The sequence below is a fragment of the Malaclemys terrapin genome, chromosome 7, assembly GCF_027887155.1.
Source record: "Malaclemys terrapin pileata isolate rMalTer1 chromosome 7, rMalTer1.hap1, whole genome shotgun sequence".
NCBI classification, from domain to species: Eukaryota; Metazoa; Chordata; order Testudines; family Emydidae; genus Malaclemys; species Malaclemys terrapin.
This window is the reverse complement of record NC_071511.1, coordinates 34,185,608-34,429,400: the sequence shown is the minus strand read 5'-3', so window position 1 is coordinate 34,429,400 and position 243,793 is coordinate 34,185,608. Positions and strand designations below refer to the sequence as shown.

Here is a 243,793-nt window from a genome sequence, read left to right as displayed (position 1 = left end):
GACTGCCAGCAGGGAGAAATAAGGAGGGACAGGACAATGGGTATACGGACTGCCAGCAGAAATACGGGACAGGACAATGGTGAAGGGAGGATTGCCAATAAAATCCAATGGTCAGTAGCCTGAATACTTGAGCTCTGAGCAGAGCTGCTGGGAATTTGTTCGCTGTGGTACAGATGCATCACAATAGGGCTATGATACAGTTCCAGGTCTTATATCAGGGATCGGCAACCTTTGGCACGTGGCTCACCAGGATAAGCCCCTTGGTGGGCCGGGCCGGTTTGTTTATCTGCTGTGTCTGCAGATTTGGCCGTTCGCGACTCCCACTGGCCAATGGGGGCTGCAGGAAGCGGCATGGGCCGAGGGATGTGCTGTCCGCCACTTCCTGCAGCCCCCATGGGCCTGGAGCAGCATGGGAGCCGCGATCGTCCGAACCTGCGGACACAGCAGGTAAACAAACCGGCCTGGCCCACCAGGGGACTTACTCTGGTGGGCTGTGTGCCAAAGGTTGCCAATCCTGTCTTATCTATACCCTGCCTAGACTAGGAAAATGGCTGACTTTGAAACTGTTAGCCAAGTGCTTTAATTAACACATTTTAAAAACATTACTAAGGCTTTGTCTACACTAGCACGTCTGCTGGCAAAATTTTTGTCAGTCAGGGGTATGAAAAAAACCAAAACACCTCGGACTGATGTAAGTTTCACTCACAGCGCTATGTTGGCGGGAGACACTCTCCTGTTGACATAGCTACCGCCACTCATTGGGGATGGTTTAATTATGCTGGGCAGGAGAGAGCTCTCCCGCCGGTATAGAGCAGCTATACGGAAGACCTTATAGCGGTGCAGCTGCAGCAGTACACCTGTGCCGCTACAAGGTCCATAGTGTAGACGTAGCCTTAGTTTTAAGACAGGATTTAACACCTCTGTGTGTGTAAGCTGGGCATGGTCAACTCTAAAACTGGGAGAATACTTCCCTTATCTCACCTGCATAAGTGTTGTCTATTCAGACTGTGAAATCCTCAAGGCAGGGCCTGTCACCTACAATGTGTATCAAGCTCTATCAGGGCCTCTAGGCGCTCATATAAGACAATAAAACAATAGATCTGTTTTGGAGAGAAGCAGCAGCCACTAAGGGTTTGTCTGTGCTGGAAAGTTATAGTGGTATAAGCTAAGGGGTCAATTTATGGTTATACTGGTGTAACCCCATGTAGATGTTCTTATTCCAGAATTAGGGTGCCTTTTTTGGGTTAGCTTATGTTGCTCTGGCCAGGGGTTTAAGCTAAACCAAGAGGAACCTCTCATTCTGGAATATGAGTACCTGCACAGGGCATTATAGTGGTATAACTATACCATGTAACTGGAAACATTTCCTGTGCAGGCAAGCCCTAATGAGCACTTGGTGAATATCCAGGGTACTGCTTTCACCCTAACATTGTATTGGCAGTGGCTGCTGCTCATCGTGAGCCTCTCCATAAGGCAAAAAACACAGCTAGTGAGGCATCCTGAAGAGCAAGGAACCCAAATCAATTCTGAGAGCTGAGAGAAGAGATTATGTTTGCCAGATAAGCCACATGGCATTTGATTTTCCTTCATTATTTGTTCAATTTGCAGAGAACCAGAACAGGGCATAGGGCACCATTTCTTTTGAGAATAAAAGCTTCTCCTTGGGAAGATTCTAGCACCTTCGCTTCTGAAATTCTGCTTTTCAATGTTTCATCCATTTTTGCGAATACAAAAATACAGTAGTTTCTGAAGTAACCACAACAATAATTATTTACTGCATTTTTAATTCTCTCTGCCAGCAGGGCCTTGAATTGGAGGCCTTGGTGACTAACTTATGTCATATTTCAGAGAAAATATTCCTTCCCTCCCCCCCCAAACCAATTATATTTTTGTAGCTGCCCTCAACAGTTAAGCTGAACACTTGCAACTTACTAACCAAGTCATGAAACCTGCATTGTTCAACAAAACGACTAGGACTGAGCATTGTTCTCATCAAGGGCGACATCCCCCTACATAAGGATGATGACAAAATGCTTTGCTTCCTGTCTCTACCTGCTAGTAGGAGATCATGTCATTCACTAACAACCAGCTTATTTGTGCACAGGAAAACTTATTCACAATATGTTTAATTAAAGGTCTATATGACAATAAAAAAGGCATACATTATTTTATACTAAAAGAATAAAGATTTTTATTAAGCATTGTAAGTTGCATTCAATAGCCTTCAAATACACCACACCACAATCCATCTACAACCAATCAAACCCAACAGTAGTTCATTCTTGCACAATCCATGAGTTGGGGCAGAACTCCCTTCAACTTACATTAAGATACCTACTTAGCTCTTGCGGGCAGGGAATGGGGAATTACACCTCATTTCTGATCACTAATGTGTGATGAAGAGCATCAGGAGAATTATATGAAAACGAATATAAAGAAATGATTCTGATTTTGAAGTACATTAAGTTTGGAAACACTAACAAAAACATCAAAATGATACAGGTATATTTGCTTATACTAAATTCTTGATGGGAAAGTTCTCAAGAACAAGCCATTTGTTTCCTGCTACAGAAGGGGGTATTTTTTGAAGATCAAAGCTTTTTTTGTTTTTTTTGTTTTTCACAGAATTTCATATTTGCTAATATGAAGGCATAAAACAGCAACAGAGAACAATAATGCATACAGCAATGAGTACACCAGGGTAACGTTGATATTCAAAAAACGGCTAGATAATTTTTTTTTTTAAGTTTTAGAATAAATGCAACAGAGGTCAATAATCACAAAATTTTAAGGTTAGAGCAAGATCAGTCAATGACTAAACATAGTTAACATCTTTTATAGGACTATTACTGATTATTAGCTTTTTGTTTTGCAAATGGGCACAGTACTTGTAAGAATGGAAGAAAGAGGACAATAACATGCATAATATTAACTACACACTTTAAAAATCATGAACCATGCAGAAGTTTAGCTCAAATAGTAGTACTAATGGTCTACGTCTGATTCAAAACCACATAGTTCATTGATCACGGATGCATGGTATTAGTCACAAAAAGTTTCAGAACACATTGTGTTTATTTTGAAAGGTCATTTGTATCTTCTATGATTTCAAGTTTATCTCCATTTAACTTCCTTGTAAAGTATGTATGATGTATATTTAAAATCAGCAGAACTGCAATATTACTCTATAATTTTTAGTTTCGATAGTTTGCACATTTTAACACAAAAGAACCACATCAACAGTGATGAAATTTAAGAAAGAAAAACTGTGGTTGTGCCTTTTTTCCCCCATAATCATGAAATCAAAGCCTTAAAGAAAGCTTTATTGTGACACAGTAATGCAAAATCAAATATAATGGCATACATATGGTGCCAAGTACTAAAAATTATATTTTAAGCTATATATACTTAAAGACTGCCAAAATTTGTTTTCCTTATATTTCAAGAAACAAAACTACAAGCTTTTGTCATAACCAGTTTAAACTTTATGTATACTTCATTTTAAGTGCGGGAGTCAAATGCTCTTCATTCTCTTTCTTTTTTGTTTTATTGTAGCATTTTGACTACAACTGGTTAAAACTAAAAATGTGTTGTTTAAATCTCTGACATCAAAGAGGGATCCGAATTTCCAAAGTCCTCATTTTTCTCTTACGGAAAGGAAAAAATGTACGTAACTGTAGGCTCTCTTTCTTTCCAGATATTCCTAATCCTGACCCTTCCCAACATCCTTCACCCTCTATAAAAAATAAGTTTACTCTTCTTTTTTTAAGACAGCAGCCTCAAGAGTATCATCTTTATGGCAAACACTGTCTGCATTTAGTGCATTTAAGTGAGGATTTGTATTGCACATTTTAGAGTCATTACTCAAGGCACTTTCAGACTGGTTGGAACCCCTGACGTCTCCTGTATTCCCATTCATCTGGGAAGCTGGCTTCTCCTCATTCACTACTCCATTTTCAGCCAGGGATCCATCTGAAGACACAATTGAGGATTTAGATTCCTCTGATTTTGACTTAAGTTCTTTGGCCACTTCTTCTGCTGAAGCAGCATAAGGAGGTTTCCCCTAATTTAAAAGAAGAAAATACATTATTAAAGAAGCTACCATTGTACATTTGTAACTGATTATCGTGACACCACTTCCGATAGTGTGCTGTAGGACACAGACAGAACTATTACAGGTTAACTTGGAATATTCAAAACACAATCTACTGTTGTAACAAGAGTTAGCATACCATACTAAATTCCCAGAGTAGCACGGATTTAAAGACTGAACATTTCAATCTACAGACATGGAAAATTTACCTCACTGTGGAAGGGGTGCACAAGGTCAAACAAAGCATCTAATGCCAATTTCACCTTACGGGAATAACAGAGACAATATATCTGGGCTTCTCCTGGCTTATGCAGTAAAGAAACCAACTTTTTTTTTTTTTTTTAAATTAACCAGTTACAGAATTGGCTTTTTATGACCAAGAGCTAAAAATGGCAGAGCTGGCTACCATAATTATGATTACCATAATTCAAAGAATTTCAGTCCTTAAAGGAAAATTAATGTGAACACCTTTTAGCTCAGCCCAGTTTTCTGACATGCCCATGGGAAGTTGCACTTTGCACCAGGTGAAATAATTACACTGTTTGGACTGTATAACTAAGTAAACAAGAGTCAGGAAATGCCAAAATTAAGATTTAGCACACAACGTTAACTCATTTGCACGCAATGTAGTCTAATGATATGATCACATACTACTTCTCAAATACAATATAAAATATTTTTTAACAAAGGTACGAGTAGTGTCATGTAATACCATATACTGTGCATATGTAAGAGAGAGCCCATGAAAGTGACTTATATACAAAATGCACAATAAATACTCAGAAAACATACTACAGATGAAATAAAGCCATAAAGCTAATACTGAAAATGTAGACTTATAGGGCTTGAGAACTAAAACTACATTTAACTTTTCATTAGCTGCAATAATAAACCATACAATTCCAAAACACATGACAATAAAACTTCGGGGTTTTTTAAAATTTAGATTGCTAAATGACAACTTTTCACATTATTACAAACACAAAACACGTAGGGTTTTTCTACATGAACACACTCCAGTTTGTGGCAAAATGGAGCATAAATCTACCCCGCACTAGCTTGCCAGGCACTAAGTGTCCATGTGGACCCTGCTAAAGCACACTAGCTGTTCTCCCCAGTGTCCTCAGATACAGGAGTAGATTAAAGCAAAAAAGCAAGTAAATGAATACATTAAGGACATGGTGTAAATCTTATACAGCCCCCAATTTCACAACAACAATCTTAACTTTAACTATGGGAAATATTAGTTAAGGTATTTCTGAATTGCTGTTTTTTTATTTGGTAAAATATTCAAATTGCTGTCCCTTAATATTAGTGTTGAATAGGTGGTTTGCTAGGAAAGTGTATAATATCACTACGAAGTGAACTTATGTACGTTATGTAGCCTTGCATTTGAGGCTGATCAATATTGTGTCACCAATGGTCACATATTCTTTTTAGGTGTCCTATTTAGGTTGTTTTTTGCTGTGTTGATATTTTGAAACTACTAAGAAAGCACAGCATTTATTTCGAGTCAGAGTTAAGGGTGTTATCCTGTGACAAAATATATATTTCTTTATACATCTTAAGAATGTATTCATTATAGACCAGCAACTTGTCTCCTCCACTCCTGCTGAGTAGCACCTTACTTTACAAGTCGTCTCAATTAAGTCACTGGAACTCTTTGAGGGGCAAGATGCTACTTATTGTGGGTACTTGCTCTGCTTTGTGCTGACTGGCTGTTTGCTCCAACCTTCCCGCTCCTCTCTCAGCCTTCACATCTTAGCTTCACTGCCCATCTGCCCCTCTTACCCTCTGCTCCCCTGCCCTGTTCCTATCCCCCTTTTTCTTTTTCTTTTCATTTAGCTGAACCCCTCCTAACTATACCTACCCCTCAAAAAAATAACTGGAACTAACATGACATTTGCAGCCATCACATTGTTCATTCTGCTTATGTGATCTACCTCTTTCCCCACCTTATGTCTGTCTTGTCTACTTAGATTGTAAAGTCTTTGGGGTGGGGACCACCTACTGAAGTATTTGTGTGGTGTTTAGCATAATGCGGCCCCATTCTTGGTTGGCCCTTACACACTACCATAATAAACATGATTAATTATAAGGAAGGGTATAAAAATCTGGCCCTATATCTGCAGTGGAAGATTTACAATATTCATTTCCTTACGACATCCTTTTCCTTGCTTTTAAGTGCTGTCTGATACCCAAAGACTGACATACCATGGAGACTGGTCTACCCTCTCAATCTCAAAGGTATTCCCTGGGAAAGAGACTTATGACACTAGCAAACTTGGACTGCTGTGCACATACTATATTGGTCCTATCGGTAAACAGAGGCCCTCTGTTTCCAGGCCTGTAAATTCAGTACAGAATTCCAGCAGAATATCTTACATTGGGGTGCTGGGAATGAGAATTAAAGCTTTAAAAATACAGAAATTAACACCAGATGTCACACACACACTGAAATTTAGATCAATTTCCACAAACGTTGACAAGAAAAATAGGATGCAATAACTACAAAGAAATAAATAGAACAAGCTTGAATTTTTATATCTAGAAAACTTGAAAAGAGTTTTACTTGAAATTCAGAGTTCCCTCATCTCTCACAAGAGAGCACTCCTCTAGCTGTTAGCACCCCACCCGACCAACTCCTATCTGCTACTATCCATGTGACAACGCAGAGCCACATGATATATTTATCATGTACTTTTGTCCACCTCGTCTACTAGCTGCCCACTAATCCATCTCCCCTGGGACTCATTTAACTTGCAAAAGTGCTGAGCAGCTGGAAAGAAAGACTGAGCAAAACAGGGGGAAATGTGAAGCTGAAACAAATTGGCATTATATGTGTAACACCAATTTGCTTCAGTTACATGATTTCAAAGAATCATGGAAAAGGTAGAAGCTGTGATTTATGGACTCTTTGTACCATTACCAAAAGATGGGACTTTGTGCTCACATGGGACAGAGGCTGTTCCATAATATCCTATTAGTATTTACAGTGAGTACTCTAGAGGTAGAATCCTAGCATTACCTTTTGGTTTGTTGTATTTTTTTTTTTTTTAAGGAATTGTGGGACCAGAATGAAAGTGAACAAAAACTGGGGGAGTTCGCCGTGGGGAATGTAAAATACCAATTTGTTTCAATTCATATTTCTCCTTAGTGTTTGCTCACTGATTTCAGTTAAGGTCCCATATCCCTCCCCTTCAGATGATCAGGATTGTCCACATGGGGCCTAGGCATATTCTTCATAGCAGGGTGCATTTTTCTCCTCTAATCAGATAACTAAAGCTTGCTTCTGAATGAGATGGAACACTGGGAGAACTGTCATCACTATCCATATAGCTTATTGTTTCAGTGACCAGCATATACACCATGGTAACTACAGTAACTCTTCGCTTAAAGTTGCAGTTATGTTCCTGAAAAATGTGACTTTAAGTGAAACGATGTTAAGCGAATCCAATTTCCCCATAAGAATTAATGTAAATAGAGGGGGGTTAGGTTCCAGGGAAATTTTTTTCACCAGACAAAAATCTAAATATTATATAGATATACACACAGTATAAGTTTTAAACAAACAATTTAATACTGTTCACAGCTATGATGATTGTGAAGCTTGGTTGAGGTGGTGAAGTTAGAGGATGGAAGAGGGTGGGATATTTCCCAGAGAATGAACTAGCACTCGGGCTGAGTCCTCAAGGGTTAACACATTGTTGTTAATGTAGCCTCTCACACTCTACAAGGCAGCAGGAATGGAGGGGAGGGGAGAAAGCATAGCAGACAGAGACACACCTTGTGTGTGGGAGAGAGAGAGAGATGCACACTGCCCCTTTAAGTAAGCTGACCCACTCTTAAGTGCATTGTCTTTTTAAGTGGATCAGGAAGTTGAGACAGCCAGCTGCTGCCCCAAGCTCTCCCTGTCCGTACCTCCTCCCTGCTCTATATGAAGAAGGGGTAAGTGGGATGCAAGAGCAGGGGGGAGGGGGACAGCCTGACATTAGGCCCCCCCTTTCCCCCTCCCCTGCACAGCAAGCAGGAGGCTCGGGGAGCAACTCCAAGGCAGAGGGCAGGAGCAGCACATGGCAGTTGGGGGAGGGACAGCTCAACTGCTGATTGCCTGCCTGCTGGGCGGCTGCAGCACAGGGAACTTAAGGGAGTGGGGAGCTGACAGGGGGGCTGCCGGTCCACCCTGGTTACAAGCCCCCACCAGCTAGCTGCAAGGGGAGCTGTTCTTCCTGCAAGCAGTGGACAAAGCAGGTGGCTGCCATACAGACGTTAGAAGGGAGCATTGCACAACTTTAAACGAGCATGTTCCCTAACTGATCAGCAACAGAACAACATTAAACAGGACGACTTTAAGTGAGGAGTTACTGTACAAGAAGCACTCTATCCTGCCCTTCTCCCAAGAGCTGTCAGCAACTCCTGCTGGTCTAGGGAGCCTGTGACCACACTAGCCTGTAAACCAGAGTTATGGAAGTAAATCACACCACTTTATTACCTGAATTGCTCCCTGGTTTTTATAACCTCTCCCATAGTACCTTCCACCTCTTCCAAATGTTCTTATCACTGGAGTGGAAATAACTCCTCTAGGACGCCTATGTGTATTAAAGAAAAACAAACAACAAATGCATTTAAACTTTGTTTAAAAATACCTTAAACTAAATAGAAAAGGGTTTTTTTTGCTAATGCCATCTAATTATTATAGAAAAGTTTCACTCCCTCCCCATCCCAAGAAACAACCTGATTAATCATTCAGTGTTTTAAGATTTTATTACTTGTGAGAGTGTAAAGTCTATGATTGCTGCTTCTAAAATCTTGTTTTCCTAGCAATAAAATGGCTATTTCACAATTTCACTTCAAAACAAGCAATGGAGAAGTACTTTCAAACTCTATGGAAATTCCCATCAAGTTATCCTTAAAATTCCTTTAAAATACATACCAATTTTCCATCAGTGGCTAGCATATATACTAAAAGCCTGGCAAAAGACAGCCATTCTGAACTATTTATTTATATTAATAAGACCATTCTTTCCACTGAATAATACTTTCCACCCACAATGTGTAACTCAAGAGAATTCACATAAAAATGTAATTCAACAATGCAAAGCTGCTGCAATATTAAAGTTGGTCAGTGATTGAAGTGCTTATGAAAGGGACGGAGTCGCTTGAACCACACCTAGTCCAGGCAGACACTGTACAAGCTTATCAACACAGTTCTGCTACACTCTGTTAATTATGATTTATAGCTTTGGGACACTCTTAAGCAGAGCTCCAGTCACACCAAATCATATAGTAGGGTTTCAAGTTATCTAAATGAGGATTAGATGAGATCCGCACAGATTTTAATTTGCCCTTCATTACAAATTTTGGACCCAGGTTCCCGGGGTGGAAGACCCACGTACACCCCAAATGTATGCTTTACAGTAAGCAATTACATACAAAAACCTTAATGTACTCTACCCACAATGTCAGGAGCTTTTTTTCTTCCACTTATAAATTAGCTTTCATTGTCAGTATTGGAATCTAACAGCAACAGGCTGCTCCTGACTTTACTCCAAGTATGTATATCAAAACCAATGGGCCAGAGCCTGAGGCCTGGCCCAGAACAGGAATGAGAAATAGGACAGCCAGGGGCTGATCAGGTCCACAGGAGCAACTTAGAATCAAAGAACTATAGGGTTAGACGAGACCACAAGGGTCATCTTGTCTAACCCCCTGCCAAGATGCAGCATTTGTTGGGTCTAACCCATTTAAGACAGATGGCTTTTCAGCCTCCTTTAGAAAACCCCTGGCCAAGGAGCTTCCACAACCTCCCTAGGAGGTTAGAGCAGTCTCAGTCAGGGCTGTTCTATGCTCTGCTGGCTGCACCATCCCCCACTGAGCCATTCCAGCAACTGGTGATTTCTGCAGCTCGCCATCCATGCCTCCTTTTCCGCATAGCTGGCTCTACACAACCTGAGGATGCCCCTATGCCAGGGGAGTCTCCAAGTAGCTGATTTTGCTAGCTTTAAGGCTGCTTTGTGGTGCCAGAGTGGGACAAAGCAATTAAAGGAGGAGCCAAGTTCCGGTCCAATGTTTCCACTTATTCTACTCCTACAATTCGTTGTCATTTTTGCTGTGTTATGTCTAATTTAGATTAGCTCACTTCAAGTGCCAACCCCAGTCTCCGTATGCACACCCACAATGCAATAATAAGTAATAAAAAATGGAATTAGAAGGAAACCAAAAGAGGAAATAATACTTTACACATCTGACTACTCTTATTTTAATCTGGTATGCATTTTTCAATCAATTTACAAAGAAAACAAGACAGACCCATCCCATTTACTAATTATATTTAGGATGAAGTGACTGCCCTCTAGATAGTTGAAAAATAGGTTTTTGCAATTCAGATTTCACATCTCATTGGATAATGATGGATCAAAGTTAAAGAAAGTGTGTTGGTCACACTTAATGGTATGGAGAAGACTGAAAATCAGTGGATTGCGTAGAGAAGCCATTTGAGAATTAAGTTGCATGGAGTCAAGAGAGAACAATGAAGGTAAGCCAGGACGTGATCTGTCCTCTGTTAAAAGAGAAGAGATGAGAAAGTGAGCTGCATTAAGTGACAAAGCATGGACAATGATGTCCCTGTCTTCAGTGCAGAGTAACTTTTGCTGTTTGGTAGAAAATCAAGTCCACAGATGAAGTCCTCAATCATTCAAACACCTGTTTTGAGAGGACTCTGACACAAGTGTGTATTTCCTGTCAGCCCTTTATGGGGACTGCCACTTTCCGGTCAATGGCATTTTTCCCCCTCTGAATGATCCATTTTTAGTAGCTCCAGATACAGAGAGGTGAGCTTCCATTATGATTTGGCTACAGGAGAGCAGGTCTGACATTGCAAAGCATTTCAGCTTTTGGAGGTGGTAACAAGTCTCCCAAAATAAACTGCCTACCCAAACATAGCATCTTTAGTTCATCTTCCCTCTAGCAAGCTACCACCAGAGTGTGTCTCTACATCTCTTTTCCATCTAGGTATTGCTGGAAATGATTATATCCTTGCAGCAATTTGACTGCTTCCCCAGACACAGTGAGATCCCTATTAAGGATGCCAGTTTAGCATCCTGATTATAGGTGTCTGGGTGCTAGTGATTGTGCATTTGCTTCTTCTAGTACCCAGAAAATAGAAGGGCTCCTCTCCAATGCAAATGAGTGAAGTGAATCACTTACCCACTGTGCATCTGCTTGTCTATGTGAGGGTGCCTTCAAAGAACTAATGGTAATGCCCTGGCCACTACATATCATAATTATATGCACTGATATTCTGTTCTTGGATCCCCTCCCCCTTGACTGTGGCAATATACATCACCAGAACTCTTCCACAGACAGTGTTGTAATCAGAAGTACTATATTTAGCTTACATCGGGATATTGAACTCATTCTACGGATAGGGTCAGATTCCCCTTTTAATTAATGCCTATTAATGCCTGCACAAGCCAAGAAAGGGGGAAACACACAGGGAACCATTTACAATAGACAAGATAAGCCTGGAACGTAAGATGAGGGGAAAAGTCAATTGTATATGAACAGTGTGTGATGAGAGGATGGTGTACAGGGATTGGTTCCTACAAAGTAATCAAGCCAATCCCAAAACATGTGATGCAATGTATAGTAAATGCGACGTAAAGTATAAATATATATAAAGGAAGATGTTTTTGTATAACTTTGGATGTGTAGTATGCTGTATACCTACACCGTATACTTGAGTCTCATCAACTCAGTATTGCTTTCCTGCATGACAAATAAAAATACCTAAGTGACAAAATCTGGAGTCAAATGGCGTTCTTGGGAAGCCAAGTGGAAAGAAGTCTCAGATGAAATCCCAACATATAGTGGTGCCGTGACTTGGATGACACTTGTCTGGAACAGGTAAGGTAACCTCAGTGACAACACTGAAATAAACCCAAAATCCATCCATCTGGAGTAAATTAAGAAGATATCCCTTACTGTAAGGGCCACTACCTAACAGTAAGGGAAATGGCACTAAAAGGGTTTAAATATTAAGTACGAAATTAAGTCAATGTGTTCTAAAAATGTGTGTAATGTAAAAAATACATGATATACAAAGTAAAAGCAGCCTTATGTGATACGGAGCAAGAAAATTGCTTTCTTATCACCACAAAAAAGTTATATATTTAATGCAGAAAAGATAACACTAGAAGGTGCAGGGTAAAAAAATTAACAAGGGTCCAATACCATAAAGGTAAATGTAAAAGCATTTCAACCCACACAATATTTTTCCTCCTCAAATACTGCTGCAAGGCAATGCAAGCTCTGAAAAGCCCCAAATGTGCAGGGCTGTTTGCAGCTGGGGGACACTTACATAGGCAGGTGTAAGATCTTACAGACAAAGTTGCCAGCATCTGGGTTCACTCTGGGGGAACAGTCTCCAAATTGCACACTACGATTGAAATGCTGAGACTTTGGTAAAGTAAAAACTGCCTATGCTGATAATAAAAAGTATTGTGTAACAGCTGAAATGGACCACTTCTGGTATGGACCCAGGGAATGTTATTTTAATTGGACTATGTTCTGTTCCACATCTAAAATTCCTATGGTAATACATGAAAAAAAAAATTTTGTACCAGTTTTTTATAATGTAATTAAAATAAAAGCAAAGTTAAAATTACAAAAGGATGTTTTAAAGGCAGAGCAAGCTTATAATGTAAAATTACACCCTGATAAGCTATACTATAAAAGGGAAGCTTGCATTCCCTGGTTCATACTTTTATTACTAATATTAGTATTAATAATAGTCTAAATAATTACAACTACTCTTGTCTTAATATGTTGCTGAGTAATAAACTTACAAAAAACACAAAAACAGGAATATAATGCAAATAAAACAAACTATAGAAATGATCCCTGAAAGTATAGTCTTATATAAAGAAGAAAAGCAAAAGCAGTGGACTATAGGCCTGGCTTGACATGAGACAGGATTAGGGAGGTAAATGGATCAGCAGGCTGGAAACAGAATGTCTGTACTAACTATACTCCTGGGGGAATTCTGCGCCACTGCGCATGCACAGAATTTATGTCCGGGTCAAATCCACCTCCAGATGTCTCCCTCAACTGCAGGAATCTCTGCAAACTCCACCCCCTGCCCTTTCCTGCATCCATCACTCTTCAGCTGCAGGGGGAGGGATCCCTGTACAGGGAGCTGCTCCCCCGTCTGCCCAACCCCTGTGCATCCAGACCCCCTCATACCCAGACCCTCCCGCCGAGCCTCATCCCCCAAATAAGCCCCACTCCCCATGCACCTGGACCACCCCAATGGGCCACCTGCACCCAGATCCGCCCCTCACTGAGCCCCACTCCCCCAGCATGTGGACCCCCCACACCCAAGACCTCCCTGCCAAGCTCTATCCCTTCCCCCAGCCCACCACTGAGCCCCAACCACCTTTACTTGGAACCCCATGCAGAGTCCCATTACTGTGCATCCAGATCCTGCCCACATCCAGAACCCCCATTGAGCTGCCTGCACTCAAGATTGCCCCACATAGAACCTTCTCAATCCACACCTGGATCCCCCCACACTAAGTCCCTCCACACTGGGATCCTGCCTTGCTGAGCCTGACTGCCCGCACCTGGCACGGAGTGGCGGGACAGGGCCCTGAGGTGTTTCTGGGGCAGGCCCAGTCCTTGCACTATGTAAGGGTTGGGGGTGCAGTCTCACCGCTGAATCCGTGTCCGGGGAGGGAGACATCTCCTACTTCTGTGCAGCCAGTGGCCTGTGCTCCCCAATGCCATGCTGGAGCCTCCACATTTATTTGACAAATAAAATTTGCAGAATTTTAAAATATTGTGTGCAGAATTTTTAATTTTTTTAGCACAAAAATGTTTAATTTTTGGCACATAATACCCTCAGGAGTATAACTAAGAGAGGTAAATGGGTCAATAAACTAAGAGACAGAAACCTCCACTAGCCAACAAAAGGTGGAACCCCCAAGGAATCATTTACAATGGACAAGATAAGTCTGGAATGGAAGATGAGGTAAAAAGTAAGTAGGGTGTGGACAGAGCATGGTGTACAGGCATTAGTTCCTACAAAGTAACCCAGCCAATCTCAAAACTTGATGCAGTGTATAGTAAATGTAATGTGTAAATGTATATAAAGGAAGAAGTTTTCTGTGCAATTTTGGATGTGTGGTACCCTCCATGCTTGAGTCTGGTCAACTCAGCATTGCTTTGCTATGTGCCACATAAAAATACCTGAAGTGTCAATACCTGGTGTTGAACTGAGTTCTTGGGAAGCCATGTGAAGAGGCGTCGGAGGGAGTCCCAATTACTGTGAAATAAATTTATATCTACATACTGTCCTCACTTCAAAGCTCAACTCCCACTGAAGCCCATAGGATTGTTTGTACAAAGAAGCAGCGCAGAATACATCTTTATGTATATCTAAATCTGTTCCCTTTAGTACTATTATTTCTGCCCTTTATTTTTTTCCTTCCTTCCCCATCCTCTTTTCTGTTTGTCTCCCTTTTGCCTGTCACTGTGTTTCTTCTGGTCTTCCTCTCTGCATTTCCCTCCCTGCAGCAACTTCCAGTTCTTTCTCTACCTATTCAAGGGCTTCACTTCTACCCACTTCCCTATTCTGGCCAATAAAATGATCAGCAATGAAATAGTCAATGATGACGTTAAAGAGTTAGCATTGAGCTTTATAGTTTATATCTGAACTAAATTAACAGGGGGAGGGGAAATCATGCCTTCCAGACTCATTGTTTCTGGCTACCCACAGACCCAGGAAGACATGACTGCATTTACATTCACTTCACATTTGAGGGGCTACCTTCAAAACCTGAGGGGCTATAAACTTTTTAAAAAAAATAAAAGTTTAGATTTTGCATGATCTAATAATGTCATGCAGGTCACAACCACATCAACTGAGGCCAGATGTGGCCTATATGCTAGGTGTTTGATACTGTTTTGTAAATGGTGGGGAAGAGTGAGGAAGAGGTTACTATATAAGAGATATTAATACACCTATTTTACTCTGCTCTTTTGAAGCTACACCTGATTGCAAATAATTATAGACACAAAATATATTAATTTCCTGTTAACTTTTGGGGTTTAAATTATTTGTGCAGTGCCTAGCACAATGGAGCTGAAATCCCAATTAAGTTTGCTAAATGCTACTATAACACAAATAATGATCATAAATCTCCGGGAACCTTGTAACTGAAATACTACTGAGTCATATCCTGGTACAGGACCACTATCTGACCTACTGAGAAAAAACATGTTAAAATTAAAATACAAGTGCTCTTGAACTCCTGAGTAATGGCATTACTGTTACCTAGTCCACTCCACATGCAAGTCAGAAAGAAATGTAATCATAATACTTTATGAAACCTCTGCTGTCACTTCATTCCCCCATCCTGGATTCTCTAGTGTATCGAATCACTGAATTATGTTAAGAACATTTTCTGTGGTTTTGCACTTACCCTCTTGCTGGTCCTCCAACAGAAACCACCTGTAGAGGAAATGGCCCTCTCCCGCCACGTCCACGTCTGCTTCCAGCCCAGTGGCCGACGACAGTGCCAGCTATTTCAAGCTTCCCTCCCTGAGAAGGAATAGGTTGGACTCCTGCACATAAACGCAAAACCAAAAATTGTTCTTTACAATCATAAAATCAAAGTTATTAGTGAATGGAAAAATATGCTCTGTCAATCTTCATTACACAAAGAGCTTCCTTTTCTGATACTGTGAAACTAATTTTCATTATGTGGTTGTTTAAAGAAATTATAGCTAAAATTGGAGTCTAGAAGTCCTTTATTAAAATAAATGAATTAAAAAATAAATACTCGTATGTGACTACTTCAGTTTCAGTAATTCGAAAAAATGTTTAGATAGATACTGAGAGTCTGAAGGGAAATTTTGAAAAATATGTAAGGATTTTTTTTAAACAAGGTGATAGCATGAAGGTAACTGAGAAGGAATTATTTTTAGATTCTCTTGTCCTAGATTTACTATTGTACTTTCATCAGCATGATACACAAGAAAGGTCATTAAAAAATTACTAACATTGGACTATGTTATAGAAGTAGCATTTGAGTTGACTTAATTGTAAACACTACTTTTACCCTCCTTTTTTAATGACATAAGCAAAAACCTTAGTATCCAAAAAACAGAGAATATCAGTATCACTGACATTCAAAATTAGCATTTTTATACCTGTCTAGTGTCCTTAAAAGTTAATGCTAGATCAGGGCATAACGTATTTCCAGAAATCCAGGTGAGCACACTAGAGCTAGATGTTACTGGTAAGACCATCAGCAATGAAAGGGTTAAAAATGGCATTTATGCAGATGTAGTTAGTTTTTAAAAGGTTAATACGCTTAAAACTGACAGCCCTGGTTAAATGTAGATGGTTCATACTTCTCTATACAATTCTTTCAGCTTTAATTGTGTACTGTTTACACTGGCAAGATTATTTTTGCAATAGAGTGTTAGAAATATTTGCTTGTTTTTTTAAATAGAAGCATAGATACTAGAGAATACAGCTAGGTATATGGGAAACCTGTAGCCCAAGTAAGTAACTAGAAATCCATGAATTCCAGTGTCCCCTTTTACAGAAGAGAAAAACAATGGACAAAGAAATCTAAACACTTATATTAACTTAGGCCAGAAATCCAAACTGACATGAGGCACCAATGAAGGATGGATTAACAGTAACACAAATACAAGAACTTCTACGGTGTCACTTTTTCAAGATGCCTTTTTGCTCTCCAATTGTAGAAAATCTTTAACATACCCAAGCAAAGCTGAGCTTGTTATAACATATCCTAACATTATGAAGCACAAGACAGAATTTCTACTTAAATGTTAAAGCATTTTTATATTGGAACAAGAATGTAACAGGCAGACTGGCACCGAGACCACTTTGCCACAGGGACTTAGGGAAAAGATTCCGGTAGAGTACAGCAGTCAGTGAGTGAGTTCACAGCAACCCGAGAAGGTTCTAGAAGAGTGATAGCTGGAGACAGTTAGGGAGACAGGAAAACTGGCAGCCAGTGGAAAACCTGAGACCAGACTGTGAAGTGAAAGAAGCTGTTGCCAGAAGCTCTAAGAAAAGGGGTTTGGTATAATTACCGCCCTGAAACTTGCTAGTCCTGTTGTTGTCATTGCCAGAGAAGGCTCCGGAGTGTCCTGCTGCTGCTGCCACCCGGAAGGCCCGGTAAGCGCCTGTTGCTACTGTTTCCCCATAAGGGCCTCCAAAGCCACAGACTCCTGTTAGACCCAGGGTAAAGAAAGACAGGGGAAAAGCTGTGAGGGGGCTGGGTATATGGGAATTCCCTGAAAGATAAGCTGCTGTCATGTTCCTTTTAGAGCCACAGTGACTACTGCCATTCAACACATAAGGCAGGAGAAAGGCTGCTGGTTTAGCAGCCTGAGGGATTAGAGCCACATGGGAGCCCCACTGCCCAGACAGATCAGAGGCTGATGAAATGCAGGAGCAACTCACCACTAGTTAGAGGGTCCTATCCAGAGTAACTTCAATCTTGGCCTATGTGTTTCCTAGCCACTAAGTGTACCCCTTTATTTGGGTAGGAAATACACCTCTACCCCGATATAACGCAGTAAAACAGCGCTCTGGAGGACGGGGCTGCTTTACCTCGTTATATCCGAATTTGTGTTACCGCAAACGGTTCCTCTACGCACGCCCGTTACTTGCTGCAACCCTCCCTGGGGCCCCCCTCCCCAGCTCACCTCCACGCCACCTCCTCCCAGGAGCGTGCCGCAGCTCTGCTAATCCTCCCTCCCAGGCTTGCTGCGCCAATCAGCTGTTTGGCACGGCAAGCCTGGGAGGGATGAGAAGCGGAGCTGCGGCACGCTCCTGGGAGGAGGCAAAGCGGAGGTGAGTTGGGGCGGGGGTCTGCAGCAGGTAAGGGGCGGGGGGGGGGGTGCAGAGGAACCACTCTCTGCTCCAGCTCACCTCCGCTCCGCCTCCTCCTCCCATGAGCGCGCTGCAGCTCCGCTTCTCCCCCTTCCCTCCCAGGCTTGCCGCGTCAAACAGTTGATTGGCACGGCAAGCCTGGGAGGGAAAGGGGAGAAGCGGAGCTGCAGCGCGCTCATGGGAGGAGGTGGAATGGAGGTGAGCTGGGGCAGGGAGAGGGGGGGTCCCAGGGAGGGTCCAACAAGTAACAGAGGGTGCAGAGAAACTGCTCCCTGCTCATCTCCGCCTCCTCCCCTGAGCGTGCCGCCTCCGCTCCACTTCTCCTCCGCCCCCCCCCCCCCCCTCCAGGCTTGCCGGCTCAAACAGCTGATTGGCGCAGCAAGCCTGGAAAGGAGGGAGAAGCAGAGTGGCAGCGGCATGCTCAGGGAGGAGACGGAGGCAGAGCGGAGGTGAGCTGGGGCGGGGAGCGGTTCCTCTCCCTACCCTGATATAACGCGGCCTCACCTATAACACGGTGAAATTTTTTGGCTCCCAAGGACCGCATTATATCAGGGTAGAGGTGTATATTTGTGAATCTGGAGATCTGAACCTCCAATGCATAAGTTAACATCCTTACAAGTTTTGAGGCAACAAGCCTCCATGATAGCACTTGCCATACCAAAAAAACCCCAAACCCATAACTATTAAACTTCCTGACTATTAAATATACATTCATATGTAGCCCTTTGTGGGTGGGGCTACTGCTATGAGGAAGGGAAACAAATTGAGAATGGCATGATCATTCAGTCATCTCTTGTGCTTACTCTAGGACATGCCTCTGTTTAAATGCAAGTACCAAAATTAAATTTAAAAATTGGGTGGGGGCATTGTCTTCAGCCCCAACAGCTATCCTGTTCCTCTCATAAATTAAGCCATTCGTTCATACTCTACACTGGGGTCGGCAACCTTTCAGAAGTGGTGTGCCAAGTCTTCATTTATTCACTCTGATTTAAGGTTTTGTGTGCCAGTAATACATTTTAATGTTTTTAGAAGGTCTCTTTCTAGAAGTCTATAATATATAACTAAACTATTGTTGTATGTAAAGTAAATAAGGTTTTTAAAATGTTTAAGAAGCTTCATTTAAAATTAAATTAAAATGCAGAGCCCCCCGGACTGGTGGCCAGGACCTGGGCAGTGTGAGTGCCACTGAAAATCAGCTCACGTGCCGCCTTTGGCGCACGTACCATAGGTTGCCTACCCCTGCTCTACACTTACAAATGTGAACATTTTAAAGTAAGGCAGTTTTATCATTTGTACTTTTCCTATCCTCTTAGGTGGATTTACTCCTCTTTTTTCCTCTACATACAAACAATAGCCTCCAAGGCATTTTGCACTGGCACAGCTACTTACAATCTTGAAAGAAACAAATGGTATTACTACAGGCTCCTCAGTTACTAGGGCACAGCCAATAAAAATTATACTTCCAGCAACAGACACGCTGGACCATATTCTGACCATTTATTTTACTGCACTACTGCTATGAAGTTGGGTTGATGAATCAGAACACAATCTTGGAATGTGAATGACATGACAGTATTTATTTCATACTGATTTGAATCCATGTACATGTACTGTCAACCACTCACTTACCAGCAAAACCTCTCCCCCTGCCCTGAGGTGGTGGGACTGGCCCAAAGTGCCGAGGATACATAGAAGCTGGATAGAAAGGCATGGCAGGTGGAGGTGGGAAAGGGAGTGGATGATTCTGCCTGGAGAAATTTAATCCTTCTAGGATGCTCTGACGCATCTTTTCAACCTTGGCAGCCTGCTCAGCCTACAAGTAAACAAAAGTGCACAAATAAATGTTAAAATCTTGTATTTGTGCTATGCAACTTGTGTTTATCAACCTGACTGAGGGAATACTAAATGCAGACTGGTGTTGGGACACACCCATATTTCTTAATAAAGCTAGCTTTCAATGGATAAATCACAATTTGCTATAGTGAGTAACAATCTACTATCCACATTTCACTGATTCACAAGAAATCCCCATATTCAAGTTAATGTAGTAATCTACAATCAATTTTCCAAGTGTCAGAAACAAATACAGCCAAATGGTAGTCTTACCAACTCTTTTCTCTCTAGATCACCCAGGAAGTCAAAAAAGGGGATGAGCATTTATTATACTATGCACTCTACTGCAGTAAAATTAACTACCATGAGCAATCACTTGGTGATATTTTGTGATACTCGTACATTGTTTATTTTTTTAAAATCTGTTTTCTGTAAGAAATTAAGGGTTTTTGAGAATAGGTGTTGTAAGCCCGACTTCACTCTTTCCAATTCTCTGTCAAATATATCAGGTACTGGATTTTGTTTGTTTGTAAAAGCAATGTTAGCATAGCCCTTTCTGACAGCATTGCCATCTTGATGCAAAACAAAATGCTACTGCTGAGAAGGAACAGAGATAGCTGCCAGCTCTCCTTGATTTGCTCATTACTTTGAGAATGTACAAGATTTCAATTTCCGGATATGTATCTTACATATGTACGCATAATAGTCTTTTGATAATTTGAATTCATGTACATCCTCAAAGTAACTAGAAAATCCTTGAGTCTGTTTATTGAGATTACAGGACAGAGGAAAAAAGAAGTCATTCTACTTCCTTCAAAGTCTATTAAAATGCCATTTCTCCCCAAGAGGAGCCCTAATAATTAAGATCCATTTCCCATCCCCAAAGATATCTATATTCCAGATAGAAAGACCACACTCTCTTAAATCAACAATAACTGCCAGATAAACTGCATTAGATACTAAAGAAAATTCAGAACATATGAAAAAACTGCATTTCAGAAACTACCTACCTGACCATCACAGAGGTCAATGAGAGGAACTTTCTCCCGGCTTGCTTTGATGAGCTTGGTCTGGAACAGTTTCCCATCAAAATACATCCATGGACAGCAGTGCTCCCATGGGATTGGCTGTCCACAAGCATCATTTGCAAAGAGTGCCATATCCACACCACTCATAAACAAAGCAGACAGCTGAATTCCTCGGGGATCCAGATTCTCAATCTTTAAGGAAAATGAAATTTCGGTTGAACATACGGAAAGTATCAGATAGAATTCCAAGTTATTAATTTATGCCAATTATTTTCATGTCTATTTTGAAAGCAGAATTGTTAAGAGTCGGATTTTCAATAAGTGGACTTTTATTTGTGAGCAACTTTGTACACAAAACCACCTGTGTGTGCAGATACTGGAGTCTGCTACCTGTGCATCCAAAATTACAATGCTCAAGGAGGCTGGATTGTCACTCCTATAAAAATAAAGACACAAAGGCAGTAAAACCTTTGATGCCATACAAACACAAACAAACAAAGGAATTAAAATGACTAGATTTTTCAGTTATGGACCAGTGACAAATCTCACTACAAAGTCAGGGAGCCAGTGAAAATTTAAAGGAAATCCTATGAATCACCTAGAAATTAACGTTGTGTACTGCTGGGAATCTCTTACCTTTCTAACTATATATAGCAACTGTCTCTAGATCTAGGACAGAGGTAGGCAAACTACGGCCCGCAGACCCTCCTGTCCAGCCCCTGAGCTCCTGGCCCGGGAGGCTACCTCCCGGCCCCTCCCCTGCTGTTCCCCCTCCCCCACAGCCTGAGCTCCACTGCTGGCGCAATGCTCTGGGTGGTGGGGCTGCAAGCTTCTGGGGTAGTGCAGCTGCAGAGCCCGGTGGCGACGGCGTGGCTGGCTCCAGCCGGGCAGCATGGCTGTAGCACCACCAGCCACCAGTGCTCCAGGCAGCACGATAAGGGGGCAGGGAGTGGGGGGGGGGGGGGTTGGACAGAGGGCAGGGGATGGAAAGTGGGCGTGAGTGTGGATAGGGGTCGGGGTGGTCAGAGGGCGGGGAACGGGTTGAATGAGGGCAGGGGTCCTGGGTGGGCAGTCAGGAAAGAGAGGAAGGGTTGGATGGGGCGGCGGGGGACTGTCGGGCAGGGTTCCGGAGGCAGTTGGGACAGGGAGAAGGGGTGGTTGGATGGGGCAAGGGTTCCAGGGGGGCAGTCAGGAATGAGAGGAGGGGTTGGATGGGGAGGCGAGGGGCAGGCGGGGCAGGGGTTCCGGGGGCGGACAGGGACAGGGAGTGGTGGGTGGATAGGGGCGGGGTCACGCGGGGGGGTGCTGTCAGGGAACGGTGTGTGTGTGTGTGGGGGGGGGGGGGGTTGGATGGGGTAGGAGTCCCAGGGGGGAGGCGGATAAGGGGTGGGGGCCAAGCCACAACCTCCTCCCCTAACCGGCCCTCCATACAGTTTCTGGAACCCGATGCGACCCTCAGGCTAAAAAGTTTGCCCGCCCCTGATCTAGGAGCTCATGAGCTACTAAACCTTAATTTCACATCATTCTGATGAAGAGCTTGCTTTCCTATCACACGAATGTAAAATATGACATGATTTTTTGCGGCCATTGCGTTAAGCACTGCTAGAGAACTGCTTTAAAATCCATACAAAACCATTTAGTTGTAAGCTTGGCATTCGGCTTCCAAATGGCATAAATCAGTGGTTTTCAACGTTTTTCATTTGCGGACCCCCTACAAATTTTTTAATGCAAGTGCGGACCCCTTTGGAAATCCTAGACATAGTCTGTGGATCCCAATGGTCCGTGGACCCCAGTTCAAAAATCACTGGCATAAAGCACAAAATCTTCAACTCTAGTGATTACTGAGATATTTCTCACTAAAATCATGTTGGAAACAGCTAGGAAGAAAAACAAGAGTATCAAGAACAGTTTTTATGTCCAATGTGCCATGACCTACCAGTTCCAAAGCTAGAAATACTTTGGCAGACCACTACAAATACTTTCAGAACAAGTAAGTATTCTAAGGATTGCTCCCAGACCAGCACTCCAAAAGAAAACATTTGATTTCAAATAATGCAAATTTACATTTCATATTTTAATATTCATTCATGAGTCATGACAAGTAGATTAGCTACAGAAATGAGATTTAACGAAGAGAAGAATAAAAACTCATGTTTGTTGTAGTGTTATAGCTGTGTGGGTCCCAGGATATGAGACACACAAGGAAGATGAAGTTTAACCAATAAAAGATATTACCTCACCTACCTTATATCTCTAATAAAATTCATGCCAAAGTAAAACCCAAATGATGGTGGAAGAGGGAAGGGGTCATGTGACTGGAATAAGAGGAAGGCTGCCTTAAATATGCCCTGTGCTGATTTAATGATTGGTAGCAATCATATAATTTTTTAATTCTTTTCACAGTAGGACAAAGACAGCACTGTTCGCTTATGTTGTCAAGCAAGGATCTCCATTGTGAGATTTAAAGTAATGTTTCCATGCAACTGACAGTTGAGAAGCTGCTCTCTGACTTCGCCACATCCCTGGGAGAAAAGGTATATCTTCAAATAGCGTTGGGCTTGCTTAACTAGAAGTATTAAAAAGAGCTAGAAGTTAAGCGCAGGTTAAGAAATATCAATGCTATTCTTCTCCTCTCTTCTCCCAAAATGAAAAGAAATTAACGTTTCTTTTATTTCCTCTGTTGGTTGTAATTATTTGGACAGTCAAGTAGGTGACCCCCCCTCCCCATACACACTAAAGAAACTTTTTTGTTTAAAGAATAGAATTTTGAAGTTAGCACATAGATCAGAATCCAGCTTCCATTTACCTTTTTGTGATCTGATGTTAAAAGAAGTTGACAGTTAAGTCTACAACAAAAGCAATGTGCTGAACTCTACCATAATTTCCTGTTTAACAGAGTATGTCATTTGGTGATTGTGATTATGATTATCCATGTGTGAACAAGCCCCATACCACTCACCTGTAGTGTAATTCTAAACCCATTTTGATAGAAGTTACAGTAGTTTGAATTAGATTACAGTGGTTTCTAATGAAACTCTGAAAATACTCAGACTGCTATAAATTGCATTGGAGCTGAACTAGCCACTGGATTGAGGAAAGAGGAATAAAACCATCCTTGTCTCCCTCACTCCCTAGATCCTGTGCTAAGAACATCTCAGCTGAACCCCAAAGTTTGGGGCTTAAGTATAAAAATCTTACAAGGTGCACACTACAGTTCAGTGCTGCTTTAAGAGCACCCATAACATGTATTATATGCAGCTGATTACATAAATTTTTTAGACAGTCTTGGAACATGTTACAGCAAATAAAGGTTAAGAGATTTCCATGAAATTCTCTGATAATGTTTGCATTTAATATTGTTTAAACTGTAGATAGCAAAAAAATATTTTGATGTTTTCAATGTATATTCTGCGGTTTACTGCTGGAAACTCTCAGGAGTGCTCAACTTTAAGATTTCGTTTTTTAATGTTTCAGTTCTGAAACATTGAGTTTTCCCCCTCAGGCCCACTTCCATTGCAAAGGAATTTCTATTAGCTCTAGGTTGCCATCTTTGAAAAATTGTGTCAGCATCTGTAGAAATTGGGAAAGGCAGTCTTGTATCATTAGAAAAACAAATTTTATTAATGAAGAGTTGGAGCTGAAAGAATGCAGAATGAGTATGTGATAGTAAAATAACAGACTGATTGAGGGATAAGAGGAGATAATGGAAAGAAAATAAGGAGCATTTATTTTCGGTGCGTAAACAAGAGAACTCTTACTCCTGGGAGAATTCTGCGTCACTGCGTGTGCACGGAATTCATGTCCCCTGCAGATTTCTTTGCTTCCCCGCAGAAAAATGACTTTCTTACAAGGAAGCAAAGGGAAGAGCAAAAGCAGTTTCGCACCACTTCCTACCAGCGCAGGTACATTGTTTCAGGCATCCAGAGCAACTGGCGGAGAGGTAAATCACCGCAGGGCTGGGGACACCCCAGCCAGTGGCTCCTACCCTGAGCTGGGATCAGCTGCTAGTCCCGGCTGGGCAGGAGAGGACGGGACTTCCTCTTCCTCTGCAAGGAGTGGCTGAGGCTGTGTCAGACCCGCCCCCAGAAACCTCCTCCAGCTGCAGGAAGCTCACTGTCCTCCCCTGCTTCCTGCCCCCATTGCGCCTCAGCAGCAGGGGGAGGGGTCTCTGTACAGGGAGCTGCTCCCCCATCCGCCAAACCCCCATGCATCTGGACCTCCCATACCCTGACACCCCTGCCAAGCCTCACCCTGTACACCCAGAACCCCCCTAGCCCTCCATACCCAAAACCCACCCCATGGAGCCTCAATCCCTGCATCTGGAACCTCCTTGCACTCAGACCCTCTGCCTCTGGACCCCCACCCCGGCACGCAGGCCAACCCCACACTGAGCTCCCTGCATTCAAACCCCCACCCTGACAAGGCCCACTCCCTTGAGCCCCCACATCTAGACCCCCATGCCACTGACCCCCACCTAGCTGCACCCAGACCCACACCCACCAAGCCCCACTCCCTCAGCACCCAGCACCCTCTGCTGAGACCCCCACACCCAGACCCTTCCACTGAGCCCCAACCACCTTCACCAGGAAGCCCCTGCACCTGGAACCCCGTGCACTCCAAACAAGCCTTGGTGCATCCAGATCCCCCCACACCTAGACCCCCCCTCCAGAGCTGCCTGCACCCAGACTGTCCCACACAGAATCCTCTCCCCCCACACTGAGCCCCTCCACACTTGGACCCTGCCTGGTTGAGCCTGCCTTCCCCACAGCTGGTGCACCTGGCACAGAGGGACAGGGCCCCATGGTGTTTCTGGGGTAGGCCCAGGCCGTGAGCTGTGTCAGGGTTGGGTGCAGCCTCCCCACTGAATCCGTATCCTGGGGGCGGGGAGGCTGCAGAGTGATCTCCCATCTTTGTGCAGCCAGTGGCTTGTGCCATGCTGAAGCCTCTGCATTTATTTATTGACAAATAAAGCTTGCAGAATTTCACAGAATTAAAAAATATTGTGCACAAAATTTTTAATTTTTTGGCACAGAATGCCTTCAGGAGTAAACTCTGCCTGTTCAGTTGACACGTGAAGATGTCAATCCTTTCCTGGGAACATTTGCCATTAATTTTCAATAGTAATTAAATTGCTTTATCTTTCATGCACATAAATCAGAAATCTCCAAGATCACAAAAAGAGGATCCAAATCACTTTGCAGATATGCAGCTGTGTTCAAACCCACATGCTCCTTCTGTGCCTGACTTCAACAGAAAAAAAGCAGCAGCTGTGTGTGAAGACAGTAACAATGGAGCATTAAGTATTTCATTTGCAGTTACCAACAAGTATTATGGAAAAATTCCATACTAATCCTACACACAACCTAAAAATAAAACTTGTTGATGGAGAAAAAAAATTCTCCATCAACAAATACGTGACGTTTTAAGGTAAAATATCCTGTTTATCAGTGGCCTTGTCTCTGCCACTCATTCTTCTCAGAGACAAAACAATTTATTCTCCTCTGGGATTCTTCTGCTGGAACCTTTGTGTCCAGCAGTTTTCATAGTGGGGTTTCCGCCTCTACCCACTGAAATTGGAGACTGGGCAAGACTGTTTACTTTGTTAACACACACAAAACAAAATCTGCAGAGGACTTTATGTCTACATTGTTGGGTTATGAGAATGTGAGGAATGAAGACCAAGTTATTGCCTTGCAGATTTCCTCATATGACATATCCTACCTTTTGGCCATGAAGTTGCCATTTGAGTTTTCATCAATACCTACAAGTAAGGTTGCCCAGTTAGCTTTGTGAGACCCTGAGATACATGTCTTGATCCATCCTGCCACTGAGACTTTGTATGCCCCCCAGCCTGCTGCAGGATAAAGTACTTGTGTTGACTTCTGTAGGTCTCAGACATGTGCAAATATATTCTGATTGTACTTCTAAACATTTAGGGTATTTCACTCAAGGGATGTTCATGATTTGGACAAAAGCTCTCTATGTGTTTTCCTGGAGAGATGTGCACTGTCTCTCTGATGGTGCAAAAGATAGTTATCCTTTGGTCTGACTACTGAGTCAGCACCGTTAACCACCTTATCCTGAAGGAAGGTAACACACTGTAGTTGAATGGTTAAAACATTTATTTTAAGACTTTCCTTAACTGAATGTGAGAAACTGAGTGTGAGAAAATATGGAGACACTGATCTCAGCAACGGTCCTGAATGACTCAGTTCAGGCTCCACATGGGCAATTGTGAATGATGGGAGGACTTAGTGATGCTGCTTTCAGGAATCTGATATGTTGCTTTTTAGCAATCAGAGAAAAACTTCTGCAAATGATCTCATTCGCAATGGCGGAAACAGGTTTCTTGAGAGCTTTTGCTTTGAGAGCGACAGATGAGCAGTCCTGTAAGAACCCAGCATGTGCTCATTTTGGCTGACTGCATTCTGTCCTAGGTCTCATTATCTCCTTTCTTCTGGTAATTAAAAGCTTAAAGAGAAAGATGACAATGAAGAATCTCTCTTCCCTCATTTCCTTTTGGATATATATACTATATATATTTTTAATCTGGGCTTTTCAGGCATCCTTGGGCTGCAAGGATCCTGGAAAGTGATTTATTCTCTCCACCTGCTGAATAACAATCCAAATAATATTCTGATCGAGACTCAGGATTTTTTTTTTCTTTCGCATAATCGTTTATGGGATTTATTAGCTCTTTTATGCTTAAAATGTGGGATTCACTGGGGTCAACTGATTTGATTTTCTTGTATGCATCTCCTTATGCAACTTCTTTTTACGGCTGGATGATAGCCAGAGGATCCTTCCTGAAACGAGTGGGAGAAATAGGAGATGGCTTCTTAAAGATGATATCTGACTTGCTTAAAGGATCAGACAGAGAATACACAGCTGGGGGCTAGCAGTAAACACAGGCAGGTAAGGCTCTGACAAGATATAGCCTGCTTGACACCATAGGAAAACATACAGACAATGCATGATCTCTGCAGCATTCCCACTGGCTGGATCCTGGTGGCAGGAGGAAACACAATGCATCTACCTGTCTGACCCTAGATAGTTGAAATCTAGGTGAGCTGCATTGCTCCAGCTACTAGGGAGAGCAATGTCATGGGCTGCTGCTTCTCCCTGCTCTCTGCAGTGTCTTCAAACTGTGGATCTCAACTTGGGGAAAAAAGATGTTTTTGCTATCTGCCCATTCAGTTCAGTACAGCACATGCTCATGCACTGGCTTGGAGCAATCACCTTCAAGTCACTGTAGGAAGACACAGTCCTCTCTGGCTTGGTTGGGCTCTACTTCTTATACTGGGGACTCTGTTAGACTACATACAACTATTCCTTTAGTGTGAGGCCACAGAAGTGGAACGCTTCCTGTTCCTTCTCCCATCGGCCATCTTCCAACAACATAAAGAAGACTGAGTGGGTTGCTTCAGGTCACCAACTCCCTGCCCCATGCTAAAGCTTTCTTTCGTTTTAATTTAGCAGAGTGCTGGATGGGCTCAAGATCCATCTGTCTGTTACAAATACAGGACTAAACCCTGCCATTTTCTCCATTCTGGGGCACAGAATTCTGGATAGGGGTTCTAAGAAGGTGCCACTGTGAAGACAGATCGACATACAAAGGTCCCTCCCATGCCCTAACTCCCTCCCCACACCCACACCTGTACCCCAACCCCCTGCTCCAGGTCGGAACCCCCTCCCGCACCCTAACTCCCTCCCAGACTCCACACAACCACCCGCATCCCAACACCCTACCCCAGCCTTGAGCCCCCTCCTGCAACCAATGTCCCTCCCAGAGCCTGCACCCCAAACCTCCTCCCGCACTCCAACCCCCTGCCCCAGCCCTGAGCCCGCTCCCGCACTCCAAACCCCTTGGCCCCAGCCCGGAGCCCCCTCCTGCACCCCAAACTCCCCAGCTCCACCCCAGAGCTTGCACCTCCAGCTGGAGCCCTCACCCCCTCCCACACCCCAATCCCCTGCCCCAGTCCGGAGACCCCTTCCACACCCTGAACCCCTCATTTCTGGCCGCATCCCCAAGCCTAGGGGAAGCCACAAGCCTCTGCCCTCTGCGGGGCTGGAGATGTGAGCGCCAGCTCACCTTGCTGCGGAGTAAAGCCCCGAGCCTCCGCGCCCCCACCCCCGCAGGGCTGTGTGTGGTCTGCAACTCATTTTTTCTGTGGGTCAGTGGCCCTGATAGAAAAAAAGGTCCCCACCCCTGGGTTAGCTAGTTATGTTTACTTCATAATATATAATTGTATCTAGAAAGATAAGTATCTCTGCTAAAGTCTTTTAAAAGTATGCAAGTTAATATTTATGGAACGCAATCAATGCTGGAAGACTGCTTCCCCCACCTCTTTATTTATGCTTTTAAGTCTACATAAACTTCTGTGTTTTTCCACCCAAAATAACTGCTACAAGGATCTTTTGACCCTAAACAAAGAAATCTATTTATTTAAATCAGCCAGATGATGATTCAAGAGCAACCTCACAAGAAGGAAAATAGAGCTGTCTTCAGAAACAGATTTCTGGTTTAAGCTTTCAAAGGGCTATCATAAAATAGTAAGAATAAAATCTCACCAACCCCCCCCGCCCATCAAATTTTATTTTCATAATATAAACAATACACTACAACTGAGTGAGTACCAGTCTTTGCTGCACTTAAAGTTTGCATTTCGCATACTAAGTGACCTATATACATTGAAGGGACACACCAGATTTTTAAAGATATTTAGGCGTTATGGTGCTCAGTGTTGCAACACCGGATTTAGGAGCCTAAAATCGCATTGACTTTCACGTGCCTAAATCCTTTTTGAAAATGAGAAATAGGCTCCTAAACTGATTAGACATTGTCACTTCCCAGTGCCTTTTTTCTTCTTCATCTTTCTATCAGGATGTTTACTACTTCTAAGAATTGAATAAGCGATGGAAAGAATACTTTAAAGAGCTGTACAATATTCAGAACACAGGAGATTAAATGATCCTGGAGAAGCTTCCCAGCACAAACAAGTCACAGTGGATACCTAAATCACCTTTAAAAAACTGGGCCTTAATGCTTAATGTCTTTAGAGAAAAACATCACTTGCTCAATGTTAATATTATGGATTAGTTGGGAGTAGATTTCTCTAATGAAGGAAGTTAGATTAAGAATTACCTTAAGTTCCTGTAGCTGGTCAGGTTCATAGAGTTTTGGAGACAACGCTTGAGAAAGGAAAGCATCAAGTTCCTGGCGACGAAGTATACGGATCCCTGGCCACTGCACCATATACCTACAGCAAAAGCAAACAAAGAACAGTTACTAACCTTTCTGTAACTGCTGTTCTTCGCAATATGTTGCATATGTCCATTCCATGTAGGTGTCTGTGGACTCCAATGCACAGTTGGAGAGTTTTTATCCTTAGCAGTTACTGTCAGGACGGCCTGAGTGCCCTCTGCGGTCTTGCGCACATTACGCAGGCATAAAGGACTGAGCCACCCCAGGATCCCCTCAGCTCCTTCCTACCGGAATGACTCTGATAGAAATGGGAAGGAGGGCAATGTGACGTTGCACTCTATATGATTTTATGAAAATATGCTAGTGAGTATGAATATAATGTAAAAGACGGTTACTCACCGTTGTAACTGTTGTTCTTCGAGATGTGTTGCTCATATCCATTCCATTAGGTGTGTGCGCGCGCCGCATGCACGATCGTCGGAGAATTTTCTACCCTAGCAACACCGGCGGGTCGGCTGTGGAGCCCCCTAGAGTGGCGCCTTCATGGCGCTGAATATATACCCCAGCCGACCCGGCACCCCCTCAGTTCCTTCTTGCCGGCTACTCCGACAGTGGGGAAGGGGGGCGGGTTTGGAATGGATATGAGCAACACATCTCGAAGAACAACAGTTACAACGGTGAGTAACCGTCTTTTCTTCTTCGAGTGCTTGCTCATATCCATTCCATTAGGTGACTCCCAAGCCCAACTTAGGTGGTGGGGTCGGAGTGAGACATTGCTGTGTGCAAAACCGCTGATCCGAATGCAGCATCGTCCCTGGACTGCTGCACTAGTGCATAGTGAGCTGTAAACGTGTGGACTGATGACTAAACCGCCGCTCTACAAATGTCCTGGATCGGAACTTGCGCCAGGAAAGCAGTCGAGGAAGCTTGGGCCCTCGTGGAGTGAGCGGTGAGGTGCGGTGCTGAGACACCTGCCAGGTCATAGCAAGTCCGGATGCAAGACGTAATCCAGGAGGATAGGCGTTGTGAGGAGACCGGTAAGCCTTTCATTCGGTCGGCCACTGCAACGAAGAGTTGTGTCGTCTTTCTAAAGTGCCTTGTGCGGTCAATATAGAAAGCCAGGGCCCTGCGTACGTCCAGAGAATGCAAACGTTGATCCTGGCGAGTAGCATGTGGTTTAGGATGAAAGACCGGGAGAAATATATCCTGGTTGATATGAAACGGAGAAACCACCTTAGGGAGAAAGGCAGGATGTGGACGAAGCTGCACTTTATCCTTATGGAAAACTGTGTAAGGGGGCTCGGATGTAAGCGCCCTGAGTTCAGAAACGCGCCTTGCTGAGGTGATGGCTACGAGGAAGGCTGTCTTCCAGGATAGGTACAAAAGTGAACAGGTGGCCAGTGGCTCGAATGGAGGACCTGTGAGCTTGGAGAGAACCAGGTTAAGGTCCCACGTCGGGACGGGCTGACGTTGTTGTGGGTACATCCGGTCTAAGCCCTTGAGGAATCTAACGACCATCGGGTTAGAGAATACCGAGGACGCGAGTTCCCCTGGGTGAAAGGCTGATATAGCGGCCAGGTGAACTCTAATTGAAGATATCGCCAACCCCTGCTGTTTTAGGGAGAGGAGATATTCCAATATGAGAGGAATAGGTGCCTGTAACGGGGACGTGGCTCGTTGTTCGCACCAACAGGAGAACCGCTTCCACTTGGCCAAGTACGTGGCTCGTGTTGGGGGCTTCCTACTGCTCAACAGAATCTGTTGGACCGAGAGTGAGCATTGTTGCTCTGCCTGGGTGAACCATGGAGCAGCCACGCCGTGAGGTGAAGAGATTGCAGGTCGGAGTGACGCAGCCGGCCGTGGTCCTGAGAGATGAGATCCGAACATAATGGAAGCGGGATCGGTGTCTGAACCGAGAGCTCCAACAGTGTGGTGTACCAATGTTGTCTCGGCCACGCTGGAGCGACCAGAATTACCTGTGCCTGGTCTCTGCGCAATTTGAGCAGTACCTTGTGGACCAGAGGAAACGGAGGGAAGGCATAAAACAGGTGGTCTTTCCAGGGAAGGAGAAACGCATCCGAGAGGGAGCCCGGAGCTCGACCTTGCAGGGAGCAGAACACGTGGCACTTCCTGTTGTCTCGAGATGCAAACAGGTCTATCTGGGGAAACTCCCACTTCTGGAAGACGGAATGTATGATGTCCGGACGGATAGACCACTCGTGCGTCTGAAAGGACCTGCTGAGTCGGTCCGCTAAAGTGTTCCGGACTCCAGGGAGGAACGATGCCGTGAGATGGATTGAGTGGGCGATGCAGATGTCCCACAGGTGAATGGCCTCTTGGCATAGAGTTGACGAACGTGCTCCTCCTTGCTTGTTGATGTAAAACATGGCCGTGGTGTTGTCGATGAGAATTAACACACAGCGGCCACGTAGGAGGTTGAGAAATGCCTGGCACGCCAGGCGCACCGCCATCAGTTCCTGAACATTGATGTGCAGAGCTATCTGGGGTGCAGTCCACAGGCCCTGGGTATGGTGTTCGTTGAGATGGGCGCCCCAACCCAGAGATGAAGCGTCTGTGACCAGGTGCAGAGAGGGTTGTGGGGCGTGAAATGGCATCCCCTTGCAAACCACATTGTGATCTAGCCACCAGGTGAGGGAGGTCAGGACCGAGTTCGGGACCGTGACCACCATGTTCAGGCTGTCCCGATGTGGGCGGTATATCGATGACACCCAGGTCTGGAGTGGGCGAAGCCGAAGTCTGGCATGCCTGGTTACGTACGTGCAGGAAGCCATGTGACCCAGCAGGGTGAGGCACGACCTCACCGTGGTAGTTGGGAAGGCCCTGAGCCCTTGAATAAGGCTCGTGATGGTACAAAAGCGGTTGTCTGGCAGGATGGCTTGTGCACGTCTGGAGTCTAGGACTGCGCCGATGAATTCTATTCTCTGGGTAGGTTCTAAAGTGGATTTGTCCTTGTTGAGTAGGATGCCCAACTCGTTGAATGTGTGCACTATTATGTGAACGTGATCTCGAACTTGCTCTTTGGTGCGACCGCGCACCAGCCAGTCGTCTAGGTACGGGAACACCTGTATCCCTTGCCAACGAAGGTATGCTGCCACGACAGCCATACATTTCGTGAACACTCTTGGGGCCGAGGATAGGCCGAAGGGAAGGACTGCAAATTGGTAGTGCACCTTGCTTACCACAAATCGCAGGAAGCGTCTGTGAGGCGGGTAAATTGCAATATGAAAGTATGCGTCTTTCATGTCGAGGACGGCGAACCAGTCTCCCGGATCGAGGGAAGGGATAATGGCCCCTAAGGAGACCATGCGGAACTTCAACTTCACTACGAATTTGTTGAGTCCGCGCAAGTCCAAGATGGGTCGCAGACCCCCTTTGGACTTGGGGATCAGGAAGTAACGGGAATAAAATCCCCTGCCCCTTAACTCTACTGGAACCTCCTCTATGGCCCCCATAGCAAGGAGCGTGGAAACCTCCTGTATAAGAAGTTGCTCGTGAGAAGGGTCCCTGAAGAGGGACGGGGAAGGGGGGTGGGAGGGAGGGATTGAAGAAAACTGGATAGCGTATCCCCTCTCCACCGTGCGAAGGACCCAACGGTCCGAAGTTATAAGGGACCAAACACGGTGGAAGTGGGAGAGGCGATCTCGAAAGGAGGGGGTTGGATCCTGGGGGATGACTGGGGCGCCGTCCTCGACCGCACCTTCAAAAGTTCTGCCTTGGGCCTGAAGGTGGCCTTGGTGGCCCCTGGTTCTGACCGGGTTGAGGGCCAGTCCACCTTCTCCTACCACCTCGCCCCCGCCTTCTGGCAGAGTCCTGTCTCTGACGAGGTGGAGGGGGGTAGAAACGTTGAGGCTGGGGCCTAAATGGTCTGCGCTGGGGACCCGCAACATGCATCCCCAGGGAGCGCATGATTGTTCTCGAGTCCTTGAGGCTCTGCAGACGAGAGTCCGTCTTGTCCGAGAACAATCCATGTCCCTCAAAGGGCAGATCCTGTAGGGTTTGCTGCAGCTCCGGAGGCAAACCCGAAACCTGAAGCCAGGAGATCCTCCGCATAGCGATACCCGAAGCCAGGGTCCTCGCAGCCGAGTCCGCTATGTCCAAGGAGGCCTGCAAGGAGGTCCGAGCCACCTTCTTACCCTCCTCTATCAAGGCCCCAAACTCCTCCCTGGAGTCTTGGGGAACCAATTCCTTGAACTTCCCCATAGAGTTCCAGGAATTAAAGTTATAGCGGCTCAGGAGCGCCTGCTGGTTAGCTGCTCTAAGTTGCAGCCCTCCGGCTGAATAAACTTTACGGCCAAACAAATCGAGGCGCTTAGCCTCCTTCGATTTGGGCGCTGCGGCCTGTTGACCATGGCGCTCCCTTGCATTCACTGATGACACCACCAGTGAACACGGTTGGGGATGGGTATACAAGTACTCATAGTCCTTTGAGGGGACAAAGTACTTTCTTTCCACCCCTCTCGCTGTGGGTGGGATAGAGGCAGGAGTTTGCCATATCGTAGTGGCGTTAGCCTGGATCGTGCGGATCAGGGGTAACGCCACTCTGGATGGGGCATCCGCAGAGAGGATGTTCACAATGGGGTCCTGCACCTCCACAATCTCCTCTGCCTGAAGGTCCATATTACGTGCCACCCTACGTAATAGGTCCTGGTGTGCCCGGAGATCAATCGGGGGTGGACCCGTGCTCGTTGTGCCCGCCACTGCCTCATCTGGGGAAGATGCCTCAGGTGGCAAGGGATCCAAGGGCGGGGCCTGGTCCAATGAGCCTTGGAGCGGAGCATCACCTGCCTCTGGGTCCAGGACGTCAGGTGCAGGCACAGAGGCCTCCAAGCCCCCTGGAGGAGGGCGAGAGATGGTGGACTCTGGGGCCCTTCGCTCAGAGTGCACCGAGCGAGAGGCTGATGGTGGTGGAGCCCCTTGAGCTTGGTGGTACGCCCACGGGGTCCAAAACGACCAGTGTGAAGGTCCCTGAGCGGGATCCTCCGCTACCTCCTGCCAGTGGCCCATGTCCGGATCATCGGCCTGTCCCTGAGGGGGGTATGCCGATCTCGATGCCCCATCGGAGGATCGGGACACTGATCTGGATGGCCATGGCGGTGCCGACCGCGCCGAGACGAGCTCCGGAAGGTACGGTGCCATACGGTGCCGGCCCAGAGATGAACGGTCCCTGTGCAGTGCCGGCGAACGGTGCCGAGAACGGGATCGGTGCCGATGACTACGTCGGTGCCGAGAGTCAGACCTGGACCTGGAATGTGATCTTGAGTAGGCCCGGTGCCGGGAGCGGCCTCTCGACGTCGAGCATCGATCGTAGCGGTGCCGAGAACTACGTCTCGATGTCGATCGGTACCGACGATCATAGCGGTGCCGAGACGTAGAGCGGTGCCGCGACGATGATCTTGGCCGCGAGTACGACCGGTGCCGAGGTGATATCTGGCGCCGGGACTGCGAGCGGCGTGGGGACCTGCTTCGGGACCTGGACCGGTGCCGTGGTTCCAGCCCCTGCGATGGAGGGCGCATCAAGGCAGGTTTCCCCCTAGATTGGACCGGACGAGTCAACGGTGCCGACGGTGCCGGTGGTTGGGGCGGTGCCGGCTCCGTGAGAGCGATCAAGTCTCTCGCCGTCGCGAAGGTCTCTGGGGTTGACGGGAGGCACTGTATCACCGCCGGTCGCGGGGGTGACCCTGTCTGCACCGGACTCAACGGCCTCGGAGCCGGAGTCGACGGTGCTGGAGGCACCTGTTTTCGGTGCTCCACAGGCGGACGCGGCTCTACCCCTGGCACCGGGGGAGCCGGCGTCTTCGGCACGGCAGTCCCCGTCTTATGGGATTTTTTATGTCCCGGGGATGACGAACGGCGCCGAGGCACTTGCTGTGAGTGCGGTGCCGACGAGGTCCGGTGCCGTGGAGGCTTGTCCGACGTGGTCGGAATGGTCGGTGCCGCCGGGGCACTGCGCACCGAGGTGCTAGGTGCCGGGGCCTGATGCGCCGATGGAGCGTCCGGGCTAAGTGCCGCCTCCATAAGGAGTTGCCGGAGCCAAAAGTCCCGCTCCTTCTTGGTCCTCGGTCTGAAGGCCTTACAGATCTTGCACTTATCTGTTTGATGGGACTCTCCCAGGCACTTCAGACACGAGTCGTGCGGGTCACTCGTTGGCATAGGCTTAGCGCAGGAGGCGCACTGTTTGAAGCCGGGAGCCTTGGGCATGAGCCCGGCCACGCGCCGGGGGAAAAAGGGGGAGACAACCCCCTTAATCCCCTTAAACTATATAACAACTATTAACAAAGTGAATAAACAACTATCTAACTATATACAACTAGAACTATAACTATAACTGTGAATAACGGAATAAGCTAGGGAGAGTGGAGAACAGCTACGCCGCGCTCCACAGTTCCAACGACCGTCAGGGGCGGTAAGAAGGAACTGAGGGGGCGCCGGGTCGGCTGGGGTATATATTCAGCGCCATGAAGGCGCCACTCTAGGGGGCTCCACAGCCAACCCGCCGGTGTTGCTAGGGTAGAAAATTCTCCGACGATCGTGCACGCAGCGCGCGCACACACCTAATGGAATGGATATGAGCAAGCACTCGAAGAAGAACTGGACTATGCGTCATGAAAAAGATCTCTTGTAAGATATAATTACAAAGCTTATAATCTACTGAGTGTGGTCATCCTATTTGTATAAATGTATCACTCTTGTATCTGAAACTAGAAATATAAAATATAACTCTGAGGGCCTATTGTAATTATGCAAAGTGTGGGCCATTAATGGTGGTTTGGAATCTTGATGGCTCCCATTAACCAGGACAATTGACTGTGGATGGCTCTGTTTGCAGGCAGGCCTTCCTGTGAGTCAGGCTGGGAGGAATGAAAGCTTGGGGTCTTACAGTGACATGTGATCACGTCACCTGAACTGGAATCCATCTTTAACCTGGTGTTTTTCCATTGAGAAGGAGAGGTGGGAACCCAGAGGGACAAAGGATTCCCACCTTATGCAAAAGATATATAAGTGAGTGGAACAGAACAAAGGGGGCAGCCATCATGCCTAGCTACCACCTGAGCTGGAACAAGGGCTGTACCAGGGGAAAGGATTATGCCCAGACTAGGAAGGCATACAGTCTGTGAAAGAAACTTATTGAAACATCTTTGAGGGTGAGATTTTATCTGTATTCAGTTGTATTACTGTATTAGGCTTAGATTTGCGTGTTTTATTTTATTTTACTTGGTAATTCACTTTGTTCTGTCTGTTATTACTTGGAACCACTTAAATCTTACTTTCTGTATATAATAAAATCACTTTTACTTATTAATTAACCCAGAGTATCTCTCTCTATCGGTGTTATAGAGGGCGAACAATTTATGAGTTTACCCTGCATAAGCTTTACACCCTGCCAGTGTGTTCTGAGCCTCTTGGAGGTGGGCCTGTTCAGAAACAGAGAGTTGCTGATACAGAAATCCCAGAGTAGGACTGCTTCCTAGCTAGTGAAGATGGGGTTACATAAAACCTAATGATCACAGTGCCGGTTGGCACAAATATGTCCACTCCCTGATGTGAGGGAGGAATGCTATGCAAGCTAAAAGGATAAACATCAGGGAGCTGCAGGTTATGTACAGACTGAGATCTTGGGAGACCAAGACCTTGTGTTTGCAGGTATCCCAGCTGAGTCCTCCCACCTCAGATCCAGGGATCCCTGACTAAGGTAAGTGAATGCTGAAGCTGAGTGAAAGGAACTCCCCTGCATACATTGGTTGGGACTACCCACCGGTCTAGGGAGTATAAGATGCAACTTGGGACATGCACTAACATGCCTATGTGGTGCCTTCTTGGAGTATACACCTCTGCCACCCAGCCCTGAAGGGTTCTCAGGCACTGTCTGGCGTACTGTACCACATAAGTGCATGTGGCATGTGCCTCAGCAGTCTTAAATAGTTCCTCATTATGGTGAGAGGATAAACTTCAAGTTCAGAATGAGGCTTTGAATTGCAAGAAACCTTGTCTGTGTAGCAAGGCCCTAGCTGTTGTCAACTCCAGAACCGCTCCAATAAATTATATTTTCTCTACTGGAGACAGGACTGACTTGTCTGTATTGCTTTCAGGATCAGGACATATCAGGAGTGAAACCTCTTTCCCCTGAACAAGGGAGGGACTCTCTACAGCTCCTAACAAGGAGAAGCAAATATATATCTTGCAGACTTGCTTTCTTGTGAGAGTTGTCCCTGAAGAGGGATGGGGAAAGGAAAAGGAAAGGTGAGGCAAAAATAAAACAGAGCAAATATGCCACTTCTACCATGCTTACAACCCACCAATCTATTGCAATGTGGGCCCAAGGATGATTGAAGTAGGACAGGCGTTTTGGAAGAATTGGAATAATAAAGGATGGCACTCTTGGAACTGGCAGACTGCTCTCAACCTGCCCATGAAAAATTAGTTCTTGGAAGATGCTGCCTGCCTTGAACCAGTGGCTGCAGATACAAAGGGCAGTGATGGGGGTTATCATTTGTAATCTCTGCTCCTTCTCTATGATAGGTCTTGGACTCAAGAAATAAATCACTGAAAACGCTGAGACTGATGAGGACAGAACACCTTTTGCTTCACTGCTGGAGTGTAAATGCCCAGGGTCTACAGAGTTGCTCTAGAATCTTTGAGACTATGCAGAGTCTCATCTGTCTCTTCTGAGAAGAATGGCTGCTCACAGGGTAAGCCCTGAATGGTCTGTTGCATCTCTGGAAGGAGGCCAGAAGAATGCAACCAGGATGAGCGTCTCAAGTGAAGGCAGAGGCCATGTTGCGTGCAGCAGAATCTGCTGCATCGAGACATGCCTGTAGAGCTGTTCTGGCGACTAACTTGCCCTCCTCTATCCAAGTGAGGAACTCTTGTTTTGCCTCACATGGGAGCTTGTCTTTCAATTTCAAACCCATCCCCCACAGAGTGAAATCAAAGCATCCCAGCACAGCTTGCTGGTTCACAATGTGAAGCTCTAATCCACCTGTGGAATAAAGCTTCCTCCTAAATAAGTCCAACTTCTTGTCCTCTTTATTCTTTGGTGCTGAAGTCTGGTGTCCCTATCATTCCTTTTCATTGGCTGCTGCAATTTCAAGGGGCATTGGAGGAGGATGGTTATACAGTGCTCAAACCCCCGGGAGGGGAGATAGTACCTTCTCTCTACTCTTTCAGCAGTCAGAGGCAGAAAAGCTGGGGTCTGCCAGAGAATCTTGGTGGGCTCTAAGCCGCATTTATTGGCAGAGCTATTCTATCTGGAGCTAGATTAGAACAGCCACTAGCTTGTGGAATTTTTCCCACTCCTCCAGGTGGATATCATGTGCCCTAGCCATCCTCCTCACAGCTCCTGATGGAGTCTTAAAATAAATCACCCAGAAGTGGAGAAAGGCTCCACCATGACTGTCTCATCAGGAGAGGAGGAAGAGGATACTAATGGTTCAGTTCCTATAGTTGCTCATGTAAGAGATCCCAAGTCTGCTCAGTACCAAGATGCTTGTGGCGACGATGCTCCTAGCGCCCAGCAGATGGAGTCAGCTCAGATGGCTGCAGGGATGCTCTTGACTGGGGTGAGGAACCTACGGGTCCCGAAAGGGCCACTAATATGTCCCTGGACCCCAGCTATACACAGTCCAAGGATACCTCCTGTAAACTCCCTGCTGGTATTGTGGCAGAAACCCGGGCAGGCAGGTGGCATCTCTCCCCCAGTGGGACCAGCTGGGTTGGGAAACATAGGAAACCACTTCAGAGTCTGATATGGATGAAGCTTTTTCTTGAGACCAAGGTGGTACGGTACCCTTTGGACTGCAGAGGAAGACTGACTCTGAAGCGGAGACAGGGATATCATCTGTGCCTTTCCCTTAGATGGTACTGGTCTCATTGGTACCTTGATGCCACATCTGGTGGAACTGCTTAGTGGGGAGGGGAAGGCGCTGGAGGTGGTACCATCGTCACTGGTGCCAGGTGAGACTCTTGAACCATTGGTGATGGCAGCACTGAGATTCAACAACCCTTTCGCAGCCTTAAACACCTCAGGAGTAGACTGGGTACCAGAAAGATACTGTGTGGTACACTGGGGCAAGGAGATGGCAATGAAGATGCTTGGGGAACCAGGCTCGACAGGCCCACATTGGCCTCTGGAGTCAACGAACTCCCCTGTTTAGAGGTGTGCTCTAGGGAGTGCTTCCTTTTTGATCACCCTTCTGAGTTTTTATTAGAGTTCATCCTCTTTGATGGTCCTCGTGCCGAGTCCGATTCTTATGCCTCTTCTCCGGCACTGGGGATGCCAATCTGCCTCTCGGTATCAGTAGCGTGGCAAGTGCGCTACTGACCAACGCCAAGGTGCTCTATATCCAGAGCAACTTAGAGAGCTCAGATGGAGGCCACAAAGCCAATTTGATGAGCAGATATTTTAACCTGACTGCCCTGTCTTTTTTCTGAACAGGGTTAAAGCCCTTACAAATGCTGCACTCGTCCCTCACATGAACTTCCTCCAGGTACTTAAGGCAGCTGGGGGTGAGGGTCCCTATTCGGCATAGCCGCAATAGAGGCAGGGCTTGAAATCCAGAGAGTGTGGGGGATACCTCCGGTACCGGGACTCGTACATGCTCAAACAATAAAAACAATTTTTTTTAAACTAACAAACTGAGTAACTACTAGATTGCACTAACTACACATAGGTACAATATATAGGTATTGAGAAAGACTTGCAGAAGCAATGATAGGGAGCTTCAATAACCGTAACAGGTGGTAGGAAGGCAATGAGGTGTGTGTGTGTGTGTGTGGGGGGGGGGGTTAGCCCTTTATGCCTGACCAATGTGTATGAGACAGCAGAGAGTACTCAGGCTGCCCCGACAGGTACTATCAAGGAAAAAAACTCTTCAACAACTGTGCACTGGAGAGCACAAATACCTACAGTGTAATGGACATGTGCAATCACTCAAAGAAGACTTATTCAGAGTCCTCACTTTAACAGCTAAAGTAAACAGTATTACTGTGTGAACAGAAAAGCCACCAGAATGAAGCCAAAAACTTTTTGTTCAGGTTTCAAATTAAAAAATAAGACATAGCTAAAAAGATTGAAGTGATTTCTTAGGGTTTAATACCAGACAATATTTTGATAATTCTGCTAATTAAAAATGACAAATTAATTATTGTTTGCAGTACTGTTGCAGCCCTATTGATCCCATGAGAGAGACACGGTAGGTGAGCTCTGTGTAGCTCGATAGCTTGTCTCTTTCACCAACAGAATTTGGTCCAAAAGATTACCTTACCCACCTTGTCTAAATTAATTGTTGTAGTTTGTGCTGATCCAAATACTTTTGCATAGTATAAAAATATGTATTTGGTCAAAAGTTACTCGAAGAAAAATAGTAATGTTGTTTGACAATATTTTTATATTATACCCCTTGAGCTGGCTCCTTAGAGCAGATGAATTAGGAAAATATCCATTATGTGATGTAAATATCCAAGCAAAATATACTGATGAGACACTGCCTGTGAACTCACCCCACAGCACACATGATCATCAGAACCCCACACTGCTTTCAATAACAAAGGGTAGGATAGGTCATAAAAATACTACCTAAAGCAGAAATGCATGATGATACATATAAAAATAAGAAATAATGGTGTAGTATAAAGGCTTCATCAACATGAGTCAGAGATGAACACATTACTCCGAAGTGAAGTCACAGCAAGTTTTATGCAGGTCATTCCAAACAAGTGCCAATAAAACTTTTATACCTCACATAAACTATTTATGTCACATCACAGAAAAACTATTTTAAAATGTGTTAAGGGTTTTAATAAAATATTATTGGAACTATTATATTCTACTCCTACAAAGCCAAGTGCCTTATTTATAATTCCACCCCACTCTTTATCGCCTTGGTCGAAACCATGAGGCAGTACCACGGGCGCATGCGCAGAACAATGGACACTACTACTTTTAAAAGCTCCGGGTCCATGCTCACAACCCTCCGTGAAATACAATAACCAATCGCTCAAAGAAAAACTATACATGGCTCAAAAGGCAAGATAAATTAATATTAAATTGGAGGCAAACTTAGATTTTAGGTAAATTTTTGAAATGATAAATGTTTCTTCCATTCATACAAATCTCACCTTTCAGCTTAAGATTTTAGGTCCTGCCAGATTAAGAAGCAAGAACTGGGTCTTACTAGGTGACTAGGTGACTAGGGATTCCCCCCCCCCCCCCCCCCCGCCAAAGGTACAGGAGCGCTCATTCCTAATTCAGCTCTGAAATTGAAGGCTAGTCTCTTCCTTCTTAATTCTGCACCTCTCATGTGGGCCAGTCAAATCAAGTAAGGGAACCAGCAAGCCTAGAATAGCGAATCCTAGTACCTGGTATATGGCAAATCATTTACATGAACTTTCCAATCCCATAAAGCTACTAAACAACTATTTTCTGCAGCACCTTTTGGTTTTTCTTTGAGAATGTACAGTGCCAGTTTCTGTGACCCAAAAGGCAATGTTTGTACCTGGCTACTTAGAGGCCTTAAATATAACAAGTCTAAATCAATTCAAATGCAAAGAAGCAACTATGAGAAAACAGCCAATTTTTCTTCTTTCAACTTTCTATGGAATTAGCTGAAAAACTGACAAGCAGCCAGCACACTTTTAAGAATCACAGAAGTGAGGAAGTAATTTCTTCCAAAAATACTTGCAATATGAACATTATTAATTTTCAAAGTCATGGTTTAATGCAGGATTAGAGAAAGACTTGATAGAGCAATATATTATACAGTGTAGTAACATTTCTTTTATGCTATTTTAACTTGTGATTGATAAACCCTCACCTTAATACACAACAGAGCACCATAAGATGAGTGGGCACATTAGCTGGATTGAGCATTGCTGGTGTATCTGATCTCATACAGGCCAAAAATGCCCTCATTCTTCGGTTCTTGTCCTCTACTGCTTTTCCCAGCCACAGCTTCTTCAGATTGGGACAGGTCCACTCCCTGAATGCAAGCGCTTCCACCAGTTCAGGGGTCTGGGGAGATTTTCCTTTGTAAGCAGCCCATTCTTTAATTATCACTGGTGAAACTACAGAACAAAAACAATTGAAAAAAATTTCAAAGTCTTGTATATTTTAAACTTCATATACAGATAGCCTCCCCATTTAAATCAATAGGTCATTTTAACCCAGGTGGTGTTATATTGGCTGTACTGATTCTGTATCATGTATGCTAATTTGCATGACTAGTAGCCAACCAGCAAGGTCCTGAAGGATTATTTCTTTCACATGCACTCACTTCAACACATTCTCTAATATGCAAGAGTTTTCATAAAAACACAAATATATTGTAGGAATATTACTGTCAACTTGTTTTTAACCTAATTAGTTAATTATCCAAATTATTTTTCTCTATCATAATGGCATAATGGAAGATAAGCTACTTAATTTCTCTTTTTACACAGATATTCTCCTAATTCGGTTTTACATGTTTGATTAAAGAGTTGGAGGGATGTAAAATGAAGAATATTTCCCAAAACAGCACATAAATACAAAATACTTCCTAAGAATCGGCTGCTTTCATCCCTACAACTTTATTTTTGTGCAGCTAATGGTGATGAACAGGTGGCAAAACAAAAAAGGAGGACTGGAAAGGAGGGGTGCACAGGGAGTGGAAATGGAAAAGGAAGCCTTGGGCAGTGATGTCTAATGTTCATTTGACAGCTGTGATAATCACACAGGCCTGGTGGAAAGGGGCAAGATGGTCCCTGGACATAGGGGCAGGCTTCAGATCAGCTGTGATATGACAAACTGATGTAACTCTTCACTCTCCTGTCAAATCTGTTCTCTGCGAAGACACTGGGTTGGTTAAGGAGGCAGAAGACTGGCGTCCACTGCAATACCTGGGTTTTGCTTTGTGGGCTGTCTGCCCTGGTGGTAGGACAACATCCTCTGCCTTTGCTGGCAGGTACTTGTATGGCTTTTTGTAGGGAGACAGTGTGTAAATTCCGACGTACCATAGTGTGACCCTTGAGAAAATGGAATAATTTGTCGGTCCTTTGATTGAAGAGCTCCATCTCCTGAAAGGATAGGTCCTCTATCATGAACTGTACTTGGTATCCTCGATGTCGGGAGCCACAAGGCTCATCTGATTGTGACAGCCATGGCCACTGACCTTGCAGATGTATCAGATGTGATCATGGCTGCCTGCAGTAATATCCTTGTATCCATCTGGACCGCCTTAATGCTCTCCTTCATTTCATCACTGTACTCCTGCAGGATTTTTGAAAGGAAAGAAGTGGCCCTCTCTCATGTGAAGCAACTGTATTTAGTGAATAATGCCTGGTAGTTTCCTACCCAAAGCTGCAGTGAGGCTGATGAATGCGCCTTGCATCCAAAAAGGGTCTAATTTCTTAGGATCCTTGTCCATATGAGTATGTTTAGTGAACTTCAGTTTTTCTTGTACTTGTGTTTGGGTCGGCGTAGAAACACTCTAAGCCCTTCTAGGGCACGTAATACTTCTTTTCTTTCCACTTCCAAGTGAGCGGAGAAATGGCCAGGATCTACTATAGTCCTTCCAGTTCCTCTATCCACTCGTTAATGAGTAGGAGGGTGAACCTGGCCAGTGCTGTCACACTGAAAATATAAAAAAACTTAAGACTTTCTTGTATGAATTTGGTCTCAATATCGAGGGTCTCCACAATTCTGGACTAGAAGTCTTGGAAGGATTTAAAGTCACTGATCACGGTAGTGGGGGATTAGGCTGGGGTCACTGCTTCATCCAGAGATAAGAAGGTTTCCTTGGGTGGAGAAAGGGATCATTGTGGTAGCCCCCCCACCCCAATCATCTCCTGCAGCCCCACATCTGTTTCCAGTGTGGATGACCTAACCAATGATAGTGCCAGAGAATGGGATCTCCTCCTCCTGCTAGAAGCACAAGAGGGTAATTTCATCCTGTGTCTCAAAGAAGGACCTCAGTAATGCCAATATGGCCAAGCTGAAATGCCATACAGATGCTGATGTGGTTCAGAGAGGCCAACCGAGTCCCACTTTCAAACCTTTTTGGGCAGTGATCTGAAGCCCTTATGCTCTCTTTGGGATCATTCTCCAATGGCATAGGAGATGGATCTCTGCTTGACGTTGTCAAGGAGTGTCGGTGATGGTGCGGAGAAGTATTTCTCTTCTTCAGAAGGTGGTGCCATGGGGAAATATGGAGCTGGTTCCAGTTCTAGTCACTTCTTCAGTACTACGAACATGCCTCCACGGCTTATCTTGGGTCCTTACTCAACTGTCAGGGGTATCAGCACCATATTAGTACTGGATCTTTGATTGCTTAGGGCCTTTGTCTTTGGAAGAGCGATGCTTCATGAGCTCCTTCAGTTTAAGCGCTATCTATAAGATCAGTCTTCTTGTGCGACTCTATGTCCCCTCTGAGTGGGAATAGAAGCCAGCTTTACTACCTGCCATGCACACCTATAGCGATAGACACTGACACATACTTGAAGAATTATATATTCACGCATATGGGTGTGCAATATATGTTGTATATAAAATCTCTCTCTCAGAAAATACTATATAACATGAATACACAGCTGCTCAAGTTGCCACAATTGGTAACTGAGAAGACAGTAAAAAAAGAGTCACAATAACTAGAAGCCTTAGATCTCCCTAGCCCCCGTCAATCTGGTTACAGATCTGGATATTGCATAAAAACCACCCATGTCACATTGGACAACAATCTCATCTCAGCAATGGGTAGCGATCAGGTGTCTACGCTGATATTAGTTTTATCAGCTGCCTTCAGTTCCAGTGAACATTAAGTACTGTTGACTTGCCTGAAGTTATTTCTATGTGAGAGTGGGATGGGGCTCCTTGAGCAGCTTTGTTCCTTGAAGGCTGAAGCCCCAGAAGATTGTATTTGTATCATCAATCCTAAGGACGTTCCTGTGCAGGGTGCTGCAGGGTTCCATCTTGCTACCATTCTCGTTCAGCATATGCACAAGGCCAGGACTGAGTATTTTTGTGTACTTTTTAACTGTATGATCTCAGTGCTGTAGTGGACATTGCAATTAGGAAACTTGACTCCTTTGCACAAAAGGAAGAAAATAATGGCTGAAATTCAAATTGTAGCTTCCTCCATCTAATTTGTTTCACCAACAGAAGATAAGCTGTGGTCTCATTCCACTTCATATATGCAAGAAGACAACTTAAGTTCTTATGTATAATTAGACGTAAGCTGGTATCCAATGGGAAGAACTGGTGGGACTTAAGACCTGGCCCTACACAAAGCCCAAGGGCATTCTGAAATCAAATCTGTAAAGTACAAAACAGCTTTGTTTAGGTCTGAACAATGAATAAACATCTTGGCAGAAGACTAAATGATTGCAGTGTAACTCTACCCTTACTCAAGGGATAAACAGGCAATACTATCATCTTGGTAAATTTAATGTTGGATGAATTAGTCACTATAATTGGAAATTCCATACGAACAAATTTAAGTTAATTGCCAGGAGGAAAATAGCTACATATAATTTTTCATCCTAATTTCCAAGAAGATTTTGTTGTTCAACAGGTTGCTTCTTCCTGAAAAAAATACATGCTTTTCTCTGCATCAGGCTCAACAATAAATGTTACTATTTACTGCAAAGGAATAATACATTTCTCAGAGTTTTTTTTTAAAAGGACACAGTCAACTAAAAAATACTTGTGTCCAAAAAACAAAACAAAACAAAAAACTCCCTACTTCCCCACGCCAAACTTCCTATTACTGTAAATGAAAGCTATTGGGGAAAAAAATCTATTTTTTTTCCAGTTTGTTCACTTTCTGTATATTGTTTAACCATAATCAAGATTTCCCTGTTTGTGTAAGTCTTTCACACAGTGAAAGAGGAGAGAAAAAACCTTAAAGGAAAGCATGGGTGAAAAACAACAAAAACTTTAAAGAAGATTCAGAGGCACATATACTTATCCTTTTAAAACTGAATAGACAGTCTCCATGTAAGTTATTTTTTGCCAACCAAACCGTATCTCCGTGGAATGCTGTGTAAGGAGGGTCAGCCATGAGAGCTTGCTTGGGGTTTGCTGATCCTTCTCGCTGATGTAATGGTGACTAAAAAGGCTGTCTTCAGAGTAAGGTGATATAAAGAGCATTCAGAAAGAGGTTGAAAGGGGGGCTCCATGGGATTTGTAAGAATAACATTAAGATCCCACCTTGGAGGGCATTCTGTTGACTGGTTGGTAAGAATGCAGTAACACCTTTAGAAATCTGGATCTCAGAGTATGAGAAAAAAACTGAGCATGACTATACTGGAGGGTAGTGTGGTGAGACTGCATCCAGGTGGACTTTGATAGAACCGAGTGTCCAGGGTGTTTCAAATATAAAATATAGTTGAGGGGTTTTGGTACAGAAGCTTTCAGTGGGTTGAGATTGTGCTGGGCCGCCCAAATTGAAAATCTTTTCATTTAAAGGAGTAAGTCTTCCTTGTGAAGAGCCTTCTACTTTGCAGCAGGATCTCTTGTACTTGTAGTGAGCGGCTTCTGTTGGTAGCACTCAGGTGACGAACAACCATTCTATCAAATATTGTGACTTTGGGCATGGATGAAATACCTCACCTTGTTTCTGTGATATTATGAATGGACTGTCTTGCAGTGGTACAGAAGCCTAGACAGACATTTTAAGGAGCTATGTTAGCTAGAACTATCCTGAAGATATCCGTAACAGTATGACTGCAGCCCGTTTGATTTTGCACATCACTCTTGGAATCAAGAGAATCGGCACAATTGCATACATGAGACCTTCATCCCACTCTATGAGGAAGGTGTCTTGCAATGATTGAGGACCCATGCCTCCCTAGAACAAAAGGTTGGGCATTTCATATGGTCTTTAGTGGCAAACAAGTCTATAATAGGATTTCCCATTATACTGGTTTAAGGATGGAGCTGTTCAGAGACCATTTGTGGTTGGAGATGGATTGCTTGTTTAGGAAGTATTTTAGGTTGTTGCTGGCTCCTGGAAGATGAAAAGTGACAGGATATCCCATGTTCATAAACAGCGTATCTATAACTTCATTGACTCTTGATATGGGATGATAAGAAGGCACCTTCTTGCTTGTTCATACAGTACACTGCAGATATGTTGTGGGCAAGATTTTGTGGAGTTCAGTAGAACAGGCTAGAATGCTATGCAAGCTAACCTGATTACTCATAAGTTTTGTATGTTTATGTGAAGAGTCATGTCCTTTTGAGACCAAGTCCCTTGTTTATGGACACAATCCAGATGTGTGCCCCAACCTATACTTGATGCATCTGTGACCAACATCTTTCAAGGGGAGATATGGAGAAGAGGGCTCTGAACATTCTTGTGGTCTACCCACCAGTTCAGAGCTAATAGGATACGCACTGGGACCACCATTTGCATGCTCACTATATGCTGTGGCAAGGCACCTCCTTCTTCTCACCAGATTTAGTGCTTCCCTCTCTGGCAATGGCAGGCCTGGGGTAATCAGCCCCACTCACGGCAGAGTTTGCCTTCCCCCTTCTGTGCTTCTTTAGTTGTACTTTAAGGGTAGGCCTGAAGGTTGGCTTAAGGATTGATCTTCCACCAAACAAAGGAAAATAGTTCCATAAACAAAGAAAACCCAGTGGGATATCTTTCTCTGCCTCCTCCCGGGTGCAGGGTGTCGCCCTGTTGGTTGCCCTGGGTGTCTTGCCCAGCAGGCCTCAGGTTTGACAGCTTCCCCTATGGTAAGGAGTCCAGCCTCCCACTCTGGAGAAGCTTATTTCCCAACTGCCACTAGCCTGGCAGCAGTGTGTCTCTGTCTTCCCCCTTTTCTCTCACCAGAGGAGGGGTTTTTAAAGACCTCAGGCAGGCCTTAATTGGAATCAGGTGTCCCTCACTGACCCGGGTAACCGCTTCTCAACTACTAGGGAAGAGGGCCTTTAACATTCTGGGGCTAATTTATCTGCCTTCTAGCACCCTCTTGCAGCCTTCTAGTCTGACTGTCACAATGCCTTGACCTTAACCGGCCTTGTAATGGACACAGGTGAAGTCTGGCTAGGGGCATCATGCGTGCGAGCAAACGTGTGGCCTAGAAGTTTGAGGCAATTTCTTACTGTAGTTGCTGAATTAGATTTGATACCAGTGATTACTGTATGAAGAGAAAAATCCTTCTTCAGGAAGATATGCTTTTGCTAATTTGGAGTTGATTAGGACTGCTATATAAATCCATGGCATGTCCACAACTTGAATACTGCACACAGTTCTAGTCACCCCATCTCAAAAAAGATAAATTAGAATTGGAAAAAGTCCAGAGAAGGGCAACAAAAATGGTTAGAGGCATGGAACAACTTTCATATGAGGAGAGTTTAAAAAGACTGGGACTGTTCAGTTAAAAAAAATAAATAAAGAGATGACGGGGGGGGGGGGAGGGGAAATAGGTCTATAAAATCATGAAGGGTGAAGAATGTGAATAAGGAAGTATTATTTATCCCTTCACAACACCAGAACCAGTGGTCACCCAATGGCAGTAGGTTTGAAAACCAAATGTAAGGAAGTACTTCTTCACACAATGCATAGCCAACCTGTGGAACTCATTGCCAGAGGATGTTGTGAAGGTCAAAAGTATAACTCAATTCAAAAAAGAATAATGTAAATTTATGGAGAATAGGTCCATCAATGGCTATTAGCCACGATGATCATAACCCCATGTTCTGGATGTCCCTAAATCTCTGCCAGAAGCTGGGACTGGATGATGGGGGATAGATCACTTGATAAATTGCCCTGTTCTGTTCGTTTCCTCTGAAGCATCTGGCAACAGCCACCATCGAAGACAGAATACTGGGTTAGATGGACCATTGGCCATTTTTATGTCCTTATGTTTTCCTATAAATTCTATTATCTGTGATGGGCTCAGAGATGATTTCCCATAATTCATCATGAATCTCAGCTGTTTGCATAGGTGAAAAACATATGTCAGGGTTGTGGCAACTTCCTGATGTGATCTGCCTAAGATCAATCATCTACATTGAGATAAAAGTGAATGGCATCACCTCAGATATGTCACCACCACAGATAGACATTTTGTAAAGACTCTTGGTTCTGTGGAGAGACTGAATGGTATCATTTTGTATTGGTAGTGACTGGACCCCATTGTGAATTGCAGGTACTTTCTGCAGGTAGGATGGATGGTGATATGGAAGTATGCATCTTGTAGACAGCCATGAAACAATCTTGAGCCTGAAGGTCAAGGATGATGGAGGCTAGAGTTACCATCCTGAATCTGAGATGGCATATATATTTATTCAGTCTTCTCATGTCTAGAATAGGACAAAATCCCCTTTTTCCTTTGGAATAAGAAAATATCAGGATTAGAAGCCTCTTCCCCTATATTCCAGAGGAGACTTCTTCTATGATTCCTAGGCAAAGTAGGGAAGCCACTTATTTGAGCTGATTTTCATGAGAAAGGTCCTGAAGAGGCGCAGGGAATGGGGTCAGCAGGGGGTGAGAACCAAAAGTGGATGAGATAGCCATGGATGATACTTCCAGGACTCACCTGTCTGTTCTCATAGACCATGCCTGATGGAAGAAAGCAAGGTGGCGTACAAAAGTTAGAGTTTAGAGATGGTTCCTGAGTAGTTCAAGTGTGACTATGAACTCTTGTGAAAACCTTCTCCCTGGAAGCCAGTGCAGTGTGACAACAGTTGAGGAAAATGCCTCCTCTGAGAAAACCTCTGTTTCTTCTTGGGCAGATATTCAGATCATCTGTATTGGTGTTAGAAGTCTTCTGCCTAGTTTGCCCCTGCACCTAACCGGCTTACAGTTTGTGGTATGTGCTCATAGAATGGAATGTGGTCCTGGAATATTTGAGGGACTGTCATCTGTACGAGTGCTAAATAATTCTGTGCCCTTGAAGGGCAAATCCTCAGTTTTGCTTTGCGTTTCTTTTGAAACGCCAGAGGCTTGTGGACACAAAGCTTTGCGAATAGTCACAGAAATGGCCGCAGATCAAGCTAGAGTGTGGATGCATTCATGGCTGCCTGTTAGCAACATTTTAGCTGTTAGCTGACCTTCCACAATAATGCTTTTCAAGTTCTGCTCTGGAGTCTTATATTCACCTTCGCCGCTAAACTTGCACACTACCCCAAATTGTATCTTGCAAATAAGGCCTCGTAACTGACAATTCATAGCTTCAGTGATGCTGATGAATTGTCCTTTATTCCAAATAAGTAAGTTTTTAGATCTGTATCTTTTGGGGTGCTTGTAATCTGCTTAGTCTGTTCATGGGTCACAGAGACCAGCAAGGAAGGTGGGTGAGGAGCCAGCACAGAATGGAAGTGGATGGTGTAACCAGATGTTATAAACTTCCCACATCCACCTGTTGGATGTTATCTTTTCCCAGAACACCCAGATTGGTCAGATCATTTCTAAATAACGGGAGAAGAGGAGGAGACTGGAACTTTCAATCTGAATGGTAGCATGGTTTGCAGCTCTCAACCTGCATATCAAAATGAATACTTGCCAGATGAAGCCATTTACAATACACACTTCACTTCTCTACAGAGGAAAGAGGACAGTAAGCTATCTAAACTCCTACCTGCCACAGGGGGCTACAACAGTGGTACCCTCAACTCATCTAACAACACTGTCAATCTTTCCAACCACACACTTAGCCCAGCAGAAGAGTCTGTCCTATCTCGGGGACTCTCTTTCTGTCCCACCATCCCCATGAACATGATACAGTTCTACGATGATCTGGAAGCCTATTTTCGTCGTCTCCGACTCAAGGAATATTTTCAACGCACCACTGAACAGTGCACTGACCCACAGGAACCCTCCTACCAACACTACAAGAAGAACTCTGCGTGGACTCCTCCTGACGGTCGAAATGACAGACTGGACCTCTACATAGAGTGCTTCCGCAGACGTGCACAGGCTGAAATCGTGGACAAACAACATCACTTGTCCCATAAGCTCAGCCGTACAGAACGCAATGCCATCCACAGCCTCAGAAACAACTCTGACATTATTATCAAAGGGGCTGACAAAGGAGGTGCTGTAGTCATAATGAACAGGTCGGATTATGAACAGGAGGCTGCCAGGCAACTCTCCAAGACCACATTCTACAGGCCACTATCCTCTGATTCCACTGAGGAATACCAAAAGAAACTACACCATCTGCTCAAGAAATTCCCAGCTACAGTACGGGAACAAGTCTACATGGACACAACCCCAGAACCCCAACCAGGGGTATTCTATCTGCTACCCAAGATCCATAAACCCGGAAACCCTGGATGCCCCATCATCTCAGGCATTGGCACTCTTACAGGAGGATTATCTGGCTATTTGGACTCTCTCCTCAGACCCTACGCTACCAGCACTCCCAGCTATCTTCGAGACACCACCGACTTCCTGAGGAAACTACAATGCATTGGTGTTCTTCCTGAAAACACCATCCTGGCCACAATGGATGTAGAAGCACTTTACACCAATATTCCACATGAGGATGGACTATAAGCTGTCAGGAACAGTATCCCTGATGAGGCCACAGCACACCTGGTGGCTGAGCTTTGTGACTTTGTCCTCACCCACAACCACTTCAGATTTGGGGACAACTTATACCTTCAAGTCAGTGGCACTACTATTGGTACCCGAATGGCCCAACAGTATGCCAACATTTTTATGGCTGACTTAGAACAACGCTTCCTCAGCTCTCGTCCCCTAGTGCCCCTCCTCTACTTGCGCTACATTGATGACATCTTCATCATATGGACCCACAGAAAGGAAGCCCTTGAAGAATTCCACCTGGACTTCAACTATTTCCACCCCACCATCAACCTCAGCCTGGACCAGTCCACACAAGAGATCCACTTCCTGGACACTACAGTGCAAATAAGTGATGGTCACATAAACACCACCCTATACTGGAAACCTACTGACCGCTATATGTACCTATATGTCTCCAGCTTCCATTTGAGACACATCACATGATCCATTGTCTACAGCCAAGCCCTAAGATACAACCTAATTTGCTCCAACCCCTCAGACAGAGAAACACCTAAAAGATCTTTATCAAGCATTCGTAAAACTACAGTACCCACCTGGGGAAGTGAGGAAACAGACTGACAGAGCAAGACGGGTACCCAGAAATCACCTACTACAGGACAGGCCCAACAAGGACAATAACAGAACATCACTGGCCATCACATACAGCCCCCAGCTAAAACCTCTCCAGCACATTATCCACGATCTACAACCGATCCTGGAAAATGATCCCTCACTCTCACAGACCTTGGGAGGCAGGCCAGTCCTCGCTTACAGACAACCCCCCAACCCGAAGCAAATACTCACCAGCAACTACACACCACACCACAGAAACACCAACCCAGAAACGAATCCCTGTAGCAAACCTCTTTGCCTACTCTGTCCCCATATCTACTCTAGCAACACTATCAGAGGACCCAACCACATCAGCCACACCATCAAGGGCTCATTCACCTGCACATCCACTAATGTTATATATGCCATCATGTGCCAGCAATGTCCCTCTGCCATGTACATTGACCAAACCGGACAGTCCCTCCGCAAAAGAATAAATGGACACAAATCGGACATCAGGAATGGTAACATACATAAGCCAGTAAGTGAACACTTCAATCTCCCTGGTCATTCTGTTACAGATTTAAAAGTCACCATCATTGAACCAAAAAACTTCAGAAACAGACTTCAAAGAGAAACAGCGGAACTAAAATTCATATGCAAATTTAACACCATTAATCTGAGCTTGAATAGGGACTGGGAGTGGCTGGCTCATTACAGAAGCAGCTTTTCCTCTCCTGGAATTGATACCTCCTCATCTATTATTGGGAGTGGACTACATCCACCCTGATTGAATTGGCCCTGTCAACACTGGTTCTCCACTTGCGAAGTAACTCCCTACTCTCCATGTGTCAGTATATAATGCCTGCATCTGTAACTTTCACTCTATGCATCTGAAGAAGTGAGGTTCTTACCCACGAAAGCTTATGCCCAAATAAATGTTAGTCTTTAAGGTGCCACCAGACGCCTTGTTGCTATGTAGTCTTGTTTGCAGAGGTCAAGGTCTCTTGTTCTGGATTCTTGGCCATTTCCCGAATGGCTTAGATGTTCTTTGCTGAAACACTATCTATGCAGAACAAAACTCTGAAATGACTGAGGCCTGTTAGATTTTCTTCTGTTAGCAGGAGTATAGTTGCCAAGAGAACAGAGGATCGCTCTGGAATGTTAAGTGAACTAAGTGACTCAGCTGTCCTCTCACTGACTAGTTTTGGTTCCCCAAATGAGAGTGTCTGGACCTCTTTTGGATGGAACCAGGATGCATGAAGCATGACTACTGCAGTAGCCATGAATCAGGACACCATATCTGCTGCATCTAAAACAGCCTGTTGAGATGGCTTGGCTGTAAGAGGACCCTCAGAGATGATGAACTGAAATTGTTTCATGCTCTTATGGCAGTTGCTCAATAAAGTAAGCAAGCTTATTATAATTGATGTCATTGTATTTTGCCATAAAAGCTTGATAGGGTAGTTTGCTACTCTGAATTGCAAACTGGTACTAAGTAGATCTTACGACCAAAGAGATCCAAATGATTTTGATTTTTCCTCGGGTGATGTTGTTTTAGAAAGCTGTTGGTTATGTTCATTTGCTACATCATCACTAACCAATTAGGTACTGGTTGGAAAAAAAAAGGTACTCAGATCCTTGTGACAGTATATAATATTTCATGTGAGCTCTTCTACATGTTGGAGCTAAAGTTAGAGTTTACGAGACTGTCTGAGCTGGCTCCAGCAAGGCATCATTAATTGGCAGGCCTACTCGCCATGTGACTGAAGTGTGGAAGCTCCATGAAATTGTGTGGAGCTTCTTGGATTTCTTCCAAGGGGATCTGTAGTGATTCAGCTACCTGTTTCATCAAGTCCTGATACTGCTTAGAATTGCCGCATATAATGGTGGTGGAGGCATTACAGCCTCATCAGGCAAGGAAGATATATTTGCTGGTACTAAAGTTCCCTCTTCAGTATGTTGTTCCTCCTCAAATGGCTGTTGAGACTGATGCAGAGGATCTTATGGTAGAGCTGGCTGCCTCCACAGCTTCACTGTCTCAGAATCCCTCAGATAATACTCATTATCTCATGAGTTCCACGACAGCCTGATGTGCCCCATATGGATATGGCTGAGGACAAGGTGACTGGTACCAGGTCATTTGAGGGTGATATTATGTATCTGTCCTGTCTAGATGTTGTAGATCCCTATCTAAGTGGAAATTTGGGGAGGAAGCCCTGGAAGAGTAATCTGAGTTCTTCACACACAGGTAAGAATCTGATGAATAAACATCAGATTCAAATGAGAGAGCAAAAGATGGTAGAGTGACTGGAGACAGAACTCTAGATCCAGAGAGTAATGCAGAGCAAGATGGTACTGGAGACAATCTTGTGTCCAGCACCAAAACATCTATATCCTCTGCTAGTAGAGAGGACTCTGGTTCTTCTGAAATTACTAAGTCTTTAGACAACATAAATCTACTTAGTACAGGTGACGAAAAGAGAGAAGGCAACTTGGACCCTACTCCCCTACGAGCCACTGTTGGTACCAGAGGATCCATAGACTTACATGCACCAAATGGCCCTCCACAGCCTCATCAGCACTGCACACTTATTTAGGAAAGTCACAGCCAGTACTGCTTACTTGCTAAGCATTGCAAGTACCATAGGCTTAGTAGAGGCAGTGAGTCTCCTCTTTGTTAAAAGTTTACTCAGTACTAAGCTAATAGAGCCAGGCTTCAATGTCAGTACCATCTCAGCCTGTGCACCGACGGATTTTTAACACTAGGTGCTAAAGTAGTGATTTTCCTGATCAGTAACCAAGCACCAGTACTGAAATCTCCTAGAGCCTCAGCAATGTCTTTATCGGGACATGAAGTCTCCATAGCAGTGACTCCCTCAGGCAATTTCAGCCTCTTATTGTCCACTTCTTTTTGAGGTGATCGAGGTCGGCTCCTATGTTTAGAATGTGTTGTAACACGACTTCAATATGATCTCCTTGCACCGTCCTATTGGTTGCATGGGTCCTGGGAGTCACAGAAACTCAGAGTAGTCTGAATTTCTGCATTTCCTTATACAAATGGGGTCCGAGGCTCTGGACCTGAAGAGACCCACACAGATGAATCTATAAGAAACATTTCTAATTTGGTTTCTCTGATCTTTTTAGTTATCCTGCCAAATGATCTACAATTATTAAACTTAGAAAAACATGAACTTCTACTAAACAATAGAGAAAACTTATGTGGTTGTCATTCAAGGGAATAGCATCCCTGCAGACATCACATGACAAAGCAAGGAGATTTAGGCATTCCCATCTAGAAAATTAAACTCCCCATTCTGACTAGGGAATTGAGAAGACATGGGGGAAATAAACCCTATGTTCCAATAAATTTTCTCTAAAGCTATTTACACTAACTATACAAACAAAACTAATCACTACACTAAGCACTAAACTAACACTATCTATTCATCTAAGTATTTACCATGTAAATAAACAAGCTACCTAAAGTGGACACTGCAGGACACTAAAGCCCTGTTTCAAGCCTAGGTGGTGAGGCAGTGCCCCTATATATCCTCAGTAAGGGGTACAAGGATAATCAGGCTGCATTTGTGGACCAATCAGACACTGCTGGCAAAAATCTCCAAAAGCACATGTGCCCTGAAGTGGAGCACCAATACTGTAAGGGACCAGGGCATAGGCAGTCTGGCCTAGCAGTCACAGCTGGGCTGAGGTCTGCACACTAGGGATGGTAGTCACCGAGCAGGAGTTGGAGGAATTGCAAGAGCCAGGTCCCATAAGCAAGAGTCAGGGTCAGAGTCAGGCTGGAGTTGGAGACTGGAGATCAAAGGCCGTACCAGGCTGGAATCAGGGTCAGAGTCAGGCTGGAGTCGGAGACCAGAGACCAGAGATCAGAGGCAGTTCCAAGCTGGAATCAGGGTCAGAGTCAGGCTGGAGTTGGAGACCGGAGATCAGAGGCAGTACCAGCTAGAATCAGGAAGCAGGAATGAGGGTCACAATCAGGCTGGGATCGGAGACCGGAGATCAAGCAAAGTCTGGCACTGCAGCAGGCTGAAATCTGTCCATTGCCCAGGCAACTTTCTGGGGCAACTCCTGGGGTTAAATAGGGTGCTTGGCCAATCAGAGGATGCAAGGTATGTTATTCTAGGCCTCTTGGGCGGTACTTCCTGTGGTGCCTACTCTCCACAGTGCTCCCCGGCTGTGCCTCTGCATGGCCTCCTTGTGGCACTGTGGGAACATCAGCTGTCCCAAGCTCTGCAGATCCAGGTTCTAGACCCCAGATCCTTACACACAGCAACAATCAATCCAAGAAATCATAAGGGACTGGTGCAGGTGCTCTTGTTCTGCTCTTTATGCCCTCACGTGGGTGAGTGGGAGCACAAGGACATGCATGGTACAGGCACAGCACAGTAGCTGCTGCTATTCAAAAGATCCCAACCTTGGGTGCATGCACACAGAACCATTCTTGAAGAACAGCACTTGGTTTTGTTTGGCCTTCTGAAAAAAAAATAAGTTCACTAATTGCATCTTCTAACAATTTTTTTTATGACTTTGATAATTACATACAAAGAACATAACAATATAAAAGTATGGCAGTGGTCAGTTAGTTTATATAAATATTTCATTACCCTACAGTTTGCATATTCAACGACAGCACTGACACAGTTTACCATGTGTGTTTCACAAACCTAACTCCGACTCATGACAGTTACATACTCTTAAAAATACACACATTACTTACTATACATATTAGACTGTGCAATATATATAAAATGAGTGAAGCTCGTGTTGACAGATTTCAACGAGTATTGTAGACCAGAGTTAAAGTTTGTATAACAAAGACGGCAATTTTTTAGGCATCAGTACAGCCATTAAATGAATATATAAACTGTAATCGTAATGAATAATTTATGCACACTGCCTTAGCTGTTTGTTTCCATACTTTTTAACAGTTCATTTTTTAATGCTGCATGTTTTAGATGTATAGGGCACCTTAAATATAATTTAACTAACTCTCTGTGGTCTCCTTGATCTCTGTCCCTTCCCTCCCTCTTCTCCTCACCTTCCACTTTCTGATAAAATGGCTTGATCTTCTTTACTCATCCCATTTTGCCATACCCCCTGGCCACCAAAATAAAGAAATAAAAATACTTGAAATTGAAAAAACATACAAGAAATTAGCACGTAACCATCAAAACCCTGAGCACTTTGCTTGTATGTTTTATCTCTTGCCTCTACCCTTTAATTTTTGTCTTTTTAGATTCTAAGCTGTTCAGAAACTGCAGGTTCTTATTAACATTATAGTAAATTCTACTTATTAGCAACCTCTCGGTTCCCAGCAAAAAGAAGCTATTATCTGGAGGCTGCAAATAAGTGGACAGTTTGCAGGGCTGCAGCCAAGGAAGAGAACATGCTTGGTACCTCTCCCTTCAGCCCCACAAACCTGTCTGCAGTTGGTGCTCAGCACTTTCTTCCCTAAGTGCAGCCCCACAAGCAGGTTTATGGGACTGCAGCCAAGGAAAGAAGCACTGGGACATGCTGAGATCAGGCCCCTGGTGCCAGAATAGGGCACAGCCTGGAAAGCACAGAGGTACCATGCAGTCCTGAAGGCCCCCAGCATCCCTACTCCCCAAGGAGAGCCACCAGTATCCAGGCTGCAGCCCTCCCCTTCCTGCTGCTGCCCTGTCTGCAGCCTCCCCTCCCAGCTGTAGGCAGGTTTGCAGTGTTGCAGGCAAGAAAGGCATGTCAAAAAGTTGTCATACGCTACAAACCTGTTGCCAATATCCGAATATTATTAAAGTAAATGGGACAGGACTGGTTCCTGGCAAAATGCTGCTATTAACTGGAAGTCATTAATATCAGGATTACTATTAAGCGGAATCCACTGTATTTCTTACTTATATTAGTAAAAAAATAATCCTTATTTGCACCAACATGCTTGGGCAGAGCAGAAAACTGAACTCCTTTTGAACTCAAGTTCTGTGTCTTAATTACAGGTACTGCACCTAGCACAATAAGAACCACAACCACAATTGGGGCGCTGGGTTACTACTGCAATAAACACACATCATCACATGAGAATTTCCTACATTAAAAGAAAAAGAGAGCCTCTGCTAGGAGTTTTCTACTCATGGAAGCAAATGACTGTAGCCAATAGAAGTGATTCAGAAATTTAAAGCAAGTCAATAAATGTTTAACTGGCTGAAATAGAAGACATTTTACTTCTAGAAACATAAAAGTTTAAGGAAACCAAAAGGGAGAGTTGGTACCCCTATTTCCTTGTTAGCGGCGCCACCCTCATTAGCACTCACTATCCTTTGGTGTTCCTAAGTCAGCAGCAACTTCTGCCTCCACAGACTAAGGAAAGTCTGAAGGGCAGTATAAACTAAGGGAGGGAAGAGGGGGGGCCCAGCGAGGTAGCTCAAAAACTCTAGGGAACTCTGAAGTTTTTCAAGAGAAAAAAGGAAACCTGCATAAAGCTAAGATAGTTAAGGGTTTCAGCACTTACAGCTTTAAGCACTTTAGCTATTTAGGTGCATAAAATTGTAAGTAAATCTATACAGCAGCTTCAAGGACAGTAATCCAAGTCAGCAACAATGAACATTGCAAAGAACTTTATTATTTCAAAGCCAATCTCCTAAAACTCTGTTAAACACAAGTGTGTTTAGAATCTACGTGTGTGAACTTGGGGGTTTGGAAATTATTCTGTTTGAGAAAGGCGGATAAAAAAAAAAGACTCACAAAAGGGGTAATCTGACTACTTATTTCAAACTATTTCTTACTTTATGACTTTTGAATCTCAGTGAAACATTCTCCTCCTGCCTATACGAGTCACAAAATATTTCACAATAGTTTGTTCCAACTAAAAATTGGTGGGAGGGAGAGGTGTAAATGAAAATAAGCCATACAAATGATTACTGTATGTAGCCTTAGACATGAAAATTGCAAAGGACATCTTCACAACAAACAAGTCTAAATATTTGCTTTTTAAATTTAGTCTACTGACAGCAGAATCCTACAAATAAATGTGTTACCTTTTCTCCTGTTGACAATCATCTATTTAATACTTCGCTTTTCCCTAACCTTCCCAAGATCTTGTTACAGAGGTTCAACCACTTTTTGGTACGAGTTTGACATTAAGAAAACCTTTCCATAAATAAACTGGGATTTTCTCAAATGAAATGAATCACTGGCAACTACAGATTTGAAAATGTGTATATCTGATTAATGTCAGCACTAGCACTCATGCTTTTGACTGCATTAGCAAACAGCCCCTGTAACAAATCTGCTCACAAAAAAGTGTAGTTTTTAAATTGTTAGTTTGTTTATGACCAAGTTGTTATACCTGAAGCCTAAGCAAACTACAGTGTAATAAAAATTAAATTTTCATGTGTCAACATTTGCAAGCTAAAAAGAGAGACAAAACTAAATTCAACAGAAATGTACTAGACAGTGTATTCTGGAAACGCAGAGGGGAAAAACAGGAAAGCTGACATATTCATTTGACATATGCATTTAACATTTCTGTGAAAACTATTTTAATATTTGTGTGAAAGAGGAAGATAAATTTCTTACATTCAAGTTCTAACATAATACTTTGAATCTAAAGAGCATACCAGGACCAAAAATGACAGACTATTCAGAAAAAGTCAGGCAGTAGCCAGACTGTAAATTTTTTTCATGTTAGTTTTCCAACTATAAACCTCCAATTTTGCTTATTGACTCCTATCATTTATATTAATTAAACAACTAAAGGAAATAAATATAGTAAGAAAAAAGATTATAAAGTAATTGATTTATAAGGACCCATTTTTGACAGAACATTAAAATTTTATCTCAGTGACATTCATGAAAGCCTAATAATTACTCTAATTTTTGATCACGCTGAAAATGTGCATAAGATTATGGAGTTTTGAAGAGAAAAATGATGGCTAGAGTACATACATTCTGGTGGAAGTCTGTTCTTTCTAAAAGCAAGTCTTTCAGTTTTCTTTCTGCTTTCTGCCAAACTAAACAGGACTCCGTAAACATATTGACGAACTGGCCTATAAAGCAGAGCAGCAGGAGGCAGGTCTTTGTTGGCTTCGTCTTCAATAGAAACAGCAATTTTGATTTCACCCTTTGCGTGGAAGAAAGCAGAATAATATTGCACATATTTATATATACATTTTCCATTCAACATAGAAGTATGCTAACACAATCCTGCTTTAAAACCATTTCAGTCATATATTTAATCAATACAAAAGATATATTTGAAGAACAGATGCCAAGAGTTAAGCTAGAATTTAGGGACTACTTTCAAAATCACAAGTGACTTAGCAGCACAAGTCTCACTGATCATATGCTCCTAAATACCTTAGAGACTTTGAAAATCTTCCCCGGTAGTTCCCCCCCAAGTTTGAAATAAGTTTTTGCTTCTCAGTCACTGACACACACAATTATGCAGGTGATGCAAAGCTTTTTAAATAGCCAAGAAACGTATTATTAATATAGCAAAAATATTCAAAATTGAGCATTTTACCAGTAAAGAAACAATTAGGGATATGATGAATCTGACTTTTTTTTTTTTTAATGGATCCCAAATACTAGCCAATTATATTCAAAGACTTAATAGGAAAAGTCAGATAAGACAATATTTTGAAAATCAGTAAAAGCCGCTTTATAAAAGTTAGAAGTATATTTGTAATTAAAATATGCTTTAAGTAACACTATTTAGCTAAAAGAAGAACAGGAGTACTTGTGGCACCTTAGAGACTAACAAATTTATTAGAGCATAAGCTTTTGTGGACTACAGCCCACTTCTTCGGATGCATATAGAATGGAACATATAATGAGGAGATATATATACACACATACAGAGAGCATAAACAGGTGGGAGTTGTCTTACCAACTCTGAGAGGCCAATTAATTAAGAGAAAAAAAAAAAAAAACTTTTGAAGTGATAATCAAGCTAGCCGAGTACAGACAGTGTGATCCATTTAATATCTTGTGTGGCTTTCACTAAGTTTTGAATACTAAGCACTAAGTGAACAATTTAATTTAAAATGCTGTATAAACTGAAAAGATACATATGGTGTATATACAATAATTTTAAAATAAAAATAAAGTGCATAGCTTACTTTTGTGTTCACTATGAAAAAGGATTAATACAATTACATAAGTATAGCGCTTCTTGTAGATAAAAATTGTTGGGAAAGGGCAGCATTAAGTACAGGGCTGAGGGCCAGGACTGTCTGAGTTAGATTCCCAACTCTACTCCCTGGTTGTACTGGCTTGGGGCAGGTTGCTTAACTCTCTGTCTCAATCTGCTCACTGTAATGTGGGAGATAAATACTATCTACTTTACAAGGATGTCATAATGTTAGTATCTGTTCTCCCCCTATTTCAGTGTGGCTCTTGACATGGCAGAACTCTGCAAGCATAGTGTCTTTATGCAAGTGGTCAAACCTGACTGCTTTCTACAAGCCCTAACATGGAAGAATTTTTATAGCAAATTTCTAATGCGGTACAAATGGGCCCAGATGTATCACTTATTAACTTAGACATGGACTATTTTTTTTACTCGGTCTCAGACTATCACTAACCTCTCTTCCTACCATAATACATTTGGGGGTTCTTGGAGAACACAAAGGTAGATCAATGTCTCCCCAACCTTTATGAGGTCAGGCTCTGTACAGGGTTTGACACTTCAACTCCTTATTAAAGTCACCCATGGCTTGGAGTGTTCATGGAGTAAAGAGCAAATTAAAAAATGCCCATTTTGAGCCACTGTATTCCAGATATCTCAATACTTTCTCTTGTGTAAAGTCATTTTGGCTCAATGAGCGAGTATAAGAAGTCCATTCAACTTTCTAGTTTCATTTGACATCAGTGCCCTAATCAAGCTTTTCCCACAAGGATCATGTCTGTGTGGCTGTCTGACTACATATTAGAATGACCTGATTCGTGTGAAGCTAGAGAATCACAAAATACATTCATTTCTTGGGACACATCCTACAAGCCATTAAGTGGTCATATCTGATATTTTCTAGGATATGCTTTTTTCTCCCCTGCTCTTTTCTCTACCTGTCTGTCATTCTGATTTTTTGAGGACTGTATCTTACTTCACACACACCCATATGCCTCACTTCAAGAGTTTGGTGGTTTCTGAATAGAAAGGAATATGTTTACCCTCTGTAAGAGTGCTTACTCATTTGCGCATTTCTGAGCTTTGATGTTAGTCACTTTGAAGAAATATTTTTTGCAATCTTTGTGTAATTAGAAGGTTAGGGTGAAGCTCTTGCTTCCTGTTCTTAAAAGATATGGGGAAAATGTTCTGGAACCCCTGAAATACTTATTGTTAGACCATGTTGAGTAGGGCAGAGCACACATGCCAGACTATATATGCTCTTTGAGGATAAAAATCATAAGAACTTGGGGAGTTTTCTACATGGCAAATGCTGCTGAGATCTTCAGAGAATTACAAAGTGAGTACTTTTCCAATCAAGGCAGGTTTCTATTTTCTGACCATCTCCTGAACAAATAATCTATAGACAATCCTATATCCCTCTGTTTGTCATAGATTTTGGAGAGTGTAATGGAGTAATGCAACCACCAACGTGTACTGATCAGTTTTCAATAAATCATCACCATGAATGCACAGCTACAGGGTGTGTACAAACAGCTCATTCTATAAATATTACAATTGCTGAAAGCTTTTTTTGTTTTTGTTTTAATGTTAACAGTGTTTCCATAATGAACAAGGCTGCCGGTTTTTGCCATCTACAATGCCTCTAGCATATTTTTAAAGTTATCAGAAATAGTAGTGCCTGTGTGCTTGCTGTCAAAACAGTACAGTGTCACATAAAGGCTCGTCTGTAAATTTACTAGCAATACAAGTAGAAGTTAGGCTGAGGAACATCCGAGTTATACTACTCTAAGTCCATGTATCAGCTGCAATGTCCTTGGACTGTGGCGATTCAGACTTACTCTGTTTTATAGATCAATGTTTGATTCATTCATATTTTAAGATATCTGGATTTGTATTTAAAATCAAAGATTCATACATTCCTACTTATAAAAATACTGTATCAACAAGCATTTGAACACTTGGAATTAGAAAATCACAGTCTTCCATTCCACGGATCATGGTGTGATTTTTTTTTTAATTGGGGGGGGGGGGGGGGGATTTACACAAGGCAGAATCTTAAATTAGCCCATACATGTTCCCTTGTCTTCAGATTTTGAAATTAGGGAAACTGTACTGAAACTGAAATCTGCTACACACAGAAGAACGAAGATCACTAGATGGTGTTAGGTTATGTCATTATTTTCCCCATAAGCCTATCATATGAGCATCTATAAACTGTTTCAACCACAAAAGTTACTCCTCCCTTCTAAAAGGACAAACAAGTTAAATTTAGCAAAGTAGATTTTAATGTATGTTTTGACAGAAGCTCAACTGCAAACTTCTCTCTGCTTACCACAAATTATACCACCCCCATGGCTTTAAAGGCTGATTGTGTTTATTTTTACTGAAAGAGACATGGTAGGTGAGGTAATATCTTTTATTGGACCAACTTCTGCTGGTGGAAGGTACAAGCTTTCAAGCTTCATAGAGCTCTTCTTCAGGTCTAGGGAATGTAACCAGAGCGTCTAAGCTAAATACAAGTTGGGACAAATTGTTAAGCATAAGGGGTTCACACATGCAGTAAGAGACCACTTAAAATGAAACAGGCAACTAAGAGATACCAGGCAAACAACTAATACCACTTTCTACCTGTTAAGAATTTTAAATCTTAACTATTCCTTATTCCTATTCTATTCTGACAAAGTCTGCACCAATAATTTCTGTAGGGTCGTAGACTACTGTCCTTCAAGTACACCAGAAATGCCACCAATACCAATGTGAACTGCACAAGAGTAGTATATGTCCCTAGTAAGATTCCAGCAGGGTCAACCAACCTGTACCCACTCCCCCCACCTTTTTTTATTTTAAATAGGACTCTTAGGAAAATTAAAAGCATTCACTACTAACTTACCTTTCCCGTCCCAGAGTTTCAATTTAAGATGTTAGAATCCCAATTTTCTCTATAGTATTACATATTATATATATTACACATCAATGAATACAAGTATTCGATATTTTGTTTATATATACACTCATTTACTTTACCCACAATTAAAACTTTATTTTGTCTTTTCCTTTTGAATTAAATTCCTTACAAGCTGTATTTCAAGCAGCAGCAACATCCCTGAAGTCACATGGCAAGATAACCAACATGACACAATACTGTTACCTCAATCCCCTTCCTCTCAGTTTTTAGGTTTTCAGTGTGCTGCAGATTGTTGTACAGACAAAGTAACTGTACTGTAGTAATTGGCAGGGAAACAGGAGTTTTTTGGAAACTGGGGAGGGGGTCATGAAGGCTTTTGGTACCCAGGAAGGTATGAAATTTGTATTTGGTACCCAGCAAGTAGTCAAGGCTTTTGGTACTTGGAAGGGGATGAAACGTGTACCCTCCCCTCCATATAGGGGAAGGGCAGAGGTGTTTTTAATTTTGGAAGTGGGAGAGTAATAATTCTTGGTAGCAACTAGCTGCTCCACTGCATCCTTCCCCAATATTTGCCACTACATCCAACAATGACAAATAAGCATATTAGTTAACGGTTTCTGATAAAATGGTAATTTAAACCGTCAACAGACTTCAGTGTTCACATCCAAGAGATGAACAATGAAGTTCATACCTCCCAGACCTTTGTTTTAGGCTCTTGGCAAACTCAGAAAACATTGCATCAGTTACACTCAGCTTATGTTTTTAAGGTTTCCCTATAAACATGAGGGTTATAGACAAATGAAAGCTTTAGATTCTGGAAAACAATTATGTGGCCATTTAAAAATAATCCACAATTATGCAACAATTTACGTGGCAATGTAATCATATAACACATTGGACCCTGCCTGCAGATGTCAAATATCATTTCTATTAACTGAAAAAACAGATCAGTCTTTAAATATTGATTGCCCTACTGTATTCAATGCAGGGGTCCCTAAATTTTATTTATTTATTTATTGCTGGAACAGATTCCTCACAATTTAGGATAATTCTTCTTTTGATGTTTAATTGCTTGGATACTTCTCTGCATTCTATGATCACATATTCAGATAGTACATTTAAACAACAACATCAAATATAGCATTTGACTATTCGCATAAAGAAATTAATCAGACATTTGCTTCTGTGTTTTCCTTTTACGGATAAGGAAAGTAAATGGAGAAAAAGTGTATCAATGCCATGTTATGGTTGAGAATTGAAACACAACGAAACAAAACTAAACTCTGATGCAGGTACACTTACATATTTCAATTCTCAATCATTACACTGCATTAATGTCCATTTTTGTACTGAAATACATTGCTAAACATATATTTGTCAAAACAGAAGTCCAGGACAAAAAAAAAAAAGCTATGCAAAGATTAACAGAAGATTTGGATGCTCAAAATTAAATGCCTGGTTTGCCGATTTTGGTAGACTTATGCAAATATCTATGTTGTTGCCAGGGTAATTGATAGGTTTGTTTAGTGTATTTTTAAAATACAAGGGTGCTCAAAGCTTTAGATGGGAGATATTTTACTACCAAGTACTTAAAATCCAAATTTTTATATATATAGTAGATACCTGAAGTCAGCACAGATATTTGTATTAAACTTCATTGTGCATTGTTTATATAATTTAGAAATGGAGGCAAACTCACAAGCAGGAATCCTAGTTTTCCATGATAGAACCCTGTTTATCCAAGCCTCCATTATCCAGCTCTCCGTATTAACCAAATCACCAACTGCCCAGGGCTGATCGCCCAACCCCCCGACCCCATCTTAAAATAAGAGATACAAAGTTCTTTGCCAATCCTCCTGATTATCCCAATTTTTGATTATCCGATCTGCCTCTGGTCGATCAGATCTATAAATTTAAAGAGCATTCAAAAAAATTAACCGCAAGAGGAAGAGGTTATGCGCACTGAATAAACGACACTGGTATTTTCAGTAAAATTTAATTAACACTTAGTATATATATATTTTTTTTTCACGAAATGTAAAACTTAAAAATTCTCTGTAAAAACGGATATTCTGCATTTTCCACAGTAAATGGATTTCTAAAATCCGTGTTCACAAGTTAAGAGAAATGCATGCATACAATTTTAGTTTTTGATATGCAATGTGGTTAGTCACAAGTCCTCCGTGAATTAAAAAAAAAAAATTCATTGCTAAGCATTTTTGTGTGCAAGTCAAGTACAGTAAAAGCTTTTTTATCCGGCATGTTGGGGGAATTGGGGGCGGGGGGGCAGTAAGTGGAAAATTCCGGTTAACTAAGAGGGAGGGAGTTTGAGTGCGGGGCATGGTCTCTGGGAGGGAGTTTGGGTGTGGGAGGGGGCTTGCGGTAAGGGGTCAGGGCATGGGAGGGGGCGAGGGGTGCCGGATCCGGGCAGCACTCACCTTGGGCAGCTCCCCGGAAGTGGTGACCTGTCCCTGCTGCTCCTGGGGGAGGCGCGGCTAGGCAGCTCTGCGTACTGCTTCTGCCCGCATGCGCTGCCCCCACAGCTCCCACTGGCTGCAGTTCCCAGCCAACGGGAGCTGCTGAGTCAGCGCTTGGGGCAGGGTAGTGCACAGAGCCGCCTAGCCATGCCTCTGCCTAGGAGCAGCAGAGACAGGTCGCTGCTTGCGGGGAGCTGCCCAAGGTGAGCGCCGCCTGTATCCGGCGCCCCGAAACCCCTCCAACACCTCAACCCCCTGCCTCAAGCCCCCTCCCACACCCAAACTCCCTTCGAGAGCCCAGGCCCTGCACGGCCTCCAGCGCCCCAATCCCCAGCCCCACACCCCCTCCCACACTCTGAACCCCTCGTGGCCATTCCTCCACCTAGGAGCAGCAGGGATGTGTTGCCGCTTCGGGGAAACCACGCGGAGAACCTGCCGGCCCCACGCCAAACAGACTATAAACCGGACTTTCAATGAAGATCAGAAATGCTGGTTTATAGAACTTTCTGGTTGGTAAAGTGCCGGATAACGTGTTTTTTAAAGTGCATACGCGGCTTTTACTGTATTAGGTTCTATTTGTACGCTTTATATTTAATGTGTGGGGGAAGGGCAAGTTTATATAATTTTCTCCAACCTCCATTCAAACATTAGAGCATGATGCACATTTTTGTAAAACTGATTTTGAGTATCTATGTTGTTGGGTAACCAAGCCTTAGGAATGGGGCAGTGTAGCAAAGGGGCGTGGTCTCCCTCAGAGACTGACAGCGTGGGAGAGCCAGATGTCCCCTGGTGTGGGGAACCTGGAAGGCCTAGGCCGCCACACCGAAAGCAGAAGGGAAGGACAGGAACAGGAAATATAAGAGGTGGGCCCTGCAGCTCAGTTGAGCAGGAGCTGCCGAGGGAGGCAGACGCTTCCAGACCGCTGCTGAAGCCAGAACCCACAGAAGACTTTGGCAGTACCGAGGAGACCGCCAGGTACCAGGACTGCGTGACATGCCCGACACTGAAGAGTTGCTGGGACTGCCACTTGCAGTGTACCCCGGAGAGACGCCTGACGACTAGCATTGCCAGGTGTCTGGTTTTCGACCAGAACACCCAGTTGTAAAGGGACCCTGGTGACTCCAGTCAGCACTGCTGACCGGGACGTTAAAAGTCTGGTTGGCGGCGCAGACAGGCTCCCTACCTGGCTCCGCGCAACTCCTGTGAAGCTGCCAGCATCTCCCTTTGGCTCCTAGGTAAAGGAAGGGCCACAGGGGTCTGTGCGCTGCCCCCATCCCCAAAGTCAGTTCAGCAGTTCCCATTTGCCAGGAACCACAGCCAATGGGAGCTGAGGGAGAAGCACCTGCAGATGCGGGCAGCACCCAGAGCCATATGGTCACACCTCCACTTAGGAGCCAGAGGGAGATGTCACTGCTTCCTGGGAGCTGCCTGAGGTAAGCGCCACCCGGAACTCACACCCCGCACCTTCTCCTGCGCCCCAACCCCCTGCCCCAGCCCAGATCCCCCTTCCGCACCCTGAACCCCTCATTCTGGCCCCACCCTGGCCCACTCACCCCTTCCCGCACTCCAACCCCCTGCCCCAGCCCAGAGCCTCCTCCTGCACCCCAAGCCCCTCATCCCTGGCCCCATCCCCTTCCACACTCCAACACGGAGCCCTCTCCTGCACACCCCTCATCTCTGGCCCCACCCAAGAGACCTCACCTGCAGCTGGAGCCCTCACCCCCTCTCACACCCCGGTGAAAATGTGCAAGCGAGGGTGGGGGAGAGTGAGCGACAGAGGGAGGGGGGATGGAGTGAGCAGAGGCATGGCCTTGGAGAAGGGGTGGAGCAGGGGCAGGGCAGGGGGGTTAGGTTTTCTGCAAATAGAAAGTTGGCAACCGTACGGAAGACCTTTGGATGCAGGTACACTAAAGGGGAGTATAGGAAGTAGCCACGGGGAACCAGATTACTCTCTTGCTGTGGTGCCGCTGGAGACATGGTCAGTGTGTTGCGGGTGGATTCCCCACTGACCTAGTGGCAGACCACTCTGCCACTGTTAGGGCCCTGGGCTGGGATGCAGTGGAGTTGGGCGGGCTGGCATCCCCCCTGCCACCCCAACCCTGGGGTCACAGTACTCCCCCTCCTGAGGTCAGGAGGCCTGCACTCCACGGACACCCTTTGCCTGAGCACCCTAAGCTGTTTGCTGGGCACTCAACCCCTACCAGCACTCTAGACTGTTTGCTGGGGCTCCAGCCCTGGCTGAGGGCCTAGCCCCTGAACTATGGGTTGGGGCCGGAGACTGCTAATTTCCCCATTTACGTGGGTAGCAAAGGGGCATGGCCTCCCTCAGAGAGAACAGCGAGGGAGAGCCACACCCACCTATATGCTTACAGGCAGTGTGTGTGTGTGTGTGTGTGGGGGGGGTATCAATTCCATAACCACCTATAATAATCCATAAAACCAACAAAGAAAACTACTCACTTGCAATTCTAGTTCTTAGATTTGTAGTCACAACAGATCCACACTTCAGAATGTGTACCTTATGTGTGACTGAGAGAAGTCTTATTGCAAAATTCCTGACTGCCAGCAAACAGCAGGACAGCGTGCATGTATCTGCTGGAGTCCTGGATACTAAGAGTTGCTAATACTGAAAAGTCAATTTAATGAGATGAAAAATATATAATTTCCTAATTCTATAAGAAAGGCAAGCAAGTGTGGATTTCCTGTGACTATATTAATTCTTAACCAAGAAATAGATGCAAGATATTTTCTTTTCTAAAAATAGGTATTACATCAGCTCCTTTGCTTGGATCTAAAAAAATTTAAGCATGCTTAAATTATTTGCCCTCAGTTTCACCACAGATGGGCCAGTACCCTGGAATGACACTGAGCTAGTACACTCAGAGGGTTGTCACTCAGATGCAATGCAGAAGACCAAGATTTAAAAAAAGGTGCCTAAAGTTAAGAGCATAAATCCTTATTTATCATTTAAATAAGTGGGCTGATTTTCAGAAGTGCTGAGCAGCCAGCAGCTCTCTTTAAAATCACTGGGAACAGCAGGGTACTCAGCACTTTGGAAAATCAGAACGCTTCTTTAGGTGTTTAAACATTCTGAAAATCTCAGCCCAACTCTCCATTTAGTTTGAGACCACTGAGACCTCAGGTTCCCGGATTTAAGGGGAGATATACCTGTTACACTCCTCAGGACTTCTTCATTGTGTTAATAACAAGTATTAATGATCCTCATTGAAACCTGCTGATTCTGGCACATCCTTTCTGCCAGACACTGTGGACTAGAAAGTTCAGGGAGTGCAACTGTGCACATGCATTTGTGCACACCTAACACAGGCATGCAAATATCTTACGTGCATGAAAATCTGATATAATAAATAAAAATAATATTACTACCACTCGATTTGCTATCATTGACAGGGTATTTGAACACATTATGCAGGTGCAAATATAGGCAAACAATCTTCTATGCCTAACTTTGAAAATCTGGTCCACAATGTCCTGGATCTTGTGCAGTGAAATGAAGTCTTTGACACGAGATGTGTAGTGAGACACTCATTACCCCTGGGAAACAAACTGGACTTTAGGTAGTTAAAAATGAAAAATAGTCACATCACTAGCACCTTGCTGATGCCATGGGCAGATACTTGGATTCGTTTCAATGTGTTAGAACATAACATAAATCCACTATGAGATTCTCTGTGCACAAATGGGGAGACCCTTCATTCTTTCCGCTATCGCTATGAACAGCTGAGTAGATCTGTTGAATGGTTTGGTCCTTTGTATACAGAAAGCCAGGGCCCACCTAACATCCAACAAGTCGGGGTGCTGTTCTTCTCTATTCGCATGTGGATTAGGGTAGAAAACCGGTAGGAAGATTGCTTGACTGCAATGGAATTGTGAGATCACCTTAGGAAGGAACAATGGGTGTGGTCACAACTAGACTCTGTCCTTGAAGAAACCCATATATTGGGGCTCCGATGTGAGGGCCCGGATCGCTGAAACTCTTCTGGCCGAAGTGATATCCACCAGGAAGGCCACTTTCCAGGAAAGGTGCAACAACAAACACGTTGCTAGAGGCTCAAACGGGGACCCAATAAGATTTGATAGGACAAGGTTCAGGTCCCAGGGAAGGATGGGATCTCTAACCTGGGGGAAACACCCTCTCTAGGCCTTTGAGAAAACGGCTCCCCATCTCGTATGAAAAGACAGATTGGTTATCCACCTTGAGATGGAAGGCAGAGATAGCCACTAGGTGAACCCTGACTGGCAAGAGAGCTAGACCTTGTTGTTTCAGCTGTAAAAGGTATTCTAAGGACATGGCTACACTGGCAACTTCAAAGTGCTGTCACGGGAACACTCGCGCGGCAGCGCTTTGAAGTGCAAGTGTGGTCGAGCTCACCCAGCGCTCCTGGTAATCCACCTCCACAAGGGGATTGGCTCCCAGTGCTCGGAGGCTGTTTACACTAGTGCTTTAAAGCGCTCAGACTTGCTGCGCTCAAGGGGGTGATTTTTCACCCCCCTGAGCCAGCAAGTTAGAGCACTATAAAATGTAAGTGTAGACAAGCCCTAAGATGAGCTGTAGAGACTACTCAAAGGTGGAATTTGTTGGGAGCACAAGATGGAGACCGTTTCAATTTTTGCAAGGTAAGTAGCCCTGGTGGAGGGCTTTTTAATGCCCAGTAGGACCTCACAGACCTGCTCCGAGCAAGCCCGCTCCTCCGGATTCAGCCATGGAGCTTCCAAGACATCAGATGAAGAGAGCTGATGTTCGGGTGGAATAGCCAATGATGGTCCCGGGAGATCAGGTCTTGGTGTAGCGGAAGCCTTAGTGATGCCTCCATTCACAGGGCTCACAGGTTGGTGAACCAATGCTGTCTGGGCCACGCCAGAGCTATGAGAATGATCTGCACTCGGTCCTGCTTGATCCTCATCAGAACCTCGTGGATCAATGGGATGGGGGAAATGAGTAATACAGGTGTCTTGTCCACAGGAACATGTCCATGAAAGACTCCAGGCTGTGACCTTGCAGGAAGCAAACTTGGTAGCATTTCCTGTTTTTGCAGGTGGCAAACAAGTCTCTAAGGGGAGTGCCCCCCCCGTTGGAAGATGTCCCTCACAATGTCTGGCTGGCGAGACCACTCGTGGTGAGCGGAGAAAAACCTGCTGAGGTGATCTCCCAGCTGGTTGTGTGCTCCTGGGAGGTAGGATGCCTCCAGGCTGATGGACTGAGCAATGCAGAATTCCCACAGGTGGATTGCTTCCTTACAGGGGGGCGGGGGGGTGTATGGGGGGGAACAACGTGCACCGCCCTGCCTGTTTATGTAGAATATAGCCGTCATATTGTCCGTGAAAACCAAAACAGTCTTGCCCATCATGTGAGGGAAAAATGCCTGGCAGGCTAGACACCCGCCCCCCTGCCCCCAAGCTCCCTGACATTGATGTGGAGGGAAAGTTCATCTTTGGACCAAAGGACCTCAGTCCTGAGGGACCTTAGGTGGACTCCCCAGCCGAGGGCCGATGTATCGGACACTAGGGACAACAGTTAAAGTCTTGAGAAGGGTACCCCTGCACATACCATGTGTTCTGCCACCATGACAGTGAGCTGAGGACCTGGGTAGGTACTGTAAGCACTGAGTCCAGGTGATGACAAAAGGGTAAGTATACCATGGCCAGCCAGACTGGGAAAGCTCTGAGACATAGCCTCGCATGTTGCACTACGTACGTGCATGATGCCACGTAGCCCAGGAGGCTCAGACATTTTCATACAGTTGTGATCAAATGAGCTTGGAGGGATCTTATCAGGGATGTAATTGAGTGAAACCGATTGTCCGGAAGTAGAGCTCTTGCTTGCACAGAGTCAAGTACCACACTGATGAACTCCATCCTTTGGATCGGGATAAGGGTGGACTTCTGGATGTTCAACAAAAGACCTAACGTTCTGAAGGTCAATTGAATGAGACAGATGTTTGCTTCCACTTGAGCTCTGGATCAGCCCTGGACTAGCCAGTCATCGAGGTATGAAAATACATGGATTTCTTTCTTCTGAGAAAGGCTGCTACTACTGCCATGCATTTGGTGAAGACTTGCGGGGTGGCTAACAGGCCGAATGGAATCACCACAAACTGGTAGTGAGCTTGGTTCACTACAAATCTTAGGAAACGTCTGTTGCCATGGAACTGTCTGAGCAATTAAGGGTTCCAGCATCCATCACGGGTGGTAAGAAGGAACCGAAGGGGTAGTGAGGTCAGCAAGGCTCTTTATAACGGCGCTATGGAGCATGGCACCAGAAGGCGCTGGAGCCGATCCAACTGATACCTCTGGGGAGAAAAATTCCAGCAACTGTGCTCAGGGCACACACACAGCTACTGCTGCTGGGCTGGGAGGGAGGGATAAGGGGCAGGGAAACAGAAACTGGATTGTCATAGGGGTATCTAACTCTCTACTCCCTGGGGGAATTTGTGTGTGTCTGTATTGTTACAGGCATACTTACTGACAGGTTTTGAAATAAATTGCCAAAATAATTGAAACTAGTGTGACTATGTAGTGTTATTTTGACAAATAAAATTTGCAGAATTTTAAAATACTGTGCGCAGAATGCCCCCCAGGAATATTATCTATATTGCTATTGCATAGAGGAGTCCCATCCCCATTGGGCGAGGCACTGTATAAACATAGCAAAGTGACAGTTCATGCCTCAAAGAGAGCATGGCATGTCCATCTGCAAATTAAATGACATTCTGGCTTTAAGGATATCAATGAGAATAATATAATTATGTGTAATGATCCAGTGACTGGACTTATTGCTGCCACAACTGTTGTGGATGGAACTACTATTGGCATTAGGCTGCTTTGAACAGGAATGTGAGAAGATGAAACAGAGTCAGAAGGGTCAAGTTGTAGGATCTTTTCAGCCTGCACTTAGAGGGAGGTTTGGATTGAATCTTGTCCTCTGAATCTATACTAAGCAAAACCAAAGAGTTGTGCCAATGGCATCACTGAATCCCACTGGCTCTAATGACTGAGATAGTGCTGACCTCTGATAGTTCCAAAACACACAGCTTTGGGAAATCCCATTACTACACTGAATCAACTGGCATTGACACAGCCTCTTTGTAGTAAGATGAGGAACTCTCCTCCATTGCCGTGGAAGATTTGCTCTCCAAGGCCATCCAGAGAGATTTCTGTTGGACTTAGAGTGCAGAGCAGGGATGTTCAAGCGATCTCCCGAAAAAGACCTGTCCACTTGCCATGTATTTGCCGGGCGTTGAAGATAGCAATCATGTTTATCTATAATGAACATTTTATGGCCACACCTGGAGGAATTTCTTAAAGCTGCCGGGCTGTTTCTCTTCAGGTATACCAAGAGAAAAAGAAACAGTGAGGGGAACAAGAGAGCCAGACAACAATCACATCAAAATAAATTTCTAAACAATTCTGAAACAGTTAATGTCAGAGAGAGAGTGGCAGAGGTGCCAAGGCCTCAAGAAGCACCACACACACCAAACTTTTTTAAAATAAAAAAGGGAAAAATAGAGAAAATTCAGAAAAAAAAAAATCAGCTATTTTGTGAGTAAGCAGTTTTAACAATGAGGGTCAGACACCTATTGTGCAATTCACTCCTAGAACAACTGTCTGGAGTTTCTTTTTCACCAATCGTTAGAAGTGCTAATAGGCCAGAGCTCTAAGCAGGAGCAAGTGTGCATCACCCCTCATGATAATGTCTGGTCAGGTGTTTACCTTTACAGAATCAGTGTTTCACAATACCTGAGTTTGAGAGTCATACCTTGGTTAGGACATGAAAGATGTAGGGATACATTAATCCCTTCTTGTGCCTGTGTTCTGCCACTCTTAATACTTCAGGTGCTACAGGAGGCAATGGAGGGGTGGTAATATCCATATGGTTCCTGGTGGGCATTGACAACAGACATGGGATTTGTGGACTACTGGCTTGATTCGCTTTGACTTCAGCTGCCTGGCTTCCTGAAGAGGCAGTCGAAGAACCTTCTGCCTGCAATACATCATACAAAAGAAAACATGCTTTTATTGGTTACATAGAAAAATAAACTTGTACATTAACAGAAAAAAAGCACTTTGCATGTCTCTCCCTGCACCCACAATGGGAGCTTAAATTGATAACTTTGCTAGACACTAAAAATAATGGCCTTAATAAAGGCACCAGATTAATGGCTTATTACAACAAGCTGCAACCCCCTGCCCCCTTTTTTGGCATATGACTGCAGAGGTGTTACAGGCCACTTCACCTTGAATGGTGTCTCAGAATGTGTTAACTATTCATGCTAAACCATCTGTTTCACCTTGTATTTAGCTGTGACACTCTGGGTACGTCAACATAGCAATGTCACTCAGGCTTGAGAGGCTATTTCATTGCTGTGTAAACTTCCAGGGTGCTAGGGTCCTAGTCCAGACCCCAGCCCAGAATTTTTCTTTGCTGTGAAGGCACTCTCTGGGGCCTGGTCTACACTAGAAAATTAGGTCGGTTTAACTACATTGGTCAAGTGTGTGAAACATCCATACTTGAGCGACATAGGTAAGGTGACCTAAGTCCCTGTGTCGACAGTGCTAGGTCGACAGAAGAAACCTAGTTACCACCTGGTGAGGAAGTGGATTACCTATGCCGACAGGAGAACCCCTCCTGTCAGTATAGATGGTGTCTACACTGAAGCGCAGCAGCAGTGCAGCTGTAGCATTTTAAGTGTAGACAAGCCCTGAGTACCTTTCCCACACCTGACAAAGAGTTCTGTATAGCCTGAAAACTTTAGCTTGTCTACATTTGAAATGCTATAGCTGTCTCTTTCACCAACAGAAGTCAGTCCAATAGAAGATATTACATCACCCACCTTGTCCGACAAATGAAAACATTCATTTTTTTTTTTGACTATACAAAAGTGCGAACATGTAGCATGGATTACCAAAGGCAGCTACAGAAGCTGCAAACATGAACAGTGTAAAGTACTACACTGAAGGTACATCTACACTTACAGCCGTATGTAGAGTACAGATACCACACACCCAGCTAGCATGGGTACAAACAGCAGTGTAGACAGAGAGGCATGGCTTAGGCAGGTAGAGTAGAGTGTCCTACATGCCTGAATCCCCAGGACACAATTTTTAGCAGTATAGTGTCCCGCTGCCTCTCTTCTGCCAGAGCCTTTCCCTGTCACAGGGAAAGGCTCCTGCAGCAGGGAGTTACCAGAGCTTTTCCCTGCTGCCTGAGCCTTTCACAGCGGCACCTAGTTACATGTATATTGCATGTACTCTAAATGCTGCCACAAGTGTGTAGACAGCCTTAGGAAGAAATAAACACACAACTACAAAATGAGGAATAATTGTCTAGACATTAGTACTGCTGAAAAGGATCTGGGAGTTATAGTTGACTCATATTCAATTTGTGATCCACAACATGATGCAGTTACAAAAAAAGACTAGTATCATTCTAGAGTGTATTAACAGAAGTGTCATATGTAAGATTCAGGAGGTAATTGCCCTGCTCTCCTTGGCACTGGTGAGGCCTCAGCTGGAGTACTGTGTCCAATTCTGAGCGCCACACTTTTAAGAAAGATGTGGACAAATTTGAGAGTCCAGAGGAGAGCAACAAAAGTGATAAAAGGTTTAGAAAACCTGACCAAAGGAGAAAGGTGAAAAAACTGGGCATATTTAGTCCTGAGAAAATAGGACTAAAGGGGAACCTTATAACAGTCTTCAAATATGTTAAGAGCTGTTACAAAGAGGGCTGAAATCAATGTCCACTTAAGGCAGGACATGAAGTAATGGACTTAATCTGCAGCTAAAGAGATTTAGTTTGGATATTAGGAAAGACTTTCTAACTATAAAAATAGTTAAATTCTGGAATAAGCTGCCAAGGGAGATTATGGAATCCCCATCATTGGAGGTTTTTAAGAACAGGTTAGGTAAACACCTGCCAGGGATGGTCTATACTTGGTCCTGTCTCAGTGCAGGGGGCTAGACTAGATGACCTCTCGAGATCCCTTCCAGCCCTACTTTTCTATGATTTTATATTCATAAGTGAATCAAAATTATAACCGTAACAGAATGCTGAAAATAAATTCTTCCTATTCTGTGGTTACTCTAGTCGTCGTTTTCCTGCAAATAACCATTATTAAAAACAAGATATATTCATGTCATCGTGCAGTTTAAATTTTAACTTTCCATCATATTAAAAAGTAGTAATTTTTCTTTACATTAATATTTTCCCAGTATAGCAATAACAACCTCTGATAAACATTTCTGGGGAGTTATTGACTAGTTGGGCAAAGGCAAAACAAAGGGCCTTCAACTCCAGCCTGGGAAAAAGAAAAAAAGAAAAGAAAAAAAGGGAGGGGGAGGTGGAGAAGGACGGGGGACAAAACCTTCCTCTGCTCATTTCTTGAGCAAAATGGGAAAACATACAAGCACCGACCACATAACGTGATTTGATCTTGAAGGGCCTATGGTTTTTTCCCCATTATGAATGAAATTATGTTCCCTGTGTTAAAAGGGCTGCACAAGATTTTTGCTACCTCTTCTGGTTAAGAGTTGCTAGTATAGCATTCAATTCTGTTGCTAGAAATTCAATTCAATATTAAGATTTACAGCCAAAAGTGACATACTGTTGGACTTATCCAACAATGAAAAAATACTTGGATAACTGCTTTCAGAGATGCTTAGAAGTAGAAGCAGAGAAACCCACAAAAAATCTCACTAATAACAATCTGGTAATCTCTCAATTTAGGAGGACACGATAAGTCGTATTTTCATCTGAATTTGCTATCTACTACTATAACAAGTAATTCCTAAGTTGCTGTAACTGAAAGACTAAGGTTTGTTAACTTTGTGCATGTGACAGCACATTATGATTAATCAGTTTCATGGTTTTGCAGATGTGAACATCCCTTCACACACAGAAAGGTGTGCAGGGCCCCCAGCATGTTTGAGGTAATTCCAGGTACATCCATCAAATCTTTCTAAATACCAAAAGGGAAGCAGACAAATCCTTATTTAAAAAGTTAAGGATTTTTTATTTTAAAGAAGTCAAGGCACACTATTCAAAAAGGTGTTCCCTCAGAACACGGAATTTCAAAAACAGATTTAGTTTTTAAAAAGAGGTTAGATACAAAAGGAATGGTTAGAACAAAATCTGTGCTAGTACTTTTTTCAAGCAATAGCTGTCAGATATAAAATGTTTTTTTAAGTACACTTAGTTAGCACCAAAGTGTCATATTTATGGTATATTTTTATTTAGATGTAATTATTGTAAACAGATTCCTATCCCCAATTCTAGTAGCGCTAAGAATGATTTTAAAAGATGCTGAAATGGCACTATAAATAAGAATTTACAAAACAATGTGCTGCTATTGAAAGGGGGGAAATCTAGTTAAAAAAAGAAGTGTACTACCACAAGACTCTCATGTATTTGCACTATTCTAGGTTATTACCAGGCTGAATAAAAATTTGTTTAGAAAATTTTAAAAATCTGTTTTTTTTTTAAATACAGATTTTTATTCTTTAAATAAATTTGACATTGACAACCTATGTTAACGCCTAAACTTATAATCTATTAAAAACATTACATACAAAAATATTGAGTACATATTTGTTGATAAATTCCAAAGAAAGTAACACCACTGAACTGGTGGAAGTCAATGGCTTACACCTGGAACCAGAGTTTGCTGAAGTATTAAACCAGCTTTTGACAGCTGTAGCCTCTTCGGCAGGTACAGAGAGACCATCACCTTCATTTCAGCTAGTTCAGTTCAATGACCAGTTCATTCAAAGTTTAGAAACCAATTGGAAGTAGAAAAAGAAGGAAAGTTGATTTTCCTCTTCCCATCTATGAATAAAAACTAGGTGTGAAAAGATTAAAGTTCTAGTTTTAAAGTCTTGATGACATCGTTACCAGAAATCAGTTCAATTCACTAACTACAGATAATACTTCCTCTTTTAATGAATCGGTTTTAAATGCAAGACATGTTTTGATAAACATTTTTCCCCTCTGTGTCCAGCAGTTAAGGTAGTTTTATTTAATAAAAAAAATTAAAATGTGGTTTTGTCCATTTTTAACTGAATATGGACGTCCATCCAGGTAGAGCTTGACACACATCACAAGTAAAAAATTAATCAAATAAATAAGAAATGCATCATTCCCCATTTTCTAACATAGTAAGAAATGTAAAAATTAAGAATCTGAATAAATGTAAATTAAGCTGCAGAATTGCTTAAATAAATGTGTATAGACATAATATATCCTCCTGTTTAGCAAAAAGCAGAACCAAATTAAGCACACAGGCTATATTTAGTTGCAAGCCAACATGTTTTAATGGTTACCAACCTCTCTCAGGAAAATAACTAAAAAGCACAATTGCAATACACGATTAAAATCAGTAATTTAAATCAATCCACCCTACATAATGCACCCGACACTGCAAACAACACAATGGTATCCAAGAGACTACTAGTAACTCCACAGTTAGGAGTATTATTATTGTTAGCATTTATTTTTATTACTGTAATACCTAAAAGGCCTAACTGAGATGGGAAGCCCATTGTCCCAGGCACTGGATAAATGCATAGTGAGACAGTCCTCACCCCAAGAGCTTGCAATTTAACTAAATGAAACAAAGGATAAGAGAAAGGAAACATTATCATCAGGGTTGGTGCTAGCTTTCTGTTATAGGCCAGATTTTCAACTCCCTAAATGATCTACCTTAAAACTTCACATGCCATATCTGATTCCAATGTGAAATTCTTCTGGAAAGTTTGAACATACACAAAGTTTCAGAGGAACTAGACTTTAAAAATATATTTTCACCTTTCAAACATTTTTCCAATATTTTGGCTACTTCTCTGTGAAATAAATATACCTACAAACTCTAGACTTGGCTTTTCCTATAGTGCTAACAAATACAATTGCTTTTAACTGGTTTAGGGGAGGGTAAGGAAGCAATTACAGATTTAAAACTGTTATCACAGAAACACAATGTATACACTTTAAAATGTACATAGATACTAGTATATACATGTGTCCATCTGATTATCTACTCACCAGTTTTTTGCATACTTTGCAAATTGTATGGCCCTATGGACATTCTGCAAATTGTGAATGGTCCACATGCAGATAGCTATCACACCGGGAGTGGCTTGCAGGGATAAGTATGGATGGGTGTGGTCTGTTTCTGACAGTTATCAGGTTAGCACTATAGGGACAGATCCAAGGTGTTATCTGACTGGAATTTCCAGATTAAAAACTTTTATTTTATTTTGGGGGAGGGGGGAGAGAGGGGGAAACTAACACATTCTCAAAAGGGTTTATAGCTAAGAAAAAAAGGTCTTTCCACCATAACTCCAGACTTTGGTTTGGCTTTATTTCTATTCTATTTTTTGCCTGAGAATAAATTAATGGCTAGCCTTCATCATTGGCTTATATTGGAGGTATAAAACATGTGCATTTTCACTGAAATGTAGTTGAAACTTGGCATGTCTGGAATGATGTCCTTCAAATTGACAATGGTTTTGGCACTTGCTTTTTACTAGCACAATTTTAAATCAATGTTGAATTCTTAAGGTATTAACTGTACCATCCTTACATTAAGTAGTTCTATTCAAACTCATAGAATTACTTTACTATTCATTGTGAAATTCATCCCAACCATTTGTAAAAGTAAAATCTCTAACTGATAAGTAATAGTATTTTTTCCATCTTTGAATTCTCATACATTAATTGATAATAATGACTACACAGCTCTGAGTTGTGCATTTTTGCCCTACCTTCAAACATCCATAATGGAACTGCTCTCAACAGATAGACCATGCAGAGCTTGAGGGACATAGCAAACATCCTTGCTACATTAAGACTACTAAAGGCATTCATATTGAAATCAACACAGTATATTATCGTGTATATGAAATATGCAGAAATAGCCAAGAATGACAGGGTGAGCTAGTCTACTGAGTTTACAATTTTGTACGCATATCATGACATATTTTAAGCCATTTCTCACTGTATATTACAGGTTTTTTTTGTTTTTTTTTTTAAGTTCTCACAGGTGCTTTTGAAAGTTTTACCCATATGCTTGTAAGGCTGTAGCAATAAATGTGGAGGTTTGGAACTTAAGGTATTACCTTTGTTTGGTCTCCTGGGTCTCCTCCATGTGCTTGGTTTTCCGACTGTGTTCTTGTTTTTTCCCAACTCATTTTGTTCCCACTGACATGGCTGAATAAATACACAAAAAGAAAAACTACCCTATTTAGTGCAAAATGTAAGATGCATCTTAATAGCTTTATTAATAATCAATGAGAATTTTTATCAGTCAGTGAATGCTCTAATTTTAAAAAAGACACCACATAAATTAGAAATGCCAATATACAGGAGTGTCTAGAAAGCAGTGTAACATCCCCATAATTATTAATTAAATGTTGTTAATATTTGGATTGTAATTTTTAAAAACTTTTAAGATTCCTTTATAATTATAAGGACTAAGTATTATCTCGACCATCCTTTACCTGCTCTTAAAAAACTTCCAATGACGGAGATCCCACAACCTTTCTATGCAATTTATTCCAGTGCTTAATTAACCACCCTGACAGGTAGGAAGTTTTTCCTAATGTCCTACCTAAACTGCCCTTGCTGCAATTTAAATCCATTTCTTCTTGTCCTATCCTCAGAAGTTAATAAGAACAATTTTTCACCCATCTCCTTGTAACAACCTTTTCATAGATTCATAGATTATAGGACTGGAAGGGACCTCGAGAGGTCATCGAGTCCAGTCCCCTGCCCGCATGGCAGGACCAAATACTGTCTAGACCATCCCTGATAGACATTTATCTAACCTACTCTTAAATATCTCCAGAGACGGAGATTCCACAACCTCCCTAGGCAATTTGTTCCAGTGTTTAACCACCCTGACAGTTAGGAACTTTTTCCTAATGTCCAACCTAGACCTCCCTTGCTGCAGTTTAAACCCATTGTTTCTGGTTCTATCCTTAGAGGCTAAGGTGAACAAGTTCTCTCCCTCCTCCTTATGACACCCTTTTAGATACCTGAAAACTGCTATCATGTCCCCTCTCAGTCTTCTCTTTTCTAAACTAAACAAACCCAGTTCTTTCAGCCTTCCTTCATAGGTCATGTTCTCAAGACCTTTAATCATTCTTGTTGCTCTTCTTTGGACCCTTTCCAATTTCTCCACATCTTTTTTAAAATGCGGCGCCCAGAACTGGACACAATACTCCAGCTGAGGCCTAACCAGAGCAGAGTAGAGCGGAAGAATGACTTCTCGTGTCTTGCTCACAACACACCTGTTAATGCATCCCAGAATCATGTTTGCTTTTTTTGCAACAGCATCACACTGTTGACTCATATTTAGCTTGTGGTCCACTATAACCCCTAGATCCCTTTCTGCCGTACTCCTTCCTAGACAGTCTTTTCCCATTCTGTATGTGTGAAATTGATTTTTCCTTCCTAAGTGGAGCACTTTGCATTTGTCTTTGTTAAACTTCATCCTGTTTAACTCAGACCATTTCTCCAATTTGTCCAGATCATTTTGAATTATGACCCTGTCCTCCAAAGTAGTTGCAATCCCTCCCAGTTTGGTATCATCCGCAAACTTAATAAGCGTACTTTCTATGCCAATATCTAAGTCGTTGATGAAGATATTGAACAGAGCCGGTCCCAAAACAGACCCCTGCGGAACCCCACTCGTTACGCCTTTCCAGCAGGCCTTTTATGCACTTGAAAACTTATGTTCCCCCCCTTAGTCTTCTCTCCAGACTAAACAAATCCAATTTTTTTCAATCTTCCCTCATAGGTCATATTTTTAAACCTTTAATCATTTTTGTTGCTCTCCTCTAGACCTTCTCCAGTTTGTCCACATCTCTCCTGAAATGTGGTGCCCAGAACTGGACACAATACTCCAGTTGAGGCCATATCAGCATGGAGTAGAGTGAAAGAATTACTTCTCATGTCTTGTTTACAACACTCCAGCTATTACATCCCAGAATATTTGCATTCACCCCCCACCCCTCAACAGTATTATACTGTTGAATCATATTTATCCTGTGATCCACTGTGACCTCAGATCCCTTTCCACAGTACTCCTTCCTAGGCAGTCATTTCCCATTTTGTACGTGTGTAACTGATTGTTCCTTTTTAAGTGGAGTACTTTGCATTTGTCCTTATTGAATGTCATCCTACTTACTTCAGACCATTTCTCCACTTTGTCCAGATAATTTTGAATTTTAATCCTACCTTCCAAAGCACTTGCAACCCCTCCCAGGTCGGTATCGTCCACAAACTTTATAAAAAAGTGTACTCTCTATGCCATTATCTAAATCATTGATGAAGATATTGAACAGAACTGGACCCAGGACCGATCCCTGCAGGCCCCACTCGTTATGCTCTCCCAGCTTGACTGTGAACCGCTGAGAACTTCTCTCAGGGAACGGTTTTCCAACCAGCTGTGCACCACCTTATAGTAGCTCCATCTAGGACCTAGGCTGTATTTCTCTAGTTGGTTTATGAGAGAGTCATGCAAAACAGTATCAAAAGTCTTACTAAAGATATACCACAGCTACTGCTTCCCCCCTCTCCACGAGGCTTGTTACCATGTCAAAGAAAGCTATAGTTTGATTTGACATAATTTGTTCTTGACAAATCCATGCGGTTACTTATCACCTTATCTTCTATTAGTGTAGAAAAACATCTTAAATGAAGTTCCAATGTCTGTCAATTTACCAACTAGTTTCCCACTTAAGAGACTGTCTCTAAACATAGTGATATAAATGATATTGTCTGGATGCCAATTTCATAATTCATTCAGAATGTACTGCATAAAACAAATCGCATTATTGTGAAAAAAATTTCTAGTGTACATATCTTGTTAACATAGATGTATCAATTTTATAAGTTGAAAATTTTAATTGTGGATAATTAACTAATTGTACATAGTTCATTAAGCAAAGCAATCATAATGTGGTCCACATATCCCCAGTGTGTACCAACTACATCACAAAAAATAAAATTTAGGGTTATTGCCATTAATTGCAGACATTCTCAGAATTTACTGCCATGAAGAGATGCATTCACAACTGCATACTAAGCACCAGAAATTTGAACTTCTAAAGGCATCTTTAGACTAAGTATGGTCATGTGCCGTGGTGTACGCACCAGGTCTTCATCTATTTAAGGTTACATGCAGATAGTACCCATAGTACACCCAGATGGGGGGGGGGGGAGGGAGGGCTCAGTGGTTTGAGCATTGGCCTGCTAAACCCAGGGTTGTGAGGCCATTTAGGGATCTGGGGCAAAAATCTGTCCAGGGATTGGTCCTGCTTTGAGCAGGGGGTTGGACTAAGTGACCTCCTGAGGTCCCTTCCAACCCTGACATTCTATGATTCTATGAAATCTCCTGTTGGAAATCAGTAAGCAGTAACAACAAAGACTCCACAACTGTCTTACCAAAATGGACATATGGTCTAGTACAGGGGTTCTCAACCTTTTTCTTTCTGAGACCCCCGCCCCAGCATGCTATAAAACCTCCACAGCCCACCTGTGCACAACAAAAGACGGTTACTCACCGTTGTAACTGTTGTTCTTCGAGATGTGTTGCTCATATCCATTCCATTAGGTGTGTGCGCGCCGCGTGCACGATCGTCGGAAGATTTTCTACCCTAGCAACACCGGCGGGTCGGCTGTGGAGCCCCCTAGAGTGGCGCCTTCATGGCGCTGAATATATACCCCAGCCGACCCGGCGCCCCCTCAGTTCCTTCTTGCCGGCTACTCCGACAGTGGGGACGGGGGGCGGGTTTGGAATGGATATGAGCAACACATCTCGAAGAACAACAGTTACAACGGTGAGTAACCGTCTTTTCTTCTTCGAGTGCTTGCTCATATCCATTCCATTAGGTGACTCCCAAGCCCAACTTAGGTGGTGGGGTCGGAGTGAGACATTGCCGTGTGCAAAACCGCTGATCCGAAGGCAGCATCGTCCCTGGACTGCTGCACTAGTGCATAGTGAGCTGTAAACGTGTGGACTGATGACCAAACCGCCGCTCTACAAATGTCCTGTATCGGAACATGTGCCAGGAAAGCAGTCGAGGAGGCTTGGGCCCTCGTGGAGTGAGCGGTGAGGTGCGGTGCTGAGACACCTGCCAGGTCATAGCTAGTCCGGATGCAAGACGTAATCCAGGAGGATAGGCGCTGTGAGGAGACCGGTGAGCCTTTCATTCGGTCGGCCACTGCAACGAAGAGCTGCGTCGTCTTTCTAAAGTGCTTTGTGCGGTCAATATAGAAGGCCAGGGCCCTTCGTACGTCCAGGGAATGCAAGCGTTGATCCTGGCGAGTGGCATGTGGTTTGGGATGAAAGACCGGGAGAAAGATGTCCTGGTTGATGTGAAAAGGAGAAACCACCTTAGGGAGAAAGGCAGGATGTGGACGAAGCTGCACTTTATCCTTATGGAAAACTGTATAAGGGGGCTCGGATGTCAGCGCCCTGAGTTCAGAAACGCGCCTTGCTGAGGTGATGGCTACGAGGAAGGCTGTCTTCCAGGATAGGTACAGAAGTGAACAGGTGGCCAGTGGCTCAAATGGAGGACCTGTGAGCTTGGAGAGAACCAGGTTGAGGTCCCACGTCGGGACGGGCTGACGTTGTTGTGGGTACATCCGGTCTAAGCCCTTGAGGAATCTAACGACCATCGGGTTAGAGAATACCGAGGACGCGAGTTCCCCTGGGTGAAAGGCCGATATAGCGGCCAGGTGAACCCTAATTGAAGATATCGCCAACCCCTGATGTTTTAGGGAGAGGAGATACTCCAAAATGAGAGGAATGGGTGCCTGCAACGGGGACGTGGCTCGTTGTTCGCACCAACAGGAGAACCGCTTCCACTTGGCCAGGTACGTGGTGCGTGTTGAGGGCTTCCTACTGCTCAGCAGAATCTGTTGGACAGAGTGCGAGCATTGCTGCTCTGCCTGGGTGAACCATGGAGCAGCCACGCCGTGAGGTGGAGTGATTGCAGGTCGGGGTGACGCAGCCGGCCGTGGTCCTGCGTGATGAGATCCGGATACAACGGAAGCGGGATCGGTGTCTGAACCGAGAGTTCCAACAGTGTGGTGTACCAATGTTGTCTCGGCCACGCTGGAGCGACCAGAATTACCTGTGCCTGGTCTCTGCGCAATTTGAGCAGTACCTTGTGGACCAGAGGAAACGGAGGGAAGGCGTAAAACAGGTGGTCTTTCCAGGGAAGGAGAAACGCATCCGAGAGGGAGCCCGGAGCTCGACCTTGTAGGGAGCAGAACACGTGGCACTTCCTGTTGTCTCGGGATGCAAACAGGTCTACCTGGGGAAACCCCCACCTCTGGAAGATGGAATGTATGATGTCCGGACGGATAGACCACTCGTGCGTCTGGAAGGACCTGCTGAGTCGGTCCGCTAGAGTGTTCTGGACTCCAGGGAGGAACGATGCCGTGAGGTGGATTGAGTGGGCGATGCAGAAGTCCCACAGGCGAATAGCCTCTTGGCATAGGATTGACGAACGTGCTCCTCCTTGCTTGTTGATGTAAAACATGGCCGTGGTGTTGTCGATGAGAACTAACACACATCGGCCACGTAGGAGGTTGAGAAATGCCTGGCACGCCAGGCGCACCGCCATCAGTTCCCGAACATTGATGTGCAGGGCTAGCTGGGATGCAGTCCACAGGCCCTGGGTATGGTGTTCGTTGAGATGGGCGCCCCAACCCAGAGATGAAGCGTCTGTGACCAGGTGCAGAGAGGGTTGTGGGGCGTGAAATGGCATCCCCTCGCAGACCACATTGTGATCTAGCCACCAGGTGAGGGAGGTCAGGACCGAGATCGGGACCGTGACCACCATGTTCAGGCTGTCCCGATGTGGACGGTATATTGAAGACACCCAGGTTTGAAGTGGGCGAAGCCGAAGTCTGGCATACCTGGTTACGTACGTGCAGGAAGCCATGTGGCCCAGCAGGGTAAGGCACGACCTCACCGTGGTAGTTGGGAACGCCTGGAGCCCTTGAATGAGGCTCATGATGGTGCCAAATCGGTTGTCTGGCAGGATGGCTTGTGCACGTCTGGAGTCTAGAACTGCGCCTATGAATTCTATTCTCTGGGTAGGTTCTAGAGTGGATTTGTCCTTGTTGAGTAGGATGCCCAACTCGTTGAATGTGTGCACTATTATGTGGACGTGAGCTTGAACTTGCTCCTTGGTGCGACCGCGTACCAGCCAGTCGTCTAGGTACGGGAACACCTGTATCCCTTGCCGACGAAGGTACGCTGCCACGACAGCCATACATTTCGTGAACACTCTTGGGGCCGAGGATAGGCCGAAGGGAAGGACTGCAAATTGGTAGTGCACCATGTTTACCACGAATCGCAGGAAGCGTCTGTGAGGTGGGTAAATTGAGATGTGAAAGTATGCGTCTTTCATGTCGAGGGCGGCGAACCAGTCTCCAGGATCGAGGGAAGGGATAATGGCCCCCAAAGAGACCATGCGGAACTTCAACTTTACTACGAATTTGTTGAGTCCGCGCAAGTCCAAGATGGGCCGCAGACCTCCTTTGGACTTGGGGATCAGGAAGTAACGGGAATAAAATCCCCTGCCCCTTAACTCTACTGGAACCTCCTCTATGGCCCCCATGGCCAGGAGCGTAGAAACCTCCTGAATAAGAAGTTGCTCGTGAGAAGGGTCCCTGAAGAGGGACGGGGAAGGGGGGTGGGAGGGGGGGATAGAAGAAAATTGGATAGCGTATCCCCTCTCCACCGTGCGGAGGACCCAACGGTCCGAAGTTATAAGGGACCAAGCACGGTGGAAGTGGGAGAGGCGATCCCGAAAGGAGGGGGTTGGATCCTGGGGGATGACTGGGGCGCCGTCCTCGACCGCACCTTCAAAAGTTCTGCCTGGGGCCTGAAGGTGGTCTAGGTGGCCCCTGGTTTTGGCCGGGTTGAGGGCCGGTCCACCTTCTTCTACCACCTCGCCCTCGCCTCCTGGCCGAGTCCTGTCTCTGACGAGGTGGGGGGGGGGTAGAAGCGCTGAGGCTGCGGCCTAAATGGCCTGCGCTGAGGGCCCACAACATGCATCCCCAGGGAGCGCATGATTGTTCTCGAGTCCTTTAGGCTCTGCAGGCGAGAGTCCGTTTTGTCTGAGAACAATCCGTGTCCCTCAAAGGGGAGATCCTGTAGGGTTTGCTGCAGCTCCGGAGGCAAACCCGAGACCTGAAGCCAGGAGATCCTACGCATAGCGATACCCGAAGCCAGGGTCCTCGCAGCTGAGTCTGCTATGTCCAAGGAGGCCTGCAAGGAGGTCCGAGCCACCTTCTTGCCCTCCTCTACCATGGCTCCAAACTCTTCCCTGGACTCTTGGGGAATCAGCTCCTTAAACTTACCCATAGAGTTCCAGGAGTTGAAACTGTAGCGGCTCAGCAGCGCCTGCTGGTTCGCTGCTCTAAGTTGTAGCCCTCCGGCTGAGTAAACCTTACGGCCAAACAAATCGAGCCGCTTAGCCTCTTTTGATTTAGGCGCTGCAGCCTGCTGGCCGTGGCGCTCTCGTGCGTTCACTGATTCCACCACCAGTGAACACGGTTGGGGGTGGGTATACAAGTACCCATAGTCCTTAGACGGGACAAAGTATTTCCTTTCCACCCCTCTCGCTGTGGGTGGGATAGAGGCAGGAGTCTGCCATATCGTATCCGCATTCATTTGAATCGTGCGGATCAGGGGTAACGCTACCCTCGATGGGGCATCCGCTCCAAGGATATTCACGATCGGGTCGTGAACCTCCACTATCTCCTCCGCCTGCAGGTCCATATTACGGGCCATCCTGCGCAGAAGATCCTGGTGAGCCCGAAGATCTATTGGAGGCGGGCCTGTGCACGATGTGCCCGCCACTGCCTCATCGGGAGAAGAAGAGGAAGATGCCTGCGGTGGAACAGGATCCAAGGGCTGGTCCTGGTCTCCCTGTTCCTGGGCTGGAGCATCACCTGTGCCTGGGTCCAGGGTGTCAGGTGGTGCGGACCCAGAGGCCTCCATGCCCCCTGGCGGAGGCCGAGAGATGGTGGACTCCGGGGCCCCTCTGACGGAGTGACCGGAGCGAGAGGTCGACGCAATTGGAGCCCCTTGCGCCTGATGGTACGCCCACGGGGTCCAGAACGACCAGTGAGATGGGCCATGAGCAGGGTCCTCTGCTACCTCCTGCCAATGGCCTATGTCCTGCTCCTCGGCTTGACCCTGAGGGGGGTATGCCGATCTCGATACTTCCTCAGAGGAGCGGGACACCGATCTCGATGGCCATGGCGGTGCCGAGTGCGTCGAGACGAATCCCGTGGGATGCGGTGCCGCACGGTGCCGGTCCGGGGATGTTCTATCTCCACGCGGTGCCGGCGATCGGTGCCGGGACCGCGACCGGTGCCGATGACCTCGTCGGTGCCGGGAGTCGGATCTGGACCTCGACGAGGACCTGGAGTATGCCCGGTGCCGGGAGCGGCCTCTCGACGTCGAGCATCGACCGTAGCGGTGCCGAGAGCTACGTCTCGACGTTGATCGGTGCCGACGATCATATCGGTGCCGAGACGTAGAGCGGTGCCGCGAAGAAGATCTTGGCCGCGAGTACGACCGGTGCCGAGATGATATTCGGTGCCGGGACTGCGAGCGGCGTGGGGACCTGCTTCGGGACCTGGAGCGGTGCCGAGGTTCCAGTCCTTGTGGAGGGCGCATCAAGGCCGGTTTCCCCCTCGACTGGACCGGGCGAGTCAGCGGTGCAGTCGGTGCCGGTGGTTGAGGCGGTGCCGGCTCCGTGAGAGCTATTAAGTCTCTCGCCGCCGCGAAGGTCTCTGGAGTCGACGGTAGGCACTGTATCACCGCCGGCCTCGGTGGAGACGCTATCTGCACCGGACTCAACGGCTTCGGTGCCGGAGTCGACGGTGCTGGAGGCACCTGTTTCCTTTGCTCCACCGGCGGACGCGGCTCTACCCCCGGCACTGGGGGAGCTGGCGTCTTCGGCACGGACGTCCCCGTTTTATGGGCTTTTTTATGCCCCGGGGATAATGATCGGCGCCGAGGCACTGCTTGCGGTGCCGACGAGGTCCGGTGCCGGGGAGGCTTGTCTGACGCCACTCGCGTGGTCGTCAAAGCCGGTGCTGCCGGTGCACTGCGCACCGAGGTGCTAGGCGCCGGGGTCTGGCCCGTAGAGGGAGTGTCCGGGCTAAGTGCCGCCTCCATCAGGAGTTGCCTGAGCCGAAAGTCCCGCTCCTTCTTGGTCCTTGGTCTGAAGGCCTTACAGATCTTGCACTTATCTGTTTGGTGGGACTCTCCCAGGCACTTCAGACAGGAGTCGTGCGGGTCGCTCGTGGGCATAGGCTTCGCGCAGGAGGCGCACTGCTTGAAGCCGGGAGCGTTGGGCATGAGCCCGGCCCCGCGGCCGGGGAAGAAAGGGGGAGACGACCCCCTTAATCCCCTGAGCTACTTAGAACAACTATAACAACTTTTTTAAAACTATTTAACTATTTAACTATAAACACTATAACTATAACTGCTAATAACCAACAAAGCTAGGGAGAGTGGAGAACAGCTAAGCAGCGCTCCACAGTTCCAACGACCGTCAGGGGCGGTAAGAAGGAACTGAGGGGGCGCCGGGTCGGCTGGGGTATATATTCAGCGCCATGAAGGCGCCACTCTAGGGGGCTCCACAGCCGACCCGCCGGTGTTGCTAGGGTAGAAAATCTTCCGACGATCGTGCACGCGGCGCGCACACACCTAATGGAATGGATATGAGCAAGCACTCGAAGAAGAACTGATGTTCTGCATATAAAAGCCAGGGCCAGCGTTAGGGGGTAGCAAACAGAGCAATTGTTTGGGGCCCCATGAAGCAAAGCTGCTCAGGCTTCAGCCCCAGGTGGTGGAGCTCAGGGCCTTGGGCTTCAGCCCTATGCAGTGGGGCTTCAACTTTCTGCCCCGGATCCCAGTGAGTCTGATGCTGGCCCTGCTTGACGGACCCCCTGAAACCTGCTCGCGAACCTCTGGTTGAGAACCAATGATCTAGTATAAATCTGAACATATGAATTAGTCTGAATTACCTTTTCACTCCAAGCAAGGGATAAGGCACAATGGTAGGGCAGAACAAGGAAGTTTTCAGCGCTACTCTCTGTGCTGTATCTGTTCTGTGGATGAGGGCCATCAGTCACTTTCTAGAATTGTTAATCCTTGCATAAACTCTAAACTTCACTGCATGACTACATTTTCCCAAAGTTATAAAAGTGCAAAAACTGTAAGCTGAGCAGGGTTTTATATTTTTTTTATCTATTAGAACTCTATATAATGCTTTGGGGTGTTTTTCCACTGTGGAGTTGAAGAGAGGAGGTTCTCATTTATCAGGATCTCACAATGCATCATTTTTCTTCTTAGGGAACAATGAAAGAGTATGGGGTAAAAAAACCTGCTAGTAGTGGGGTTTTTTTGTTTTTTAGAAAAATGGCTAGAGTACACAGATATACTGGCAGCCAGAGTGACCCAACAAAGTACAACTTTTCTGTCAGTAACCTTCAAGCTTTCCCTGTACTCACAGGATACTGAAAAAGGTTCTGCTCATGAATAAGTATTCCAAAATATGTAAAGTGTTACTGAAATGATCTCATCCATTACTTACTTCACAGCGCCTCCATTGCCTTCATCATTGTCAGAGGAAGATGATGTAGAAGAGGCAGGAAAATAGGTTGAATCCACATGATTGGGGCTCCCACTCTGAGCTGGGTTTATTGGAGAGGATCGTTCATACAGTGGAGTATGTTTTCCTTCATGAGGAATGTTACTGTAGTTGTTCTGCTCAGAAAGACTTTTCCCACCTGCTTCCAAGGTGATGGCTGGCTCCGAGAGATTATATGGGTATGGACCCGGACCTTGGGCTCCACCCTGACTGGACATCTGTGGGGCCTAATACAATTTTATTTAAAAAAAAAAAAAGGTAACAACAAAAAGATTGTTGTTATAATATGAATTCTGTTATTTAAATAGACTTTTTTTTTTTTTTTTTTTTTTTTTTTTAACGTCTGAGTTCAGCCTTCCAGACTGCTCACGAGAAATGCTTTCATTGGAGTCTGCCAAGTCACTGCAGTTACAAGATGAGTTTTATCAATCAACTCTGGTTGTGAAAAGCAGGCTAGGTTTTTATCTCCTTATCTAGATTTTCATGAGTCTAGCAGACCACATTTCTAATAGTTATTAAGTCAAGAAAAGCAGAAGAAAATACTTGCCACAGGTTTTGCTTGTAGAGAGGTCTGTGGAATGTTGAGCATCTGAGAAGGAACATACGGTGGCACTATCCCAGGCATCCCAAACTGATTTGTTCTGGCTGTTTAATTAGCAAATGGGGGAAAAGGAGTGGAAATAAAAATGGGAAAAAACACAATAGTACTCATTTTATATACTCATCCCCACACAGGCAGTCTGGTCAAAACACAGTTGTCCAATGTGTATTTTAAGTAACTAATCTATATGTTAAAAAAAAAAAAATCAAACCTCACTGAGTTTTACACTTGACCTGGTTATTTTAAATTTATATATTTTGCCCTTACCGTTTATTTGCTCTTGTTTTATTCCCGTGTGTCTATTTTGACCATTCTAAGCTCATTTCTGCTTTTTTATTATATAATTCTCTCTCCAACTCTGTAGTTTGTCAAGTGAATTTTAACTTGTTTTGGTTTCTCTCTATTTTGATTCCATTTCGCTCTCGTCATTCTGCCTACTTTTATTCTCCAAATCCCATCACATCTAGAACTCAATCCACACAACCCTTCAGTGAAAGTGGCTTGACATTCTCAACATATTGCATTTCCACTAGAATACAGCAGAAGTAGTGGAACTTGATGTTTCTAGACACTAACTATAAGAATATTGGCTGTCCAACAAGCATTCAAAAGAGAAAAAACACTGTCAGACAGTAGCAGCATGCTGTCTTTGTTAAGCAGAAAATCTTATTTACATCTTCCTCAGAAAGATGCAAGGTAGTTAGTATACTGTAATATGAAAACTATCTGGAGATCACCTGCTTCCTCTCCTTAGAGCTTCCCTTGCACTCACTATCTTCCCTCCATACCAACCTGGGCTTGCAACCTACCCAACGTGGATTGGTTAATTAGGGTTAGCAGAACAGGAAAATCAGTGACAAGAACTATAATTGTGAGTTGAGATGGCACCAACTGACAGACTGAAAAACACTCAAGTATTTTAACCCTAATGCAAGTCTCGGGGGACTTAAAACAGGCTCTGTTTCAGATGAGTTACTGTTCAGGAGCCCCAAAGTGGCGAGAAGTCCAAAAGTAGTGGCAACTCAGAGGGCAGGAGGGAGACCACAGTGGCAGGGTGTTAACTGCACAAGGAAGAAGGAATGAAGGTAGATAAATGGGGACAGAGCCAAGTCAGGGTTGCAAGGAAGAGTTGTAGTAGCATGTGACTACCAACGCCATTCAGCCTGCAGCACCACGAGATAAAAAATGCACAACGTATCTGAGCTCAAGTAAACTTCTGAGTACCAGACTATGCAACCTTAACATACTTTTAGTCTAGCCCATCATTTATAACAAAGGATATACAGTAAGCTAGGAGGAAACAGTTTCCAAGTTACTACAATAGTTTGGTCACATTTAGAATTTGCATATTCAAGCTCTGGTGGTAACAGTTAACTTAAACTATGAACTATCACGTCTGTGAAACATGTAATTTCAGTGTTTTTATTTCCTCATGTATACAATGGAGGAATCTCTCTCAGAAAAAACTTGGGAGAAGCAAGAACTCTGTTTTGTGAAAGAAGTATAGTACACCTATTTTCCTGCTAAAGTTGCTGACCAGTTTTCACTTGTTAACTGTTTACGTATCCGGATTCCCAACACAGAAATTAATTAGGCACTATTTAGGATGAAAGACAATTGGTGTTGTTGTTGTAACGGAAACTCAGGTTGAGCTCATTCCCCAAATTATCTGTTTACCCTATTTTAAAAGAATGCAGTGAATACTAGGTTTTTAAAGGTAATCTGATAAAAAAATAGAGGTAATGAATACAAAGACAACCTCCTCAACATCACTACCTTTTATTTAGGATTATCCCTGTCAATTTTCTTATAAACAGACTTTTGCTACTTACCTAGGTAATGTGGTGGATGAAATGGCATAGGTTTATTAGTTGCTGAATAATATGCAACTGCTCTCTTAAATCGAGTAACTTTGTCTTCTGTTCTAGACTAAAATAAAAAGTAAAACAGGCTTTGTAAACAAATATACCCATGTGACCTATACATCATGGCATAATATTGTAACATGCTTATTTATGCTACATCATATACAAATAAATTTATTATCTATGGATCAACAAACTAACATCTTACTGTGGCACACTGGTACAGAGAATTATTTTTAATAATCACCATGGTGATTGAGTGGATACAAGATCCACTTTTAACAACAATCACCAATGGAACAAAGCATATTTCGAGCTTAGAAAAGCAAACTTTATAAGAATATGCTCATAATGACAATGAACATAAATAAAGCTAAAAGGCAAGGTAGAAAGAATATAGTGTCATTTCAGTAATCATTTACCCAACTGTTAAGTGCAGACAAGGACAGTGTATTTCTTTTCAAAACAGCTGAATACTAAGTTTTGGCAATCAACACATTATAAATACACAAGAAATATAAACTGTATTTGTTCTCAACAAAGATCCACAACACAATTTTAGCTGAACCAAACCCATGTATTTTTGTGTCGGCCCTACTTTACCTGTGAATGTTGAAAAACATCTTTTGCTATGGCATCCAAATCAGTGGTGTCCTGAATATTGCGGACGTAGTCAGCTACAGCCTTGATCACTACATCACAAGGTGGTAAAACTAACTGGTGTGCACGTACCTATGAAAACACATACTTGTTAACATCCAATAGGCTTAAGTAACTCCAAAAAAGCTCCAAAACATTTCAGCTTTGTAGCTGAGGACTAGTCTGATGGTCCATTATAAATATATGAAACACAAATTCCATGCTATAGGGCAGATTCAGAGTGTGTGAATTTCTGGTATTTCAACTTTTCTGCAGACTTTTTCCCCCTTTGTGTTGTAAGGATAACCTTCCAAAATTGAAGTGATACAACAATAATTCTAGGGGGGGTATTAATTGTCCCATACAATTCCATTAAATATTACCTCTAAAACAATGACAGACATGTAAAATGTCAACAATTGCTAATGATTTTACTGCTTAACATTTTAGAACAAATGCCCAGCTAGTGTGCTTTACGGATTATAGTTACAATCATTTGAAAGATCTCTCAAAGGAACGTGGTTTCAAGTCTTTAAAAAATGCGCATTTAATTTTGACAAGGTTTGGTACTCAATTTAGGAGTCTAAGAGGGACAAGTAAGAAAAAGCCTAGAGGAATAGGAAGATCTCCTTGGGTACAGGAACTGAAACCCAGAAAGAGAAAAAAAATATCTAAGGGGTGTGTCTTTCTTGTTAAGACAAGACTGAAATAAATCCATATTTTATTTAAAGCTGCTCGAAAATGTTTTAATATTTTGTAGGGTTTTTTAAATAAACTCGCAGAGAGTTTTCCCTGAAATCTTCAAAATGTTTAATCAAATCTGGAGAGAAGAAAAGTCCACAGAATTTGATACAATTCCCCACTGATTTCAAGTGATCTTGCTGACTGCCTAAAATATGACCATTCACTTCTAATTTCTGAAGACTGAATATATATTTTAATATTTTTGTTCACACTGTGTACACCACAGTGAGCCTCCAATGGTGGCTAGGATCCTGTAATTGCTACTGTAATACAAATAATCCAAAAACCGCAATCACCAAAAGTTTAGACTTAGTACACAAATGACTGGATGGGATAAAGGACATTCAATATTCCTAAAGGCAAAGGGAATTTTATTTCTTAATTACAAGGAGTGAAAATTCATGTTACCAGTTCTTAAAAATACAGGTGTGAGACAAGATATAGCTATTAGTATGATGACTAATTCAGAATTCAAAAAACAAGGTGAAACACTAAATAATAAATTGTGAGCCACCCATTTACCAACTGGTTGATGTGCCTAAGATTGTTCTGAAGAATTCTGCAAGCAATGCTAAGGCCTTGATCCTGTAAAGACTTTGCTCATGTGCTTGACTTCAGGAATGTGTGTAAGGTTCTGCAAGTGTGGGGGGACCTAAGTGATTTATTAGCCCAGTATATTTGAGCAGTCAGTTTCTCTCCTAGAAACTACACATTTACCTTTAAAAAACAAACAAACAAAACAAAACCTATTTCTGACAGCAGACATATAGAAAATTTTAAACGCAGCCAGACTCTCATAATCCTTAATATCAAGGGTCCTGTATTGCAATATACCTGGACTATACTCTTCACATGCAGACTGGTATCACAAACTGGATTCCAGGTGATGGTAAAGACAAAGGATTTTAAAGCAGGTTATGTTGTTCATAAAAGTGAGTAAAGAGATGTGTTTGGCTATCTAAAGTTCTCTCTCTCAGGTGAGCGCACATGCAGTCTGAAGGGGAGCACAGGATCTAATCCAAAAGGTGAGTATAGCTGAACCACTCGGCAATAGCAATCATAATATACTTCAGTGTAACATCTTTGTAGGGTGGAAATACCAAAGAAACCCACCATAGTAACATTTAACTTCAACAAGGGGAACACAAAAATGAAGCTAGTTAAACAAATTAAAAAGAACAGTCACAAGAGTGACATGCCTGCGAGCTGCCAGGAAACTATTTAAAAACACCATAATAGGGGTGTATCTCCCAAACAAAAAAAAAAACCCCAAAAAATATCACGGTGGCTAAATAGAAGAGTAATAGAGGTTATTAGAAGCAAAAAGGCATCCCTTACAAATTGGAAGTCAAATTCTACTGAGGAAAATAGAAAGAAGCATAAACTCTTGCAAGTCAATGTATAAATTATACACCTCTACCCCAATATAACACTGTCCTCGGGAGCCAAAAAAATCTCACCACGTTATAGGTGAAACCGTGTTATATCGAACTTGCTTTGATCCGCTAGAGTGCGCAGCCCCGCCCCCGGGAGCCTGCTTTACCACGTTATATCCGAATTCGTGTTATATCGGGTCGCGTTGTATCGGGGTAGAGGTGTATTTAAATTATAATTATTATAAATTATAAAATGTATAATTAGGCAGGCCAAAAAAAGAATTTCAAGAGCAACTAGCAAAAAAAAAAAAAAATTAAGTGTATCAGAAGCATGAAACCTACCAAACAGTGAGAGAGACAACTGGATGACTGAGGTGCTAAAGAAGCAATCAGGGAAGACAAGGCCATTGCAGAGAAGCGAAATGAATTTTTTGCATAGGTCTTCACTGCAGAGGATGTAAGAGAGATTCCCATGCCAGACCAATTCTTTTTAGACAAATCTGATGAATTGTCTCAGATTGAGGTATCAAGAGGTGGTGGTTTTGGAACAAATTGATAAATTAAACAGTAATAAATCACCAGGACCTGATGGTATTCACCCAAGAGCTCTGAAGGAATTCAAATATGAAACTGCAGAACTAACAACTACGGTATGTAACCTAGCAGTTAAATCAGCCTTTGTACGAGATGACTGGAAGACCACTAACGTAATGCCAATTTTTTAAAAAGGCTCCAGAGGCGATCCTAGCAATTACAGGATTGTAAGAATAACTTCAGTACCAGAAAAATTGGTTGAAACTAGAGTAAAGAACAGTATTATCACACACACAGATGAACATGATATGTTGGGGAAGAGTAAACACGGCATTTGTGAAGAGAAATCATGCCTCACAATTTATTACTATTCTTTAAGGGTGCCAACAAATACATGGACAAAGGTGATCCAATGGATATATGTACTATAACTTTCAGAAAGCCTTCGACAGGGTCCCTTATCAAAGGCTCTTAAGCAAAGTAAGGAGTTATGCGATAAAAGGGAAGGTCCTCTCATGGATCAGCAACTAGTTAAAAGTTAGGAAACAAAGGGAAGGAATAAACGGTCTTTTTTCACAATGCAAAGTGATAAACAGCAGGGTCTACCAAGCATCTGTATAGGGCCCAGTGCTGTTCAACTTGTTCATAAATTGTCTGGAAAAGGCAGTTAACAGTGAGGTGATAAAGTTAGCAGACGAGATTAAATTATACAAAATAGTTAAGTCCAAAACTGACTGCAAAGAGTTACAAAGGGATTGCAGAAAACTGAGTGACTGGGCAACAAAATGGCGGATGAAATTCAATGTTGATAAGTGCAAAATACTGCACATTGGAAAGCATAATCCCAACTATGCACACAAAATGATGGGGTCTAAATTAGCTGTTGCCACTCAAGAAAGATCTTGGAGCACTGTGGAGAGTTCTCTGAAAACATCTGCTCACTGTACAGCAGCAGTCAAAAAAGCGAACAGAATATTAGGAACCATTAGGTAAAGGATAGACAATAAGACAGAAAATATCATAGTGCCACTATATAAATCCACAGTATGCCCACACCTTGAATACTGTGCGCAGTTAAGATTGCCCTATCTCAAAAAAGATACAGACACTTCCCGGGTTATGCAAGACCTGACTTACACAAATTTGCACTTACGGAAAAAGTTCCATAAGCCAGAAATAGGATTTTCAAGTTGTGGAAATTTTTGCATAACGTACGGGTGTACGTTTCCGACTTACCCAAAATTTGAGTTACGCAAGGCTTTCTGGAATGTAACGATTGCGTAACTCGGGGGAGGAGGGAGCGTCTGCATTAGAATTAGAACAAAGAAGGTCAACAAAAATCATTAGGAATATGGACAGCTTCCATATGAGAAGAGAATAAAAGGACTGGGACTGTTCATCTTAGAAAAGAGAAGATTATGGTGGGGAGAGAATATGATAGAAGTCTCTAAAATAATTAATAGCTTGGAGAAAGCAAATATGGAAGTGTTATTTACTCCTTCACACAACACACGAACCAGGGGTCACCCAATGAAATGAATATGCTGCAAGTTTAAAACAAACAGAAGGAAGTACTTCACACAACGCACAGTGTCAACCTGTGGAACTTGTTGCCAGGGATGTTGTGAAGGCCCAAAGTATAATAGGGTTTAAAAAAGAACTGGATAAGTTCACAGAGCATAGATCCATCAATGGATATTAGCCAAGATGGTCAGGGACATGGCCCCATGCTCTAGACACCTCTAAACCTCTGGCTTCCAGAAGCTCGGACTGAATGACAGGGTTTGGATCATTCTGCAATTGCCCTGTTCATTCCCTCTAATGCATCTGGCACTGGCAACTGTTGCAAGACAGAATACTGGGCTAGATGGACCATTTTGCTGAACCAATATGGTTAGTCTTATGTTCTTATAATATACTCTCACACATACGTATGGGAACCTGACATTGTTCAGAGATTCATAGACTTTAAGGCCAGAAGGGACGATCATGATCATCTAGTCTGACCTCCTGCACATTGCAGGCCACAGAATCTCACCCACCCACTCCTGTAAGAGAACCCTAACTGCTGGCTGAGTTACTGATGTCCTCAAATCACGGTTTAAAGACTTCAAGTTACAGAGAATTCACCATTTACACTAGTTGCAACCTGCAAGTGACCCACACCCTATGCTTCAGAGGAAGGCAAAAATCTCTCAGGGTCTCTGGCAAAATTCCTTCCCTATTCCAAATATGGCAATCAGTTAGACCCTGAGTATGTGAGCAAAACCCACATTGCTGAACCATACTAAACTAATAAATCACTTTGGCTCCAATTTTACAAGGATTTAGATGCTTAAAGTTAAAACCTGGAGAGAGAGGAAGGTGCTTTGAATTAACAATTGCCACTATCTCATTTGCAAACTGGTGCGGTTTCTTTCTACTCCATTTAGACAGCTCAATGCAAATACAACTGGCTGCTCTTCCTGCACATTTAGTTGTCCCAATGTATTCTGAAGAACATGGTTGGGCACTTGACCAAACAATTCAGAACTGGAGAATTTGTGATCTGTTTTTTAACTGTTTGAATTCCTCCCTATGTCTGTGATCCTAAGGCCTGGGAATGTTATTTTCAACCATTCCTTTGAAAAAAATATGCACGACTCCCATAATCTATGGCTTTTTGATTAGGTAAGGGACGTTTGCTCAATAGATGGTCCCTCTCCCTGAAGTTTGCGATTTGGGTCATAAGGACCATAGATTTGTCTCTGGCCCATGCTGATGGAAGCTGTTCATGGAACTTGCAAAATAGAGTAGGAGACTGCTCCAAGCCTTCTAATCAAAAGGAAAGACTCCCCCATTGACTTCAATGGGCACTGGATCAGGCCCTCAGGGCATACTGAAATCCAGTTCCATGAGAACTTTGGTTCCAAGAAGGTCTGAGAAGCCAAGAGTTGCTTCAGATTGTGCAGCAAAAGATCCTCTCTCTGAATGAAAAAAACAAAGAAAAGATGGTAACATCACCACCCCATGTGGCTCCTCTTCCACAATATCTAAGGGTAGCAATAATGTCAGAGTTCAGTGGAAACAGGGCAGAAAGCTTCTGTTGCTCTGTCATACCAAGGGAAAAGTTTTTGGGCTATATTGGTCTGCTCATCTCCTTTGCGTCATTCAGATGTCACAAAATGAGAAAACTAGCAAAGCTTCCCAGCTGGTGAGTCCCCTGACATAGAGGAGCCACAAACAAGTGTAGAAATTGGATAGTTGGCTCCTACATCAACCCTCACAGGCATAAGGGCATGGGTTAGGTAGACTGCACTTTGGAAATTCCCTGGGGCAAGCCCTTGGGAACCTCTGTTCCCACACACACCTATACACATGTATGTGAGAGAACTTTAGGACAACCAACCTTTGGGGACCAGTGCAAGCTGGTAGAGTTTAGAGCAGCCATTACTCTGCTCTAAAAACTGCCAAGACCCTGGCCAGAAAATCAGGGAGTTATGATCAACTCTCTATTGGTCCCCCACCTCCACTGCACCTTGCAGAAACTCTGTGTAGCAGTGAATGAACTTTCATCTCTGGTTAGGGCTGGGTAATCACCCCTAATGTAGAGTGGAAGATCATCTTCTCCGGCAAAATTACTCTGCTTGGTTCTAGTCTCAGTCAGTGGGAGGTGGGAAGGAATAGCTCAGTGGTTTGAGCATTGGCCTGCTAAACCCAGGGTTGTGAGTTCAATCCTTGAGGGAGCCACTTAGGGATCTGGGGCAAAAATCAGTTCTTGGTCCTGCTAGTGAAGGCAGGGGGCTGGACTCGATGACCTTTCAGGGTCCCTTCCAGCTCTATGAGATAGGTATATCTCCCTTCCCACCCCTCCCAGCTCCATCTTCTATTGAGCCAAGTAAGATCAGTGTTGAGGATTAAAATCCTTAAATAATAAATTCATGGTTGTCGCTCTTATGGCTTCTGAATAACCCTCCTGGACTAACCAAATGAAATTAGGAGGCAGTTACAAACAGCTAGTCAAATCATATTAATGCTTTCTAATTAAAAAAATATAGAAGTGAGTTTGACTCAAAACATCCCTACATAGATGTCTCCATTTCAGATTAAACGACAAGGTAACAATTACTAACACACCCATGTCAACATCTGTAGTACTAGGAGTCACTGAACAGTAAGTACTACTAATCTTGAAAGGATTTGCCCCAGAATTTTGGGGAAAAAAAAAAAAAAAAATTTTTTTTTTTTTTAAGTACCATTACAGCAAAACTAATGCATATTCACCAATCTGTATACTCAAACAAAAGGTTGGAATTATCTGTAACTTGAATCCCCCTCTGTTCTGTGTATTTCATTCTAGTGTAAGCACAAACATGGTGAAGAGTGGTTAAATATTTGATATACACAAGGGTAAACTTGGAACACAAACTGTTCATGGAAATCTGATGCTGGAATCAGAATGGCACCTCTGCCGACAAAAAATGGATTCAGAAGCATTTGTAGTACATTGATGCCATCTACTGGATACCAGAGGAAAAGCAGTTCTGAACCCAAGAATTAAAAACTGACACCTGAAAAACAGATCTGGTAATAGAACCAACCAAAATGAAAATCTGTAACCCTTCTCCAACACCCACAACAAAAACCTGAGAAAAGATCTATTAATGATATTCTCCAGCTGAGCCCAGTAGAGGCGGGTTGCTGTGATTGGAAAAAGCTACACAAGCTGCCAAGAGCTTTCCAAACATAGTCCACTCCAGACCCAAAAGCAGAACACAAAAAGCTGTGAACCAACCAGAGTTATTGTAGTCCTTTATGGCACCAACTGTACTGATCGCTAAATTGGACACTTTTTATTTTATGCTAATTACTTGAGTTCAGCACATCTGTTGTCCTCGTTCTCATGAGAAATGAGGGATATGGAGGAGCGTGTTTTAAATTATTTAAATTATTGCTTAAACTGACATCCATTTTTCTGCAATGTTTCCTTACAAATCTATTAGGCTGAGTGAAAGCAAGTGATCCATCTTTAATTCTATATAACTTCCAGAACACAGTAATATTTAATAAACTTCAAGTAGCCAGGTTTGTGAAAAGAGAGGGCACAGAATGTAAGTACACAAGCATCCCGTTCAGACTCCGGAAATATCTAGTTCACAACAGTGGACATGCTCAGAAGCTTAACGCAAGAACCTCAGCTGTGTAGTCATTCTGATCTGAGTAATTTGTTAACAAGTACTGAGAACTGCAGGACAGTTACTGTACCTCACAAACAGCTCACATGAGCATTTTAACTTTATAAATACATACTGCAAATTTAGAGACGCCTGCAGATATCTGGATTTTATTTTAACAACCATCCAGTCTATATATGGGGACAGGAAACAGTTACTCATACAGAGTGAATTTAATATTTCAACAACTTTTAAGAAAGCAATTTGAGAACAAAAATTCAGATCTCTCTCAAAATTAAATATAAATAAAAGCGGTTTCCTGATCTTAGCAAAAAAGGTCAAGTTGCTTTGTTATGTACACCAAGAACCTTTTAAAACATCAATGTCATTTTCATTAGAATGTAAACTCTGAAATTTCATATTTTAAGATAAACTGTAAGACTTCTAAATACCAAGTTTATAAGAAGTACATTTAAAGAATAGACTAGTCGAGAAGTTAGTAAACAGTAGAAGCAAAGAAAAATTAGGAAACGATCTCAGCAGCAAAAAAATTAAAAATTGTAAATGGTTTAATACAAACTTATTTTTTATGATACTCTCAGAGTGTTTCAAAACAAAGTCATAAGCCTTGAAATCATAATTTACTGAATATTCATCAAGTGGTTTCTTCTCACCCAGATAAGGTCTCCTAAACAGGAGATATAGGGGACAGAGGTTTTAAATGGAAAATATTTGGGAAGGATCCTGTTTTTTTTTTTCCCAATTGAAAACATAAAAGTTCACATAAGAACGGCCATAACTGGCTCAGACCAAAGGTCCATCGAGCCCTGTGTCCTGTCTTCCAACAGTGGTCAATGCCAGGTGCCATAGCAGGAATGAAGAGAACAGGTAATCATCAAGTGACCCATCCCGTCGCCAGCTTCTGGCAAAATCCCTGGCCATCCATGGACCTATTTTCCATTAATTTAACTACCGTATATACTCGTTCAGAAGCTGAATTTTTTTAGTAAAAAAGGGAAGCATCAGAGAAGGGGGTTGGCTTATGAACGGGTATAGAGACGGAGAGGTGGGACACAGCCCCTCCCCCCAACAGAGGGGGCAAGGAGAGACAGCACAGCCAGCAGAGCCAGAAGGGAAGAGGTGGGGCCAGAGTCTCTCCACTTCTGAACACACTGCTCTCCCGCCAGCCTCCAAAGCAGCTGCAGCTCCAGGGCTGGCAGAGAGCGGCCACGCCGCCGGTCTGGCCCGCTGGAGCAGGCAGCAGCCACGAGTGGCCAGGCCAGAGACATCCTCCCCTGGCCCGCCCCAGATAAGGTGGGAAGGGATGGGATGGGGAAAGCGTGGGGGTCCTGGGCTAGGGGTGGTCACAGGGGTTACTCCCCAGACCCCCAGCTTCGCTGCCCCCTCCCCCCCAAATTTCACCATCAGTTGCTGTCCTGGCCCATCAGGGTAAACTGCTTGTGGGCCAGAACACTTTGTTTACTTAGATTTACCTCCGTGCCTGCGGACGCTCTAGGTAAACAAACCGTCTCGGCCCACCAGCAACTTATCCTGATGGTCCGGGAGCCAAAGTTTGCCGACCCTTGAGTTATAGGGTCGGCTTATGAATGGGTCATAAAAATTTTCCATTTTTACTTATCCATCTTGAGGGGTGGGGGCCGTCGGCTTATAAACGAACAGGCTTATGATGGAGTTATTTTTTGAACCCGGTTATAGTCTTGGCCTTCACAACATCCTCTGGCAAGGAGTTTCAACAGTTGACTGTGCGTTGTGTGAAAAAATACTTCCTTTTGTTTGTTTTAAACCTTCTGCCTATTAATTTCATTTGGTGACCCCAGTTCTTGTGTTATGAGAAGGAGTAAATAACACTTCCTTATTTACTTTCTCCACGTCAGTCATGATTTTATATCCCCCCTTATCTCTTTTCCAAAGAAAAAACTCCCAGTCTTATTAATCTCTCATCTCCTCTTCACATTCCAGATTTGAAGAGAAAAGGAAAGTGCTCTATTGGTACATTTTGGAAAGATTAAGAAGGGCAAGGAAACTAATTCTACATACACATTTTGTCAGAAATTGAGCCAGAATTCATCACCACAAGTCCTACAGCCGGAAGATAAAAATGCATTACATCAGCATAAGATACACTTTATCCAAAAATAGTACCACAGTATTTCCAGTGTAACTACGGTACTCTGATAATATTGTGGAAGGTAGTGACATCACACCTGGAGACTTGTAGTTCAGAAGCAGAACTCTAATCCTGGAACAGGTTTAATTTTCATCCTCTATCTGAAATCCATAAAAGTCCACAAAGGAAAGTTTCAGCATTTACTCTGTTGCTGCTGCAGGAGACAGGTATTCAACTTAATTTTATTCTAAAACTGTTGGATGAAAGGAATTCAAACACTTCCCAGAACAATAGTACCAGAAAATAATAAAACCACAAGCTAAATCTGAATTTAATGTTAATGGGAATTATTTGTGGTAAATAATGGTATGAAACCAAATAAATGGTCAAAGAGTAGCTAATATCATATCATATATAAGTGATGGAACTACAGGAAAAATTCAGTGTCATGGGAAGTAAGTGCAGAGCAAATAATACTCCACAAAACATAAGGCCCAGGTACAAGATTCTATAATAAAGAGTAAGCTAATAAGCCATCTTTTAGAGGGGCTGAAAAACCGAAATCCTAACTACTTGTAGTAATTAATGATTCCATTGAACTTTTGTAAGGCTAGGGATGTTAATCTGTGCCTAGGCCTGAATTCATATTCTACCTATTTAAGTCCTCATATCATTTCAACTGGATTCAGGAGTCTTCACCTCCTGAACTACTGATCAGTGTTCATGTGTTTCACTACAGCAATCCATTTGAATGGCAGGTGAGCAATGTATATCCACTTTACTTTAAGCCTAAAAATAAAAATTCTTTGCTTGTGTTTACAACCAAGTGGGTCCCAGAACATGTTCTAGGTACATGCTGAGCACCCACGAAGCACATGTATGCTACCACTACCTCATGTCTTCAGCACCACTCTCTAAAGGTACATCTATACTGCAGGAACTATACAAGCATGGTTAGAGCTAGGACAGCATAACCCTGTAGCGCAGATACAGCCCACACCAATTAAAGGGTTTTGTCCATCCACGTAGGAGCTCCACCACCCATAGTGACAGTATGTTGACGGAATTATTCTCCTGTGGACCTAGCTGCATCTACACTGGGGTTTAGGTCAGCATAGCTACATTGCTCAAGGGCGTGGAGTTTTCACACCCATCACTGATGTAACTATGGGTTGTCTACACTACCATGCGGGGTCAATCTAAGATACGCAACTTCAGGTACGTGAATAGCGTAGCTGAAGTCGACGTACTTAGATCTGCTTACCGCAGTGTCTTCACTGCAGTAAGTCGACAGCTGACGCTCTCCCATTGACTCCGCTTGCGGTCCTTGTTCTGGTGGAGTACTGGAGTCGACGGGAGAGCACTCAGTGGTCGATTTATCGCATCTGGACGTGATAAGTCGACCCCCACTAGATCGATCGCTACCCGCCGATCCAGTGGGTAGTGTAGACAAGCCCTATATCAGCCTAAAAGTTAAGTGTAGACCAGGCCTAACTGGCAGGAAGTTTACTCAGCCTGATTTCAGAGGTGAGAATAAGTGTCCTTTTCCTGAAGAGAAGGAAAAGGAGTGAGAAGAACGTCTTTTCCAGCAGTAGACAATGAGATGGGGAAAATAAAGAAATGAAGACCTCCCTCCAGTAGCTGAAAGAAAACCCCTGCTAGAATCTATGGGGCGGGAGGAAGGCGGAGAAAGAAGAGAGGGGGAAAAAAACACTTCTACCAGAGAGAACTCTTAAGAAGTTGTATGGAAAGCAATGCATGAGAAAGATCTCGTTATGTTGATAAAAAAGAACTATCAGATGGAATCAGAAAGGCAGATTAAGTGTCCTTTTTAAAATTGGTAGCCTTTAAAGTAAAGTGTTCCACTGGCGGGTGAGGGAGGAAGAGTGCTTTACATCCTTCAACAGCAATCTTGTGGTTGCTCCAAGGTAAAATGAGAGGGTAAACAAAAGCACCCACAGTACAAAAACCCTGAGGTATTCATATGGATTTAAAAGGTATTTAAATATGATACAAAGAAAACATTTTCCCCCAAACATATAATACACAATTTACCTATGGAATTCACTGACACAAGATACCAAGACAAAAAATTTAGGAGGTTTAAAAAAAAAAAAAAAAAAATTAGACACTCATACGAATCAGGAGAACATCTAGTTAGATTTGATTTTTTCCCCTAAGGGAAATAAACCCACATGTTTCAGTGCCTAAACCAAACTCAAACTTACAGTTTATAAAAGAAATTTCCCCTATGGCTGGTTATTCCATATGCATGTGGTACTTGCCACTGTCAGAAATAGGATACTGCATTAGATAGAACACTGTTCTGATCAGACATGGCACTATCCATGTTCCCAATCAAACAGGATAGGTCCATCAATGGCTATTAGCCAGGATGGGCAGGAATGATGTCCCTAGCCTCCGTTTGCCAGAAGCTGGGTATGAGCATCAGGGAATGGATCACCAGGGGATGATTACCTGTTCTGTTCATTCCCTTTGGGGCACCTGGCATTGGCCACTGTCGGAAGACAGGATACTGGGCTAGATGGAACTTTGGTCTGACCCAGTAGGGCCATTCTTATGTTAAACAGGGAGGTTTCTAGTCAGTTGAAGTTTGTTCGGTTTTTCTTTTTTCTTTGGGGGCGGAGAGGGGGCAATTTCCCCCCAATCCTGATAGGTTTAGTTTAATGCTTGCTGCAAGTGAGAGGTACATCCTCTCCCTCACACTTCTCCATTCCATTAGAGCACTCCATGGAGAGACAAGCTGCCAGGTTGTGATCTCTCTCATTCTCTAGTTAGCAGAGAATAAGAAAGGGGTCCTGGATTAAGAGGCCCCTTTTCAACACTTGGACTGTTAGATGCTCAGGTTAGGGGTAAAACTGAATTAAGATGCAACACACATGACCCTTAGTCTTCATGCATCTTCAACCTTTCCTGTCATCAAAGGGTGCAGTCCAAAATAGTCTACTTTGTCAGCTCTTTGTCATTTAGTGATTTTTAGACCACAAAATACCCTCTGAGAGGCCTTAATCCTAGCTCGCTGGAACCTGTCTGAAACTGAATCTACCAATCTTGGAGGCTGGAAATGAGTAACACCCATGGGTTCAGCTTTCTGAGTAGGATATGACCAATTTACAGGATGATATGGAATACATCAGCCCAAGTAAGAGGAGTTAGGATTCCATGGAGATCAGGCTGTTTAAGAGAGGTTCTTTTTACTCTAATTGAACAGCTGACCTGGACCCTTAATCTGAAAGATGAAGATTTTGGAGAACCAAAAGGAGCTGTTAAGGACATGGCTAAACACCCTGGACATGCTAAACCACAGGAGCCTTAGCAGCTCAATGCCCTGGTTTAGGACTCTTTTTTAAATCGTTGTTATTCCAAAAGAGAGTCCAACATCTCCAGGTAGATGAGACCACTCTCAAAATAGATTTCCAATGACCCATAAAGACTCAAATGGACTGTAAAGCAGGGATTATGATCAGCTGTTTATTCAGCCTAAATGACTACGGCTCTATTAAGGTAGATTCCATCTGGGAATACTTTTCATTTAGATTTCTTTTAGGTTAGGATATAACCTTTATCAGTCTCTCTGCCTACCGAGCCCTGTTGTTGCACAGAGCCTGGTGAGCTGATCTCTAGAATTGCCTTAGCTGGAGGACAATTTACCTCCGATTAGGATGGCAGATCTAGTGTAGCTTTGCCAGATCCTCCCCCTGGGGCCAATTCCTTCAGAAGCAAAGTAACAATGGGGATAGGTTCTAGGACTACATTCCTTACGGACTGTCAAGGCTCCTTCCCCACTCTGAACTTTAGGATACAGATGTGGGGGCCTGTATGAAAACTTCTAAGCTTAACTACCAGCTTAGATCTGGTCTGCTGCCACCACTTCCAATGGGCTAACTCCCTTCCCTGGGTAGCCCTGAGAGACTCTTCCACCAACTCCCTGGTGAACACAGATCTAACCCCTTGGATCTAAAAACAAGGAAAAAATCAATCAGGTTTTTAAAAAAGGCTGTTAATTAAAGAAAAAGGTCAAAATCATCTCTGTAAAATCAGGATGAAAAATAACTTTACAGGGTAATCAAACTTAAAGAGCCCAGATGAACCCCCTCTAACTTTAGGTTCAAAGTTACAGCAAACAGAGGTAAACACCCTAGCAAAAAGTACATTTACAAGTTGAGAAAACAAAGATAAAACTAACACGCCTTGCCTGGCTGTACTTACAAGTTTGAAATATGAGAGACTTGTTCAGAAAGATTTGGAGAGCATGGATTGATGTCTGTTCCCTCTTAGTCCCAAGAGCGAACTCCCCCCAAAACAAAGAGCACAAACAAAAGCCTTCCCCCCCACCAAGATTTGAAAGTATCTTGTCCCCTTATTGGTCCTTTGGGTCAGGTGTCAGCCAGGTTACCTGAGCTTCTTAACCCTTTACAGGTAAAAGGATTTTGGAGTCTCTGGCCAGGAGGGATTTTATAGTATTGTACACAGGAGGGCTGTTACCCTTCCCTTTATAGTTATGACACGGACCTACAAGGAAACGGTCATTCACTTGTGCCAAATTCTCCTGGATTGCCCAGTCCAGCTCATTCCAGGGCAAAAAGATCAGTCCAGTGGAGGAAAAGGTGCCAATTCCCCTAGCCCCAACTCTACATGAAGAGCTGTGAATCTATATGCCCCATCCTCTAATCAGGTGATCATTCCAGGTCTTTGCACAAAAAGGGCCCTTATTATGACTGATCACCGGGTGCTACAAATATGTCTCAGGTACTCAGTAGTCTTTGCATAGATAAGAGCTCTTTTCTTCTCTATTTCCCCTGAAAGGTCTGTTCAAAAAGAAGTCTGTACCCAGTATATGATAGATTACTCGATTTAAAAAAATGTAGTAGTAGGATTCCAGCCTTCTTAGGCAGGCACTGTGGCTGAACTCTCTCTCACTGTGTCTAGTGGTTCCTGCCCCTTCTCAACCTAAAATCAGTTTCCTGCTCCAGGTGCCATTCAGGAAGTCATTACTCTCTATTGATTAGCAGGATGTTTAATCTCATTCATTCCAAACATGATTATTTAGCACTGTAGCACTGAAAGTGTGCCAGGCACTTTACAAACACAAACAGCCAAAGCCCTTGCCCCAAAGGGCTTACGGTCTAAACAGTTCCTTTGTGGCAGCAATAGCAGTTCAGATCTCTTCCCTTTAAGCTAACCACAACACTCCACACCTTTTCCAAAGGGAAGGTGGTTCTTGCTGTGGCCCTCTGCAGGGCAAGGCTTTTTGCCCACTTGTCTAGCTGACTGAACGAGGCCAAAGTCAGAACAGCAAGGTTCAAATCTTCTAGAAGTGAACAGCTAGCAACAGAGCCAAGAGACATTGGGAGCTCTCTTTCTGAGAATTTTACTGCTTGGAGTTTTGATTCTTCTCCCTCGCCTCCACAAATTATTGCTCAAGACGCTTCTAATTGAGTTGGTTTGGCCAGTTAACCATTTGAAAAAGGGCAAAAAGGTTATTCTACTTTTGCTTTTCCCCACCTCGCCCTGCTAATTCTTGGGCAAACTGGAGAAAAGTACAATTATAAAATGTTATCCAACAACATTGGTGCTTGTTATGTCTCCATTCCATGCTTCTGAGCAGGCTGATAAGTAAAGCTTCATTCTTTATAGCACTATTACTTTGCTACTGCATAATAAAAAGGGCAGAGAATGTCACAAAGAAAACAACTCAAGGGATCCTAATTTATCAAGTCTCTGTTTTTCTTGATAAAAAAACAGGTCCTAGTTTTCTGAAGTGCTGAGGCACTCCAACTTAAGTCAAAAGGAAGTAAAGGTAACCAGCACCTCTACAAATTTTATATATATATATATCAAAAAAAAAGAAAAAAAAAAAAAAAAAGACACTGTCTTTACACTGTTAAAATGACAGGAAATTTTCTAAATCTCAGATTTTCATGAGAAGGAATGAGAGGTCCCCGCTTCTTGCAGCTATAGGGGGTGCCAAATAATCAAATTCCTAGTGACTATAAACTGATGCAAAAAAAAAAAAAAACACCGCCCCGAGCTCCCAAGCTGAATCCAGGTATAATGACCTGGTTTGGAATCACAGCACCTTTCCACTTCCAGCATCTGCACGAGAGACCAGGCTTTTCACCAAGGTCATTGCTCCAAGACCTAGACAGTGCCTAGCCGCTCTCCCCACTCATCTTATTAAGTCTATGGCTTGTAAATGTGCCTGGAAGGGTTGGTTGGTTTGTTTTTGTAGTGTCTGGAAAAAAATAAATGTTGTGTTTTGTTTTTGGCACACCTGCAGTTAACCAAAAACCCACTATTCCCAGAGTTGCAATGACATCAGTGATGCTATGTCAAATGGAACTAAAGATGTTAAGCCATGTTAAGTTAGTTCTCTTGGAAACTCAGGAAGGCAATATCTGTCAAATGGAAAAGCAAAAAAGCAGTTGAGAGAAACTGAAGAGTAAAAAAACCAACAACTTTTTTGGAAGTATCTGACTGGAGTCTTAAATAAAGAATAAAGTGAATTTAAAAACAAACAAGGCAGAATACATCTTAATTAAAATGATTTTGTTTTCATAATAACCAAGTAAAATTTAGCATATATTTGGCAAGTATCTTATGGAACATGACTGTGGACATATTGTTCAAAGCCATATTCTGAATTGGCTATTCTGACTTTGAGTAATGTTACACCTGTAAATCAGCTCCCACTGGTGGAAACAAAAAGGAAAATCCCTATGCCTCTTTAAATAACAAAACAAAGATGGATTTATACAACTCTGAGGATTTCTCTTCCACCAAGCTAACTATTGATTCAACTTTTTTCCATTCCGCAGACTTCATCACAGAATGATCCTTTCATGGATCAATAACTCTCCCCAACAATCTAGCTAAAGAGATGGAGAAGAGCCGTGTGGGTCTCTGATGGTTTCCCAGCAATGGTTTAAGAACCGGGGACTAAAAGATTATTCGGAAGAGACAGGAGTCCCTCTCTTCCTCCCCTAATTTTTCAGCTTAATAACTGAATTGGGAGCCTTAAATCTGTCTCCAAATTCAAATTTCTAAATTAAGCTTTAGCTTGAAAAGTGCTCCACCACTTCCACATTTAGCTGGGATGGCAGAGAAAATGAATGTTTTCATTACAAATGCCACTGCTACCTTTCTTGCAGTGGCATGCCAAAGTATTACTTCGGTCACCCAGCCCCAGTTTTCAAGAGACAATAAAGCAACTTTTTTTGTGTGATTTTTATTAATTGCTTTTCATTAAAAGTTGCCTGATTTTTTTTCAGGCTATACTTGACACAAAAATAGCCAGGCAATTTTTAACTTAAAATGCAGGTCAGAAAGTTGAGTGCTTAAGCTGTGAAGTTCAGGACAGAGGGAAAAGTTAAGTAAATTGGAGTAAAGAGGAGGAAAGAGTGACAGTTCTGAACTACTTCCATCATTCCATCTCCCAATGAACCCAGCTGCCCTATCAGCAGCAGTTTTTAGCTTATTACTACTTTTAACTCTCAGCAGAAAAAGATTCTTAAGTTAGTATTTAACAGAAAGTAAGAATTAAACCGGCCACTGAGGCATGAATTGCTACAGACAGGACAGCCAAATTCATGGGAAACCAGAGGGATTAGATGTCCGAAGTAATTTTAAAAGGTTTTTAAAATTACATACAAAATTTTAAATATATTTTATTACAGATAAGGGGCCAATTTTAGCATTGAGGTAAATGACAGTGGAAGTAGGTCATTAAAAGGTGTGAAGACTAAAGTACCATACCTTGCACCCAATTGTCATTAGAAAGCTATTGGTGTATTTCTGAGGAGTTGAAGGTGCCTACTCTTCATTATTGTACCTCAAAAAGCACCCAAGTTGTGAATCAGCTGCCTGCGAAGCACATATTGCTGTGGTTTGTTACTATAATGGACTATAATGTTTAACTGCTAAAAATCAGATTAGGTTTGTACCTTAAGTGAGGCTAGTGGATGTTCTGGACCAAGTAAACTCCAATGAAAGGAAGCCAAATCTTCATCAGGAAGAATGTGATTACCTAGAATATACAACATGCAGAACTTTTAAAAAAAAGTACACCTTTAAAAATCAAACACTTTGTATAAACTGATTCTGCAGCAAAACTGATTGATGCAGCAAAGCAGATTTGCAGTCAAACCCAAATACATATAGGTTTATCCTAGGGGGCAGAGGAGGAATTAAGTTTGTAAACAAAAATCTATTATTTCATACAGCCTAATTAAAAAACGGTTACCTACCTTTCGTAACTGTTGTTCTTTGAGATGTGTTGCTTATGTCCATTCCATTCTAGGTGTGCGCGCACGCATGTGCGCGGTCGGAGATTTTTGCCTTAGCAGAATCCCTAAGGCCAGTTGTGGCGCCCCCTTGAGTGCCACGCTCATGCAGCGGTATATCAGGTGCCGCTGGCCCTACACCCTCTCATTCAGTTCCTTCTTGCCAGCAACAGAGAGGTAGGAGGGCAAGTAATGGAATAGACATGAGCAACACATTTCGAAGAACAACAGTTACAAAAGGCAGGTAACTCCTTCGAGTGCTTGCTCATGTCCATTCCATTCTAGGTGACTCATAAGCAGCATCAGTGGAGATGGGCTCAGAGTTCATGGTCTTGCAGCTTGCAGCACTGCTCTGCCAAAGCCAGTGCCGTCTCAAGCTTGTTGGGTAAGCGCATAACCAGGCGGGAACATGTGGACAGACGATCAGATCTCTTGGATTGGTACCTGTGCCAGGAAGGCTGGTGATAATGCTTGTACCCTACTCAAGTGTGCGGTCATGATCGCCGGCAGAGACACCCTCACCAGCTTATAGCAGTAGCAGATGCAGGCCGTGATCCAGGATGAAATCCCCTGAGCTGACACTGTTAATAGCCAGGTAAGCAGCCACTGGCATCATACATTTTGTGAACACCCTTGGGGCTGATGAGAGGCCAAAGGGCAGCGCCATAAATTGAAAATGGCATGCGCCCCTTATGAAATCGGAGGAAAATCTGTGACCTTGGAAGATGGAAATATGCATCTTCCAGTCGAGGGCGGCATACCAGTCTCCCAGATCCAGGGATGGGGTGTTGGAGGCCAGGGAGACCATGCAAAACTTCAACTTTTTGAGACACTTGTTGAGGCAACGCAGGTCCAGAATGGGTATGAGGCCCCCGTTTGCTTTCGGGATTAGGAAGTAGAGGGAATAGAACCCTTTCCCTTCATGTCCTGAGGGACCTCTTCCACAGCCCCCAGATGGAGGAGGTTCTTGATCTCTTGGACAAGGAGTTGCTTGTGAGAAGGGTCCCTGAAGAGGGACGAAGAAAAAGGGGGTTTGGAGAGAGAGGCGGTTGAAAATTGCTGGGTATAGCCCCAAGATACTATGTCCAGCACCCAGAGGTGACCTGCGACCAGGCCGAATGGTAGGGATGAAGATGATAGAGGAAAGAACGAGGTGTATCCGGGGAATTGACTGGGGCATCACTCTTGAGCGCACCTTCAAAATGAGTGCTTCTGGTCCCTGGGATGCTTCGCCAGACTGGGCTGTGCGGGTGAGTGGGAGGAGGAAGGGCAGTGATGACTAAAGCTCGTGTCTTTATCCCTTCTCCTTGCAAGGCCTTGGCGATGGGGTGGGGGTGTAAGAACTGCTTCCGTGCAGACTGCAGCATATGCATGCTCAGCGAGCGAAGGGTGGCCTGAGTGTCCTTTAACCCATGCAGCTTCCCATCAGTCTGCCCTGAAAAGAGACCGTTCCCATCTAACGGAAGGTCCCGATAGAGGTCTTCATCTCCTGGGACAGGCCATCGGTCTGAAGCCAGGAGCTGCGCCTCATGACCACCGCAACCATCCTAGCCGCCAAGTCCACCATGTCCCATGCCATCTGGAGAGAGCACCTAGCCACCGCAGTGCCCTCTCCACCAGGTTGCCAAATTCCTAGGCCAGACCCTGAGGGAGAGACTCCTTGAACTTACGGAGGGAGCCCAGTAAGTTAAAATTGTATCTGCCCAAGAGGGTCTGATGGTTCGCCACCCGGAATTGCGGGCTGGGTGTTGAATAAATTTTTCTCCAAAAAAGGTCCAGTCCTTCGGCCTCTATTTTTCGGAGCTGAACTAGTGTGCCCCTGCTTGTCCTTTTCGTTGGCTGCCGAGACAACCAGTGAGCCCAAAGGTGGGGGGATATAAAGGTACTCAAACTCTTTGGCCAGGACAAAGTACCTCTTTTCGGCCCTTTTGGAGTTGGGAGGGATGGACAATGGGGTTTGCCAGAGGGCCTTGGCAATTTTCAGGACCCCATCATGCACTGGTAGTGCAACACATGCCGGGGTAAAGGCTGAGAGGACACTGAACAAGATGTCCATCTGCTCGGCCATCTCCTCCACCTCTAGGCCCAAATTCTCTGCCACCCGTCGAAGCAGGGCCTGGTGTTCCTTAAAATCATCCGGGAGGCTGGCCCTCAAGGGTCCCATGACCGCCTCGTCTGGGGATGAGGACGACGACTGTACCACCGGGGGAGGCTCAAGTGCATCATCCCCCATGGGGAAGGGGGATTTTGGGGTGGGTGCTGTCTCCACTACCCTGACCTCCGAGCGGGTCTCATGCACCGAGCCTGGTGCAGTCAGTGCTGCTAACTGTTGCTCCAAGGTGGTGGCAGATGAGCGGTGCAAAGGGGGCATCGTCATCACCAGCATGCCCCACACACTCCAATAAGGCCACTGGCCGTGCTGCCAAGACAGCACTGTAAACGTTGACGTGGCCTCAGGTGCCCATTCACGCCGATGAGGTCTTGGCAAAGGGCTGAACTGTCCTTCTGTGCTAGAGGAATCCCTTTCCAGTGACCACAGTGGAGCCGTCGACGCCTGTGTCTGCCTGCTGACCGTCACCACTGGAGACCAGTATTTGGAGCGAGGATTGATGCCAGTATCAAGGGGACCAGTGCCGGTGGACTGTGGCGAGCCCCAGAGGATCTGGTCTGCGACACCAGAAATCTGCGGTGCAGAGATGGAGAGTGCTGCCTTGTCTTGGGGGATCGGTGGCGCTGCACTGCCCCCAAAGGGGTCTTAGCAGCTGGCTTGCCCTCATAGGGAGTCTTTGCCACTTCCTGCAGCATGCATGGTGCCAGCGCAAGCTTCTGCTCTCTCAGTGCCTGGGGGAGGCTGGGAAGGCATCGATGCCATCAGAAGTTTGGGTCCCCTTCTGCTCCCAGGAGTCGGTGGTGGATCCTTGAAGGGGCAAAGGGTGACCAAATTGAATCCTTTGCCCGATACCCCAGGGCCTTTCTTGCCTGGTGCTGGGGAGCCGTGCTTCTTTGTTTTCTTTCTGGGCACTGGTGGTGGGGAGCGGTGCTGGGGGTGCGCTGCGCACCAAGGCCGAGGCACTAGGCGAGTCTTGGCGGTACAGCTCGGAAGCCCGACAAAGGGCAGCCTCCGTAAGGAGAGCCCGCAAATGAGTATCTCGCGCTCTCTCAGTCTGGGTCGAATTTTTTTTTACAAATACTACTCGTCCTTCCTGTGTGATTCCCCCAAGCGTCAGGCAGCTGCTGTGGGGGGGTCACTTACAGGCATAAACCTGTTACAGTCCTCGGTGGGCTTAAACTCTAAAGACCAAGGCATGGCCTGCCTGGGACAAAGTCCCTGCTGGGACTCTAACTTCTAACTACACTTAGGCTAGGTCTACACTCCAGGGGGGGGTCGACCTAAGTTACGCAACTTCAGCTACATGAATAGCGTAGCTGAAGTTGTGTATTTTAGGTCGACTTACCTGGCTGTGGGGACGGCGGCGAGTCGACCGCTGCCGCTCCACCATCGACTCCGCTTCCGCCTCTTGCCGCGATGGATTTCCGGAGTCGACGGCAGAGCGATCAGGGATTGATTTTATCGCGTCTTCACTAGACGCGATAAGTCAATCCCCAATAGATCGATTGTTACCCGCCGATCCGGCGGGTAGTGAAGACGTGCCCGTAACTACTTAACACTAACTACTATAAACAACTATTTACAAGACCCTAAGGCTCAAAGTCAGAAGAAAGGAAGCCTCTAGCCCTTCCTATGCAAGGAAAGGTGCTCCGACTAACCATCACGGGTGGTAAAAAGGAACTGAGAGGGCATAGGCCTGGCAGTGCCTGATATGCCGACACATAAGCGCGGCACTCAAAGGGATACCACAGCTGGCCCTACTGATACCACTAAGGAAAAAATCTCCGACGACCACGCATGTGGGCATGCACACACCTATAATGGAATCAACATGAGCAAGCACTCAAAGAAGAAAATGTTGTTACAGAAGAACAATTATTTCAAAATTTGAAGGTCCTATATTAAGAGCAAAATATTAACTCTGTATTTCCATATTTTTCAAGTCCAACCTTAGCTTTGAATTTTCAGATTAATGTAATTATATTATCTAAGTTTTAATAGCTGAAGTGTTCTAATTTTTTTCTGAAATAGATAATTTATATATACTATTCTAAATCTGTGTTTAAGTTTTATATCTGGAGTCACTACAATTCAGAACACAGAAAGAGCTGTGGTTCATGTGGGAGATGCAGCCTCTACAGAAGTTAATAAGATATCTTCTTAAAGCTTCATCTGAAGACACTTAACCCTGTCTCCCATCCTGGCTGATTCTTTCTGAACTCCATGTGATGCACTTGGGTAACAAACAAACTCTGCAGCCATCTACCAGATTTAGTTAATACTCCTCAAATGACTTCAAGCTAAAACAGACACTTTCCAAAAATAATTGAATACCAATTCACTGATGCCAATAGAAAAAAACAAATCTGAAGTAACTGGGCAAAGCCATTTTGAGACAAGGTTGCTGAAAACCATTGGGAAACTTTTGTAATATTGAGGACTGTTCTTTTTAAAAGCTCTAGTGTTTTCCAAGTGGCCTATCCAATTAGCTTTGAAAACCTTTGCAACAGAAGTCTGCCCTCAGCAAACAATACGCATGAGAAATATCAGGCAAATTGGCTTAGTCTGGCAATGCTGAGTGAACAAGAGGTTAACATAAAATCCTACTTTCAAAAACGTAACTATGCCACCATCTGAAACTATTCTCTCCCCATATTTTTATTATATTTGCTCATTTTAATATGGGCTAATTTTAAGATAGTTTATTAAGCAATGCAGTTCTACTAATTATTTAGTAAATACTACCTCAAGTCAATTGGTTAGCCTGGGAATGAAAAGGGCTGGCAAGTTAATGACCAAGCTACGTGGTCATTTACCACCTAAACCACTTTAGCAAAGTGGAAAGTTATTTAAATAATTTTGATATTCCAAAGCATAGTATATTGCAATCAGAAAAAAAGGATTGAAGAAATGGGAAGAAACAACTTTAATAAAGCAAGAACATGATTCACTGATGACAGCATCTGAAAATGGATTTTACAAAGCATGAGAAGAAATCCTAACAGACTCAATTAAATTTAACTATCATAAATGTAGCAACAAAGTATTTTTTCATATTTAATACGTTTGTAAAAAGCTACAGGCTTAGTCTCTAGTGCTGTGAATATATTTAAAGCAGGATTTTTCAAACTTTTTCACTGCTTCGACATCTTAGGGTATGTCCACACTACAGTTTCCACAGCAGCACAGCTACAGCACTACAGCTATGCCTCTGTAATGCCATAACGTAGACACTTCTTACACTGACAGAAGGGGTTTTCCATTACCACCACTCTGAGTGGCTGTAGTTAGGTTAACAGAAGAATTCTTCCATCAACCTAACTGTATCTACATTGGGTGTTAGGTCAACCTAACTATGGTGCAGAATTTCTCATAGCCCTGAGAGATGCAGCTAGGTCAAACTAATTTTTCAGTGTAGATCAGCCCGCAGCCTTTCCTTCCCATTCACAAATCGCATTTTGCTGTGGCAACCACAGCAACTGTTTACAAGGAAAATTAATATTAGGAAAGTAATGTATTTTAGCTGACTTGAGGGAAACCAGTACCTTGCTGTTAGTCACCCTCTCCACACCACTAGAGGATGCCCTCTGGATCACAGTTTGAGGACTGCCAACTTTAACAACAACTGCAGAGACAAAAGCAGTTCAAAATTCTTCAAACTAATCGAACGGAATATCTCACTCCTTACCTGAATGGACAAACTATTTAGTCAACATGCCCATTCAAATCCTTCACTTCCTGCTGAGACTGCCATCAAGGAGAGAAATGATGTTGTGTCCCCTCATGTGGCCATTAAGAACAACAAGAGGAATATCAAATAGTTTTCATAGAGCAATTACTTCATCGCTACAGACCTCTAGGTCGGTCACTGGAGCCCAATTTAAATAAGGATTAGTAAACCTCAACGCAAGGCTGAAAAAGCCACTCAACATGGACAAGTAGGAAGCCTTCCTGGGTGATTCCCATCAACTTCAGCGGGATCTAAGATTTCATTTTTAAATAATTATGTTTCTAGCCCTTGGGCCTGATACTCAACCGTCATGTCTCCTTGGGTCAATCTAGTTAACTCTGATCATAGAATCATAGACTTTAAGGTCAGAAGGGACCATTATGATCGTCTAGTCTGACCTCCTGCACAACGCAGGCTATAGAATCTCACCCACCCACTCCTGTATCAAACCCCTAACCTATGTCTGAGCTACTGAAGTCCTCAAATCGTGGTTTAAAGACTTCAAGGTGCAGAGACAAACTGCTATAATGAATATAAGCACATGATCATTTCTCAAGTACAGAATTTTTAAATAAAATTTAAGATATGCAGTAGAAGATGCAGCTGCACTTAAGTACTATGTCTGATATATCATACATAGAAGATACTGCAAATTACAAAATGTATCTGAAGTTCTTTTACCAAAAAAAAAAACAAAAACAAAAAAACCCACAACCTGTCATTTGAGAAATAGCATGTGAATGAGTAATTAGACTTCTTATACTGCATACGCACAATGGATAAGAGATTAAGGTTACACAAGCAACCTTAGCGCTGCTATTTCCTGATCTGAGTGCTTAACTATGTAACCTCAATTTTTTATTATTATTTTTCATTTTTATGACATTTACTAGGTTTTTTTTTTAAATAAAAAGGTTAGACACCAATTAAAGACATTGCCCCATATAAGGAGTACACTAAATAAGAGCCCTCTACGTCACATTGTGCTTAGTTTTCCGCTAACTAAGGTTCACACAAGGTTTTCAAGTATACAAGTCAATACTTACCGAGTCGATCCAAACTTCCACTGTTTTCGAGTTGGATCAGACGTCTTTAAGTGCACACACTACCCAAAACAGGGTGTCCCTCACAGCATCTTAACTGCCCAATATCTGAGGCACTCTCCTCCCTACAATAAGCAGCTAAGTTAAACCTGAACAATACAAACTGTGTTCTCTAGTTAGAGAATACTTCAGGAGAAGATTGAAAAAAATCATACCCACACTCACATCGCAAAGTGTGATTTTTAAGCCCCCCAAATTGATCCAAACACTTTGCTGCAATACTCAAAAGCGCTTCCCTGCCAAGTTTCAACTTTTTAACCCCAGCCATTCTGTCTTTCTTTAAAAAAAAAAAAAAAAAGTCACCATTTGTCTTCGCTCTGTTCTTATTCAATAATGGTGGAGCCTCTCTCACCCTCAAAGTTTCAAGAACAATTTACCTTTGGATAGCACCGGGTATAGAAACTTTCTGCCCAAAAGGTGAACTTTAACAGGGAACTAGCAACACAGATTAAAAACAGAAACACTAAGGGCTTGTCTAAATATGGAAATTGACTAGCATAACTATATAGTGAAATAATTATTCCACAGTGGCTATGCTGGTATAACGCTCCCATGCTGACGCACTACTCTGAAATAAGTGACTTTATTCTGATATAACAGTAATTTATTCTGGAATAATTGTAATTGCTGTTTAAGATACTATCTTAATTGTAATTATTCCAGAATAGAATGTTCTCACAGGGGAGTTATAGAATCATTATACCACTACAGCAGTGCTGGTTATTTTCTCTGTGTAGACAAGCCCTTAGGCATCCTTACCGCTAAGTGATGCCTTCACCCCATCTATGAGGTTTAGAGGACACCTGGAGACCACATGAGCCAAGTCTGAGACCTCTTTCAAGACATGCAGCCCACCTATGGTTTTATTCAGGTTACGTAAGATGCGCTGCTTTTAAACATTTACCTACATACAACTTTAACTGTATTTAAGATATTATTAGAATTACACAATATCTTTCAAGAACAAGTAATATCTCAAAATACTGAGATGACCTTAGGGACACTACTCCCAAATAAACCAACAACCCTTCCTATAAACCTTTATAAAAGTTTAATTATTTATAGTACTGCAGTGCCTAAATTCAGTAACATTCATAACAATATTCAAATACAAACAGCATAGTACTGATAAACCTGCAGAATCCTAGAGTTCAAGTGCCCAGAGTTCATACAGAACCTTTTCTATAACTACATCTCTCAGACTCCAAAAAATAAGAAAACAATAAAACAAATCAGGATGTTAGCTCAATGGTTATTCACAGTCTGAACCAATATGAAGCAAGCCACAAAAATACCTGGTAACTTTTTTTGTTTCAAAGAGCTAATGTCTTGTTTTATAAATAAGTTTCAGTGGAATGGACTTCAAAAAGCTTACAAGCCATTCAAAACATTAAAAATCACAGAAAGACAAGGTTTTCTCTGCTAAAAACAAATTTTAAGGACTATTTTGTTATTTAAAGTGTCAATTTAGACAGATTCTAGTAACAGCAATACCAACCACCACCCACATAAAACTCCTAGCATCACTAGCTGTTTTACCAGTACTTTGTATTAATAACAATTTATCAATTTGGGGAGTGGTGGTGATAACTATTCTTGATACGGAAAGAAAACATGAACTGACATGACCAGAAATATTATCTATTTCCTGCATGGTCCCACTGCAAGTGTTTTTTGAATCACTCACTGCTGTATGGTTCTTTCTATTCTTATGTAAAGGATTTCACTTTTTAGTAGGGAAAATATTAGCCTTGACAAAGTACATGTGTATATGAATGTTAGTGTTTACTAGAGCACTGGCACGTCAAGAGAGCAATACATAGCCCTTTTCATCTATAGATTTCAAAGCACTTGAAGTATTATACTCATTTTACAGATGAGAAAGAACTAAAGAGGTTATGCGATTTGCCCAAGGTCAATCAGCACGACAATGGGAGAGGTGGAAATATAATCCAAGTCTCTCAGCCTAGTCTGGTGCTCTATCCAGCATACCATGATGGAAACAATTATTCATTACTTTTTGCCCAGATAGAATTTAGGATACCAGTCTATGTAAGTTTTATTCTTTGGAGGTCTCCTGTAGAAAACCTCAGTGCTGCAATGGTACTAGTGATACAGTAAATGGCAAGTCAGTAATAGAACAAAGTGCTAGAATGGTGTGGGCAGTACTGTGCTGCTAAAGTGACAATTTTCAGATGAGACATGGAACGGAGGTCTTCACTAGTTGGGCTCATTAAAGATCTCATGGCATGTACCATCAGAGGCAGGAGAGTGTCCTAGCCAAACTCCAGCTGAGATAGTTACATACTGCCTACCAGTACTTCCCTGCAGTTTCAATTAAATACAATACTTTTCAGTTCTGGACATAAATTGTCCTGTAGTGAAACAGTTGCTCAGACCCACCTCAGTGACAGAGAAGTGATCCAGGCAGTTGAGGCACTACTAATGCTTGTACAACACTCATATCTGAGATAAAAAGTACTCTCGAAGTGCAAGATAACTACACAATTCAACATTTTTAGATGAATGGATAGAGTACACAAGTACATCTGTCTATCTGAAAACTTACTAAAATAAACCATGGTTATTACAAGTAGAGCTTAAATACTGTGTATTAATATGACTAAAGCTGTCTGAAAACTTTGATCCCATTCATGAAGTAAAATGCTTTGGCTCGTGAGAGCTTTTGCAAAACTCTTACTTTATTTCCATAAGAGATTTGCATTACTCTTTTCACAACCTTTGTAGCTATTCAGAGAGCACCTTTCTAGACTCAAAAGTTGATTGCATTCACAGACATGCACAAGTTAGTGCCACAAGGAACCTAAAGCTGCAATGAGTATGGAGTGACAGAATATAATAGCTCAAAAACAATGGAAAGGGAAACAGGTCATACAAGGAAAGAGCTTTGTTAAAGATATTATACACACACATCTTTTACAAATGATTTATTGTTAATATAAATATAAATTGTAAGTTTCACTAGTCACAATATGTAAAATTATCTTTACTTAACCTACCTAACAGAGCAGCAAAAATAGGAAAGCGGTTTGGATTCAGGTCCAGTTGCTTGGCAACTTCATGCATCAGATATTGGCTTGTTGTGAGACTTTTCCCATTACGGCTCAGTTTTAGGGCATGGGCACTGAAATAGTAAGGGATGTTGCACAATGCATAATCGGAGTCATATGCAACCAAACCATGGAAACCTTTTTCTCTGCAGAAAGCGATTACTTCTTGATGGTGATCCTCAATGCTCTGTGCAACCTATAAAAGAAGAGAAAAAAGCATTAAGTCTTTTCTCATATTTAGTATGATACACTGAGATCCATATCTATAGCTTAAGGAGAACCTGAACATTTGGAGTAAGATTAAAATAAAACAAAGATCCAAAGAATGCATTTTGAGCAGAGATTTCATACAATGCTATAGGTAGCATGTTGTGAAAACACTAAGATCTGTAAGATATTCAGACAGAAGTGATATTACTTAAAGACAGCTCAGCATTATTGGATTATGTTACATTTTAACAGTTTTTCAAAATACAGACATACACTACTACACCAGTCAATATCAGCCAACTTATGGAAAAAAGATTCTCAAGGATGTACTTTCCTAGTCACTGAAAGGACTAGATCAGAGTGGTCCCAATGGAGGCATAATTACAGAAGGCTCAAGTAAGTCAAATAAAGACCAACTTCTGACATTGGAAATAAGTAAACTTCCTGATCAGACAACAAGGGGTTTGTGTAATAATAATTTTTAAAATAACAGAGGGTCCTGTTTCAGAGTAGCAGCCGTGTTAGTCTGTATCCGCAAAAAGAACAGGAGTACTTGTGGCGCCTTAGAGACTAACAAATTTATTAGAGCATAAGCTTTCGATAGCCACCCGCAGGTCTGACACTGAATGACCAGACAGGTTAAAGTGTTCTCCCACTGTTTTTCGAGTATTATAATTCCTGATGTCAGATTTGTGTCCATTAATTCTTTTGCGTAGAGACTGTCCGGTTTGGCCAATGTACATGGCAGAGGGGCATTGCTGGCACATGATGGCATATATCACATTGGTAGATGTGCAGGTGAACGACCCCCTGATGGTATGGCTGATGTGATTAGGTCCTATGATGATGTCACTTGAATAGATATGTGGACAGAGTTGGCATCGGGCTTTGTTACAAGGATAGCTTCCTCGGTCAGTGGTTTTGTTCAGTGATGTGTGGTTGCTGGTGAGCATTTGCTTTAGGTTGGGGGGTTGTCTGTAAGCGAGGACAGATCTTGGGAGACAGACCTGCGGGTGGCTATCTTACAACAGAAGAACTTCAAAAACAGACTCCAAGGAGAGACTGCTGAGCTGGAATTGATATGCAAACTAGACACAATCAACTCAGGATTGAATAAGGACTGGGAATGGCTGAGCCATTACAAACTTTGAATCTATTCTCACACTTCTTATCAAACTGTCTGTACTGGGCTATCTTGATTATCACTTCAAAAGTTTTTTTTCCTCTGACTTAATTGGCCTCTCAGAGTTGCTAAGACAACTCCCACCTGTTTATGCTCTCTGTATGTGTGTATATATATCTCCTCAGATGCTCTGAAGAAGTGAGGTTCTTACCCACGAAAGCATATGCTCCCAATACTTCTGTTAGTCTTAAAGGTGCCACAGGCCCCTCTGTTACTTTTTACAGATTCAGACTAACACGGCTACCCCTCTGAATTTTTAAAATAGTCAGATAAGTATCCAACACTCCACAGTCTGCCCTTCCATACACTGAACTTCCAATGATTCCAACAAGTTACAGGAACCACAACTGCAATATCACGCCCCAAACAAATTTAAAAAAAAATTGTTTATGAAAACTTACTCCTTTGTCCTCTGCTGTTACCTACATCCCAAACTATTAGTCAGTGATTTGGAAAAATGCCGAAAGCTTTCATGCTGGTACAACCTCAACAAGCATCTGAATTTAAAAGTAAAATGCCTTGAGATACCTATTCAAACCCAAGAAAAATAGCAAACACAAGGGTAAAACAACAGTTCAATTCACCACAATACATATGTTTATATAGTTATAAACTTAGACTTAGTGATAAATTAATCAAATTTAAGTGTTAGTTTGTAAGATACTTGGGACATGGACAGTCTTTTTGTTCTGTGTTTCTACAGCACCTAGCACAACAGGATCCTGGTCCATGACCAGGTCTCCTATGCAGTATGATAACACATATAATAAAATAAATAATCATAATAGTTCTATCACTCTTCAGTCAAACCAGAATAGTTTTAACTAACACTTTATTACTTAGTAAAAAAGCTTTAGTTCTAAAAGCAAATTTAAAAAGTTGTTTGAACACAGCAGCCCTTGTGCTCTGAATATTATTCCATATTATATGCATGTAATACAGACACATTGTATTGATCTTCTATTGATTTTCAAGCTTCGGGTAAGGATACCAAGAGTGTAAGTTGAGATTTACACATGTAACTTCATGATTAACTCATATTTAGAAACTTGAGTTACTGGACAGTCAGCATCTTACTCAGTATTTTGTTTATATAGCCAATTTAAAGTTTGCTAAAACGTACAATTTTCTTAAACTTTTACCTAGTTTCTTAGGGAAACTATGTTTGGTATATTTGTTAAGTATCAAGGGATGAAGAAAAAGTTATGATCTTCTATGTTTCACTTTTTCTATCTTCATCTTTTAACTCCATGTCAAAGTTATCCTGATTGCAACAATCTGCATTTAAGGTCAACAGTGCACAAAGCTTCTCAATGTATTCCCTTGCTTAGCAAAGTACCCATCGTAAAGGTAACATCTTAAGAGTCCTTTCATAAGTATCTAATTAGTTACATAACCATTTGGTGTGGTATGTGTGGCTGTTTTCTTCATGTTCAAGATAGACTGAAAAACTCCTTGTGGCAGGTTATCAAGTTGTCAAAGATTACTCCAGTCACTCACAAAGAAAAATGCAAGAGTTCAAAAATCAGATCTATAAAATGTTTTAAACTTGGGAAGGTTACTAGCACAATTTTTATGATTAACTATTAATTTTTTCATAAGTATTAGCAAGTTATATGTATCGTGTATATGTTGGGCTCATATTACTGAACAACTGTGTTTAAGTAACACAAATAATTAAGCTGTTATATGAAGAAGAGCTGTAATGGCTGTGTGTCAAGGTACAGTGAACTTTCAACTTTACCAAAACCCAAACCGGATACAAGGGCCACAAAACGAGTATAAAAGCTAGAGATAAGAGGTTTAAAAGTTGTACAAATCAAACTAGTTGGAACATGCATGTTATGCCAAAATAAAGCACAAAGGTGAAAATCAGAAATCTGGGGGGAAAAGCAATGTGACTTGAAACAATTTTCAGTGCTTAAAAAGGCAAAAAATTAAGTTTACATCTCAGTCACGTGTAAATGATGCCAGACCAGGAAAAGAGAAAATAATTCAAGATTTACTATCTGACACACACGGAAAAGAAAATGAGGTTCTGCCAAAGCAGTAACAATGCTAGGTCCGTGCACTGCTTGATCATTTAAATTCTAACAAACGTGCTTGGCATAAAAACAAGTTTCTGTTTCATGAATTACATTTCTTTCAATGGACAACAAACAGACGTTCACGACAAAAATAAGGATCTGTAGAACATTTAATATCTCAGAGAAATCTGTGTTAGCTTATGTTGTGCTGAAGTAATTTAAAAATTATTTAAAACTGCTCTGGGTGGGAAGTATTTACTTTTTTCTTAGCACAATAAACCGAGCTAATGGATAGTTTGTAAGAATGCAGAGAGGCCTTAAATCACAACTGTTTCCAATAAGATTACTGAAGATTAATTCATATTTAAAACTTGTAACCAATGTTCTCAAAACAAGCCTTTGTGAAACACCAAAATAAAATAAGACATTTCATTCTGCAATGAGGTTTTATTGCCTTATGCACATGCAAAAAAAATTAAACATGCAAGTTCGATTTACTCTTGCCCACCCAGAATGTTGTCAGAAACTGTGGGGTAAGTAGAATGTGAGGGGGTTTGGGATAAGGGTTAAAGAAGAGAAAAAAGAAGAACAGGAGTACTTGTGGCACCTTAGAGACCACGAAAGCTTATGCTCTAATAAATTTGTTAGTCTCTAAGGTGCCACAAGTACTCCTGTTCTTCTTTTTGCAGATACAGACTAACACGGCTGCTACTCTGAAAGAAGAGAAAAGTATATTTGAGAACTATAAAATAGAACACCAGAACTATGATCAGTAAAAGAAAATAGTGCATGAGAACAAAAAAGTAGCTAGTTTTGAGTTTAAAAAAATATATTCTTGAAAATAAGTTATTAGTAAAAAGCAGGAAGTATATGGTCTAATCTTAAAATTATCTATATATAGTCCTATCTCACAGAATCCTAGTTGGTTGTATAAACTGATCATCTATTTGGATTACTAACAAATTCTCCCCATTTCACAGAGGGCTGGCCAGTTCAAAGAAATAGAGCAATATGGAGCTGCCTTCTATCTTTAGGTCAGCAATTTGAATCTCTCCAACATTGGCAGTGACTAAAAAAGGATTACTCTCTGATAACTTCCAAGTGCTTTGGTAGGGTAAATCCAGCTCCCCAAGAGACGTGTGTCCACAAAACCCACCACAACTCATTCTTTATTCACAATCGCAGCAAAAAGGCCAAGGATTCAATAAGTATGAACTGTTCTCTCCCCGCTAAAGTTGGTTCCTTCAGGTCAAGTTGTAGGCATGCTGGTAGGGAACTACAGAAAAACTCATGCTGCAGCTCCTCTTTTTTGTGAACAGCCACAAAGCTGTCAAATTCAGCAACTTTAAATACATTAAATGTACTCAAAAGAATAGAAACAACACACAAATCCAGTTTACATATTGCTTAAGTGACTATGGCTATGTCTACATTAGAGATCTTACAGCAGCACCGCTGTAAAGTTTCCTGTGTAGCCGCTCTATGCTGACAGGAAAGTGCTCTCCCATCAACATAATTAAACCATCCCCAACAACAAGCAGTAGCTATGTTGGCAGAAGAGCATCTCCTGCCAACATAATGCTGTCCACACTAGCGCTTGTCTGTGAAACTTATGTCAGTCAGGGGTGTGTTTTTTCACACCCCTGACCAACAAAAGTGCTAGTGTAGATATAGTCAGCTATTAACAGCTAGTTAAAACTTATTACTAATTTGCTGCATGTTAATCAGCTATCAATGCCAAAACAATCCATTTCATCTATAAAAAAAAGTTAGGAAAAAACCTTTATTTTACTGCTGGGAAATCCTCAGGTCTCTGGAGCTAAGAGGCAAAAAATATTCTTCAGAACCCAGAATTTGCACATTATACACCCTGACATCAGATCACAGTATCCATTTAAACAGTAGCAAAAGCATCACGCAGGGGTTCCAGAAATTGAGTTAAAAAAAAAATCTTAATATCTATTTCATGGAAAGACAAAAGGACATATTATACTATAACAATAATTTCACATCAGACTTGATATTCCACCAGGTGATCTTTAATGCCCTTTTATTTAGAAAGCATTAAAATATTTTTTCAAGCTACAAAAACAGACTAATATAATCACATTACATAACCAGACTTGGACTAATCCTTCAAGTTTTAAGAGAAATCATAACTAATCAAACTATTTCATGATGGCCAGGTACTGCATAAGAAAAAGAATAGCTGCCATCATGACAAAAGTAACAAGTGACTAAATAAGGACTTTAACTTTAAATAAATGTCAGGCCTCAGTGTTTTGCAGTACATAACAGACTATTGTGAAAGAGAGAGTTTCTACCCTGAGGGATTTCTAGTTTATTCTAGGTATATGCCACATCTGATTAACACAGGAAGGCGAAATCTCACTTCTCCTGTTAGCCACAAGCTCTCACACACACACAAAAAAAAAAAAAAAATTAAATCTAAATACATACAGGAACAGTACAATCATTCACACTAACCTGTCAATAATAGTAACACACTGTACGTCTGTCATTCCTGTTAACCAATCACTATACTAGATAGATTAACCCACAGAGTTATAAAATTTCTTACCAGTTACAATGGGATCAAGGGGTGGGACTTCCACCATCAGCTTAGGCTGAGCTGTAACTGCCTCTAAAATGCAGGATGATTTTTAACGCTGGGCCTTTCAACCTTAAATCCCAGATGGAAAATAAAATGGTACGTTTTCCTCTGTGAATCTAAGGTCTCACTGAACCTCACAAAATTCCAGAAAATAAGTTATTTTGTTGTTTCTCCCTTTTGCTGAACACTGAAAAACTTAACCAAAAAAATCACTTCTTCAATACACTTTCAAGACAGCGATCTTTACAGAAACTTGTCCTGAGCTCAAAGTTATCCTTTGGCCCAGTTACAGCTGTGGTGTAATCTGCCAAAACGGACAGTACAAAAGCCGAATAATGTTAAGCTCCAATTACTGATCAGTGGCACAACTCTGAAGGTCACATAATATTTACTATGCTACAGAAGTAATAGACAAAGTTGGCAACTAGTTAGTATGTGTTCCAACTTCTTCTGCTCTTTTCTCCTTAGTGGACATTTAAACAAATAATTCCTGGAATTTTCATTCCAGGTTTTAGTTACAAAATTTTCTTTTTGTGGTAAATAATATCCATTAAATTTGTGTCATAATTTAAAAAATATATATATTACTGCAAGATTACTACAAATCTGGAAAGCTGGATAAAAAGTATATAAAATGTTTTACAACCTTTCTCTTGGATGCTAGAGTTAAAAGATTATAATAAAGCCTCAAAGACATTCCCTCCTGCAGTCAAAACTATCAACAAATTTATACTTGTCTGAAATAAAAACAGTTTAAACTACAGCTGCATAACTATATGTTAAGCAGTTCTAGTTTACAAGAAAAATAGGTTATGACACTACTTTGTGTTAATCAATTATTTTAGAATAATGGATTAATTAGTTTAAACTACTTGAAACCCCTTTATGGAAGTATTCTGGGCCTCTTTATATTTTACAAGTTGTTTTTAGCTTTTTACCATAGATTCTGAACATCTACATTTTAGCCTCTGATAACACACTTCATTTAGGCAAAACTTCAGTTTAAATGCAAATTAACATCTTGCCTCATGGTAGAACTTGTTGCTGGCCTATCAAGTACAATACAACTTTGCTGACTTTTTAGTAACTGTTTTTTTATACGGCCTATTTAAACTCTTGGCCAAAAATATGTAATACTGCACTTGACGGTGCAAAAATGTAGAGTATATTGTTATCTGTGGAGCAAATTACCTAAGTATGTTTCTAAGAAGAGGGAACTCAGGGCAGCAAGGGACATTTTACAAGTCAGATAAATGAATGGAACAAGGACCCCCAAAAGAACATAGAGGCAGAGGATCTTGCACAGAATACTGCACCCAGTTTTAAAGCAAAAGAAACTACCCAACTTTATATATAAACAAGACTGTCAGCTAATCAGCATTTGGAGGATGATACCTGCAAATTCAGGTCACCCTACAAAACACCATCCATCAGCCACATTTGATGGTTTCTACCCCAAGACGACATGAAGGGGAGTAGTGAAAGAGTGAAGAAGAGAATCTACAAATGAAGGGATAGAAACTACAACAGAAAGGGGAAATAAGGATACCCCACAGTAAAAATAAAATAAAGAAAGATGGAAAGAAGGTCAAATAATATAAAATGCACTGAAAGAAGCGAAGAACAAGTAAAAGGAAAGCCAGGGAGAGCAACATAGCTAGTCCTGTTTTTGAAACCATTAAGTTGTTCCTATACCCCATTTTGAAGGCATGCTGAAACTGTGATTTTCCTCTCTGTAGCCCATTTGGGCAGTTCGGCTAGCGAATGGCTCTCCCCGGATGCTGTAAATCACCCTCATTTTGCTTCCCCAGGCTGACAGGTATGTATAAATAGAAAATCCCAGCGGAGATTAAGGACACCAGGGTGCTCACTACACTCTCTCCTCTGCCTGCTAAGGGCACCCTGCAGCTCCCAGGCGGCAGCGAGGCTAGTTAGTTTTGCTCCAGCCTAAGGGGGTCCGCGGAGAAGGCAGCGGTAGCAGCATAAACTTTGGCCGCGTTCAGTTGTGCAGCTGCCACTGGCCAGTGGAGGCCGCTCCCAGGGAGCTCGACGAACCTCCTCTCCCCGCCAGGTTTTGACGACATTTTGCGGATATGGGAATACACGATTCCCCCTCCCCTCGCTGAACTCGGTACGGACATTACCGGGAGGGCAATCCTGCTGCCATCTTAGAGCCCTACCCCTCCCAAGCCTCCCCAGGCCGTAGCGCCGGGAATTGGCCAGAGGGACTGAAGAAAGCGGCAAGAGGGGGCGCTGGTGCCATGATGGGGGAGGCCAAGAGGCGCAGCGAGAGAGGGCGCTGGTGCCATGTGATGGGGGCGCTAGTGCCATAGTGGAGATGGGGGGCCAAAGGGCGCAGTGAGAGGGGGCGCTGGTGCCATGGTGGAGATGGGGAGCCAAAGGGCGCAGCGAGAGGGGGCGCTGGTGCCATGGTGGAGATGGGGAGCCAAAGGGCGCTGGTGCCATGGTGGAGATGGGGAGCCAAAGGGCGCTGGTGCCATGGTGGAGATGGGGGGGCCAAGGGGCGCAGCGAGAGGGGGCGCTGGTGCCATGTGATGGGGCCCTAGTGCCATGGTGGAGATGGGGGGGCCAAGGGGCGCAGCGAGAGGGGGCGCTGGTGCCATGTGATGGGGCCCTAGTGCCATGGTGGAGATGGAGGGGCAAGGGGCGCAGCGAGAGGGAGCGCTAGTGCCATGGTGGAGATGGGGAAGCAAGGGGCACAGCGAGCGGGGGGCGCTGGTGCCATGGTAGGGGAGGCCGAGAAGTGCGGCGGGCGGGGGCAGGCCACTGGGCCCCGCTGCTCACCTTGATGTGGAAGCGGATGAGGGCCAGGCGGATGCAGTGCGCCATGCAGACGGGCGGCAGGAACCAGACTTTGGGCGGCGGGGTGCCCTTGTTCTGGACGTGGCTGACGATCTGCTGCGCGGTCTGGCGCTCATTGCCCTGGCGCTTCACCCACTCGTGGAGCCGGGCCTTCTCCAGGGCCCCGTTGAAGAAGACGAAGAGCTCGATGTTGCCGTTGAAGCAGGCCTTGGCCAGCGCCGCCAGGTAGCCCAGCATGTGGTTCCACTGCCCGCCGCTCACCCAGTCCGTGTAGAAGCCGCCGTAGAGCCGGTGCAGGCAGTTGTCGGCGTCGATGAGGAGGCGCAGCGGGGTCTGAGGGGGCCGCTGGCGGCCCCCACCCACGAGGCTGCCCCGGGCCAGCTTCTGCAGCTCCACGGGCACCACGGCGCTGGGGCAGTGCTTCTCGATGTAGTCCTGGAATCCCTGCACTCCCATGGCGAGGACCGGGCGGGCGGCGGCGGCGGGCGAGCGCAGGCCCGGCGGCGGGGTCTGGGTGCTGGCCGGGCGATGGGCTGTGGCTGGAGTTGCGGGCGGGGTGGGAGCGGTGGAGCCGGTGGGGGCGCTGCTGCTGGAGGTGGCCGTTCAGGGGGGAGTTGTGTGGATTAGTTGGGGGCTCATGGCAGCTGCGGCCGCCATGTGCTGCTCTCACAGAGCCATGGATCAGGGACCCGGGCTGCTGCCGCTGCGGCTCCTACTGCCGGGGGGAGGGGGAGCGGCACAGCGCGCAGGAAGCCAGCCCGCCGCCGCCTGCAGCAGGGAGAGCGGAACAGGCGGGACTTGGCGGCGGCCCCCGCTGCCACTCACGGGCCCGGCGCGCCGCGCACACAGTAGCCTCAGGGGCAGCACCCGGGGGGCCGGGCCGCGAGCGTGCCCCACCGACCCGGCCTCTTCCACCTATCCGGCACCCCTGGCCTGCGGCTGCGGCACTCGGGCGGCGGGGCCTGGGCGGCCGGGCAGGGCTGTTGCATAACCCAAGCATGCGCCCTACGCACGAGCGGGCGGGGGCTACTACGCGGAGGGGCTTGGAAGTTGGGGGGGCGGCAGACGAACCGAGTCACGTGGGCGGGGGGCTGGAAGAGGGGCTCGGGGGAGGGAGGCTGGAAAGGGGAGGGGGTGTGGAGGACTTGGCGGGGAGGAGGCTCGCTCGGCGGCAGGAGAAGGGGAATGGCCGGGCGCGCGGCAAAGCCGCTTCCAGGCAGAAGCTCTGCCCCGCTGGGCATGATGGCAGCGGCCCATGCCAGTGAAGTGTGGTCGTGCGAGTTCAGGACGGGAGGAGCGCACTGGGGGAGGGGGGTGCTGGGTGAGAGGCATCCAGCCTACTGGCCTCCCCCTCGGGCTTGGCTCCAGCGCTGTAGGAAGTCTCACACATTTACACACGCCCAGAAGAGCGGGCTCCATGTGGGAGTTACACGGCACTGTTCCCGCTCCCGTTTCTGCGCAGCAGTCTACATGTCATGCTGTACAAGTGCTGGGCAGGAAAGACAGTTTGCTGCACGTAGGTCAGCCAATGAGAGAAGCGAGCTGAATAGTGTGAACTTCCCGGGCTGAGTGGTCACTAACTGCCCGTATGAGGGAGCTGGCTGGGCCCCTGGCTCCCCGCGATTCGATTTCAGGCAAAGACAAAAATAATGCCGGGCGCAAGTGGAGAGGAAGTCATGTTCTTCCTCTAGGGATCTCCCACCAACTCCTGCTTTGGAGAACGTTGGCATTTAACTGAATAAAAAGCAGGTTTTGCTTTGTGCTATGCGCACATTATGCTGTACAGCTCTATAAATGCTAACCTGGAGCAGGGTTTTCAACCTTTTTTCATTTGCGGACCTTAAATTTCCAGTGGCGCTACAGACCCCTTTGGAAATCTTAGACCTAGTTTGCGAACTCCCAGCAGTCTGTGGACCACAGGTTGAAGACCACTTACCTCGTGCATTAAGAATAGGGGACATAACATAACATAACAGGTAAAGTATTCTATACTTTTAGAAGTGCTATTTTTTTTACCTTTATTTAAAGTAAAATAAAAACTGCTTAGTTTTTTGAACATCATTGCTCAGATAAAAGGAAAACAAATCTTTAAAAACAAATGCCTCTGAGAAGACGGACCATCCTCCCCTCTGCTTTGATTTTGCTCGTTTAGGAGGTTTCAGCCTACAAAATACAAGTCCATTGAGATATGAAATACCATCAAGCAATACTTTGCTTCACACTGTGCCAACAGACTTGTGTGATGTCCAAATCCGACAATATAAAACTGGCATAGTCTGTTTGTTTTTCTAAAATTGGCACAGATTAGAAGGATTTAAAATTTGCTCTCTCCACACAAATACAATAATAGCAGTTATTTTAAAAGAAACGCAGTAGTAAGAAATAAACCTCAACTCACCTACAGCTAAAGATTTAACACTAGCAGAAAACCTTCCAAAATGTCTTTGGTGGCCTGTTCAACAAAAGTATATATAAAACCAACTCTATTCACATAGGCCTGACAAGCACAACTGGTTACTGATCTGGATATGAATTTAAAAGTATGGCAAAATGCAGTCAGTGGTATAGGAACTGCCAGAATAAGATCTCTTGTCCCCTTCTAACCTGCTTCCAGTATTATGGTGATGATTTGCTCACTCCAGTTTCAGCTAGTGAAATTGTTTAAAGAGGTCCAGATTTGGCCTTAGATATTTTCTGGCAGAGCATACATATTATCTTTGAAATATCAACATAGTGTCTTAGTATTCCTCAATGCTGAGCAACTGGCAAATACTGTAGATGCCTTATACCAAGTTTAATATTTTATTGGTAAAGATACATTTCATTTTTAATGAGATTTCAGATTGGCACCTAAAATAAATATTCTCTTGTGACTCACTTGGTGGTGACTGTTTCCTAGGGAGTTGGTTGATTCCCTCCTGAGCAATGCTAACTCAACCCTGATTGGAGGACATTTGTATCTAAGAGTGACTGATGTAGCCTATAAGGATGGTAAAATGAAGTATACAGGAAACTTTGTGGAAGTCCTTAATAAAAAAAATGTTTCCTGAAAAGTTTTTTTTTTTTTTTTAATCAGTGGACAAAATATGCAGCACCTTTTCAGATAACTTTCTCCAAAGGTATTCATGAATATCTAGTAAGAGTATTTTCTTAATTTAGCCTTCATCCCAAGGCTCAAATGGATTCCCTCTTCAAAGTGCAATCACTAAGTTTTGTTATAACATTAGGGATGCTACAACAAAACACCTTGGAATAGTTTACAGTAGTACAAAATATGACACTAAATAAACATTGCAATTAATTGGGGATTTGACAGAGGAGAGAGAATTTCAGGTGATTTTTAAAAGAATCCAAAGATTCAGCAGAGCTTGACCAACTGGACAATTAATGCCACAGATGCAGAGCATGAAAAATAAAAAGAGATGGTCAATAGAGTCTGCACCCGAGGTATAGTGAAAGGTACAGGCAAGGAAGAACAGAGTTTGATCAGGAACACCTAAAAGATAGTTAATGTAACTTTATGACAGATCATTCAGACTCTTAAACAACTAATGAAAAGATTACAAATTAATCTAATCTCAGGTCAGAAACCAATGAAAGTCTGTCAGGACTGGTGAAGAATTGAGGATTCCATCAGTATTCTGAACAAACTTCAACAATTTAGGATTCAGCAGAACCAATTAGCGGGGTGGTGAAAGATGAAGAGTCTTTGGAACAGATCTTTAGCTGGTGTAAATTTCATAGCTCCATTGACTTCAGTGTACTTCCTGTCTGAGGATCTGCCACACTGTATCCTGCTCAATCCTGCCACAATTTAGAACTATTCCCTATGTGGCTCCAACTCCAGCAGAGCAAGATTTCTATATCTTCTTTGTATGGAACAATATTAAGAGGTCAAAACATCCAAGAGACACACTGGATGCAATCAGGAGTAATTCCGTCTTAATATGTAACTAAGGGTGACTGGTCCCAAATACCCTATTGCAGTAGTAATGGCTGCAACACTAAAACCCTGCCCAATATTACATAATTATCTCAATGCCAATGTCGCATAGACCAGGAAGGACAATCATGATCATCTAGGCTGTCCTCCTGTACATTGCAGGCCACAGAACTTCACCCACCCACTCCTGTAATAGGCTCACAACCTGTCACTGAGTTACTGTTAGTCCTCAAATCTTGATTTAAAGACTTCAAGTTACAGAGAATCCACTATTTACTCTAATTCAAACCAGCAAGTGACCCATACCCCACACTGCAGAAGGTGGGAAAAAACTCCTAAAGTCAATCTGATCTAGGAGAAAATTCCTTCCTGACCGCAAATATGGTGATCAATTAGACCCTGAGCATGTGGGTGAGACCTAACAGACAGATACTTGGGAAAGAATTCTCTGTAGTAACTCAGAGCCCTCCACATCTAGTGTCCCATCTCCAGCCATTGGAGATATCTGCTAATAGCAGATGGGTCATATGCTATTGTAGGCAATCTCTCATACCATCCCCTCCATAAACTTATCAACCTCGGTCTTTAAACATGAGGTTTTTTGCCCCCACTACTCCCCTTGGGAGGCTCCTCCAGAACTTCACTCCTCTGATGGTTAGGAACCTTCACCTAATTTCAAGCCTAAACTTGTTGATGGCCATTTTATAGCCATTTGTTCTGGTCCCAACATTGGTCCCAACATAAATCCTCTCCCCCTCCTCTCATAATTGCCTGAAACTTTGTACTCTACACATTCAGACATTACATAAATTGAAATACCTTTGAAGATTTGGGCCCTAGTGTCAAAAAGGGCCAGACTGCCCATGCTCAAAGCTTTTTGGCCATCTAAGGTAAAGGTAGTTTCATTGAAAACTATACACTACTGATCTTATGCTGCCATTTGCTACTTCATGCATTGCTTGAGTCTCTAGAACATTCCAACCAGTCCCTGAAATGCACACAAAGCAAGAGCACCCCATTTAAATCAGTTACAAAAATAAAACATTATGGTCGTACCATTTAAAAAAATAAATACACAAAAAACATGAACCAAAATGAATTCACTATACATTCCAAGAAAAAGAGAAACTACTTAAAAGCGGCTCCCCACAGAATGAGGCTAGATAGATAGATGGGTGGGAGTAAGAATACTGTGACACTAATAGCTGTAAAAAAGATAATTACAGGAGATCTGGGTGCTGATTTGGAAATGGTCTTTAAATCTGCAGTGAAGCTGATGTAGAGCAAGGTGCTATCTGCACATTGCTGGAGCTTCAAACTGTGTTCTCTCACACGCTCCCCAATGGTTTCATGTAGATTTTGAATGAGAGAGAACAGGACTGAGACCCAGGTGAGGGTATTATTCAGGCCAAACAGGTATTTTTGAAGAAATTGGAAATCTGGCCCAAGTGAAGCCAATAGAAAAGGAGCATAAATTATGGCAGGCACAAATAAGATGGAAATAGGAAGACTGTTGAGAACAAATAGCGAAAGACAAAAACAAATACAACATCATTTAAGTATTTCAGAAACAGAAAGCCTGTGAGAGAATCAGTGGGAGACCTGGAGTGCAAGAGAGTTAAGGCAGCAATTAAGGAGAAGTCATTGAACCTAAATGATTTATTTGCCCCCTTCTTCACCACTGAGGATAAAGTGGGGACACCTTCCCTGACCTACAATTTATGTAATTTGGATGAAGCACTTAGAGATTGAAGTGTCAAAAGAGGAATGGCCATACAAGATCAGATCAGTGGGTCAAGATGCTTCAAAGGAAGGTGCAAGAAATCTCATTATAGACAGATATGAAATAACTTGTTTGTACAAATTGGCAGTGTTACCCTGTTAACAGGTATCAATCTGGCTGGGGAAAGGCTAAAATTGACTCATTACAGTCAGTGACTCATTCAATCTGAATATAAGAGAATTAGGAGTGGCTTTCTGGAAGGAACTAAACTGTGATGAGAGAGGACTCTTTATGAGCAGCTAAGCCAGCGCTGAAGGTTTGAGATGAGTGTTATTGATTTCTTTGTTAAAGACAAACTTGAAAAAGAGAGTGCACTTGAGTTTGTGCACAGTGTCTGTAGGGTAGACTAGGAAGAGGGCATATCTGCATTGCCCATAGGGGACACTTCATATAGTCTCTCATTCTTTACCTGGCTATCTTTAACTTTTCTTCCCCATCTCTCTCCTGTGTGGGGAGAGTAGTACCTGCTGCTCACTGTACTTTCTTCAGACCTCTCCAACTGTCCCAGACATTCTGTCCCTTCTCAAGGAAAACCTCCCAACCCTTCCTGTTTATGTGTGTATCTACACCAAATGGGATAAGAGCACTGCTCTGTGGATAGATTCTCCTCTTTTAATTTTTCCATTTATCTCACTGTTGAAAGTGAAGCCTTTCATTCTTCTATTATGTTGTTTCTTTCTACATTAATTTAAATGCACAAACTCTCAAATAAAGATCTTAAAATTGTAGCCATAACCCCCAGCCCTTGGTCATAAGTTGAACAGTTCTCTAGCCATTGGTACTACAGTTTCTCTCTCTCTCTCTCTCTCTCTTCTCATGGCCCTCCCATTTGTAATCTGAGGTATTTGCCTCTCAAACTGATAGAATCATAGAATATCACAGTTGGAAGAGATCTCAGGAGGTTATCTAGTCCAACCCCATGCTCAAAGCAGGACCAATTGATACGGAAGTACAACATGTAGAGGGAATCTTTAATGGTCTGTATGGCAGTCCCCTTCAGATTCCTAGTGACCCTTGCTTTCTGCTGTAGTTGACTTGGATGAGAACTTTGTATATACCCTTTTGCCTACTCTTTAGAGTAGTCTGTCAAATAAACAAGTTTTCAGTGGGTTCCTGTGTTGTATTCTGTGTTCTTGTCCATCTCTGGTCTGCCCACAAGTGGAGTGTCTGAGTTTGACGCTTAACTGCTCTATAAGTCTTGCATCCTATTTATTGTTCTTGCTCTCATTGTTCTTGCCTAGTGCTAATATCAGGTCAACAGTCAGCAGTGAAATTAGGCTTTGATTTCCCATTAGATAGTTTGTTCGCTTTGCCTCGGTGGTAGTATGTTTCCATAGTTCCGAATAATGATTATTTCAACACCAACAGTGGTTTAGTTTGGTTTAGAAGCCTTGGTATGGTTAAAATCAAAACCAAACATTGTACTTAGGCTCCTCTTCCAGTAGCTTATCCCAGTTCTCAATAGACATGTTATTTCAAGTCCTTTTGTTTCAGCTATAATAAGTACCCACTCTTTGTTTGCTGAACTCAATTTATGTTCTTCCTAATTTTCTCATTTTGTCTTTAGTCTTCCACTCAAGTTTTGTCAGTTCCTGTAGCCTTCGATGCTAACTGTGCCAGAGCTGTTGCTATCTGATGAACAATACCTTCCTTGTAACTTAAATTCTTTTCTTAATTTTATACAACTAAATTTTATATATAAACAGAAGAAAGTTACACAACTAAAGGACTTTTTAGGAACAAATCTAAATACATTTCCAATTAAATTCTATTAGTATTATATATAAAATTCACAAATCTTATCTTTCATATCACCTTTTTGAAAAAGATCCACAGACACTACTTTAATATACAGCAACTTCTTCCAAATATCTTGAATAACTTATGATTGAATATTTTCCTCTTAAAAAGGAAAAGATTTTCATATGATGGGATATTCAACTAAGTCATCTTAATGCTTGTCAGTCTCTCCAGCAGTATTATCTCCCAGATAAGTTTCATTGTTCTATTTTTGGAGCTGCTTGCTTTTTCCAGCTTGCTGCAAGAAGTAAGACTGCAACAACTGATAGATTACTAGTCAACTTAAATGGATTTATATGAGCTAAATGCTCAATATTTCCACAGTATAAAGGAGGAATACTCTTCAACAATCTTATATGCAGTTATTTATGGTCTCTTTTATAACATTCACTTTTTCTTGTGCATCTTGCTGAAGTTTCCATTTTCTACTTATCTACCCTTGCTAACCAACCATTCCTGCACTCCAGCATTCCAGCTCTCTTCATTTTCATTTGCAACTGGGGAAGATCTGACTGCACTATTGTCCGATGAAACTAGCTGGTGTTCTGGGGGTACAGAGTCGCATCTTCTTACTTGTCATGATTCACTCCTGCTCAACAGCTTGCAGTCTTTCTGATTCACTGCAAGAACTCTGAGTTTCTAGTAGGAGACTGTTCTGCCTCTCTAGCATATTCTTTTGCAATTGCTTATTTACCCTAACAGTGTTATCCATTTGAACTTTGATCACTTTGCTTTGGAGTCTTGGCCATCATCTTGGTGGGCTAGCAGTGCTGAATATGCGCCTTACTCAAGTTCTCCATCTTTTTTCAGTCTCAGGCATTTGTCTTGGCTCTAAGACTTATTAGTGAAGTCTGCAGAGAATCCACAATATATTCCTGACTCCTCTTAGGATAACCCTATCTTCTCATTCTCCTCTAACAACTCATAATAGGGCTTTTATATTTCACAAGTCATGTTTCCTGGCAAGTCCTACCTCATCCATACCTATGACAAATTATGGTTCCATCTTGACTATCAGAAGGTCTGCTTTCCTTTCAATTATCTCTTACACTAGAGTGAAGAGAGATGGTCTCACAGAAGAAAGCCACTTCTTTGTTAATTTTCTCCTGTTTGCATTCAATGTTTCTATTAATCTTTAAAAAAGGGAGCTGTATCCAAAGCTTTATCCCATGCCATGTTTTCCACTCTTTTGTCAACAACCCCCCCTTTTTTTAAAAAAAACAGGTGATCAGTCATTTTTTGCTTCTTATTGCCTCTGCCTTTATTATCACAAAGCATAAATGAAGGTTGCTTCTTACCTAGTTTAAGGAATTCTCTCAGATTTCTGTCCTTAATCCTGCAATAAATTACTCACCTAATAATCTGTCAATCACTACCAAAGCTGCTAAATTCTTTTCAGTTCTTGTGGGTTCAGAACATTTTCCATATGCTGTCCCGTTTTATCTTTACATACGTAGCTAACCCAAATGGATGGAATCCTAGTAAAGATAGTGTTGTAACAGAATGAAGATCCTTGCCCAGCTTCTCCCTCAAGGTTACAGTCTGCTACACATGCTTGTATTGTTTATGTGGTATGTGTGTGTGTCGTTTGGGGGTCCATTTTACCCTTTCTTCATAAAGATAACAGGTACCTAAAAGGTTTGACATCCCAATGATATTTCCCATGGGTTCCCTGGGAGGGGAGAAGCCTCTGCTTCATACTCCTTCATTTCAGTGTATGAATATTATTGCTAAGGCACGTGCTCTCACGTCTAGAACATAAGAACATAAGAAAGGCCATACCGGGTCAGACCAAAGGTCCATCTAGCCCAGTATCCTGTCTACCGACAGTGGCCAATGCTAGGTGCCCCAGAGGGAGTGAACCTAACAGGCAATGATCAAGTGATCTCTCTCCTGCCATCCATCTCCACCCTCTGACAGACAGGCTAGGGACACCATTCCTTACCCGTCCTGGCTAACAGCCATTAATGGTCTTAACCACCATGAATTTATCCAGTTCTCTCTTAAACTCTGTTATAGTCCTAATCTTCACAACCTCCTCAGGTAAGGAGTTCCACAAGTTGACTGTGCGCTGCGTGAAGAAGAACTTCCTTTTATTTGTTTTAAACCTGCTGCCTATTAATTTCATTTGATGACCCCTAGTTCTTGTATTATGGGAATAAGTAAATAACTTTTCCTTATCCACTTTCTCCACATCACTCATGATTTTATATACCTCTATCATATCCTCCCTTAGTCTCCTCTTTTCCAAGCTGAAGAGTCCTAGCCTCTTTAATCTCTCCTCATATGGGACCCGTTCCAAATCCTTAATCATTTTAGTTGCCCTTTTCTGAACCTTTTCTAGTGCCAGTATATCTTTTTTGAGATGAGGAGACCACATCTGTACGCAGTATTCGCGATGAGGGCGTACCATCGATTTATACAAGGGCAATAATATATTCTCAGTCTTATTCTCTATCCCCTTTTTAATGATTCCTAACATCCTGTTTGCTTTTTTGACTGCCTCTGCACACTGCGTGGACATTTTCAGAGAACTATCCACAATGACTCCAAGATCTTTTTCCTGACTTGTTGTAGCTAAATTAGCCTCCATCATATTGTATGTATAGTTGGGGTTATTTTTTCCAATGTGCATTACTTTACATTTATCCACATTACATTTCATTTGCCATTTTGTTGCCCAATCACTTAGTTTTGTGAGATCTTTTTGAAGTTCTTCACAGTCTGCTTTGGACTTAACTATCTTGAGCAGTTTAGTATCATCTGCAAACTTTGCCACCTCACTGTTTACCCCTTTCTCCAGATCATTTATGAATAAGTTGAATAGGATCGGTCCGAGGACTGACCCTTGGGGAACACCACTAGTTACCCCTCTCCATTCTGAGACTTTACCATTAATTCCTACCCTTTGTTCCCTGTCTTTTAACCAGTTCTCAATCCATGAAAGGACCTTCCCTTTTATCCCATGGCAGCTTAATTTACATAAGAGCCTTTGGTGCGGGACCTTGTCAAGGCTTTCTGGAAATCTAAGTACACTATGTCCAGTGGATCCCCCTTGTCCACATGTTTGTTGACCCCTTCAAAGAATTCTAATAGATTAGGCTACCTAGATCAGGGGTCGGCAACCTTTCAGAAGTGGTGTGCCGAGTCTTCATTTATTCACTCTAATATAAGGTTTTGTGTCCCAGTAATACATTTTAACGTTTTTAGAAGGTCTCTTTCTATAAGTCTATAATATATACCGAAACTGTTGTTGTATGTAAAGTAAATAAGGTTTATAAAATGTTTAAGAAGCTTCATTTAAAATTAAATTAAAACGCAGAGCCCCTGGGCCGATGGCCAGGACCCGGGCAGTGTGAGTACCACTGAAAATCAGCTTGCGTGCTGCCTTTGGCACTCGTGCCATAGGTTGCCTACCCCTGACCTAGATGTATCTAAGCATAGATGACCTGGAGCGCCTATTCTGAGAGAGATGGTTGTGACAAATCTCCCTGCCATGTTTTGTGGTACTTCAATAATAAATTTCATAACCTCCTGGGGCAATATGCACCAAATGTGTTAGAAAAAAACTTTCAGACGTTTATTTGGTGGTTGGTGGGGGGCTTGTAACTTCTCTTTGACCCCATTTGTTAAAATAGAGCAACTTATATTTCTTATATGCATGAGGGACTGGAGGAGGTAGCAAGGAAAGAGACTACAAGGAGCTTACATTTTTCCAGATGGATTTTTTTCATTCTTTCTTTGTTGGCTCTCACTGTCCGTCTACTTCATCCTTTTCTTTCCTTCTGTTCACTTTCAGGACAGCCTCCTGCCTATTAACTTCCCCTTCCTACCAATTCCCTCAAGGGCACCTCATACTGCCACCCACACTTTCTTCAGGCCCCCCAATTTGCCAAAATGTCATGGAACCGTTGAGGTCCAACAATCTAACCATTTGCCTGCAAAAGGGACATCACCCAGAAGATTCTGCTTGCTAGTTGAATGGCAGAAGACTGGGAAAGAACTTCACTCTGTATATGCAGCTGTATGATTAGTGTTGCATTTAGCAAGTCTGAAATCCAAGCTCTGATCTTAAAGAGAGATGATTAAGACACCCCAGATTTTAGAAGAGCAATTGTTGTTCCAAACAAAGCAGGAAAACTCCCTTCAAGCAATTAGTCAAACATCTAGTCTTACTATTTAGCATTTTCATTGTGCCTAGAGGCCAGGCCATTCAGGTCCTTGCTGTGCTAGGCACTGTACAGACATCTCAGAAATGGCAGTCTCTGCCCCAAGAACTGAGTCAGGGCCAGAGCAGCCCTGATGTGTACTCTGCTTTGTCCCTGGGAAAAACCATCCTTTGGGGGTAAAAATGATACTGTCTGAAAGAATGACTGACTCCCTCTAGAGAACAATCACTGCTTTCACAGCAAGAAAAAACTCAGCCAGGGCACATGGTACACAAGTTACATCGGGTCACTTGCCTTCTTTAAAGAAAACGTTACAAAAACATGAAAGCACCAGTTAACCTCCAAATAACTCAATTTTCCAAGAGCAGAGAGTAAATACAGGTATTATGAAATAAATAACTGGAGCTTTTAGAAAATATCACTAATTCTTATAATGGAGAAAATATCAAACAGCAGCACACTGATCCATTGGTATTTATTAACACCTGTGACACACACACAAAGGCTATATTCTAGAATATGGTATATACACTAAAAGTGCTTCACAGTAGCAGTACTAATATAAGCCGTGAGACCACTTCTATAGGATTAACAGATATTGATACATATCTATATACTTATTGACAAACACAGTCATTTCCAGAACGTGAAAGTGCCCTAAACACTGACTTGATTAAGAAGGCTGAATGCTGTAGTCAATGACATTTACAACCAAAAGCAACAGAGAGTCCTGTGGCACCTTATAGGCTAACAGACGTATAGGAGCATGAGCTTTCGTGGGTGAATACCCACTTCTTCGGATGCAACCAAGTGTGACGAAGACAGTTAGTATGTTCTATCTTTACAATATCAGAGCAGACAGATGAGGAAAGGTTAAAAAAACTGGGCTGTTTAGTCCTGAGAAAAGAAGACTGAGAGAGGTCCTGATAACAGTCTTCACATATGGTAAGGGTTGTTACAAAGGACAGTGATCAGTTGTTCTTCATGTACACTGAAGGTAGGACAAGAAGTAGTTGTCTTAAATCAGCAGCGAGGGAGATTAGATATTAGGAAAAACTTTCTAACTATAAAGGTAGTTAAGCTCTGGAATGGGCTGCCAAGGAATGTTGTGGAATCCCCCTTATTGGAGGTTTATCAGACAGGTTGGACAAACACCTGTCCGAGATAGGACCAGGTGAACCTCTATCTCTGTGCAGGAAGCAGAGTTTGATGACTTTGTGACGTCCCTTCCAGCTCTACATTGCTGCTCTTTTAAAATCTGGGGTGTCTTAACCATCTCTTGTTCCACCCAACACATGGGATGCATTTGTTTTCACTTGTTTATACTTCCCTTATTTTATCAGTGGCCAGATAATCTTGCCACCCGAACACAGTCTGGTTAGGCCTGTACTATCTTTTTTTTAAGGGAAAGTCTAATTGGACCTGTTGACCCCACACACCATAAAGGCTAGTGGGCAGGCACTCCCCATAGCAACAGGACCCAGAAACTCTTCCACTGAGTGCTGTTCCTGGGCAAGAGTGCACAGCCAAGCTGCCCACTAAAGGAAATTGAAGCGAGTCTCACAGCCTACCCTCTGCATTTATCAGAAGTAATAAGAGGACACTGTGTGACTGGTTCGATCACAGAGATCCCCTTGAGACTGTTACCTGATGTGTTGAGACTACTTCTGAGCCCATTTTCTTTGCCAGTTTGAGCCTCTAGAACCCTGCCTTGTTGAGCTAGACATGACAGTCTGCTCCAACACAGACCCAAGCTCTGAACCACCTGCCCCAAAGCTGCAGATTTAACTGAAAACGGCTTAAGAAGTGCTTCTGTCTCCAGCACCCAGACACCCAACTCCCAATGGGTCCCAACCCCAAATAAATCTGTTTTACTCTGTATAAAGCTTATACAGGGTAAGCTCATAAATTGTCCACCCTCTATAACACTAATAGAGAGATATGCACAGCTGTTTGCTCCCCCAGGTATTACTTACTCTGAGTTCATTAATAAGCAAAAAGTGATTTTATTGAATATAAAAAGTGGGATTTAAGTGGTTCCAAGTAATAACAGAAAGAACAAAGTAAGTTACCAAGCAAAATAAAACAAAACAGCACAAGTCTAAGCCTAATACATTAAGAAACTGATTACGGATGAAATCTCACCCCCAGAGATGTTCCAATAAGCGTCTTTCACAGACTGGACTCCTTCCTAGTCTGGGTCCAGCAATCACTCACACCTCCGTAGTTACTGTCCTTTGTTCCAGTTTCTTTCATGCATCTCTTTGGGGTGGAGAGGCCATCTCTTAAACCAGCTGAAGACAAAATGGAGAGACCTCCAGGGCCATTTATATTCTCTCTCTTGTGGGCGGAAACCCCTTTTGTTCTTCTGTGCAAAATCACAGCAACAAGATGGAGTTTGTAGCCACCTGGGCAAGTCACATGTCCATGAATGATTCAGCTTTTTGCAGGCTGACGCCATTGTTTAAATGTTAGTTTGAATGTTCCCAGGAAAGCTCAGATGTGGATTGGCGTCTCCCAAAGTCCATTGTTAGTTAAGTACTCCCAATTACTTGAATGGCCCCTTCACAATATATTGGCCAAACCTCCATTATGTGTTTCCTACAGCAAACACTTCAAATACAAGCATAGAGCCAATGCTCATAACTTCAGTTATAAAAATGATATATGCAGACGAATACAATGAATATATTCAGTAGATCATAACCTTTGCAAAGATATGTTACATGGCATATCTAGCACAAAGCATATTCCAGTTTGCTTATATTTACACTTATAAGCATATTTCCATAAACATATAGAGTGCATATTTCCATGAACCTATAGAGTGCAACATCACACTGTCCTTTCTCTTCAAGATCCGCTTCCCCAGCAGGTAAGAGGGAAAGCGTGAGTGATCAAGATCAATTTCAGGAGGACTTGAGAGGGATCTTTAACCAAGCATTTCAGAAATGAACCAAGTGTGTGTATGTTTGTAGGAGGCATTCTTTTTCTAACTTGTCCATGCATTCTTATTGAAGGGACAATTGTTGTGGCAGGTGGGAAGGGGGCACAGAATTGCAGGACAGCCTGTGGTGTGCTAGTTATGTGGCTCACTAAAATACTTCAGTCTCTAGGACTGACAAGTCAATACTTTACAGAAGCATTAAATTTCCTTTTAGAAGGTTGCCCTGTATTTTTTTTTTTTTTTTTTTTTTTTTTTTTTGTAAGGGATGCCCATAGACGATTGTGGAATCTGTTCTCCAGGAAAAAAAAAAAAAAACTTGGAATGCAAGTCACAGATCTTCACCCTCAGAAATTCAGCCAAAGACCAGAGCTGTTAACCACTGACAACTCAGTTGCAGTCCAAATTATATACATAAACACACACCACGTGGCCACGTAGTATATGAAATACACTATTCAGCTGCGTTCATACACCATTCAGCAATATAGCGGATACTTAGTAAATGATAGAAACGCTAGCTAAGCTGCATCTTCTTTCAATACATACCTTTATTATTTTATTTCAGTTCAAGAATACAGTAACTGTAGCACAATAGCTCAACCCAAATGCAGAACATAAATAATAAAATTTTGAAGAGTTGGTTGTGTTGTATGTTTACTGATCTGTTAGGTGTAATTAAAGATGTGCACTTGCTTTCTCACTGAAAGAAGGGATGAACATTATTAAATACCATCCTTCTGTTCGTGTTGCATTTTGTGTAGATTTATGTATGTAGGAATAAAACCTTTCAAATCTTAGAGTATATTAGGAGTTAATCTCAAAAATATTATCATAATTTGCAATCTGCCCTCAGTTTTGAATGCAGAATCACTTCTCTGAAAGGAATGCTAAAAGCAACCACTGGGCACTGAAAAAAAGAACATGGCATGTGATCAAAAATGTAAACTTCACACTTGGGGCCAATTTTTCTAAAGAAACCTTTGAATTTGTGCCTGTAGGACTGCAAAAGCACTGGTTCTCACGAACCAAACCAGAATCTGCTCACAAGCAAATTCAGTAGTTGATCAGACAACTGTTAGATCTGCATATGCAACTTCACAGGTGCAGGTTCAGCAGCCAGTTGGCCAGTGAGATTTGTGTTCCACTTACATGGTCTGTTTTCTGTTGTCTGGCTACTGCTTTAGCTATGTGCTTAGTGTCCCCTTCTTTTTTCCTTAGGGGTTTGCAAAGATGATAATCTCCAAGCTCTTCCACCCGCAAAAATCTTATTCTTTACTATCATTGTCTCTTTCTTTTTAACTGATGGTGTTGTGAACTGAGTAAATTTGAGAAAGCAAATAATTCTCACCTTTCATGAAGTGCTGACTTTTCCTGCCAGCACACTCTTGAAAAATCTCACAATTTGTACTGAAAAGTAAGTTTGAACAGATGCCAGAGAAGGACTGGCATGGTGAGAGAACCCTTCTTTTTAAGCTCAAATATTCCCCTATGACTTTTTTAAGTTTTACATTTTTCAGTCCTTTCACAGGGGTATTAATTTCTCTTTTTCAACTGAGGGCTGCTAAAATCAGATATAGATAAATAATATGGACTTTCTTTATAATAATAAAATGAAGGTGAGAAGGACGACATGTCACACACTGTGGTGTTGGAACAATTTTTATAGTGGGGGTGCTGAAAGCCATTGAACCAAACTGTAAACCCTGTTTATGATGGAAACCACTTCAAGCCAAGAGGTACTGCTGCACCCTCAGCATCCCCGATGTCACATGATGATTACCTTGTGATTTATTTGCTTTCCGCTTAGTCAGTATAAGAAGGTAGTTATAGTTTAGGAAATAAATTCTTTCCAAATGGTGGTGGTATTTTTTTTTTTTTTTTTTTTTTTGCAACAGGTGGAAGGAGTTTAAAAAATTGTTATTGGATGATGAAACAACGCTGTGGTTGCCTCTGACAGGCAGTATAAATGTACATTAGCTTACCATACAGGCCTGCATTTAATTTCATAGCATGAAAGTAACTAGCATAACATCAATGACACTTTCTGAAAAAAGACTCAAAGATGTAAATATTACATGTTTAATAATCAAAGCATTTTTTTAAGAGCACAACTTAATTTTCCTGACACTTCTACCAGATAGGCCAACTTTTGATCTCCCCCAAAAGTAATACAACATTGGAGAGTATCTCTTTAAATTAATTTATAAAATAAATCAGAACTGTGGGTGTCTTTGATCTGCTCCTCTCTGGTAGAGAAGAAATTTCAGAAGAGAAGAACATGTTGCTAGGCAACAGTGTGCAGCAGAATGGAACTTGTGGAAATCAGGGAAGGGGGGGGGGGGCAAAAGGGATGAATGGTCCAAAATTACAAAAGGGAGAGAGAAGCAGCAATGTATGAAAAAAAATAAAGCTCTAGAAAACTTATCTGGAAAAAACAGATAAATGGAAGGGTTTAGAGGATTACACAATCTCACTTTTATTGCTGTTCCACTGACAAAGAATTTAAAATTAGGGGGGGAAAACCTGGGACAGACAAAGCATGTTGAAGTGGCTTCAGTTCAGGTTTGCACTAGAAGGGAACCCGTAGTTTTATTTTTAAACCGGGCAAATGTAGTCAAGACTAATCTAATCATAATTAACTGGATTCATATTGCACTTTTCATCCACAGAGCTCAAATAACTTTAAAGAGAAAGAGAAGTACAGCCATTTTACAGACTGCGAAACTGAAGTACAGGGCGGTTAAATGACTTACCCAAAGTTGGATATTGAGTCAAGACAGAGTTGTCAATAGAACCCAGATTTTCTAACTGATGTCTGTATGTTTAGATGCAAAACTTCATTGGTAACATGAGTAAAGATATGAATTAGGAAAAGTATTAACTGTAGAGTTACTGATATCTCCATAATAAATCTAACTATGCCACGTGTAATCTATGCTAACAGTGTGCCCGTCTGTCCCCCTTTAGTGGCTAGTCCTCAGAGGTTTGAATCTGCCAGAGTGTTTGAGGTTGGTGCTTTTAGATCTAGAAGTCTTGAGTTCAGTAGTTGCCACTGCTGCCCCTATCCAGGGCACTATGTTGCACGTGCAAGGGACAAGAGGATAATGAAAATAGAGTCTAAGACAAACATTGAACATTGGCCAATATTTCCTGATTATGAGGAGCCAGATCCTCCAGTATAATCAAACTGGACAGTCAGTAGGTGAAATGCAAAAGTGACTTGAAGCTCTCACCTGGATTGCTCTGATCCCGGTGCTGCTTTCCACACACCATGGCCCCTGTGTTATGTTAGAGCAGCCTTACAACTGCTCTAGCTTACATTGGCCTTTAATGACTAAAGGACACTAAAATCACAGCCCAAGACTGGCAATAGTTGAGGGGCGTATTGACCATGTCTCCTTTTCTATAGCCACACCCATGTGCTCCTCTTATGCAATCTGTGAGGAGGGTGTGAGGTATATGGGCTCTACACCACTGCACAATCATCCTCTTACGAAGGTGATCCTCACGGGGCCTGCGAAGCCAGGTTTACACCAAGTTATGCCAGCAGTGCAGGGCAAACCATCACACAGTACCTAAGTATAGGGCTAAATACTTAAAGAAGGAAACTGCTGTAAAAATTGTATATGGGGAGGATGAGAGCTAGAAATGGCCTAAGTACAGATCATTTAAACATAATGTCTTGCTACTGATGGAAAATACGATTTCCTATGTTCTGTGTATTTTGTACTATTGATCTTAAGAAGATTAAGTTGACATTTCTTAATATCTGTTTCTTTAACGTCTTATTTGTCTGTGATTTAGGACTCAACATATCATTCAGAAGGATCCTTAACTGCTTTATAAATTATATATATTTCACCCGGTACTGCTGTACAGCTCATTCTGGGGTGGAATGCAGCAACTGATTAGAGCATTTAACTACCTTATATGCACAAGTTAAAGAATCACCTTTACTTTCAGTAATTCGTTGCCTATCCCATTTCCTCTCTGTGTTCCAATTATTACTAACATTAGTCTATTATTAAAAACGGGAAGACCGTCCTTTGAAAGGAGTGCTCGTTTATGTTTGTACAGTAACAGAAATAAGAATTGTCACTGTGAAACCTGATTAAAAGCCAAGTTTCTTGGGACACTGCACTTCAGGAATATTGTATGAACACTAATGACTCAGGGTATGTCTACACTACATGCCGGCGGGCAGTGATCGATCCAGCGGAGATCGATTTATCACATCTTGTCTAGACACTATAAATCGACCCCCGAGCCCTCTCCCGTCAACTCCTGTACTCCAGCACCATGAGAGGTGCAGGCAGAGTCGACGGGGGAGCGGCAGCAGTCGACTTACCGCGGTGAAGCCACCACGGTAAGTCGATCTAAGTACGTCAACTTCAGCTACGTTATTCACATAGCTGAAGTTGCGTAACTTAGATCGATTTCCTCCCACCCCCGTGTAGACCAGGGCTAAGGCTACGTCTACACTACCGACCTTACAGTGGTACAGCTGTGCCACTGCAGCTGCACTGCTGTAAGCTCTCCCACCAGCATAATTAAACCACCCCCAATGAGCAGTGCTAGCTATGTTGGCAGGAGATGCTCTCCTGCCAACATAGTACTGGCCACACTGGTGCTTTTATCAGTGAAACTTATGTTGGTCAGGGGTGTGGTTTTTATCACACCCCTGACCGACAAAAGTTTTGCTGACAAAAGTGCTAGTGTAGACAATGCCTAATACTTGGGTACGAGAAGGATTTCTCATCATGGAAAAGATATGGAGTGAAATCCTAACCCCACTTAAGTCAATGGGGCTTGGATTTCACCACTAGTCTTTGACTGTTTTCCATATTTTCAATGGCTTTATGACATATAATATGATATTTTAGGGATATTTAATTCAAATGTAATACATGTCACACTTGTATAATGTTAAGTGTTCTAAGTTTGTAAACACACACATCAAAATTAGAGGGCTGAGCCTAAATTCTCAGAGGCAAATCATTTCAGTGGTTCTAATCATCCTATTTCATGATTCAGGTTTATGGGCATGAAACCTAAGTTACGGAAAGGAGAAAACAGAACCAGTACCCATTTTACAGCATTGACAGTCCTTAACTCAATAAAGCAAAGGAAAGATTTTACTTCCATCAACAGATCAGAAGGAAGAGACTGTTGTACTATTGTCATAACTATATATTGTTTTATAACTTTTTTCCCCTCTCATTTAGCTTTGGTTTGTATGGTATACCAAAGAAACTTTTAAATTACAAAGAAAAGTTAGATAAAAATATCCAAGCAAATCTGATAGGGCCACAACTAACCCAATAGTTATTATTACAATAAAAACTGTTATATGGAAGAAGATTGTGTAAACTTTGTTACTCACATTTTTATTTATTTATTTTTTTGCATCTTTTAAATGAGATGGATTTTATAAAGTAGATAGAAGCACAGGACTTGTTTGAAGTGTTGCTAGTTGAGACACACTCTATTGACTCTAGTATATCTTAGCTCTCAAAGATACAATACCATCAACTGTTCTTTACTGTAGCATTTAATACCAAATAAGCAGTTTTGCTGACTGCTGATCTAGAGCAAAAATGAGTCTAGCAACACAGCCATGTAGAAAAGAAGTCTTCCCTGTGCCTGCATTTACAGTACTTTTTACATATGTAGTGATTTTTGCTTGTTAGATCAGATGGTATCTGTGGAACTGAGATGATTATCATAACCTTAATGATGCTTGTCATTAAAAAATAAAGGTACTTTACTCCCATCAAAGAAAAGCAAGTTAAAATATCCTTGTCTGTTCAAGCAGCCAAAGAGAATTTTGCAAGGCTGACAGAGTTTCAAATATAGCTGGATCATGTGAGATTTACATTGTTCTGTCTGTGCTGCAGTATACTAAAATAGGTTGGAGGATATTATGATATGGTACTTGGATGAAAGTGGTAATCAAGTTACCTAGGAGGATACCTGGAAAAAAAATGGGGAGCAGGTGTCAAGTACCCAAACTTCTTACCAGAAAATCACTGCCTAGAGATAGGTCTGAAGATGGAAAACGAAAATACAGAAGCATCAAAAGCACCACTCGCCTGATAGCTAGGATTACCATAAACACACTTGGCTGTGATGTGGACTTTCCACATATCTCCATACCCTAATTCAACATCTGATATAAGGATGCTAATCTAATGGTTCAAAGCATCCTTCATGCCATCTTGTTCTCTATTTGACACACCAGTGCTTGAGTATTTATTTGCTGGAGAGCCAGCAGCTAGTGTCAATATCAGGGTCATCCCACGGAGGAAAAGTGTTGTCCATGTCTCCTGGCATTAGTTATAAGGATAACCTTACTCCATAGCAGATTGTGTTGTTGAGGCAGAGTCTCTAATCTATTCTAAAGTAGATGAGACTCCTTCTCTATTATAATCTTATCTTAAATAAACATAAGAGTAGTCCGCCTCCTTCACTACTGCCTTGAAAAGTTTGAACTGAAATTAAAGATAAAACTGCTTATGCTGCCCATCCTTCACCATCCTCCAAAACCTTTCTATAGTAAGTGGAGATCTGTTATAACCAGAAAGAACTATCTTTTATCTTTACCTGTGAGGTGTAAGCAGGACCAACCTGCCTTTGTCCTATCACCACAGTGGAAATGCTAACAGAAGGTTCTTCTGATATCCAAGACCCTGTCCTCAGTAGGAAAAACAGATAACTCGCCATGGATGCAGCTCCACTAGTGGTCTCAAACTGTATCAGTGAAAGCTGTAGCAAAAAGACAGAGATCAGGCATCTTAACCACTAGCAGAACATTACTAGTAGGGAATTGTGTGCCCAAAATCTGGCACAGCCTACACATGGGATGAAAGTTCACTGAAGTGCTCTAAAGCAATGTTCTAAGTTTGAAAAGATGGGGTCTGTTTACCTTAGAGAGGAAACATATAAGAAGGGACCAGACAAAAGCATACAAAATAAATGGGATAGAAAAGGTAGATCAGGAATTTCTAGACACCCTTCTTGCAATACAAGTACAAGGGGGCATTCTCAGCAATGGTCAAGGGAGACCTACCTGCTTCAAGAACCAAAGGGAGTCCATTCCCCATTTGACTTAAGTCAACAGCCAGAAGTCTGCCACCTGACCAACCACCCCAAAGCCAAAGATTGCCAGATAGCCTGCCCCTTATCACCACCTCCACTGCTGTGAGAAACACCTGCCAGGCAGGAGAGCCACCCAGAGGAGCCTCCAGGAGGTACTGTGGTGTTGGAGACATGCTGGGTGAAAGGGAGAATTAATTTATTAATTGGAGGTGGGGTTGGATTGGGAGGAGACTGTAGACTTTATTTATTTATTTATTTATTATTTTTTGTGGAGGGAAAGAGTATTGGAATGATGGCATTTCTTTTGGAGGGAATAGTACCGTATTTTACTTGAAGAATTCATATGTATCTTTGACTGAGGCAGAACATTTTTGAGGGAGCCTCTGGTTAACATTTTGGCAGCCTATCCTTGTTTCTTCCCAATTGCAAATGTCGCTCCATCTGCCACAGAACCTTGGGTTCCAACATTCTGTCCTAGCTCCTGTTAAAGGGACATCACCCAAAACATTATGCTTGCTGTTTGAATATCAGTAGAGGAAAGCAATATCAGTCAACGTGTAGCCCATTACAGTAGCATGCCCTGTTTAAGATTTGATTTGTTATCCAGGAAAACCCACAGAAAACTGAGGAAATTTCCCCCTCCCTCCAGATAGTGACTGAAGTTTTAATTTAATTGTTTTTGACATATTTTAGGCTAATCTTTGATACTGTCATTGGCTCTAATCTGAGTCATTGAGATGAGGCTTCATTGATATTGACACACAATTTGAAAAATTGAAGCGAAAAGACCTATTGATAGTTGATTGTTCTTGCGATAGTTTTAGCTGGTTGCACATTGTATTTGAGATATTAATAGGCTGTAGGTGAAGTAGAGCATTCTTTGAAATCAGAAGAGCTCCTCAAATGTGCACCACTCAAAATCATGCCTTAAAATGCACTGTGAGAAAGGTTTCTCAGTGTATACCTTTAGTATATCAGTCAATACACAGCAAAGTTAGCCAGGCACCACGCTGGGCACTTCAAGAGCTGGACATTGCCATTCAACATTTACTGAGCATACATAAAACATTATTTTCAGTGGGTCATGATTCAGTCAAATCAAATCCAGTTTTCACTAGAGCATTCAAAGGTACTTGTCAAATAGTCCAACTTTCTACATCTAGTCACTTAGCTGCTAGATCTGCTAACAACATTCTAAATACTTATACTCAGTGCACATGTACATGAATAAGGAAAGTATTTTTCCAAGTTCTCTCACTCCCCAAAAAGGCTGAAAATACATGGCTTAAAGTTATCTGAAAGGAAGACTGGCTTTGTGCTTAAAGCGTGGGATTGGGGCTCAGATGATCTGGATTCACTTCCCAGCTCGTTTACAGAATTCGTGTTTCAAATTGGACAGGTCACTCAATCTGCCTGTGCCTCAGTTCCCAAGCCTTGTCTAGTTAGACTGTAAATTCTTTAGGGCGGTACTGTCTCTTAGTACATGATGTGTACAGCTCCTAGCACAAATGGGGCCATACTGGTTGGGGCAGCTGTTACACAAATACGAATCTTTAGAGAGGGAGCACTTTTAAAAAAAACAACAACACTCTGCCTGAAAAGATTAATGTTTCAGAAAGTCTGAGCACCTGAAGACAGGGAATCAGAATGGACATGATCAGGCAACTCTAGAGGTTTGCACTCCATATTTGGAATGAAAATAGCAGACAGCTGCATCAAGACACTATAGAATGGTAACCAGAGATAGTAGTATCTCTAAAGAAATAGAACAAGAGATAGACAGCAAGAGATTCTAGGAGAGTCAAACATCTGAGTGTTCTAAAGTTGTAATAAAATTACAGTGAGGGTAACTGGAATACAGCTTAATGGAGATTATAGCCAGAGTACAGTAATCTTATCAGAGAGCAGTTACTACAAGCATTATAATGAGGGTGGAGCATACTTGGTTCATTAAACCATGAACAAGCATCCCATATGAACAACAAAACTATGTTCCAGGAAGGACAAATTCAAAGATGATTCGTAGTCTGTGCACTTCCAACCTCTTGATACTACCCAGCTTAGTATTAGATCTAAAAAAAGAAAGAAGTGAGAAAATTATTCCTTTGATATGCATTAAATTATTCAGTCAGTAAATTAGTGAATCATATTCTCTGTGTTATTAGCTATTAGCATGTTACACTTCTTGATGTTGCTCATGAAGAATGCATGTGAGAGTGAGGAATAAAGGTTCCCCTTTGAAATCGCTGCCACTGAGTTGTTGACATTTCTTTTAATTGGCAGCTGTCCTGATCTTGAATGCAGTGTTCTGCTGACTATTTCTATGAGAGATTCCTGATTTTATTTTAATTAATTCTCCCATGTCTTAGACTTTTTTTTTTTTTTTTTTTTTGGCAAAGGCAACTCTCAAAACAACATGAGTTTCAGAGGAACCATGTCCCTCTAAAACAGTTATTAATGTGTATGTTCTCCATTCACTAGGTTTAGCCTGCATTTGCATTACAGGAATTATAAGCTTGCATCACTGTTACTAGAGCCAGATTCTTCTACTATTGAAGTCAGTGGGAATCTTGCCATGGACTTCTATAGAAGCAAGATCAGGTTCCCAAGTGTGAAGAAAGAATTTGCATTTCATTTTGTATTACTAAGACCGTTCTTCTCTGTGCAATTATAAAAGTTCTAAGAATTTCTGTCAGTTTCCTGCATTTCTCTGGTGCTTTACTGGGATTAATGAGGGAATAAAAACACTTTTAAAACTGGGTAAATCGGGAACAGTGTATCCCCATCCAAACCTGGATCTCTCCGAAGACAAATCAGTAGCAACCCTAACTACTGGATTAACCTGTCTCAATTTGCATTATTCATCCCACCAAGTGAGGAGTTGAAAATGTATAGCCTCTCTTCATTCTAAACCCATTTAATGGTTACTTGAAAAACAATTTTACTATTAAAAATGACAAGCATATTGTTAGATTCTGTGTATTATGAAGTTTTCTCACTGAAGAGCTGAGTAGCCTCTGGGGAGAAAAAACACATGGATCTCAGCAATTATCAGCTCTAATGTGTTCACTGTTCAAGGACAGCTAATACACATTGGATCATAAATATTAGAAAATTATATGGCATGAACAACTTAACATTAACTTTACTTCCTACACTACACATTTGTTCTCTCTTCCTACCTAGTTAAACAATTCTACTTCAGTTTAATTGAATCACATCCACCTTTTCTCAAAGGAGTAGCCATGTTAGTCTGTATCCACAAAAACAACGAGGAGTCCAGTGGCACCTTAAAGACTAACAGATTTATTTGGGCATAAGCTTTCATGGGTAAAAATACCCACTTCTTCAGATGCATGGAGTGAAAATTACAGAAACAGGCATAAATGTACTGGCACATGAAGAGAAGGGAGTTACCTTACAAGTGGAGAACCAGTGTTGACAAGGCCAATTCAATCAGGGTGGATGTGGTCCACTCCCAATAATTGATGAGGAGGTGTCAATACCAAGAGAGGGGAAAATGCTTTTGTAGTGAGCCAGCCACTCCTGGTCCCTATTTAAGCCCAAATTGATGGTGTTACGTTTGCAAATGAATTGTAGCTCTGCAGTTTCTCTTTGAAGACGGTTTTTGACGTTTTTTTTTTTTGTTGAAGGATGGCTACTTTTAAATCTTTTATAGAATGTCCAGGGAGATTGAAGTGTTCTCCTACTGGCTTTTGTATGTTACCATTCCTGATGTCTGATTTGTGTCCATTTATTCTTTTACGTAGAGACTGTCCGGTTTGGCCAATGTACATGGCAGAGGGCATTGCTGGCACATGATGACATATATCACATTAGTAGATGTGCAGGTGAATGAGCCCCTGATGGTGTGGCTGATGTGGTTGGGTCCTGTGATGGTGTTGCTAAAGTAGATATGGGGACAGAGTAGACAACAGGGTTTTTTGCAGGGATTGGTTCCTGGGTTAGCACTTTTGACTCACTCCTCAAACCCTTCCCCTCCTCCAACTTCCACTTTTCATTCTGCACAACATCTCATTGATTTTTTCAGTTCAGTGGCCAAAACAAAAAAAAATGATTTGAGTTGACATGAAACACAAAATTTTAATTTTTTTCTTGCTAAAATAAAAACCCAAACAAAAATTAATTTCAAATCAACCTGAAATTCAAAATTTGGTTTAGTTGTCAGAGGAGGGTTATCTTTTGGGGGGGTGTTTTGGTTAAATCTATGTACATTTCTAAACAAAATATTTTAAAACCAAAAGTCAAAATATTTAATTTAGAAAATGTCAAAATATTTTTACTTTTTGCAGTCCCCCCCCTCTTTTTTTTTTTTTGGTCAAAACTATTCACAGAATTTGACCTGAATTCACAAACAGTTTTGGTCAGCCTAAAACTGTATTTTGTGACAAATAAACTATTTACTGAGAAAATGTCCCCCAGCTCTACTTCCAAGAGAAAATTGTCAATGAACAATGTGAACTTCCCTCTCCCCCTTTCCACTCCTACAATTTTCTCCTCTTTCCTCATCTGTCACAGATGCCGAAGTTTCTCATCTGCTCTCTTCCTCTACCCCTTCCAACATGCCCCAGTGATCCCTTCCCATCCCATTTCCTGATCACCTCTACAGCCCTCTCATCTACTCCCTTACTTTTCTCCTTAACTGCTCACTATCCTCTGGTTCCTTCTCCTAATAATAAAACCATTCTTTAGATTCTCCTATCTTAAAAAAAAAATCTTCTTTACCCCACTTGCCTGTCCAATTACCATCCCATCACCCTTCTCCCTTTCATCTCTAAGATTATTGAACACTATTTATAATCACTGTCTGGAGTTCTCCTCCAATTCCATCCTAAGACCTCTCCAGTCTGGCTTCTGCCCCTTGCACTCCACTGAAACTGCTCTTGCCAAAGTCTCTAATGACCTCTTTCTAGCCAAATCTTAGAACCAGTACTCCATCTTCATCATTCTCGACCTGCCAGCCACCTTCAACACCATCAGCCATACTGTTGTTTTTGATATCTCATCCTCCTTTGGTTTCCATGACTCTGTCCTCTCCTGGTTCTCCTCCAACCTCTCTAATCACTCCTTCAGTGTGCCCTCATCCCCCCTCCAACTTTCTGTGGGGGTTCCATGGGGCTCTGTCCTTGGTCCCCTTCTCTTCTACTTCTAAATCTTATCTCTGGGTAATCTCATCAACAAGTTTAAATTACCATCTCTATGCTGATGGCTCACAAGTCTCTTTACTCCAGACCTGTCTCCTTCTGTCTGAACTAAAATCTCAGCCTGTGTCTCTGATATCTCCTTGTGGATGTCTAACCATCAGCTCAAGCTCAACATGACTAAAACAGAACACTTAATCTTCCCTCCCAAACCATCCCCGTTAACACCTTTCTTAATGACTGTGGACAACACCACCTCTTGCCTGTCACTCACGTCTGTAATCTGGGTATTCATCTTCAACTCAGACCTCTCTTTAGGACCTCACATCCAGGCTAGGTCCAAAACTTGCTGATTCTTTCTGCATAACATCTCTGAGATGTGGCCTTTCCTATCCAACCACACATCTAAAACTCTCATCCAGGCTCTTACCATCTCACTTCTCAATTACTGCAACCTTCTTCTCTCTGGCCTTGACAAATGCCATCTTGCTCTATTCATACCCATTCAGAATGCATTTTCCTAACCTGTCACTTTGCTATGCCACCCCTCTCTTTCCATCGCTTCACTGGCTCCCTCTTTGTTATCACATCAAACATAACCTAGTTGTCCTCACTTTGAAGGCCCTTCACAGCCTATCCCCATTCTATCATCTGTCATTCACTATGAAGAGGTCAACACCTGTCTCTAATAAGCCCATGATGCCAGCCTCCATCATTCACTTGTTAAGTTTTCAAACACATGCCCTCACGCTTTCTCCCATGCTGCCTCCACAAAGATACCTCACTATCATTCTTCAAATCTCTCCTTTTCCATGATGCCTACAAAAAACTAGACTATTGTTCACCCATTGGGGCACTGATACCACAGCCTATCATGCTGACCCAGAATGTCTCATTGTTTCCTGGTATGCTCCCATCGGTCTTATACTTAGATTGCAAGCTCTTTGGGGCACACACCATCTCTTTGCTCTGTGTTTGTACAGCATGTAGCATAATGGAGTCCTCGTCCAGGACTATAGTCCTAGGCACTATGATAAAACAAATAATAAATAAGAAGAAATACATTATTTAAAACCTCAAACTGTAAGAGGCCTACTATTCCTATCAGTATTAAACTTTATATATTGAGACACTAAAATTTTCAGTGAAAAGGAAATTTCTTCCTTGCAATAGGTTAATATAAAATAGGTCTTTAAAAAGTGTGTTACTGTTAAGTCAGCTGATGAATGGTTTAAAGCTTAAATTCTTCAGCATAAATAACCCAAAACTTTAGTATCTGTTGCCAAGGAGGAGATTAATTCTGAATAATCTCTCAAATTTAAAGCAGCAGTTTTACCCATCAGCAGCCCTTTGCAAGTTCAATGTGGACACATGAATGTAATGAAATAGGAAAAGAGAAACAGTCATGGAGATCAAGCATTAGTCCTATAACAGAGGACAAGCCAGCCAACCAAACCATTACAAAACTATAGCTCAGAAGGAAGATTCACCTTGGGGAGAGCAAATTTCTCTAGGTTAAACAAATATAATTAATTCAATTATAAAGTATAGTCTACAAATGGAGGAATAAATGTAACTCTGGCCACAGAGTAGAGTTGAGGTGGGCTACCTAATGTTCTTGTACCTCTTTATCTATTTCTGTGTAATTGAATATAGGCTGTTTAAAGAACTGCTTGATAGTCAACTCCATGGGTGAAATGCTAGCGTTGCTAAAGTCAATCGGACTATGATTTCTTCCTGTTAGCCTGCATAATTGAATCTTGTGTCAGAAAAACTTAGCTAGTTTCACTGCATAGGTGTGAATGATTTCCAATAAGATATTTTTGTAGGATGACTGATAGAGTTTTCAAACTGAGAGAGGTACATTTGTTAGAAGGAGTTTGCTGAATGAACTTCTCCGGACCTCCAAGTAGAAATTTCAAGTAGCTTTGCATCTCAAGCATACTTCAGAGACATGACTAGAGATACCCAATAAGGTAGCTGCACTGAATCTCTGGTGTTTTGGGGGGAAATAAGTGGACTATGTCCCTTCCCCATTCCAATGGACAATGGATAAAAAACAATGTAGCTGTATGAACTACTTTATTATACAGGTTTCTAAAGTTAGGACCCCTCAAACAGCTAAAAGCTGCAAGTTCCATGGTAATTTATCTTTGAACTACTTGGTAACAATGCATAATTAACGAGTAAGCTACAGAAACATGCAGTTACTATGTATTTACGTGTTATTTGCCATGTGGTTATAGTATAATTACAGAGATTATATCTGCCCCGTGGAACAAGGGTACATGGTGTACAGTGTACTTTATTTTGTACTACGTCACATCACTTGATCCAGTGAAGCCAGCATAGTGCAATACAATTTAACAAAGAGCTCCTTTTTGTGATAGGTAGATGTGAGCCACAGGTAGGAAACTGCATATGAATCTGCAGACAATGCTGTTATTTAAATTATATCTGGCTAATCAAGCTGGAAACACTGCTTTTTGAGCCTATGCTGTTTCTATTTTGGATTGCAGCCCTCAGAGAGGTATAAATGCAATCAGATATGCAGTTTCTGAGTATGAACACTAAGACAAATTCATGTACAGTAGATTTAATTTCTTTTTTCAATCCAAGTGCTTTTTCTCTCTTGTATGTGAAAGAAAATAGGCTACTTATATTTTATTCCCCTGGACTCATGATATATTTCACATTGCTCTATTACTACTCTTCACATATGCTATTCTTTAACAATTAGATTAAACACTTTAAAATATATATACTTATATAACAGAGGCAAGCGGGTGGCGTGGGGGGAGGAGAGAAGCAATTCTCTAGCCAATCCTTAAAATACTGTACATACCACCATATCACAGTTTCTGCCATCTGTAAGTACATAAGTATCAGAAAGTCAAATAAGATGTGTAATTTAATCATTTGGGGAGGGGGGAATATCCAGCTAAACATGGGAAGTACAAGAGAAATCTATTGCTTTGCTTCTGTGAATTAATTGCCCTTTTATTTAATTAGGTATTAAGAACTATGAGTAAAGCCCAACTATAACATGCTATTATGTTTGAAGTCCACTTCTAGTGGAAAGAGGAATTTTTTTTTAAATTAGCTTCTGGACCAATTTTCAAAAGTGGCCATATCTCAGCCTTTTACTTTGTGCAGGCAGAATTACCCATGCCAAAAAGATTACAACACCTGGACATTGCAGCATTGAGGGTATAAATTCAGAGATGCTGCTTTTGAAATCTTGACCCTGAAACCCATGTATACTATTTTTTTAAAAAATAATTGGTTATTCATATTTTAAAGTTTTTTCTATATTTTTATTTAAATAGGGACTTGGTTTATAAAACTAATCCCACCTCCATCCTAAGTAGGAATATGCTATCTGGTACCTTTACTTTTCTGTGAGTATGTTTGGTATGGGCTATAGCATTCTCTGATACCTTAAAAAGTCGGCATTATCAACACCAATGGAAATGTGGATAGATAGTAACATGGGGGACACAGCAACATACGGTAAGTATGTAGGCCCAGATCCTCAAAAGTATTTAGGTGCCTAGCTCCCATCAATTTCAAACCTGTTGATCTGGAGCATAGAGAAGAGATACTCCTAAAGAAGTCTTACAGTGGACAGGACTGGAACCAAAGCCCGATGAAGTTAATGGAAAGACCCCACACTGCTTTCAGCGGACTTTGGATCAGGCCCATAGACAATACTTTCTTTTAGCTATGTGGAATGACTGAATTTGACGTTTAGGTATTTGTAAAATGAAACCTGCTCAATGTAGGTATAAATATTTGTCCTTACTGTTGGAGTTCAGCCCTTTATGCATAGTACTAATAGTTCTTAGAAGATGGATACAACATTGCTTTGGGAAACTAAATAATTGACTAGAAGTGTCGATTTCATTTGCCACTGCCAAACATGCAACATTTTAATACCAGAATAGAGGAGAATAGTCCTAGGGCAGCTTGATCTGCTTAATCTGGAGGAAAAGGTGGGCAGCCCTCTGAAATGTAAGCTATTATTATTCCGGTTCATAATAATTTTCCTGTCTAGAGGGACTAGATTTATGAGCAAAGTAATAAAAAAGCTCACTCAGAAAGACCAGCAATATGACATGATAGGGCATGAATTGTATTGTATTAATTCCTACTTAGCGTGTTGGCCAAGTGCTACCCCACTAAAATTAGATGCAAATACAATATAGTTCTCACATTAGAATGCCTTATTGTGATTTTACACATATTACAAATTACTTGGGATTTTCAAGCCTAACTGTGCTGTATCACAGCCAACACCCATAGAATTCTTATGAGCCAATCAGATCATTTGGCTTCACCTGCTGGCCTTATGTTAACTGATGAGACTCAAATTTTGAGCCCCCAGCAATTCTGCTTCCATGCAGTCATTGAATTTGAAATTATTACTGTTAAATGGTGAATTTACAATCCAAGCCATGAAATGGGTGGTGTTTGTTAACTCTCTGTTATGGCTCAGTGTTGCTACCTGATAACTCATTTGGGGCTGCCTGTTTTATAACTTTTTCTTATAGGTTGAGAGCCTGTTCTGGCTGGAGATCACTTAGAAACATATCTTAGCTGGGAAAGTAGAAAAATGTGGCTCACCAATTTAAGTTAAATTAATATTCAGACTTTCTGGCTGTGCAGTGGCACACGCATCCAGTGCACACTGAGACTGTTTTTTAAAATTTGGGCACTAAATGTAAGTGCTCAAATTGGCATACAGGTGCCTAAAATGGGTATTTGGAAATTGGCTTCAGTGAACAGTTGAGAAATGGAGAAAACAATGGCTGGTGACCTAAACAAAAAGAGAAAATACATTAATAAAAACTTAGGAAAGGTCTAAAAAGCAGAAATTAAATTGCTCCTGAGCAAACGTCTATTGTGACAGATCATTCAAACAAGCACTCACCTTTGCAGGCTATGTAGGAATTTTCAGTTTGGGGTGAAGGGTGTAAAATCACATGTATATAAAATAGTAATTTCTCATACGTGTAGCTTTTCTTTAGCCTCTGGCATACTCCTTGTCTAGCATTGATGATGGTCACATTTGCTGAAAAAAAAAATTGTAGAACAAGACAAATTCCATCTCTCTTCAAATTTGAGTTCCCTTAAAGTGTGCTCCCTTTCCCAGAACAGGAGCGCAATAGAAGATACTATTCTGAACTCCTGGCTGTTTATGTGCCTTTAAGAAATAGGAGCTACCATCAAAAATAACTGGTAATGTCTAGTGATCATTAGCACCAATATTTCCTTTATATAATAGACTTGCTGTGTGTGAGAGTGAGTGAGAGAGATTTCACTTTTCAGTTAATCTCAGAAGAGTTTCCTGGAGTAGTAGCAGAAGTTACTAGAAAGGTGACAGCTTGGGGCACATGAGTGAAGTGCATTAAGTTTGTTCTCCTGCACTGATTCATGTAACATTCAGAACAGATTAATTAAATTGTCTTGCTAGAAGCTTCACAAATCTTTTGATTGAAGTTGAACTAACTTCTGGTTTTGCACAGATACCTTGTTGAAATTAGAGGTTTTGCATGGTTATGATGCAAAGATGCATCATAACCAGGCAACTCTCAGTTACAGCTGATTGACCACCAGAACTTTTATTGAATTTCTTGCAAAAATCTTATCTCTATTTTGTCAAAATCTTGGATTTTTTATATCAGCCCTAAAGCTGTATTTAAAAAACAAAAAAACATTTTTTGGGGGGGAGGGGTCAAACCAAGATTTGGAAAATTTTGACCAGTTCTAAACTCAGTAATTTTAACTGTTTAGATTTAGATATTTGACCCCAATATCTCAAACTGAAAATCAATTTGCAAAAACCCACACAGACTGAACATACATGAGAAGTTTGCACAAATACCTATATTATGAAATTTGTCTGTTTCACAAATCTCTGATTCATTGCTGAGATTTGCCCAGGTTCCCTGAGATCAGGGGTTTTCATAGGGTGGACACCATGTAAATAGAGAGATGGTCTCTCACATCTTCCCTCCACTCACGATCACAAAAAACATCTCCTCACCAATGTATGAGCATGTGAACCACCGCTTCTCCCCTTCAGAATCACAGAAGATCTCTGTGGCAGCTACAACAATTTCTTATATTGAAAAGTAAGATGTGTAATGAATTTTTAATTTTCGAGTGCAGATTAGCAGCCAAAAACAAGAATGGGGAACCAGTTCCATATGATCAGTCAGTTCTCTGCACAACAACCGTTATCCATGGACCCCAGTTTGGGAATTTGTGCCTTAGATGATTAAATAAAGGGAAATCCTTATATCTGAAATCCTCTGCATGATCTGAATATTGGTTATGGTTGCATTGTGCATTTGGGATGGCTTCTTAATTACATTTCCACATTGTATACCCATTCCAATACCCTCTTTCAAAGAGGTCTCATGGTGAAGCATGCAAACCCCTGTAGATGTTACAATCACTGTTTTAAACTGGTCTCAAAGAGTTAAATACTTTATCTTTAGATGAAAAGAACTTCAGGATAATCCATTTCTGCCGTTAGAGCCTGACTGAGCTGCTGCTGAATACAATGGGAATCTTTCCATTGACTTCAATAGGAACTGGATCTAGCCCCCAAGAAAATACATCAAATTAAAACTACGAAACTTTTCATTAAGATTTAGCAATAGTCAGTGCAGTCCTGGAAATATTTCTGGAGACTAAATAGCCCCCTATGCTGAAAGTGTACATAGCTTTGGTCGTCATTTGGAACCTGACCACCTTGTGTCTCATATTTCCTGCAAATCACATCAACTCTTGTGAGACTCTGAAATTATAGTTAATTGGGATGAGACAGAAGAAACTATGATTGCAAATAGATTCAAGATGTGAATTGTCTAGATAATCTCTTTAGAGGTGGGAAGATTTTAGTGGATATTTGAGGTTTTAAACAACTTGAAGTGTGTTCAAACCCTTTTTGTATTAGTTTTCCATAAATATTTTAGCAAAATGAGTTTACACGTGGAAGTGTTCTCAGAAAAGTCTGCTTAAGTGAGTACTGAATTCTATAGTGTTCTGCTCACACAACTAGGAAGCAGGAACATACCACAAGATGAAAGTCCAATCCAAACTAACACATGCAGCACAAATTTCAAATACTGAATTCTGACAACAAATTACTCCAAGTGATCTACAGACAGAATAACTTGCTGAAATTATTCTGCACATATTTTCAAACATAAATTCAAGAAAATCAATCTGTTCATGGACAAATAATGAACAGAGAAAGAAGGGAAATATCTCAAACAAATATGAAACTGCAAATTATTCACTCAGCTCTGCTGGCAACAACCAATTTTTGTGGTAGTGGAAGCCTGTAGAGTAGGAGGGAACTGCACAAAAAATGATTGACTCAGTATCCTATATTGCAATACTGCACTCTAATTCAACATCTAATTTAAAGGCTGCCTTCTTGCTTTGACCCAGTAAGGAAGACTGAATGAGATTGCAATGACAAGGTCTCACACCAAAGGCTCTGAAGCAAACTAAGCAGTCATGGGATAAGAGTGAAGGTCCTCTCATGGATCAGTAACTGGTTAAAACAAAGAGTAGGAATAAATGGTCAGTTTTCAGAGTGGAGCTAGGTAAATAGGAATGTCCCCCAAGGATCTCTACTGACCAGTGCTGTTCAACATATTCATAAATGATCTGGAAAAAGGGTAAACAGTGAGGTGGCAAAATTTGCAAATGATACAAAATTACTCAAGATAGTTAAATCCAAAGCAGAGTTTGAAGAGTTACTGTGACACTGGCAGGTCAGGTGCCACCTCATGCCAGGTCCCTAGGTATAACTGAACACTTACAAATGCATAGCTGGAAACCAGTCTGGCTTATGTGTGTGTTAACATTAGCAAACTAAATATTAGAGTTATAATCGTGTGTAGTGGGGCTGCAGCAGGCCAGTGGGGCTGCACAGACAGGGAGCCAATCAGGGAAAGCCTTATAGGGAGCCAATCAGGACCCAGATTGGAGGGAGCCAATCAGGGCCAGGCTCAGCCCTATAAGAAGGCTGCTCAGGACAGGAGCAGGTAGTCTGTCCCAGGCCTTTGACAGGGGAAGGTCTGTCTCCAGATGGGAGATGCACCCGGGACAGCGCAGCGCAGCGCAGGCCTGGGGGAGCAGAGGGTAACTCCAGCCCAGTGTCTGTCAGGCTGCAGGCCCTGAAGGGAAGGGCCTAGCCGGTGTGAGGAGCCGAAGGAGAAATGGCCCAGGGACGTGGACAGATGGAGGGAGAGAAGGAGGGCAGGACAGCTGCCACTAGAGGGTCCCTGGGTTGGGACCCAGAGTAGTGGGCGGGCCTGGTTCCCCCCTTTTCCCCCTTCCCGGTTCACCAATACTGACAGAACGGCCATCTAGAGCTGCACGAACCCCCTGCCAAGAGGGGAGTGACTTTGAGGGTGCAGTTGGCCACATTGGCCAGGACGCAGAGAGGCAGCTGATTGATCCCCCCCGGAAGGGGGCGAGGATGGACTAAGGGGCACTGCCGGAGGATGAAGAGGACGCCACAAGTTTGGGAGACTAGCAACATGGGTCCGGACACGCCAACCGAGGGCGAGACAACGGACGGGACACCACCAGGAGGGGGCGCTCCACTGGACAGAGCTAATTCCCGAGACAACCAGTAGGAGGCGCCAGATGATGAGTCCCAACCCCGTCACACCGTGTATTTAGTGTTTAGTAGGGCTGTTGATTAATCACAGTTAACTCACGCGAAAATTAATTGCAATTTAAAAAATTAATGGCGATCAATTAAAACTGCGATTACACTGTTAAACAATAAAATACCAATTGAAATTTATAAAATGTATTGGATGTTTTTATACATTTTCATATATATTGTATTCTGCATTGTAACTGAAATCAAAGTGTATATTTTTTAATATAAATATTTGCACTGTAAAAATGATAAACAAAAGGACTCCCCCTAGCCAAACCTGCTTTCTGGACCTCTGCATGGAGAGTCTCTTCTACAAGATTCTGTATGGACCTGGGGGTGGACAAAACACACCCTGGCTTGGCCACTTCCTAGGCCTATCCAGTCTCCACCCTCTTCCTACTGCCCAGACCCCAAGGAACGTCCTTCTCCTTGTCTGTGGGGGAGGCACACGGGGTGGTACCACATCCCCTTCTACTCAAAATGGAGAGATCCACCTGTGGCTGGTCCCCTCTGTGCCCAGTTATCAAGGAGGATACTCCGGTATGACAAAGGTGTTACTCAGATTTCTTAACTTGCTTCAGATACATCTGTTATTAATGCAATGCTTGGGTTATTATGAAGAATAAACAGAGATGCTCTGGGCTGGTGGAGGGATGACAGGCTCAGGACAAGACTTAATAACGGCCAAAGCCTGATCGGCCAGATGCAGAATCCCCTTTCAGTGCTACCACTGTACAGCACAAGTGACTTACAATCCTAATGATGTAAATAAGCACCCCTAGAAATCACTAGGACAAGTTATCTCCAACCCTGTTAAATCTTTTATTCATATTAAAACAAGAGAGACTCTATAAGTTGCTCTGATGCTAACTAAGGCCTGGTCTACACTATGAGTTTAGGTCGAATTTAGCAGCGTTAAATTGAATTAAGCCTGGACATGTCCACATGACGAAGCCCTTTTTTTTGACTTAAAGGGCCCTTTAAACTGGTTTCTTTACTCCACCTCTGACAAGGGGATTAGCGCTGAAATCGGCCTTTGCGGGTCGGATTTGGGGTAGTGTGGACGGAATTCGACGTTATTGGCCTCCGGGAGCTATCCCACAGTGTTTCATTGTGACCGCTCTGGATAGCGCTCTCAACTCAGGCTAAGTCTACACTACCCGCCTGAATTGGCGGGCAGAAATCGACCTCTTGGGGTCGACAATCAATCCCCGAATCGACGCTCTTACTCCACCAGCGGAGGTGGGAGTAAGCGCCGTCGACGGGAAGCCGCAGAGGTCGATTTTGCCGCCGTCCCTACAGCGGGGTAAGTCAGCTGCGATACGTCGAATTCAGCTACGCTATTCGCATAGCTGAATTTGCGTATCTTAAATAGACCCCCCCCCCGTAGTGAAGACCTGCCCTCAGATGTACTGACCAAGTAGACAGGAAAAGCCCCGCGAACTTTTGAATTTCATTTCCTGTTTGCCCAGTGTGGAGAGCACAGGTGACCACGCAGAACTCATCAGCACAGGTAATCATGATGGAGTCTCAGGATCGCAAAAGAGCTCCAGCATGGACCGAACGGGAGCTATGGGATCTGCTCGCCATATGGGGAGACGAATCAGTGCTAGCTGAACTCCATAGCAGTAAACGAAATGGTAAAATATTAGAAAAAGTCTCAAAGGCCATGAAGGACAGAGGCCATAACAGGGACGCACAGCAGTGCCGCGTGAAAATTAAGGAGCTAAGGCAAGCCTACCACAAAGCCAGAGAGGCAAACGGAAGGTCCGAGGCAGAGCCGCAAACATGCCATTTCTACGCGGAGCTGCAAGCCATGCTAGGGAGTGCAGCCACCACTACCCCCAACCGTGTGTTTTTACTCCATCAATGGAGAATTACGCAACAGGGAAGCGGGTTCGGGGTACAAGGAAGATAACTCACAGCAAGGAAGCGGAGAAACCGGTTTCTCCAACAGCCAGGATATGTTTATCACCCTGGACCTGGAACCAGTAACCCCCGAACTCACCAAGGCGTGCTCCCAGACCCTGAGGGCACACAAGGAACCTCTGAGTGTACCTTTGTAAATATTACACATGGTTTAAAAGCAAGCGTGTTTAATGATTAATTTGCCCTGGCAATCGCGGCCAGTACAGCTACAGGAAAAGTCTGTTAATGTGTATGGGGATGGAGCGGAAATCCTCCAGGGACATCTCCAGAAAGCTCTCCTTCATGTACTCCCAAAGCCTTTGCAAAAGGTTTCTGGGGAGGGCTGCCTTATCCCGTCCGCCATGGTAGGACACTTTACCACGCCAGGCCAGTAGCACGTAGTCTGGAATCATTGCATAACAAAGCATGGCAGCGTATGGTCCCGGTGTTTGCTGGCATGCAGACAACATCCATTCCTTATCTCCCTTTGTTATCCTCAGGAGAGTGATATCATTCACAGTCACCTGGTTGAAATGGGGTGATTTTATTAAGGGGACATTCAGAGGTGCCCGTTCCTGCTCGGCTGAACAGAAATGTTCCCCGCTGTTAGCCACGCGGTGGGGGGGAGGGGTGAAGTGATCATCCCAGAGAATTGGGTGGGGGGGGTAGTTGGGTTTGTGCTGCATGTTAACCTGGAAACCGCAGCTCCTCCTTTTACATTGCAAATCCATTTTAACTGGCCAACCCAACGGGTGCTTGGTATGGGAAATGAGGGTGCTGCTGTTTGAAACCATTCCCACATGTTATGAAGGTTAAAAAAGCCAAAAGACTGTGGCTTACCATGGCTGCCTGCAAGCCGAATTCTGTTGCCTGGCACTGCGTGAGTGATCTCTCTCACCAAACCTGCAGGCCCTCAATATAAGAGGAAAAATGCGACCTTGTAACGAAAGCACATGTGCTGTGTAATGTGAACAGAAAAATTTAACGTGAAAGAGTGTACCCATTGTTCTCTAAAATGTGTCTTTTTTAACCACCTCTCCCTTCTCCTCCACCAGCTGCAAATGTTTCTTCTTCGCAGAAGCTAGTGAAGATTAGAAGGAGAAAACGGCGGACTCGGGATGATATGTTCTCGGAGCTCCAGATTTCGTCCCACACTGAAAGAGCACAGCAGAATGCGTGGAGGCAGTCAATGTCAGAGTGCAAAAAAAGCACAATATGAACGAGAGGAGAGGAGGCGGGCTGAATCGCGGGCTGAAGAGAGCAAGTGGCGGGCTGAAGAGGATAGGTGGTGTCAGCTTGCTGACAGAAGGCAAGAGTCAATGCTCCGGCTGCTGGAGCATCAAACTGATATGCTCCAGCATATGGTTGAGCTGCAGGAAAGGCAGCAGGAGCAGAGACCGCCGCTACAGTCCCTGTGTAACCAACAGCCCTCCTCCCCAAGTTCCATATCCTCCTCACCCAGACGCCCAAGAACGCGGTGGGGGGCCTCCGGCCACCCAGCCACTCCACCCCAGATGATTACCCAAGCATCAGAAGGCTGGCCTTCAATAAGTGTTAAAGTTTTAAACTGCAGTGTGTCCTTTTCCTTCCCTCCTCCTCCACCCCTCCCGGGCTACCTTGGCAGTTATCCCCCTAGGTGTGTGATTGAATTAATAAAGAATGCATCAATGTGAAGTAACAATGACTTTATTGCCTCTGCAAGTGGTGCTCGAAGGGGGGAGGGGAGAGTGGTTAGTTTACAGGGAAGTAGAGTGAACCGGGGTGGGGGAAGGGTTCATCAAGGAGAAACAAACAGAAGTTTCACACCGTAGCATGGCCAGTCACAAAACTCGTTTTCAAAGCTTCTCTGATGCGCACCGCTCCCTGCTGTACTCTTCTAACCGCCCTGGTGTCTGGCTGCACGTAATCAGCGGCCAGGCGATTTGCCTCAACCTCCCACCCCACCATAAATGTCTCCCCCTTACTCTCACAGATATTGTGGCGCGCACAGCAAGCAGCAATAACAATTGGAATATTGGCTTCACTGAGGTCTATCCGGGTCAGTAAACTGCACCAGCGCGCTTTTAAACATCCAAATGCACATTCTACTACCATTCGGCACTTGCTCAGCCTATAGTTGAACAGGTCCTGACTACTGTCCAGGTTGCCTGTGTACAGCTTCATGAGCCTTGGCATTAAGGGGTAGGCTGGGTCCCCAAGGATAACAATAGGCATTTCAACATCCCCAACGGTTATTTTCTGGTCCGAGAAGAAAGTCCCTTCCTCCAGCTTTTGAAACAGACCAGAGTTCCTGAAGATGCGAGCATCATGTACCTTTCCCGGCCATCCCACGTTTATGTTAGTGAAACGTCCCTTGGGATCCACCAGGGCTTGCAGCAGCATTGAAAAGTACCCCTTGCGGTTTATGTACTCGGTGGCTTAGTGCTCCGGTGCCAAGATAGGGATATGGGTTCCGTCTATCGCCCCACCACAGTTTGGGAATCCCATTGCAGCAAAGCCATCCACTATGACCTGCACGTTTCCCAGAGTCACTACCCTTGATATCAGCAGGTCTTTGATTGCGTTGGCTACTTGGTTCACAGCAACCTCCACACTAGATTTGCCCACTCCAAATTGATTCCCGACTGACCGGTAGCTGTCTGGCGTTGCAAGCTTCCACAGGGCTATCGCCACTCGCTTCTCAACTGTGAGGGCTGCTCTCATCCTGGTATTCTGGCGCTTCTGGGCAGGGGAAAGCAAGTCACAAAGTTCCATGAAAGTGCCCTTACGCATGCGAAAGTTTCGCAGCCACCGGGAATCATCCCACACCTGCAACACGATGCAGTCCCACCAGTCTGTGCTTGTTTCCTGGGCCCAGAATTGGCGTTCTACGCTATGAACCTCCCCCAGTAACACCATGATTTTCACATTGCTGGGGCCTTTGTGAGAGGTCTATGTCCATGTCAATTTCCTCATCACTCTCGTCGCCTCGCTGCAATCGCCTTCTTGACTGGTTTTGCTTTGGCATGTTCTGGCTCTGCATATACTCCAGGACAATGCGCATGGTGTTCATAGTGCTCATAATTGCCGCAGTGATCTGAGCAGGCTCCATGATCCCAGTGCTATGGCGTCTGGGCTGAAAAAAGGTGCGAAACTATTGTCTGACTGAGGGAGGGGCGAGTGATGACATGGCTTACAGGGAATTAAAGTCAACAAAGGTGGCTGTGCATCAGGGAGAAACACAAACTACTATCACACACAATGGCACCCCCAAAGATTAAACTCAAAACCCTGGGTTTAGCAGGCAGTTGATTTCATGGACGGAGGGGGAAACAAATGAATACAGAACAAATCTGGTCCATCTATCTTTTACATCTTAGGCTGGCGGCAGACGGTGCAGCATGACTGATAGCCATCGGCATCTTCTGGGTGCTTGGCAGAAGATGCTGTATTACGATTGCTAGCCATCATCATCAAGACGGTTCAATAGGACTGCCGGCAGGACTGAGTCTCCAGGAGACAAAACACATCTGCCCAGGTGCCTCTGACCACACTCACTGAGGAATACGACGATGATGGATACCAATCGTAATACACCATCTACTGCCAAAAGACAAGGAGCTGCTGCTGTATAGCAATGCAGCCCCACGTCTGCCAGCACCCAGATAGCCGATGACGGCTACCAGTCATACCGCCAAAAGGCAATATGCTGCTGCTGTGTAGCAATGCAGTACCACGTCTGCCAGCACCCAGATGACATATGGTGACGCTGAGCTGAGCTGAGCGGGCTCCATGCTTGCCATGGTATTTTGTCAGCACAGGTAACCCAGGTAAAATGGCGCGAATCGATTGTCTGCCGTTGCTCTGACGGAGGGGGAGGGGCCTGACAACATGTACCCAGAACCCCCCGCGACACTGTTTTTGCATCATCAGGCATTGGGATCTCAACCCAGAATTCCAATGGGCGGCGGAGACTGCGGGAACTGTGGGATAGCTACCCACGGTGCAATGCTCCAGAAGTCAACGCTAGCCTCGGTACTGTGGACGCGGTCCGCCGACTTAATGCACTTAGAGCATTTTATGTGGGGGGACACACAATCGACTGTATAAAACCGATTTCTATAAAACCGGCTTCTATCAATTCGACCTAATTTTGTAGTGTAGACATACCCTAAGGAATAAAACCATTTGAAATGAAAGATGTGTGAATCCCCATTAATGCTGATTGCCACAAATCTGTTATCCCCTCTTGGCTTGATATTGCATCAAATGAGTTCATTATGACTAACACTACAACACAGAATACAAATGAATTAGTGATTACCATGTTATTATAGCATTACCATGGCCAATATTTTTCCCTGGACTCTGAAAGGGAAGAGGAGAAATGCCTGGGTCTCTATCATGAGACTATTTTAGGAAATCATGTCAAGAAAGGAAAGACACTTCTGACCTTGAAAATGAAGAAGAAAACTTTTGGCTAGAGAAGATGGTTGCCTAGAGCAGGGGTTCCCACAAGAAATTTTTTGGTGGCCTGAGAGCGCAACCACCAACTCTTGCTGGTGGCCACTGACAATTTTTCCTAAAATACTTAATTAACCTTAGGGGGAACAAATATGCACAGATACATGTCCAAATCATTGTAATTTATGTAGGTTTTTTTGCAGACTCAATAATAAAAATAATGTACAGTTGTCTCTATTCTTTACTGGACCTAAACAGAATAGAAACAAAATAAGGTGCTTTGCACAGTCTTCTCTATTTTGTTGTTGTTTCTTTTGCTTTTTTGTCTGCTTTATTTTAAGACATGGCTAGCTAGTAAGGCTGCTGCTGTGAAAACTGACATATGTATATTTGTATGTATTGTATCACTTTTCACAGCAGACTTACCAGCTAGCTGGGAAGCAGTGAAGAGTGATATTAACAAACATACAAATATCGCTTTTCATAGCAGATTTACGCAGCCCCGGCAAGCCAGGGAACGAATTAAGCCGTGGATGGAGAGGTGGGTAGGGAGGCAGTGGGGGCAGGGTCGATGGGGGTAGGGGGACGTAAGCCCAGGCTGGAGCCCAAAGCCCCCAGGCTGGGGGATGGAGCATGAAGCCCTGCAGCCAGAGCCTGGCCCCTGTCACCCCAGGGCTGAAGCTGGAAGCCCAAGCCCCACCACCCCGGGAAGGTGGGGAACTCACACCAGCTGCCTGCTCCTCTGGCATGTGTGGCTGCAGATGCGGGCAGAGCCCAACCCCTGCTGGCAGCCCCAGGATAGGGGCCACTGCTCCCCCCCCCCCCCCCCCAAATCACTGCCCAGGAGGCTGTGGCCACAAGAAAAGCCTCTGTTGGCCGCATTTGAGAAACACTGGCCAGGAGTCATGATCTGCCCCTTTTTGGGCACAAACCTTGTTTACCACCAGTGTCTCTGGGTCACTAGTACAGCTCTTTCCCCTGCTCTAAGCTTTGTCTTAGGACACTTGCCTGTACAGATCAGGCGATCCTGGCTGCTTTCCTAAATGTATTAGGAGGGCTTTTCAGATCTCTACAATACCTTACCTCAGGGTTTGAAAAGGCACTAAAAAGGTATTTAGCCAGATTAAACATAACAAAGGCATTCAGTAACCCTTCTACTTCTCACTCCCAGAGTGAAAGCCTAAACTGATAAGAGCCCAGCAGAGGTTCCCTTTCTGACCACACTGAAGCACCCCCACTCCCACTGTGATCCTTCTCTCTCTCGCCTCAGGAGCCAGTCAACAATTATTTAAATTAAACCCAGTTTAAAAGGAGCAGGCTAGGTGGAATCAAAGCCTCTGTGTCTGGGTCTTCATCCGATAACATACCCCATACAACAATTCCACCTGACACTTGTAACCACAGCTGATAGCATACAATTTCCAGTTAACATAGTCCCTTCTCATCACCCTCACAGACCATTTAACAGGTCCTTGGGGGTTACAGGGCCGGGAGCTGGGTCCAGCTGAGTAGTGCTGATGTAACGCCGACAGACCCCGGTTGTTGGCAGGTGGGATCGAACCTGGGGCCTCTGGAGCTTAGTGCATGAGCCTCTACCACAGTGGTCCCCAACCTTTTTCGTCTGGCGGGCGCCAGATGACGAGCCATGCAGACCGGGACTGGCAGATGAGCATCTGCCGAAATGCCGCTGAAAAGCGGCAACATCAATAGGCATTGCCGCCAAAATGCTGCCAACAAGCAGCGTCATCCAGAGGTGTCGCCGCCGAATTTAGGCGGTGACGCTTCTGGATGACGCTGTTTGTCGGCGTCATTTCGGTGGATGCTCGTCTGCCGGCCAGTACGTGAGCGCACATAGATGCCCCAGCGGGCTTCATGGCGCCCGTGGGCACCGCATTGGGGACCACTGCTCTACCGCAGGAGCTAAAAGCCAACTGGCTCTTAGCTAAGGGTTGGTCTACACTGGCAATGCTAAAGCGCTGCGACGGCAGCGCTTTAATGTGACTTGTGTGGTCACGGCACAGCGCGCTCTAAAAAAACCAGCTCAACGAGGGGCGCGGCTCCCAGCACTGGGGCACGGTTTACACTGGCACTTTACAGCGCTGCAACTTTGCTGCGCTCAGGGGGGTGTTTTTTCACACCCTTGAGTGAGCAAGAAAGTTGCAGCGCAGTTAATTGCCAGTGTAGACAAGCCCTGAGGCTGTAAAGCAGACTCATTTTATCTCTTGGTGGCACTAGATGGGACAGAATACCACACCCACAAGGTGTGTGGGTTACACTGACACTGCTGAATCATCCCACAACACCCATCCCTGGGGCTAGCCAGGCACTGGTTCACCTCCTGGTGCAATTTCAAGCAACCTCAGAGCGGGAATGGGGGAGGGAAGGGCGCTCCCACTATTTGAAAGTGGACAGGCCTGGCCCTGCCACTTGTCACCATGGGCCCCGCCCCTGCCCCTCCTCTCCCCCCCCCCTCCCGGCCAGGCTGGAAGCTGTGGATAGCTCAGGCCCCTCCACCTGCCCAAGGTGGGGGGACCCCCCCCCCAAAAGCAGCCACTGGCCTATGTCCCCACCCCTCAGACCTCTGCTCTGGGCAGGTGGAGGATCCGTGGCTCCCCACAGCTGCCCGGGCAACTCTTACCATGGCTGGGTTGTGGCTCTGAGGCCCCACGCCCCAAGCCGGAGTCAGGTTGGGGTAAGAGCTACGCAAGCAGCTGTGGGGAGCTGCAGACCCTTCACCTGCCCTGGGTATGAGGTCCGGGAAGGGGGTGGGGAGATATGGACCAGAGGCTGCTCTCATGCTCCTCCCACCCCAGGCAGGTGGAGGGGCCTGGGCTCCCCAGCCCTGCTCTGGCTTGGCCGGAGCTAAGGGGAAAGAGGAGGGGCAGGGATGGAGCCACATAGGGAGAGGGGGCCCTTGCCCCCCCCCCACTTTTGGGATAGCTCCGCTGCCCCTGACTTGTGCCAGCTGGTAGTGGCCCCTGCCCAGGGGCCAATACACCATCTGGTAAGCACAGAAACTCTCTAGCTATACTCTTTCTCCAGCCATGTCCCCAAAACACCTATACCAGCAGCTGCCAGGGAGTTGGATAGACCTGGATACTCTGGCCCTCTGCAACCCGAGATATGTCCGCACAGACCTCAGCTGCCCTTCACAGCCCATTTGCACCTCTGGAGCAGCACAAAGGGGCTATGTCAAGGCCCAGGACCTAAGCTGTGGGCTGTGCTGGTTCTGGCACAGATCCCTCCCAACATTGTTCACTTCTTGCTGTTGACAACTCTATTTACAAACTGTAAATGGATCAAAGGCCAGCTGCAATTAGAAAGACACCCTCTGAAAAGATTCCCTGTTCTATATATTCCTCCAGTAGAGCTGGCTGAAAGGGAATACAAAAGACAAAATGCTTTTTTTTTTTAAATGTGTTTCCATTTAGTGTTGAACTTTTCTTTTCATCTAATTTTTGCAACCAGCTCTAACCTTCAGTGCCATCTTTCTTTAGAAAGTATAAACAGAGACCACTTCCTAACATGCCGTAGTCATCAGCAGAGAAAGAAACAGCTTGTCATTTTCAGAAGTGCGTTAATTTCTCTGGTGTCATGCAAGAATCACGTTGACACAGTCTTTTCTTGGAAACTGCAGTAATGGGTGCATTAATAGTGCCTACTCAGATATAAATTCTGACGTAGTTAATTTCTGCTGCCTTCAAAACACTGTCAGCTACATATGCGTGGGACACACACTACCAGTTCATCACCTGCCAAGAGTTCATTTTCAGATTAGCTCCAGTGTTTTCAAAAGGCTCCCATGCTTTTCCTTCAGTGACTTTTCTGCTGCGAAAGTGGTAGGCCAGTAGTTGCTGGGGCACCGTTAGCATAGCAAGGCCAACTTTAGCCGTAGACACTCTTAGCTCACAAATTAATATCAGATTCCGTGTTCTGCCTCATTTATATTTTACTTTTTAATCCAGTGTAGATACATGCATGGATTGTCTGATCCAGGAACAAAGCTTGATCCATTATGTGGGACATAAAAAAATGGACAAAAGGTAACAGAGGTCCCAATCCTGCTTATACTTTTGCATGTTTAGTTTGACACACAAGTGGTCTCATTGAGCTCACTTTTTGGGGGAACTATGCCCAAAAATGTTCTGTAGAAGTGCCATTTCCTTATACCTTGCATCACTGATGAAAGAAAAGTAGTATTCTATCCCTAATAGTCAATATTTTCCAATGAGTGGATTGCTCTCAGCACACAGACCCCATCTTTAGGATATAATATAGAACTCAGAATAGCGTCTCCAGTTTCTCGCTCTCGGATGCCCTTTCTCATGTGAATTCTAAAAATCTGCTCTGTGCTAGACATGCCTTTCACATGTAGTTTGGGTGTTGCTGGTATGAGTCTCACAGCAGTGTGAAAGAGGAGTAACTCCATCGATGTCAATGTAGCTACTGATGTAAAAATGAATGTGAGATCAGCATCGGGCCAGAATAATCTAATTTATATAATTTTCTAAGTGATGCTTTGCTGCCAAAAAAGTGAAATAACTTCATAATTAAATGTACCAAGTTCAGTTCAGTTTGTCTCAACATGTGTTTCTTAGCTGCCTGCACTTTCTCTATTATTCCAGCCAGCATGTCTCCTGTAACCAATCTTTCCTCAGTTTTGCAGACTCTCTCAGATCACTTCTAACTTTGCCTCCTTGTCTAGGGGTTTAAGCACAGAACTGAGAACCAGAGGCGCCCAATTTCTAATATCCTCTCTACTACTGATTCCCTCAGTGACTCAAGTCACTAATCTCATGCTGTAAAACAGGCGATACCTGTATCAGAGTGACATTATGATGATCAATGTTTGCACAGTACTTTAATCTGACAAGCACTAATCAGTTCCTGTTTTTCTTTGCTGGAAGAACCTTCCAAATTACCAGAGATCCAAAAGATTATCCTTTTGCCTCAAAGGCTTGATTCTGTTCTTGTTCAAATCATTGTTAGACCTGTTAGAGCTTGTTTTTAACATAGAAAATTAATCCCCGCCCCAGAAAAGATCACACCTCCCTGAGCCATCTAGGTCTCCCAGGAGTAGAAAGTCTGGGCCTTGTTACTCTCTCTTTGCCCTACTTTACTTCCTAATGTCCATTCACTCTCTTCATCTCCTTGCACACCCCCATACCAGGATTATCCCTTGTAACACTACCTCTGCAGGTACTTTTTCTGCTAGCAGCCTCCCTTCCCCAGTCATCACCAAAGGAGTAGCATGTTTGGATCCCTGCTGCTTCCATCCCCTTTCTCCTTCAAGACTGCGATCCATGCAGCTGTTATCTACTCCCCCATCCACCTTGTTCTTGGATTTTGACCCAGACCTTCCCTCTTACTCTCACCATTATAATCTCAGTTTGGTAACTAATGCTGAGGTTTCTTGCCTGCAATTTGCTAACCCATCCACCTGTTCCTGTAACCTCATCCCTTCCTACCTACTCATCCCCCACCCACACTCTGTCTCCCTTAGTCACCCTTTTAAACCTCTCTTCTGACACCTTCTCCGAAGTTGAGGGACAGCTGTGGGTAGCCTATATAACTTACTAAAAACTATGCATTGCAACCATCAGCAGACCCACTTTATTTGTATGTTGTACCCCTTTCTGCAAAGAAGTTGGTTAGTCTTACTAGAGAGTGAGCAATTCAGGGCATGGACTGTTCTTTCCTTTGTGCTTGTACAGCACCTAACACATTGGGGACAAGCAGTAAAATAAAATCATTCTTCTTGGGTTCCAGGAACACTCAGTTGCTGGGATCCAAATAATTGTAGCCTTCCAGCTGCCAGGCCCTCATTTCCACTGCTGCAATTGTTTCATCTCTCCCCTCTATTTAGACATCCTGCTGCTTGATTTTTCCCCTATACTGTTAAACCACAGCATGCTGAACAAGACAGATATTGCTACTACAGTCTGTCTGTTACTTCCTTTCCTTCAGGGCTGCTAAGCCAAACACCATAATCTGATTATGTGGCTGATGAGACACTCAGCAAACAGCCAAATACTTCTCCACACCAACCAGCCTGAAAGGGAATGTTCTTTCACTTAAAACTCAACCCCACAATATTTAAATGGGATGGAAGTTCCATAAGTGGGTTTTTAATCACCCCTGAAAAGAAGAGCCAGAAAGGCAAATTACAGGACTTTACAGCAGGGTCAAAGTGCTGCTTTTAGAGTAGGGTGAATTTATAGAGTTGGCAAATCCAACAGAAGGAGGGGATAGGAAATAGTTTTACAGCTTCTCTTCAAATTTTTCACTTTTCCCATTAAAATAAAAGGCTTGTGAAAGCGCTTTTCACAAGAGAAAACTGAAAGTGGAGCATTTGTTAGGGCAAAAGGCATTTCCATAGATATGAAAAATTTGTTCTTGCTGGACAAATTGGTCCAAGGAAAAAAAGGAAAGCAAAACAGAATTTAGAAAACAGATCGTGTGCAAAATTGTGACATTCTAAGGAGTATTAATTACCATGAAATGCAGAAAAAGAAATCTAGCCGTAAACATGAAGTTTCTCACTTCCTCACGCTTTTCAAATATCTGACGCCATTTCTGAGTTTGCAAATTGAAAATGGGTATGTTACTTCTGAAGCATCCTAACTGCAGCAGGCTCCTGCCTTTCAGAGAACCTTTGTCCTCATGAAAAATACTCCAACAAAGGAATTTAGCATTACACAAAAATGTTTGCATAGGAAGGATTGTAAGGGGAAACAGTGTAGTTTGCCACAGGTTTTTAAACACATGATCTTCCTAGGATACCATTGTCTCAGCCAACATAGAAACACCCTCAAAACAGAGATTTCCTCCAAACTAAACAGCTATGTCCTTGCTGTTGGAGGATGAAATTAGATAGTCTTTGTGACTTCCCATAAATTCCTTTAGCTCTTACCAAGATGTTATATCTTCCCCATGTCTGACCAGCAAGAATTTTTTTGATCTATGCTGTTTAACAAAGTGATTAATTAAATTTATGTTCTACGATCAAGAATGTAGGTCTCACAAGTGACTAATGATTTTGAGTGCCCAACTTTAGATACTTTAAAGACAACTGATTTTCTGAGGGCAGGTACTCAGCAGTTCTGAAAATCTGACTCCTAGGTGTCTCAGTTGGACACCTTAAAGTTGTGGCCCCCCAAAATCACTACTCACTTTTGAAAATTTAAGCTGAACTTAGTGTTGTGCATGTCTGTACTGACCATCTCTGCAGTATTATTACAAGCACATTTACTATAAGTTCCCCACAGCTAATAACCATCAGCCTCCAGACACCCAACAGGATTCCCTCCACTGCTAAGCTCAAAATCAGGCAGATGTCCAAATATGGATTTAGGAACCTAACTCTCAGATGCCAGTCTTTGTAGCATAGTCAGTTTGTAGGATATTTGATTTAGTTTAAATGGCTACTGTCCCCCTGAGCCTATTACTAAATAGAATTCACTACAAATTTAAATCCTTTTCCAGAACAGGAATCAAAATACCCTGATCATCAAGCTGAGTAAGAGATTTACCATTCATGAGTGTTATGTTGAGTTATCCGGGGCTAAGGTAGCAATTACTCAACTATGGGGAAATTTCATCCTTTGATCCCCTTTTATGATACTTTTTCTTAACTGAAGAGCGGGGCCCCATGCACTGTACAAACAGAGTACTAGACCGTCCCTGGCCCGAACAGCTTACCATCCAAATAATGTATGTTTATCTCCTGCCATTTGACCCTTGAAGTTAACTATCATTTGTCATCACTAACTCACAGAATGGTGTTAAGTGCTCTAAGAAAAACTGCATCTTCTGTTTCAATAATTAATAGTATTAACTTGGATATTCTGAGAGCACCACCAACCTCAGCCTTCCCAGGAGTCTTTAAATCTATTAGACAACCTCATACTCAGTACTATGAACTAGATTCTTTACCACATTCCTCTCCAGTTCAAAGTGGGCCAGATCCTCAGCTGGTGTAAACTGGCATAGCTCCATTGAAGACAGGATCTGGCCCATATCTTACTGCTCTTTTTGGTGGGGGGCAGGGGGCGTGAGGATAAAGTTGACCTCCTTGACAACTTTCTATCCTGCAAATGATACTCTCTAGGGTAGCTAGGATCATTTGAAGTTATGCAGTAAATATGTTGTGGGAGAAGTCATAACATACCAAGGAAGCAACACAGTTTGAAAAGACAAAATGGCTACCTGAGAGAGTCCACCAAAGACTCTATCCATTACATCATCATGACAGGAAAGATTTTAACCAGCACCTAAGGAGATGCTAGAGAACTTGGTTCATCAATGAGATGAAGCTGGAAGGTTTATGATGTCTCAGCTAGTTGCAACATGGGACTTTTCTTTTCTGGGGAAATACACACATCTAAGTGAGTGACAACAATGAACTGTGGTTCAGCCTTCCACGTGGCAAAAAGAAAAATTTGTCCAAGCCTTCATTTGAATTTTTAAAATTTTTTTGGCTCCTCCAAATATTTTCCACATGCCCGTGTACAACATACCTTTGGAAGGTTTCAATTTATTAATTAACATAGTGTGCGCTCTGGCATCCCCAGACAAATCTGCAGCAAAGCTCATCAAGCCAGTGGCCAGGATACTAAGCTATGCTTATAGATCAGACACGAGGACACATGAGGCCCCAGTGAACATTAAGACCAGGTTTCCTTGCACCTCTGCCCCCAAGTTATTAGAAAGCATACCTACTATGAACCAACCTTCCACTGAGGGATCGCTGAAAGTTGGGGTCACCTGTCACAGGTACCAAGATCATTAAAGGTATTTAGGCACCTAACTCCCATTGACTTCAATGGGAGTATACCAGGGTCCTCTCACTGCAGTGGCACCTCCTGCTGGCCGTCCTGGGAATTAGCTCAACCAGGCTTGTACTTCCCCTTCAGTGTTGTCTTCCCCCATCCTGTCTTACTGTGCAGCCCCTCTCACTCCAGCAACTGCAGTCTCCTCTTCGTGGCTCATCTGGCCAGGTCGCTAAAGTCCTCCCCTTTCAGGGAATTCAGACCCGCTGGCTGGCTGGCATCTTGAACATCCTCGCCCCTTCCCAGTGGTTGGTAGGGGATTCCAGCCCAGGTACCCTATAACAAGCAGCCATGGTCTCTAAGTCATCCTACCTCTCGCTGCTGTTTCTCTGGGCTTCTTCCTACCCATCTGGCTTCCCCCTGTCTCTGGGTTTGACAGCCTACCAACTTCCTCCATTCAGGGAGTGACTGCAGCCTACTTCCCTGTAGCCAGCTACTTGGCTTTATAGGCCCTGCCTGTTGCTGCACAGGTGGGCCTGCTTGCAGTGACTCAGTTCTCTGCTCCCTGCCTCCTCCTTCAGGTGCACCCTAGGCAGTTACTTAGACTATCCAGCCACCTTAACCCCGCTCAGTCTAGAGTGGGGTGGACACTCCATCACAGGGAGATTAGCACCTAAATACCTCTGACAATCTGGGCCAGGGTCCACAGGTGCTTGAGGGCTGGTGATGTAATGCGACGAGAGTATACATGCACGTGAAGCTCATAAGCTCATATTTATTATTAATGGGAGGCAGGGACATTCCATGCACATTGATAGCTAAATATGCTCCTTATCCTGCGGACTCATATTTTAATGGAAATACAATATTGCAGATAATGGCTTGAAAGTTTTAGCTGTAAGCAAAGAAAGCAACACTCACCTGCAACTGACAAATGATATTTATTTAATCAAGACTACATTGTTTATTGTGCAGTTACTTATCAATTAGAGTCTAGCTTTTCCAGGCATTATGCAGCATTCCTTCCTGCAGACTATTTTTGTGGGGCCTAGGAAGCCAAACAATCCATTCAGTTACCTTTAAATGCAGTTATAAGGCAATAACAGTGGGCCTGCCTTGTAAGTTGCTATAATTCTTTTAATTGCTAGGCTCTCCGGGCCTGCTGAGCCTGAGGACCACAATAACGATCTGTACAATGTGATTAATGAGGATGATGGAGGAGATGTCATGCTCTAATGTGGTGACATTCTACGGGCTTGTTACTGCTGCTGCTTTAGAATAAATACTGACCAATAGGTGATCCACCTGGTAGATTATTTCTTCTTGAATAATCCTTGACCAAAACAAGTACTGGAAATCTTTCTTACAAGTCATCTGAACTCTTCTCCCACAATCTCTAGTCTCCCCAAACTTTTTCCCCACTAAAAAACGTTACAGCTTTGCAAAGGTCATTGCATACACGTCTCAAAACATAAAACTGCTTTTGATTCTTCGCTACACATGCACAATGTAATACAAAATGCCACTGACACTGTGGACACTTATTTAATGCCCTGGAAAGAACACAGTCTGGAAGGTGACATTTGAATAGTAGAGTGGACCTTTCATAATCAATTCCCCCAGCACAAAAAAGTGCCCTTTGGCAGAATTCGACAACAAACAAGGGAGCAATGTATCTCCATCTTTTTTAGCCTGGGACTGATGGCATGGTCTCGCTTCACCTCCTACAGTTGTAGTACACTCTGAAACCAGGGCATGGTGGGGCCTTTGCCCTGCCATATGGCCTTGGGGAAAAACTGCAAAGAGAAACCAGCCAGTAGGACCAGCGCCAAAGCAGCCAAAACAGGGACCTCTGGACATTCAGAGGACTTTCTACAGTTTTATCTGGACTTTCTCTGCCCTGTGCTGATTGGCTGTTTGCTCCAGCCCTCTCCCATTCTCCCAGGTATGTCTACGTTGCCCTCAGGAGGTGTAATTATAGCACATGGAGACATACACAAGCTAGTTTTGATCTAGCTAAATCAAAGCTCCTTGAAAGTAACAATAGCAGTGAAGCCGCAGCAGCCTGGACAGCGGCTCTGGCTAGCCACTCCAGTATGCACATGGGGTTCTGGGCAGGGAGGTTGCCTGTGCCACCACCCCTGCTGCCGTGACTACACTGCTATTGTTATTTGAGCTAGATCAGAGCTGTCTCTGGTACAGCTACACCAGGAGCAATCACATCTCACATACCCAGTCTCCATCTCAGCATCACTCCACACCTGCTCCTCTTACCCTGTACCCTGTCCCCCTCATGCCCCATTCCTTCAGTGTCTCCTCTCCCTTCACTTCCCCCCCCCCACCACCACCACCACACACACAATTTGCTTATCCCTTCCTCACTAAACCCACCTTAAAAAATCATGGAACTAACATACATGGCATTTGCTGGCACCCCATTGTTCACTCAGTATGTGTTTTACCCCTGCTCCCTGCCCTGTGTCTGACCTGTCTATTTAGATTGTAAGATCTTCAGGGCAGGGACTGTTATTCCGTGTTTGCACGGTGCCTAGCACAGTGGGGCCCCACTTTTGGTTTGCCCTCAAGCACTGCCATAATAAACATGATTAAATAATAACAATAAAGTTGTATTCTTACTCATAATAGGGAGCAGCTGGAGCAAGATGGACCCCTCTTCTGTCCCTACTCCTGATTGGAGCAGCTGCAGCAAATCAAAAGCAGGGATTCCTCATTCCCACTGAGCAATGGCCATTTTTCTCCTCTTCCCATCTCACCTCTGTTCAAACAGCACAGAAGAAGAAAAGCACTTAATGCATATCTGGTAGATGGAATGCAGCACTGTAGACTGCATTCCAAGGGAAGAGAGGTGTTAAACTTCACTGCAGGTGAAATGGATTTTCACTATTAGAGAATTCAAAGTCCACAGAAGTGAACTGAAGAAATTCTGGACTTTCACTCCTTTTCAACATATTATAATCAAGGTCACTAATAGTGGGTTCCACTATATACACAACAGAGATAAGGAAGTACCTAAAACACTGTGGCTCTATGCAGAGGCATCTATTAGAAAATGGAACAGCCTCACTGTTTAAGAGGATGATCTCCTTGATTATAGGAGGGAACATCCATGTAAAGTTATAATTAGATATAATACCGCCTTAGGCCATGAGTGAGCTTGGCGGCTCTCAAAAGCAGGGTTTATCTGTACTTGGATGGTTAAAACCCAGTGTTCTTTAAAAAGTCATTTGAGTGATTCAGTAGGTGGCACTCTTCCCCTCAGAGTCAGTGCTGACTCCATTGCATAACATTAGGGGGTACTCTGTTTTTGGAGGTTGTCTTTCAATGAAAAATACAAGAGCTAAAGGCAGGCCTGTTGGCCCCATGCTTCTCTCCAAATATCAATTTAACTACATTCTGCCTACAAGAGTTCCCCCTGCAGTTTCAGATAGGTAGAATCATAGAATATCAAGGTTGGAAGGGACCTCAGGAGGTTATCTAGTCCAACCCCCTGCTCAAAGCAGGACCAATCCCCAACTAAATCATCCCAGCCAGGGCTTTGTCAAGCCTGACCTTAAAAACCTCTAAGGAAGGAGATTCCACCACCTCCCTGGGTAACCCGTTCCAGTGCTTCACTACCCTCCTAGTGAAAAAGTTTTTCCTAATATCCAACCTAAACCAGCCCCACTGCAACTTGAGACCATTACTCCTCGTTCTGTCATCTGGTACCACTGAGAACAGTCTAGATCCATCCTCTTTGGAACCCCCATTCAGGTAGTTGAAAGCAGCTATCAAATCCCCCCCTCATTCTTCTCTTCTCCAGACTAAATAATCCCAGTTACCTCAGCCTCTACTTATAAGTCATGTGCTCCAGCCCCCTAATCATTTTTGTTGCCCTCCGTTGGACTCTATCCAATTTTTCCACATCCTTCTTGTAGTGTGGGGCCCAAAACTGGACACAGTATTCCAGATGCGGCCTCACCAATGCCGAATAGAGGGGAATAATTACGTCCCTTGATCTGCTGGCAATGCTCCTACTTATACAGCCCAAAATGCCGTTAGCCTTCTTGGCAACAAGGGCACACTGATGACTCATATCCAGCTTCTCGACCACTGTAACCCCTAAGTCCTTTTCTGCAGAACTGCTGCCTAGCCGCTCGGTCCCTAGTCTGTAACAGTGCATGGGATTCTTCCGTCCTAAGTGCAGGACTCTGCACTTGTCCTTGTTGAACCTCATCAGATTTCTTTTGGCCCAATCCTCTAATTTGTCTAGGTCCCTCTGTATCCTATTCCTACCCTCCAGCGTATCTACCACTCCTCCCAGTTTAGTGTCATCTGCAAACTTGCTGAGGGTGCAATCCACGCCATCCTCCAGATCATTAATGAAGGTATTGAACAAAACCAGCCCTAGGACCAACTCTTGGGGCACTCTGCTTGATACCGGCTGCCAACTAGACATGGAGCCATTGATCACTACCTGCTGAGCCAGCCAGCTTTCTATCCACCCATTTTTCCCTCCCTAAACTGATGTAACAGTGTTCTGTGCTGTTAAGGGATTTCACTATTAAACCCAGATGTGGTTGCATTTGGAAAAGATGGCTAAAGTTTTCAGAAGTAGGTGTCTAAAATTAGATACTAAATGAAATTACCTTGTTTTCATAAATGCTGTGCACCCATAACTCCCATAGAAGTCAAAGAAAACCACAAAAATGGTCAAGACCTTTGCAGGTTTTTTTGTTTGTTTTTATTTTCACCTAACTTGTAGCACTTTCATTTGACAATTGGGGACCTATACAGTTAATTTGTATGGCTGCCCTGGAGTGGGTGGTGGGTCATTGAAATAACAATGCAAATTGGTTGGCAAATTGATTTGTGGTCAAAGTTTAAATAATGAAGTTATTTCACATATAACGACAAGGCTCTTGCTTTGTCTCGTTATGCTGACAGTACAAGAATATTAAACATTAGTTATCCACTGCATAGCCAGAGTATTCATAAACACCACAAGCAAGGAAACAGTTTTCCTATGCACTCGTTTTTAATGATCACTTTGTATTCCCAGACATTTCACCCTGACAAATGAGTTACGTTAGCAGGACACAGTCTCTCATTGTGGTGATTGCTATGCATAGGCCTTCGCTGTGCTTTATCTGAGAGGCTCTTGCAGCATGAGTCCCTACAAACTGTATAGAGAAGCGTAGAACAACAATGCTGCTTCTATCAGTGCTGTTCCAAAGAGGGTTCTTTTTTCAGTACACACAATCCTCTCCATACAAATATTCAAATACAAAACCACGCTTGTACTGTGGACAAAAAAATAAAAATTAAGTCAGAGTTAGACAGCGACTTACATTTTTGCAAATGGACATTTCATACCAGCAGGTCACTATAGCAGTGGGAAATTTCTGATCAAAAAATTCCTTAAGTGCATACTTAGGGAAACACACTGTGTACGTGGGGGTATGTAAACGTCCGGTGCGGGGGTCGGGCCCTCTCAGGGGCCGTCGGGGGCCAGGCCGCCTCACTACACGGCCTGGATCGGTCTCAGGGTTCCGCCCCTCTGGCAGGGACTAGGCCAAAGGTACACGGCCTCTGCAATGAGCTCCTGCTCTCCGTCAGGGTCCGGCAGTAACTCAGGCCCGGGCTCCGGTCCTCACTGCCGGAGCTGGGGATTACAAAGTCAGTCAAGCCCCCGCGCTAGCTCAGGGCGGGGCAATAAACAGTAGTTCGGGCGCTCAGCTCCGTGGATCCGGAGCTGCGCCCTGACAAACTCAGGACGTCCCAGGCCCTTATTCAGGGGAGGGCAACCCCCAATAGTCCAGGGCGCTCAGAACCTTCCTTCAGGCTGAGCAGTAAAGTCAGGAGTTCAGGCCCGGCCCTCAATCAGGGCGGGGCAACAAACAATAGTCCAGGGGGCTCAGGACCTTCCTTCAGGCTGAGCAGTAAAGTCAGGGGTTCAGGCCCGGCCCTCAATCAGGGCGGGGCAACAAACAATAGTCCAGGGGGCTCAGGACCTTCCTTCAGGCTGAGCAGTAAAGTCAGGGGTTCAGGCCCGGCCCTCAATCAGGGCGGGGCAGCACACAATAGTCCAGGGGGCTCAGAACCTTCCTTCAGGCTGAGCAGTAAAGTCAGGGGTTCAGGCCCGGCCCTCAGTCAGGGCGGGGCAGCACACAATAGTCCAGGGGCTCAGGACCTTCCTTCAGGCTGAGCCCAGGCAGGGTTAGTAGCCCCAGGCCCTCAGTCAGGGCGGGGCAACAAACAATAGTTCAGGGGCTCAGGACCTTCCTTCAGGCTGAGCCCAGACAAAGTTAGTAGGCCCAGGCCCTCAGTCAGGGCGGGGCAACAAACAATAGTTCAGGGGTTCGGGTTCAGGTCTGGGTATCAGGAGCTGAGCACGGACAAACTCGGGACGCCCCAGACCCTCAGTCAGGGTGGGGCAACAAGCACTCGTTCAGGGCAGCAAGCAATAGCTCAGTGGCGGTGCCAGAGCGCTGGCTGGAGGGGGAGACTGCCACCCGTTAAGTGGGGTGGCAGGGGGGACACAGGCCCACCCACTCCACTGTGTCCCAGCCCGGGGCCCTAAGAGCGGCAGTCAGTCTGCCGCTGTGTTGGTGGGGTCCTGACCGCAACACACCAACATGGGTTCGCTCTCTGTTGTAGCTAGACTGGGGTCAGCTACCCCCGGGCTGATTTCCATTTCCTCCTCCATTTGTACCTGCTCCCCGCTGGGCTCGGCAACGGGGTCCCACACCATGGGTTCCTCACTTCGCAGAGGGTCGTCCGGGTCGGGTTGCTCCTCCGGTCTCCGGTCAGGGGGGCGCTCGGGCCCCTCCTCGGGGTACCGTGCTCGGGGCAAGGGTGGCCAGTCTACCTCGGGGTACCTTGCTTGGGGAAGGCTTGGCCAATCCGCGTCGGGGTACCTGGCTCTGGGGAGGTCCGGTCGGTCGGTGTCCGGGTATCTGGCTCTGGGGCAGCTCGGTCCGTCCGTGTCCGGGTACCTGGCTCTGGGAAGCCTTGGTCTCGCCGGAGCTCGCACCGGCACGTCTGGCCTCTCCGGCTGCTGGGCTCTAACTGAGGGCTGGGGCCTGGCTCTTATACTTCCTGTCCCGCCCCTTGACTTCCGGGGGGCGGGAACAGGTGGCGGTGGCTCCGCCCACTTGGGTGCCAATTCAGGCTCCTCTCCCTCAGGGGCCGTCGGGGCCCAGGCCGCCTCACTACACGACCCCCCCCCCAAGGCTGGTTCCCGTGCAGCGGGGCCAGCCCATTCCACACCCCCCAACCGGGAAAGGAAATCCGCGTTTGCGTGCTCCTTACCAGCCCGATGGCGGACCGTGAAAGCAAACGGCTGGAGCGCCAGGTACCATCGTTGCAGCCGCATGTTGTGGTCCTTCATGCGGCCTAACCACTGAAGGGCGGAGTGGTCGGTGACTAGGGTGAAGGGGACTCCCAGGATGTAATAGCGGAGAGCTTCACAAGCCCACTTCACGGCTAGGGCCTCTTTCTCGACCACCGCATAGTTCTTTTCGCGTGGGAACAGTTTCCGGCTAATGTATAGGACGGGATGTTCCTCGCCCCCTACGTCTTGGGATAAGACCGCCCCGAGTCCCACTTCCGAGGCGTCTGTCTGCAAGACAAATGGCAGGTTAAAATCGGGGCTATACAAGACCGGCTCGCTGCAGAGGCACTTCTTAAGAGTCCGAAAGGCCCTGTCGCACTCGGTAGTCCAGATCACCTGCCGTGGGCTGTCCTTTGTTAGGAGCCCCGTTAAGGGGGCTGCGATTGCCGCGAACTGGGGGATGAACCGCCAATAATATCCGGCCAAGCCTAGGAATTGCCGCACCTGGCGCTTTGTGGTTGGCGGGGGGCAGTTTGCAATTGCCTGGACCTTCCCGATCAGGGGTTTTACCTGCCCATGCCCGATAGCATACCCCAGGTACTTAGTCTCTTGCCAGCCGATGCGGCATTTTTTTGGATTGGCGGTTAAGCCGGCCTCCCGCAGGGATCTCAGGACGGCTGCGACTCTCTCCAGGTGGGTCTCCCATTGCGGACTATAGATGACAACGTCGTCTAAATACGCGGCCGCGTATTCTTGATGGGGCTGGAGGAGGCGGTCCATCAGGCGCTGAAAGGTGGCCGGGGCCCCGTGGAGGCCGAAGGGCATCCTGGTGAACTGATAGAGACCTGTGGGGGTGGCAAAGGCAGTCTTCTCACGGGAGGCGGGCTCTAGGGGGATCTGCCAGTAGCCCTTACTCAGGTCCAGGGTGGTGATGTAGCGGGCCCCTCCCAGGCGGGCCAACAGCTCATCTATCCGAGGCATGGGATAGGCATCAAATTTGGAGATGGCGTTGACGCGGCGGAAGTCAATGCAGAACCGCTGTGACCCGTCGGGTTTAGGCACCAACACCACGGGGCTACACCACTCGCTCTGGGATGGCTCTATCACCCCTAGATCCAACATCGCCCGCACCTCCTTCTCCATGACCTGTCTCCTATGGTAGGGCAGGGGCCGGGTCGTCCCCCGTATCACCACCCCGGGTTCTGTTTGGATCCGATGGTGTACGAGGGAGGTGTGTCCCGGCTGGTCCGTGAAAGTGTGGGAGAAGGCTTGGAGGAGGCACCGAGTCTGGCGGAGCTGTTCCTCGGTTAAGTTCTCCCCGAGCTGGGGTTCCTCGGTGTCCCCGGAAAGGGGAACCTGGGGTCCCAGTTCCGGTTCGGGCGGGTAGGGGTTGATCAACAGCCCTTCTCGCTCTTTCCAGGGCTTCAGGAGGTTGACGTGGTAGCGTTGGTTCTTCTTCCTCCGGTCCGGCTGATTTATTTCATACGTGACCGGGCCCACTTTCCTGACTACCTCATAGGGCCCCTGCCACCGGGCCAGGATCTTCGACTCACTGGACGGGAGGAGGAGTAATACCCGGTCACCCGGTTGGAAGTCCCGAGTCTGTGCCCCTCGATTATACGTCTGGGCTTGTGTGTCCTGGGCGGCTTTTAAATTTTCCCGTGCCAGATCCCCCGCCTGCCTTAGACGCTCCTGTAGTTGCAGCACATACTGCAGGAGATCCTGGGCCGGGGAAGGAGCCTGTTCCCAGGTCTCCCTCATGAGATCCAGCAGGCCCCGGGGTCGTCGCCCATATAACAATTCAAAAGGGGAGAACTTAGTCGATGCCTGGGGAACCTCTCGTATTGCCAGAAGCAAGGGTGGAAGGAGCTGGTCCCACTGGCGAAGGTCTTCCGGGGGAAACCGACGCAGCATCCCTTTCAGCGTCCGGTTGAACCTTTCCACTAGTCCATCGGTCTGGGGGTGATAGATGGAGGTGCGGAGTTGCTTGACCCCTAGGATCTCACAGACTTGCTTGAGCAGCCGGGATGTAAAATTGGTCCCTTGATCCGTGAGTAGCTCCCGGGGCAGTCCGACGCGGGCGAAGATCTTGACCAGTTCCATAGCAATGGTGCGGGCCGAGATGTTCCGGAGAGGAACGGCTTCAGGGAACCTGGTGGCATAGTCCATCATTACTAAGATGTATTGGAACCCTGCGCTGCTCTTCGGGAGGGGCCCCACCAGGTCCACGGCCACGCGTTCGAAGGGGGTTTCCATAAGAGGCATCGGCACCAAGGGTGCCTTAGGGGTCTGGGCAGGGGCGGCCAACTGGCACTCTGGACATGACTTGCAATAGTCCTTTACGTCTTGATATACCCCGGGCCAGAAGAAACGCCCCAAAATCCTGGCCAGCGTTTTGTCATGCCCGAGGTGCCCCGCCGCCGGGACGTCGTGGGCCAGTTTCATGACCGCCCGGCGGTGACACCGCGGCACGAGAAGCTGTGTCCGGATGTCCCCCGTACGGGGGTCCTTCTCCACGCGGTACAGGCGTTCTTGTCGTAACTCAAAATGCGGCCACTGCGCCGCACGCTGGGGGTCAAGAATAGTCCCGTCTACGGAGGCCAGCTGTTCGTAGGCCCGTCTGAGGGTGGGGTCGGCCCGTTGGTCCCGGCAGAAATCTGTGGGCGCCGAGGAGTCCCCCCCCCCGAGGAGGGTCTTCTCGCCCCCCCGGGGGATTGGCGGGGACGGGGTTGTCTATCTCGTCGTCCTCAGTCCCCGGGGACTCCCCTCCCAACGCTGGCGTGGCCTGCGGGTTACCCTCGAGCCGGCGGCGTAAAACGGCGTTAAAGGTGGGCCAGTCCCGCCCCAGGATCACCGGGTATGCCAACCGGGGCGCCAGCCCCACCGTCATCTGCCGGGTGACCCCATCGATGGTTAGTTGGGCCCGCGTGCTGGGGTAGCGTCGCACATCCCCGTGTATACACTGCAGGGGAATCTTCGCCAGGTGGTCGTCCGCTGGTGGGCCGAGGGCCTGGCAGACCAGCGTTTGGCCACAGCCTGAGTCGAGGAGGGCCATCGCTTGGCGGCCGTCAACAGCCACGGGCACGGTGATCTTGGTCCCCTGTGGACGTCGGGCACGGCCTTCTCCTGAATAGACTTGGCCAAATGCACACCCCCGTTCCGGGCACTCCCGCTGCAAATGGCCATACCTTCCGCAGGAGAAGCAGGGTCCCACCGTGGCTCGCTCTAGCTGCGGCCGAGCCCCGGGGTCATCCACGGGGGGGGTCCGACGGTATCCCCCGGCGGGGCCTGCCGGGGTCCGTGTGAGCCTCCCGGAGGGTGCGGCCACCCGAGCCCGGCCCTCCATGCTACGGGCGGGAGCACTCGGGGCTGCCCGGGAGGGCGGCCCCCTCTTTTCTGGGTTGGGGTGCTCCGTGCGAACCGGGACCGCCCGACCAGCGGCCCCCGCCGGGACCTCCGCCGCAAGGAAGTCTTCCATTAACGTGACGGCCGCAGAGACCGTCGTCGGCCGGTGGCGGAGGACCCAGGATCTTCCCCTTGGCGGGAGTACCTGCGTAAATTGCTCCAGAACCACCTGCTCCATCAGTTCCTCCGCTGTCCGGCGCTCAGGTTGTAGCCACTTTCGACAGGTCTCTCGTAGCTCCTGAGCCACCATCCGCGGGCGGGCCCCCGGGGAGTAGGCCAGGCCCCTGAACCGTCGTCGGTAGGTCTCGGGGCTTACGTCCAGGGCGTCCAGAATAGCGGCCTTCACTAGGTTGTAGTCCCTGGCCGCCTCTACCGACAGGCCTCGGTAGACCGTCTGGGCAGTCCCCGTTAGGTAGGGGGCCAGGATGGTGGCCCACTGCTCCGGGACCCAGCCGGCCACAATAGCCACCCTCTCAAAGGTCACGAGGAAAGCCTCGGGGTCATCCTCGGGTCCCATCTTCGTCAACCGTACTGGGGGGCTGGGTCGCGGGGCCCCTGGGGCGACCCCGGACAGGGGTTCCCCCGGGCGGACTAGGGCCGCGGCAAGCTGCTGGATACACTTCTGCTGGAAATCCTGCTGTTGGGTAACCAGGTCCGCGATCAGCTGCCGTTGTTGGGCCCCCAGCTGCTCTATGAGTTGCTGCTGCTGCTGCAGGTGGGCGGCCTGGTACTCCTGCTGGTATCGCACCGGGGCCGCCTGTTGTTGCTCCTGACTCTCGGTCATGCGGGTCAGGAGCTGGGGTAAATCCCCCTCCCTTGCGGGAGGTCTCTCCCCCATTGCCCCCTTCTCACCGGTGTCTAGGGCTCGTGCCCACATGCTAGGCAGGAGGCCCCACGTTGGGCGCCACGTGTAAACGTCCGGTGCGGGGGTCGGGCCCTCTCAGGGGCCGTCGGGGGCCAGGCCGCCTCACTACACGGCCTGGATCGGTCTCAGGGTTCCGCCCCTCTGGCAGGGACTAGGCCAAAGGTACACGGCCTCTGCAATGAGCTCCTGCTCTCCGTCAGGGTCCGGCAGTAACTCAGGCCCGGGCTCCGGTCCTCACTGCCGGAGCTGGGGATTACAAAGTCAGTCAAGCCCCCGCGCTAGCTCAGGGCGGGGCAATAAACAGTAGTTCGGGCGCTCAGCTCCGTGGATCCGGAGCTGCGCCCTGACAAACTCAGGACGTCCCAGGCCCTTATTCAGGGGAGGGCAACCCCCAATAGTCCAGGGCGCTCAGAACCTTCCTTCAGGCTGAGCAGTAAAGTCAGGAGTTCAGGCCCGGCCCTCAATCAGGGCGGGGCAGCACACAATAGTCCAGGGGGCTCAGAACCTTCCTTCAGGCTGAGCAGTAAAGTCAGGGGTTCAGGCCCGGCCCTCAATCAGGGCGGGGCAACAAACAATAGTCCAGGGGGCTCAGGACCTTCCTTCAGGCTGAGCAGTAAAGTCAGGGGTTCAGGCCCGGCCCTCAATCAGGGCGGGGCAGCACACAATAGTCCAGGGCGCTCAGAACCTTCCTTCAGGCTGAGCAGTAAGGTCAGGGGTTCAGGCCCGGCCCTCAGTCAGGGCGGGGCAGCACACAATAGTCCAGGGGCTCAGGACCTTCCTTCAGGCTGAGCCCAGGCAGGGTTAGTAGCCCCAGGCCCTCAGTCAGGGCGGGGCAACAAACAATAGTTCAGGGGCTCAGGACCTTCCTTCAGGCTGAGCCCAGACAAAGTTAGTAGGCCCAGGCCCTCAGTCAGGGCGGGGCAACAAACAATAGTTCAGGGGTTCGGGTTCAGGTCTGGGTATCAGGAGCTGAGCACGGACAAACTCGGGACGCCCCAGACCCTCAGTCAGGGTGGGGCAACAAGCACTCGTTCAGGGCAGCAAGCAATAGCTCAGTGGCGGTGCCAGAGCGCTGGCTGGAGGGGGAGACTGCCACCCGTTAAGTGGGGTGGCAGGGGGGACACAGGCCCACCCACTCCACTGTGTCCCAGCCCGGGGCCCTAAGAGCGGCAGTCAGTCTGCCGCTGTGTTGGTGGGGTCCTGACCGCAACACACCAACATGGGTTCGCTCTCTGTTGTAGCTAGACTGGGGTCAGCTACCCCCGGGCTGATTTCCATTTCCTCCTCCATTTGTACCTGCTCCCCGCTGGGCTCGGCAACGGGGTCCCACACCATGGGTTCCTCACTTCGCAGAGGGTCGTCCGGGTCGGGTTGCTCCTCCGGTCTCCGGTCAGGGGGGCGCTCGGGCCCCTCCTCGGGGTACCGTGCTCGGGGCAAGGGTGGCCAGTCTACCTCGGGGTACCTTGCTTGGGGAAGGCTTGGCCAATCCGCGTCGGGGTACCTGGCTCTGGGGAGGTCCGGTCGGTCGGTGTCCGGGTATCTGGCTCTGGGACAGCTCGGTCCGTCCGTGTCCGGGTACCTGGCTCTGGGAAGCCTTGGTCTCGCCGGAGCTCGCACCGGCACGTCTGGCCTCTCCGGCTGCTGGGCTCTAACTGAGGGCTGGGGCCTGGCTCTTATACTTCCTGTCCCGCCCCTTGACTTCCGGGGGGCGGGAACAGGTGGCGGTGGCTCCGCCCACTTGGGTGCCAATTCAGGCTCCTCTCCCTCAGGGGCCGTCGGGAGCCGGCTGGAGTTTTCTGTGCTCCCTTCTCCCTCCGTCCTCCCTGGCCCCTTTCTGCTGCTGCTGTTGCTGCTTTTGCTGCCGCTGCTGCTGCTGCGTGCGTGAGTGAGGAGTGCGGAGTGGGGGGCCTTGCCGGCCTGCCCCCCCCCTCGCCCTCGCCTCCGGAGGGAGAAGCATCGGCCCCCCAACGCCAACACCGATACCATCTGGGGGCCCACCCGCCTGCTTGCTTGCCTGCCTGGCCGGTTGCCCGGCCGGCTGACTGCCGCTCGCTGCTGCTGCTGTTCCTGTGTGGGAGCCGCTGCCTCCGTCGCGGAGTGCGAAGAGACTGCGTCCCCGGTTCGGGAGATTGTGGAGGAGATTGTTTGAGGACTGTGTTTTGAGTGACTTTGCCATCTTTGCTCCTGGGGTGGTGGTGCCCCCAGTCGCGTTAGGAGTGTGGACGGTACTGAGCCTCTCGTTTGTAATTCCTCGGACTGGAAGCCGTCGCTTGCCAGGAAGCTCCGAGGTCGACTTGGGATCCTGCTGTCCCGTCCCCCGTAGCGGACTGTTGAAGGGGGTGCGGGGGGGGTGCGGTGCCCCCCCCTTCGTTCATCTACTCCCCCTCTACCACCACCCCCACCGCCGACAGCTGCCGACAACCCCTCCACCGCCCCGCGTGCCACCTGGACCTGCTTTTCGCCCCTCGGCAGGGCTGTTTGCTCCCCCCGCCATTTCCATCGTCCGGGACTGTTTACTTGCAGCAGTGAACGGCGGAGCCTGCGCTTCGCGAACGCTGTGGGTGCACCTTTTCCTTCGCCCTGGACTTCTCCTGCCCCCCAACTACGTTTCGCTGGTGGGGTCCCCTCCCTGTAGCCCCCTTTGTATTAGTTGGCCCTACCCTACCCCCCTCCTTTTGAGCCCCTTCGGTTTATTTTGTTTGGTGCCCATTCCCCCCCCCCCTCGGTTCCTAGCCTGCTGGCTGTGTTCCCGGCCCTGTCCTTGGGCTGCGGCTGGCTGGAGTTTTTCCTCCTACCCCTCCTTGTCCTTGGGCTGCAGCTGGCTGGACATTCCATTCTGTTTCCGAGCCGCTGCTCCGGTGCACCCCCCCCCTTCGCCCCCCCCGCGCGCGCTTGTGCCCCCTTTTTGTTGCCCCCTCCCCTTTTGCACTGTTCACCCCCCCCCCTTTGTGTTGTCTTTTGCCTAGAGGGGAGGAGCGGCTGCAGGTTGTGATGGCGGGGGACTCTGCCCCTGCCCCTGCCCCTGCCCCTGCCCCTGCCCCTGCCCCGTCGTCCCCGCCCACCCCAGTGGCCGGCCCCTCGGCTGGCCCTGTCCCGGATACCGCCGCTGCCACGGCTGCCCCCTCCACCGGCAGGAAGGGCCAAGGGAGGAAGAAGGGCAAGGGCCCCGCCCGTGGAGCCAGACCTCCTGCGGGCAGGGCTACGGTCCCCGCTGCGGCCCCAACACCGGCCGCGGCCCCTCCCTCTCCTGCCGTCCCTTCCACCAGCTCTGGTGGCGCTCCACCTCCGGCCCCCAGAGCATACGCCCAGGTGGCCGCCGCCTCTTTGCGTGCCGCCCCGTCGTCCGCCCCGACCGCCGCCTTTGGGCCTGTCCCTGGTGACCACGGCCCCTTCCCCTCGCTGACTAGGAGGCATGGCATCCGTTGCCATTTGGTGCCTGCCTCGCCCCACATTGAGACCTATGTGCGGGCCTTGGCGAGGGTGGTGGGGCCTACGGCCATCGTGGCGGCCTCCAAGATGTACGGGAAGGCCGTGTTCTTCCTGGCGTCGGTGGCCGCTGCGCAGGAGGCGGTGGAACGAGGCCTGGCGGTGGGAGGCGTGTTTGTGCCCTTGGAACCCCTGGAGGACCTGGGCGTACGGGTGCTCTTGACCTCCGTCCCGCCCTACCTCCCCAACGCCGCCCTGTTGCCGGCCCTCTCCACCCTGGGGAAGCCCATTTCCATTCTGAGCTCTCTCTCATTGGGCTGTAAGGACCCTGCCCTCCGGCACATCCTGTCTTTCCGCCGGCAGGTCCAGCTTCAGCTGCCACCGGCGGCGGGTGCCGGAGTGGCGCTCGAGGGGTCCTTCCTGGTGCCCTACCGGGGGGTCCATTATCGGGTCCACTATTCGACGGGGGAGGCCCGGTGCTTCCTCTGCCGGGCGCCGGGGCATGTCCGGAGGGACTGTCCCCTGGCCCGGCCTGGAGGGGCGTCCGAGACCCCCGGGGCCCGGGAGGGTGCCGGCCCTGTCATCGCCGGCAACCCTGGCGGTTCGGACACTGCTGCTGCCGCCGCCCCTCCTCCTTCTGCCGCGGTTCCCGCTCTGGCCGCGGAGACGGCCGGGCGGGCGGGCCTTGCCGTCGCCGACCCTGGATCGGCGGGGCATGTGGAGGAGAGGGCGGGGCAGCTTCCGCCGGCCGCGGGGAAGGGCCCGCCCCAGGGGGAGGTTTCCCTCGCCCCTGCTGTCCCTCCGACCCTGCCGCCCCGAGCCCCGGAGCCATCGCCCTTGCCCTCTGGCCCTGCCCCTGCTGACCGGCCCTCCACCTCCTCTTCCACCTCGGGGGGCTGGGTGACCGTCCGGGGGAAGCGCGGTGCCCGCAGGTCGCGGGCTCTCTCCCTCCCCTCTGATGAGGAGGGAGAGCAGGCCCCCCGAAAGATGCCGCGGGGGGCCGACGTTGTTAGTTCTGTTTCCGCGCCCCCGGACGGTGCCCAGCAGGAGGTGCCGGCCATGGAGACCGTGGATGCCGTGGCAGTGGCTGGGGAAACTTCTGTCCCCTTTGTTGAGCCCACACCTGAGGAGGCTTCCGTAGCGGTTCTCCCGGCCCTTGCTCCATCCGTGCCCCCCGCCGCCGCCGCCGATGCCGGGGCGGCCTTTGTCTCCGTGACTGGCGGGGAGGTCGCCGGGGCCGAGGGGACCGCTTTCGCCTCCATTTTCGATGAGATCGAGGCCCTGGGTCTGACCCCGGTTACCCAAGGGGAGGACGACCCTCTGCCAGCGGGCCCCGATCCGGGTGCTGGCTTAGTCCCGCCCCCTTCTCCTGCTCCCGGTTCCTCGCCCCACTCTGCCGCTCCCCACTTAGTCCTGGGAGAACCCTTAGCCCTACCCGCCAGCCCGGCCGCGACTACCATCTCGTGCACGGCCGCCGAGCCCCTCGGGGCGACGGCCGTTGCTGAGCGGCCGGTTCCTATCCCCGATCCTGCCCCTTCCATCGTTCCTGCCCCTGAGGCTTCCCCTGCCCCTGCTGCCTCCGTCCCCTCGGATGCTGACCTTGGCCGAGGGGAGCCGCAGTCTAGCGGCTTGGCAGCGGGAGATGGGGAGCCCGTTCCCGTTCCCGTCCCTGATCCTGTCCCCTCTCCTGCCCAAGTCCCTGTTCCCGTCTCGAGCCCCGCCCCTACTCCCGCCCTTGCCCCAGATCCTGTCCCCGAGGTGTCTCCTTTTGCCACCTCTGGTGTTACTGCCGCCCCCGGGGTTGTCGCATCTCCGTTGTCTGCAGACAACCCTCAGGGGGCGGTTTTTGTGTCTCCCCTTCCTGCCACTGTTGGGGCTGCGTTGTTCCCTCAGCCGCTCTCTCCTTTGCCGGGGATGGGGACGGGCTGCCCAGCGCAGCAGCGCCGGAGCTCGGCCCCTTGTTTGTCCGTCACCGTGGGCCGCGAGGACCCTTCAGGGGCCCAGCCGGAGGATGGCGGCGGCTTGGCCGCTGCCTCCCCCTCCGCGCTGCGGGATGAGCTGAGCCTCTTTCTATCGGATTCCCGTGGTTCCCAGGGTAAGGTGCAGCTCGCCCTTCAGCGCTGGGGGGACTTCCATCTCGTCCTCCGGGCCGTGAAGGCGCTTTTGGGGGAGGGGCGGGGGTCCGGTCGGCGGGACATCGCGGCCTATCGGCGGGCCCGCAGATTCCGCGACTCCCTTTTGACCTTCGGAGTCGAAACCGGGATCTTGCGGGGCCCGCTGGGGGCCGATGATCCCTCCGCCCGTGAGGATCTGCCCCAGCCCTCCGTATGACAGCTACCACCTTTGCGTCGTTGAATACCCGGGGCTGTAGGGTGGGTTTCCGCAGGAGCCAGGTGCTCTCCTTCCTTCGGGAGGGGGGGTACTCTGTGATTTTCCTGCAGGAGACCCACACGGCTCCGGCCGTCGAGGCTAGCTGGCGGCTGGAGTGGGGAGACGGGGTTTATTTTAGCCACCTCAGCGCCCATTCGGCTGGAGTGGCCACCCTGTTCTCCCCGGGGCTGCGGCCTGAGGTGCTGGGGGTCGCCGAGGTCGTGCCAGGCCGCCTGCTGCACGTCCGGGCCCGTGTGGAGGGGCTGGTTCTGAACTTGGTCAACGTCTATGCCCCGACCACGGGCTCGGAACGCGTGCCTTTCTATCAGCGGGCGGCGGCCTTCCTCGGCACTCTGGATTCTCGCGAGTGCCTGGTCCTGGGCGGGGACTTTAACACCACCCTCGAGGACCGGGACCGCTCCGGGCCTGAGTCTTCCCAGGCAGCCGCGGGCGTCCTCAGGGAGATCGTAGACCATCACTCCCTGGTGGACGTCTGGCGCGACCACCACCCGGACGACGACACCACCTTCACCTATGTCCGGGTGGAGGACGACCGGTCGCGCCACTCCCGGTTGGACCGCATTTATTTGTCCCGTTTTCATCTGGCGCGGGCCCATGCCTCCAGCGTCCGGCCGGCCCCGTTCTCAGATCACCACCTGGTGACCGTGACGGCCTCTCTCAGTTCCGAGCGGCCGGGGCCGGCCTATTGGCATTTTAATAATAGTTTGCTGGAGGACGTGGGCTTCGTGGCATCCTTCCGGGAGTTCTGGCTGGCCTGGCGGGGGCAGCGACGCGCCTTTCCCTCGGCGCGGCGGTGGTGGGATGTGGGGAAGGTCCGCGCGCGGCTCTTCTGCCGGAACTACACCCGGGGCGCCAGCCGGCGGCGGGATGCGTTGTTAGGGCAGTTGGAGCGGGAGGTTTTGGAGCTGGAGAGGCGTCTGGCCTCCGGCCCCGAGGATCCACCCCTCCGCGCGGCGTACCGGGAGAAGCGGGAGGAGCTCCGGGCCCTGGAAGACCACTGGGCCCGGGGCGCGTTTGTTCGATCCCGCATCCGTCTCCTTCGGGAGATGGATCGCGGCTCCCGCTTCTTCTACGCTCTGGAGAAACGGAGGGGGGCCAAACAGCATGTCACCTGCCTCCTGGCGGAGGACGGCGCCCCCCTCACGGATCCGGAGGAGATGCGTGGCAGGGCCAGGGCCTTCTACGCCGCTCTTTTCTCCCCAGATCCGACCGACGCCGAGGCCTGCAGGGTGCTCTGGACCGAGCTCCCGACGGTCAGCGCGGGCGGCCGAGACCGGCTGGAGCTGCCTCTTTCTCTGGCTGAGTTCTCGGCGGCCCTCCGGCTCATGCCCACTAACAAATCTCCAGGCATGGACGGGCTGACCGTGGAGTTTTACCGCGTGTTCTGGGACGTCCTCGGCCCAGACCTCGTCACCGTCTGGGCCGAGTCCTTGCAGAGCGGGGTCCTCCCTCTCTCGTGCAGGCGAGCAGTGCTCGCCCTGTTGCCGAAGAAGGGGGACCTCCGCGATTTACGAAACTGGCGTCCCATCTCGCTCCTCAGCACGGACTATAAGGTCGTAGCGAAGGCCATCTCGCTGCGGCTGGGGTCCGTGCTGGCGGACGTGGTCCACCCCGACCAGACCTGCGCCGTCCCGGGCCGGAGCATCTTTAACAACCTGTACTTGGTCCGGGACCTATTAGAGCTGGGGCGTAGGGATGGTCTGTCGTTCGCCCTCCTGTCTCTGGACCAGGAGAAGGCGTTCGACAGGATGGACCACGGGTACCTCCTGGGCACTCTGCGGGCATTCGGCTTCGGGCCCCAGTTTGTGGGCTTTCTCCAGGTGCTGTACGCTGAGGCGGAGTGTCTGGTCAGGCTCAACTGGACCCTGACCGAGCCGGTCAGCTTTGGGCGGGGAGTACGGCAGGGGTGCCCCCTCTCGGGCCAGCTGTACGCTCTGGCGATCGAGCCCTTCCTCTGCCTCCTCCGCCGGAGGTTAGCAGGGTTGGTGCTCCGGGAGCCGGAGCTGCGGCTGGTCCTGTCGGCGTACGCCGACGACGTGCTCCTCGTGGTCCAGGACCCTGAGGATCTGGTGCGGGTGGAGGCCTGCCAGGCCGTTTATTCGACCGCCTCCTCCGCCCGGGTCAACTGGGCCAAGAGCTCTGGCCTGGTGGTCGGGGACGGTTGGCAGGCGGGCTCCCTCCCACCCGCGCTTCAAGCCATTCGGTGGAGCGCGGGCCCGCTGCTCTATCTGGGCGTTTATCTTTCCGCCACGCATCCCTCTCCGCCGGAGAACTGGCTAGATTTGGAGGCCAGGGTGCGTGAGCGGTTGCGGAGATGGACGGGACTGCTCCGGTGTCTCTCCCTGCGGGGGAGGGCGCTGGTGCTGAACCAGCTTGTCCTGTCCATGCTCTGGCACCGGCTCAACACCCTGAGCCCGACCCCGGGACTCCTGGCCAGGCTCCAGAGGATAGCCCTGGAGTTCTTCTGGCCTGGACTGCACTGGGTCTCTGCGGGGGTTCTGAGTCTTCCCCTGGAGGAGGGGGGACAGGGCCTGGTCTGCCTTCGTAGCAAGGTCCATGTCTTCCGCCTCCAGGCCCTGCAGAGGCTCCTTTATGGTGAAGGTAGTCCGGCATGGAGCACGTTAGCGCACGCCTTCCTCCGCCGCCTCCGAGGGCTCCGATACGACCGGCAGCTCCTTTTTCTTCATCCGAGAGGTCTTCCGCGAGACCTCTCGGAGCTGCCGGTCTTCTACCAGGACCTTCTCCGGACCTGGAAGCTTTTCTCGGCGACCAGGTCCATTGTGGCCACCGAGGGCGCGGATCTCCTCGCGGAGCCCCTGCTGCACAATCCCGATCTTCGTGTGCAGGTGGCGGAGTCGCCCTCGGTGAGCCGGAGGTTGGTCCTGGCGGAAACCACCAGGGTCGGAGACCTCCTGGACTACACCAGAGGGGACTGGGTGGATCCCCGCGCGCTTGGTCGGCGCATGGGGCTCTCCACCCTCGCGACCCCTCTGCGTGCACTCCAGGAGGTGGGCGCTGCATTGTCACCTCCTGCTCTCAGCTTCCTGTGGCGGGCCCTGCGGGAGGGTGTTCCCCGCCCACCCCTCACCCCGGGCCCTCCGGACCTTTTTCTCGGGCCCCTGTTCCATGAGCCCCCCCGGCTCTCCCGCTCCCATAACCCGAGCCGGCTGCGCGCTTTGCAGCCGGTCCAGTTTCGAACCGCGCCTAGGGACTATCTGTACGCGCTCGTGCTTCACACGTTGCATCACCTCACCCTCGTGTCCCGCCCCGACACCAAGTGGAGGGACTATCTGTTACCTGTGGAGGGTGAGGAGCCCCGGTGGGCCAGCCTTTATTCCACCTTAGTTCCAAGGCCCGCCGGGGACATTGGTTGGCGGCTCCTTCATGGGGCCGTGAGCACGGGCGTGTACTTGGCGCGGTTCACCCCTATTCCTGAGGCCTGCCCATTTTGTGGCATTAGGGAGACCCTGGCGCACGCTTACCTTGAGTGCGCCAGGCTGCAGCCCCTTTTCCGGCTTCTCCAGAACCTCTTGTTGAGGTTCTGGCTACATTTTTCCCCGCACTTGTTTATTTATGCACACCCTGTCCGTGGCCCCACTAAGTCGCGAGACCTCCTCGTCAACCTCTTCCTGGCCCTGGCCAAACTTACCATCTATAATACCAGGGAGAAGATGTTGGACGAGGGGGTGCTTTGCGACTGTGGGGCCTACTTTCACACCTCTTTGGTTTCACGTCTCCGTGCGGAGTTTCACTGGGCAGCGTCCGCTGGCTCCCTTGCCACCTTCGAGGAGCAGTGGGCGCTGTCCGGGGTTCTCTGCTCGGTGTCCCCATTTGGTTCCCTGATTTTGAACCTTTGACCGTCACCTTGCTCCCTGTTTTTTTATTGGTTGTCCCACGTAATCATTTGGTACTGGGTTCAGTGGTCCCTCCCGCTAGGCTGGGGGAGGGGCTTTTAGTAGTGGGCGGCTAAGCCCGCCCACTTCCCGGTTTGCCAATACGGCCTCACTACAGGGTAATATATTCCTAAGTGGCTAGCCCACATCTTTCAAACGTCTAAACAGAAGAAGGCTGCCTGAGCGTCCGAGGGCACAGCAGTTTGAATCCCACGTGAACCTCCCTTTCATGAGATGAACCCCATCTCCTGGAGGTAACAGGGATTGAACCAGGCCCTCAAGAGCTCTGCAGCTTGAGCTAAAGGATTAAGTGTTGTAATTGATCCCCAATTGTGTACCAGGGATGCGTAACATAAATGTAATCCCAATGCCCATGTGTGTCCCTTTTTGTGTTTATTTTTCAAACAAATTCTAGCAAAATGAGCTTAGTGGCAAGAACAGTTGCTGAAAAAGCGAACAAAGCAACATTCCAGAATATTTATGGAAAGCAAATTTCAGAAATGTAATTGCAAATATTTGCTCCAGAAATCTGATTCTAGGAGTTACGATGCTCAACTTAGGGAACAGAAACTTAGCAACAGCCCTGTGTGTCCCTCCTTTTTCGGTTATTGAATACTTGCAACCAGACATCTTCAAAAATAATTTCAAATAAACACAATTAGAGAAAATTGCTGTCTATTCTTGAACAGCCAGAGGCGACATTTGTTGTGAATTTTTCCCCCCTCCTCTATTTACCTACCACCCCAGAGATACTTGGAGGAAATTAATATTTGTAATGTGTTTTACAGTTCTCATATAAGCATTGCTACACTGTTACCATGTAAAACATTAATATTTAACTATTTTATACTAGTACAAAAACTCACATACCCTGAGACTGTAATGCCCTTTTGGTTGAGGTTATTCTTCTGAATCTCTTCTTTCCCTATCTAGTGACACAAGATAATAGGCCTGATTTTTAAAATGGTTCTAAGCTGGCATTTTTACATTCACAATTAATTGCAGGCATAAAACTGAGTCTGAAAAACTGGAGGCTGCATTTCTCAAGTCAGGCCCTATATTTCATTGAGTAATTTTTCTTGCAAACGTGCAGTTATAAAGTAGAATGTAAATAGATTCCTCCTAAAGAAAACCAGCTATTGAACATTGTGTCAAGGAATGAGGTAAGTCTAAGTATTTCTACAATTTAGAACATTTCTGCAAAAGATAATTGCTTTTAGAGTTTATGGAATCTTTTCTGAGACCAGCCTGCTGTCAAGTAGAGGTAACAAAAACTGTATGTAACCCTAATTGGGGGGTGGGAAGAGAAAGCTTTCTACAAGTATGCCTCCTTATAATTACACTATTTAAATTGGGAGTATTCAGCACCTTTCAAACGCTTAGTGCTAAATAATATCTGGAAATCGGCTTTAAATAGGTGAGGTTATAGTAAGTTATGCTGTTCTAGCTTTGAAAATTAACTCAATTAGATGACGGCACTGAAAATATCACTACCATCTAGACAGACATTTCTAATATTTTGTGTTTGATTGCAAAACAAACTCAGTTGGTGATAGCAGGATATGAAATATCATTTCAAGTATGTCTTAGTAGCAAATATCAGAGGGGTAGCCGTGTTAGTCTGGATCTGTAAAAAGCAACAGAGTCCTGTGGCACCTTACAGACTAACAGACTTATTGGAGCATAAGCTTTCGTGGGTGAATACCCACTTCGTCAGACACATCTCACATGCGTCTGACGAAGTGGGTATTCACCCACGAAAGCTTATGCTCCAATAAGTCTGTTAGTCTGTAAGGTGCCACAGGACTCTGTTGCTTTTTAGTAGCAAATGTACAACAGTATCTACTTCTAAAGGTAAGCGACCCCACACACTCTGCTGTAGTCAGATCTGCAGCTGGTGTTGGCAGCCCAGTTCCTGTCCAAGTAGAGGAAATTGATCACACTGGTTGTCAAAGAGAAACTGTTACATTTTGCAGAATAAGTTGATGCTCCCAGCATACACGCAGAGCTACAAAAACAAATATAATTAAGAGACTGAAATAGCTTTCTTCCAAATTTGGGTGTAAAAAAAAAAAACAGCATTAAGGTGGAAAACACTGATTGCTTTTTTACTCAATTAAATCTAATTAAGCCTAGATTGGATTTTTCTTAGTTTAAGAATGGCATTCCTCAAAATTACAGCAATTTACCAGGAACTTTTGACTCCGTATAACTACCTTCTTCTAGAATAGCCATCATTTCTTTTAAAAAGTAGATTTTCTTCAGATGGGAAACCTGCCTCTAATCCAGCAACTTCATGGCCCAGGGCAATGGAAGGTGTCAGTTTTGTCTTGATTTTTGGTTAATGCCATATACCATGGCTGAACAGGAAATGCTATGGTAATATGACTTGGCAAATCATCCAGACTTAGAAAAATATATCTGGCTACTCCTTTTAATCCAGGTGGTTCTTTGTTGTTGGCCTATTAGTATTGATTTAGTAACAGACAGTGTGATTTATGAAAACTGTTCCAATTCTAGAAGTAGGGCCTTCTATTTAGCTGAGATACTCTGGTGTTCGTTACTTGCTGCAGAACATCTAAATGGAGCTGGTTTGCTGTACATTACTGAATGAGACAGGGCACAGCATCTTTCTTGGACATCCTGTTGCTCAAGCATCTGATGTCAGCATTGATTAGAACTCGGCATCACACAGGCATTCAGGCCCTGCCACATCATGCATTCAGATCACCACCATCAGCACAACAAAGACATTTAATGTCTCGTTCCCAGTGGAGCAGTCCCAGATTTCCATTCTCAGCCTCGTGTCCTGCTGCAGTACTGTGGCGCAGGAGAGAGAAAGGCCCATATTAACGGTGTTATTGTTAGTAATTGCATCAAAGTTTTGGCAGTCTCCTCAGTGACCTGGTTCTCACTCCAGCACTACAGAAGAACCTGCCAAACACTCTTACCTTCACCTATGAGGCGGGAAGGAAAGAGGAAGAAGTAGTTTATTTTTTAATTCATGGCCCATAAGCACCAAGAATCCCTGGAGAGCAGTCACAGTAAGCATTTAATAGGGCTTCACAGATCACTTCATTGCATTCAAATGTAGCTAGGGAGATTAAAAAGAGAAGTAGGCAACTATCAATTCATTCCCCCCCAAAAGTGACAACCCAGTATTAATAAACAGAGACTCTTCCCATTAGTTTCCAAGGCCTATGATATTTAATGGCTTAATCTGTTTACAAGGCCACTCAGTTGTCAGAACTCTCAGCTCCCTTACTGTCACCCCTTTTTGACCTAAGTGGCTAGTCAAAGTTGGGGCACTCTTTGGTGATGATTTTGGAAGCTGAGGTGCCCCCCTTCACACACTAAGGCCCTGGGTCATTTTAATTAATCTGGTCTTGAAGAGATTAATTAACCCCAGGGAGGTTCCATTGGGAGCAGAAATTGATGATAGATTCTGGTATTTTCTTCAGTGCAATCATGTTTATTTGCAAGGGATATACAAGGTCCTGCTTCTCTGAATGCAGGAGGAACCAGAAACAAAGATATAGTTGCTTAGCTTACAGCCCCAAGCTTTTTTAGCCAATATAAGATCCAAAAGCTCACTCTCTCTCTCACAAACTTTTTCCAGAGAGCCATAGGCCAGGTCTACACTACAAACTTACATTGGTAGAACTACATTGCTCAGGGGTATGAAAAATCCACGCCCTGAGTGACATAACTATACGGACTAAACCCCTGGTGTAGAGAGCACTACATCAGTGGGAGAGCTTCCCCTGTCACCGTCGCTACCACCTCTCACGGAGGTGGACTAACTACACAGACGGGAGAAGCTCTCCCATTGGCGTAGTAGCATCTTCACTATTGCAGTGGCGCCACTGCAGCGCTGTGTGTGTAGACAAGCCAATACTCTGTGCTCATAAGCTATTGCTCAGCTTTTAATTTTTTGCCTCTGACTCTCTGACCTTCTGTGTCTTTCATCCCAGCTTGACTTTTTTCACACACAGCACACAAGCCCACCTCGGCAAAGGACTCCCCACTCAAATCCTCTGCCTTCATGGTTCTAGTTTCTGGGCAGATTAGTAGGCCTTGTTTTAGATGTGGCCTCTTAATTGTCTCACAACTATCCGAACTGAAGAACATGTTCACATGTCAGTTTTAACGAGGTTTTAACTCAACATATAACAAGGTTTAACCCAGCTCACAACATTATTTATTTGGCAGATAATCATATATCACAATCTCTTCGAGGCCAGATTAATTAAAATGACCCAGGGCCTAAGTGTGTGAAGGGGGGCACCTCAGCTTCCAAAATCATCACCTAAGAGTGCCCCAAACACGGGCTGTTCAGCAGTGACATTAGGGGCATGATTTTCAAGGGAAACTAATTGATTTTTAGGAGCACAGAAGTCCCATTGAAAATTCAACCACTAAATTTCTACAACTGCAGGACAATAATATATATATATATATATATATATATATATATATGGCCCAAATTCCCTTTACATGCTGGACAGTGATAAAAAGGTAAAATCTCTATATCAGTCAAACCATGTAAGGATGCAGAATATTGAAAGCCAGTTAAAGGAGGCATCAGCAGAACAGCAGAAAGCTAAGGGTTTGCCACAGTTACAACCCAGAGAATGCCAGCGGCAGCAGCAGCTACGCTAATCACACTTCCACTTGAAAAGAGTACAGTTCCCCCTCTCTCTCGCTGTGGCACAAAACCCAACATGCAGATGTATGCCATTTCTCAGAGTACACTTAAAATGCTACAGCAGGAGTAGGCAACCTTTCAGAAGTGGTGTGCCGAGTCTTCATTTATTCACTTTAATTTAAGGTTTCACATGCCGATAATGCATTTTAACGTTTTTTAGAAGGTCTCTCTCTATAAGTCTATATTATATAATTAAACTATTGTTGTATGTAAAGTAAACAAGGGTTTCAAAATGTTTAAGAAGTTTTATTTAAAATTAAATTAAAATGCTGATCTTACGCCGCCAGCCCTGCTCAGTTCGCTGCCAGCCTGGGGTTCTGTTCACCTAGGCCGGTAGCAGGCTGAGCAGGGCCTGCGTCCGGGACGCCGGCTGGCAAGGGGCCGGCAGCCAGGACCCCAGACCTGGGGGGGTTCAGGGGTCAGGGCAGAGGGCTGGGGGTGTGCAGGGCAGAGGGCTGGGGGTGTGGGGGGGGTTCAGGGGTCAGGGCAGAGGGCTGGGAGTGTGGGGAGGGTGCAGGGCAGAAGGCTGGGTGTGAGGGTGGGTTCAGGGGTCAGGGCAGAGGGCTGGGGCGTGGGGGGTGTAGGGCAGAAGGTTGGGTGTGTGTGGGAGGGTTCAGGGGTCAGGGCAGAAGGATGGGGTGCTCGGCTCGTGGGAGTGCTCCCAGCACCCTGCCCTGAGCGGCTCCACCCCCTTCCCCAAGGTCCCATCCCTACCTCTTCTCTGCCTCTTCTACGGAGCAGCGAGCACGCTGCCACTCGTCCCCCTCCCCCTGGCAAGGGCCATCAACTGATCAGCGCAGGGAAAGAGAGGAGGAGGGGCAGGAAAGCACCACGCTGGGGGAAGAAGTGGGGGAGGGGGAAGCTTGGCTGCCACAGGACCAAGCTTCTGTGTCCTGCCCCCACAGGGGATAGCGGTGAGCGGGGGGGCTGAGTGGGGCTGGGGGCCAGGACCGCGGCAGGCAGCAGCGTGCCAGTCAAAATCGGCTTGCATGCCATGTTTGGCACGCATGCCGTAGGTTGCTGACCCCTGTGCTACAGTGACAGCTATGGTAATGTGGTGTTTTAAGTGTAGACACTCCCTAAGAATGACAGAAGGGATTCTCTTAGTGTAAGTAATCCAGCTCCCCAAGAGATGGTAGCATGGTCAACAGAAGAATTCTTTAGGTCAACCTAGTGCTGTCTACCAGGGGACTTAGATTGGCTTAACTACACCACTCAGAGGTATGGATTTTTCACACCCCTGACCAACCTAGTTAGACCGACCTGATTTTCTAGTGTAGACCAGGCTAAAGTCAAAATCCTTCTTTCAACTGTCCAGACTCTGCTCTTTTCTCTTCTCTCCTCTCCACAATTCCAGATCGGTGCGCTTTATACAGGATCAGAGCTCCTAGGCATGCTTCCTCTTTATATCTTTCCAGTAGGTGGCTGAGCTAAAGAAAACTCACCATGGCAAATATCAAGCCTCAGTCACCATAGTTAAGGACCCCAGCAACTGTTGGAAACCACAACTGTAGATGCACAAAAGGAAAACCAGGAAATTCACTCTAAGTAACAAATGCAACAGAACACCAATTTCCAAAGCAGACTATGTAGAAGTGATCTTGGGAATTATAGACTGGTAAACTTTAGGGAGTACAGCCAAGTGGGTAGAGCACTCAACTGGGACTGGGAGACCTGTGTTCCATTCCCAGCTTGGCAACTGGCTTGCTAAGTAACCAAGTCACTTCCACACTCTGTGCCTCTGTTTCCCTACCTGTGCAATAGAGATAATGATAATGACCTCCTTTGTAAAATGCTTTGAGCTCTACTGATGAAAAGTACTATATAAGAAATAGGATTATTTTTATTATTTCATTATTAGATTAATTAGCAATTCAGACAATTGAATAGAGTTCTAAAACACCTAAATCAATTTGGGAGGATAAAAGCACAGCTTCTTCAAAGGAAAAACATACTTCTCTAATCTACTAGAATTCTGAGCATGTCAACAGGGTAGGGGATAAAGGAACCCCCAGTAGACAAAAGTAATTAAATTTTCATGAAACCTTTGACAAAGTCACTCACAAGAGATAATTGAGTAAAATCTGTTGAGCAGTCTTAGGGTGTGACAAAGTGCTGTCATGGATTAGAAACTGGATAAAAACAAACGTACAAATGAATAGTCAGTTTTCAATATAACAAAACGGTAACACTGAGGTATTCCAAGAACCTATGCTAGGTCCTGCACTTAAAAGATTTATCAGTGATCTAGACAATGGACAGAACAGTGAGGTGGCAAAATTTGCCAAGAATGCAGAAATATTTAGGTTATTCAAGATTGGGCAAGGGACTCCAGAAAGACCTGTCAAAACGTATATTAAACGCTGACAAATGCAAGGTAGCAAACATTGGAGGAATAATTTGAACACCACCCAAGCACTGCTGGGTTCTTTCTTAATTGTAATCACTCAGGTAAAAGATCTGAGTGTCACAGCTGAACAATGTGCAGTGACAGTCAAAAAGCAAACAAAGTGTTATGACGTTTAAAGACTGGGTTAGGGAGTTACACTGAAAATATTATAATATCATTATATAAATCAGTGGTACACCCTCATCTGGAGCACCGTGTCCAGGTCTGGTCACCACAATCTTATGAGATATATCAGAAATAGAGGGGGCTCAGAGACAGAAAAAGAAAATGAAAATGACTGTTAGCATGGAAAGACTTCTGTGTGAAGAGAGAATAGAATTGTTTAGTTTAAAAATGAAACAAAGCAAGAGGGGGCATGATATGGATATACAACATAATGCCTAGCATAGAAAAGATATTGGACATTCCTATTTACCCTGTCATTATAATACAAAAACAAGGGGAGCAGTCACAGAAATCGGAAGCCAACAAGTGTAAAACTGATAGAACTTTTTTTGTTCAGCCTACATTTTTATTAACTTGTGGAACTCATTGCCACAATGCATCATTAAGGTCAAGAGCCTAACAGGATTCAGAAAAGAATCATATATTTATATAGATGTTTAGAGACAGGACACTAGACCGGATGCCCTACCAGTACAATGCTAGCTTTGCTCTAGGAGGTTGGTCTGCAGGTACAGAGGACAAGCACACTGCACAAACCCAGATCTTAAATGATGTGTGTCTTTACAGAGTATTTAATGCACTTTTTATAGTACACCTCTACCCCGATACAACGCTGTCCTCGGGAGCCAAACCGCGTTATAGGTTAAACCGCGTTATATCGAACTTACTCTGATCCGCCGGAGTGCGCAGCCCCCCCCCCCGGAGCACTGCTTTACCGCGTTATATCCGAATTTGTGTTATATCAGATTGCATTATATTGGGGTAGAGGTGTATTAGGCTTTAAGTAATATTTTTAAAGGGCTTAAGTGACTTAGGATGCTTAAACCTATTTTCAAAAGTGACCTAGGACGCTAAATGACCTAGCAGAATGCTGGTCATGCAACTGAGGCCTATTCCACATATTCCATTCCTTTTTCTAGCGCTGTTTACAAGCAAAGAGAGAGAAGAGGAAGTGACTGACTCCATGGAGCAGTGCTTAACTCCAAACTGGAGTCCAGATGAGCTGCATCAAACTTAGGGTGATATTAGTAGAAACTAGGGTTACCATACGTCTGGATTTTCCTGGACATGTCCGGCTTTTGGGGGCTCAAATCCCTGTCCAGGGGGAAATCCCCAAAAGCCGGGCATGTCCGGGAAAATCGGGAGGGAGGGAGGGAGGGCTCGGCCGGGGCCTCTTTGTCTGGGGTCGGCGGTGCGGGGCCGGGGCCGGTGCGGGGCCGGGGTCGCGGGGCCGGGAGCATGGTGCGGGGCGGGGAGCCGGGCCGGGCGCGCGGGGCCGGGCCGGTGTCCAGGGGCGCAGTGCCGGGCCGGGGGCCAGGCCGGGCCAGGGTCGCAGTGCCGGGCCGGGCTGGGCGCGGGGCCGGGCGGGGAGCCGGGGTCCAGGCCGGGAGCCGGGGGGCCGGGTCCGCGGGGCCAGGAGCCGGTCCGGGGTCGCGGGGTCGCCGGGCCGGGAGCCAGGGTCGCGCCTCCTCCCCCCACGCCCCCCCTTACCTGCTTCAGGCTTCCCGCGAATCAAATGTTCGCGGGAAGCAGGAGAGGGGGCGGAGACTTGGGGGAGGGGGCGGAGGCGGGGCTGGGGGCGGGGCCCCGTGGAGTGTCCTCCATTTGGAGGCACAAAATATGGTAACCCTATAGAAACACATTAAGATGTTCGTCTTATTTCAGCAGGAAATATGCATTTATCTAGCTTTGTCCTCTCTTTAGTTTACATATCGTCAATAGTGCAACAGGCTAACAGCCATGTGCATTTGGAAAGGGGGGGCAGCCCATAGGACATTTATGAATTGACTATTTTTTTTAAATCATTGTTGCTGACTGAACTCCACACCAAAGGCACACATTTCCTGACCATTCAGTTAAGCAAAAAGCACTGTGTCAATATTGCCCCTTACTGACCTGTATATAGCTTCAGTTCAAATACAGCTGTAGCATTCAGTATTTGCAAAGACAAAATTCATGCTTGCATCAAAATTCTGTTGCATGCCATAAATATCACTCTCATCACACACCCCAAATGCTGGTCCCTCCCAGTGTTATCAGGGTCTCCATTTGGTGTGGTTTATTTTAATGCTAATTTTTAAATAGAAAATAAATTTGCACATCATAGCATGGAATCAGTTGACCCTGTCCAGATTTAGGAGAACATTTTGTGTACTACTTTCAAGCTGGTATTTTTGGCTGTTTATTAGAACCCTGATCACTTCTTGCTCCCAGACCTTTTTGCTTGTTGGGGGAGTGACATGCCTGGGATAAGGCTCTCTCTATATCATTTTGCCACTATTTTTACAAAGCAAAGCATGAACTCAGAAACCAAACATTTTGATTGGGTGCCTGCCATGAGCAGAGCAGCAATAAGGAATGCAACTCAGTTGAAATGCATGGACTAGCAGCTTTATTTTAGCTCTTCAAAAGATTTTCCAGAAGCCTTTGCGATTCCAAGAGGACATTTCTCAGGCAATCAAATAATCAGCGAACTTTGTGCAGTCTTAGGATGCTAGAATTACCCAAGGAGATGCAGGCATTGCAGGATTTTGATTTTTATGATGATGGTAAAAATAGTGTGATTCTGAAATAGAGTATTACAAAAACAAGGCCCAGAAAATAGACTGCTGCTGTTAGTTTACTTAATTAGTTTATATACGCAAACTATGAATAAAAACAGCGCTGCAACTGCGATGGCTTTAGTTGTAAGCCTGCAACCATGACAACAGTAAAGTATTACTGAATCACCATGACAAGGAACCAGAGACAATTGCTGCTGCTACATAAAAGCCAGCTTAAGCCAATCAAAAATTGTGCACAAATGGGGGTGGAGGGGACCATTACAATTGTTGTTTTACTTTATTTTTATGCAACACTAAAAATTGGGCATTAAATATTTTTGTATTGCATTGTTGTGCAGAGCTCTTATGACCATGTCATTTTTCTTTGATCGCTATTGACCATAATTGCATGACGAGAACAAAATCTTGTAATGACAGGATAATTACATAACCATTTTGAAAGAAAGAAAGAAAGAAAGAACCTGAAAATGGACAGAGCAACGAAGGCAACTCCTGGTGTGACTAGCACAGAATCTGCAGGAGGCTTCGGTACTGTGTAATAATGACAGACAGCGATTTGTGGCCTGTATAACAGCAATACTTTTCAATCCTAGCTGCAGGACATCTGCACAGAAAGAGTTTTCATGTTAACAGATAAGAATTTTGGTGTCACTTGGGTGATTCACTTGTTAGGGCTCTGCACTCCACAACTCATTCTTTTGTTGCCATTTCTCTCCATAACATCAAACTGCAGTTACCAGCAAGTCCAGATTGGAGCCACCCAATGATTACACCCTTAGTGGTGTAAAGCTGGCATAGCAGCTCTGTACCACCCATCCCTCCTAATGCTACGAGTGTGTGGCCAGAGTGCTGCAGTGCTCCAGCAATTCCCAGTTAGTATAGCATGGTCCCAGCCCGTACTACCAGCTCCAGGACTAGAGTGCCACAAAAGACCCCCTTCCCAAGATGCACCCAGTGTATAGTGGGCTTAGCTGAAGATTCAACCCTAGGATTTTTACTTTGACTAAATCTAACTACAGTAGGAGTTCATGCCAGCCCCGGTATAGCATACTCAAAAGATATAGACACTAGTATAAGATTTCAATCTGTTACAGCGCTTTCATATTCTCACAACATGTAGGCCTGTATGGGCCTGACCACAGTGCATTAATACAAAGAAAACAACAACATAATGACATGGATGTGCCCGAGAATGAGATCATCAGCATCACAGTATACTGTGTACCTTAGTCAGACATGTTCTCAGGGTGCATTGTGAGTAATATTTTAAACAGAAAAGCAAGCTTGTTCTTTTTCCAGTCATAAGGGTCTCTCCAGCCTGTTGGTATTTCACTCATGCTTTTATGGTGAGCTCCTCTGATATTTATCTTCAGAAAGCAAAGGGGAAGTTTACTCACAAATAATTGTTGTTGTCTCTCCACATCAGCAAGGAAACAGTCATAACAAGTCAGCTGTCGTGTGTTATATGACATGTATATTGTTATGCTGGGAGTTGGGTGAAACCTCAGAAAAGCTGGTGGGAGTAATAACTACCCTTCATTCAGGATAAATTTAAGAAGCATTTCAGCGCCTGTTGGAGTAAAATAGCTGAAACAATAGGTATCATCACCCCACACATGGGCCATGTGCAAGACTGGTTGAGCAATGTGGGCGGAGGAGCATCACTGCAGGTTGAATGCAAACACAGAAGGCTTGGTAGTATTTTGATGGTGGGGTGTGGGTGTCTGTCTCTGCGAGAGCAGAAGCAGCCAGAAACACTATAAAAGCAGATGGAGAAGGCAGCAGAAAGCTACGAACAGCCAGAGACACACTTGTAAGGGGAAAAAGCTGAGAGAGAGCTGTAACAGTTTCAGGGTAACCTGTATTTCCCGCTCCATGGTCCATCGAAGGCACCCACTTACAGGGTTTCAACTCCCAGCTGTCACCTCTCTTGGGCAGAGACCCTCATCTGGCCCCCTCTTGACCAATGGTTTTAAGGCTACGTAGTTCCCTGGATTATACTGCAATATTCCCAGCAAACCAGTATGCATAAAAAGGCCAGCCCCTGTGCTTTGCTTTCTCTCTGAGGGCTATGACCAGTGCACTTGCCGGCAGTTACAAGTTACCACACAGCTCTTTCTAAGCAAGCACATGTATTCTTCAGATACAAGTATTATAGAGAAAATATATCAAAAACAATAAAAGTACCTATACACATGCTCACATCTTACCAGAGGTCACCATCAGTCTTATGGGGTGCCAGTGGGCCAAAACTTTTCCAACCCTTCCACAAGGAGGTCCTATCTGTTTGCTGGATCCGAAAGAAAGCCCCGAATCAGTTTAAGTCCCAGCTATTTATCCCAAAGTCCTTTTTAAGTCTGTTAGTCTCTGGAGAATCCAGTCTGAACCTCCCCAGGAGATGCTACCTCTCTGGAGGTGTTATAACCTGAGTGATTTGCTATAATCATCCCCTACTGTTTTTACTTCTTGAAGCAGTTGTGGTAACCCTCCCCGCATGGAGTATATTCCTGTTTTACAATGACGCAAACCATTCATATACTTCATATAACATGGTCTTCCAAAGATATTGCAGGGAGCTGTTTGGGCAGAGTGCTGGCTGGAAAGAGGCTTGGAATACTAAACAAGGAAACTGTCTCCAATTGCTTGCCTCCTACTGTGTTCAGGGGAAAAGGACTTTGGGTAAATTCTTTGTAAAGAAACAGGATTGTATCAAAAAAAATCTGTCTACCATTAATTTCTCCTTCTAACAGGAACAACCCACAAGACTCTGAATATTGGCTAACCGCTGGGCCAAAAGGGATAACACTATAGTGATCTCCCAGAGGTGACACTGTTTTAAAGAAACTATGGAAAATGAAGTCTTTGGATCTGAGATGGTCTTGTCTTGGAAAAAAAGCAGCAAAGATTATTGTACTATCTGTAATTCACTGGAGTGTAAACTGTCCCCCCCACACACACACACATGCCTTCCCTTGCTCCCACTCTCTGACAATGTCTGTAAAGATCTAAACTGGAGGATTATGAAGCCCGACTAATTGCCAAAGCATGTTGCAAGTCTCTGGTGCTTAGGTGTGAATAGCTAGACTAGGGTTTTACTTTGTGGAAACAGAAAGCTGTTTTTAGGAAGGCAGAATGCCTGAGTGAGTAAGTAATGAACTGAGAGCCAGGATGTTCCTCAGTTTTTTGGTGAGAATCTGACATGTTTTTGACCTTGGGCAGTTAACTTCCACATGCTTTAGTTATCTTAGTTCAAAATAATAGGCTAAAAACAGAGCTTCACTGAAAAACAGATGCTGTGAACAATTTTCCTGGGTAAATACATGGCAAATTACAGTACTATTATGAAGTGGTGTGACAGAAACGAATTTGGATGGTCCCGTGGGACACTGCAGTCAAGCACTGCAGTTGTTCTATATTTCCCCCTTCCCAACTCTCTTCCCATGTTTCCAAATGCATTAGAAATCAAGGATTACTTCCTGTGAATTGTTCCTGGTTGAGTTGGACAATACATAGGAAATATTTTAATGACATCTTTTTTCCAGAGTGGGTTCATCTGATCTTTAATAGTTGATTGGACAAGAGCCCTTTTAAAAAATACTATGTATTTCTATAAATAAGCTGTTTCATGTTATTTTGATCTTAAAGTTTGAGGGAACACTGTCCTTAGATTGCTAGAAAGTGGACCAGTTCCAATTGGTACAATAAGATATTTTACAAAGACATCAACATCACTAGGGACGTGTAAATGTTCCAAGGTATTATTTGGATTCACAGAGTTATTTGGAGTTCACAAATCCCTGAACCAAAGAACTTAGAAACAAGTTGGATTTGATTTAAATCACTAGTCAGGAAGACTCGATTTAATCATGTATTTCTACATAAAAGTGCATTCTTGTTGGTTGTTATAACCTTAATACATATTCTTCATAACTCAGAGATAGATGTAGGTTTAATTTTTAGAAGGTACTCACTATACATTTTTAAAATGCTTTATTTTGAAAACTTTTCAGATTACTTTTACAGCTATATTAAAAATTAATTATTGTTTGGTTATTTCATTTACCAAAGATAATTGAAGCAGATATATATGAAGTAATTGGGAGGTGACCTATCTCCAATTCAACAGGTTAATCATTAATATTTGGAGGATTTTCTTGCCATGCTGTATTAGGAGGAGAACATCACCAGACAGACATTTAAATTGTTTTATTTAACTAAAACAATATTATGTAGTCAGGATTTTTTTCCTCAAAGCAAACATATAACATTTTAACAAAACAAGCATATGAATTTTTGAATTCAGCTAAACATTCAAGTTTTTTAAAGTATCAGAGGGGTAGCCGTGTTAGTCTGAATCTGTAAAAAGCAACAGAGGGTCCTGTGGCACCTTAGAGACTAACAGAAGTATTGGGAGTATAAGCTTTCGTGGGTAAGAACCTCACTTCTTCAGATGGCTTGCATCTGAAGAAGTTTTTTAAAATCAGTTTTGTTTTTATTAAAATTGTTTTTAACTAAAATAGTTAAATGAAATATTTTAAAAAAAATTAAATCGACTATGTCAGCCAGGTCAACATGAGAAACTTAAAATATTGGCTACTGCAGCTAACTCAGTCATCTTCACCTTCATTATCCTGTTTGTTCATAATCTGGAAAAGAAAAACAAGCTTTCCTGCTTTTTCAGGTCCCAAATGACTTCTCAATTTGGAATGAATTAGTCCAAAGGGAGAAAATATTCTTTCTACACCGGCAGAAGAAGCTACTGCTGTTAAAAGTGAGATTATCACTTCAACAGTCTCTGAATCCAAGTGTTTCACTGGTGTGAATTTCTTTAAAACATCATCAGCAAACATATATTTCTTGAATGGTTCACCCTTAGCTCTGAAGTTTATTATAGTTGGCATTATGGAGGGATGATGGCTGGATGTCCATGTCATAGCCAACTCCTCTTCTTCAGCAGTTAAGATTTGACCCTGGTACTGAGTATTGAGAATATTTGCAAGAAAATGAGCTGGAGATAGTGCTTGTCCCATTCATTTTTTTAATGCTTGTAATTTAACTCTGTCATTGCATATTTCTCGTTTTAAGATCTCACTCAGTTCCTTCCAAATTTCAACAGCGTCAGCAATAAAACAGCTATTTCCCTGCATTTTGTTCAAAGGCTACAGAAATAGGCTTCAGGGTACTCAGCATGTGTTCAACATTTCTCTTAAGCCCAATGTTGAGAACTTTGGCTGTGACAGTGCCATCTATTTTTTCACAATTTTGTTCACAAACTGTCATCAGATTAGGCCAGTGCCTTTTGATATAGTGCTCAAAACAGTCCACTACTGAGTTCCATCGCACGTCTTGTGGGAGAGTTAGCTTGGTTCCTCGCACTTTTTTCAGAGTAGCTGCTGCATAGTGGTTCTTACAGAAGTATTTTGCAATTTCAATAACATTAGCCTTTATTTCTGGAACACTGAAATCTTTGGCTAGGAGGTGCATCAAATGAGCACTGCAACCGTATGTTATTAGCTTGGGACTCTCCTCACTCTCTTCTAAATAATTTCTTCTCATCTTGGATACATTTGCAGCATTGTCTGTGACCAAGCTGCATACCAGACATTTGAACTTTTTTTCATAGTTTGTTATAGTTTTTACTGCTACTTCTTGTAAGTATTCTGCTGTGTGTGCATTTCCTGATGTATCAATTGTTTCTTTAAGGAAGACATTCCCTTCTTCTGTTGTCATGGAAGCACATACAACAGGATCATTGTGGAGACTGCTCCACCCATCAAGACTCAGGTTAGCAATTTCACCCTCTAGACCTTTTGCACACTGCTCAATTTCTCTTTCATACACTTTATCCAGAAATTTGCCTCAAACATCTGCTCTGTTGGGTGGGCTGTATCCTGGTCTTAATGACTGAACCATGTTAATGAAGTGTGGGTTCTCAATCATACGGAAAGGAGAGTTTGTTGCATAAACAAATCAGCCAATTTTTTCATCAATTACCTCTTTTTGTAATCTGATGGTTCTTATCACAAACTTATCTATGGTTGTTTCTGGATGATGGAGATTTTTTTTCCTTTTTGCTACAGGTGGCAATGTGACATACATGATGTGACTGAAACACTATCATTGGCAGATAACTCTGAAACTGTAGAAAATGATGGTGATCTTGAAGGTGGATAGTCTTCCGAATCCTGTATGTTGAGGATGGATTCTCCTAAACAAAATAAGTCAATGCAGTTATTTAATTATTATTACCAGACTGCTCGTTTAGTATTACTCATTGCATTCACTGACACGCAGTACTATTTTAAAGGTGAAATTGTAAAAGGAAGATCTGCCTATTTCAGCTATTTATTTTTTGTCACAACTGCATCTAAAATGATAGTACCATAGAGTAACAACTATATTTTTGCCCAAACATGAGAATTCAAGAATAGTCCTGAAGGAAGATAGGCAGTCCTTAAAGAAGTAGTATGAAAAAAAAAAAGTTTACCAACCTGAAGATCCTGCATGTTCAGACATGTTCCTTTCATTGCCTTCAATGCAGATTCCTCCTGAGAAGGAACACTTCTCATGATGTTGTTTCATTTGGGAAACCAGGCCTTGCATTTCTTTGTTGCACTGTTTGCATTTTGCATGCATGCCTGTCCTACCCACAGATAGAGGAACTTCATTAAAATATTCCCAAACTGGGTCTCTTTTATGGCCTGCTGCCATTATAGGTTTTTTCTTCTAGTGAGAGAGTGGTATGGTAGATCTCAAATCAATGAAGGCTACACTCAGAAAGATCTCAAGACTTCTGGAATATGCTGCTCAAACAGTTTCACTTTTGTTTCTACTGCCTGTCCTTCCCTTCTTACATTTATCTCCAGACTTCTTCTCCTTGTCCAGATCTATTCCACCCCCAACAATCTTCTATTCATTGAACTTTTTGAAACTTTGCACTTTTAGAGAGAGGTAAGGGCTTGACTCTATGTACACAAATTTGCAGAGGGACAATAGAATTGAGGTCTGTTATTTCTCACCTCTATATATTATTTTTTTATTTAAAAACAATTTTGCTGTTAAGTATGTTATCTATGGAGACACAAATCCACAGTTTGAGAACTGCAAAACTAAGCATCTCTGATGGTATCTTCTAGACTGAGCACTGAGTCCCATTGGATAGATAGAAAGATGAACCTAAATAATCTATACAGAAGCCCCTGGAACCCCATAAGATTGGGTCCCTAATGCATGAACTATTGGAACTCATTTACAAAACTTTTCTTAAACATTACATGAATATATTGTCTCATACTATAGAATTAGAATGTATAATTCCTATTCCATGATGAGATAGCTTTGAGCTATAATATATCTTAATTAAAACTATCTTTAGATAAGTTTTGTCCTCAAAAAGCATTTTATCAAAAACATCCATTTTAAATACAAAAAATCCGATTTAAATTTTAAAAAATCCAATTTAAAAAAGAAAAATCATTGATTTTACCCACCCTGCTTAAAAATAAAACAGACCTATGAGATTAGGCAGTCTATCTCCCTGCCACTACAGGTGTGAACCTCAAACACTCATGTTTCTTCCTAGTACAATTAAATGTTTTAAAACTATTTCCTAGCTACAGTGAAGACTGAGATATCATGGAATACCATGAGTATACCTGGTGTATACCACACCAAGGAGGGAGTCCCAGCCCAACAAGCAAAGCTAGCACAAATATTTGGTGGCACAGACAGTATTTATGCTTGACATTTCCTTTTCACTGCATCTCAGTTCCCTCTTTCACAACATGCATGTCAATTGACCTTTCAGGCCTAATGTTCAAGTGGGTTAAAGTTATGTAAGGATGCTAGAACTGATTTTAACTATCAGCAGGGCTGGTTTTGACAGGCTGCAGAACCTGTAGGCGCAGGTTGGTCCAGAATGGGAAGGGCTTCCATACAAAGAGGCGGATCAAGAGTGATCTTTATATACCCCACTCCTCCACAGTCATGTGTCTGCTGCCCAGTCTCCCCTCAGTCTCTTCCCCAGCCTGTCCCTGCACCTACACAAGTTTGTTTGCTTAGCACTTCAGACAAACAAAAATGAGAATTTCTGACATTTCAACATTTGTTTGTCTCAAATTGGAACAAAAAGTGGAAATTTCAAAAAATGTTGTGGCACAGAAATGCCAAAAAATTCTTTTCAGAAATGCCCAACTATTTTGTTTCAATATTTTTCATCAAAATGAAACAATCAACTTTACCAAAACTAAAAGGTTTAGTTTCAGTTTATCGAACTGATCCAAAATTCTTAGTTTCAAATCACTTCAATATTAAATTGAATTTTCCCAGAGTAGCACATTGCCTTATGGGAGTTGTAGTTCTGGACCATGATGCCCCATTTCCTGCTATGAGACAGGCTCCCTGGCTGGACTACATCTCCCATACTGCATTTAGGTCATGTGAAGAAAAGCTCTGTGTTAGCTCAAAAGCTCGTCTCTTTCACCAACAGAAGTTGGTCCAATAAAAGATATTACCTTCCCTACCTTGTCTCTTTAATATCCAGGGATCAAGACAACTACAACACTGCAAATATAAAATTATCTTGATAGTCTAGACACTTACAGGTTTCAGAGTGGTAGCTGTGTTAGTCTGTATCAGCAAAAATAACGAGGAGTGGAAGTGGCCTATTCTCAACTGTTGACAAGAAGGGGTGAATATCAAGAGAGGGGAAATAATAATAAAAATAATAAAAAGTAATTTTCCCTCCCTTGGTATTCACCCCTTGTCAACTGTTGAGAATAGGCCACTTCCACCTTAATTGAATTGGCTTGTTAGCACTGACCCCCCCCCCCACTTGATAAGGCAACTCCCATCTTTTCATATGCTATAATATATATTCTTCTTACTGTATTTTTCACTCCATGCATCTGATGAAGTGGGTTTTAGCCACGAAAGCTTATGCCCAAATAAATTTGTTAGTCTCTAAGGTGCCAGAAGGACTCCTCGTTATAGACACTTACAGACAATTAGTACAAACATGAGGATTATTTTGACAGTCCAATTTAAGTGTGTGTGTGTCTGCCAACAACCTGTGCAGTAATTGTTAAACATCTACCTTTCCATGGCTGTATCTTCACATTCCTCCCCAGATTCCAACTCAGGCCACAGCAAATTTACCCCCTTTCCCAGGAAATCTCTTCTGCTGAATGTGCTGGAGTACGTGTAAACAGTCCTGGAAAGAACAGAGCCGATAAACAGCATATGGATGTTCCATTTTGGCAGGACAGCCCTGATTCAGCAAAACACTTAAACACACAGCTAAATCTCACAGGTTCCATTTAAATCCAAAAGAGGTTTGAAGTCTTTATTTTCCTGGTTTTGAGTAAATATTTTCTTACATCAATGGGTTTTAATCATGTGCTTAAGTGCTTTGCTGAATCAGGGCCTTGCGGCAGGAAGAGACTCTGTGTTTATTAAGATTTTAAAATAATTTATCCTTTTAACTGTCACAAAAATAAGTTTGCTCTCAAATTCATGTGGTGGGTCTTCCCTGTACAGTCCTCCTCTGCTGCTCTGAAATTACAATGCTCTCAGTTGCTGTTTCAGCAATGAAAAGAACCACATCATTCCAAAGAGACAGGCAAGAAACTCCTCTTAAATAACAATGCATCATTTTCAAAATGGTAACTATGGTTCTTTTGGTAGTAGTCTTTGCCCAATAGAGCTTTACGCATTCCCATTTTTAACCTGTAACCCCCATTGAAGTCCAACGTTCATCCTTCCATTTGAGAACTCCCTATGAAACACATCAGCAAAAATATCTTTGCTCCTCAATCAAGAACAGCTGCAATATTCTTAAACCAGCTCAAGTACCAATGGGCACTATAAACCAAGGCCAAAAGAGACTGGGTGCTCCTGAGACGCAGTGGATCAGGCATCAGCAACAGGCCATTTGGCCCTTTTATATATCAAGCAGCCCCCTACACCACACTATTACCCATACCTATGGAGCCTTTAGGGCTTGATTTTCACAAGCAATCAGACAGCATGTTTGAACTTCCTTTACCAGCTTGCATGTCCATACGATTTGTGTTTGCAAATTAGACATGCAGTTATTAAAACTAAACCCTTAAAGTTTTTGGTCATATGATGAGTTGCCGAAGCAGTTGGGGGCAAAGATTTAACCATAGGTCCATTCCAGTCCATCCCGTGGCTTCTTACATGCTTTTCAGGGCAACACATTGAAGGCCTGATTCAGTGCCAATTGAAGCCAATAGGCGTCTTTCCAGGCTCCAAACAGACATTAATTCTTGCCTTAAAGTCACTAATATTACCTAGTTCTACTGTTACATTTAGTAGAAACCTATCAGGACGGAGACACAGTGGAGTCTGTCTCTGAAGTCCAAGCAGCTCTCTCCCATGGTACCTGTCACAAGTATTTAGGCACTTACTGTATATACTGTGAGTAGTTTCCTCTTGGTCCCTTGCCCCTCCCTCTCAATGAGGAACATGGCTTTTTTTGTCAGTCTCCTCCTCAGACAGTCCAGACTAATCCCCTCAAGTAAATCCCATTGCCCTTGTGTCTTCCTTTGTTGAGCCCATCTGTATGTAATATTCCAAATATGCCCTCACAAGCCTTAGCCCTCGAGATAGATTGTTTTTGCTGCTAACAAGTAAAGGAGGTGCCTTTGTCTGATAAGCAGCTGTCAGTTGTGAAACGAGTGCGCCCAAACTGAGCATTTCTGAATCGATTATGTGGATTATTAAAAACAATGGACTCCAAAGCAACACAATACACCATGATAGCTTCAATTTAGGGCTATGAATTCTAGAATGAGGGCATGTTCAGGAATTAAGAGGTAGTTCTTCAGCCACAGGAGGTTGGTGAGCCTGCCTGCAGCTCAGAGCAGACTCCTGAGTGGAGCTGGTGAGATAACCTAATTTCTAAAGAGTCCCCCTGGTGCAACAGACCCTGGAAAAGACCTCCTTTAAGTGTCCATTTGTCAAGTAATTGAATTGTATCTGAAGACTCTAGCAAACAGTGAGCTGGTAGAAGAAGGTTAATTTCTAAGATGTCTACGCTGAGGAAATTAGCAGGTTTTGTCGATGGCTGTCAGATGTGGTTCTCCCTCTCCCGCCTCTTCCAAGCCAAGTTGAAAACATTTGCCCCTCAGGGGAACAGAGTCATAGCAAAGCACGCTAGGCATGTGTTCTTTGCAAGTGTTTATTAATACTTGTCACAAGCTGTGATGGAGTAGGGAGTATTAACCTGGTAATGCTGCATGGACATTTCAATAGCTTACTGTCTGCATCAATACTAGATGGTGGTGGGATATAAGGGAGTGCCTTCACTTGAGGAATGATACTTGAGCACATAACCTGAGCCCAGGAGGGGATTGGGGCCAGGTTAAACCTTCTGCGCAGGAAGCTGGACAAAGGCTAGAGGAGGGACTGGGGTGTGTGGCTGGGTGAGACAGCTGGATGGGGTTTTCAGTTTGGAGCTGGCTGGGGAAATGGAGGGAGGCCCAGAACCGGGGTCTGGGCTCCCTACCCCCCAAGATGGACCTGACTGAGGGGTCCTGTTCTCTGTACCTACAAGCTCTGTTTTAGACTGTGTTCCTGTCATCTAATAAACCTTCTGTTTTACTGGCTGGCTGAGAGTCACGCTGAATCGCCCTGACTCCCCCACACTCCATGACACAAGCATAGAGCTATTTATGCAATGATCTAAGTACTTAACTAAGCTAGGTAGTCATTAGCCCCATGTTATGAAAGGAGGCATGGCAAGGGTATGTCTACACAGGAGGTGGAAGGTAGAATTTCCAGCTCTAGGAGACATACACGCACTAGCTGTGATCAGACTAGCATGCTAAACATAGAAGTATAGCCACAGTGGCATCAGTGGCTAGCAGCTCTGAGTATAAGCCCATCCAAGACCCTAGGTTCATACTCGGGGTGACTAGCCCCTCCCACCATTTGTACCACATTTCTATTTTCAGTGCATTAGCACCAGAAGTAGCACAGTATGTCTCCTCAAACTGGGAATTACAGCGGCTAGCTCCATTGCAGACATATCCTAATTGACTTGCTCAGTGTCATACAACAAGTCAAAGGTATCGTTGGGACTCGAACCCATTGCATTTCCAGCCCAATGTTCTAACCAGTACCCCATACTGCCCCCATGATTTGCATAAACAGGAGATTACTCATTTCAACCTCACTTCTGTGTAATCTGGAAGAAAACACTCTTTGACTGACTTTGCCCGGGCAGGGACTAAGCTGTGCATTTTTTTAGTGCTGAGTTTGTATTCAGTGCCGCTGACAGTTTCTCTTTCATGCATCTGCTTGTTATGTTAAACCCTGTAATGTCTATACTCAGGTACATACGTTTTGCTTATATTTGCGTGACTCACTGAGCATTGCTCAGGAGAAATGTATGGAAAAGCACATTCATCCTAATACTCGGCTACATACAGGAAAAGACGTCGAGCTCTGGGAAATTAACACAAGTACTGGTGTCAGCGAAACAAAACAAAACAAACCCCACACATTCCATTTGGACCTCACCAGAAAAGCCTGGGAATGGATTGCTACATCAAACACTTATTTGTTAATACACCTCATGAAGCTGGTGGAATGTGACAGGGCTGTTAAAAGGGCCCTGCTTCTGAATCCAGTTATTGATGCAGAGCATTTTAACTGCTGGAGTTGGGTCCTTAGCAGCCCAGGAGCTGAGTAGCCGAAGTTTACTGGAGTGGGCAACAGGAAATGTTTCAGATGAAACTCTAAACCAAGTATGTCTTCTTCACATCTAACCTATGGGAGAACATTCAGATGGGTCTGCACAGGACAGAGACACTTAGGACACTGGGTCCTATAGGAAGGGATCACACAGGGAAAAAAACAACAGTTCTTCCTTCTCAGTTAATCCCATGCAATGAATCAGATGGCATGAACTCAGCTATTTGTCTCCATTTGGCACTTTTTATAACATCTCATTTCATACCCTAATAAAAACAGAATGTTTGTGAGCTACACTGAAAAGCTATAGGAATATTAATGATCTATCTCTAGGAATGCTTCTACTCTCCCAGCTAGGCTGTAGTGGCCCAGGGGCTCCCCCTAGCTTGTTACAGAGAAGCTCTGCTTAGCTCAGTGGGGCCACGAAAGTGTGCCTAAAGAGGCTAGTGAGGGACGAAAGAGGGTCATACTTCAGGGAACATGCTGCAGTAGGGTGACCAGATCACCCAAGTCAAATATCAGGACGCGAGGGGGCGTGGCGGGAGGGGGTAGGGCAAAAAAAAAAAAAAAACCCACCCACACACACACCCTTCCTCCACAAGTGCTGGAGGGAGGCCTGGAGATGCAGGGGAAGCGCAGGGCCGGGGTGAGTGAGAGTCCAGCCTGGCCCCAAGCGCAGGCAGGACTCAGTCGGGCAGTAGGAACAGTAGGGGGGTGGCCCACGGGGCCAGGCAGTGGGACTCAGGAGCAGCCACTGCTGCAGCTCCCACTGCTGTGGGGGGAGGAAGCGGCTGATGGCCAAGCTCGGCGGCTGTGACTCTGGTGCCCCCAAACCCCTCGAGTCTGGGCCTGTTGCGGGGACCCAGCAGCGCGCACGCTGCACCCAGCCCCTGGCCAGTCGCGTCTGGGCTTCTGCCCAGCTGGTGCTATCCTGCGGCGGCCCCGGGGCGGAGGCATCAGCAGCCCAGCCCCGTTGGTTCCCCTGCGGGACCCAAGCGGGATGGGGGGGCTGGGGTCTGCTGCCCCCACTCCGGGGCCGCTGCGGGATAGCACCAGCTGGGCAGCAGCCCAGACGCAACTGGCCAGGGGCTGGGCGCAGCGTGCGCGCTGCTGGGTCCCCGCAGCAGGCCCGGGCTCAGGGGGTTCAGGCCCGGGCGCCAGAGCCGCAGCCGCCGAGCTTGGCCATCGGCTGCTTCCTCCCCCCGCGGCAGTGGGAGCTGCAGCAGCGGCTGCTCCCGAGTCCCGCTGCCCAGGGGCAGAGAACAGCTGCCGCCTGGCCCCGCGGGCCGCCCCCTACTCTCCCTACCGCCCGAGTGAGTCCTGCCTGCGCTCGGGACCAGGCCGGACTCTCACTCACCCCGGCCCCGCGCTTCCCCTGCATCTCCCGGGCCTCCCTCCACAAGCGCCGGATGGAGGAGGAATGGCGAGCCTGAGGAAGAGGCGGGGATTCGGAGAGGGAGCCAATGGGGGAAGGAGGGGGCAGAGTCGGGCGGGGGGGGGGGTGCAAACACTTCCGGATTCCGGAGTATTTGCTTGTTTGTCCAGTGTCCCGACCTAACATTGGTCGGGATGCGGGACAAACAAGGAAATATCAGGACAGTCCCGATAAAATCGGGACATCTGGTCACCCTATGCTGCAGTTAGAAGCACAGGAGGAAGGACAACAAGGTCTGTCCTACTGTGGGGAAGCCCAATTCCTGGTGGTGAAGCCATTAGGGAGAGGTCCTATTAAAACTATAAGAGAGTAAACATAGGCTGCTGTACAGTGATTTGTTGCCAAGCTCACTGGAAAGCTGAGTCACTACTGGAAGAGTGTGTCAGTGATATGACATACACTCATCCTTGGTGTGGAGGGTGCTGGTTACTCCCACAGATACTTGACAGAACCGCAGTGCAGGAAATTTCTTATTCACTGTACTTGATGGAAGCGAAGAGAAAGAAGCAAGGGGCCAAAATCAGAATGAGGTATAGAATGTATAAGTTAGACCCCCTTTACTATTCAGTGAGACACTTATTTACATCTGCCACCCATATGTAAGGGAATCAAAGCTTGTATACCTTACATGCAGAAAAGCCAGAAGCAAATAAAATATGTGTCATTTAGAACAGTGGTTCTGAGCCAGAGGTACACGTACCCCTGAGGGTGCACAGAGGCCTTCCAGGGGGTACATCAACCTATCTAGATATTTGCCTAGTTTTACAACAAGCTACATAAAAAGCACTAGCGAAGTCAGTACAAACTCAAATTTCATACAATGACTTGTTTAAACTACTCTATACACCATACCCTGAAATATAAGTACAATATTTATATTCCAATCAATTAATTTTGTTATATGGTAAAAATGAGAAAGTAGCAATTTTTCAGTAATAGTGCTGTGATACTTTTATGTTTGATTTTTGTAAGCAAGCAGTTAAGTGAGGTGAAACTTGGGGTACACAAGACAAATCAGTCTCCTGAAAGGGGGACAGTAATCTGGAAAGGTTGAGAACCACTGATGTACAAGTAGCCCCCAGCCTCTCACAGCTCCTTGATGTGTGTTAGACCAGCTTCAATTCCCTTACACCTGGGTATAGAATGGGTGGCATAATAGCTAAGTATTAGGAGCACACAGTCCATCATGTATCTATTTTTCAATTCCAGTTTAGTCTACAAAGTGGTTATTTGTGACCCTGCTTCTGTGTAGACTTTTACTGCTTGTACGGCATGTCGTTTGGCTGCCATGATTTATTGAGTCAGGGTATTCAGTGCAGGTTGATTAAAATGTCTGGGTTATGTTTTCTGAATTCCTACACTATCCCTATTCCATATACATATGTGCAGGAGGCAAAAGAATCTAATTTATTATAGCTTTGAGTGTAGGGAAGTAGTGACTTGGTGAACAATGGCATCTACATAAGATGTTATTGTTTAGAACAGATGTTTGGAAGAGACAGACATGGCAGGCAAACAATGCTTCACAAAACATTATGCCATGTTCCAGCCTTGGGAGGAGGAGATAATGAGAGTGTGAGGTTTGTGGAGAAACAGGACTTCCTACTGTCATGGTATCATAAGGTACCTCTACACTGCAGACTCCCGTTGGTAACAAGTAGTATAACTATTCTGCACGCCTCCACAGCATGAATATAAATTGCAGTGTAGATGATGAGGCACTGCTCAGGTGAGTAAAGACACACCTGACCCCTGGGGGTATATACCTGAGTATAGACCCTACACAACTCTCTGCAGCTGAAGCTGTGCCTCGCCAATCTACACTGCTGTTTTCCTTTCCACAGTCACTGACTCCAGCAGCAGGGACAGGCTCTTGCAGGCTTCCCATTGGCAAAGCCTTTCACTGACACATGTAGCTCCACACCAGTGTGGATGCAGCCTGTTTTTCCTGAGGCAGGTAGCTACACATAGCCTACACGCTGCTGCAAGTGGTGTGCAGTGTAGATGTAGCCATAAAAGCAGAAGTGAAAGGTCCTGGGTCTCTAGTTATAACCTGGATAGAAGGAACGCAACTGAATCTTTGGCTGCACAACAGCTGGAGATTGGAAGAGTTTGAGACATAGGAATAGTGGCCACTCTTTTCCCCTTCATCAATGACAGCACTAAAAAAGCTACCACTCCCAAGCACTCAAATGGTTACCTGCAGTGAATGATCACTCACAAGATTACTTCTACAAACTCATTTCTACATCATCTCAACCCAGGGGACAGTCAAAAGCAGCCTTCAGTGAATCAAGAAAAATCACCCACTATGTAATTTTAACTTGTCCCCTATTGAAGACACTTTTAAAATGTCTTCAAAGACTTGCTCCAATTACTAACTCTCCCACAGAATATTTTTAGACTTAAAAGTGGAAGAGACCTGACAACAGTATTTAACTCTGGCAAGAAAACTTGGCTAGTCTGTAAAACAAATGCCAAGTAACAATCTTACTATCCAGTGAAGTTCTCTGTAGGTTTCCTGGATTTAAGCAGATTTTTAAAAGAATATTACCCTTAATGATTTTCTTTATGAGTGGGAGAAAATTAAATAGAATTGGAACTTTTTGTCATTCTACTAACATTTGAATATATAGCCCTAGTTTTGCTTTTTTGAAAGCTACTTAAATTATGATTGTATGAAAGAACTTGAAGTTAGGTCTAGATACATCTGTGACAGGATGTACTAAGCATTTGCTGCCCCCTGCAGGAGGCACCACCACTTTGGTGCACCCCACCCAAAGGTGTTCTTTTGGAGGGGAAAAGAGCAGCAAGTTTAGACATTCAGGAGCTGCCTAGGTAGGCCACCCGGGATCAGCTGCAGGCAGAACAATGAGAATTAGTCCTCCAGCAGCTACCAGGGCTGGGAGCGGACAGAAGCTAAACAGGGACCAACAGACATAGTAAAAAAGGCTTGTTGTTTCTTCCAACAGGGCAGTTCTGGGTAAAGCTGGGACAGGGGAGGAAGAATGTCCCCGTCTTAAAACCTAAAAGCCTGGCCTGAGTAGAGGCCTAATCCAGGCTGCACCTTTTGAGTGAGTCAGCAAAAGGCTGTTTTTGTTTACAGCATGGAACACAAAACCTGGGTAGCCACCTTGAGTTGAGCAGCCATTTGACTGCTGTAAAATTACAGGGAGTTTATTTGCAAAATACTCCACAGGTTAAGGTAAATACAAGGCAGTCCCCCATCCCCTCTCCTCTGCATGCTGCTCATAGGAGCTCAGCTCTTAAGTCCATAGCAGAAGGGAACCATTTTTTTTTAAACAAAATCTCCCCCCCAAAAAAAATATTTTGCCTTTAATTTTGCATAGCATTTTTGAGTTTCCGACTATAAATAAAAATGCTTAGAAAGAAATTACAAAATTGCGTAGAGTGGATCAGAATTTCTCATACAAGATGTCATTTCACATCTTCCTCTTCCAATGAGTCAGCAACAAAAATCAAATATAGAATCCAGGTCTCCAGATTCCTGTACTAACTATTCCACATCCCCAAGAATACCTCTAAAATTCTGAAGCCAGCCTGAAATCTCTACAGTACAGAGACTGAGACCTCAGCATCTGACTATGTCCCTGTTAACTGCATAAAGGAATACAGGAAAAATCATTAAACACAAAACCTTGTCCTTAGTGCGGGGAGGAGGGAAAATCAAAAGAAACTGATTTTATTTCACACAATATCCAGTTGCCACTGACAGTCTGAATGAAAAAGAGAGTAAACAGTGAAAATAAAAGAAATCCCTGCAAAATAAAAGAAATCCCAGTAGCAAGCTAAATGATTTTTTACAACATATTTGTCCTGCTCAACATATATTGATCTTCACTAACATCTTAACTTCCTGTCTGGATACCCTATTGCAGAGTGGTCTTTTCCACATTTCCCATGTGTTTGGTTGGTTGGCAACCTGGATTATGCCAGTATTCTGTTACAGCCCTTATGAACTGCACTAAGGTCTGGTCTGCACTTAACACCTGTCAGTGGCATAGCTATGCCGACCTAACCCCCAGTGTAGATGCTAGTCATTTGATGGAAGAATGCTTCAGTTGACCTGGTTACTGTTGTTCAGGGAGGTAGTGCTTCTACAGCAATGGAAAAAACCCTTCCATTGGTGTAGGTTGTGTCGATGCTACGGGGTTATGCTGGTATAGCTATGGCGCCGTAGCTATGCTAGCCTAGTCCCTATAGTGTAGACCTGGGGTTAGATTTGTTGCAGTTGGGTACATTATAAATCAACAGCCAATTTCCCACAGCATGTATGGCCAACATGTGAGACAAACAGGCCTCCTGCGAATACCTATAAGATAAATTAAACTGCAATACTTACTAAAGTTTATCAAAAACAACGAGGAGTCCAGTGGCACCTTAAAGACTAACAGATTTATTTGGGCATAAGCTTTCGTGGGTAAAAAAACTACTTCTTCAGGTGCATGGAGTGAAAATTACAGATGCAGGCATAGATATACTCACACACAATAACAGAACACCACAGACCATCACATATAGCCCCCAGCTAAAACCTCTCCAGCACATCATCAACGATCTACAACCTATCCTGGAAAATGATCCCTTACTCTCACAGGCCTTGGGAGGCAGGCCAGTCCTTACTTACAGACAGCCCTCCAACCTGAAGCAAATACTCACCAGCAACTACACACCACATCACAGAAACACTAACCCAGGAACCAATCCCTGTAACAAACCCCATTACCTACTCTGTCCCCATATCTACTCTAGCAACACCATCAGAGGACCCAACCACATGAGCCACACCATCAGGGGCTCATTCACCTGCACATCTACTAATGTGATATATGCCATCATGTGCCAGCAATGCCCTCTGCCATGTACATTGGCCAAACCAGACAGTCTCTACGTAAAAGAATAAATGGACACAAATCAGACATCAGAAATGATAACATACAAAAGCCAGTAGGAGAACACTTCGATCTCCCTGGACATTCTATAACAGATTTAAAAGTAGCCATCCTTTAACAAAAAAACTTCAAAAACAGACTTCAAAGAGAAACTGCAGAGCTACAATTAATTTACAGATTTAACACCATCAATTTGGGCTTGAATAGGGACTGGGAGTGGCTGGCTCACTACAAAAGCAATTTTCCCTCTCTTGGTATTGACGTGACCTTCTCATCAATTACTGGGAATGGACCACATCCACCCTGATTGAATTGGCCTTGTCAGTGCTGGTTCTCCACTTGCAAGGTAACTCCCTTCTCTTCATGTGCCAGTATATTTATGCCTGCATCCGTAATTTTCACTCCCTGCAGCTGAAGAAGTGGGGGTTTTACCCACGAAAGCTTATGCCCAAATAAATATTAGTCTTTAAGGTGCCACTGGACTCCTCATTGTTTTTGTGGATACAGACTAACATGGCTACACCTCTGATACTTGACACCATAAAGTTGATCAAACTCATTTAGTTCTGTAGCAGAAAATACTATGCAAGTTACTCACCAAATACAGACTGCTTTACCATTTTTGTATTTGCAGGGAGACTTGCAAATCATTCTCTAGCCAAAAATCCCATTCAGCAGTTAAATTTGTTGAGCCATTAAGGTTCAAAAGTCGCCAAAAGCTGAGCCCAGCCTCAGTGCTCTGAGTAACAAAGACAGAACCACAAAGGCCCAGCACTGACGTCCTAAAGGCACAATGCCTGTGTTGTACGTTTCTTTATGTCTATCAGCAACCAATCAGTGGATGATGTGTAGTAGTCAAAAATCCTCAGTATGACCCTGCATTCATAGGCTGAAGGAGCTGTTTTGCTAACAGTCAATATTACAGGTCTGATCCTGGGGCTGGAAGTAAGACCCTAATGCTGGAGAGCAGACCATGATGATTTGCTCTTCTCACAGGGCGAGAATCTACCCTGGAGATTAAATCCCATGAGATCAGTCCAGCATATGGCCCTTTCTAATCTGCGACTTCACTAACATGCAGTAAAGCCGTCAGCAGTCAGTGTATCAGAATAAATGAATCCAAGTTCCCCTCACTTTCCAGGCATTGAAGTCATCAAGAAGGACTCTCAGAAATTCCATTGTTACAACAGAGATTAACCAAATTCTGCTAGAAGCTTCCCTGGCATACACAGTGTTTGCATATTCATCAAGAAAAACCTAAAACATACTGATGCTTTGCATGTAGAAGACCCAAATGCTTAAAATACTCAGGCCTCCAGACTCCGAGTCTGGAAATCATTCCAGGGGGAAAGTTCTACACTCAGCACTGGTTCTAGAAATGAATAACCACTGCACCTCTGTTATGTTACAACTGGCATGCTGAAAAAAACCAAGAGGGACCAGTTAATTCATAAAATGAAACCAAGTTATTATCTAGCCAGGTCTCTAATGTTGTACATGCCAGATCTGTTGGGACTATCTAAGATTAAGCCCTAGATTTATTACCAACAGCATCTGAAGCAGTTTTGGAGCACCTCCAAATCCCTTCAAGCATCAAGTTCTTTGATTACAAGTAAATTCGTAAACCTTGACACCAACCTTTTCCTGTTAATCGGGGCTAGCACTTCTTTAACTTATTTGCAGTAAGAGAAAGAACAAGATCCAGGCTTAGAACCTGATCTCCTTGAACAGAAGAGATTTTTATTGGTCTCTGCACATGAAGAGGTTGACACAACGAAGTAAATTAAGAAGTAGGCCAGACGTAACTGCTCATCTAGAAATCCTCCCCAGACTTTTACATCTGAGGTAATCTTGGTGGGGGGGCATAAGGCAGGCAGGACTAACTGTTAGGGCTAAAAAGTGTCAAATAGGCCTAAACAGAGTGATTTACCTTGGACACCAGGTGGGTCAAGGAACTATAAAGCCCCCACCAAGATTTGAAAGTATCTTGTCCCCTTATTGGTCCTTTGGGTCAGGTGTCAGCCAGGTTACCTGAGCTTCTTAACCCTTTACAGGTAAAAGGATTTTGGTGTCTCTGGCCAGGAGGGATTTTATAGTATTGTACACAGGAGGGCTGTTATCCTTCCCTTTATAGTTATGACAGCTGTATTTGTGGGTTTCATTGTAAGTCCATGGGGCTTGTTTTGTAGGTTTAATACATATGATTGTTTTTCAAATTCAGAATACTGCACTGGAGAATCTTTAGCTTGATGAGACCAGGACTTTAAACTCTCCAATTTTAAAAGAATCAGTGACTATCATTCCAAAAAATCTCAAAGTGGAACAGCCTACAGCTCAATCATTTCATGTATTATCCACATTCATTTATTTGAGTCAAATACTATTTGTAAATACAGTATTGCTGACTCTTCTTGGATGCACAATAGACAACAGTAATGCAGCAACTGCTCATTCTTTCAAGTGTGTTGTGGTTTCTGGAAACAAGAGACTTGGGCTAGCTAGAGAATTGTGATTTATATTTTAAAATTTTAAAAATAATTTAATTCAGAAGCATGTAGGCCCTAAGGGCTCCATCCTTGGATACATAGGAAAGTTGAAAATTTTAAAGAAAAGCACGTAATGTCAGCCCTACAGTTACTGTCCTTCCATCTCTACAATACCATCTGTGAGAGTCAGAGTGTCTTTCAAGGGTGTCCATGGTGCACACAGTTACTATCCAAACATTAGGGCTGAGCTTCATCTGTATATTTGTCACATTTAAATAATTGCAAGGTTGAGTTACAAGGGGAGCTTTGATACTTCATCACAGGAGAGTCACTCAAAGTGTCTTCCCACCACCTAACTAGCTTTGTTAGCTTATCAAGTCTCAATAATGTTCCTAGTGGTACAATTCACTTAAGACAACGAACTGGAAGTTCCAGTGGAGTCTGTTTCACAGCCTATGTGTAATATAGGATGAGAAACACTGAGACAAGTATGACTGAAGAGATGGGCACTGTGCAGACTCCTTGCACACAGTCTCTCTTCAGTTGTTACATACCCTGGGACAGTGGCAGTTAGAGAAAGTGGCTGAGAACTAGGGAAGGCAGCATCTGCTCCTTAAAAAGCAACAAAAGGAACAGAGGACTGGGAGGGTGGAGGAGAGTTGTCTAGTGCAATTAGAGATCAACACATTTCAAAGAATCAGGAAAATACCAGGTTTTTCCACAGTTTTCAAGCATGTATTATTCCTTTTTTAATATACACAATCTCTGAGGGTTTAGTGCCACTGACTTTGTCAGTGTACAAGAGACGATCTATACAACAGGCAATAGAGAAACTGATTCACTGATTCATTTTTCTGTGTTTGCTTATGAAGCTTTCAGACATTAATCTAAAAAAAAAAAAAAAATTAAAAGGTACATGTTTCAGAACAGAAATCTCTTAGTACACTAAGTATTTTGCCCAGCCAGAAGACTCTGAATAATTGCAATAAAATTCAATTCCAGCTGCATTGATGGAATATATTTAAAGGGTTCAAACAAAATATTTTAGACAGTTATAATACTGAAAATACAATAGAACTATACTCAAATTCACAGCTTGGCAGCACAAGCCATCTCCACCGTTCGTTGCAGTAAAGAGACATTAAGCAATGTTCCTTCAAGTTTTACCATGTAGTGTTTTGTTACTTGTGCCATAATGATTTCCCTTACTACTTTCTTTTTAAGTTAATCTTATCATCAGCAAGTCAGTTTGAGTGGTTACCTTGTGCATTTAGACTGAGAGTTAACAATGTACCTATATATAGTAAAATGGACAAAAATCAACTTTCAAAACAGGATAAGAGGTGATCATGCTACGTACAGTGCAAATTTAAGGAAAAAACCAACAAACAAGATGTGGACAAATACTAAAACTTGAATGACTCATTGGTCACATAAGAGCTTTATATTTAATCCCTTGCAGTGTGAATTCCATTAGCACTTCAGAGACAAGATACCAGTCTTAACCAATATTGCTACAGAACTGAAGGCAGAGTACATGCAAATATCGTACTTACATAGTTCCTATAGAAACCCAGAGGAGGGTTCTCCTATAATCAAGATTTCAGTTAGATTTGTCACTTAACGAAACATGCATTCATGTGTAATTTAACTGAATTATACAAGCCCACTAAAAGAAAGAAAGTCTAATCAATCTGAACTAAAAGAAAGTAGTATTTGCCTGCCAGCTCCCTGTTACAAAAATAAGTTGTCATTGACAACAACTTTACCAGAAACTGCAGAACAGAATGAATTGCACTTCCTGAAACTATTACCTGCATGTATACACCACTTACTTTCATTGCTCCTGTTTTTAAAATTATAAACATCTATAGTTCACTATTTAGGTCAGTGTCTCAAACAAATTTAAGTCTTAAAAATTTAAGTCCAACTAACCAATTAAAATAAAAGCATTTGCAGAAGAAAATGGAACAAAACTGACCAAGTGCTTCAATTGTAAGCTTTGGGTATTTTTCAAACTAAAAATTTAAACTCACAAGCAGATTGAAAATAAAATACACCTATCAAAATATTTTTACATCACTTTCCAGCTGGAATTGTAAAGCTTAAATTCAAGGCACTGTACTCCTGCCAGGGTTAATACGATTTTCTAGTCATCAGTTCAAGTACATTAACTTTAAAGACTGCAAGTGTAAAACAGAATGAAGTGTCATTAGCAATGAAATGTAAGCAAATATTTCCATAAACAAACTCTCTTTTGTGAAAATGTGTCAGTGATTGCTTGATGCAGCGTACGGCTCTGTATGCTATTAGTCCTGAACTTGGTGCCAGCAGTAGAACTATATCTCTTCAAACACATAAGGCATTTATAGGGTCACACACACATACAATCTATCCAAAGGCAACAGAGATGTGTTATTCTTTGTGACGCTGTGCAGTTTATATGGTTTTATAAAAATATGGTAATGAGTGAATATAATGTAACTGGAATATGCTTCATGCAAAAGTTTCAGAGTAGCAGCCGTGTTAGTCTGTATCCGCAAAAAGAACAGGAGTACTTGTGGCACCTTTGTTAGTCTCTAAGGTGCCACAAGTACTCCTGTTCTTTTCATGCAAAAGGTCTCTTGTAAGGTATCATTACAAAGCTTATAATCTACTGAGTGTGATCATCCTATTTGTATAAATGTATCACTCTTGTATCTGGGACTAGAAATATGAAATATAACTCTGAGGGCCTATTGTAATTATGCAAAGTGTGGGCCATTAATGGTTGTTTGGAATCTTAATGGCTCCCATCAACCCGGACAATTGACTGGGGCTCTGTTTGCAAGCAAGCCTTCCTGTGAGTCAGGCTGGGAGGAATGAAGAATTGAGGTCTTACAGTGACATGTGATCATGTCACATGAACTGGAATCCATCTTTAACCTGGTGCTTTTCCAGTGAGGGGGGGTGGAAACTCAGAGAGAAACAAAGGATTCCCACCTTATGCAAAAGATATATAAAGGGGTGGAACAGAACAAAGAGAGGAGCCATCATGAAGAATCCCCTAGCTACCACCTGAGCTAAAACAAGAGCTGTACCAGGGGAAAGAATTGTGCCCAGGCCTGGAAGGTGTCCAGTCTGAGGAAAAAACTTACTGAAACATCTCTGAGGGTGAGATTATCTGTTTTCAGTTTGATTAGACATAGATTTGCACATTTTATTTTATTTTGCTTGGTGACTTACTTTGTTCTGTCTGTTACTACTTGGAACCACTTAAATCCTACTTTCTGTATTTAATAAAATCACATTTTACTTATTAATTAACTAAGAGTATGTATTAATACCTGGGGGAGCAAACAACTGTGCATATCTCTCTATCAGTGTTATCGAGGGCAAACAATTTATGAGTTTATCCTGCATAAGCTTTATATAGGGTAAAATGGATTTATTTGGGTTTAGACCCCATTGGGAGTTGGACATCTAAGTATTAAAGACAAGCACACTTCTGTGAGCTGTTTTCAGGTAAACCTGCAGCTTTGGGGCAAGTAATCCAGACCCTGGGTCTTTGTTGGAGCAGACGGGAGTGTCTGGCTCAGCAAGACAGGGTGCTGGAGTCCTGAGCTGGCAGGGAAAACAGGAGCAGAGGTAGTCTTGGCACATCAGGTGGAAGCTCCCAGGGGGTTTCTGTGATCCAACCCATCACATTCTTATTTTCAGATCATGTGGATACTGGCATGGATGGTGAAACTCCAGGAGTTAAATGCAGTGGAGATAGAACAAGACACGGGAACAATGTACTTTACCAACTCCTGGTCTTTGCGAATTAACAAAAAAAAGAGAAAAGCAATAGCTGTCAAACTTAAACTCATTGATCAGTTAGGAGAACATATTTATTTTGTTAAACTATGAATGTATTGCAGAACTGGTCGTCGGAAGGAAATGAGGAGGACGAGGCAATCGACAGCGCTTTCAACGCTGATTTCACTGACAGCCAGGATCTCTTCATCACCCTCACAGAGATCCCCTACCAACCCTCCCAAGGCGGTAACCCAGACCGTGAATCAGGGGAAACATCAGTAGGTAAGTGTTTTGAACATTTATTTTGAATAGAATAGGCATGGTATGTTAGCAATGGGTTTTTAATGATTAGTTTGCCCTAGACGCTTAACTTTTTAGTCCTTGCCAGTGCAGCTACTGGAAAAATTTGTTAACATGTCTGGGGATAGAGTAGAAATCCTCCGGACATCTCCACGAACCTCTCCTGGAGGTAATGTGAAAGCTTTTGCATCAGGTTCCTGGGGAGAGCGGCCTTATTGTCTCCTCCATGGTAGGAATCTTTTCCGCGACAGGCTAGCAGCAGGTACTCTGGTGTCATTGCCTGGCAAAGCATGGCAGCATACAGCCCTGGTGTTTGCTGGCATTCATGCAGCATGCGGTCTTTCTTTGCCTCCGTAATCCTCATCAGAGTGATATCACTCATGATGACCTGCTTTGAATTAGGGGAATTTTAGTATGGGGACTGATTGCCTGTTCCTTTAAATAACTGTAACCGGCAGGGATCTTTCCCGAGCCCAGCCATGTGGTGGGGGCGGGGAGGCAAACCGTTCCTGCTGAGCGGTTCGCCGGCAGCATGCAGGGATCTTTCCCAGGGACAGCCACGACGGGGGTGGGACAGGGGCAAAGTTCATGCCGGCTGGATCACCGGCAGCAGGAACTGGCCAACACTAGGAGCATTGCTTGGAACGTGAAAGGAGGGCACTGCTGTAAATTAAGCTTTAAGCAGCCAAATGTCTACAGCTTACCATGGCCGCCTGCTAGCAGAATTCTGGTGTCCAGCCCCGCTTGTGTGATCTGTACAGCAAGACCCCAGGCACTCAAGGTGAAGACAGAAAATTCGACCTTGTACTGAGTGCACATGTGATAGGTACTGTGCATGGTCTTGTTCACAGAGAAAGACTATATTCATTGTTTGCCAAAATGTATCTTTTTGAGGAATTCACTCCCTTTTTACCATCCCACAGCTGCGAGCGTCTCCCGAGCTACCCCGGCATCCCCCTCCCAGAGGCTGGCACAGATCAGGCGGAGAAAGAAGAGGACACAGGACGAGATGTTCTCAGAACTTATGGTCTGTTCCCGAGCCGAGGCGGCACAGCAGACCCAGTGGAGGGAGAACATGTCGCAATACCAGTGATCACACAGCGAAAGGGAGGACAGGTGGCGACAGGAAGACCAGCAGGCGACTCAGACGCTGCTTGGACTAATGAGGGAGCAAACGGACATGCTCCGGCACCTTGTAGATGTTCTGCAGGACCGGAGGCAGGAGGACAGAGCCCCCCTGCAGTCTATCTCTAACCGCCCTCCCCCGCCACAAAGTCCCATCCCCCCTTCACCCAAAGTCCCAAGAAGGAGGGGCGGCAGGGGCCGTGAAAACAGTCACTCCACCCCTGCAGACTGCTCAAATTGCAGAAGGCTCTCATTCCCAAAGATTTGATACGTCCTTTCCTTCCCTCCAAATGCACCTCACCCAAGCCCCCATCCCAGTTTCATCCCCTAACTGTGAAATTCTTAATAAAAAATACGTTTCTGTTAATTACTGTTTCCGTCATGTTCTTTTAGAGGACAGTGTGTTTGAAGGGGGGAAAGGGGGTTGGTAATTGGAGAGCACAGTCACCTTTACCAGGGTACAGACACGGGGGCAGGTTCAGCAGAGGGTCACACACACATTGCAGTCACTAGGCACCCTGGTCAGTCTGGGAGGTGGTTTTCATGTTCTGTGGTGGGGGGGACTATGTGAGTTTGTGGCAGGGTAGGGTGGTTACAGATCTTATGCAGCGGTCCTTAGCCTGGATGACAGAGCCACACAGCAGGGGATCTGTAACCGCCCTCCCCCGCCACAAAGTCACATAGCCCCCACACACAGAGTCTCAAAAAGGAGGGGTGGCAGGCTCCGTTGAAACAACCAGTCCACCACTGCGGACCGCTCTAGGAGCAGGAGCCTGTCATTCCTCGAGTTTAGAAGTGTCCTTTCCATCACTACACCCGCTCCCCACCACAGTCTGCGTCCCAGTTTCAACCCTTTACCGCGAAATCCTTAATAAAGAAAACGGTGTTAATGAACAAAGTTTCATTTATTTTTAAAGGTGTGTTGGAAGGGGGGGAAGGTGGTTGGTAACTGGAGAGGATAGTAAACATTAACTGGGTAAAGAAACGGGGGCAGGTTCAGCTTCTGTTTAAACAAACGTAATAGTCACAGGTTACCCTGCTCAGTCTAGAACCTAGCTTTCAAAGCTTCCCGGATGCACAGCGCATCCCACTGGGCTCTTCTAATCGCCCGGGTGTCTGGTTGGGCGTAATCAGTAGCCAGGCGATTTGCCTCAACCTCCCATCCCACCATAAACGTCTCCTCCTTGCTCTCACAGAGATTGTGGAGGTAACAGCAAGCTGCAATAATATTGGTTTCGCTGAGATCAGAGCGAGTCAGTAAGCTTCTCCATCTTCCCTTCAGACGTCCAAAAGCACACTCCACCACCATTCTGCACTTGCTCAGCCGGTAGTTGAAGAGTTCTTTTTCAATCTCCAGGGCACCTGTATAGGGCTTCATGAGCCAGGGCCTTAGCGGGTAGGCTGGGTCCCCGAGGATGACTATAGACATCTCCACATCCCCAACAGTTATTTTGAGGTCCAGGAAGTAAATACCTTCCTGCAGCCATCTAAACAGACCAGAGTTCTTGAAAATGCGAGCATCATGAACCTTGCCTGGCCATCCAACGTTGATGTTGGTAAAACGTCCCCTATGGTCCACCAGTGCTTGCAGCACCATTGAAAAGTAGCCCTTTCAGTTAATGTACTGGCTGGCCTGGTGGTCCCAGGATAGGGATGTGAGTTCCATCTATAGCCCCACCGCAGTTTGGGAATCCCATCGCAGCGAAGCCATCTATGATCACCTGCATGTTTCCCAGGGTCACTACCTTTGAGAGCAGTAGCTCAACGATTGCGTTGGCTACTTGCATCACAGCAACCCCCACGGTAGATTTGCCCACTCCAAACTGATTGGCGACTGACTGGTAGCTGTCTGGTGTTGCAAGCTTCCAGAGGGCTATGGCCACTCGCTTCTGGACAGTCAGGGCTGCTCGCATCCGGGTGTCCTTGCGCTTCAGGGCAGGGGACAGCAACTCACAAAGTTCCAGGAAAGTTCCCTTACGCATCCAAAAGTTTCGCAGCCACTGTGATTCATCCCAGACCTGCAGCACTATGCGGTCCCATCAGTCCGTGCTTGTTTCCCGGGCCCAGAATCACCGTTCCACAGCATCAACATGACCTATTGCCACCATGATGTCCACGGCGCGGGGTCCCGTGCTTTGTGAGAGGTCTGTGCCCCTCTCAGACTTAATGTCCTCACCGCGCTGCCGTAGCCTCCTCGCCCGATTTCTCAGCATCTGCCTCTGAAAAAGGTGCATGATAAGGCGCGAGGTGTTGACAACAGCCATAACTGCAGCGATGATCGCAGCGGGCTCCATGCTCGCGGTGCTGTGGCATCCGCGCTGTCAATCACAAGAAAAGTGCGTGAACTGATTGCCCGCTGGCGCTTTCATGGAGGGAGGGCGGGAGGGAGGGTTGAATGACGACAGTTACCCAAAACCACCCTCGACACATTTTTTTGCCCCAGCAGGCATTGGGGGCTCGACCCAGAATTCCAGTGGGCAGCTGGGACTGCGGGAACTGTGGGATAGCTACCCACAGTGCACCGCTTCCAGTCTCGACG

The 243,793-nt window shown here is 44.7% G+C and overlaps 1 protein-coding gene across 2 annotated transcripts; it reads right to left on the bottom strand.

The window, feature by feature from the left end:
• Positions 1-2,554: 2,554 nt before the first annotated feature.
• On the bottom strand, positions 2,555-133,584 carry FAM120A (family with sequence similarity 120A). Of its 2 annotated transcripts, XM_054034176.1 has the most exons (18): positions 132,596-133,578; positions 123,706-123,952; positions 113,404-113,486; positions 95,469-95,597; positions 94,833-94,929; positions 92,947-93,044; positions 92,343-92,626; positions 81,822-81,912; positions 75,469-75,693; positions 61,124-61,298; positions 42,926-43,175; positions 30,036-30,150; positions 20,873-21,082; positions 19,659-19,842; positions 17,225-17,362; positions 15,577-15,718; positions 8,586-8,682; positions 2,555-4,063 (listed from the first exon to the last, which is right to left on the bottom strand). In XM_054034176.1, exons 1-18 carry the CDS (start codon positions 133,067-133,069, stop codon positions 3,752-3,754), a joined length of 3,351 nt encoding a protein of 1,116 aa, XP_053890151.1. In that variant the 5' UTR covers positions 133,070-133,578; the 3' UTR covers positions 2,555-3,751. The 2 variants fall into 2 exon arrangements, with proteins under 2 accessions (XP_053890151.1, XP_053890152.1); XM_054034177.1 differs by lacking the exon at positions 8,586-8,682 and having other exon boundaries at positions 3,855-4,063; positions 132,596-133,584.
• Between the last annotated feature and the right edge of the window lie 110,209 nt (positions 133,585-243,793).

Bases quoted from the DNA above. Each gene is read 5' to 3' on its own strand.
- FAM120A (XM_054034176.1), bottom strand. From the start codon at position 133,069: ATGGGAGTGCAGGGATTCCAGGACTACATCGAGAAGCACTGCCCCAGC. The intron at 43,176-61,123 runs GTATGTACTCTA...TTTGTTCTGTAG, and splicing joins GAACAGACTTCCACCAGAAT to TTTCACCAGTGATAATTAAA. The intron at 21,083-30,035 runs GTAATTCTTAAT...TTTTCCTTAAAG, and splicing joins ACCAGCTACAGGAACTTAAG to ATTGAGAATCTGGATCCCCG.